At 39.0% G+C, this 288358-nt stretch overlaps 1 protein-coding gene across 1 annotated transcript; it reads left to right on the top strand.

Annotated features, from left to right (window-relative positions):
- The first annotated feature begins 64655 nt into the window (after positions 1–64655).
- LOC136857921 (protein suppressor of hairy wing) lies at positions 64656–278978 on the top strand. The gene is made up of 11 exons (XM_067136999.2): positions 64656–64747; positions 98411–98533; positions 108548–109180; positions 151132–151300; positions 160293–160411; positions 173002–173158; positions 200349–200458; positions 224438–224579; positions 243612–243791; positions 254826–254902; positions 278015–278978. Exons 2-11 carry the CDS (start codon positions 98444–98446, stop codon positions 278516–278518), a joined length of 2181 nt encoding a protein of 726 aa, XP_066993100.2. The 5' UTR covers positions 64656–64747; positions 98411–98443; the 3' UTR covers positions 278519–278978.
- The last annotated feature ends 9380 nt before the right edge of the window (positions 278979–288358 follow it).

The following is a 288358-nucleotide window of genomic DNA, read 5'->3' as shown; positions in this document are numbered from 1 at the left end:
TAGGCGTTAGGGGAAAGAAAACACCCGCCCACAACTTTTTTATTGGATAGGACCCCGCAACAGATTCAAGTTGGGGGAAGATACCCCTGATAGGTCAGAAATTAATTAAAGACATTCGGGATTGGTTACATTCATAACAAGGGGAAGAAAGGGGTAAATATTGCCAACTTAAACAATGACAGAAAGAAATTTAACAAAGAACAAACTCTTGAAATTAAATTTTCTCCAACAAAATAGTTCTTTGACTCCGCACTAGGTTGCACTATTGTAGATCTTCAGTAGTGTCCTCTAGAAGAGAAAGTTCACACTTCTTACTTCAAGCGAAACAAAAACACATCAAAAATGACACAGTTCAAAAACTCAAATTTTTCCACATGGTGACATCTTTTGAGAAAGTAAAGAATTAACAGCGTAGATAAAGTTCAGCCCTCCTCCAGCAGAGGAGTTCCAACAGGCGCACATTTTAAATTAACGGAGTGGAGGTGTACCGCCCGGTACAGACCTCCCCCCCCCAAAAGTTCCTCCAGGGATTTCACATGAAGTCAGTTTGAAAACAAAAGTCCAAGTTTTGATGTTGATATTAAAATAATTTGCAGAAGTATTTGAGAAATTCTTAATTCAGTTCCAAAATTTTTGTTGTAATTGGTAACGTAAGGTTTTTATGTTTGTAGAAGGCGAATTTCTGAAGATAATCTTTTAAAATATGATGAAAAATTTTGCAATGTCCACCAAATTTGTTGTTGAATTCCCAAGTGTAGTCATCTCTTATAGTGACTGTCCATGTAGTTGATGTAGGCTAAGTTGAATGGCCAGACCGGCCGTTGCAGCTTGCGTCCAAAGGAGGCCGCTCGGACCCCTCAAGTACCCTGAGATACCGCTCGCCCGCACTATGAGGGGAGCAGAGGTGTTGAAGTACGCCGCGCCCGCGGTGAACATATACAGGCTGCGGGCAAGTAGCAGGTTGTGCGCCGCACATCAGCCTTGGCCGGGAGGAGAGCTCCGGCTCGCCGTGCACATGTCGTCCTCGCTGGAGAGGAGGGGGCCCATCCCCCTCCCCAGTTGCTGCACGGCGCTGCGCGGCTGCGGGGGCACTGAAACATAAAAACTCGGCGGCAGAATTGTGTTGGACCATCATGTTTCTTTGAGGGCACAGGCTTGGTGAGGAGGTCGAGGGGTCAGCGGCGTGCAGATATCCATGGCATTTACTCAAATTAAGCCACAGTGTGTATTGAAGCAGGAGACGGGAGCGTGGTAATGGCCGAGGCAAAGACAGAATGGCAGTTTAACGGATCGGGGAAGGTTTTACAAGAGGATTACATATAAGACCAAAATATTATAGAAAGGGCAGAAAGCCTTAAAGTTGAACTCAAAAAAAAATATATATATATAACCTTCATATTCCTTTCAAATTATATGAAGCAAGTTGACACAAAATTTACACCGGTTTCACCTGGGACAGGTGAACCCTAAATATCCTCTCGGTGGCTGGATTGCTTACTAACAATGTAACCGGCGTGAGAAAATCGAGAATTATACAAGGCCCATGAAATCTGGGGGCAAGCTTGCCCGCGGGAACAAAATTCTTGACCATAACTTGGTCACCTACCTTCAAAGGGGTGGGTCTCCGTCCACGATCATACCTTTCCCTAACCTTTTCATGAGACACTTTAAGATTGGCTTTAGCCTTCTTCCAATGATCTTTAATGTTATCCGGATCTATTGTCTCGGGTAGAATGTCACTCAGAGACCAGAGGTTAGAGAGCGGCGAGTTGGGAACAAACTTGAACATCAAAGAAGCTGGAGTAAACTTGTGAGATTCATGAACCGCCGAATTCAAAGCAAAAGCTAACCAATGCAGGGACGTGTCCCACCTGGAATGATCATCATGATGATAGGCAATCAGTGCGGACCTGAGATTACGATTAACCCGTTCAGCCAGAGATGGTTGAGGATAATACGCGGAAGTAGTTACATGAGAGATGGATAAGTCAAAGCAGAATTTACGAAATAAATTAGATGTAAAAGCCTTAGCATTATCGGATACAATATATTGGCACGGACCAAAAGAAGCAAAAATAGAATTTAGGCAAGTAATGGTGGACTGAGCGGTAGCCAGCTTAGTCGGAAATAACCAGGAAAATCTGGTAAAACCATCTACACATACAAAGATGAATTTGTTGGCATTTCCCTTCGACTGGGGGAAGGGTCCTACATAATCAATATACAGGCGTTCCATGGGGCGCGATGCTTGATGCGAAGACAAGAGGCCTACCTTGGTGGACATGGTTGGTTTACTAATCAAACAGGATTTACAAGCCTTTACTAGTTCACGGATTTCACCGTCCATACCTTTCCAGATGAACATTTCACGAATCTTTTCACGAGTTTTAAAGATACCAAGATGCCCCCCTAATGGGGTCTCATGATAGTACTTGAAGATCATAGGCACAAGAACAGCTGGAACGACAACCTTCATCATCTTGTCATGCCTCGAAGGGCAACATAAAACACCATTCCTCAGAACATAAGGGACGACATGTTCCCCAGAAGAAAGGGTTTCCATTATCGGAGCCAGCGTCGGATCTTCACGTTGGTATTTCTCAATATCCCTAAAAAGCATGGGAGCATCTGTTAAAATGGCATTAACACCAGATAGTATGGACTCGGGAGGTGATGAACTGTCGACCGGTTCCTGGATCTCGACGTCGTTAGAAAACATACGGCTGAGTCCATCAGCAACAACATTTTCGGTACCTCTGATATGCCTGACGTCAAATTGGAAGGCAGAAATACGGATGGCCCAACGGGCTATACGACCAGTACGACGCGGCCTACCTAAGACCCAGCTTAAGGCTTGATTATCTGTCTCCAGGTCGAATTTGACATGTTCCAGATAGAGACAGAACTTTTCTAAGGCAAATAAGACTGCCAAACCTTCGAGCTCATAGATGGAATACTTGGCTTCTTGAGCCGACAAGGTCCTAGATGCATAGGCGATGGGTCGCCTCCCTAGTTCAGTCTCTTGAAGAAGGACTGCAGCTACCGCTGACGACGACGCGTCGGTTTGGACGATGAATTTCTTCGAGAAATCAGGCATAGCAAGTACAGGGGCATTACAAAGTGCTAATTTAAGGTCTTCAAAAGCGGCTTGTTGAGAAGGTCCCCACTCGAATTTGATGCCTTTCCTACGAAGAAGGTTTAAGGGCGCCGCTCTATTAGCAAAGTTAGGAATGAACTTTCTGAAGAAATTCACCATACCAATGAACCTGGCGATACCTTTAATGTCCTTGGGAGGTTTAAAATCACGGATGGCCTGTGTTCTAGAATGATCGACTGCTACACCATCGGGTGACACAATATGCCCTAGGAATGACATAGAGGGCTTAGCGAAGGCAACCTTGGACAACTTAACAGTTAACCCAGCCTTACGAAGGCGATCGAGAACTTCTCGCAGATGATCTAGATGCTCTTCAAAAGTCTCTGAAAATACGACGACATCATCCAAGTAGTGATACAAGTATTCAAATTTGATGTCGGAGAAGACCCTATCTAGTAGCCTAGTGAGTACAGCTGCTCCCGTGGGGAGCCCGAAAGGCACGCGGTTGTATTCGTATAAGTTCCAGTCCGTGGCAAACGCTGTAAGATGTTTAGACTCTTCGGCAAGGGGAATTTGATTATAGGCCTGATTCAAGTCCAAGATAGTAAAGAACTTGGCCTTACGAAACCATGAAAAACAAGAGTGAAGGTCAGGAAGGGGCACAGATTGTAACACCACCTTCCGATTGAGAGCCCTGTAATCAATGACAGGCCTGAAGCCTCCTTGGGGTTTCGGGACTAGAAAAATAGGCGATGAATACGCCGACTTAGAGGGCCTAATAATACCATCCTTCAACATCTGATCAATAATTTCTTTCAGAGCCTTCATTTTAGGTGGAGATAGCCTATAAGGTGGAAAACGGACAGGAATCGAATCCGTGACCTCAATTTTGTATTCAATAAGGTCAGTAACACCAAGAGTATCAGAGAACACCTCGGGAAACGACTGACACAATTTGCGAATACTATCAGCCTGCTCCTCAGGTAGATGTCTAAGGTCTAACAACATCTCATCCTGGGTAGGCGAAATAGAAGAACATGACACAGAGTTACACTTTAATAAAGGGATGTTACAATTAGAGGCAAATTTGAAAGTGCAAGACCTACTCTGAAGATCGAGCACAAGACCAGTGTGAGAAATAAAGTCCGCTCCCAATATAATGGGGCAAGACAAGAGCTTGGCCACAAACAATTTAACTTTCCATGTAAACTTAAAAACACGAATTTTGACCAGTAAGGAACCTAGAATTTCTAATGGAGATGTATTAGCCGAAACATATTTAACAGGAGAAGAGTCATAGGCAGGTAGTTTACAAACAGATTTCAATTTAGAATACCATTCAGCCGAAATAATCGAACAAACACTGCCTGAGTCTAAGAGAGCTGTAATAGGCTCGTTATTTAACTCAATCTTAAGAAAAGGAACCGGTGCGGGGGAATCCGCCGCAATCCTGAGACACTCTTTGGGACCTTCAAAAGATGAATTTGAAAATTGCACGTTCCCTGAATTTACAACCTGTTTACCCGGGGCTGAGTCTCGGGAAGATGGATTAGTCGACTCAGCCGAAGCCACTAGTCACTTTTTATTATTGGCATAGGTGGAATTTGCACCAGAAGTTGAGCAGGAGGGGGTGCTATTCGAGTTTGGGCAATTCTTGGCGATATGTGAGAAAGCCCCACATTTAAAACAGCCTTGTGCTGAACCAGCTCCATTATTTGCCCTACTAGACTTGATCAGTGGACACTTATTGCGCAGATGGTCAGGCGACCCGCAAGCATAACATTTACGGGGTGTTACTGGTCGGCGAGGTGGAGGCCGAGTATTACTAAACGAAGGAGGGGGTTCTTTAGCGACACGCAGAGAATCGGCGTATCTAACTCCTTCCGCTGAGACGGCCAAGGCTTCAAGTTCAGAGAAAGTTTGCGGGCACGCCGCGAAACACAAGTATGACCTGTAAGATGGTGAAATACCTTCCACAATAGCTTGTACAATTTGATCCTCAGGGAAGTGAAGAGCAAACACCCTAGTATAAAACTTAATGTCTTGTATGAAATCAGCCAAGTTTTCATCCAAGCGCTGTACCCGATAATAGTACTTCTGAATAAGGGAGGACCTAGCCCTAGCAGGGATGAAGTTAGCTAGCAAATGGGCATGGAAATCCTCAATAGATGATTGCTCGGCAATGGCTCTTACGATTTTATCAGAAAGAATACCAATAGCATACGGATAGATAATCTGCAAAATTTGACATGGAGAAAGGGAAAACACAAGGGCATGATCCTGAAATTCAACTAGAAATCTTAAAAAAGAAATTACATCACTGGTGGTATTAACGGAAAACTTAGAGATCCCTCTGAGCAACATTGCCAATGGATGAGGCAAGCTGCTAAACCCGGGTGACATAGTCGGTAAAGGTTTCAATGGCAAGGAAGTTAATTCAGAACGGATGTTACTCAACGATGCACGGCGTTCAGGCTCGTTGTCCAATGGGGCAGAGATAGTTTGAGCAGCAACGGTTATCCTATTAACTTCTCCCTTGGGAGGCGCTTCCTCACTACCTGCATTCACTATGGTGGGTTGATCAGATTTGGGAGGAACTTCCCCAGTCAACAATAAAGTGACCTTACTAGATAAATCGGAAATATTTTCCAGGAGCGTACTAGCTTCCTTCCTCTGAACGTCATTCAGTTTTAGAGACAACAGATCGTTAACCCTATTCGAAAAATGATATAGCCTGCCTTGCACACGCTTAATTTGATTAGGAGACGGATCATTTTCATCAAAAAAGCTAACTACAGAAGCTAGCCCAGTAATATTCTCGACGATCGTGGAAAGAGAGTCATCAATTTCTTTCTCCCCCAAATTGGGGATGGAAATGGGCAAATCTAGGGACTCTCTAAGCTTGTTAGTGTCTACTGCAACCGTGCCTCCAGATTGTACATTTCTGATAGTTAATTCATAGATCAACTCCTCTTTGCGCAAATAATTAAGATGGAGAACATCGCGAGGGCCTGGCATGATGACAGAACAATTTAGAAAAACTCAAAAGATTCCAGCAACTGGGAAAATAGTTAGAGTTCGGATCAAAACAATGTTTAGCCGTCAAAAGGGGCTAAATTGAGACCCATTCAACCACGCTCTGCTACCACTTGTTACCGTGTTTTGGTGGTAGGTAGAGGTGAAAGAAGGTGCGGGCGTGAATGAGTCTCAAACTACGGAATCAATGTTCATGTAAAATTTAACAAGGTTATATTTTCTTTTCAAAATTAAGAAATAAAACAAGTACGGCAGGTACAGAGTAGCAAGGCAACAAAAGGAGCAATTACAGTATTTACAGTATTTGGGCTTCGAGCCCTGAATTCACACTTCTAGGGCAATTAGCCCAATTTTACTCCAAAAATAAGTTTTACCAGAGGGGCAGAAAACACCATTCATGTTCAGGAGCACTTGCTCCAAATTACACAGAAAAGCCTCCTCGAGGCATACAACTCTCAATTTTCAAGAAAGAGCCACACGCTCTCAACCTTTAGGCCTCTCAAAGGCCACACCAACTCCACCTTCAAGTTGTCCTCTCAGGACATAGACACAGGGGTAACATACCCAACCTACTGAGGTCTATTAAATGAAAAAGGTTAATTACATGACCTCTAAAATAACAATTTGAGAGGAGGCGATCTGCACTCCTAATGTATTTGTTTCAAAACCTAATTTGGCTCTAGGCCACTAATGCAAGGGCTAATCCCATACTACTGAGGTGACTTTAGAAAAGGACAATTTACTTTACAATTAAGGAAGAATCGGTTGTGAGAAATACGTTCACCTCAAAACAAAATGAGTGGGAGCTCGAGAGGGTTAAGCACTCTCTATCCCAATATGTAGCTTTAAAAGATAACAGATGCTAAGAGTAGTTACATTTTAGGAAAAGGTTACATGATAGAAACGCTTCGGACCCGCCCCGAGAGTTAAACTGCTGAGCTAGCAAGGAAAGAAGTTATTAATCGGCCATTACCTTGTTGTTGACCGCTGCCGAAGAAAGAGGCGCTTCCCGCCCCCTGCTATGTACTTAACACACTGAAAGATGGAACAGAAGTGGCCCGGAGACCCAAAAATCAGCAGTTTATAACCTCTCGTGGAAGGTTCTAGGCGTTAGGGGAAAGAAAACACCCGCCCACAACTTTTTTATTGGATAGGACCCCGCAACAGATTCAAGTTGGGGGAAGATACCCCTGATAGGTCAGAAATTAATTAAAGACATTCGGGATTGGTTACATTCATAACAAGGGGAAGAAAGGGGTAAATATTGCCAACTTAAACAATGACAGAAAGAAATTTAACAAAGAACAAACTCTTGAAATTAAATTTTCTCCAACAAAATAGTTCTTTGACTCCGCACTAGGTTGCACTATTGTAGATCTTCAGTAGTGTCCTCTAGAAGAGAAAGTTCACACTTCTTACTTCAAGCGAAACAAAAACACATCAAAAATGACACAGTTCAAAAACTCAAATTTTTCCACATGGTGACATCTTTTGAGAAAGTAAAGAATTAACAGCGTAGATAAAGTTCAGCCCTCCTCCAGCAGAGGAGTTCCAACAGGCGCACATTTTAAATTAACGGAGTGGAGGTGTACCGCCCGGTACAATTATTATTATTATTATTATTATTATTATTATTATTATTATTATTATTATTATTATTATTATTATTATTATTATTATCTATTGGTTCAGCTTACCGCATGCAGGCAATTTGTTCTGACACCGTCTAGGCTGCCTGCGGGACAATTTCGACTTTCCATTTTACTCTAGCAGATGGTAGTGAAATGGATCTCTGTTGGGCCATCTACGGCTGAGTTTTTAATTGATTTTGTCGGGTGAACTCCAACTGCGCCACTAGAGATCTTTTACATGCCGATATCGTTCGACACAGAGAACCGAAAGGACTTTTTTTTCTACCCTTCAATATCAGACTACCTCTGTCAGGTTTTGATTCGCGATCTCGGGGTCCGGAGGCTGGCACTCTGCCACTGATCCACAGAAGAAGCTATTGTGGTCTGAAATGGAAGTCTTGTATTTCTAACTGGCCAAACAGCCTTGTTGGAGGTTGTTGGAAGCTGCAGAACAAGAGAAGTGTATTAAATTGAGCGGTGGATTTATCATTCATTAGACAATACTGTGACGTGTTCTTTGCCTCCTCCCTGTTCTCTTGGTCGGACTTTTTTTTTTCTTTACAATCTGCTTTACGTCGCACCGACACAGATAGGTCTTACGGCAACGGTACTTGGTCGGACTGACTGCCTATAATACAATAGTATTGGTTCCACCCGTACATGATACTGAGTTGAAGTTCAGTTCTTAAATTCGTGACAGCTGGGAGTAGAACCTGGGTTAACTGATCATGAAGTTAGGCCAGCGTAATTGTCTCCTTATAATGAACTAGCAACAAGAACATCGGTATACCCGTATACCCGTATACCCGTATATCCGTGTCTAGCGTTGGCAGAGGAGAAGAGAGATTTACAAAATGTGTTTCCCATAGGCTTGGCAGAGTTAGGCTTCGCCGTTATGACTGTTCTTTTTGTTAAGGTTCACAAGATCTCCTTATAAAATGAAACTTCACTCACACTAACAGAGTACATAAAATACTCTGTGCTAATAACCTTCTTCTTAACTTTCTATTAGACACCTCTCATTTTAAAGAAATCAGACCACCGGGCGAGTTGGCCGTCCGGTTAGGAGCGCGCAGCTCTGAGCTTGCATGCAGGAGATAGTGGGTTCGAACCCTACTGTCGGCAGCCCTGAAAAAAGTTTTCCATGGTTTCCCATTTTCACACCAGGCTGTAGCTTAATTAAGGCCACCCTTGCTTCCTTCCCACTCCTAAGCCTTTCCTATCCCATCGTCGCCATAAGAGCTACCTGTGTCGGTGCGACGTAAAGCAATTGTAAATAAAGGAAAGGAAGAAATTAGACCTTGAGCTTCGATAAAATAATATTGTTTTACAAGAAAACTCACCTAAAATGTGGGGTTTTTTCGATTGAGAGACCGAAAGGCAACGGCTTGTATGGTATTATCCCTTTGTAGATCAATGGTAGAATGTCGGCCTCCAAGGTCACGGGTTCAGATATGACAGAGTCGAATTTTGAAGAGCGGCAATAAGTCCATTCGGTACTGTATGCCATACGATGACGGCATGGAAAAATCTCTGGTTATACATTCATTTGGTGTTCACCCGACAAAATACCCGGTACTTAAAACTCAGCCATAGGTCGATCAAGAGAGATCCATGTCTCTACCATCCGATAATAATAATTTCGTGTGGCTATTGTTAGCCTGGTGCAGCCCTTTTAAGTCAGATCCTCCGTCGAAGGCGGGTAGCATCTTCCCTGAATGGAAAATTGCGTGTTAGTGTGGTGAAGGATAGTGGCGCGTGTGGTATATGAGCTGTAGGGATGTGGGGACAACACAAACACACAGTCCGCGATCCTATGGGTCCTAGGGACCATTAAAGATTAAAATCCCCTGCACGGCCGGGAACTGAACCCGAGATCCTACGAACTCAAGGTCACTACGCTAACCATTCAGTAAAGAGCCAGACATCAGGTAGTGTAAACTGGAACGTCGAAATTAACATGCAGCCAGCCTATATATAAACAAAGCAAAGCAATGGCCACAAAGACTCTTGGAGGGATGGAAGGTACAGACTTCCACTGTCCGTAACTTTAGCACTTGATGGGGTTGGGGTTTAGCTCCACGCTCGACCATCTTTGCACCGAGGAATTAACCTGTTACTCATTTTTAGTGCAGGGTGAGTGCACCTCAGGGCCATGTGTACCTCCGGAAGTGGAAATCTCATTTCTTAAAGTTTTCGATTTCATGACGGGGAATCGAACCCACGTCCTTCCGGATGAATCGAGTACGTCTTTGCCGCGTCGAACAGACAGTCCCTAGTCAGCCTATTTCGTTTCATATAAAAATGCTTGCACACGGCAGCTGAGGCCATATTATTATTATTATTATTATTATTATTATTATTATTATTATTATTATTATTATTATTACGGGGTTACCCGTGGACCAGCAGAGGTGAAAGAAGGTGGCGGGGTAAAATGGGTCTAACTACAGTATTATGTCCAGAAAGAATTTAAACTGAAATGGAAGGTTATATTTTCATAAAACAACAAGTTAACAAATTCTCACTTAGTGAGATAACAATCACATAGCAATTTAGAAACAAGACTTAGAAAAATCCAAGATTTCAAAACTTTAACACACTTGGGCTACAAGCACCTAGTTTTACAATTTTTGAGCTTCCAGCTCAAACTTTACAGAAGGGCATAAATTTACAAAAGGGCAGAAATCCCCCAAAATACCAGGAGCGCTTGCTTCCAACACACAATATCAAGCCTCCAGAGGCACTTTTACGACACTAGAAAAGAGCAGACGTGCTCTCAGTTTTTGAAAGCCTATGCAAGGCGATATCAGAAAATTACAATCACTTGCCATCAAGGCACAAATTACAAATTTGAAACAGGGGTATCTAGTACCCAACTTATTGGGCCGTTGCGGAAAGAAACAGGTTAAGTAAATGGCCCGAAACACAAATTGAATGGAGGCGAGTACTTGCACTCCTAAAAATGCATTCGAGAAACCTAAGGGGCACTAGGCCGATGAAACAGCGGCTATTCCCAAACTATGGCGATGACTCGTATAAGGAAGAAATTTAAAACATTACGGAGAGGAAGAAACCCAGTTACAAAACGTAGTCACCTCAAACCAATATGAAGGGGAGCTCGAGAGAGTACCTCACTCTCTATCCCCAATTTCCAGTTAAAGATATTATGAAGTTTTTACATAAGCCGGCAGAAATTATATTTTCAGAAAGGCAGGTTACATAGTCAAAGTTTCAGACCCCCCCCTCGGGTTAAACCGCAGAGTACCGAGCTCGATAGCTGCAGTCGCTTAAGTGCGGTCAGTATCCAGTATTCGGGAGATAGTAGGTTCGAACCCCACTGTCGGCAGCCCTGAAGATGGTCTTCCGTGGTTTCCCATTTTCACACCAGGCAAATGCTGGGGCTGTACCTTAATTAAGGCCACGGCCGCTTCCTTCCCGCTCCTAGCCCTTCCCTGTCCCATCGTCGCCATAAGACCTAACTGTGTCGGCGCGACTTAAAGCAACTAGCAAAAAAACCGCAGAGCTAGCAAGAAATAAAGATGTTAATAGGCCATTACCTTGCTGAAGAACTGCTGCCTGATGAAAGAGGCGCCTCCCGCCTCCTGTTTCAAACACACACTTAGTTAGATGTTGATCAAATGGCCAAGAGACGTGAAAATCCGCAGTTTATAAACCCTCAGGGAAAGTTCGAGACCTTTCATGAATAAACCAGCCACACCCTCTCACTTTTATTGGTTGACATCAAAAGTGACACTCAGAATCGAAGAAGAAGCCTGTGATAGGCTGAAAATTATTTACAGAAATTCATGATTGGCTAAATTCAAAACTGGCGGAAAGAAAAGATCAATATTGCTAACCCAAAAATGAATGAACATAATTTAGTAAAAAAATAACTTTTGAAAACAAAACCTATTCAAAAAGGGTTCTTCTACTTCGCACCAGGGTGCATGATCATAGTTTATTAGCAGTGACATCTGTTGAAAAAGGTCCAAACTTCTTGATGACTAGTAAACAAAACACGTAGAATTTCATACAGTACATGAAACTTCACAATAAGAAAATTACATCCAATTACTGTAGTGACATCATCTGAGTAAAGGTAGAAGTAGGGCTAGTTTCAAGTTCTCGATTTCTCCAGTAGAGGAGTTCTTTTAGGAGCAAGATTTAAATGTGCGGCGTAAAGGTGTACCTCCCGGTACAATTATTATTATTATTATTATTATTATTATTATTATTATTATTATTATTATTATTATTATTATTATTATTATTGTACCGGGGTTACACCTTCTCCGGAAAGGTTAAACTGCATGCCTTTCATAACGCCATCTAAGCAATCTACTTTGAACTGAGGTAGTACAAGATAGTTTGGTTTTCAACGGTTAGATGTCTCTACCATGGGACTAAGTGGCCCCTCTGGCGGGATCAACGATAATTAATTCTTAAGGGAAAATTAACCTTTACCACTGGCTAACCTTAGTTTTTGAAGATTTTTTGTTCATGTACCAAAGTTGTCAACACTTCTGCTGGTTCCTTCTCCAATATCAATCAACCTATCAGAATTTTGTAAATATTTTCTCTAGCCAGTTAAAATCGGGGGTGTGTACAAGAATTCAGACTATCAGTTAAGAGTTCTGGAATCTTCCCCTCAAAAGTACTATAAAAGCTGGGCGCTTTAGGGCCGTATTGTCTTCTTCTTGCTCCAGTTTATTGAGTGCGATCTGTTCTAACGGAGGCGGGGGCCGCGGACGGCGTTCAGAAGGCGCAAAAAGCAAGGTAATGGCAAAATTCTTATAAGCATGTGATAGCTCCTGCAGATAGCTTGAGGGGAAGGTTTCAACCTCTTTAATTTCTTGTAAATTTCTAAATCTGGTGGTTTAAATGTAGAATTTTTGGGCAGTCTGAGGATTCTGTTCTATTCCCTACTGGGAAATATGTAATGTAAGGGAACAAAGAGTGATTACCCTTGGTATGGGGTGACTAAAGTTTCTAAACATTTAACATTCTTAACTCCCTTTTGGTATTTAATGTTTCTCACTCAGTCACGCCGCTGTAGAATAGGCTTAGCCTCTGTATCATTGGGACATAAGCCCACTTAGGGTTTTAAGCTTTTCTAGATGGAGTGCAGGTTTCGACTCCTTTGCATTTTGTTTATGGTCGGTTACAACCAATCTTTTCTTTTTAAATTAAGGCCACTTAGTATGGGCTCTCTTGCCCCTGTAAATAGATTGTGGTGTGTAGAAAATAGTTTGGTGTGAAGTTCTCTTGAGGGACAGAAAGTTATAAGCTGTTGAGCAATAGACAAGCCCATCTCGGGGCTACCTTGTGTAAATTCTTTAATTAAGAGCAACCGATAGGTTGGAAGTGCGCATTTGGAAAGTGATGCCTCTGCTAGGCTGGACGATGATATAGTTGGAGCGCAGACTCCCCTGTTGTGAGAAGCATAGGAGCAAATAGTGCTCTTATAAATTTGGTACCTGCCAAGAGTAATTCAGCTCTTTTCTGTGTAAATTAGCATTGGTAATTCTCTCAAGTTTTGTACCTGATATTTTGGACTTTAAGTCATTGTTGTTGGAGCTGACGAGCTCAAACTGTTATTGTTCCTTCAGATTTTCAGTTTATCAATCGAATTTTTTAAAAAAGAAAGAAAGAATATTTCAAAATTTGTTGTGTTAAGTTATGCTCTAGTTAATTCCTTGTCCATACATTCACCTCAGCCGCTTCTTACACCTCTGTAAACCACGGAATTCCCGTATCAATCATTAATATTATTTGCTGTGAATGACGCCATACTAGAAAGTTGTCACCGTTGATGAATTTCTAAAGACATTTTTTATTTATTTTCAAATGTTGAATGACCGTTCTCTGCAGGCATTTGACGGTAAAATATGCATAAAAATATTCTGAAAATGCCAAAATTTGAGAAATTATTTGTTAAATCTTTATCGTAAAGAAATTTAGAATAGTCATTAGCTAAATTGACTTCATCACAGTTTCAATCAGCGGTAAGTCCTTCAACAATTTTTGAAGTTGAACACGGTGTTCTTTCAGGTCCGATACCACACAGTCGAGCTATTTTTCCATAATGATTTCTAATGCCATCTGAAAATAGAGTTTTTAAACAACCACGTAAACTAAATAGTGTTTGAAGTACTTATTCTGTCCTTTTTCATCTCTATTGCAAATTTATCAACTATTACTAGAAATGTATTTATTTTCACGTCAGATTTTTCATCAAATTCGACACCACTCTCCTCTGCTCAATTTTCTTCCTTTTCTTTGCCTTTGTGTACTTGATAAAACTCTAACTGAGAGCGTTTTATCCCCTATTATTCATAACATTAAAATAATTGCATAAATCCTTGAGTGAATCATACGAACGTAAGTACAACGTCGTTCAGGGTAGCAATAACACGCCGCAACGCCTCGTCGTTAAGGTGAACGCAAAACTGTTGTTCTGTCGCTTTTCTCACGTTCTGGTGGGGTCACGGGTATGAGGTGTGTCGAGAATGTGGACTTGGTCCAGTTTTAAGGCCAGATGCCCTTCCTTGACACCAACCCCACATGGAGGTATGCATTCACTATTGCGTGTTTCTGTGCTGGCTGGTAGTGTGGTGTGATGCCAGTGTAACTAAGGAAGGCGAACGCAAAATCCCAGTCGCCGAGCCAGAGGAATTAAACAAATACTGCTAAAATCTTTGACCCTGTCGAGAATCGACCCTAGAGCCTCTGACCCGTAGACTTAAATGTTGACCATTCAGTCAAGGAGTCGGACGAATGCGCTATAAAATATCAGTCGAAAATGTAGTTAATATGCATATTTAAAATCTCTAAAAATATTTGCATAATCCACTAGCCTGGACTCTGATCTCTGGTTTCTGGATCGAATCTTGATACATTACTTATGAAGTTTTATATGTCCAGCGTGCGAAATGGTGGGAAATAGGGCATTTTACCTAGCTCGTAAAATTATTTCCCTGGCTGATGAGAGTGATACGTAGCCTACACCAGTCAGGGAAAATGATTACATCCCTCTCTTATCCTAACCTACAGATTATATTTATTATTAAAAACATCGAGATCTTTAGGTTTTTTCAATCGTGAAATTACCAACGTTTCGCCCCAGTGTAGCAGTGGGCTCTCAGTTGGATTGCTACACCTTTCCAAGACGCTGGCGGCTAGTGCACCGTTGAGACACCACTGCAAGCATTTGCAACATTTGCAATCGATCAAATCCAGCAACCTTACTTTTTATATAAAGACCAAAGGCAGGCATTTATACAAATATAGGCACATGCTTCCCCCTTTAAAAAAAATGATATTTGTTCGGGGTGTCGACATACAGAGATCTTTTGCCCCTACTTGAACCATGTGATATGACCTGCGTGTAACTTGAATGGAGGAAGTGTAGAGTGTTGAATGTGAGGAAAGGAACGTTAAGGACGGCACAAACACCCAGTCCCCAGGCCAGGGATATTAATAATTTACAATTAAAAACCCCGGTAATCGAACCCGGGGCCGCCGGGTGACAGGCGGACGTGTTGCCCCCTACGCCGCGGGGCCGAACACATGCTTCCCCTAGTGCACCATTACTGCATTGTCCTGCATAAGAGGCTTGCAGCACAACGTTTCACAACTGACTTGATAAAAGAGAGCCATCACCCTGCAACATACAGTATACACTCTGTGGGTGTTATGCAGAGGAAAAATAAGACTAAAATGTTTTATAGAACGTTTTATAAAAGTGTTTTATTTCAGAGTTACGATTCACACTGTCCTGTCTCAAAAAAAAAAAAAAAAAAAAAAAAACATGGCGAAGGGTCGTGGCCTACCAAGCGACCACTGCTCAGCCTGAAGGCCTGCAGATTATGAGGTGTCGTATGGTGAGTAGAACGAATCCTCTTGGCTTGCTAGACCGGGACTCTCCTGTCTTGCTAGGCACTGAAAACATGGGCGAGTATAGCTTTGGGATGTGTCATGTTCTCCTACATAGCGATTCAAAATTACCAGAACTGAGAGAAAATTTACCTTCGCGTGGCCTGTTGAAGCGGTCTAGGAAGCCAAGAATAACGGCCGAGAGGATTCGTCGTGCTGACCACACAACACCTCGTAATCTGCAGGCCTTCGGGCTGAGCAGCGGTTGCTTGGTAGGCCAAGGCCCTTCATGGGCTGTAGTGCCATGGGGTTTGGGTTTGGTTTTTGGCCTGTTGAAGAGAATGTTTTACACGGCCAGAATAATTGCAACATCAATTGAACTCTTGTAAATTTCCCTGTTGAGTTTTACCTATTTATTATATTTAGTTCTTCAGAGTTTGTTCTGTTCACTAGTGACTGCAGTACAGTATAGTGGATGTTTCTTATCAATTTGTACACCCCACTACGCACAGTTGATTCCGACAAGAAAGGACTTTGTTTTACTGTACATACAAAGGGCACTAGGAAAGTTTTGCATTGTGAGTGAACGGTTTAGATTTTTTCAAAATAATTTCCACCACACTCAACGAACATCTCCATACGTCGAAACCAGTCACTGAACCAACTTTGCCACTTTTCCTCGGTTAAATTTTCACACTCTTGATCCCATGCTGCCAGAAGCTCCTTGTCGGATGCAAAACGCCGCCCTTTCAGCTTCGTCTTCACTTCTGGAAAGAGTGAGAAGTCACATGGGGCAAGATCAGGACTGTATAGAGGGTGATCAAGCACTGTCAACCCTGACTGGCAAGAAAATCCATTGTTACATTAGTACGATGTGCTGGAGTATTGTCATGATGCAAGAGCCAAGTGTTGAGCCGTGACCTTGGACGGAGCTGCTTGAGAGCCTGGATGACCTGAGGCAGACAGGTCTCACTGTACCACTTCGCAGTATCTCTCCTTTGTATTTCTAGCACAACCCGAGTCAAGATGCCCCGTTTAGTGAAGAATACTGCAATCATTCTTTTCTTCACTGACCTTTACTTTCGCACAGTCACAGAAGTACCCTCATCTTCAAACAGTCACACCTTGTTCTGGGATTTTGTTGGGACATCGTAATAATAAAGCCAAGTTTCTTCACCTGTAACAATGCTATTGACGTTACACGAAGTCCCATTTTCGAACTGTTTTAGCATTTTTCGGCACCATTTCACTCTATATGACCTTTGTTCCTCTGAAAGTGAATGGGGCACCCAAAGGGAACAAACCTTTCTAACATGGAGATTGTCGTGTAGAATTGAATGAATAGCTGGTGCCGGGATGTGGAGGGTCTCTTCTACCTGCCGATATGTCTACCGCCTCTCTTGCTGCAAGATTTTCCTCACAGCTTCAATGTTTTTCTCAGTCCCTGATTCAAACGGTCGCCCAGAACGACGATCGTCTTCAACCCCAAAATTTTCCCTCTGGAACTCTTTGTACCAGCGGAAAATTGTTGTCCGATGTGGACAGTCTTTTCCCAGCACAGGAGTCATTTCCTCCAGGCACTGATCAACAGTTAATTCACGAGCAAAATTGTAGCGGATAATTGCGCGATATTCACCTTTAGACCACACTGACATCTTAACTTGCTTTCAGTCCCACTGCTTGATAACAACTGGTGTGAAGGTCGTGCCTTGCTGTCTTCTAGACCAGTTTTCACCCCTCTTTTCATCCCTCACCATAACAGTGGTGTCCAGCCAACCGTTTTTGCGTATTGCAAAACTTTCCTAGTGCCCTATGTAGATCTGAACGGGGTTTGTGACATTCCCAGAGCAGTACGTCAACGAGCACGTCTCTGTCGGTCTCTGTAGTCTCATTCATGGACGTCACTTTGAAAATGATTTGGGACAAATTTAATATTCTGTACTGTACGTAATTTGTGTTGAATTTGTGATCCAGTTGTTTAGTTGAACTTTGTTTTGCTTGTGTTGACTAGATGGAATTCTTCTCTGGGTAAAATGCATTTACTACAAGGTTCAGTGACGAAGCGTAAGTACATGTCGAAAGCGCACACAATTTAGTAATACGAATTTCTACTTAAATTATAATATTATAATTAATATAATTTTGATTACTGTATGTATGATATTATAATAAATTTCATATAATGCCTTTACAATTCTAATGTCCGGCTCCATGGCTAAATGGTTACCGTGCTGGCCTTTGGTTACAGGGGTCCCTGGTTCGATTCCCGGCAGGATCGGGAATTTTAACCATCATTGGTTAATTTCGCTGGCACGGGGGCTGGGTTTATGTCGTCTTCATCATAATTTCACTCTCATCACGACGCGCAGGTGGCCTATGGGTGTCAAATCAAAAGACCTGCACCTGGCGAGCCGAACATTTCCTCAGACACTCCCGGCACTAAAAGCCATACGCCACTTCATTTCACTTCATATTTCTAATGTTATAATTATTAATACAATAAAATAAGTTCAATTTTTAATTTTAAGGCATAATCTTCAGAACTTACAAAATTACTTATACATGTAATCCTGTCGCTGCTATGAGTTTGTATTCGGGAGATAGTGGGTTCGAACACCACTGTCAGCAGCCCTGAAGATGGCATTCCGTGGTTTACCATTTTCACACGAGGCAACTGTGCCTTAATTAGGGCCACGGCCGTTTCCTTCCCAATCCTACCCCTTTCCTATCCCAACGTCGGCACCATCATCTGTGTCGGTGCGATGCAAAGGGAATTGTTAAAAAAACATCACTATAGTGGTACCGGTCCACGGCGACTTATTTTCCGAGCTCTCAAATAATAAACATGGCCCGCAGAACAGTTTGTTCAGTGTTTCACTTTTCATACCCAATTAACAACCGATGTTTTTCATACAGCTTTGTATTTAAATGGCGGTGAACTCTTTCTTATTACCGCATATCAAATCTGCTAATTTGGGCATACTGTAAGTCTACCCGAAAAAATATAAGTTGCTTTTCCTCAAAATGTAGAAGTCGGAAAGTTTTCCATTCTTTAAGTATCACATTGACACATTCCGTTGCGATCGCACATTATCACAATGCTACAAAAAATTACTAAATTAATTTTCTCACTGAAAACACTATGACTATCACTGCGCACTTCACATAGCAACCGGCAAGAACACTTTGAAGAGTGCACTGCAAAATTGTGACCAGAGAGTGAAGTATGGGTTTTTGAAGGGAGGGTAATTGTGTCCCCTGACACAGTACACAGCATGCTTAGAGGGTCGTAGCCTTTAAGAGAGAAAAAAAATGCGTATTCCCATCCCTCTCTCGTCTCTTTTACCGAGGCTTGTTCCTGAGACTCATAATTACCAAGATTCCCCCAAGCCCTCAGAGACACTTCCGTTGTCATGTGCATGCGGTCCATAAGCTCATGAACAACTGAATTAGAGATATCTGGCTAGTAGCGTGTAGCAACTCCTTTCGCCTTGATGACGACGGCGATGAGGTATGACATGGACATTTGGCTGACGACACACTCGAGCGCGGCCATCGGCATGAACCACCTGATACCTGGACTCATCTACCCTGGCCACCTTTTACCATGCTTTGGGCATCCAATGGGGGTATTCCTTTGCCCATATCAATCGTTGTGCCTTGTGATGGGTGTTGAGCTGAGGTATGCTCGTAGGACATACTTCTGCACCCCATAGCGAGGAAATGGTTCGGGATGGTACGGCTTCTCACACGTTGTTGTTGTTGTCCAGCATTGCATTGACGAGCGACCTGCTGCACTGTGACCCGTCTATCCTCTCTTACGATCCCAGGTAGCCGACGGTGACCCCTGCCATCAACGCGTCGTGTACCACGACAGTTGAAGCTGGCGGCGGTGGTTTTCTCCAAATCTACTTACTCACGGTACGCTCTTCACAGGGCGGCCCTTGAAAATCCTAATGCCTGTACGACTTCAGAGATGGAGTGGTCCATACGCCTTGCGGCGACAATCTAGACGCGATCAAATGCGGTGAGGTTTCGTGTGCTCCCCATTCTGTAGTCAACTGTTAGTCATGCGAGGTCTGACGTCCTCGCTGTTACATGCCTCGCCCTCCTATTAAGCTGCGTTTACACTAAGAGCAATTTCCTCGCGAAATTATTTCGCCCAGTGTAGACGATCCCTCACCCCTGAGTAATTGCGGAGTGAGGGCCCCCGCTGCGAGCCGGAGCTCAGTCGGTTTTTGTCCGCGCATCAAACGGTTTCGCTCATCGAATTTCGCTCAGTGTAAACGTGGCCCCCAGAAGATACGTGGAAGGAAATTAGTTCTCAACTAAACTTTCTTATTTCTACAGTGAAAGGGAAGATGAAAGTGCTACTGGGATCATATCGAAGCGAAAGATCGAAAGAAAATAAGAGCAGAGTCTCTGGATCAGGAAAGCAATTACTATTGGTTTATAATGCAAAATTGTGTCATTTCATTACTTTTTTGAACCTACCGGTACCTATTTTGAAGCATTATTGCGTCATTGTGAAGGACTTACCGACCGGCACGAAAAACGCTACAGTTCAATTTCTTACAAAAACTGAAATTTATTTCAACTTTATGACACTTTTATGACACTAATCTGCTACATGATGATGAAATATTATAGCGGATGGAGGGACAAAACAAGTTTTAATGTTGGTTGCAAATCCAGAACTGAAGCTTTCAGGCTTATCGAAGGCGGCTCGCCCCACTCGCGCTATTTTTCGCTCTGAATTGCGCTCTGCTTTGGGTAGTGCGAAATTTCATTCGAAGCGAGTAAGTTTCGCCCTAGCGACTTTCGCGAGGGAGTTTCCCTGGTGTAAACGCAGCTTAACATTCGCCAGACCGAACACAGCTCCATTTCCACAATACGGCAGCTAGCTCTAATTCAATTGCTCATGAATGTATACTAACTTGCCTGACTTATGTATACTTGTTTGCAGCCTAACATAAAAAAAACTATGGATATAATAATAAAATTATGCGAACAAGTATGTAACAGATATATTAATTTCAGAGCTTTGTATGGTCTATTGGTAAGTTTAGACTACGTACAGTAGGTACTTTGTCAAATTTGTGGTCCTTACATAATATACTTTGGGACAAATGTATTTTGTTTGTGTTCCATAACTCTGAAATAAAGCAATTTCAGAAAAAGGTGTAGGTATGTCATATTTTAGTCTATATTACACCCACAAAGTTTATACAGTGGCTTACGATCATCCTCTACACCAGGGCTATTCAATTAGTTTTCCCATCAAGCCACTTCGAAAAAATGAAAACGACAGGCGGGCCTACCAAGATATTGCCTTCGTATTGTACAAGAGTGTATCTAAATTATACCGACAAAAATATCGGGGATTCTCTTCATGTTATATAAAGAACGATGGTGCAATCGAATTGGCGGAGGGAATTTTTCTTCTCGAGAAAATGAGGTTACTTTGCCATTTCCGGGCGCGATTGACGAATTCGCCGTATTTGCTGTGCCAGATCGCAAATCGCTGCCAGCTGCTGTGTTTAGGGAAGGGAGGGGAAGTGGGGTGATAATGCTCCGCGTGAATGCACAACTTTCTTTGTTCGACTCGCGCAGAATTGCCCTTGTATCTTAGAGGCAATGTCAACAGTTCATTTATTAAGCAGCCACCGGGCGAGTTGGCCGTGCGCGTAGAGGCGCGCGGCTGTCAGCTTGCATCCGGGAGATAGGGGGTTCGAATCCCACTGTCGGCAGCCCTGAAAATGGTTTTCCGTGGTTTCCCATTTTCACACCAGGAAAATGCTGGGGCTGTACCTTAATTAAGGCCACGGACGCTTCCTTCCAACTCCTAGGCCATTCCTATCCCATCGTCGCCATAAGACCTATCTGTGTCGGTGCGACGTAAAGCCCCTAGCAAAAAAAAAAAATATTAAGCAGCTGTAATTGCACACACAGCATAAGAACACATAGTAATTAAGACACACGATGCACCCGACCACTTCTCTTCTCGCGTGTTGTTCTCAGTAACGTTATTTCTGATATTTAACATGCGCGATGATATTACTGCCGCCACACAATCGTGCATACATTTACTTACAATATTGTAAAATAAATGAAATACTGAAGGAAGGAAACAGTGGTTTGATCACAGTGCATGTTCAATATTTCCCCCCTTCTACTTTGATCTTAACGTGACAAGAAAGGACCGTGGGAGTTAAATCGGCTGATCGTGGAGGCCATTTAACTGGATTAGGGTTTCCGACGCCTTAAGTCAGTGCGGCTTCTCTCCCGTTGCCATTTGCTGAGCCATAGGTCTGGTGCATATCAGCCTTTTCTTCGTTGATGTACCGAAGCGGAGCCATTATCACCAACTTATACCGCAAAATTAGTAACCAATATCGACAGAACAAATTGTACGTTGCCTCCTGGGGCTGGGAAGCGAATGCAATGACGTCAGTAGGAATGGCGCGAATAAAAGCAATGCTTTCATATGAAATACTCGATCAAATGGACAAACACATTTTCTCACCTTTAACGAACAGTACTACGCTGCCGATCTAACAATCCAAAGTTCCATAGCTGGAATGACCAAGCCGCAGACAGGCGTGATCTGTGAACACTCTTCGTCTTTTTTTGGCGGGAGAGGGTGGTTCGAATAATGGAGAGTCCCAGGGCAAAAACTGTGCCCTTTTACTAATATGTTTCTTAGGAGTACCCGATGAGTCGGGAAATCGCAATTCACTACACTAGCGGCGGAAAAAAACTATCTGACCTGAAGGCAAATATTTCCTCCAAGACAGAGGAGGAACCCCCTCTTCAATGCTAATATGGAATAAAATGAATGTAGAATTCAATAAAAGCGAAGATGAAGAAGCTTTTCTTAAAAAACGGCTCTTTTCAGGGTTGAATTATGAGTTATTTAGTGAATTGTGGTGCTATAATTTGGAATAGACCTAAATTGTAATTCTAAGTTAGCCTCTGCCATAAGTGTGCACACTGCTCATTTAAAACAGCGTGTCAGAGTAGGGATCGAATACCTGGAATAATGAACCAGTATGTTACGAACCAGCAGTATCAGGAAATGTATGAACCAGAGGAATGACATGCTGAAGAAGAAAATTTTCTAACTCCCGAGCTATTTCCCGCCAATATTCAGTTAGGCTGTTATACTCGATAAGCAGCAGTAATCTCATCTATCGGAGTTGAGTGGCAGCATAAGAGACAAAGAACATCACAACAAACAATGGTCAATGTTATGTTATTGTTGATCAATGTTACACGCCTTGGATATTGTAGGCCTTCACATTTAGTTTTCTTCCGACTGAAATACCACTCTTATCATAGTCGGTATGGTAAAACTGAATAAAACATAAATGATCGGAAATTGTATTCTCTATAACTTTTGTTATGTAGTAGCCTACTTTTCGATAGGACCAATAATATAGGTATTTCAAAATTAAATTTTAGGCGCCTTCCCCTAAACTCCAATTTCATCCGGGGTGAATAAAATTGTTTATAGCTTAGACTGTAGTTTCTTATTCCCCGACTCTATATACCGATTTTCATGAAATTCTGTTAACCCATTTTCTCATGGCACCGAGCTCGATACCTGCAGTCGCTTAAGTGCGGCCAGTATCCAGTATTCAGGAGATAGTAGGTTCGAACCCCACTGTCGGCAGCCCTGAAAATGGTTTTCCGTGGTTTTCCATTTTCACACCAGGCAAATGCCGGGGCTGTACCTTAATTAAGGCCACGGCCGCTTCCTCCCCAGTCCTAGCCCTTTCCGGTCCCATCGTCGCCATAAGACCTATCTGTGTCGGTGCGACGTAAAGCCAATAGCAAAAAAAAATATCTCATGGCTCGGCGTTGATATGGACTTAGCAACAAAAATACAAATTCATGAAAATCTGTGTTATCATAGCCGCTACTGTAAAGATGTATAAGAAATAAATGATCGGAAATTTAATTCTATATAACTTTAGTTATGCAGTATTTATCGATAGGACTACTGAGAATATAAATATTTTATAATTAAATTTCAGGCCTCCCCCTAAACTACCATTTCATTCAGCGTGAATAAAATGATTTATAGCCTATATTGTAGTGGCTCATCCACCAACTTAACATGCCGATTCTCATTAACTTCTCTTCAGCTGTTTTCTCGTGATGCGTGTACATACATACATACAGACAGATAGACAGACAGACAGAAATTACGGAAAAGTATAAAAGTGCATTTCCTTGTTACTGTGGACTTGACCGATACAGAACTACCATTCTTTTCGAATTCTGAGCAATATACAGACGAAACTCTTATTTTATATACGGTAGGCCTATATAGATGTCCACTAGTGACATTTCATTTTACTTTTATTTAATTTGTATTGGCTCTTTTGTCAAATTTACCGTAGTTGATTTCTTTGCTTGCAAAAGTTAGAAACATTACTCTGCATTGTTGCCTTTTTTTGCTTTATTTGACATTTTTTCAGTTCAATACTAATAGTTACATAAGAAACCTGAGAGCATACCAGTAGTATCCTGTTCTGTTTTGTGTGTGTGTGTTTTGTGTTCTACGAATGTATAAAAAGAGTGATTGTTGGGGAGAAGGGAAAAGATCGTGGAAGCAGAAAAAGATATCTAAAAGAGAACTCGAAAATGAAATCAGGTAAATCACCAGTATCAGAAAGGGTCTTTGGGCGAGTAGAGAGAAAACTGCACCTAATTCGTAAATGTGTAATTCAGAGAAGTAAGTACAGATTTACAACGAATAAAGGAAACTATAATTATTTCAAAAGACTGGAAGCTCACGGATTATAAAGAACTGCCAAATGCATGGTAAGCGATAGGTGGTATCCAAACCAAAACCAAACCCCATGGCACTACAGCCCTTGAAGGGCCTTTACCTACCAAGCGACCGCTGCTCAGCCCGAAGACCTGCAGAGTACGAGGTGTCGTGTGGTCAGCACGACGATTCCTCTCGGCCGTTAATTCTTGGCTTTCTAGACCGGGGCCGCCATCTCACTGTCAGATAGCTCCTCAATTCTAATCACGCGGGCTGAGTGGACCTCGAACCAGCCCTCAGGTCCAGGTAAAAATCCCTGACCTGGCCGGGAATCGAACCCGAGGCCTCCGGGTAAGAGGCAGGCACGCTGCCCCTACACCACGGGGCTGGCGATAGGTGGTATCAGTGAAGTAAAATTAATGTTGTAAAAGTCAGGATGGAATGGAATCAGTGATCATGATGTAAAATTTAAAACAGAAATTCATCATTACTTTGATGACCCTTATAAATCATTCACAACATTAGCGAAATGGGGACGTAAGATGCTCTCTACAACTGACAGACCGTGATCGTACTTTCTCTTATATACGCTATGCTATTAGGTTTAATTTCATTAAACAAAAACAAGTTTGTAAACTTGTAAATGTAACTAGGAAGGGTGAGGGGGGGGGGGGCTAAAGCCCTCCTTAGCCCCTCGCTGGATGCGCCTCTGACTATAACAAACTTTCTCTAAAACACAGTTGAACAAGATTTTACAGAATCCATCTCTTTGTCTTAAACCTGTTTTGATGTCAAAACAAATTATTATTATTATTATTAGTCTATTATTATTATTATTATTATTATTATTATTATTATTATTATTATTATTATTATTATTATTATTATTATTATTATTATTACTTCGATTTTGGCCTACTTTGGACCACGGTAAACAATTGTCTTGCTGGTTAGTCCTTTTCCCTTCTCCCAGAACTTCATCATTTCGCTGTGCTTCCTCTTTCTCTCCTCTGACCACGTTCTTGGACTTTTCATTTTATTTTTCCTGGACCCCCTTGAATTTATCAATTTTAGCTCGAAACGTATCTCTATTAAAGATTTATTTTTGGATTGATGCCAACTTCTTCCATGTTTTTTCTTTTTTCTTTTACCCATTTAGTAGGTGCTTTTAATTTGATGATGTAGTTAAAGATTTTCTTTGTTGTTGGCTCTTTCTTTTTTGTGAGGTGCCCATAAAACTTCAGCCACCTTTTACGTATTGTGTCTGTGATCTTCTCTGTCTGTCTGCACTGTCTCTCACTAGGTGACACGCGAACACGATTTTGGTGGCACGCCACATGAACATAATATTTTATATATACGTCTTGTACTACAGACGAATAGTGTTTCACGTGTAAGAAATAAATATCGAAAATCACAATACTAGTTCCATTCGGATGTGCAATATGGCAACTGCTACACTGATAGGTCCGGAAGTCAAGTGACATAGTGTCGTTTTCTGGTGGTTTTGTATACGGACATCGCAAACATGTTTTCGGTGCCGAAAAGAACAGAAACTTGACAAAGGTGGTGACCGTATTTTTTTCAAGAACTCTGGCCAAGGGAATTCGGACTGATAAAAAGATGTGTTGCCTGTGTTCGAAAACAATTGTATCCCCCACATTTAATGTAAAGCGCAATTTCGAGACTGGTCATTCAAATGTTTGTTCCATTTCAAATGAAGAAAGAAGAGAGTTTGTTTCACAAAACATCCAACATTACACAAACAAACTAGTTCTTTTGTATTATATTTCCGGCCAAGGAATAATATCAGTGCGGATGTTTCTGTCTGTCTCACTGCATAGTACAGCATGCATGGGAAACAGATTTCTGACGGTGAGTTGTTGAAAGAAAGTTTCTTATTGACGTCCAACACATTATTTGAAAACTTCCCTAACAAACAACTAATAATTAACAAGATTAAAGGAATGCCACCCAGCTGAACTGCTGTCAAGGATAGAATAATAAAAATGAGTGAAGAAGTTTCGGAGCACTTGAAAGCTAATTTGAATAACTCCCACATGTATGCAGTATGTTTTGATGAAAGCATGAATGTGACTTTACAAACTTTTAGATTTCCTTATTGAAATGTGATGAGGGAGAAATTAGTTTAATTGTTGAGCGTACAAACTACAATATGGAAAGATAATGAAGCTAATGTAGGAAGTGAAGTCCATTCGCAATTTTAGTACTTTTGATTTTTATATCTAATAATTATTATTTTTAATTTGTTTTTAAGTGCACCGACACAGAGAGGTCTTGTGGCGACGATGGGATAGGAGAGGCTTAGGATTGGGGAAACTGCCGTGGCCATAATTGAGATACAGCCCCACGGAACATGCAATCAAATGTATTTACAAGATATATGTATAATAAAATAAATACATGAATGAATCAGTAAATGAATAAACAAATAAATAAATAAATAAATAAATAACATATTATGAAACATAATCGGGAATTTAGAAAGGAAGTCTCGAGGGGAGATGGGGGGTTGTAGACATCCCGTAATGGAAATAAAAAACAACAAGTGGCACAGTCAACAGATGATAATAATAAACCAGAGTTAAAATGACACACTAGTAGGAAAAGGTTCGCCATCCCTGCTATAGGCTAACTCCATCTTTCTGACCCTTCCCTTATTTGTTTCTTTGTCAAGCCCATTCGGCTGGATCCATTCACCAATATATTTAAATTTATCTGACCTCTTGACTTTCCCATACTTCGTTTCTAGATGCTTTTCTTTATTATGCTTGTATGATTATTATATTAAGTCCTCAGTTAGCTGCTTGTACCTCTACTTAACACCGTGTACTTCCTTGAGAAAGACATCCAGCCAGCTATCTGAGTAATGTAAGAATTTCTGTCTCCGCTATCAGTAACCCGATTCCTTCACAAAAGATGTGGTATGAGTAAGAGCTTTAGTTCTAACCTTGCTCTTCTTGTGTTACATTAACTTGCATTCCACGAATTATCCTCAGACACAATTCTGCTGCTTCGGATAACAGTCTTTCATAATCGTTTCTAGAACGTTATGTGAGAAATTAAGTACCAACTCATTACTTAGAAATGCTGAGGTGTGGCGTATAGGGCCTACTCGAATAGCTTGGTGGACTGACATAGTACACCTGCAAAAAGGCAAAACCATCTTCGAACAGGCCATAAAGGTCCTTGGAGGAGTGGAAGAGGTAGAACATTCCTCTAAGTTGGATGGAGTGATTTAAGTTCGGCCATTTTTCCCCCAAGAATTAACCTAGTATTCATAGTAAAACCAGCAGTGATTCAAATATCATCATCAAACATCTCCGCATTTTATTCGTCGATTTGGAGCATCGTTACATAAATATAAGGCGGTATAATCTTATGAGGCCGGTCCCAGGCGGTATAATCTTATGAGGCCGGCCCCGTGGTGTAGGGATAACGTGGCTGCCTCCCGCCCGGAGGCCCCGGGTTCGATTCCCGGCCAGGTCAGGGATTTTCTCTCGACGTGAGGGCTGGCTCGATGTCCACTCAGCCTACGTGATTAGAATTGAGGAGCTATCTGACGGTGGGATGGCGGCCCCGGTTTCGAAAGCCCAGAATAACGGCCGAGAGGATGCGTCGTGCTGACCACACGACCCCTCGTAATCTGCAGGCCTTCGGGCTGAGCAGTGGTCGCTGGGAAAACCAAGGCCCTTTCAAGGGCGTTAAGTGCTGTGGGGTTTGGTTTTGGTTTGGATAATCTTATGACTGCTTATAATCAACGTTTGTCTAATTTCGTGTATTTCCTTAAACTTGTGCAAAGTTAGTATATAACAGGTTATCCACAACGGCTGGCTTGTGGTCATTGACTATTCGAGCGTCACGTCACATAGATACCTGCTCTCTGATATTAGCCGGTCTGTTATAGTTGGGGACAAATCATAACGACCTCGCCTCACACCACTACTTTCCGGCGGCAGCTCGGTATCTATTAGTGACTAATAGGATTTACTACTTCTGCTGCAGCCATAGATGCCAAATCGGCTACTGCACTCTACACGAAGAAAGGGTAAATGCTACAGAGAGTGAGGAATAAAGTGGTTTGGCAGCCTCTTTAAAACAGACAAGGATCACTTAGAGCTCATTAACTCAGCAGGGTGCAGGGTGGGATTTACAGCTGGCTTCCAGCTCGCTTCTAAGAACTGAGGTCGTCATGTTTTGTCCTCAACTATATATAGGCTGGTGCACGCACGTGATTTGTGTACTCAGCGGCATGCCGTGGAACATTCTTTGGCAGGGGATATTGGAGGTGTCTGTGGTGGTGAAGTGACTGTGGTGGTAGTGTTCATTTCAGGGAGTGAAAATATTAGGGCAATATTGCTGCACTATGACAGAAAATCGCTGCATAATTGGGGAGGTTTAAAAAAAGGCTTTTGGTTCTCGAAAAACAGTACATCAGTGGGAAGACCAGTGCTGGCGATTACAAAATTAACCTCTTTTCATAAGCAAAAGGATAGAGAATATTTACATCATTTTAAGGTGAATCAATACGAGAAAACTAATTGGCTAGGTCGAAGTTGTCAGTTTAATAAATTATCTTGTTGGCCATGCTTATTATTTTGTAATGAACAAACTGTTTGAAACAAGGAGAGTTATGCTAATTTAAATAATCTCAGTAATGCTATTGTCAAACACGAGCGATCGCAGTCATTTACGTTCGTTTGTTCAGCTTACGTGCTTCGGAAGTGTTCGCATTGATACCCAACTGGATCAACAATGGTCAAGAAGAACAGAGAAACATTAAAGCGCCTGACAGACGCAACATGCTTCTTATCCATGTAAGAATTGCCGTTCAGAGGACACGACGAAAGTGAAGGTTCATTCAGCAAAGATGTTATGTAGAACTTTTATATTCGTTGAGCAGCTATGACACTACTCTTAGAGAACATCTAGAGTCGTCTTCAACTTTAAAGGCCACATCGAACACAGGATTCAAAACTACTTGATTGCTGCTATCAGTAGCGTGTAGATGGAAACCATAAGGAATGATATTTTTATGCCCCAGCACGTAGCTATTATTTTAGATAAAACTTACGATATTAGCAACAAATTGCAACTCCTCACCACCCTCAGATATGTTCATCACCACACAGCACAGGTTCAAGAAACGTTTATTTCCTTCGTTGACGTGAGTGCAGATAAATCCGCTAATGTCTTACTTAATCATGTAATGGACATAGTGACTTCCTATGACATCAGAGAATAATTGGTTGCCCAGAAATACGACGGGGCTGCAGTGATGGCTGGTGAACTAAAATGACTAAAAAGCAAAAGTTCAAGAAACGTACCCAAATGCTCTCTTTGTTCACTGTTTCAGTCACGTTCTAAATCTAGTCTTATCTCAGTCAGCTACGAGTATTAATGAGTTCCGTGTCCTTTTCCAAACTCTCAATGGACTAAGTAGTTTCTTCTCTAAGTCTATAAAACGTACTCATACTCTTACTGAATATTCCAACAAGAAAATTCCACGAAATGCACCAACAAGATGGAATTTCTCCTCCAGAGTTGTAAATGTTATCAAAAAGTACCATGAATTGCTGGTGGAATTCTTTCTGAGTATACTAGACAACTCGTCAGACTGGGAAAATGAAACTGTAGCCTTTTCACGTGCACATTTGTCTTTCCTTTCAGAATTTGAGACCAAATACCTTCTTTATATTTTACCAAACATCTATTCATATATTGACATTTCATATAACATTCTTTAGACAAAGCATTTGGACATACAGTATTGTGCAGAAAAGGTGAACGAAACACAGTGTATTATTCAGAATGAAAGAGAGAGATTTGAAGCAGTGTGGAATGATGTTTGTAAGGGACCGATGGACTATTACGAAAATTCATTCATCAACACAAAGCTAAACATCTCGTGAGGTGACTGTGACAAGGTGAAATTTGGAGAAAGGTTGTGATTTATATGTAGGCGTAGTATTATGTTTGCACTTCGTACAGTATAATTACCGTCGAACATATTAAAGAACTAACGTTTTCTTCTCTTTCTATCTAGAGGAAAGTCGAACTGAAGGAGTGTGGTAGGCCGACACAAGACTTCTCGTTGAAAAAACCGGAGACCAAGAAAAATGAAAATAGTGATTTCCAAAGACAAATTAATTCTCCTGACGTACACAACAAGAACCCGCGGATATGTGGAAATGATATCTCAGAAAACTTTTACAGCTTTCCTTGTCTGCTATTCTGCCGTTCTAGGAAAGGAGACAAATTGATCACCACAGGCGTGATATCAATAGTGCCATGGACTTTGAAATGCTTGGTAAAGTCAATGTCGTGTCTTGTTTAAGTGATCACTACAGTGAAACTATTCGTAAACATAATTCGATCGTGGACAAGAACAGGCAAATATTAATATTAATAATAATAAGAAGAAGAAGAAGAAGAAGAAGAACAATAATAATAATAATAATAATAATAATAATAATAATAATAATAATAATAATAACAACAATTGTACCGGGCGGTACACCTCTACGCGACGCAAGTTCAAATCTTGCGCCAATTGAAACTTCTCTACTGGAGAAACCCGGAACTTTAACCACTGAACTAACTCTACTAGTTATCAGAAGAGGTCACTGAGTGTTTTTGATTTGCTTTTGTTTTTCATTGATCAAGAAGTGTGAACATTCTCTAACAGTTGTCTCTACCCAAAAAGAAACTATGGTAATACACTCTGGCGCAATGGAATGAACTCTCTTGAAGACATTTTGTATTCTTAAGTTTTGTCTTTACTAAATTTTGTCCTTTTATTTTTGGGGTTGGCAATATTAATCTTTCTGTCCGCCAGTTTTGAATTCTTTAATTAATTTCTGACCAATAGTGTCTTTCTTCTTCGATGTTGATGTATAACTTTTAGCGACCCAATAAAATTGAGGGGGTGTGTCTACTCATTCCTGAAAGGTCTCGAATTTTCCACGAGGGTATAAAAACTGCTGATTTTCTTGTCTCGGTGCCACTTCAGTAACATGTAACTTAGTGTGTGGATATGTAGCAGGGGGCGGGAAGCGCCTCTTTCTTTAAGCAGCAGTTATTCTACAAGGTAATGGCCTTTTAATATCTTTATTTCTTGCTAGCTCAGCAGTCTAACTCTCGGGGAAGGTTCGAAACCTTTAATATGTAACTCATCTTTTTAAAATGTAAATTCCTTTTCAGTCTATGTAAAAACTACAAATCTCTTTAACTGTAAAGCGGGAATAGAGAGTGCTTTACCCTCTCGAACTCCCCTTCATTTGGAAATTGAGGTGACTACGTTTTCATAACCGTTTCTTCTCTTCCTTAATGCATTAAAGTTTTCATACGGGTCACCTCCCTAGCTTGGGATTAGCCCCTGTGTACCGGCCTAGAGCCACTTAGGTTTTAAAAGTGTATTTAGGAGTGCAAGTTCACGCCTCCAGTCCTTTCTGTACTCTGGGCCAGTAACTTAACCTGATGTTTTGTTTTCTTCTCGAGAAGGCCCTGCAGATTGGGTACGAGGCACCCCTGTACTATTATATGTGTGCCTTGAGGGCAGTTAGTGGAAAGTCAGTTTATGGCCTCTTAAAATAGGTTTGAAAATTTTGAGAGCGGGTCAGCTCTTTCTTGTGTGTGAAAGGTGCCTCTGGGAGGCTTGAGTTAAAATTTGGGAGCAAGTGCTCTATGCATCTAGGGGTTTTCTACCCTTTAGCAATTGTGGTTGTGAGCTTTGAGCTCAGAAATTATACTTGGGGCTCGAAGCCCAAATCTTGTAATTAACTGTAATTTATAATTTTTTAATTTGTTGATCTGCTACTTGGGACCTGTTATACTCTGTTATTTGTTGATTTCGAAAAGAAAATATAACCTTTGTTAAAGTTTTAAAATTAACTTTAATTTTGTAGTTGAGACCTATTCCAGCCCGCACCTTCTTTCACCTCTGCCTTCCACGGATAACTCCGTAACAATAATAATAATAATAATAATAATAATAATAATAATAATCATATTCATCATCATAATCAAAATGATTGCATATGCATTGCACCGTATAGTGTTCGAAGTGTGTATCTTGATAACATGGTTTGAAGAACTTGAGATATTTGTGGAATTATGAAACGTATCTCTGATATCCACGAGCTGCCACTGTAAATAATATAAATTTATTAAGGATTACCTGTGTGATTAACAGAAAAATTGTTAGTGTAAGTCATATAATATTGTATTTTAGGAAAATTTCTTCTTCTCTTATTAATTTAAAATGTTGTTCTCGATTTGCCACCAAGGTAGACACCTCACTTTCAAATAAAGTGATTTTGATTTGATTTGAGTGTACGAGTTGGATAAAATATATGGTATTAATTAGGCAAAGGAGGAAATAACCTATATGACAAGCTTAATCTTTATCCAGTGTAACCGTTACCTATAAAAGGTGTCGTTATTTTCTTGTCGTATTCGCACAGTTGGACTAGATTATTTAAAACATATGTGAACTTTTTGTATAATCTGTCTGAGGAAAAGTTTATATCAGGAGCTTAATTCTTTGTAAGGAGTGATATTACTAGTCCACTTTTACAATGTATTGAAACATCCTAATTGTATATCACTATGTACGCTTATGATATACACATATTTAGAGGGAAAATCAATTTTGCTATCCATAAGTTTTATTTGTAGCAACACCTTTCACAACTTTCCCTAGTAGTATTTTACATTTTCCTGCTTAATTTTTGTATCTACAAATATTAAAAAAAATGCATTTTTACAGGTTGTTCAGCGTTCTTGGGGGAACCTAAAGATGTACATTCATTCCTAGCCTCATTTTGTTTTTCCTTCCCTACAAATGGCACTTTTTCACAAGCATTATAAATCCAGTATCAATTCAGATCGAGCAACCAGTTTATCCAATAACCCCAATTATCACATAAAAGTACACGTTGTAAGTTTTTGTTTAATATAAATCAAATCATAAATCTTTCGGATAAACTAGCATTGAGCATGTAATATATATGATGGAAATTAAACAACCGTAATTGCAAAGTAGACTCAATACTCTAGTACTATTAGATCACAAATTGCAGAAAGCAGAAACCAGAAGCAGACACAACCTCAAGCAAAGAGTCTCAGCTGCTCTATCAAAGAGGGAACGAGACTGCTTCATGAAGCTGCTTCCTCTGCCTCAATCATATCACCAAAAAGTTGTACATTCCATAATAATATCCTACTCGCCCTCACCGACGTTTTATTTTGATTTTACGTTACAGTTTATTGATAGCAACCTTCGGTATAAACGGCTGATAGTGATAGCAAACCAAAGAGTATATACTGCAGAAAACATAGGACTATGAGAACAAATACAAGGAGAATTTAAAAGTACCCTAATGGCGAAAAAAGGGAACCGATAGGCATTGAGAACCGTAGACCCCACTACTTCTGTTCCGAAGAGTGGTGATGTGACACTCTTGGTGGATGTCGACATTACGTGTGAATCAATCGGGACCTGTAATATGGGGAAGTACCCGGTTTTGTACGGATTTCACCTTATTTAGGTACCTATCGGCGGCAATGTTCCATACAAGGCAGGCATTCTCCAGCAGTGGTCCCACCAGTGAAGCATACAGTTAGAGCTCGTTTTCTGATGATAGGCTGTTTTCAGCATTGAAAAGGAGGAATCGTTTAGAGACCCTGCTATGGGCCATGGCCAAAATTTTTTGTATATGTTGACGAAATGTCAGTCCTCGGCCCAGGGTGACACCTTGGTATTTAGAATTCGAGAACCATCTATTTACTTCTCCGAAGCAGTTCAGACCACCTTAGAGTCTACCCATACGTTTAGTAAATAAAGTGGCATGATACTTACTGACATTAGTTTTGATTCTCCACTTTTCGAGCTAGGACTTGAGAGTGGAAAGCCTTACATGGAGGTACTGTTCAACTCTAGGTGCCTGCCATGAGACTTAGCCTTTGCGGGTTTAGGCATGTCGGATATATGAATTTTGAACAAACTAGGCGCTATAACACTACCTTGGGGCACACCGGCGGTAATTACCCAGGCAACGGATATAGCCTTCTTAACTGTAACTTGAAATTCCTCTCCGAGAAGGCGGAACATGGCTGCCAAATCACACAGTAAATTACCTCAAGCGGGTAGCACGCTAATTAACACACTAGGTCAATAAGAGAAGCATGGCCTTAAACACAAAAGGCAAGGGTCATCCTGAACTAAGCAGCGACTAGAGCTAGGCCACACTCTGACCAGCTATGATACAATTCAAAATTCTATCTCTCAGCCAGAAACCATTCATTCAGGGCACAAATTCATTAACGTAGGACATCCAAGACCGGTACCGGTCGACGAGCCAACATTTTCACACTCCCGTTAATTGCCACTGTGACGATGAAAGAAATGAGTGGGTGGGGTGTGTCTCTTGAAACACACATTTCCACACACTTTCACGCTCTCAAATTGTCAGCTATGCCGATCTTGTGACCGCTAGCATCTCACCAAGATTGCCGCTTGCAGCTCCACAATCCTATTGCAAATAGGCCTAGCGGACTTAATGTGGCCTTGTCAGTTTTGTCGACTTCCTCGCTTCACCTCGGGAACTCGTGGGTTCCTCGCTACGACATATCAAGTAGAAGAATGGACACCTGATCAACTGGCTGCTACGAAAGTCCGTCTGGTGTGAGCATTTTACTCCACATTTAATTCACCTTCAAGATCTGTTACATCAAAACATGAATTGTTTACTTCAAGATTTATAAGCTCTTCTCTGATCTTAGACGTCTTAATCTTATCAGGCCTTAAGCTGGTTCTTCGAAGATGAATTTTAAATTTAAAGTGACAAAACCTCCTAATCTTCACAAGGACTGTTCGTATTAATACCTTAAACTTGACTAGTGGTGTTCAAATTTAAAGTTTTTTTCTCCTTACATCAAAGTATCGACGATAGTAACTTTATCAAGGACACATTAAGTAAAATTTTGGACTTATGTTTTCTCAAATAATACCAGTGTTAAAACTTTTCTCTTCACGGTGTCTTGCAAGAATTACTCTCAAGGGTACAGCAAGTAAAATCGTGGATTGGAGAGTTTTCTCGCATTTTCTACTTCCAATTTGGACGAATTTACATTCTTTTGCACGTAAACTCCGCCTCAGGAACACCTCTACGGAGGTTCGGACCTGCCTTCGGGCAGAATAACCCTTACTTACATTCTTTTGAATGTTATTTATTCCTCTGTCAAATCACAACAGTTAGCTTTTTCACCTTTTCCTATTATAATTATTAATTTTTATATTGTTTATTGAAATAGCATTTCTTTGAATATATGTTATTTGAAAGCTATTGGTCTCTTCCCTTCAAATCCACCATTTCGTATGCCTACAACTTTACGACATTTAACCCATCTTTCAAACTTCAAATATATCACCTATTATGCTCATAGCTTTGCGACAACTATCCCATCTTCTGAAATAATTATCCCTACTCTACAGTAAATTTATTTTGCACACTATCAAATGCAATAGGAATGAGTTGGGTTCGAATTCACCACATTGGGCTCATAAAGCCAGTGCTCCACCGTCTATGCCACTCGGTATTCGACAATATTACTGCTGTCTACCTCTGGAATGCCTTTGCTGGCAGGACCTAGTGTTTACAGTGCACTATGTCTTCTGGTATAGGCTGGAGCAATTTTGTTACTTTCATAGATCTGTCTCTGTCTTTCCCTTGGCTTTGACAATATGAAAGTGACTGAGGTATGAGCGATGCTAGTAATGCCAATCCTTATGCAGCCAGTCCCTGCTATGAATGGTATGAAAATGTTGCTCATAGGGTCGGTTGGTGTATGCATTTCAGTGGACTTGGCAGACTGATATGTAATAGCAACTCTGGCTCGGCGAGGAAAGCAACGGGAAACTACCTCACTCCTCCTTTCCCTAGTACGCCTCTTCAGTGATGCCTAGGCCATCTATGACAGCTGATGGCAGAGCTGTTGAGGATCCCACCAGCGGCATCGCTGACGGACTGAACATACATGCATACTACCTCTCGAGCATAGATCCTTCCGATGGATAGGCGATAGTATTACAGGAAATTGTGTTGTAGACAATTATTCTGCCTGTGTAATCTATGACAGTTTGTATGTGGTAAAAACTTAACATATTTCGCTATTTATGTATTATATGTACATTACGACGAAACACTCTTGTAATATAACCCGTGTGTATATAATACTCCAATTTCGTGCCTATTACCGTGTAATCACGATATGGTTTCGCTACATCCTTCCAAGTGTGTGAAAGCTCGTTGTACCATATGTTGCTAGTATTCTGTTTATTTTGTTTTAGAGTATTTATTTAACAGTGCCCGTGTATTATTCCCACAACTGTCCTACAGTGTACGGATGGAACGCATATAGAGGTGTCAGTCTCCGCAAGACTTTTTGGTAACAGATTCCGAGTAACAGCTATACAGCCACCTCGAGCAGGGCTTTGTTCATTCATTACATGTGGTGATAATTATTGTTTTAAGAAGTAAAACAGCGAATTTTTCACCCCAAAGTGTGCATCGCGGATCGTATCTTGCATAGGACCGGACTCGAACCAGCAATCAAACATGCGCTCAGTTACAAGCTAGCTGGTCGATACAACATTCTGCGAACTTAATCCCCTTTGTGATGGCCTAGTGCGAGTAGAAAACATCTCTACAAAGTCCATTTCATTTTATTAGAGGGACAGTTAACAAAAGGGATGACGCAAGAGCGACAAAATTTAAAAGATATTGTCCTATTTTGTACATGAAAAATGAAATCAGTACCTACAATAAGACACCAAGACAATGCATTCACTACAATAAAATTGAACTTCCATGTAAAACAAATCATAACCCAAAACTTGAAGTTCAGAATCATAGGCAGCCAGGTATGGGGCAGAGATATGTTGGATAGCAGGCAACATAAAGGGGATTTGTAATATTTATACCGGGATTCACTGATGATAGACACAACACTTCCCGAATCTACTAAGGCAGGACAGGTTCAGTGGTAACTTCGTCTGAAATGAATGGCACGTTATCACATACATTAGTAGAAATACGCTGGCATAGCTCCGGGAAAATACGTTAGGTAATTTGGAGCAATCCAGTTTCCCCACGGCACATGCGGACGATGGTGTAGCTGCAAAATTTTGGTTGACAGGGTGAAGGATTGAGAAATCCTCAGGAAGAAAAGGGACAAAACCTTCCGTAATATTGACGGGAGCAATAACAATATTATGAGTTATTAGAATTAAAGGTTAAGAGTTTACAATGTATGGACATTTTTGTTAGGCGTATGCGAGAACCACATGCATTATGCTTGGGAATTTCTTCAGTAATCTTAGGTGAGTTTACTAACGTAATATATCCAGGAGCTACAGGACGAGGAACGTTTATTGCTCTACAAGAATCGCCATATCGGACGCTCCCGGCAACGACACAGGCGACTTTCAATTGTATGAGGTTATGAGACCTTGCAGTAAAACACACGTAAGGCATGTAACACATGTGGAGAGATACCACACACAATCCTGTCTTCAATATCTCCCTCGGATATATAATATTAAACACCACAATAAATGATTTGATTTCTTGGATTTACGAAAACAATTTTTCATCCAATATTTGAATGCGGTAAAAGTAAAGCTATAATAAGTACGTTTGGCACGGCTGTGTAAGAATTTATCGAGGATAACCTGATAGATATTGTCAGTACAAAGACTTACGCATAGGGCTTGCGAGTTCTTACACCCAAGCACTACCCTCAAATACACCAACTGGACTTGACAAATATCATCAGATTTCATCAGTCAAACTGTCAATACTGATCTTCATTTAGGGCAGTCACCGAGGTGGCAGATTCCCTATCTGTTGCTTCCGTGGCATTTTCTTAAATGATTTCAAAGGAATTGGAAATTTATTGAACATCTCCCTTGGTTCATTATTCCAAACCCTAACTCCCCTAACTATTTACGAATATTTGCCCTAATTTGTCCTCTTAATATCAAACTTTATCTCCATATTGTGATCTTTCATACTTTTAAAGACACCACTCAAACTTATTCGTCTACTAATGTCATTCCACACCATCTCTTCCCTGACAGCTCGGAACATACCACTTCGAAGAGCAGCTCGTTTTCTTTCTCCCAAGTCTTCACAGCCCAAAATTTGCAACAATTTCGCAACGCTAATCTTTTGTTGGAAATCACCCAGAAAAATCGAGCTGCATTTCTATGGATTTCTTTAAGTTCTTGAATTAAGTAATCCTGGTGAGGGTCCCATACACTGGAATCATACTCTAGTTGGGGTCTTACCAGGACTTATAAGCCACCTCTTTTAAATCCTTACTACAACCCTTAAACAGCCTCATAACCATGTGCAGAGATCTCTACCCTTTATTTACTATCCCATTTATGTGATTTCTCTAATGAATATATTTCCTTATATTAACACCCAGGTACTTACAGTGATCCCCATAAGGAACTTTCACCCCATCAACGCAGTAATTAAAAGCCAGAGGACTTTTCCTATTTGTGAAACTCACAATCTGACTTTTAACACCGTTTATCATCATACTCTTGCCTGCTGTCAATCTCACGACATTATTGAGGTCATTTTGCAGTTGCTCACAATCTCGTAATTTATTACTCTACACAGAATAACTTCACCTGCAAAAAGCCTTATCTCTGATTCCACTTCTTTATTTATATTATTTATATATACTAGCAGAAGTACCAGTTCTTCGTACGGGTTATCAGAAACTGGCTTTAGTTACTCATACTATCGGTGTGACTGACTTCATTAGATATTTATATCATTGGTGTATTTACTTAAGTACGTAGAAATTATTTGTCATGTTTGGAATTATAGTGTATCTTCTTCTTTTCTTCACGGGGGCCTCTAAATATTAGTTCCTAATTAGCGTCGACCTCTAAGATCTTTTGCTATCATGTTTTTCCTTCATTCCCACCTAGATATACATGCTCCCTTCACAAAGCTGCAGGTTTAGTGTAAGTATACTTTCGCCAGATAGTACCACAAATATAAATATTATTGAATGTATTTGTTTGATCCGACATTTCATAACTATTACAAATGATAAAGGAAATACGCGATGCATAAAAGAAACTACTATAATTATCGAGAATTATAATTCTCAGGGCTTGTCACTCATGTCGCACATCATTATAATGAATCTGAGTATAATGTTGAGAAATTTTTTCAAGTCACGGGCGCACCATCTTGACAATTGTGTACAGTATATAGGTTTCATGGTTACAATGATCGCAAAAGTGGACCAAAATATCGGCACTAATAACATCAGTGATCCTACTACTCCAGGCAGCCCTGAAGTTGGTTTTCCGTGGTTTCCGATTTTCACACCAGGCAAATGCTGGGGCTGTACCTTAATTAAGGCCACGGCCGCTTCCTTCCCAGTCCTAGCCCTTTCCTCTCCCATCGTCGCCATAAGACCTATCCGTGTCGGTGCGACGTAAAGCCAATAGAAAGAAAGACTCCATGATTTGATAGAAAATAGTTTAAACTATAGGTAACAAACTCCGCAAAATGCTGAAACCTAAGCCAGTACGTAAAAACGGAGGCCCGTCGGCAACCGCTGGTAGCTGTACTACGGAGATCTCCGGGGCTATTATTTGTATACTTCACTCCCTTTTCATCCCAACGGCTGTAGTCGTGTTGAAACACCGGATCCCGTGAGATCTCCGAAGTTAAGCAACATTGGGCGTGGTCAGGAGTTGGATGGGTTGCCACGCGCTGTTGGTGGGGGGTAAGGGAATGGAGGAGCGGAAAGGAACTGGCCACCCTACCGCACATAAACTCCAGCTCAGGAATACCTCTGCGGAGCTTCGGACCTGCCTTCGGGCAGAATAACCCTTACTTTACCCCCTTTCCATCCCCGCCCAAAGGAGTGCTTTGAGCGTCTTATACAACAGTTTATTTCTTTCAGATAGTAAGTCATATGTGTATCAATTTTGGTTGGCAGCTATGCCCAAACGTACATGCATAAACTCGCTGCTGTAGAATCCTGGAGCTGACGTTGCCATGGTTACGGCCGTTCGTTTCTTTATCCGATTCCTAGAGCGGGGGTAGTGTGGTTCCAGTATCTCCATAACGGTTGGTTTTAGGGCCTTCAAACATGGTTTTCGGACCCGAAGGGTTTACCGAGTTTTGTTCTTTGCATCAAGGGGATTAAAATGAGCTTTGTCTCGTCCTTGTACGACAAATTCGATTTCGCCTGTATTAACCTATTACTTTAATATTTTATATCTCCCCTCGTCCCCCCCCCCTCAAATTGTTTTGAAAATAAAATACAGCCCATATTACTCACTGGCAATGTAGCTTTCTACAGGTGAAGTAATTTTTAAAGTCGGTTCAGTAGTGTTTGAGTCTATCCGTTACAATCATACTGTATATACAAATTTTTCCTCTTTATAATATTAGTGTAGAAGTATAAATTACATCCCTACACATAAGGTTGCCGTCAGGAAGGGCATCCTGACTTAAACAGGGTTTAATCCACAAGTGCGACATAGTTCGCACCCGCAACCTCATAGGTGTGGGTAAAGCGATAGAAGAAGAAGATACTCATTTTTTTTAAATCACCTGCTTTTTAATTCTTTTCACCTCCCTTAAGTGGATTTTCCAAAAAGAGTGTGTTCATTTTTAAAGGGGATTCCAAGTACAAATTTTAAAGTCTGTAACATCTTCTTTTTTGAGATATATGTATCCTCATATAAATAATTCAACTCCTTCTTCACTTTCTTTCAAACTCCCCCCCCCATAAGTGGATTTTCTGAAAACGAATATTTGTGTTCCTTTATTTTTAAAGAGGAATCCAAATATCAATTTTCATGACTGTAACATGTTCAGTTTTTGTGATTTATTGTAGACTAGCTGTAGTACCCGGCGTTGCCCGGATAGTTTCTGAAAATTTACCTTTAAGATTTGCATTACCAGTTAGTTATGTGTAATGTGAATTTTTATAGAATTCCTTTTTGACTTGCAGATTGATATGTTATGATCTATTATGTAGTTTTAAAATTATTTAGATGTGTTTGATTTCAAGTTTTAGATTATTTAGTTTTCGAGTAAAACTTCCTCCTTATGGAAGCTTGAATCGACTGGGAAGTATCTGATCCTGTCAAAAATTAATAAGTGATAACTATATGTATTTAGCCGTCGCACTATAGATACGATGTACAGGATTTCAACTGTCAATGAGACTGTCCTCCTCCCGCCCTCCACCACTAAGAGATATAAAATCTGGATTGTCACCATTCATCTCAGTGACCCAGAAAACTGTAGATTCGACACTGTTTTCGATTATTTTTATATCTCACTCACCCTCACCCACACCCCAAATGGGGCTGAACATGAATTTTAAAAAATTCGGAGTGTCACTAATTATTTCAGCTACCACGAAAACTATGGATTCGATAATATTCTAGATTATTTTATACCACACCCCTCGCCCCCTGCCCATAAGGGTGCTAGGGGTGTCTTACCCTCACGTGGTTTGTCTCCTGATACTAATTGATAAGTGTACCAAGTTTGGTGAAATTGCTCCAGTGGTTTAGGAGGAGATATGTCATTTACATACCCACGCACACACATACATCAATTTTTATATATAGTAAGAAGAAGAAAATATTTTTATATGTAGTTTATCGATTAATTTTATATCTCACCCCCTCCGCTCCCCACTTGGACTTGCAAAAAATCCGGAGTAATACTATTCATCTCAGAGACCCTGAAATCTATGGATTCGAAACTGTTTTAATTATTTCTATATCTCACCCTCCCCCCTTTGCTCCCCACCTAAAAGGGGGCTGGACTTTAAAATTGTTTTGAGTATTACTTTTCAACTCAGCGACCCCGAAAACTATGAATTCCACACTATTCTCGATTATTATTGTAACTACCACCCACCCCTTACCCTCTCCCTTAAGAGCGCTAGGGATGGCTTACCCCCCCCCCCCACAGTGCTCGTCTTCGATAGTAAGTAATACGTGTACCAAGTTTGGTTGAAATTGCTCCAGTGGTTTAGAAGGAGATGTGTCATTTACACACACACTTCCATTTCTATATATAGTAAGATCTGTATACTCGTACTTCACCCCCTTTCCATCCCGCCCAAAGGAGTCCTATGAGTGCCTTACACAACAGTATATTTTTTCCAGATATTAAGTCTTATTTGTATCAATTTTGGTTGGCAGCTATGCCCAAACGTACATACATAATCTCACTGCTCTAGAATCCTGGAGCTGACGTTGCCATGGTTACGGCAGTTCATTTCTTTATCCGATTCCTAGAGCAGGGGTAGTGTGGTGCCAATATCTCCGTAACGGTTGGTTTTAGGGCCTTAAAACAAGGTTTTCGGGCCCGTGGGGCTTACCGAGTTTTGTTCTTTGCGTCAAGAGGATTAAATTGAGCTTTGTCTCGTCCTTATACGACAAATTCGATATTTTCCGTATAATAGTATAAGAGAAAAACGGTTTTCCTATAAAACCCCCGTCTTTTCAAAGATTTTAAAATGATATGCATATCGAAACCTTCCCCGGGGTGAGAGTATACTCTAAATATGAAGTTTAGTTGAGATCTATCCAGCCGTTTCGACGTGTTGGTGGAACAAACAAACAGACAAACAGACACGAACAACTTTATTTATAAGAATAATTTCGCTGCTGTAGAATCCTGGAGCAGACGTTGCCAAGGTTACGGCAGTTCATTACTTTATCCGATTCCTAGAGCAGGAGTAGAGTGGTGCCAATATCTCCGGAAGGGTTGGTTTTAGGGCCTTAAAACATGGTTTTCTGGCCCGTAGGGCTTACCGAGTTTTGTTCTTTGCGTCAAGAGGATTAAATTGAGCTTTGTCTCGTCCTTAAACGACAAATTCGATATTTTGCCTATATTAGCCTATTATTTTGATATCAACCCCCGTGCCCCCCACTTCGAATTCTTTTGAAAATAAAATACAGCCCATGTTACTCACTCTCAATGTAGCTTTCTATAGGTGAAGAAATTTTTAAATTCGGATCAGTAGTTTTTGAGTCTATTCGTTACAAGCAAACAAATTTTTCCTCTTTATAATATTAGTATAGAAGAAAATATAAAGATCCGATAACACTGCCTTGAGGAATTCGCCTCTTAATAATTACAGGGTCAGATAAAGCTTCCCCTACTCTAACCCTGGGATATATTTTCTAGAAATTTAGGTAGCAACCCATTCAGTCACTCTTTTGTCTAGTCCAGTTGCACTCATCTTTGCCAATAGTCTCCCATGATTTACCCTATCAACTGCCTTGGACTGGTCAATCGCGATACAGACCATTTGACCTCCTGAATCCAGGATATCTGCTATATCTTGCTGGAATCCTACATGTTGAGATTCAGTGGAATAATCCTTCCTAAACCCGAAATGCCTTCTAGTGAACAAATTATTAATTTCGCAAACACATCTAACATAAACAGAAAGAATGCTTTCCCAAATCTTACATGCAACGCATGTCAAACTTACTGGACTGCAATTTTCAGCTTTAGGTCTATCACCCTTTCCTTTATACACAGGGGCTACTATAGCAACTCTCCATTCATTTGGTATAGCTCCTTCATACAAACAATAATCAAATAAGTACCGGTACTTCCATCCCGCCCCACGGTGTAGGGGGCAATGCGTCCGCCTGTCACCCACTTTTCTAGTTTTCAACTGTTGTATCTTATAGTTTAGCATCAGTCACCTCCTCCATCTCGGCATTATCCTTGTAATAAACAATCTTTACATACTGCTGACCGGATACTTCTACCTTTTGAATATCCTCGCATACATACTCCCCTTGTTCATTAATGGTACCTGGAAAGTCCTCTTGAAACCTGCATCTGCCTTAAAGTACCTGTACATACATTTCCATTTTTCACAAAAATGTGTATGACTGCCAATTATACTTGCCATTACATTACCCTTAGCTGACTTCTTTGATAGATTCAATTACCTAGTAAGTTCCTTCAATTTCTTCTTTCTTCCACAGCCATTCCTATCTTTATTTCTTTCCAATCTACACCTCTTTCTTAGTTTCTTTATTTCTCTATTATGATAAGATGGGTCTTTACCATTCCTTACTCGCTTTAGAGGTACAAACCTGTTTCCACATTCCTCAAAAATTGCTTTAAACCCATCCCAGAATCTGTTTACATTTCTATTTACCGTTTTCCGACAATCATAATTACTTTTAAAAACTCCCTCATTCCTGTTTTATCAGCTATATGGTACTGACTAATAGTCCTACTTTTATGACCTTACTTTCTATCACATTTATTTTAACTACCACCAAAACAGCTTCATGATCACTAATACCATCTATTACATCGGTTTCTCTATAGAGCTCATCTGGTTTTATCGCACCCCATCCAGTATATGCTTCCTCCTAGTTGATTTCATCACCTTCTGAATCAGCTGTCCTTCCCATATTAACTTAGTTGCCATTAGTTGGTCATGATTCCCGTCGTTTGATTACCTTCCCAATTGAAATTTGATTAATTCAGATCGCCCGAACGATCACATTCCTTTCCATGTCGTTTCTCACATAGCTGATTACCTTATCAAATAATTCTGAATCAGCGTCAGCGGTACCCTTTCCTGGTCTGTACACAAAGACATCAAGATGCCTATTTTCTTTAGAAATGAGCCTTACGCTTATAATTTAATGTTTGTCATCTTTAACTTTTTCGTAGCATACAAATTTTTCTTTCACCAGGATGAATACTCCCCATCCCACAATCCCTATCCTATCTCTACGATACGCTCTCCAGTTCCGTGAGAAAATTTCTGCATCCATTATGTAATTTCTCAGCCGTGATTCAACTCCTATTACAATATCTTGTAAATATATATCTATTAAATTACTCAACTCTGTTACTTTCTTTTTAATACTTCTACAGTTCAACACTAACATTTTCATGTCATCCCTACTCTACTTCCAGATCACTGTACCCTTATTACCGCTCCCTATACCACCCCATTTAACTGAATTTACCTCCCTACAATCATTCCAAACAAATTTCTCAACTTATACTGCGGTTTAACTGAAGGCCATCTGAGCGCAGATCCGTATGTCCCATCCACCCATTTGGATCTAGAACTCTCACTCACAGTTTAACATTCACCCACTCCATAGTCTCATTTAAATCCCCAATCACCCTCCAGTCAATATCACTCCTACATAGTATTCCACTGATAACAATCTCCGATTCCTTAAACCATAACGAGTAGAAGAGAAAGTATGAGCTCATAAGTTGTTCCCTGTTGGCTAGTATAGGGACTGTGATGAATCGTCCGCTAGGGGCAGCACCGTTGCTATCTGAGGGTTGTTATCTGTAGTTGTAATATGGTTATGTTCGGTAGTGTTGTTCTGTAACGGCAAAAACTTAATTGTCGTGCATTATTGCTAAGTGAATGTGAAGAGCGTGTAATTTGGTGATGGTATTCTTTTATTTAGTGTAAATATAGTGCTGAGTTTATAAAACTTACAAACGTACCGACGAGGAAAAAATGCCTACTTGCTTCGTTCCAGGATGTAAGTCTGGCTACAAAACTACGAAAGATAAACACTTCTTTAAACCACCTAAAAATGAAGCAGAATTTTCAAAATGGGAAAAGGCGAGTCCCAGACAGGACAAAAGGCTTTCTGATAAGTGTTATGTACACGATTCACATTTTTCTGGTGAATTTATTGTTAAAACAGATTCATTTGTAATACAAGGCGAACAGGCAGAAATTCTCAGAGACAGATCGAAACTGAAAACTGGCGCTGTCCCTCATATATTCCCCAATTTGCCACAATATCTCACGAAACAATTAAACAAACGAAAATCACCCGGTAAAAGGTAGCCTCCGAAGACGGAGGAAGGTTCAAGAAACAAATCACACAGGCCTCACCGCCAATTGAATGTCGATGCTTTTTATGAGAGTGCTAAAGGAAAGAAACAGATTCATACACAGCTAAAAAGAAGTTCACTTAGAAACACACTAAAGAGACAGGGACGTAATATAATGACTATCCGTAATACATTGAAAATAGCTAATGCTAAGATTTTGTTGCTAGAAAAACAACTAAGAGATTCCATATTACAGCCATATTATTCAAGTGAGCCGACATTAAGCAGAAAGCAAAAGGTGATTATTGACATCGTGCTAAAAAAAAGTCTAGGAGGATATAATAGTACGCAATGTATCCAAGGTCACAAAATGTCATACATGTGTCAGCCTGCTTCACGGAAAGCCTACAGAAGAAATACTTGCCGCAGTCCTCACATTTATTAGGGACTATAGCAATAAATACAGCACTGACACCACTTTCCTCAACCATCATTCAAGAGCAGTTTATAATGTGTTCGTGTAAGTTGAAGGTGTAGTGGAACAAAAACTCTCCGGTGAACATAGTCTATGGAGTGATATATTTTACGAGTGTTTGGACAGTTTGCACAGTATCACTATTAATTCGAACGAATTAGGATGCTGCGATGACCATGTTGCGGACTTTATCCCTAAACTTGTGTTACATTATAATATAATGTAATGAAATCGATTTTATTTTGTAACAAAACAGATGAGAAAGAGATGAGAAAGACCACAAAGTCTACCCGGAAGCTATCTAAGCCATCCGACAACTGACTTCTGGAATGGTAAGCAAATACGTAGTATTTTGCATTCAATAATTGAATGGATTAAAACCATAACGGTATAAGTAGCATTTTGGTCATTCAGAGAAAAATGCATGTAAACATCTTAACAGTCATATAAAGCATGTTATTTGTAGTTATACCACTCATCACTAAAGCGCAGAATATTACCGCTATCACTTGTATCTCTTTGCTAGTGAAAAGATACATCATCCCGGAGTTACATCCTGCACTTAACTCATGTTTTTAATGTCACTTATACCGCTTATGATTTTCATCCATTCAATTGTCTTTTATTCGTATGCTCATTTGTAAGCTCAAGCTCAAATACTACTGGAAGAGCGCACTAGTGGAGGAACCGATGAGCTAGGGGAGTGATCACACTTCTTCCTTCTACTCGCTATGCTTGAACTTAACCCTAAAGACTAAGTACCAGAGCATCCTAAAGTAATTCCACGAAAATTCTAAAAATCTGGCAAATATTTCAATAGAATCCATCGAAAAATTATCAACCCCTCTAAATATATTATTGACAGGAGTAGCCATAACATTTAACCACTACAAAATGTTGTCATTCTTCAGAATATCCTGATTTCCAACATGTCTTTCACGGCTATAAATTCTGGAAGACTTAGAATTCGGCACTGGCACTGGCTGACGCTGATTCGGAATTATTTGATATGATAATCAGGTATGTTGGAAACGATATGAAAAGGAACGTGATTGTAGCGGGTGACCTCAATTTACGAAATGTCATTTGGGAAGGTAATGCGAACGGCAGGAAGCATGACCAACAAATAACAAATAAGTTAATATCGGTTGGACAACTGATTCAGAAGGTGATGGATACAACTAGAGGGAAGAATATTCTAGACGTGTTCCTGGTAAAACCAGATGATCTCTATAGAGAAACCGAAGTAATAGATGGTATTAGTGATCACGAAGCTGTTTTGCCGTAGTTAAAAATAAATCTGATATAAAGGAAGGTCTTCAAAGCAAGACTATTAGGCATTACCATATGGCTTATAAAGCAGACATTAGGGAGTTTATAAAAAGTAAATATCATCGGTGAAAAACGGTAAATAAAAATGTAAACGTACGCTGGAATGGGTTTTAAGCAATTGTAGAGGAATGTGGAAACAGGTTTGTAAATTTAAATGTGGTAAGGAATGGTAAAGACCCAATAGATAATAACAGAGAAGTACATAGAGTAAGAAGGAGGTGCAGATTGAAAAGAAATAGAGTTAGAAATGGCTGTGCAAGTTTTTAAATTAAACTAATTTTTAAATTTTAAACATTTTATTCACAATCAATATCTTACATATACATACAGAGGTAGTAAAGATACAGTGTGAATCCCACATAAGGTAAACTTGTGTGTGGGCTTCCAAAATAAAATAGCTAGATTATGTACATCGTGGCATCTACTGAATATCATTTACACCATTATCATTTTGGTGATATTGTACTACAGTAATTTTATGAACTATTTTTCTGCATTTGGTGTAATAAACAGGAAGCTGTAAAGGAAGGACATGGGTTCAGGAGAAGATTAGTTCCTTAGTAGAGAGGAATAGTGTGCTAGTTGATTTAAATATTATAATGGAAATTTATAAGTTGATCTACTTTGTAATAATTGTTAATGAGCCATGTGAATAGCCTTTTCTTCAGGGTATTCTGATTGCCACTGATCACGTCCACAGGTATATCCGTGGCCCTAGACAACTTTTAGATTTCTTTAACCAAATAAAGTGTTCCGGCGTGGTATACTTATTCCAGTTCCGTCTTGCAGCCTAGTGCAAATTTTCGACTTGTGGTCTTTACAGGAGAGCTTAAAATGTTTATGCATGTATAGATCACTGACTGCACAAATAGCTGCCGTATGTTAAGTATCCTGCTTTGCTGGAACAGTTCATATGTTGGACACATCAGTGGCTTTTTGTACATGAATTTCAGTATGCAGTTCTGGCATGTATTTAACCTGAGCCAAGTGTGAATCAAGTATTCCACCCTGACTGTTAATTCCATATTGCAGTTGCGATTGAACTAAGGCAAAGTATACAGACTTCAAGGCTTTTGTTGAAATAAGGTTTCTAATTCTGTAAAATATATAAGTTTCTGAAGTTGAGTGATCAAATTTGATGCATGAAAATTCTATTTCAGATAACTATCTATAATTATTCCTAGGTATGAAACATTTATTGATTTCTGTAAAGTATAACAGTTGCAGCTTTCAGTATTTCTGCAACTTGGTGTGTGGAGAGTGTTAGGTTGTCTGAGGGTTGCATTGTTTTATTATGCGAGAAGCAGAGGAATTTTGTTTTATTTTCATTTAAAGTAAATAGGTGATTGTTTAGCCATTTCTGAACTATTACTAGGGTTTCTTGAGCTCTGTTGAAGGTGTTCTCCTAAGTTTCACCTGTCACTGTGACTACCGTGTCATCAGCATATGAGTTAATTTTTGCATTACAGTTCAGCTCACACAGATCATTGATATAAAAAAGAAAAATAATTGGTCCTAACACTGTTCCTTGGGGTACGCCTGTTTTTACTTGAGCACTTTTACTTAGGGTATCCTTGAATCTTACCATTTGTATTCTGTTAGAAATAAAGCTTTTAATTAGATTTTGAGAAATTCCAAGAATGCCTACTTTTTCAAGTTTTTCTAAGGAGTATAGTGTGGTCTACGCTATCAAATTACTTTGTTACATCGAAAAATATAGAAATAGTCCCTTTAGAGCTATCAATGGTTTTATACAAATGATCAGTTAAGGAGTATATTGCATCTTGAGCGCTAATTTTCGATCTAAAACCAAACTGATTTGGAGACAATGTTATACTTATTCAGGTAATTAAGTAATCTGGTTTTAATGCATTTCTCTAGTAATTTGGAAAGGTGAGAGAAATTGGGCGATAATTGTTTAACTCTCTCTTATTGTCTGATTTATGGATTGGGACTATGATAGCAATTTTGAATGGGTCTGGAAATTGTCCTTTCATTAGTGAAAGATTAAAAATATATTGCAGAGGCTGTAGAATATGTGAACTAATTGTCTAAAGTGCTTTACTTGAGATATTGTCATAGCTATTGGCTGAGTTCTCTTCTAGTGCAACTATGTGATTAATTATTTCTGTTTCTGTTATGGGAAGAAAAAATAATGATTGTGGTTGAGGTATTGCATGAATGCCATATGTACATGTGTCATTAGGTTCTTTGCTGATATTCATTATTTTGTCAGCAAGTTCTAAACCTACACCACTGAAATAATCTACAAAGTTTTCTGCATTGCCTTAAAAACAGCATTTGAGACACACGAACATTATTGGACTGGTAGGCCGTCAATTTCTAAATTATAATTCTTAGAATACTGCTCAAGATCATTGATTTGATCCTTCAAATTATTATTTTGTTCTTTGAGAGCACTATTTTCAGCCTTGCTGTTGTTCGCTAGTTAAATGGTCTATGCACTTTTTAAGTTCACTGTTTTGCTGTAGCAACCCATCAAATTTTTTGGACTGAAACTCCAGTGAGCTGCAAACATCTTTCAGGATTTGCTGCATGTTGTTCACAGCTTCACATGGGCTTGTATTGTCCGCTTTGACTTTATTCTGCTGAAAAGAGTATGAAGGCGATTTAGAAGAAGTAGGGTTAAGCTTGCATTGTTTACAATGCCACAAAATTTTCCCCGGTGTTGACAGTTTGAATGGAACATTTCACTACACTTCCCGTCACACTGAACATAATTCTCGTTCTCCTTCAGCGACACTTAGCAGGAACTGCACATAAGATTGCTGGTATTGGGAACTTACAAGGTAATTGCATCTAGCAAAGAACTCAGCTAAGGATAACATGATGGCAAGCATAATTGGCAGTCATATAAATTTTAGTGAAAAATGGAGGAGTATGTATAAGTATTTAAGGCAGAAACAGGTTCCAAGAAAGACATTCCAGGAATCATTAATGAACAAGGAGAGTGTGTATGCGAGGATCTTCAAAAGGCAGAGGTATTCAGTCAACAGTAGGTAAAGACTGTTGGTTACAAAGATAATGTCCAGGTTACAGCAAGTGTAAAAGAGGGATGGGAAGGAAATGGGAGAACTGTAGAAGACAGGTGGTCTAATGTTCTAAGGGGAAGGAGACTGCAGGCTAAGGGCTCTATTCAGGATCAAAATTCAGGACAGGTGTCTGTGAGAAATCGGTACGAGCCACTCCAGGTAGAACAACAGAGGGAAGATGAGGAACAGGGAACTGTTGCCGATATGTGTGAAAGTAGGAGGAAGGGAAAAGGTAGGAAAGGGAAATATAGAGTAGATAATAGGGTCCTCCCTTTTCTCCCTCCCATGACCCTGTTCCACCTGTCTTTTCCTATTCTCTACTCTATATTTCCCTTTCCTACCTTTTCCCTTCCTCCTACTTTCACACATATCGGCAACAGTTCCCTGTTCCTCATCTTCCCTCTGTTGTTCTACCTGGAGTGGCTCGTACCGATTTCTCACAGACACCTGTCCTGAATTTTGATCCTGAATAGAGCCCTTAGCCTGCAGTATCCCTCCTATACAGTATTCCACTGAGAAAAATCTCCGCTTTCTTAAACTTCAACCGTGCTGCATTTACTAGATCCCACACATCCCCAACTATGTTGGTACTTGATATTGATATTGATTTATTGATATTGATTTATTATTTTCTCTAGATCTACAGTAAGAGTACCTATTTGATCCTTTAGAGAGAAAATAACAATGTCCAGCCTAAGCCAATATTCACATTCTATGTAAAAAAACATTTCACACTCTATGTGCTGTACAGAAAAAGAAAAGAAAAGAATGTACGGAATGAACAGAAAATGAATAGAACAATATTTCTATTGTTTTCCAGAATATGCAATTTAAGCTGTAATATGAATGTCACAGACCTTCGAGTCCCTGCTGAGTAAACACGCGAACCTTTGCACATTCCATTCCTCCTACATTTCCTCTACTTGACTCCCTCTGAGTTGCTGATTCCATACTTCCGTTGCACACACATTCTGCTACAACGTACTCTGCACACGATGCAAATTTATCACTGCACTACTTATCTGTTCCTGCTCGTCTTATTCAACGATTCTTAATCTAATTTAAATAATCATATAAACCAACTTTGCTTTCCGATCTACCATTAATTAATGAATCACTTACCAATACCATTTAAACTGTGCTATCTCTTTTATCATCCATCCATCATCACCTTTCATACTTAACACTTCAATTCCAGACCTCCATCTAAACTTCACTACCTTTCTTATCATCCATCTATCGAACTCCACAAACCATACACATACAGACACCATCACTTGAATAAATACCATCTAAACATCGTTACCTCTCCTCATTTCCATCCATCATCTAAACTTCGCTACCTCTCTTATCATCCATCTATCGAACTCTACAATTCATCCATCTTATACCTAAAGACACTTGAATAAATACCATACCATTACAATACACTTAAAATCACCTTATCACCTCGTTACCTCTCTTATCCTTCGTCCATATATACAGACACCATCACTTTAATAAATACCATCTAAACTTCACTACCTCTCTTATCATCGATACCATTTAAACTTCGCTACCTCTCTTATTATCCATCCCTCTTAACACTGCCAATCCAATCGTCATATCATCACTTGAATAAATACCATACAATTAATCTATCCATCTTTTACCTAAAGACACCATCACTTCAATAACTATTATACTACATATCCTCCATCTATCGAATTCCACAAACCATCCATCTTATTACAGGCCACATTTACTTCAACAATTAGAATACACATACAGACACTATCACTTGAATAATACCATCTAAACTTCGTTACCTCTCTTCATTTCCATCCATCATCTAAACTTCGCTACCTCTCTTATCTTCCATCTATCGAACTCCACAATTCATCCATCTTATACCTAAAGACACTTGAATAACTACCATACAATTACAATATACTTAAAAACACCTTGTCACCTCGTTAGCTCTCTTATCTTTCATCCATATATACAGACACCATCATTTGAATAAATACCATCTAAACTTCGCTACCTCTCTTATCATCGATACCGTTTAAACTTCGTTACCTCTCTTATCATCCATCCCTCATCATCACCTTCCATTCTTAAAACTTCAAATCCAGTCGTCATATCATCACTTGAATAAATACCATACAATTAATCCATCCATCTTTTACCTAAAGACACCATCACTTCAATTACAATTATACTATACATACAGGCACCATTACTTGAGTAAATACACACATACAAACACCACCATAAACTACGCTTCCTCTCTTATCATCCATCCATAGGCAAACTATGTTACTTACTACTGTTCCTTGACTTTTTACTTCTCGTAATTATTCCTTCCATTTTTCCCTTTTTGTCCCATAGCTCCTTCAAACTCAAGCTTCTCCCTTTAATCACGGCACTTCTTACTTCTGCTTCCTCTCTCAAACCATTATTCTCGCTCCGATTCTGTCCACTTGTCTTCCCCTGTGATTCTTTTTCCATCATCTCTTCCTGCATCCTGCTTTCTTCCCTCGCGCAGACCTCCGACACTAGTTCGTCCATTAATTTCCTGGCTACTTCCATCCTCCTTGCATTTCCTTTTTCTTCAGCTCTTTTCATGATCTCTTCCCAGGAACCCCAGCTACTCAGTGTTCCTCCCTTTGCAGTATGTACATCAGCCCTGGTAGTTTCTTCTTGCCTCGAACTCTCAGCCCTGCTTTTTTCTTCTTGCCTCACATCATTCCTGGTCGTTTCTTCTTGCCTCAAGCTCTCAGCCCTGTTTTTTCTTCTTGCCGCAAACTCTTTTGCCTCGAGCTCTCAGCCCTGCTAGTTTCTTCTTGCCTCAAACTCTCATCCATTAATTTCAGTTTCGATATTGTCCACTTTCGGATCCAATTCCTGTCGCTCACCACAAGTATCTGACCACTAATATACGCTTTCAATCCCTGAATTTTTGCTTTCACAAAATGTTTCTTGAGAATTTTAAAATTCCTACTCTCTTCTCTTCCGAAATCTCTCTTAACTCTAATGTTATCACACTGTAGATTACCAGCGTTCCTTATCACTATATCTGCCATCAATGAAGATAGCAGCGACACTTTTATGGGCCTGTGCCCTCCCACCTTGCCAACTCTCTCCACATTGTCTATATCTACCTCACTGAAATTTATTTTCATTTTTTTTGTATGACATCTACCACCTTGTAAATAATGTCCACTTTAGATTCTGCCTTATCTTCCTCCACCCCATAAATAAATATGGATTTCTTCATACGCTCCTGTCTGCAGACTTCAATTTCTTTCTTCAGGTTTACCATCTCTTCTTCCATATTTTTTATTTTCTCTCTTAGTGACACCAGTTCTTTCTCGCTGCCTTCTATCATCGTCTTCGTATTTTTCATATAATCCTGGATCCACTGTCTCGTCTTTTCTTGCTCCTGTACTTGTTCTTGAAGCATCTTCTTTAATTGCTCAAACGGACATACCTCCTCTATTACTTCTTTTACTACTTTCCTCATAGCCTCTACGTCTACCCAATTCATCGTATCTATCTCCTTACCGACCGCTTGATCTTACCGCTTCCCCACTCCTACTCCACTCCACTCAGCAGGCGCACGCCACACAATACGTCCGTCCTCTTTACTGGCTTAAGCTAGACTGACGATGTTGGTACTTATATCAGCTTACCTTACGTTATTGGTACCAACGTGAAACACTACCACCTTCTCTTTCCTCTCCTCTTCCTCTTCTACTACTCTCAGCATCTGCCTCAACCTAATTCCTGGATAACTCTCTACCCTGGTTCCCTTTCCTCCACACACTTCCTCGCGTTTCTAATAGAATCCCCCATGACCAGAGCCTCAACCCTACCCACCTACTTTGATCCCCTCCCCTTCTGGTCAGCCCTATCTTTCCTGATAGATGCAGAAAGATGGTGAAAGAAAAATGTGTATGTTACGAAAAAGTTAAAGATGACAAACATGAAATTCTAAGCGTAAGGCCCATTTCTAAATATAATAGGCATCCTGATGTCACTGGAGTGTACAGACCAGGAAAGGATACTACTGACGCTAATTCAGAATTATATGATAAGATAATCAGCTATGTGAGAAACGACATGAAAAGGAATGTGACTGTAGCGGGAGATCTGAATTTACCGAATGTCAATTGGGAAGGAAATGCGAACGACAGGAAACATGACCAACAAATGGCAAATAAGCTAATAGGGGAATGACAGCTGATTCAGAAAGTGACGGAACCAACTAGAGGGAAAAATATCCTGGATGTGGTGCTAATAAAACCAGATGAGCTCCATTGAGAAACTGAAGTAATAGATGGTATTAGTGATCACGAAGCTATTTTCGTCGTAGTTAAAAATAAATGTGATAGAAAGGAAGGTTTTAAAAGTAGGACTATTAGGCTTATAAAACAGGCGTGAGGCAATTATTAAAAAGTAATTATGATCGGTGTAAAACGGTAAATAAGAATGTAAATAGACTCTGGAATGGGTTTAAAGAAATTGTTGAACAATGTGAACACAGATTTGTACCTTTAAAGATGGTAAGGAATGGTAAAGACCCACTTCTTTGATACAGAGAAATAGAATAAGGAGGGAAACACAGTTAGAAATGACTGTGGAAGTAAGGAGAAATTGAAGGAACTTATCAGGAATTTGAATTTAGCAAAGAAGGCAGCTAAGGATAACATGATGGCAAGCATAATTGGCAGTCATTCAAATTTTAGTGAAAAATGGAAGGGTATGTATAGGTACTTTAAGGCAGAAACAGGTTCCAAGAAGGATATTCCAGGAATAATTAACGAACAAGGAGAGTGTGTATGTGAGGATCTTCAAAAGGCAGAAGTATTCAGTCAGCAGTGTGTAAAGATTGTTGGTTACAAGTATAATATCCAGATGGAGGAAGAGACTAATACTAAAGAAGTATTAAAATTTACATATGAGGTTTCCAATTGCAAAACTCGTTTTGTCCATGATAACAGATTTTTCAGAAACCAGGAAAAACTGTCATTTGCTTATGTCTAGTGTTAGAAGGATGAATCTTTAACCAATTAACAGCAGTATATGGTTCCTGTCCGTCACCAGATGCCAACAAATCTCTGACTCATATATTCCGAGATTTTATATAAAATAGTTTGGACATAACGTGATTTGCAACAGTATAATGAAGATAACGAGTTTTGCAACAGTATAATAGATATAACAGTAACTGTTGAGACTGTTCAGTTATCAAGTGCTAGGAAATGAAAACCAACACATATCTTAATCAAAATATAATTATTTGAATACGTTTAAAGAATCAAATCAAATTACATACATTAAATACATTAAAACATAAAAATAATTTTCACTTGCTTCTCGCAAATTCACACTTCTCACAACACCAGTCCCTCATGTTCTTCAATGAAGTCCCCAGAATCAGATTCCATGTCATCATCTGCCTCATGTAAGGTTTCTTGTTGTTCAAACAATTTCTTAAAAAAGTATAGTTTGTCATTTTGCTTCGACTTTTCTTCGAAATGTCTAGACAATAATATGTCTAAATCGGCAAGTTTTTGTTTTTTATGGGTATAACTCTCCCCATGATATTTGGAACACTATTAATATACATTGTTCCGCGTTTCAAAATACCTATGGCTTCTCGAAAATCACTGTTGTAATTTATTTCACCTTGCACAACAAAGCTTCCTTGCTTTGTTTCCTTGATAATAACCCTTTTCAAATGCTGCAACTTAAAATGCCATTGAGCGGGTTCTTTAACTAATTTTGAAACAGCACTCTTCCAGACTTGCACTGGACATATTTGGTCTCCCAAACGAATGACAGTCGCATGAGATTCAAAAATCTTCAGATAATCTTTGTCAGTTAGCAGTGTTGTGTGCTTTTTATATCAGCCTCCATTCACCCAAAAATATAGGTATATAGGAAACACTAGTGTAATTTTCCTTACTGTCGCTGGGGCATCTTGACTCAGAAATTTGCCTAACATACCAATCATGATTTTATTCTTGTTATGGCCACCACAGCCATCTGCAACCAGTCTGATTGAATCGTATGCTGTAAGATCTGTTGTTTACCAGCCTCTGGTATAACGCAGAAACTATTTGATTTGCACCTTTTGGGTAGTAATTTTGGAGCCAAATGTAAGAAAAGGTTCCCTCTCTACCTTGAGTGTCTTTTGATGTTCCCTCACATATAGTGAAATTTTGCAGGTATTGCTGGCGTAAATAGTATGCTGCCTGATCAGCAGTCTTTGGAATGGCTAGATTTTTTGTCAGTCAAAACTGAAAACACATTCACCTTGTCAGCTGAACGTTGTTGATCATAAAACGGATCGGATTTTTTGGTATGTATGCTTAACTCTGTTTGCAAATCTTGCATCTTCACGGGGTCTTGGCAGTTCTGTATTCGTTCCTGGAGAGACAGGCACTGAGGACAAACGTCTGTGGCTGGTGAACCGAAGCCTAGATTGTAATCACTAACAAAGATTTGCCTAAAAATTCATATTTGACATGAAAGTCCGGTTCATGCTTATCATTGTATTGTACCCAGAGAGCTCTGATGCTCAGTTCACTTGGCAAATATTGCCGTTTCGTACTTTTGCTACTACAGTAATGCGTTTCGAGGACTTGTATAGACTCTATAAATGTTTTCACTGCTTGTCGCCTGTCAACAAACTTAGCAGTCCTCCTGTCACCACCTCTTCGGTCGGGAGATATGTCACCCTTTTCCAAAAAATTTCGGCACAATGCTTGCACCCTATCCCTTGGTATGCACAGCGTTTTTATAAACAGCTGTTTGCAAACTGGTATATTTTCAAATCGATCAATTTTCAAGCATGGCATGAAATATGTAGTCGTTACCTTATTTTTGCAATAATCACTATTCCCGCTTCTTCATCTGTTACGTTGTGGGGTGGAAACTGTAACATGTCTTTACTTAATATGAAATGTCTGTCCTGATTGGCATAACATTTTTGATGAATGCGCCTTACATCCTGGTAGCTGGCTTCACTGCATCGAAAATCTTCCACGGATTTTTGTTGACGTGGGGGTGGTGGAGGAAAGGATGGTGCAGAATTTCTGAAATAAAATTGCATTAATTGTTTATTTGTCAAACTAGAATTTAAAGTGGGAATATGATTGAATTAGAACTTGACTTGGAGGTATTGAGCTGACAAATACATCACACTTCTGTAAACCTTACTTCATCCTCTTCGCCACATTACGGTTCCATATCCTGCTTCTCTTCTTTCCTTTACCCGACTCTGATTTATTTACTTTCAGAGGATTCACATTTTGAAATAAAACACAGTATTTACTTACACAAATACACTACTGAGGGCTACAATGCAACTACTGCTTTGTTTACAAAATTTGGAGGAAAATGCAATGCAGGATGTTTATCATCTCTGGTTGCCCACATGTTGAAAATGAAATTCACCTAATATACTATTATTACAAGACGCATTTCTTTGTAATAATTAACAAATACCGATCTAAACAAACTAAAGTTGAAAACTAGAAAAGCGGCTGGGATTGATAAGATTTCTGGGAATATACTAAAGACAATGGTTGAAGGAGCTATAGCAAGTGAATGGAGAGTTGCTGTAGTAGCCCATGTGTATAAAGTAAAGGGTGATAAACACAAAGCTGAAAATTACAGGCCAGTCAGTTTGACATGCGTTGCATGTAAGCTTTGGGAAGGCATTCTTTCTGGATATATTAGATATGTTTGTGAAATTAATAACTGGTTCGATAGAAGGAAATTCGGTTTTAGAAAAGGTTATTCCACTGAAGCTCAACTTGTAGGATTCCAGGAAGATACAGCAGATATTTTGGATTCTGGAGATCAAATGGACTGTACCGCGATTGATCTATCTAAGGCATTTGACTACTGGCAAAAATGAGTGCAATTGGACTAGACAAAAGAGTGACTGAATGTGCTATATTTCTAGAAAATAGATATCAGAGAATTAGAGTAGGCAAAGCTTTATCTGACCCTGTCATAATTAAGATGGTAATTCCTCAAGGCAGTATTATTGGACCTTTATGTTTTCTTATATATATAAATGATATGAGCAAAGGAGTGGAATAAGAGGTAAGACTTATTGCGGATGATGTTATTTTGTGCAGAGTGATAAATAAGTTACAAGATTGTGAGCAACTGCAACATGACCTCGATAATGTTGTGAGGTGGACAGTAGGCAATGGTATGATGATAAACGGGGTTAAAAGTCAGGTTGTGAGTTTCACAAATAGGAAAAGTCCTCTCAGTTTTAATTACTGCGTTGATGGGGTGAAAGTTCCATTTGGATCATTGTAAGTACCTAGGTGTTAATATAAGGAAAGATATTCATTGGGGCAATCACATAAATGGGATTTAAATAAAGGATACAGATCTCTGCACATGGTTATGAGGGTGTTTAGGGATTGTGGTAAGGATGTAAGGGAGCGGGCACGTAAGTCTTTGGTAAGATCCCAACTAGAGTTCGGTTCAAGTGTATAGGACCCTCACCAGGATTATTCGATTCAAGAACTGGAAAAATCGAAAGAAACGCAGCTCGACTTGTTTTGGGTGACTTCCGACAAAAGAGTAGCGTTACAAAATGTTGCAAAGTTTGGGCTGGGAAGAATTGGGAGAAAGAAGACGAGCTGCTTGATTGAGTGGTATGGTCCGAGCTATCAGCAGAGAAATGGCATGGAGTGACGTTAGTAGACGAATAAGTTTGAGTTGTGTCTTTAAAAGTAGGAACGATCACAACATGAAGATGAAGTTGGAATTCAAAAGGACAAATTGGGGCAAATATTAATTTATAAGAAGGGGAGTTAGGGAGGAATAACTTACCAAGGGAGATGTTCAATAAATTTCGAATGTCATTGAAATCTTTTAAGAAAAGGCTAGGAAAACAACAGACAGGGAATCTGCCACCTGAGCGACTGCCCTAAATGCAAAACTTGATTGATTGATTGATTGATTGATTGATTGATTGATTGATTGATTGATTGATTGATTGATTGATTGATTGATTGATTGATTGATTGATTCAGAAACACAACAGCGTGCGGTGATCATTGCTAACCGTGCGATAAGCGAAACTAGAGGTGGCTGAAAAATAACGTAGCAGTTATTTTGTCACAGTTACATGCCCGTCACTGTTACAAATGAAACGAGAACAAAAAATAACAGGTTACCAAGTAACGACAACAGAATAACATACTAGTGAAAACAGTAACTGGGAAGTGGTAACTGTCACTCGTAGCAGCTTACAGGCAGAGAATGTGACTTTCAGAATTCAGATAATACGCATATCTTCCAAGTGAGAGTCCTTTCGTAGGAGATTGCTGTAAGTCAAATACACTATAGTGTATAAAATACTCTATAGTGCATTTGTTTAAGTTGCTGCTGTCATCTGGTAACTAAAGTGTAAACTCTTATGACATATTCAACTGCTCATGGGTAATCGTTGATTCAGACATCGCGCAGGACTACCTACATTATAATATTGTTATAAGTTTCACCCGTATAATATTTCTTGTAGAATAAATAAATTAGTATTCTAACTTTCCATATTGATATTATCGATAACATATTATAGATAACATAACGTTACTTCATTTTACTTAATCGATCCCCTTGTACGGTTTTTTGTCAAGGTTTGGCAGACAGATCATGTTTTCTTGCCTTTTGGGGTATTTCTGCACTGATTAATAATTTCCACAATATATGGGACTAAACTTTCAACACAGGTTTTCAACATGACATTTGCTATTTTATCTTCTGTTAAATTATTTTTATTCTTTAGAGAAGTGATCATTTTGAGCACTTCATATTCATCAGTTTGAGACATGGAAATGCTATTAGTTTGACTTTCAACTGTTGTGTTGCCATGAACTTGCTCATCTTCAGGAAGGCCTTTTCTTATATTTTCAGTCACGATAACATGTAGTTCATTTATATTATTTCATATGACCTCTGTGTTTGTAATGCTGACATCATTTACCAGCAGATGGCTGAATTCCATATTGATGTGCAGGATTCCTATTTAACACTTCATCGTCTACATACCATGTCTCTTTTTGGTTTTAGCAATTCTGTAATCTATGTTCATATTACATTTTTGAAACTCTCTTTTAAATTTGGTTATTTTATTACTGTTTCTTTTTCAATCTTCAATTACTTTTGCAGAGGGGCTTTTTACTTTAGTGTTCAAAAATATTGAGTCTTTGATGTGAATAAGTGTTAATAATTCTTGTGTGTCCGGCTCCGTGGCTAAACGGTTAGAGTGCTGGCCTTACTCCCAGAGGGTCCCAGGTTTGATTCTCGGCAGGGTCGGAGATTTTAACCTTAAATGGTTAATTCCCTTGTCTCGGGGACTGGGTGTTTGTGCTGTCCCTAACATCCCTGTAAATCACACACCACACATAACCCTATCTTCCACCACAATAACACGCAGTTACCTACACATGGCAGATGCCGCTCACCCTCATCGGAGGGTCTGCCTTAAAGGGCTTCACCCGGCTAGTAATAACCACACGAAATTATAATTATTCTTGGGTAATACAAGGTTTTAGGGGAATGTATTTGGGGTTATTTCTTTTTATTGAAATTATGCTGGTTTGAATTCCCTTGCTAATAAACTCGACAAATTTATTATAATACGTGTTTATGTCCATTTCCTCAAAGTTAAATTTATTTTGTATGATATGCTGATTTAATTTGTTGTAATTTACAAATTGTTTGCAGCTATCTTTGATTATTGGTACTTCTGGAACTGATTTTTACTAGAACTTTCACATACCAGTAGTTATTTGTTATATTGAATACATTACATTTTTTACTACTGTTTGTGACCCCTATGTGATCGATTAATATGAAGGTTGTTTTCGATACTCTAGTTGGGTATTCGTTATTATGTTATGTATCCATAAGTTGTTACTAAACTGTCATACAAAATTCTGTTTCAGGAGGTTGAGGACAAGTCTGTATTTTATTTCCAAGTATTATTGAAGTATGCCCTGAACTAGTAGGGCCTATTTAGGATATTTCTAGATCGATCATAAAACTTGGCGAGTTATTTATTTACTTCCTTATGGCCTTGCTTTTCCATGTGTTTGAAACATAAAGAGAAACACCCACAATTAACTGCTCTCTACAACATGATGAGAAATGTAGTTTTTTATTTCAAAAGCCTGGGTTAGTTTGTTGGTTAACCAATTTACGGAGATTGCAAGAATATCTTCTTCTTTAATTTGATCTAAGATAATTTGGATATCATCAAATGTATTTTTCATGCTTTATGCATTTATTATAAGCCTTTCTATTCACATGAGCTACGGTCTAAAACTCTACCTTTTATATAATAATTTAGGGGTTCACGTTTAAATTCCTCTACTTTCAGAAAATTGTTTTCAGAATCCTTGTTTCTTTATGTAAAAAAAATTGAAATTAAGAGAAGAAAGCATGAAACTGAAGTGGAAGGAAAAATTAACTCGTTGTTTCCAGATCAGCTGAAGTGAGTAAGTTCATGCAGAACTTCAGGGTTTTCCACTAATCTCAAAGGACCGCCCTGGAACATACGGATATAGACTTTGAAGTCCCTGACCCATGTGCCAAATATTTTCCCCTGTTGCCGTAGCTCGCGGCATTTTGGGGCGAGGGTCCCATTCCTAGACGTTAAGTGCTCGTTGAGATAGATGTTATTTACCGAACTATATCCGATTTCGTTTTAGTGTCCTTTTTGTCGTCTACTACTGAGGATTTCTTTTTTCTTCCATCGATTAACAAACTTCATGATGATCGGTTGTGTTCCAGGTTTCGTGGATGGAAATCTGTGTGCAGCGTCATTATCTTCGGGCTTTATATCGATTCCCAGCGCCTTGCCGACTTCAGTTACTTTCTGGAACACTTTTTTTTTTATCCTTTTCATCAGGAACTCCATACACTATAAAGTTGTTTTTGCGTTAAAGCTGCTTCAAGTTTTTCAGCTCGTCCACGGCTGCTGGTATCGCGTTTTCCGCACTTGTGTTATCTTTCCTCAACGTATCTACTTCATTCTTAACGTCATCATATTTTTTGGAAATAAAGTTTGCTAATTTCCCTAATTCTTTGTTTTGTTCAGTTAGTACTTTGAGGGACTCTTCAAGTTGTTTGGAAAAGTTCGCCATAACCTCATTTATGTTAGGTAGTACAATGCAGTCTTCACGTTTATGCGACCATTAGAATTGTCCGTCATTACGGTAATTTTGGAGAGTTTCTTTGTTCTTTTTTACACATGTTACGTGCAACCAACGTTCGCGTTTGCCATCACAGCCGACAGCCTGTTGATTAATTTGTTTTAATTTCTTGCCACACGAGGAGCACACGAACACCATGATATTTATTATTTGTTTTGTTCTAATTGTTTGAGTTCAGATTAGACTTGGGTGTAATGGTTTCCTGAGTTATTAATGTTACTGACCTCCAGTATATTTCAGAAGAATTGTGAATATTACTCTCATAAATTTGTTTTTGTTCGTCACTTTCACTTAATATATCACACACCCACTGCCGCCAGTTTGGCCTTTTTTTGGCCATTAATAAGCTTGAAAGATTTCCTGAAATTTGGCTGAAGGAGATCTCACATCCCGCCGTGTTCGTAAGAAGGAACGGTCATGCCAGATTGAGTAATTCTAGTCACTCTCCGTAATATTCACGACATGAAGTTACCGTTTTGGAATGTTACAATATACCACATTATGTTGTCGCTGTTTTAAAGCAACCAGGGCCGTGTTGTACGTTCTGGTCATTTTTCTTTCGCTCGTTGAGCGTTTTCGATTTTTGAGCCAAACATGCAACTATACCCATTTAAGTCGGCAGTGTTTCCGTACCGGTACTTCACTATTGGCCGTGAGAAGTAACCGATGTTACTATTTACTATTTGTTACTGTATAACTGTTTGAGTACTCTTTGAGCACTCTGTGTTTCCTTCGTTTACTCGTTGATAAGAAGGATCGTCCATTTTCTTTTCTCTTTCATTATTACCAACATTACAAGGATACATTAATAGCTCACTACGGGGTTCGGCGAAAAAAAAGAAGCAGTTCTGACTGTGTTATCGAGTAGAATCACACCATTCTTCAATTCCTTATTGTCGATGTTTATTGAAAGCAGCATTCCTAGCTTTTAACATTCTACGCTTATTCTATTCCAGCCATGGAAGCAGTATGGCATGATTTGTACACTTTGCGGCCGTATTTACTAAACTTGTAATTTCGTATTAGCTCATGCATATCGCACCACTAAATCAGATTTTCATTCTTATAACCTGAAGGCATGGCTCTTTGTACCACTTTATTTCATACGTAATTTATGTAGTTCATAACCACGGAACGTTTAATCTCCATAGGGTTGGTAGTATACAATATACTGCGCCTGAAAATTAGTCTTCTTGTGATGTAATGGTGACGCTGAGGTTGACGACTTACCAGGGGCGTGGGAGTGCAGATATTATTAATATAATATAAATTACGTGAGTTTCCGTCAAGTTTTGTACACTAGTTTTGTCTTCAAAGTTATCTTTGCTCGTAGTTGCCTTTCGGAGTGTAATCTACCATGTGTAAATACTCTTTTAAAGTGATCAAACATCCTTGTTGCCCCTTGCAGTTATGCTTAAAATAGTTCGCGAATGACAAGTCGGTGTTGTTTTTGAACATGACGAAAATTCATTTCGAAACGTTTTCTCGAAAAATAAATCGTATTGCACTTATATATTTTGAAATTCCCCCACATTGTAGATGGTGTTCATAATATTTACGTTTTGAATCATAGTGTTGAAATATTCATTTGATTGCGCTAGTGCACTAAAGTTATTTGGAAATAGAAATAGGCGTATATTTGTGGGCGTTTTGTTTGATCAACCCTTCATGTTATCTCTTTATGTACTTCGTGTATTCTTATGACTTTATAGTTAGATTGTAGAGGAAATGATCTATCCAAAAGATATTTTAAAGGTTTTTTTAACCTACCGGGTAAAGTCATTTTGTCGTCGCTGAATCAGTAAACAGTAGGTCTGTATGTTCGAAGATCAAGTTAAGGGTACGAATTGTAATGCGATTTTTTTGACAGCATGCTAAGAAGCTATGCGTGGTAATTGTGCCAACGTGCCGTTTCAATGGAACAAAATAGTCTGAACACTCCTGACTATAGAAGTGGGAATAGAATTGAATTATGTCATGTAACAATATCATGGACGAAATGATAACATTTTATTGTGTATAAGAGATTTGATCTCCAGTAGCATCAAGAATGTTTTCCACTGTCTTTTACCGTATAACAAGGAAAGATTGACTTCGTTTTTCTGCAGACACTGTATTGAGGTTATGGACAGTTTCAGCCTGTTGAGATAGGCTACTTTCGTAACTATTTCATTTTTAGGTCAATCGACTTGTGATATGTCAAGTCAAACTTAGCTGTATTAAGTAGGCTATACACGAATCATCAATTTTTGCCTCCTGTTGTTATTATGTCAGTATTAAAGACTCGGCAGATACATACATGCAGAAAAAGATAGGTTCACATCTTCTTCAAGTGTCATCATTTGAAGCATGCTTAATGCTGCTTACTGGCATAATATCATCCTCTCTTTCCATTTAGTTTTCATAAACTACTTGTGATTCCCCCTCAAATCCTTTCAGCGGGTCTTGGCTTTATAAGCTGACTTATATATCTTCCTCCTGACTCGTATGCTTTGTAGATAACATTATGGCTTACAGTGTAGTCATCACACATTTTCTGTAGTGTTTCCAACATTTAGTGCAGAACATTGCCCAGTTTATGGCAACACTTGGTATTCATATACTGGTATTTAGCAACATGGAACCTTCTCTGGCACCTGTTAGCTCTGTACACTAGGGCGTACCTCATATAAACTGCTAAATCATTCCAAGTGTAAGGATGTCTTGTTGGCTGTATTATTTAAATAGTTCACTGCCTGATGTCTCATTACAACTAGATCGCATACTTATTCTTTTACAATAAAACTGTTTTATTACTTGCTACTGAGTTGTATGTTGTTGTTTATTTTTCTGTACTGGTATACGTTAATTAATTGTCCAAAAATATGGTTTATTCAACTAGCCCTGCATATTGAAAATAATATTCTGTAAGCCTAAAGGCCAGTCTCCACTAATTAACATTTAACATGATGTTAAATGTTAACTGGTGACACTATCAATATGTTAACTGTTTCATTTAACATTGTATCCACAGTTATAAACATATTAAACTTGACTTCCTTTGTTTATACAGAGCTAGTTCATCATCTCACATTCAGGTTGTGTGTTACATTTTTAAACAAGGACAGTGGACTCAGATGAAGATTTGGCCTTTGTTATTGCGACTGTTGCTTCTTATAGCATTTTGAGGAGGAGGATGATGATGATGCTTGTTTAAATAGGCCTAACATGTAGGCCGCCGGACCCTTCTTGAAAAGGAAGGAAAAGGGAATGTGGGTATGACAATATCTGAATAGAAGGCACAGTGTGGATGAAATTCCGAATGAGCTTAAAGTAGAAGACGGGTTTGGATTTAATAACTTTCTGAGAATGTCTTAGTGTGATTTTAATGTAGTTTCCTATATGAACTTTGCCGAAGCTATGCCGATACCACACGAGCAATAAATTGATTTAATGATTTAACATGTTTTCTAATCCCACCGGAAAACATGTCAACGTGGTAAATGTAACAACTTCAACATATGAAGTTAACATGTTAAGTCAACTATGAACCAAACGTTCGTATACATGTCAATTTCAACATGTCATTTTTAACATGTTGTTGTTAAATGTTAATCAGTGGAGACCCAGCTGAAGTGTATTTATTATAATCATTATTATTATTATAGTGCACAAATTGTACATTAATTAAAGAGAACCAGACGTACAGAACTTGTCAAGAGACTTAGTTAGTCTTTTGCAATTAACAATGTGATAACGATCACATTGATTGTCGCAGAGTTCACACAAGCACATGTTACGTGGGTCGTGGAAAGACTTCAACTTGCAAACCCTGTGATGGAATTCATGTACAGCCATTGAGGTTGCAAAGTGTCGCAGCGCCTGGTTTGTATCTGTCCAAGTCTTGTTCACCATAGCCTTGGTGGAGTAAAACTCTAACCAGATTTCTTTCTTCTTTCTTCCCTTTCCTCCATTAGCCTCTTCCAGGTGTCAGTTGATGGCAGGGAGAACTTAAGTCTCAGTGTCTCGATTAGAAAAGGTTTAATCTGCCTATATAGTAAACCAAACAACTCTGCAGATTGCATCTTGAAGTGTATTTATCTTTTTAATTTCAGGTCTTGTATGGCCTCATAACCTGTTAGTAGGTTGTAGAAAGCAATTTGGGTAAAGAGAGTGAGAGAAGAAAAGGATCGGTGGGAGGATATCTCGATCCCTTCCTATAAATCTTCCTTTATGTAGTACAAAGTTGGTGAAAAGTAGCTTTCCCCAATACTTGTTCTTAGCTTTCATACTTGTATACTTACACAGATGTCATAACTGGAACAAACAAATAGTGGTGGGAAAAACATCAAAGCTAGGCTTTTTCAATCGTAAAATTACCAGCGTTTCGCCGCAGTGTAGCAGTGAAATAGTGGTGGGTTGACAATCATGTTCGTGTATCGGTTGTTTTCTAATTTCGGTTTGTTGTTTTGTGTTTAATGTGTTGGGTTCCATCCGTATGTAGTTTTACTACAATTTTCTTGAAGTGAATCGCAAATTAACCACAGAATGTTTTTATATGCTACAACATTGGTGCAAGCACAGCAAGAACACACACATTGGTGATAGCTGACTTTGAGATAAGAATTCCTGATGTTCAACCAGCATAATGCCAAGCGATTAGAAACTTGAACAAGTGATTGGATGAAATTATTAGTGTTATGAATATACAGCAAAGCAGACAAAAGAGCATTATGAAATAAATTTCATAAGACTACTGATATCTAAAGAAGATGTACAATATTATAGGGAAGGGTCCACCTTTCAATACTCTGTAGTAAGTTGAACTAAAAAGTAGTTACAACCTGTTTATTGGGACCGGTTTCAACACATTTCAAGTGTCATCATCAGCCAATTAGCGAAGATCTTAAAACAACTAATATATTGAACACAGGCAAAAAATTAACATTGTATCATATCGTAGCAATTCAGTTAATGTTCAAAACACAATAATCACAGTCAAGAGAGTAAACAGAACATCACTATCTTGCGCCGAAAACAAATATAGTTGAAGTTCATAAGCAGATCAAGTATGCACTTATGTAAAGTCGTTGCTAGGCAGGTCTTGTAGGCATTTGTTTCTCCGGCCGAAGAGTAAAAGGTGACGTGAATGAAGTCTTAGGAAAACAGTGTAGGATTTAATTTCGTCAAATTCAAAGTGGATATATAGATTTTAAAATAATTTAAAACGTTAAAAAAGAATAAAGCCAAATAAAAATATATTAAAAAATAGGAAGAAATAATGAAAGAAATACGAGGTTCAACTCGAAACAACTTGCCGTAGTAATTGATAAAGAAATGATAAATAGAGAAAGGGGGTGGGGAACGTTTATTAGAGGGTGGTGGTGGTGGTGGTGGTGGTGGTGGTGGTGGTGGTGGTGGTTAGGCCCTCTCCTAGACATCACCGAAAACTGTTTTATACACCTTGACCAGTTTTTCAATCCAAATCTTAATCTGAATGATATTTCTGAGAAACCCAATGCCCTTTTCGATTTTCTCATCTCCTTTTTAAATAACCTGAAGTCAACAAATAAGGAATCAATCTTTCACAATTTACACAATACCCTCTCATGCCACTTCCCCCTTCCGCAACACCCCCCTTGATCCTCCTTAGTTCTCCCCCCTCCCAAGGGGCTCTGAACTTAAGAGCGTGGGTTGGTGACCATAGGGCCCTTAGCTGAGTCCTGGTATTGCTTCCACTTACTTGTGCCAGGCACCTCTCTTTCATCTATCCTGTCCGACCTCCCTTGGTCAACTCTTGTTCCTTTCCGACCCCGACGCTTTTAGGTTTCCGAGGGCTAGGGAGTCTTTCATTTTCACGCCCTTCGTGGCCCTTGTCTTCCTTTGGCTGATATCTTCATTTTTCGAAGTATCGAATCCCTTCCATTTTTCTTTCCTTCCCACCCTCCATCCCCCAGGGGCTCTGAACTTCGGAGCATGGGTTGGCGACCACGGGGCCCTTAGGTGAGTCCTGGCATTGCTTCCACTTACTTGTGCCAGGCTCCTCACTTTCATCTATCCTGTCCGACCTCCCTTGGTCAACTCTTGTTCTTTTCCGACCCCGATGCTATTAGGTTTGCGAGGGCTAGGGAGTCTTTCATTTTCACGCCCTTCGTAGCCCTTGTCTTCCTTTAACCGATATCTTCATTTTTCGAAGTGTCGGTTCTCTTCCTCTTTTTTCCTCGAATTAGTGTTATATAAAGGATTGTTGCCCAATTGTATTTCCTCTAATTACAATAACCACCACCATCACCACCCTCTAATAAACGTTCCCCACCCCCTTTCTCTATTTATCATTTTTTTTATCAATTACTACGGCAAGTTGTTTCGAGTTGAACCTCGTATTTCTTTCATTATTTCTTCCTATTTTTTAATATATTTTTATTTGGCTTTATTCTTTTTTATTGTTTTAAATTATTTTAAAATCTATATATCCACTTTGAATTTGACGAAATTAAATCCTACACTGTTTTCCTAAGACTTCATTCACGTCACCTTTTACTCTTCGGCCGGAGAAACAAATGCCTACAAGACCTGCCTAGCAACGACTTTACATAAGTGCATACTTGATCTGCTTATGAACTTCAACTATATTTGTTTTCGGCGCAAGATAGTGATGTTCTGTTTACTCTCTTGACTGTGATTATTGTGTTTTGAACATTAACTGAATTGCTACGATATGATACAATGTTAATTTTTGCCTGTGTTCAATATATTAGTTGTTTTAAGATCTTCGCTAATTGGCTGATGATGACACTTGAAATGTGTTGAAACCGGTCCCAATAAACAGGTTGTAACTACTTTTTAGTTCAACTTACTACGGGGTATTGAAAGGTGGACCCTTCCCTATAATATTGTACATCTTCTTATTTCTCTATTCAGTACGGCACAATCATGAAGTTTTTAACTTTACTGATATCTCTTCTGATACCCACTTGCTGGCCAGATCTTGGTTACAGTACACAAGCCGGCTGTCGCCAGTTCACTCGTAGGCGCCGTCATATGCTGTTAAATATGTTCATTAGGGTACAAGGGTACAAAGAAGGAGTAGAGGTGCGAAAATACTAGGTTTTTGTATTATTACCTGCCATATAGAACACTGAAGAAGACACTATATAGGACTGGTAGAGCACATGGCGACCATGTTTACTTGGTGACGAAGGGGTGTTGACGTCATACCTGACGTCACAGGGAGCAAGACAGAGACAGGGAATTAATATCTGAAAACTATGTAATTACCCTGTTTAAGTTCTGTTGGTTGAAAATAAATTCACCATCAGAATGTTGGCTGGCAGTGTATGAGAGGTGGTGGTATACAATTTCTAATCACTAATTGCGTGCCAAAAGCCTGGATCGATTCAAAACCTCTCTGCAGTGTTTGTATCGAGTGAGGCCAAGTGATGCTGTTGATGGTGATGAGGATCCTACTAAGTTTTATGAGGACGTTGACGTCAGGAAGGGCATCCAGTCCAGAAAATTCGTTAGAAGATTCCTCTCACTTCATTCCCAACCCCATAGAGAAATGGGACAAGGATTCTTTCAACGATTTATATAGTCATTGGTTCAAACCCGGCAGAGGTAGTCGGATTTTTGAAGGGCGGAAAAAAGTCCATTCGACACTCCATGTCGTACGATGTCGGCATGTAAAAGATCTCTGGTGACACATTTGGTGTTTACCCGACAAAATTCATTAAATCTCAGCCATAGACGCCCAAGAGAGTTTCGGTTTACCCGGTCTGCCATCTAGTGGGGGCCTAGAGTAAAACGGAACGTCGAAATTGACGAGCAGACAGCCAGATGGCGTCAAATTGAAATGTCTGCATACGGTAGCTGAAGCCATACGATTATTATTTTTATAGTCATTGGCAGCCGATACTCGTATCAGAGTTTTCAATTCTCGCCTGCAGTTCTGTAGTCCTTTGTCCACACGATGAAGGTGGCGCTGATGGCTTATCAGACCAATTCTTGTATAAAACATGCGGCCACACATGTTGCATCCGATGGAAGGTGGGGGAGCGTGGCAGTGTTTGACGTAACTTCTTTCTCTGGCGAGTTTCCTCTTTGTGTCTTCAACGTTCCTGCTCAAACTGTGCAACTGCAGCTGAGATAGTAGCACACCAGCGAGGACGATCCAATGCGAGAGTATGCCAAGTATTTGGGTTTATATCTACTCTTCTCATGGTCTGCTTAAGTTGGTCTTTATATCGCTTCAGAGGAGCACCACAAGTCCTCTTGCCAGTACTGAGTTCACCATGCAGGATTTGCCGAGGGAGTCTGCTGTCACTCATGCGATGGATATGGCCTGCCCATCTAAGCCGATGACCCACGATGGTGGATTTATATATATATATATAACTGTTAGTTTCTTCAGTCCACCAAAAATAATTTTGAATTTTTCAAGTGTAATACTATTGCCATATGTTTTATTTTTCAGGTAGTTTATAAAATTAATTTAGTAACTTACTCAAAATTAGTTTCAGCAGGCTGAAGAACCTAACAGTTATAAATTGAGACGAAACTGAAGAGAGATGACTTCAGATATTACAAAAAATTTAGGTGTATTCTAGTGGAAAATATGTATAATTTGAGGTTATGCTCAAATCACAACCAAGTAAACCTGGTGGTAAATTATTTCACTGCACATTATGTGACCAATTATTAGACTTAGGCCTATATCAATTTTCCAAACAAACTTTAGCCTGTCTGAGATGTGAAGCTTCCATGGTTTGTTAAATTACTACCGTATTAAATTCTTTTTACACATTGAACATTGTTGTTTTATGTACTTCTTATACAGGTTGCTGACATTTCAAATACTTTGCAGTATTCTTTGTTGAGCAACTGATGTACCCCCTATTCGATCCGTGGTAATCAGTCTCCCCAGGCTAGTAAAATAGATTACAGAGGTGGTCTGCCTCTTTTTATATAGTCTCTTCTGTTCCCGGCTTCTGCAAGCCCTACGGGGCATCTTGAAATGTTTGGAACATACCTATCGCACACTAATCAGTTGGGAGTTCCTGATGCTCTTATGTAACTTGAGGGTGGTCTGACCTGCATCACTACTAATTCTTGGAAACTAGAAAGATACCTATTATGCACAAATTACCATTACGTGAAGCGACTACACAGGGTGTTTCAGGGTTAATAGTACTAACTTTTAGGGATGATGGAGATGGGCAAACTTATCATTTGAGATAAGGAATCCTGATCTGAAAATGACAAAAGTCGAAAATTATAAGCAAAAATCTGTTTGTAGATGTATTAATATTATTTATCTGTACTACTTTTACTGTCTGCTACATTCACAACAGTTGTTCAGATTGGTATCCTCCAGCTTGAATGCAAGCATGACATCATTGCTCAAAGTTCTGTCATAGCCATTGCAACAACCTTGGTATCATTCAAACAATGTCATGGACAGTGAGAATTCTTTCCAGGAGATATGGGCCTATTAGATAATTATGGACTAATTCCTGCCCACATGTTCACTGTAAATCTGTATTGATGGCTCATCACACCTGTAGGATGGGGATTTTTGACGGCCCATGTATGACTGTTGCAACTATTCAGCATTCTGTCTGGTGAAACAGGCTTCATTCAAGCAAAGTACATATGTAGGAAAGTTAGGATTGACCATACAGCGCCGCAGTAACCAATGGCTGAACATGACACAAGATATGAAGTCAGATCGGGTTACCACATGCATGTAAAGAAATCCATTTATTACATCGGACCAACAATGACTCATAGGTTCTCGTATGCCACTGCCACATTGTATCCCACAACAAATTTGGCTTAATTTGACTTAAATTTTAAAATTCGAACTGCATTGTTTAGAATTTGAACTGAGGCTGATGCCTTGATGTTTGATAGTCTTTCATGCACGGTGTACACAAAATTTATCGATAATTTTAGGGGACAGGGGGGTGAGTGGGGGGGCTTTTGTTTTGTTCACCTCGTTCCATTAGGGACCAATGACCTAGCTGTTAGGCCCCTTTAAACAACAAACATCATCATCATCAATTTTAGGGGACGTAGGAGCTGAGTGACTTAATCACACACTTCTTACAAAGGTTCAAATTCTCCTACAAGCAAGATTTCTGAATTGTCAAATAAGGCCTGTTTTGGATCCAACTTGAGAAAAATGTAGGTTCAGTTACATTAAATTATACCCTCCCAAGTTGGCAGGTTCAATCATGTCTCAGTCCATTGGTATTTGATGGGGCTCAAGTACATCAGTCCCATGTCTGTAGATTTACCGGCATCTAAAAGAACTCCCACATGATAAACTTCTGGCACTTCATCTTTGAAAACTGTAAAAATACTTAGTGGGACGTAAAATCAATATCATTATGATCTAAAATCTGCACTTTTTTGTAGTTTGTTCATAGCCTATTTCAGTGTCTTGATCAAGATCTTGTTGTGTTGCTCACTTAATTTATACTTTGACTCATTTTAATATTATTGACATTATATTATTATAATTGAGTAACATAAATACAGTACATTAAAATCTTGATAAGACACTCTCCTAGGGACTGCTTGAATACTGTGTATTAAATGGGACCGCGTATTAAGTGGAAGGGAGATACTAAGCATTATAATTGCTTAATTTGTATGTTTCTCATTGTAAATGAGACTATATACTGACGTGTCATTGTATTGAAATACAGTAGGCTAAGTTGGCCGCGCAGTTGGGTCGCATAGCTGTGAACTTGCATTCAAGAGAAGGTGGGTTCAAATTCCCCATTGGCAGCCGTGGTTTTCTATGGTTTCCCTTTTGGCACACCAGGCAAAAGTTGGATCTGTACTTTAATGAAGGTCACATGTGTTTCCTTCCCAATCCCAGCCCTTTCCGATCCTTCTGTCGCAGAACACCTATCATTAGTTGGTGCAGCGTTAAACTACTAGCAAAAAAAAAAAAAAAGGGCAGTAAAAAAACAGTAGTTCAATAAAATATGATACACCATATTGTAGATACAGTATGACATTGATTGAATCACCATTTTTTTAATATCGTTTGTAACATAGACGATAGAATTCCTAATGAATCAGCAAACTGTTTCTGTTTAAGATAGTGTTGCCATTGTACTTTTGCAAAATTTCTGATTCATCCAATAAGATAAACACTTTGTTTTTCACACCCATAATCGCAGACAAGCTTCAATGCGCTGAATACAATTGAAAGAGAATCTTAGAATTGTTCAGGTAAATCAGTACGGTAAGGGATGTGATGAAAAGGTTTGGTCTCTCTCTTCCTTGTCCATGATTTCTACATCAGTATGTAACAAATTGTTTACTAGAAATCCTAAATTGGCCTATCCTCACCTCTACAGTAACTTATTGTTCCAACAGTACACACTGCAGACTCCCCTTGATGATGAGATTAAGATAAGCTGATTGTAAGATCTGAATGACAGCATACTCCTACTACTAGCCTCTTTAGCTCCAAGCAAAGTTTGTAGTTTTCTTCAGATCTGTTGATGCACTTGCGAAAAGGGAGTCAATTTTCCATATCTTCTGAACTTTGCTAAAAATTAACCAAAGAATATTCCGTAAAAAAAGTCTTAAATGGGAGCGAAACATGATATAGGCCTAATGGGGTATTTTATCGGATAGAGTCATAAACGGGAGCAACTTCCACATATTAACATTAACTATCCGAAATATGGTAAGATGAGAGCTTGAAAGAATTGCTACCTAGAAAGTAGATGAATTTGTGTTGCCAAATAGGAAAGGAAAGAAAAACTGGAAGTCTATGAAGAGGTTCATTGCCTGGCAGAGGATGGAAGCAATAAACAAATGTATATTATAATATTTAACAAGCATCTAAAGAAAGCTGTGATTATCAGCTCATCTATTGAGTTTTTGAAGAGTGTTCAGCAGGCTGTACAGGTTGATAAGCATGCCAGTTCTCCCATGTATTCCTCACTTGAATGAGATATATAATGCAATTGATTATATATCAGATGTGAAGGGCCTCCTTTTCAGTGCTTGTGGGATATCCTTTCTGTGGATCAGAAAACTTCGACTGAGTTTGTGTGACCAGCAATATTAGAGCTTATTTTTTGCTATTCGTTTTACGTCGCACCGACACAGATAGGTCTGATGGCGACGATGGGATAGGAAAGGGCTAGGAGTGGGAAGGAAGCAGCCGTGGCCTTAATTAGGATGCAGCTTCAGCATTTGTCTGGTGTGAAAATGGGGAACCATGGAAAACCATCTTCAGGGCTGCCGACAGTGGGATTCGAACCCAATATCTCCCGGATGCAAGCTCACAACTGCGCGCCCCTAACCACATGGCCAAGTCACCCGGTAATGGTACTACTACCCTCAAACAATGCAGACCCATGGTTTCATTCACATAGTAGAGCATTTTAAGAGGAATCTGAAGGATTCTCTTCACATCTTGAACAGTCATTTATAAAACAACAGATATGTTTTCTATGTATCTTTTATTTAGAAAAGAATTGTTTCATCAGTTATATTTTGTTGTGTTAACCTAGACCTCTATTGTCACCTTATATGTAAAGAGGGCACCCTACTTTCTTGAATAAATAAATAAATAAATAAATAATGTAAAAATATATTAGTGTTACTACCAGACAATTGAGGCAAGCTGTTAAAGAATATTGTCAAACTTAGAGTCATAATATGTAAATAGTTCAAATTATTTTCATTATTGGGGTGAAATAAGATGATTGTATACAACTGTATTAAAAAATTTCATGGGTTTCACATTCCTTGAAGTACGACACGCATTAATTTTTTTTAAACTGAAAAGGTTGTGACTGGCTATTTTTCATCAGAGGTAGCATTTTTCAATGCTGTTAACTTTATAGACTAATGTTGGATATCGTTATCTGTTTTTTAAAACACCAAGTTTTACAATCTTCTTTAAAAGTTTCTCTCAAGCACCTATTTGTAAAATTTACACATTTTTCGATTCACATTGCAGCTTTGCTCTGTTCAAAAATATGTACAAAACTCTGTAAACTACTCAGTGTAGAAGGTGTTAAGAATGATATAACATCTGCAAGACCTTCTTGGCCCCAAAAAATGTTGGATGTGGGGAAGGTGTTTTATTTCAATAACACCTCATAAAAATACCATATTTACTCATATTAGATCCCCCTGGCTTTTTGAGACAAAGAAAATTATAAAAAGAATTAAATCTTCATATAAACCTCCCATCCCCTCTCCAACACACTTTTTCAAAGACGACCAAGGATTCCCTTTCTTAGCGCTGCAATAACAGTGTAAAATCGTATTTCAAATGTTAATGAGTCAATGACATCAATGCCGTATCATTTTCCATTTTTTAACAATTTGCTGTAGCCTATGTTGCACTGACAGATAGGTCTTACAGTATGATGACGATGGGATAGGAAAGACCTAGGAGCGGGAAGAAAGTGACCCTGGCCTTAATTAAGGTACAGCCCAGCATTTACCTGGTATGAAAATTGGAAACCACAGAAAACCACCCTCAGGGCTGCTGACAGTGGGGTTCAAACCCACTATCTCCTGAATGGAAGCAGACAGCTATGTGATCCTTCTGTTGTTCATGACCTGTGTTTTGTGCAATAACTTGCTGCTAAGTTTGTTTGTAAATTGAGGAGGCTGAATAACACAAAAAACAAGAAGTGTAGCTTCACTGATGATTTCAAATCAAAAACTCTCTCTTTCAGAAGAACAAAGTGTAAAGTCAGCAGCCAGAAAATTTAATGTGCAACTTTTGGCACTACGATAAAGAGAAACTGGAGGTGGCAAATGAAAGTGCACAAATTTGTCATGGTGCAAAAAACCAAACCCCATGGCACTACAGCTCTGGAAGGGCCTTGGCCGACCAAGTGACTGCTGCTCAGCCCAAAGAGCTGCAGATTACGAGATGTCGTGTGGTCAGCACGGCGAATCCTCTCGGCCATTATTCTTGGCTTTCTAGACTGGGGTCGCTATCTCACCGTCAGATAGCTCGTCAGTTCTAATCACGAAGGCTGAGTGGACCTCGAACTACCCCTCAGGTTCAGGTAAAAATCCCTGACCTGACCAGGAATCGAACCCGGGGCCTCTGGGTAAGAGGCAGGCACGCCACCTCTACACCACGGGGCCGGCTGTTCATGGTGCAAAAGAAAGGGAAATATCCTGAGATTGATACCAAAGTGCTGGAGTAGGCTATACCTATAATTAAGTAGAGAAATGGTTTTGCCTTGACTCATGATATGATTCAACTAAACATACTGGAAGTGGCAAAAGTGTTGAATCTACATCAGCAACAATAGATACACTTTTTTCCTCTAATTTTTTATATCAAAATTCTAAGGAGTATCTTTTATGCACAGAAAAATTTGTAACAGAAAAATTAGATGCATTAAAACATGCACCATCTCAAATGTGAAATAATCAATAGCATAAATAGTGATATAGCAAACCAGTAGCTACTACGAAGCATGTATCGATTTTGCTACAAACGATTATACGATTGATCAATAGATTGACAACTACGATCGTCTGTGTAACTTACTTGATGAAACATAGGTGGCATACAGCATACTGTAACTTAAACTTGACCAAGCCAGTTGGCCGTGCCCTTAGGATCGCGTAGCTGTGAGCTTGAATTTAGAACATGATGGGTTTGAATCCCACAGTCGTCCATTACAGAAACACTGTTCATCAAGATAACCACTAAAGCATGCATTCTAATTCTAACAGTACTGGATTGTTAATAGTCGATTGTGCGTATTAAAAAAGAATTGATCACAATTATTTATCATGCATTGTTGTTTAAAACCTTGTATTTGAGCAAGACTGCTCTGCCCTTCATTTCTCATTATTGGCAGTAATTACTACACACACTAAAAATACTGCACACTGTCATCCCCTTAACACAATGCTACGGATATCATTGCTATCTTTTGCGGAAAGTGTACGGTGTTGTGTGGTCAAGACAACTGCGGCTTTGGCCATGGTTCGCCATTTACTAGCTTTATTGCATACTGCAATCCATTTTATTTAAAGATTTTAATTACTACTAAGGCAATTTTTGTTGAAAATGAAATGCGTCCCTTAAGTGGAGGAATATTTGCTCCAAAATTTTGGGGTGTGTCCGTGTCCATTATACGTATAAATATATGTAAGCCTGAAAGTCGTGTGTTCACCACTTACCAGTATGTAGTTCTAAAAGTCATGCTTGTTGCACAAAATGGGAGGTTCTCACATTTCTTGGCTATAATTAAAATAGAAAAAGGTAGATTCTAATATGCAAGTAAAATATGGTATATTGCCACCCGAATTACTAAGATTTTGTGTCACCACAGAAGATCTTAATGTGGAATTTTACAAGAAAACCTGTATTTAAACCAAGCATCACCATCAATCTTACGAAGGGAGGAACTTTTTTTTGCTTTACCAGTGAAACCTTCGCTTGCATTTAAAAAGGCTGACCTTGGCATTATGCTCAAATTTTTGAGTGAAGAATATATATATGTATATTTTTTATTTATTTACAGAGTTTACGCCCACATTGGAGCACTTAAATCAGACTACAACAAATTTGTCTTCCTTTTCTTCTCCCAAAAAGTCTTGAGTCTGGTTGACCTGGCTGCCCTCTCCGCATCCGTTATAACATATTGTTTCCTCTGTACAGTGGTCAGAGGAAGCCTGATGCATTATTCTTCAAAATACTTTTCTCGCCTCTGTTTTCTATGGTTTGCATGGTAATATTCAACTCCTCCAAATCACTTTGAACTTCATATATATATATATATTTTTTTTTTTTTTTTTTTTTTTTTTTTTTTTTTAATTCTAAGTGGCCCAACAGTAACTGAGCAGGTTTATTTAGATCATGGGTCTTCAGCCTTTTGCTACTCAAAGGCCACATCTGAATTACAGAAAGGTTCAGGAGCTGCATGCGAGAATAAGAATGCTGTTTCAGCCCCTACATGCTAATTAATTGAATATGTTTTTCCTGAATACAAACAAATACAGGAAATAGTATCAGATATAATCTTACCTTATTTCTTATAGTAACTGTTACTTAGAAGGCAAAAATTAATTATCTGGGATTGGAGTTAGATAGTGTAGCCTAAATAAAAATGTACTCATGAAGATGAATAGTAAAATTACATTCTTTTTAAAAGTAACATGCCATGTTTACATAAATTATCTTTATTGAGACATATGACACTTCTGTTTTTCACCAGCTTGTCTATATTATATTTTGTCTCTGATGTAGCAATTCCTTGTGAGTTCTCCAACTGAGTATTGGTTATTCAGCTTCTAGTTTTGTCATTTAACAGTCCTCATTCTTGAAAATAATTGTTCACATGCATAGGTACTTCCAAGAAAGGACATAATCTCAAGAGCTTGAGAATGAGTGAGTGGAAAACGGACTGTATCCCTTATTAGGAATAGAATCAATGAATCCAACATTATTTTTTTCTTTTAGCATGTGGTTGCACTGTAGATCTGTTATTTCCATTTGCTTGTCACCAGGAACATCATCAACAGCAAAGTACAGGGAGTAGAAAACTACTAATTGATTCAACTGTTGTAAAATCTGAAAACCCTTGAACCAAATATAATTTTTAGTTCAGCAACTTCTGAAGCATATTTTACAGTGTTGCAAGCTGCACATTCTGACAAACAGGGAATGTGTGTTGTCTCTCCCCTCCAAAGATGGAGTTTTTGCATTTTGAGTTAATTTTCAAATGATTTTAGATGGTCAAACGAATTGTGAATTGACTTATCTACCCTGCGGGTGTAAATTCACGTAATTTATATGCTTCAATTTGTTGGTTAGATATCCAAAATTTCTCATCTATCCATGATCACTGAACTAAGGGATTGGACTACCAGTCCTTTTTGACATTAATACCGTACGTCCTATGATTGGAGTCATCCGAATATTTGTGTAACGCGACAGAATGTGTGACGGAAGTGATGTTACATTAATCGTTACTGTAGGCGTTGGTCACCAAAGATGCTGCGGCTACAAGTTCCTTTGACGTAGAGTTGCAGTTCTCCTTGATGTAACATTGTTTGTCAGAGTTTCATTTATTAAAAGACATATTCATGATCATTAGCTTTTCGCAAAGGGAAATGTTTCTCTTTTTCCCTAACATGGCTGGTGCATCATTTCTCCACTATTGTCAACTTGTTTTAGCTCGTGTCCGTACAAGTGAAACCAGAATGTCCCTACCTTGTTGCCTTAAGTCCTTATAAAATTATTTTTTACTCTAGATATTAAAAACTGAATGTATTTTCTTCCTTAACATTTATATTGTATGTAACGTTGAATATTATTTGAACTCAACAGATGACTTTTGTCATGCCTTCCTGACGTCATACTTATTTTGGTTGTGGATGTCACAAGTTGTACAGCATCAAAAAAGGGAGGAATTAATAACTAGAAGTGATTTAAGAAGTTCTGATCCAATCTTTTTCCTCTTTTTAGTTTTGGTAACACTCAGTGCCTGTTTCCACACTTGAATGAGAAAGAGGAAGAACTAGTTTTACAAGTGTGGAGCACAAATGAACTAATATGAGAGCTGTTACAAATTTGAAACATTGGATGTCATTCATTAAATTGTATTAATTTTTACATATATAATTTTAAAATAAAGTATATTTTCATGTAAATGACACATCTTTGTAAAATATGAATGCAATTTGTTTAAGAACAAATTTTAATTCGGTCACACCCCAAAAAATTGAATTACTTATTTCAGAAAGGCCCTAAGTCTACTTTTTAAACATTTTGCGTTATTCACACTTACTTGTTCCTGAGAGGTCAATGTTAAGAATTTCATACTGATAGTAGAAGAGCCCATTGTCCAGGACGTAGAGAACAGTACAAAATGGGATGGCAGAGTGTTTCTTGACTTGTACCATAAGAATAGAAACATTAATAATAAATGATTGATTTCAAAAGTCATATTGACCTAAACACTAAAAATGAGTATTTACCTCCAAACTTTAATAGAGGCAGACAGTGTACAGTGATGCAGGTTTAAGGAGGTAGAGAGAGCCAGTTGTGAAGAATTACTTTGTTATTGTGGTATGTGATATTTTTATCATCAGTATACACTATGTAAACCAGAATGAGAATCTCCAGGTTCTGGAACAGAAAAAGGATCAGCTCAGAAGAAAAAGAAGAGGAAGATGAAAGGTATTTCTCATTTTGAACAGTTCAAATAAAATGTAAGGAAAACAGCTAAAGTCAAGGGGCTGGAGCATACTAAGATCGAGGTACTTAAGCTAATACCTGCAATTGAAGGACCGTCCTGTGAATGCAGTTTGAAGACTTGATTTGGCTTGATAAGTGACCACAATGAATTATGGGTTCTTCGCCATTTTTTTTACCTAAATACTAAAAATGAGCATTTTTCCTCCAAACTTTAATAGAGGTTGACAGTGTACAATGACACAGGACTGAGGAGGGAGGAAAACCAAATGCACATTCTTTCAGATATGATTGTGCGGTGGGAACAAATCATATCCAAATTTACAGAGAAACCTTTATAAATATATTAACAGTTAGTGGAAAAAACAGTAATAATAAAGCAAAAGTAAAAAGTTCCAATGATGAATGGAACACAATCCGATGGTTGCCTAGTTGTACTTCCTCTTAAAAGAATCATCACCACCACCTGACCTTAAATTTGCTAAAGTTCAGGATTGGATATCTTCATTTCCAGCAAAAGAATCCCTTTATGCTGGTTAATCATATTGCTGCTTAAGTGCTGACCTGATTAGAAAGATTAAATGATCTTGTACGTACTTTTCAGAGAAGCATCAAATATGAATACCAGTTTATGTGAAAATATTTAACCAGGACTTTGACCTTCATTTTGGTACACTGCAAGTTGATGCATTTTATGAATGTAAGCAGTTAATGGTTAAAATTATAAAAATAAAAGAAATTGAATGAAGTATCTAGACAGGCAGCAGTTTATGTGATGGTGCACAAGAGAGAAGCCAAAGACAGATAGTAAAGAAATTCTGGCCCTGAGTTTTGATTATATGCTGACTCTCCTTTTACCAAGAATTCCAGTTCATTATCTATTTTACCTTCTGCAAGTGACGATTAATATTTTTGATATTGTCTATTTACAAGATAATACAACATTTCATCATCTTTGTCATGAAGAGAGAGCCCATAAAGGCTCCAGCAAAGAATCCAGATGACTTCATTCCAATCAATGCCGAAAGGATGATGGACATAAAGGAGTTAGCTGCTTTCAAAGTGCAAGAGGAACCAGTTCTGGAAGTTATTCTTCAATGGCCAACAGAAGATAGATTCCACGGTAGAGAAGATGAATGATTTTCCTTGATGCTGACAAGTTCTGGTGCCTCCAACTCAGTTAAAGAGGTACATCTGTTTTGTGATAACTGATCAGCATAAAACAAAAATGACTGCTTAGTAGAACTCTACCCAGCTTTAGTGGATACTGGAAAACTACAAAAATTGAGTTATTTTATCCAGTCATGAGACACTATTAAGAAATCTCTACGGAGAACTGGCAAGAGATTATTAGGGATTATGTAGAACTAATCATAAGATCTAGTGCCAAAAGAAAATTCTCTGTAAAGGTTCAACAGATGAAATATTAAACTTCAAGTCATGGTGTTTACAAAGTTTAATTCATTGAATAGAAAGTGTGACATCACCAAGACACTCGAAAGTAGCGTTCAGTGTCTCAGCATTTGATCATTTTATCTTCACAGACGAGACCTTAGGCACTGTAAGAGCCTGCAGTATGATCAGTAGTTTTAAACACCCATACACTCAGTTTGGGACTTTCTGGAATTTCTCATGCAACTGTCAACTTTCCTGCTGCTTGAGCTTATCCAGATGACTTCATTCCAATCAATGCCAAAAAGACGATAAGACATAAAGGAGATAGCTGCTTTCATAATGCAAGAGGAACCAGTTCTGGAAGTTATTCTTCAGTGGCCAACAGAGGATAGATTCCAGGGTACAGAAGATGAATGATTTTCCTTGATGCTGACAAGTTCTGTGTTAATATATAGGTAATATGTGTGCCATATGGACTGTGACACATTTTATTTCCATTTGAGAAGTTTTGATAATTACAACAAATAATTTGTGCATGGAAAATTAAGTTGCATGTTAATTAAACACCTTGTTTTTTTAGTATTCAAATGCATTAAAGTATGTATATTTTCATTTGTTTCAAAAAGGTGTTATGTCCAAGTCCATTATTTAGCTCTGACTAATCAATTTAGTATAAAAGGTGTCAGATTATAAATTCATGCCACGAACCTACTATGCTGGCGTAGCAGGGGGAAAGGTGATACTCCCAATGACGGATAGAGGGGTCCTAACCGGCTTGCCGGCGGACTTGAGGGAAATAAAATACCTCTCGCGGACCAAACACACAACCCCCTCTGGGTGGGGTATGCAGACGAAGAATACACCCACGGTATCCCCTGCCTGTCGTACGAGGTGACCAAGGGATGATTGTATTAGAACCATGAAACTACTTGTACTTAGTACCGCCACGTGGGGAACACCATGGGTCACTTTTACTTGCGCCTAGTCACTATGTTAGGTACTATATAGGTTTGTGATTAGTAGCACGCAGGAGCACCGTGCGGTCAGGTTTTTAAAAGTACCTGTGATTAGTACCACTACATTAGTGACACCATGGTTCTGGCTTGCCTATGATTAGTACCCACTATATAAGGAACACCACGGGATAGTACGAGTCCCTGTGGCTAGTACACTTATGTGAACCATAGGTTTGTGTTGCCTGTAAATGGTCCCGCAATGTGCGAAACACCAGAGGTCTGTATTACATGTGCGAATTTCATTACCTGTGAGTAGTACCATAATGTATGGATAGTACTGCACCATGACAAATACCATGGTTCTACTTTCCTACCGATAAAGTACCATTATGAGGGGCCGATGACCTGGATTCTGGACCCTTTTAGACTGCTAACATCATCTATTCGGTATTGTGCTATAGAAGCAGTACCTTGGTCTGTAATACTAGTGTTTTACATCAGTTTTTGTCACTGAGTCATTTTGGGTCGGCTCCAGTGATTGTTTTAAATTCATATCCATCCATTCATTCTTCATCCTCATGTTTTGAATTCTGGTCAGTGGAGGATTTTGGACTTTTATCTTGTCAATGCATTTTGTCTCATTTTGAACCATTAGGGGCCGATGACCTAGATGTTAGGCCCCTTTAAACAACAAGCATCATCATCATCTATAAATTCATACTGATGCCTCTCTGACACTAATTGCAAATATCTCCAAAACAATCCTGTGTTACACAGGTTTTTTTCCTCCTCAAAACTGTGTCAGATGGCCATAGTTTCTGAAATAAGTGATTTGATTATTAAAGAGAGATAAATTTAAACACAATTCCTGTCCGGCCCCACGGTGTAGGGGGCAACACGTCTGCCTATCACCCAGCGACCCCGGGTTCAATTCCCGGCCAGGTCAGGGTATTTTAATTGTAATGATTAATATCCCTGGCCTGGGGACTGGGTGTTTGTGACATCCTTAATTTTCCTTTTCTCACACACAACATTCCACACTACCACCATTCTAATTACACGCAGGTTTATACAATATGGTGCTAGAAGGTGCAAAAGATCCACATGGGTCGACGCCCCGAGCAAGTAGGATTTTAATAAAGTAAAAATAAATGAATAACATTTCCTTGTAGACAGCTTTGTTGTTGCGTAGGTCAACAAAAGGATAGGGAACTCTATTGGTGCATATGGACTGTAGTAAGTAAAGGTTTGGCACCAAGTAAGTAAGGGTTTTCAAGTATGGAAACAAAAAGAGGAGTGTGTACGAGCAAGATGCAGCAGTGGTAGTTATAGATAAACTTTTTGCAGCGTATGCGTTGCTGATTAAATTTTTACTGTACTCTGCAAGTAATATATATTTTGTTGTTTAATATTACCAGTACCAGCCATGAATTACATGAATTAATTAATTTTTAAAATATCTGTACAGTTCCTGCCATTATATGAAAACTATCCCTACAATTTTCAAAAAAGGAAGTATGTCCCTATGCATAGGAACATGTTGGCAGTACTACCTCTGTCAAAATACCAGATAAATTTGTCAGATTTAACACGTTGATGACGGCGTATTTTTTCTGAGTTTATTCATTAGGAACGAATTGAAAAATCAGAGATACGTGAACTCTAATGGATATATTACATACTATTACATATCTTAAGTATAGCCTATAGGCATTAGGGTGCACTGTGTCCACTATGTGCTGAGACTGCCCAGCGGGTCTCATCATCCACAAGTAACGCAAGGGGTTCGCGCGCACTCTGTGGCCCGCCGGCGACCTCCTGAAATTGGCGGTCTTTATGCAGAACAATGAGGTGGTATAAAGTTGCGCTGGAACTGCTGCCTGGAACAGCTATTGTGAATGCGCTCATTTTACATAATGAAATAATGGGGAAGAATTTGCAAATTGGAAAATTTAGAGAGGAGTTGGTCATTGGAATTTTGGGGAACAGTGTGAGAACAGCAGCTACTCTCTCTACTTCTCCCAAATGCCGTCATATTTGGAAGGAAACAGAAGAAAAAGATGGCCAAAATAGAAAAGTACGTAAACGTTGCGTCAGTTGTTACGCAGAATTAGTGAGCATCCATGACAGAACGTATGCTCAGAAATACTGCAAGAAAGTGTCCACGTACTGTGAGGACTGTCCCGAGAAGCCATCGTTGTGCCTGCTTTGTTTTCATAAGCAACACTGAAGTGGTACCTCACATTTCTCTATATTATTATTATTATTATTATTATTAATAACGATGTTGTTAAATATTCAACTCCAATACAGCCGATAGTTATGATTTTCTGAACAGTGTTAATGTCTATTCTTATATTTGTAGATATTTTCTTCATAGAAAATGTTTTAAGTAATGGAACAAGCATATTGAATAATTTGTTAATTATCCTAGCTCCTATGTACTCCCTGCATGTCCCACTGTATATGAAGTTAGTTTACCTTATGTAGAGACGAACCAGAAAGGACGAAAGCATAATCTGTGAATGGCGTGCGGTACAGCTCCAGTATATATATTGTCACGAGACCGCCGGCGGGTCTCACCATCCAGAAGTAAAGAGTTGGCGTGACACGCCGGCGGGTCTCATAGTCGCCAACGTGTTAATTTGTGACTAACTGAAGTTGACTTGAAAGCAGTAAGTAAATCACTACCTTTCATAGTACCTGTCATTGGAAATCGTATAGCTAACTCCTCTGTAACATTAAAATTATTGCCAATTACCTTCATGAAAATTGACACCTGAGGCACATTTTTGTTGTCAGTACTACCATTGACTGGAAGAGAATAAAATTTGAATTGGGTACATGATCTAAAAGCATAGGCTACTTTCAGTGTAGGCCTATCTACAGACCTTTCTTTTCTTCTGGCTACAGTTACATCAAATGAAGTTAACAAAAAGCTGTTTCTGAGCTGGATACAAAATTTCTGCAGCCCACACCAAGCACTACTTCAGATAACAGTTCAAATTTGATTGCAATTTTTTGAAACAATTTATGTAATGTTTAGACAGACAGATATGATTAGTGAAAAGTTTCAAAGAATAGACAGTCAAAAGGTACAGGATATAGAAAGAGAATGAGTGGCATATAGGGTTGCTGTAGTAGAAACGGCAAGAGAATGCCTAGGAACAACTACGTATAAAGATGAGAAAAGCAAACATCTTGGTAGAATGATGAAGTCAGGGCAGCTTGTGACTGTAAAAAAGAAGGCGTATCAACAATGGCTCTGAACAAGAACTGATGTAGCTACGGAATTTTACGCAGAAGACAGAAACAGAGTGAAACAAATCTTTGTAGAGTTCAAGAAGAAATTATGGGAAGATTTTGATAATAACCTGGAAAGGCTTGGTTAAGTGGCAAGAAGAAATGATAGAAAGATTTTGGTAATAACTTGGAAAGGCTTGGTCATGCAGCAGGTAAACCTTTCTTGACTGTAATAAATAATCTTAGAAGGAGGAGAAAGGGAAATTAATAGTGTAAACCAATTGAACTCTTTGTAGATCCTAGGGAATTACTGGCAGATGGAAGGAATATCTCGAGAATCCCCTCAGTGTAAAAGGAAATATTTCTGTTAAAGTCTCAAACAATGGAGGTAGTGAAATTATGCTTGAGGAACTGGAGAAATATACAGTATTGGGAAGGCTGTATAGAGTAATAAAATGGGCATGGAATGTGAATAAGGTACTTTCCAATTGTATGAAAGCAGTAATTCCACTTATCTATTAGCAAGGGAACAGAAACTATTGCAACAACTATCAAGGTATTTCATTAATCATTATACCGGGCAAGGTGTTCACAGGCATTTTGGAAAGCATTTGGTGGTGGAGAGTAAGTTGGATAAAAGCAAGCAAGGTTTCAGACCATGGAGGGGCTGTCAGAACCAGATTTTCAGTATGCGTCAAGTAATTGAAAATTCTGTGAGAGGAATAGACAGTGTGTTTAATGTTTCACAGATCTGGAGAAGCCATATGGTAGGGTACCAAGCATTCAAAGGTATTTATGTTGACAATTGAGCTGCAGTGAGATTTGATGGTAGAAAGAGTTCTTGGTTCAAAGTAGTAGGGGTTAGACTTTCACCTAATTGTTTCCATAATTGGTAGGTAAAATGGGTCCGCCTATTCCATACCACACTAATAAAACATGTAACTATATTTGGTCAAAAATCAGTTACATTATGATCAAGATGACTGTCAAAATAAAAATTAAAAAATTGCAAAGGAACAAATACTCAAAGAATGAAGGGAGGAAAGGAGTCCATAAGTGGGGAGTGGAGTTGAATGACTAGGCTCATATTCTCTGATATCACCATGCTGGAAGAAAACAAAATGATATGGCCTACAATGTCCCAAGCCCTTAACACTCAACAACATTATTATACTAACTGATTATTGTTAGTTATACTCTGTCTCTTTTACTGTCTCTCATTACCTCTATACGCCATTACAAAACCTAACCTGTCGATGATGAGTACTCAACATCCAGTAAATAAATATGTATTAATTACTGAAACACAACAATAATCATGCCCAGTTATTAAATACAGGGCATAATAAAAACCAAACCAAACCCCATGGCACTACAGCCTCTTAAGGGCCTTGGCCTACCAAGCGACCGCTGCTCAGCCTGAAGGCCTACAGATTATGAGGTGTCGTGTGGTCAGCACGATGAATCCTTTCGGCCGTTATTCTTGGCTTTCTAGACTGGGGCCGCTATCTCATTGTCAGATAGCTTCTTCAGTCTGTGGTCCCTGGGCCGCGGGTAAACATAAAACAGACAATTACAGACCAGTCAGCTTGACATTTGTTGTATATAAGCTCTGGGAAAGCATTCTTTCTCATTATATCAGACACATCTCCAAAATTACACTCTGGTTTGATAGAAGGCAGTTCGGGTTTGGGAAAGGTTATTCCAGTGAGCCTCACCATGCAGGAAAGATATAGCAGATATCTTAGATTCAGGAGGTCAAATGGCCTGTATTGTTATTGTCCTACCCAAGGTTTTTGGTAGGGAAGATCAAGAGAGACTACTGATGAAAACGAGGCTTATTGGACTAGACAGAAGAGTGATTGAATGAGTGCTAAATTTCTAGAATATTGAACTCGGAGAATTACGAGTAGGTGAAGCATTATCTGATCCTGTAGTAAAAAGCCCTATTATTGTATCTGTGATATACGCTGCCGGGAAATAAAACATGCAACATCGACAAGGTCATTTTATTCACAAGCGATGTGACATGTAGTTCATCATTGCAGGAGTATATAATTACAAATTCAGACCAAATGAAACATGTCACAATTAAGGGTGCCCAAACAGTCGCATCAGTACACAGTGTACCCCCCTCTGGCGACAATGCAGGCATGTATTCACGCATGCATACAATCATAAAGGTACCAAGTGGCATCCTGCGATAGATTGTCCCAAGCATCTTGCGCCTTTTGATGCATTTCGGCAATGGTTCTTACAGGCTCTAGAGAACGCTTAAATTCCCACTTTATCATGTCCCATACGTGTTCAATTGGCGAGAGATCCAATGATTTTGCTGGCCAGGGCAGTTGTTGTATACCACATAGAGCATGTTGCGTCGCAGCAGCTGTATGTGGACGTTCATTGTCCTGCTGAAAAAGCCCATCACCTTCCTCTCGAAGAAATGGCAGTTACACGGGTACAACAACCTGTACAATATAGCGTGCACTGGTTACGTTACCCTACAGAAACACCAACTGTGACTGCGAGTTGTAACTGAAGCCTGGGGTGGGACCTGGGTATCGTGGGTGAATGCACTCTGGAAGAGGCCGTTTACAAGGTCTATGCCGTACACGTGTACATTGGGGTGTCCCTTAAAAGGGCAAATTTTTTTTTTTTTTCATTTATTGAAAAACATACCCCGTTATTGTGTTTATTAGTCTATTAGTTATCCAAATACAGAATTTCAACTTTCTACATTAATTTTAACCTGTGCCGACGGGGCCTAAAAGTTTTAGAAAATAGCTGCTGAAAGGGTCTCTTAAATGTAGTTGTAGATGATAACTCAAAACAATTATTTTAGAGAAATACAAATGAAAACAGAAATTTATATAATGCTCTTCTTGTAAGTAACAAAAAAGATACAATTTTTTTTTAGTTATTCATTTGGATATTTCCTCTTCAAAGTCTCTTTTTTTACAGTCTGGGTAAATTTTTCTATGTTCTTGCACACAGTGTAATAAGAACTGCTTCTGTTCTTCATCTGTGGTAATCAAACCATGAAAGTCTGTCATTAGTTTAACAGCTCTTTCAGCTGTGTCATTAACTGCTTTTAAGGTAGAAACCTTCTTTTTAGCGTTCACAAACGCCACATTGTCTTTCCATGAAGATACAATTTCTTGAAGGAAACCACTGTCAAGTTTCAGTCATGAAAATAAATCTTTACTCTTGGCAGAAAGAAAATCACTCAAAGATTTCCCTGAAACAAGATAAAAAATACTTGTAGTGCCTATAAATAAAACAAATAAGTTCTAAATTAAATATCAGATTAAACACTACTAGTCTACTACGTACCATATAGAGAGCCAGACATCTCTTCTTTCGATGGAACATATCTCTCTCCGGAATCACCAAAGCTTTCTTTTTGTAAGTTTTCTACAATGTTTCCTTTGGTCTGCTCATCAACTTCATTATCAAAAATTGAAAGGATGGCTATTTCCTCTGACAAGTACCACAAGTGTTGACTGAACTTGTTTAAAGCCGCATTGGAAATCAACTTGTCAACTTTCTTGTAATCTTTTAAGGTCTTTAAAAACCAAAATCTTGATTCGGCGCTTTTATCGCCAAACTACATCCAAGCCAGGGCTTCACATAAACTGCAACAATGAATAAACAAACATCTTGTAAAGCTTGTTTGTCCTTAGCGCTCATTTTAAACTGGGACTTCAGTAAACACATTTTTAAGGAGTAAATAGCTCTTGCGATCCATCATGCTTGATGCATTGCATCAGGAGGTCTGATTTTTATTTTATTTTTAATGTCTCCACCCAGAAAAACAATAGCGAGCTCCGCGATAATCATCTCGTACAGTCAATTTTGCCAGTTCATTGTTAAAAAATGTCACCAATTCAATAATATTTGCCTTACAGAGATGTTGTTGGACAAAATCAGTGCACGGTTCAGTGGCATTAGGATTAATATTCTTCCAGTTGTCTCTAAACTTTTTAAACAGCGGAATATCAGGACTGCTAGTGATTTGTTGGATCATTGATTCAAACACACTTTTGAGTACCAGTTCGTAAATATGATGGCGGCAAGGAAAGAGTAACAACTCTCTTTCTAGTTTTTGCTCTAAAAGCACACAAGCTCCGTTCAAGCGTCCTGTATTAGATGCTGTTGTATCACAGCACATTATTTGTACCTTATCATCCAGGTTCCAGTCATGAAGGGCATTTGACACTGCTTTCGCTTGCTCTTTGCCAGAAGAGTTATCTAACTTCGGCACAGCAAGAAGTTGTTCTTCCTCGTCGTATGAAATAATAATTGGTAGGCATTCTTCTTTAGAACTTCTTATGTCCAGAGCAGGTAACAATTTTCCATCCCAAAGAACAGTAACTACTTCGGGCATGTTATTCTGAAAATCGGATTTAATGGATCTCGCTCTATCTTTTCTCATTTGTGTTCGAATGCATTGAATAGAAGATTTGTTGATCGGGTAATTGTCAGAACTAAGACCAAGTGCTTCTACTACAGACTGAATTATATAAACAGAATCTCTGATGCTTAGTTGACATCTGTCTAAAGTTGCAATTAATTTAGATGTGATAAAATCTTTTCTTGCTCTTCTTGTCGACGAAGCTAAAGAACTTACAGATTGAGATGTGGATGGCAGAGATTCTTTCAGCTTTCTTCAGAGCTTGTAGATTGTTCTTCTATGTCTTCATGTGTATCAAAGGTCTGTAAACTTGCAGATTCCAATAAGGTCACGGAAGGCATTTGCTTTACTCTCATCTTCTGCGAGTTTTCTCAGCCTGGCCCTTTCTTCAATTTCAGTCAACTTTTTGTCAACACCCGCTAGGCACCCTGGCTCTCTTTGCTTTTGCAAAAATATTTTATCTTCTTCGATTTTTATACTTTCAAGAGCATCAGCATGCATGATATTGAATAAATTATCTAATTCAAGTTGAAAGTTCACTTCGCGGCGCCTATGTAAATCCTGAATCTTCTTGCTATTTTTTTTTGCAGTTCTCGCCAAACCTGATAAAGATCCACTAACTTCTTAACACAATTAGGCACAGCTCTGGTAGGTATTCTAGCCTTTTCCCAGAATATATTGCACTCCCGAATGACAAGATTTGCGCTTTCACTAACAGTCAACTTAACCTCACATATGTTGAAAAATAGAACTGCAAGAACTTGACGATTAGACGGTAATTTTGCGCCTGTTATTTGGTGATTTACTTCACCAACCAAGAAAATGCTTTTTTTTTAATTGCTCCTTAGTTCCACTGACATCTTCGAAATATAAAACAATCCGTGCTAGCTAGTGGCAATAACAATGAGAGCGTGCCACTCTTGTGACGCAAATTGTATGGACATGTTTGCGTGCAAGTCGGCACGGGTTGCACTGTTCCAAATAAGGAAAAACATTGTTTTTGGGTGTTTTAGGTCCAAATGAATAAAACAATAACCTATGCATTGAAAAGTCAGGTTGTAATTAGTTTCGTCAAGAGAAAAAGTCCTCTCAGTTTTAATTAAAGTGTTGATGGAGTGGAAGTACCTCATGGGGATCATCGTAAGTTCCTAGGTGTTAATGTGAGGAAAGATCTTCATTGGGGTAATTACATAAATAGGAGTGTAAATAGAGGTTATCAATGACTATCAATCACTACTGATCTGCATTTAGGGCAGTCGCCCAGGTGGCAGATTCCCTATCTCTTGTTTTCCTAGCCTTTTCTTAAATGATTGCAAAGAAATTGGAAATTTATTGAACATCTCCCTTGGTAAGTTATTCCAATCCCTAACTCCCCTTCCTATAAACGAATATTTACCCCAATTTGTCCTCTTGAATTCCAACTTTATCTTCATATTGTGATCTTTCCTACTTTTAAAGACACCATCCAAACTTATTCGTCTACTGATGTCCTCCCATGCCATCTCTCCACTGACAGCTCAGCATACCACCTAGTCGAGCAGCTCGTCTCCTTTCCCCCAAGTCTTCCCACCCCAAACTTTGCAACATTTTTGTAACGCTACTCTTTTGTCGGAAATTGCCCAGAACAAATCGAGCTGCTTTTCTTTGCATTTTTTCCAGTTCCTGAATCAAGTAATCCTGGTAAGCATCCCATACACTGAAACCATACTCTAGTTGGGGTCTCACCAGAGACAAATATGCTCTCTCCTTTACATCCTTACTACAACCCCTAAATACTTTCATAACCATGTGCAGAGATCTGTACCATTTATTTACAATCATATTTATGTGATTACCCCAATGAAGATCTTTTCTTATATTAATACCTAGGTATTTACAATGATCCCCAAAGGGAACTTTCACCCCATCAATGCAGTAATTAAAACTGAGAAGATTTTTCCTATTTGTGAAACTCACAAACTGACTTTTATCCCCGTTTATCATCATACCATTGCCTACTGTCCATCTCACAACATTATCGAGATCATTTTGCAGTTGCTCACAATCTTGTAACTTATTTATTACTCTGTACAGAATAACATCATCTGCGAAAAGCCTTATCTCTGATTCCACTTCTTTACACATATCATTGATATATATAAGAAAACATAAAGGTCCAATAATACTGCCTTGAGGAATTCCCCTCTTAATTTTTACAGGGACAGATAAAGCTTCACCTACTCTAATTCTCTGAGTTCTATTTTCTAGAAACAGAGCCACCCATTCAGTCACTTTTTTTTCTATTCCAATTGCACTCATTTTTGCCAATAGTCTCCCATGATCTACCCTATCAAATACCTTAGATAAGTCAATCGCAATACAGTCCAATTGACCTCCTGAATCCAGGATATCTGCTATATCTTGCTGGAATCCTACAAGTTGGGCTTCAGTGGAATAACCTTTCCTAAACCCAAACTGCCTTCTATCAAACCAGTTATTAATTTTGCAAACATGTCTTATATTATCAGAAAGAATGCTTTCCCAAAGCTTACATACAATGCATGTCAAACTGACTGGCCTGTAATTTTCAGCTTTATGTTTATCATCCTTTCGTTTATATACAGGGGCTACTATAATAACTCTCCATTCATTTGGCAAAGTTCCTTCATGTAAACAATAATCAAACAAGTACTTCAGCTATGGTACTATATCCCAACCCATTGCCTTTAGTATATCCCCCGAAACCTTATCAATTCCAGCTGCTTTTCTAGTTTTCAACTTTTGTATCTTACTGTAAATGTCATTGCAGTCATAGGCAAATTTTATTACTTCTTTAGTATTAGTCACCTCCTCTATCTGGACATTATCCTTGTAACCAACAATCTTTACATACTGCTGATTGAATACTTCTGCCTTTTGAAGATCCTCGTGTACACACTCCCCTTGTTCATTAATTATTCCTGGAATGTCCTTCTTGGAACCTGTTTCTGCCTTAAAGTACCTATACATACTCTTCCATTTTTCACTAAAGTGTTCATATGATCATCATATGGTTTTGAGGGTTTTTATGGGTTGTAGTAAGGAGAGGATGTATAAGTCATTGCTAATATCCATATTGGAGTACGGTTCCAGTGTATGGGACCCTCATCAGGATTATGTTGTTTGAGAACTGGGAAAGATCCAAAGGAAAACAGCACGATTTGTTCGGGTGATTTCTGACAAAAGAGTAGTGTTACAAAAATGTTGCGATCTTTGGACTGGGAAGACGGGAGTACGGGATAAGCTGCTCGACTAAGCTGTATGCTGTGAGCTGTCTGCAGAGAGATGGCATGGAAAAACTTTAGTAGACGAATAATCTTGAATGGAAATATTTAAAATAGGAAATATAATATAAAATTGGAATTCAAGAGGACAAATTGGGGCAAATATTTGTTTGCAGCAGGAATAGGAATAATTTACCAAGGGAAGATGTTTGATAAATTTCCAACTTCTCTGAAATATTTTAAGAAAAGACTAGGTAAACAACTGATGGGGCATTTGCGACTTGTGTGACAGCCTGAAGATCAGTGGTGATTGATTGATTGATTGATTGACTGATTGATTGATTTTTTTTTAAGAGATACCTTGAGTTTTATGTTTAAGACTTCCTCCTGCTGATTTCAGCTCTCCACTTACAGAGCACTGACTCCACAGGAAGGCCCCACTTCTGCAACTTGGTCTTTCATCTTGTGATACTAGAGTGAAGGCTTTTGAGAGTCTTTTATGCTGTCCACATCTTGGAATGGCCAGGAGTAGCCTCTTCCTTTGGAATGAGCCGTATTGTAGATTCTAGCATTCTGCCTGTCGCTATTAGATCCTTGCTTGCTGTGTGTGGTGTTCTTGTGAGAGCTTCAGCAATCAGTCATCTGTAATCTGCATTTAGGGGTCAGATTCCCCATCAATTGTATACCTAGCTTTTTCTTAAACATTTTCAAAGAACTTGGAAATTTATCGAACATTACCCTTGGTAATATTTAAATACCTTACTCCTTGTCCTACAAATGAATATTTGCCCCAATTTGTCCTCTTGAATTCCAACTTTATCTTTATAGTATGATCTTAGGGGTTGTTAAGAAACGTCTTCTCGATTTAGCTGTGGATGTGCAGGCTGATAGACATATGAAAAGTGGGCTTGGACATTCATAGCCTTTCTCACACCTAGCAGCTATCTCACATCTGATCACAGGAGGAGCTATCCACGGTAATATATTGATTGTTGCTCTAAATTGGTGGGCCTATATTTAACTACAAAGTAAGTCGTATATAGAAAGGTAGGAACATGGGGTGGAACACTTGATAAGATAAATAATATGACGGACCAGTGTGAGAAGAGGAAGCAACAGAAAGAGGAAACAAGGATAAACAACAGAAAACACAAAAGGGCAAGGACAATGTCTTTAACTTCATACACTGACAGTTTCAAATAGCAGGGATCTGCCCTCATTGGTCACTGTTCTTTTACATCTATTTTTTTCTCAGCCTCTGATGACCTCATATCTGCTTTCCAGCTTCATCATGATGGGCATCAGCACTCATTGAGGGTCCATCATGACAAGTCTTCAGTGTTGATTTAGGGAGTGTAGAATAAAAAGAGGGAAGGGACAGATGAAAACGGATGGTAAAAGATAAGGAACTCAGGACAAACACAAAAGGAGAAAAGCAGCCCTTAGGGTCAATATAAGTAATGGAAAGGAACAAATAAAGTAATGTAAAGAAAGACAGGAACATGAGAAGGACAAACAACGAAAACATCAACACTGTTGAGATTGCCCATGCCCTTTTGTGTTTTCGTTGTGCATGAAGAAATGGGGATAGTCCTTTCTGTTGCTCCCACTTCTCGCTCTGATCTGTCAAAGTGTTTGTTCTTTTATACCTTCCTTTTCATGCTCCTCTCTTTCTATGTACAACTTGATGTGCCACTTGTTTGTTCTTTTCCATTACTTACACGAACTATAGAATAATTATTAGAGAGAGATAAGGTCTTGTACCATTGTTGTTTCGATGGGAGATTTTGAAAGGACCTTGTTTGCTGAATGCTGACAGTTGTTCATCTATTGTAACATATGAGCCAGAAATGTGATCATTGCAACAGCGAGATACAAATCGTTTCCAAACTTCTCCGAACACTCCCATTTTGATATAGATGTTGATTCCCATAGGGAACCTGAAATGTTTGTCCCGAATGAGTAAATTTATAATACCAATGTAGTTGGTCTGTTATTATAAATTTACTCATTCGAGACATCCGATGGCCAGGCAGGCATCAGTTTTTGATAATGAGACTAAGTCTCTTATAGTGCATTGACACTGCCGGTGGCTCCAAGTAGCCTACACAGTGGCCTCCACAGTATACACTAGCCATGCGTCGTGGGTGGGTGTGCTATTTACCAACTGATGAGCCCAACTTAGCACACTGGGGCGAAACGCTGGCATCCAAGAATGAGTTAGCTGGACAATTTATAACGTCCAATAACGGACCAACTACATTGGCACTCCCATTTTATCGTCATCTCTTAATTCTTGTTTTCTTTTCATTGAATTGCCAACAGTCCAATGAAGTAATGAACTTAACCCTGTGCTCATGATAGAGAGACATATTGTGTTTCACTAAATGATGGATCATATAATTCCACTGATGGTTTTTATTCATTCATTCATTCATTCAGTTAGCTTTCACAGTTACATATTATGAAATACTGTATACCAGCAGTATTGTAGGAATTGCCTAGTGATTTCTTAACATGAACAATAATCTATTTACATTGATGAATTTTTTGTAAATAAACAAATACCTCAACGTTAGAACAGTACATATTAATCAGTGATAAAAAGTAATATGTAACGTTAATAATCAATATTTATGAAAGACAAAACAAAAATCTCAGCCATATTGTTTTTTGTACAATAATAAATCTTTTATGGTAGAAGCAACAGTTGTAGCAGAAGATGTCTTTCTTTCAAAATCCTCTTGTTTGAAATAGGATGAATGTATGGTGCAGGTGACGGGAGTCCAAGTACCATCCTTTCGGCCACCAGCTCTCCACAGTTTTTTAATTTCATCGTGTTTAGAGAATGTACAAAATGAAATATTTCTTTGCTGACCAATTTTTGTGCAATTGAGTGTACTTTGGCTCTGAAGATCATTTGTGATCATTCATCCCTCAAAGATCTGTTGAGGGATCAGGAGTCAGTTCAGTGAAATAATCTGATGAACAATCTGAAGGTTCCTAAGCAGAGTCAGCATTACCATCACTCCATTCCTCACCTAATTCATTTCTGTTTACGACTCAGCAATCTTGCAATTTCTTTAATCCATTGATTATTGCATTCTGTCATATTACTACTTGAGCAAAAGAAACTTCAAAGAAGTACACAGATCATTAACATTTTTATTTTCGTACAAACTGCTTCATATTCAGTCAGGTCAACAATAACCACCAATTGAACACTATGGATTTTTGGAGAAACTGAAAAGGCCAGATTCTACAATGAAACAACTTGAGACAGCAATATACAATTTTAATTCTATTCACCACACTGGTGCATGTATTTGAATCTAGTTGAATAACCTTTGAAAAGTTTCCTCTATCTGTTCTTTTTAAAATCATTCTTGAGACTAATGTTATTGATTTTTAAGACCTCTATGTTTAAATTCTGCTTTATTATTTTCTTTTTTCTGTATTGCTTATTATTTTTTGTTTTAATGTTTTAGGGCTTTTAAATCTGCTAACAAAACGGAAAAGCCATGTTAAATAAGAGAGGTGGTGATACACCTGTTGCACCTGCTGGTGAACATTGTTGCAGCAAATGTCAAAGGACATTCAACACTGCTGCAGTAAGTGATTATTATATTTTTCTCCCTTAGATTATTTTTTAAAGTTCACTATATCTGTTGCATTTATTTGATTTCATTTGTATTATTCCATACATTCTATTGCTGTATACGAGACCTGTTAACAAAAAAAAAAAAAAAAAAAAAAGGATAAACCTGAACTTTGAAGATAACTATTTTGCAGCCTAGTTAGCTTTATCTCCATGGAAGTACTCCCCTCCTTGCTCCCAGTGCTGTTCCCACTTAGGTAAGCAGTAATCCCGGTTGGCAGTTTGGGCGATTGTTCACAGTTCTGCCTGCGATTTCTCTGGGATCACTTCAGTTAACTGGAATTGTCCTCCTAAGGTGAATTTCACTTGGAAATAGGAAAAAGTCTGCCAGGCCTTAGTCATGTAAGAAGAGTGAATGGGGAATCACAGTTATCTTTGTGTTTGTCAAAAATGTATGAATTGACAGCAGTTCATGAGCTGGTGTGTCATCATGGTGGAGGCCTCAGGAGTTGTTTCTCCACAAGTATGGTCTTTTTTATCCTGACATTTTCTCTCAAATATTTCAAGGCTTCATTATAACACCAGGGATTCACCATTTAACCCTCAGGTAGGAATTCATGTTACAAAACATCATTGATGTCAAAAAAAGACCGTGAACGTTATTTTCACATCCGACTCGACCTGCCGCACTTTCTATGGTCTAGGTAAATTTTTTCCACACTAATGTGATAATTGAATTTTTATTTCCTTGTTGTATCCATAAGCCCTTGTATCATCAACGGTTATGATTGTCTTTAAGAAGTTCACATCTTCATTAACGTGATCCTAAAATTCTTTGACAGATGGAAATTCGAAAGTCTCTCTGGTTCTCGGTCATAAGTCCTGAGTGGATTTAGAATGAAGCTTTCTGACACATTTCTTCTCTAGCCATGAGAATTTCACAATGTGATCATATCGAGATGTTTCATTCATCTGCTACTTCCTCCTGAAATGTCAAGACGACTATTAGACAACACAACTTTACGAACATGAGAAACATGAGTGTCATCATGTAACATCGAGGGCCGTCTGAACAAAGGTCAGAGTCTGTTCACTGTCGGCCATCCTTTAATACTGGAACCATTCGGAACACTGCATACGACTTATCTGCTGATTGCTATAAACTGTCTTTATCATTTTGTGTGTGTGTGTGTTTCCAACCCTTGTCCCATTTCTCTGTGAGGACAGGCATGAAGTGAGATGAATCTTCGTAGTGAATTTTATGACCGAATGCCTTTCCTGACATCAACCTCATCGGAGGAGTTAATGAGACAAAATGAATGATGTGATAATAGAAAGGGAAAGGGTGAGACCCATTGCCAGCATATAGCCTACTTCTAACGAATAGCACCAGGAGGTCTGCTCAAGACTTATCCATCGAATGAATCACCAGCAGCAGCATCATATACCCTCAGCCATATGAAAACCGTGGAGAGGTTTGGAATGAAATCCAGGGTTTTGGCACGCAATCTGGTGATTAGAAATTGTATTACTACCACCTCTTTTACCCTGCCAGCCAACATTCTGATGGTGAACATTTTTTGACCAGTGGGACTCAACCATCTAACCACAGTGTCAGCCCATATAGACTCAATGGTTTAACGATCATGGCCACCAGACAGATGTCTTTATCATTTGGTACATCTCCGTAAATGTTTTCCCGAGTTTGAAGCAGAAGCAAATGTTGATAAGCTGTTTGTAATACTCAGACTTATTGACATTCGCAATGCATAGTCTACCCCACAAACCAGCACCTAGGGAGCGATTTCAGAAATGAATGGCAAGTAACATAGGAAGGATACCACTATACTGTAGAGCGCAACTTACTGGAAACTGCTAAGATTTTTCTTACTCTATCCTCCCTTATCTTTCCTATACAGTGTTTTCAAAGTTCAGTTCATTTTTGAACAGGTCTCATACTGATTAAATTGACTACTCACACTATTAATATAAACATTTATCATATGTTTACCCACTCTAAAGCCCATATTATTATATTAAGTTCATAAGAATATCTCAAGTAATGGAGTGTTCTGTAATGGAATGGATGCACAACTAGTGAATATGTCCATCATGAGAGGTATAAGAAGAAAAGATGTGAGGAAGTGGTATTTCTATAGGAAACCACTGGTTGACTCTTTCAGTATCAATTTAGAACTGTAAGATTCTTCAGTCTGTTGAACTAATTCAGGATTGATAATATGTGAAAAAGAAAATATTTAATTATGGATAATACCTGGAAAGAAGTATCTTTTAATTAATTTGATCATTTAATTTTTCAGTTATATCATCATCCATTTTCCTTGTCTGGCTCCTGCTGAGTTGAGAAGTTTATGGCACTTTTCCAACTTCCTCTGTCCAACCACTGTTGTACTTCCTTAACTGTGTTCCAATCCAGGGTTCTTCTAATTACATTATTAATTGTTTTCAACTACCTTAGTCTGGGTCTCCCTTTTGCCCTCCCTCCCTTCTATCCGGGTATCTATCATCCACTTAGGTGCCCTTTACTCTTCTATCCTTTTAACGTATCCATACCATTTAAGTTTATCCCTCTCTATTCCATTGTAAAGCTTTTCCACTCCAATTTCCTTCCTGACATCTTATTTTCTTACTCTGTCCTTTCTTGTGTTTCTTATCATCTTAAAGATTCTTCTCTCTTTTTGTCAGTGACCAGGTCTTCACTACAAATGTCAGTATTGTGCAGTAGTACATCTTACACATAACCGCTTTCACATCATTGGTACTTCCTTCCTCTACACCAGGTTTCTCACTCTGATAGAAGTAGGCCTATATGTAACTTTAAAGCTTTCCAGTCTGTTAAAAACACTAATTAGAACATATTTAGCACTATAACATGTCTGTAAAAAATGACACACTAATAAAGAAAGAATGACATGTTTCGTTCTACAAGACCATTCTCAGATTCTGTCCTATCACTTTAAATCATCCATATATGTAGACTATTGTTTACGCTGTGTAAACTTGTCAATGACTGTAAATTGATAATGTTAGAAACAAGTGAGACAAATTGAAGTGTGCGACCGAATAAAGGTCTATGTTACACCCGGCGTGTTTCTACTTATGAGCTAGAAAAGAATGGAGAGCTCCAGTATGCCTAGCAGTAGGCAAGTGCGCACTTAGACCCTTATTCCGCATGAACTAATTCTCTAACAACAGGAAAACAGTAACAAAAGATCAGAATTGACACTGTTTTTCCATTAAAAATCTGATATAATATTAAAATTTTACATTAAGATAACCTACCATTATCTGAGATAAGTTGAAGATTACTGCTGATTTGAAATATTTAATTAAAAACAACACACTGAATTACAGTTATAATTGAAATAGAAGATGAATAATTAGAAAAATTTGTTCAAGTAAATCCATAATCGCATTTAATTATGCATCTGAAATAGTATTAGCAAGAATCCTGGAATATTAATTTGATATTTTAGGCTTCTGAACTTATCCTGACATTTAAAATTGAAAATCGCTTCAAAATTCACCATGAAAAGTCATTAAATTGTTGTACAGAATGAACAAAAATGCACAAATACTCATAGTATAGTAAACATTTTTATCACGATGAGTATGTTTCTGATGGAGTTTTTTTAGTCAGTGGACAACTCTAAGTAAAAACAATATTCTGCATCTTTATACTTTGTCACATACCAATACAGATAGGTCTTACGGCGACAATGGGGTAGGAAGGGGCTAGGAGTGGGAAAAAAGCAGCCGTGGCCTTAATTTGATGGAAAGAACTTTGGAATACATGTACGATATATCTACCAGTAGATGGTAGCTAATATTGAGCATTCCTCTTCACTGCTTGAAAGTAGTGTAAGGGTTGCAGCAAGCTGTATGATTTTCAAACTTGTATCGCTTAAGGTTCGTCTTAGGTAAATTTCAGCCAGATAACTTCAGTAATTTTCAGCTCATTCACCAGCATTTTCCTGGTGTGAAAATGGGAAACCGCGGAAAACCATCTTCAGGGCTGCCGACAGTGGGGTTCGAACCCACTATATCCCGAATACTGGATACTGGCCACACTTAAGCAACTGCAGCTATCAAGCTCGTTTCTTTTCCTTTTTGATGGAAAGAACTTCAGAGTACATGTAAGGTATAACTTCCAGTAGATGGTAGCTAATATTGAGCATTACTCTTCACTGCTTGAAAGTAGTCTAAGGGTTGCAACAAGCTGTATGATTTTCAAACTTTTATCCATTGAGGTTCGTATTAGGTAAATTTCAGCCAGATAACTTTAGTTTTTTCAGCTCACTGTCTTTCACGATCACACGTTCAGTCTATCCAAAGATTTTTAAGTCTTTGTTTTCCATTTCAACTGTTGAAAACTTTCTGGTTACAGTTACCTACTTCCACTAAGAAGGAATGTACACTTTCATAATTCTTCTTTCTTTTTCTCAATTACAGTAAATTCCCTATCACAAGGTAGGAAGCTATGCCCGAAATTTTGATGTGCTTCACTAAAATATCCACAAGACACTAAGTATTTGTATAGTGCTAGAATTCACCAGTTGTTGTTTTGCCCCGAGCAACGATTAAATCGTACAGTCATTTCCCTTTCCTCACCATTGTCTTGACAGTTTTCAAATTACTTGAGAATGCAGGAAGCAATTTCAACAGAACACCTCTTCGCTGTTATCTCATTCCACAGGTAGAATGTCACGTTCCCTTTCCCCAAATCATACACTGCAAAATTATAACATGTCAACTGACACCGGTAGAATATGGATGGGTTCATAAGAGTCGGACAGAATAGGACCTACTGCATGTCAACACAGGATTGACTATATTTGGATTTTTCTTTGATATTTCCTCATCTACTTCCAAGGCTTCTAAGTTGGATCTGCTCTGGTATGGTGTAGTGCACTTTTTAATTCTATTTTGCTTCTTTCCTCTTCATTGTCTGCAGCCAACATGCAATTATACAACATGTCACACTGCTTACATATATTGCTTCTCAGGGTGCCAGTTCGTACATTCATTTAATGGAAAATGCCATGATAAGATGTGTGACTTCCATGATTATTCGGATATTTTTCAATGAACAACTGATACATTTTCACTAACAATAGGTCTGGTGACAGATATTCTCTATCTGACTTATTTCTACCATAGTGGCAAGGTTGCCTGGGCAAGCTTTTAATATGTTTTCTTACCAGATTGCCAGCGTTGTTAGAAGTAGCATGTGGTCGATTTTTGTGTTTGCTATGCTTGTCTTTTGGAGTGGTGACACAGTGTTTCATGTTACCTTGCAATATCTTGAAGCACTTGTGGGAAATAGAAAACTTACTCAATAATGTTGTTTTCTTACACACTGGTTCATGGTGTGGGTTACTGTAGTCATATCCTAGTTCGTGAAACCTGGGCAAAGGTTGAGCGGCCTAGTAAGTGGTCCTGAAAGTCGGGATACCAGTTGCTACGGAATGGGAGTGGGCGTCTCGGACACATTCTGAGTCATGGCCCTCCTTATGCTCAGGTGGCTAGAACTATACAATCCACCTGTGGTCCCTAACCCATTAGAGGAGAGATCCTCACTTGGACTATATGTAAGTAGGGTAGCATCCTGCTTCACGAATTTACCGAGCTCAGAACGTAAACTCCATTGTCATAAAGCAACAGGAATAGATGAAATTAGACCTGAAATGGTGAAGTATAGTGGGAAGGCAACGATGAAATTGCTTCATAGAGTAGTAAGATTAGCATGGAGTGTTGGTAAGGTACCGATTTCAATGCGAGAGTTGGAATAGAACTGAAGGATACGAAAGGGTGATTTGGTAAATGTAGGGAAGATACGGAAGGTAATAGGAATGAGAAGCATTTCCTGGACCTCTGTGCTAGTATCTGTTTAGCAGTTACAAATACATTCTTCGAGCATAAGGGTATTCACCGCTACACATGGGGGGATAGGGGTACCAGATTCGTAATAGACTGTTTTTCAACCGATTTCAGATTCAGAAAATCTGTTAGGCATGTACGTTGTTTGGTGGTTTTTTTTTTTTTTTTAATATGATACAGACCACTATCTGATCTGTAATGAACTAAGTATCTCTAGGCCTAGGATAGGGAAAGTGAAATATGTCTGCAAACGAATAAGGGTAGAAAATCTACAGAATGAGGAAATTGGACAGAAGTACATGGATATGATTAGTGAGAAGTCTTGAACAGTAAAAGTAAGCAGGTTCAGAATATAGAAACAGAATGGGTGGCATACAGGGATGCTGTAGTAGAAACAGCAAGGGAATGCTTAGGAACAACTGTGTGTAAATATAGGAAAAGGCCTATTGAGGTATCACATTGATTAGTATACCAGGCAAAGTATTCGCTGGTATCTGGGAAGTGAGGGTGTGATCAGTGGTTGAGAGGAACTTGGATGAAAACCAGTGTGCTTTCAGACCACAGAGGGGTTGTCAGGATCAGATTTTTAGTATGCGCCAGGTAATTAAAAAATGCTACGAGAGGAATAGACAGTTGTGTTTATGTTTCATAGATCTAGAGAAAGCATGTGACAAAGTACTGAGGGAAAAGACGTTCGCCATACTGGGGGACTATCGGATTAAGGTTAGGTTGAGAATTGATGGTAGAATGAGTTCTTGGTTCAGGATACTTACAGGAGTTAGACAAGGCTGTAATCTTTTACCTTTGTTTGTAGTTTGTATGGATCATCTGCTGAAAGGTATAAAGTGACGGGGAGGGATTCAATTAAGTGGAAATGTAGTGAGCAGTCTGCTCTATGCTGACGACTTGGCCTTAATGGCAGATTGTGTCGAAAGCCTGCAGTCTAATATCTTGGAACTTGAAAATAGGTGCAATGAGTATGGTATGAAAATATTAGCCTTTCGAAGACTAAATTGATGTCAGTAGGTAAGAAATTCAACAGAATTGAATGTCATATTGATGATACAAAGCTGGAACAGGTACATAATTTTAAGTATTTAGGTTGTGTGTTCTCCTAGGATGGTATTACAGTAAGTGAGATTGAATCAAGATGCATTTCACAGTTGCGATCAACAGTATTCTGTAAGAAGAAAGTCAGCTCCCGAACAAAACTATCTTTACATCTGTCTGTTTTCAGACTTTACCTTATGGGAGTGAAAGCTGGGTGAACTCAGGATATTTTGTTCATACGTTAGAAGTAATTGACATGAAAGTAGCTAGAATGAATGGTACAAACAGGTGGGAACAATGGTAGGAAGCTACTCGCAAGGGACACCTTTGACCTCAGACGCTCGGAACCGCACGAAATCATGCTTAGAATAACAAGCAATCATAAACAAAACAGTGGTGTGCGTCATTTCCATGCAAAACGTTTCACTCTACCTCAAGTAACATTTTAATAGAGAGAAACAAAGTAACATGATATCAATTCCATAGGAAGGAAATTATATGTAATTTAATGGCGTCAGTGTGTCATTACATTTTCAATCAGCAGCGCCAAAAACTCTCTGCTTAAAGTACTTACAGTATAATAGCGCAAAACACACATATACAGCCATACCACACACTTGAAAGTGCTTACATTAGTCCTCAGAGTACAGATGCGGGATTTCGATGAAGTGGTTAAAACAAAGTGGGAGAGAACAGTGTGCACACCTTACTAAAGCCACGTTATCACATTCCAAATCACTTTCGCATTCACGCAGTCCAATATCAAAAGCCACACTAATTACATGGATGGATGGATGGATGGATGGATGGATGGACGGACGGACAGACGCTCATGTAGTAAGAAAAACTTGCATGTATTTGTGACGTTGCATTGGTTTTGCATCTTCTTCATCTATTTACTTCTTTTAATTTAACACAGCTGATCTGAGTGGCTCCGATGCTTGAGGCGCTGGCCTTCTGACCCCAACTTCGCAGGTTCAATCCTGGCTCAGTCCGGTGGTATTTGAAGGTGCTCGTATACGTCTTCCTCATGTCGATAGATTTATTGGCACGATGAAGAACTCCTGCGGGTCTAAATTCTGGCACCTTGGCATCCCAAAAACCGTAAAAAGTACCATTGTTAATGGGACATAAAGCCAATAATGTTATTGTTAATTTAACATGCGTTATAAGAAAAAAAGGCTGCTCATCATACATGCAGAGTTGATAGTAGTCCATGAATAGGGACAGTTTCTGCTCTAAAATAATATAAAACTGGATGACCTGAGCTGCTTCGCAGCATTCGTTATAAATGGGTCAGATAACTTGCCTTGATATTCCTGTCGTAGTCTTCTTCTTCTTTTTTTTTAATTTTTTAAAAATACTTTTATGAACATTTAATAAGTGCGTTATGGTATGCTGCAGTTCTGTCAGAATTCATCCGTTCCGGCATCATTACACCGTCTGTTTGGTAAAAATCTATCTATATATTCACTTTTTTAAATCCTGCAGTTCTTGATGTAAAGCTTGGTATTGTGTCATAGAAATCAGTGTATTTTTAATCACAGTTCTTCTATGCAGAAAGGTTGTCTTGTGAGTTCATAAGTTTTGCATCCGGGAGATAGTAGATTCGAATCCCACTATCGGCAGCCCTGAAGATGGTTTTCCGTGGTTTCTCATTTTCACACCAGGCAAATGCTGGGGCTGTACCTTAATTAAGGCCACGGCCGCTTCCTTCCAACTCCTAGGCCTTTCCTATCCCATCGTCGCCATAAGACCTATCTGTGTCGGTGCGACGTAAAGCCCCTAGCAAAAAAAAAGTTCATAAGTTAGTCTCAAATGAGCGGTTTCTGCCAGGCAGAGAACTGTTTTAAGATACATGACCTTCACTCTTTCCAGTGTAGCTAGGTTATCCTTTGATGGATGTTCCCAGATAATGTCTATGCCATGGTGGAGTCTGTTTGTACAGACTCTTTTCTCATCGCAGCATGTAAGTTATTAGTTACGCTCTACCATCTGTTGAATATATTTGGAAGCTGGGAAAGGTTAGAGAATCAAAAAGTATCTAGCAGGGAATAGTATTCTTCTGTGATCAGAGAAACTGTATACTCTCTGGCTTGACAAACATGGCTGCATATAATGGCATTACTAAGGTTGAAAATCTCATATATCAGAATATTAATGAAAGTTTTAGTCGCTTAGCAACCTGCTAAGTACAGCATTTATTGTGGGTTAATGTAAGCCTTCTCCTGCAATTATTGGAGTGATCATTTAATGATTTTATTTTATAGTTACTCAAAGTTGGCTGAACTTAGAGACCTATCAATGTCTCACATAGACCCTTATTCCACAAAGAAAATCTGATGTCGTCTGAGCATAAATGCTACATTGCACAGCTGTCTGCCAGAATATCAGTAAACAAACTTGTGGAAATTGTGTAGGAGAATCCATAAACATTTACTCCTCCAAGCCACACAGCCACTTGCTCCATCCTAAAATGTTAGGTCAGATATTTAAGTAAATTATTGATGTGAAGAGGAGTGTTACATGTTTCTTCCTTGCATTCCACAGTCTAAAGCAGATAGACACCACTGGCCTTTTCTTTGGTGTGCGGGGTTCTATTATTAGGTCCTTTGTGATGTGGTGGCACAAGCATAACTTGTCAAAGGTCGTTCAAGATCATTTTTGTGGTGAATTCTGCTCATCAGATTTGCTCATGTTTATAATAATAACCATTTCGTAGACATATTATTAAAGGTAAATTTTTTTGAGCTGTTCTGTCATTTGGCAAATCTTTTTTTTTTTTTTTAATTACTTGCTCTATGTCACACTGACACAGATAGGTCTTGTGGTGACAGTGGGATAGAAAAGGGCTAGAAGCAGGAAGGGAGACTGTGGCCTTAATTAACCCACTATCTCCCAAATTCAAGTTAACAGCTGCGTGACCCAAACCACACGGCCACTTGCTCCATCCTAAAATGTTAGGTCAGATAATTAAGTAAATTATTGATGTGAAGAGGAGTGTTACATGACAATATTTTGTATAATCTCACTGTTTTTTTCCTTAACTAATTCTGATTTCTTTCCATATTTACAGGGTTACAAACGTCATGCAAAGTTTTGCCATGAGACAGGTGGAAATAATGACCCTGGCGGAAAGGTTGAAATATTAAGTCGAGTGGATAACATACCCGTTGAAGATGGAATAAGAGTCTGTACTGGAAAAGATTCTGATGTTGCTCAACTACCTGCAGAAGACCCATTATTTGTACCTACTATCTCTGCATCTTCTAATGAAGACAGTGAGCTCGGTAATGTACCCATTGAAGATTGTAAGATGGGTCCGGTGCAAGTTCAAAACTGTGAAATTGGACGGGTTACTGTGGAAGATCCTTTGAGTGTGTCTGCTCTTAATAACGATTGTGAAATGGGTCAAGTTCCGGTTGAAGACCCCTTGAGTGTACCTGCTTGTGATAGAGATTGTGAAATTAGTCAACTACCAGGTGAAGATCCCTTAAATTTCCCTGCATCTCTGAACAGTAATTGTGAAATTGATCGAATACAAGTTGAAGCACCCTTGAATGTGTCTGCAGGTCCTGAAGATGATGCACTACGTGACAAAATGAAGGGGATGATGTTGAATAAAGTGAATGAACTCATTGATGAGACATCTGCCTTGGGTCCTGGAAAATGTCACTGTTGTGGAGAGGATCTGGATACAGCACATTTGGTATGTATGGCATATACTTTCTTGGTATTAAAATTCCATGTAGTTTTCTCTTTCAACTTTAGTTGCAGGTTCAACCTATTAATCTGTGCTATCATTCTCATCAAAAGTATCTTTTGACTTATATGTTTAAGACAGTAAGTTCATGGTTCATGGTGTGGGTTACTGTAGTCATGTCCTAGTTGGCGAACCATGGACAACGGCTGAGTGGCCTAGTAAATGGTCCTGAGAGTCGGGATAGTAGTTGCTATGGAATGGGAGTGGGCATCTCGAACATATTCCGAGTCGTAGCCCTCTTTGTACTCAGGCGACTAGGACTATACAATCCATCGTGGTCCCTAACCCGTTAGAAGAGAGATCCTCACTTGGACTATGTGTAAGTAGGGTAGCATCCTGCTTCATGAATTTACATTTTAAGCAAGCCTCGGATCTATAAGAGTAATGGAGTCCCACTCCCATGTGACAGGCGAGGGACTCCTTGGAAACAACTTTGCAAACCAGATGGAATTTGATGGGGAGCTATCAATATTAATGAGGCTTATGGGAGAAAGAAACTAGAACTGGCATAATCAGCAAAGAAGATGCATCTGGATGTACTAGAAGTAAGTGATATTCGGGTAAGGGGAGATAACCAGGAAGCAATAGGAGATTATAAAGTGTACTTAATGGGTGTTAAAAAGGGAAGGACAGAGTATGGGGTAGGACTGTTTATCAGGAATACTATTGCACACAACACTGTTTCTGTTAGGCACGTAAATGAGCTAATGATATAGGTAGATTTGTCAGTTGAAGGAATTAGGACGAGAATTGTCTCAGTGTATTCACCATGCGAGGGTGCAGATGAAGATGAAGTTGACAAGTTTTATGAAGCATTGAGTGACATCGTAGTCAGGGTCAACAGCAAGGATAGGATAATGCTAATGGGCGATTTCAATGCGAGAGTTGGAAATAGAACTGAAGGATACGAAAGGGTGAATGGTAAATGTGGGAAAGATATGGAGGTGGAGGGAATATTTTTTAAATCTTCTCAATGTAAAAGGAAATCTTCCTGCAGGTGTTGCAAACAACCAAGTTCATGGGGAGGAAGAAAATGATGTTGGTGAAATTATGCTTGAGGAAGTGGAAAGGATGGTAAATAAACTCCATTCTCATAAAGTAGCAGGAATAGATGAATTTAGACTTGAAATTGTGAAGTATAGTGGGAAGGCAGGGATGAAATGGCTTCATAGAGTAGTAAAATTAGCATGGAGTGTTGGTAAGTTACCTTCAGATTGAACAAAAGCAGTAATTGCACGTATGTATAAGCAAGGGAATAGGAAGGATTGCAACAACTATCGAGGTATCTCATTGATTAGTATACCAGGAAAAGTATTCACTCGCATCTTGGAAGGGAGGGTGCGTTCAGTGGTTGAGAGGAAGTTGGATGAAAACCACTGAGGTTTCAGACAAAAGAGGGGCTGTCAGGACCAGATTTTCAGTATGCGTCAGGTAATTGAAAAATGTTACGAGAGGAATAGACAGTTGTATTTATGTTTCGTAGATGTACAGAAAGCATATGACAGGGTATCAAGGGAAAAGAGCTCGCCATACTGGGGAACTACGGGATTAAGGGTAGATATTAAAATCAATCAAAGGCATTTATGTTGACAATTGGGCTTCAGTGAGAATTGATGATAGAATAAGTTCTTGGTTCAGGGTACTTACAGGGTTTAGACAAGGCTGTAATCTTTTATCTTTGTTCGTAGTTTACATGGATCATCTGCTGAAAGGTATTAAGTGGCAGGGAGGGATTCAGTTAGGTGGAAATGTAGTAAGCAGTCTGGCCTATGCTGCCGACTTGGTGTTAATGGCAGATTGTGCCGAAAGCCTGCAGTCTGACATCTTGGAACTTGAAAATACGTGCCTCTCGAAGACTAAATTGATGTCAGTAAGTAAGAAAGTCAACAGAATTGAATGTTAGGTTGGTGATACAAAGCTGGGACAGGTACATAATTGTAAGTATTTAGGTTGTGTGTTCTCCCAGGTTGGTAATATTGTAAGTGAGATTGAATCAAGGTGTAGTAAAGCTAATGCAGTGAGCTCGCAGTTGCGATTAACAGTGTTCTGTAAGAAGGAAGTCAGCTCCCTGATGAAACTATCTTTCCATCGGTCTGTTTTTAGACTAACTTTGCTTTACGGTAGTGAAACCTGGGTGGACTCAGGATATCTTATTCATAAGTTAGAAGTAACAGACATGAAAGTAGCTAGAATTATTCCTGGTACAAACAGGTGGGAACAATGGCAGGAGAGTACTCTGAACGAGGAGATAAAGGCTAAGTTAGGAATGAACCCAATAGATGAAGCTGTACACATAAACCGGCTTCGGTGATGGGGTCATGTGAGACGAATGGAGAAGGATAAGTTACCCAAGAGAATAATGGACTCTATTATGAAGGGTAAGAGGAGTAGAGGGAGACCAAGATAATGATGGTTAGACTCAGTTTCTAACGATTTAAAGATAAGAGGTCGTCCTCGGCAATCTTCGAGATTCGTATTGGCAACCTTTGAACACATACTATGAATCGCTTGAGCATCGTTGTGCGACATCTCGCGTACACTTTACGTACTAGTACTGTTGTTGTTTACACAGCAAAGCCAAACTATAGAATTCATGCTAAGAACAAGATTTGCATCGAAAAATTTTATATAACGTGTATGTGACACAGTTATTAGCTTAAGATAATAACGGTCTAGATACTTCATATCGGTCGATCATATTCTCGATTCAGTTCAGATTTCATTTTCATTCAGTTGGCAGTACTACCGGTACCGCGAGAGCTCCCTCCTTACTCCTCACCCCGGACAGAAATCTATCGAAAAAAATTGCGCAGATAGTATGTATGTATGTATGTATGTATGTATGTACGTACGTTCTGTGCTCTGTCTTCAACAGCCAAAATTTCACATAATAATTGGAGATCTGAAATGAACATGTCAAGTATCTTTTGAATAAAACTTAACACAGGATTGACAACAATGGATGATGTTAATGTTGCTTGCACCAACGAATGAGATACATTTTATTGAAGACAAATTAGCACGACTGAATACAATGATACACAGAGCTATGTCAATACCGATTAGACAAAACAATTTTAGCAATGAAATACAAATAATAAAAGAAATCATGGTAGAAATCAACGATCTTCCCAACACAGTAGATCGGCTAATAAAAAAACTCCTATCCGAAATTGATAAATATGTGGTTATTAATTTTGTGAATAAAAACACATACATAATAGCTAATGTATTCAGAAAGAAACGATATCAAACAGCATTCAGAACAAACAAACAAACAAACAAAAAGTATTTTGTCTGTGTGGTTTTTTGTGTGTGTGTTTTTCCTCTATTTAGCGCTATTTATATATTGGTGTTTAGTGCTTGTTTGTAGAAATTGGGAGTAGTAATATTTATTTGAATTTTATGACAAGTAATTCATTTGGTGTTTAGTAGATTATGTTTTCTAGGTTAAGTAGGCTAGCTAGGTATACAGGTATTTTGTGTGTGTGTGTGCTTTTTCTTGGTGTGTTTTTTTCTCTATTTAGCGTTATTTATATATTGGTGTTTAGTGCTTGTTGGCAGAAATTAGGAGTAGTAATATTTATTTGAATTTTATGACAAGTAATTCAGTTGGTGTTCAGTAGATTATTTTTTCTAGGTTAAGTAGGCTAGCTAAGTGTACCTTGTTTCGAATTTAGGTTTAGGAAATAATTTAGGTTATAATATTAACTTTTAAAACAATATTTTTAAATATCTGTAGGTTCGTTGGTATAATACTTACAAAGGTAGATTATCATTGAAACTTCGCCGCAAATTTTCTGATATTTCGTATAGATATCTGTTCAAACTACCACAAAGGTAATAATTTATTAAATTAAATGACACGATAAACCTGTAAACTTTGATTTAAAAAGAAGTTAAAGAGAATACATGGTAATTTCATTGGATAATTACGGTACGTAACAGTTTTTTGGATCGTTGACGATTGTTGCTACATGCACATTGTAATTGTGTAAATAAATACAAAATCAGCTGATTACTTTAATTCAATAATTTGTATTCTTAGTTCCCTGCATACTTTGTACTTTCCACCTTCGTTTATTTATCGAGTAAAAGTTAATAATCAAATTTCTGTATCCAAATAATATTGCACTTCAAGCCCTAGGCGTAGTTTTGACAGAAATTATTGTAGATAATCTCTTATTTTTCAACATTTAAGGACACTTTTGTTCTCCATCCCACGTAGTAGGGAAAATAATAGTAATCCATCAGTGGTAAAAATTCATATAACCACATTTCAGCTGAGAATTGTAGTGTAGATGCAGTATATTTAGATAGTACCGTATCTTGCCTACTATATTCGTGTGTATCTATTAGAGCATAGTACTAATAATAATCTGTCTAAGCATTTAGCTTTGTTGGTAATCTTTGAGTATAGTAGTTCTTGCAAATTTCACACTTGCAATTTTCATTTCTGTTTGTGCTTAGTAGTGATATACGGTACTGGCATTGTAATTAGGGTATGTCTGAACATAGTTTAAAATTATTGTAGTGTACTGTACAGTAGTATACGAGTAATATCCTATTCGAATTTAGCATGCTTATTTTATTATTGTAAAATATTTGTGTCGTACCGGAATAATAGAGGTATCTGTAGAAACTCTTACTAAAATTCTGTTTTTGTAATTAGGATAGGCTTAACTGCAATTTAAAATTGTGTAATTCTTGTGTATTCCTTTCAGTATTCAGAATTAACAGCAGTTTTTATCCTCTTAGGGGTTGTAGGATAAAAATAGAGTACGACTAAGTAGTACTGTAGTGTAGTTGTATATTAATTACCTTATTGTCGTGTGATCTTTGAGTACTATCCCAGACAATATATCCCTCCGTTCATTTAGTTTTGCAAATAAGTTATTTTATTTTTCCTTTTCTTTTCATTTTTTCCGTTAAGAATTGCTAAGGAGTGCAAGTGTAGGAACTGTGGATGTGGCGAGGCATTGAGGGGTATGAGGGAGGAGTTGGAGAGTTTCAGGGAGATAATTAGGATTCTCACAGAAGACAGGAAAGAAGATAGTGCTCCCTCAAATAATGTACAGGTTACAGTAGGTGTACAAGAGGCAGGGGAAGGAAAGGGGGGAGTTGTAGAAGACAGGTGGTCTAATGTTATAAGGGGAAGGAGATTGCAGGCTAAGGGCTCTATTCAGGATCAGAATTCAGGACAGGTGCCTGTGCGAAATCGGTACGAGTCACCCCAGGTAGAACAACAGAGGGAAGAGAGGAACAGGGAACTGTTGCTGAGATGTATGGAACTAGGAGGAAGGGAAAGGGTAGGAAAGGGAAATGTAGAGTAGATGATAGGAAAAGACAGGTGGAACAAGGTCATGGGAAGGAGAAAAGGGAGGAGGAAATAACTTCTGCAGCTATCAGGAAAGATAGGGCTGACCAGGAGGGGAGGGGGTCAAATGAGGTGGGTAGGGTTGAAGCTCTGGTCTTGGGGGATTCCATCGTTAGACATGTGGGGAAAGTGCATGGAGGAAAGGGAACCAGGGTAGAGTGTTATCCAGAAATTACGTTGAGGCAGATGTTGAGGAAAGTAGAAGAGAGGGAGGAGGGGAAGGAGAAGGTGGTAGTGTTTCACGTTGGTACCAACAACGTAAGGCAAGCTGATATAAGTACCAACATAGTTGGAGATTTGTGGATAAGTACCAACATAGTTGGAGATTTGTGGGATCTGGTAAGTGCAGCCCGGGTGAAATTTAAGGAAGCGGAGATTATTATCAGTGGAATACTTTGTAGGAGGGATACTGACTGGAGGGGGATTTGGGATTGAAATGAGACTATGGAGTGGGTTTGTGGGAAACTGGGAGTGAAATTTCTAGATCATAATGGGTGGGTAGGAGATAGGGATATGCGCTCAGGTGGCCTACACTTAAACTGCAGTGGTTTGTATAAGTTAGGAAATTTGTTTGAAAGGGTAATAGGGAGGTACATTCAGGGAAACAAGGTGGCCTAGGGAGTGATGATAAGGGAGCAGGGAACTGGAAATCAAGCAGGGATGACATAAAAATGTTAGTGTTGAACTGTAGAAGTATTATAAAGAAAGGAATAGAATTAATTTAATAGACATATATTTACCAGATATTGTAATAGGAGTTGAATCATGGCTGAGAAATGATATAATGGATGTAGAAATGTTCTCACGGAACTGGAGTGTGTATCGTAGAGATGGGATAGGAATGGTAGGAGGGGGGAGTATTCATTGTGGTGAAAGAAAAATTTGTAAGCTACGAAAAAGTTAAAGATGACACACATTAAATTCTAGGTGTAACACTCATTTCTAAAGATAACAGGCAACTTGAAATCTTTGGAGTGTACAGACCGGGAAAGGGTAGCGATGACATGGATTCTGAATTATTTGATGAGATAATCAGCTATGTGGGAAACGACAGGAAAAGGAATGTGATTTTAGCAGGAGATCTGAATTTACCAGATGTCAATTGGGAACATGCATCATTTTCAAAATTATTTTTTTTTTTTGTAAAGTACACCAATGAAATAGTACGTAAACGTATTACATTGTGGTATGTTGCCTTGTTTTCTACCATTAAAAAAATATTTAATAGTGCCTTTCCGCAAGGCGAGTGAAACGGCCTCTGACGTAAGCAGCGCGCTGTGACGTCACGATCCAGTACCGCATGGAGCTCTACCAGCCGTTGTGCACCAGCCGTTGCTAAAAGCCGATTGTTTATTATTCATGATCGTGAATAACTTCGAAATGACAGAAGAAAGGTTCAAAACAGCACAGTCAGACAATCTACCATGTGTAGATGTCATCATTCTTGAAAAATGTGACTTTTGTGCCCGCAGAAATTCGCGGATAACAAGCAAGTTTGTAAGTGGCGTCTTTTATATACGTGCAATGTACTGTAACCCATAGTATTAGGATAACAACGAACCTGGATAGATATCACATCACTTTCAACATTTTCTTCTAGACTGATTCCCCTATTAAAGAATAACATTACATTTTCGGGCTTTCAGCGTTAGTAAAGTAAGAAATCGGATTTCAGCACTAACATAAACATATAGGTAGCATTATAGTACTAGTCCGCTTCTGTGGTGTAGTGGTTAATGTGTGCCACTCCCGGAGGCCCGGTTTCGATTCCTGGCTCTGCCATGAAAGTTGAAATCAAATAGTACGAGGGCTGGAACGGGGTCTACTCAGCCTCGGGAGGTCAACTGAGTAGAAGGGTTTCGAATCACACCTCAGCCAACCTCGAAGTGGTTTTTCGTATTTTCCTACTTCTCCTCCAGGCATCTAAGGCCACGGCCGTTTCTTTCCCTCTTCCTTGTCTATCCCTTCCGATCCTCCCATCCTCCAACAAGACCCCTGTTGAGCATAACAGGTGAGGCCGCCTGGGCGAGGTAATGGCCCTCCTCACCAGTTTCATCACCATACTCAAAGTCTCTTGTTCCAGGACACTGCCCTTGAAGTGGTAGAGGTGAAATCCCTCGCTGAGTCCGAGAGAAAACGAACCCTGAAGGATAAACTGATAAAGAAAGAAAGAAAGAAGGAAAGAAAGAAAGATCATAGTACTATAGGGCTATAATCTAAAATTCCCAAAAAAAATATATATATATTTATGGTTGGGACAACTGGCCTACCCACTTCCAGGGCCCATGAAAGAGAATTAAATATCTTTGTGGAGGGAAAAAGTTAAACATGATAAAGATAAATATGACTTCATCTAGTTTTCACAAGTCGGGCTGAGTGGTTCAGACTGTTGAGGTGCTGGCCTTCTGACCCCAACTTGGCAGGTTCGATCCTGGTTCAGTCCGGTGGTAGTTGAAGGTGCTCAAATACGTCAGCCTCGTGTCGGTAGATTTACTGGCACGTAAAAGAACTCCTGCAGGACTAAATTCCTGCACATCGGTGTCTCCGAAAATCGTAGAAGTAGTTAGCAGGGCGTGAAGCCAATAACATTAATTACATTTGGCTTTTAACAAGCTGAGCATATCAGGAAAGAAAAGTGTCCTGGTGACATTTTAGTCGCTCAATACAGGAATGTCTTTGGGTGCTGTGACTTTTATGGCGACGATGGGACGGGAAAGGCCTAGGAATGGGAACGAAGCGGCCGTGGCCTTATTTACAGCCTCAGCATTTGCCTGGTGTGAAAGTGGGAAACCACGGAAAACCATCCTCAGGGCTGCCGGCATTGGGGTTCAAAACCCACTATCTCCCGGATGCGAGCTCACAGCTGCGCGCTCCTAACCGCACGGCCAACTCGCGCGGTATTTTTACCCTTCGGTTTATTGACTTGGCTTGTATAACCTAAAACTTAGGCTAAGTTGGATAATATTTTAAACACCTACATCACTATTTTCACCTGTGTGCAATTATGTTATTTATTTCATTAATATTATGATAATTATTATAATTGAGCATTGTTAACTTATAAGACCCCAACAGACAAGCATTGGTTTTGTGTAGAGTTATACATTTGTTAAATTCACGTTGTTTCCTTTCATGATGTACACGCCTATTCTTTGTTACATTATAGAGTATTTAGATATAGCCTAAATTTCTTTACCAATTAAGCTCTTCAATAAAGACATACATAACTGTCGCATGTCAAGATATATTGGTAGAATTAGAGCTGTCAAAATGGTTCATAACCCCTTTGATTTATTATCTTGACATGGATCACCCAAAACATAGGTTAGGTTTGGAGAATACTTTAATAATCACCTGTTTATTACTTTCATATTCCAAGATGTAATTGAAGCATTTAAATAAAGCATCATACATTAAAATTTAAAGTTTTACCACTAGAACAGCTGACATAGAAAAGTGATTTGAAAATTCAAACAAATTCATCTTACGTTAAAATCTTCAAAAAAAAATAATAAACTGTAGACATTTCCGATATATCACCAGCATTTCTCCGGCTCGCCAAAATCCATTTCTCCCTAGTTTTAGCGTCTTTGGAACATTTATAAACAATTTGTTTGGTATGGTATGCGATGTGCTATTGCACATCGGAACTCTACACCATTTATAAGTTTTCTGCCTCACTGTCTGCGCAGGATTCATTTTAAGTCTAAAGTATACCACTCAGATTATTATCCAATGTATAGAGCTCGAATTTAACCATACCAGACACTAACATAAAGTAGAAATACGCGAAGTGTATCCTGCTTCTCACAGCACACTATGTGTTATTTCGTCTGCTAATTCAGTCAACCTGTACGATGACGTCAGACCAATGAGATCGCGTACTTGCGTGACGTGACATTTTCGTAGATTTTTATCATGTTTGGAGTTATAATTTGTACATTCTGATCACATTTTTGAATTCTGCATGAAATTTTGAATCAGATTAGCATATTTTTAATTAAAACCCTGGATCATGCATGTTCCCTATTGGGAAGGAAATGCGAACGACAGGAGGCATGACCAACAAATGGCAAATAAGTTAATATGGGAAGAACAACTGATTCAGACAGTGATGGAACCAACTAGAGGGAAAAATATCCTGGATGTAGTGCTGGTAAAACCAGATGAGCTCTATAGAGAAACTGAAGTAATAGATGGTATAAGTGATCATGAAGCTGTTTTTGTCGTAGTAAAAAATCAATGTGTTAGAAAGGAAGGTTTTAAAAGTAGGACTGTTAGGCAGTACCACATGGCTGATAAAGCAGCCGTGAGGCAGTTTCTAAAAAGTAACTATGTTCGGTGGAAAACGGTAAATGAAAATATAAACAGACTCTGGGATTAGTTTAAAGCAATTGTTGAGGAATGTGAAAACAGGTTTGTATCTTTAAAGGTGGTAAGGAATGGTAAAGACCCACCTTATTATAATAGAGAAATAGAGAGACTAAGAAGGAGGTGCAGACTGGAAAGAAATAGAGTTAGAAATGGCTGTGGAAGTAAGGAGAAATTGAAGGAACTTACTAGAAAATTGAATCTAGCAAAGAAAGCAGCTAAAGATAACATGACGACAAGCATAATTGGCAGTCATACAAATTTTAGTGAAAAATTGAAGGGTATGTATAGGTATTTTAAGGCAGAAACAGGTTCCAAGAAGGACATTCCAGGAATAATTAATGAACAAGGGGAGTGTGTATGTGAGGATCTTCAAAAGGCAGAGGTATTCAGTCAGCAGTATGTAAAGATTGTTGTTACAAGGATAATGTCCAGATAGAGGAGGAGACTAATGCTAAAGAAGTATTAAAATTTACATATGATAACAATGACATTTACAATAAGATACAAAAATTGATAACTAGAAAAACAGCTGGAATTGATAAGATTTCTGGGGATATACTAAAGACAATGGGTTGGGATATAGTACCATACCTGAAGTAGTTATTTGATTATTGTTTGTTCGAAGGAGCTGTACCAAATGAATGGAGGGTTGCTATAGTAGCCCCTGTGTATAAACGAAAGGGTGACAGACATAAAGCTTATAATTACAGACCAGTAAGTTTGACATCCGTTGTATGTAACCTTTGGGTATGCATTCTTTCTACCGAGCTCGATAGCTGCAGTCGCTTAAGTGCGGGTGCGGTCAGTATCCAGTAATCAGGAGATATTGGGTTCGAGCCCCACTGTCGGCAGCCCTGAAGAGGATTTTCCGTGGTTTCCCATTTTCGCCCCAGGCAAATGCCGGGGCTGTACCTTAATTAAGACCACGGCTGCTTCCTTCCACTTCCTAGGCCTTTCCTATCCCATCGTCACCATAAGACATACCTGTGTCGGTGCGACGTAAAGCAAATAGCAAAAAAAAATGCATTCTTTCTAACTATATTAGACAAATTTGCAAAATTAATAACTGGTTCGATAGAAGGCAGTTCGGTTTTAGGAAAGGTTATTCCACTGAAGCTCAACTTGTAGGATTCTGGCAAGATATAGCAGATATTTTGGATTCAGGAGGTGAAGTGGACTGTATCGCGATTGACCTGTCTAAAGCATTTCGTAGGGTGGATCATGGGAGACTACTGGCAAAAATGAGTGCAATTGGACTGGGTAGCTATATTTCTAGAAAATAGATCTCAGAGAATTAGAGTAGGCAAAGCTTGATCTGACCCTGTAATAATTAAGAGGGAAACTCCTTAAGGCAGTATTATTGGACCTTTATGTTGTCTTATATATATATAAATGGTAAGAGTAAAGAAGTGGAATCAGAAGTAAGGCTTTCTGCGGATGATGTTATTCTGTACGGAGTAATAAGTTACAAGATTGTGAGCAACTGCAACATGACCTCGATAATGTTGTTTGATGACAGTACGCAGTGGAATGATGATAAACGGGGTTAAAAGTCAGGTTGTGAGTTTCACAAGTAGGAAAAGTCCTCTCAGTTGTAATTACTGCGTTGATGGGGTGAAAGTTCCTTTTGGGGATCATTGTAAGTATCCAGGTGTTAATATAAGGAAAGATCTTCATTGGGGTAATCACATAAATGGGATTGTAAATAAAGGGTACAGATCTCTGCACATGGTTATGAGGGTGTTTAGGGGTTGTAGTAAGGATGTAAAGGATAGGGCATGTAAATCTCTGGTAAGACCCCAACTAGAGTATGGTTCCAGTGTAAGAGACCCTCATCAGGATTACTTGATTCAAGAACTGGAAAAAATCCAAAGAAAAGCAGCTCGATTTGTTCTGGGTGATGTCCAACAAAAGAGTAGTGTTACAAAAATGTTGCAAAGTTTGGGCTGGGAAGAATTGTGAGAAAGAAGACGAGCTGCTCGACTAAGTGGTATGTTCACAGCAATTATAACAAGAGGTATTTCTAAGTGGTGTGTTCACAGCAATTATAATAAGAAGTATTTCTTATTCACCTATTCAATACAAATCACCTTTATTGGTGTTTACTTTTTCATACAATTAATTCTCCTAAGGGAAATTTTTCGCTGGTATAATGAGCATCTTCAGCCGTTATTTGTAATCTTAAAATGATGTTCGTGAACAGTTGTAAACATATTAAAAAGACAACAGTCAAAATTAAAATTACGGTAGTCTAAAAACCAAATTATATTACATCTGAAAAACAACATTAAAACACTTCAAAAACGTGATAACATGAACATTTAAAATTATCACCTTGTCCATTCAACCTTGTGTCTGAATCTATTATTGAATCTTTGTCTTAAAAACAGTAGTAAATGTTTTTCTATAAAAACAGCACCAAGGTGAACACCATTCCTACAGAAAAGCGAAAATTAAAGTGCAACTTATATGACGTAGTGTTTCCAGAATGTAAGTTAAAATAGATTCAGTAATAATTTTGGACACAAGGTCTTGAATGGTCATTGTGATCATTTTAAATGTTCATGTTATCACGTTTTTGAGGTGTTTTAATGTTTTTTAGATGTAATTTAGTTTTTAGACTACTGTAATTTTAATTTTGACTGTTTTTTTTTTTTTTTAATATGTTTACAGGTGTTCACGAACAACATTTTAAGATTAAAAATAATGGCTGAAGGTGCTCTTTATGAGAGCGAAACATGTCCCTTAGAAGAATTAATTGTATGAAAATGTAAACACCAATAAAGGTGATTTGTATTGAATAGGTGGATAAGAAATACTTCTTATTATAATTGCTGTGAATAACATCATTCAATACGGAACAACCATGAGGATAATGACCTGTAATAAGTGGTATGTTCTGAGCTGTCAGCGGAGAGATGGCATTGGAATTCAGGGGGACAAACTGGGGCAAATATTCATTTATAGGAAGGGGAGTTAGGGATTAGAATAAATTACCAAGGGAGATTTTCAATAAATTTCCAATTTCTTTGAAATCATCTAAGAAAAGGCTAGGAAAATTACAGATAGGGAATCTGCCACCTGGGCGACTGCTCTAAATACAGATGAGTATTGATTGATTGAAACAATAATTACATGATTACATGATGATATGAATAATAATAATAATAATAATAATTATTATTATTATTATTATTATGAATATTTGCCCCAGTTTGTCCCCCTGAATTCCAATGCCATCTCTCCGCTGACAGCTCAGAACATACCACTTATTACAGGTCATTATCCTCATGGTTGTTCCGTATTGAATGATGTTATTCACAGCAATTATAATAAGAAGTATTTCTTATCCACCTATTATTATTATTATTATTATTATTATTATTATTATTATTATTATTATTATTATTATTATTATTATTATTATTATTATTATTATTATTATTTCAGTGAACTCCAATTTGAAAAAACTAATTGCAACACCACATGAAGTCCAGACAAAACTAAATTTCCACACCAGATACAAAGATCGCAAAAATGCAGTTAGATACAATTGGCATTCAGCCTTCAGGAGGCATGTATACGATGATGATGATGATGATGATGATGATGATAATGATACCGAGCTCGATAGCTGTAGTCGCTTAAGTGCGGCCAGTATCCATTATTCGGGAGATAGGAGGTTCGAACCCCACTGTCGGCAGCCCTGAAAATGGTTTTCCGTGGTTTCTCATTTTCACACCAGGCAAATGCTGGGGCTGTACCTTAATTAAGGCCATATCCGCTTCCTTCCCACTCCTAGCCCTTCCCTGTCCCATTGTTGCCATAAGACCTATCTGTGTCGGAGCGATGTAAAGCAACTAGCAAATATAATAATGATACGAATACAGTTGCAAAAAAGTTGATGTCAGCAGTAAATGACATAACAGAAAATTGCTGTTATACTAGTCAGACCATTAAATGTTCATTAGGAACCCCTACATAGTTTACAAAACATTTTAATAGATATTAACAATAACAGTAACAAGGGGAGAACAAAACTAAACTATATAAAAGTACATTTCAGCGTATCATTGACCTAGGCATGGCATCGTAAGTTATGAGTGGTGTTAGCAGACTAACTAGCCAGCTGGACTCACGCCAACAGCAGAGTTTTACACCAACTTACATTCTATGCTAGAGTGGAAAGAAGTGAGGACTTCATCAGTAAGATAAATTCGAATTTTTTTTTTTAGATTTAAGGAGAATTTAATTATAAATGTTTATACCTTTCTAAATATTTTTTTGTTTTGATATAACTTGATGATATTTCAAGGATGAAACATGGCATTATATTTTAATTATGTTGTTTCTTTTTCATTCTTATTTATTCAAAAATTATTTTCAGCAGGCTGAAGAACCTGACGGTTATACATTAAATGATAGAATATCCACTAAGAAATGTAAAATTCCCCGCTATTCATTGAATAAAACATTATACATTTCCATACTGTAGCATGCTAATTAATCTGAACACAATTTAATCTGAACACTAAACACTGTTTAAAAGTAATGTTGATATAATCATGCTTTCCCTCTAAATACTGTTCCTGCTTTCAAGCTAGTTGCATTGTGGGTGTATGGCAGCATTATTCTTTACATTGTGGTATTGGATGTTCTTTATAATGCAGTAATTAGCTGAATGTCTCTGGGTACAGTCCTATACATTTTCAGTACTGTGTCATGTTTTTGTACTGCAATGGATTTAACACCCCATGGAAATGTTAAAAAATTGTGACTTTATCTGAATATACCTCTATGACACTAAGACTTATTGCTTTGCAATGTGATATTGGTGTGGCTATGTTAAATTAAACTCAAAAGTAGAAGCTATTGATGATTTATCAATATGTTGCAAAATTTGTGACAGATAACAAAATTTCTTCAGTTTTACTTTCACATACTGTATGTTAAGCAAGGATACTTTAGTGAAGAAGACTCTGTGAGAGCTATCACATTAATCGAGCATTAGTTATGCCGCTGTTGTGATTGGTGGATCATTTGGAAGTGTCCAGTGTACTCTGATACAGTTCTGCAAACTTGGTACCTATCAGAGATGACGTGGATCAGTCTATTGGAGGATTACAGATGCTAGGGATGCCAGGTTCCTGACCCTTCAGTCTTGCAAAATTGTCACTACCACGGTCCAGGCCAGAAATTGTCTCGAAGCAGTAAGAAACATTACTGTAAGTAAGAGAATTGTGAAAGAAGACTTCTGGAAGCCAATTTGAGGTCAAGAAGACCTACCATTGCTGTGCAGCTAAATTCCCAATACCGAACAGCATGATTATAATTTGCTCGTGAGTCCCAGAACTGAACTGTGGATCAGTAATTAGTGATGCTCTTCACAGGCGAGTCATAATTTTGTTTTCAACGACTTGGTAGTGGGAGAGAGAAAAGAGTATAGAGGAGATCTGGGGAGTGATATTCACTCTGCAGTATATCCAAGAAGATGCCATTTGAGCGTGGCTCTGTCATGGTTTGTGGTGGTTAGAGCTTTGAGGCATAAACAGAGCTTGTTATCATTGATGGAGGTGCTCTGAATACATATCAGTACATAGAGTAGTTGTTAACAGAGCATGTAATCTCTTTTACTCCACTTATCGGTGAAAATTTCAGACTAGTGCAAGATAATGCCGACCTCCATGTTGCCCTTTGTATGTCAGAATTTCCTTGGGATGTCAAGATATAAGTGCAGAACTGCCTAGCATATAGTCTTAGTCCCATTGAACACCTATGGGCAAAACATCCAGTGTCAAAGTTTTTCTTGTGAGTAGAATGCTGTGGCGCATAGTCTTTTATCATTGCCAGGGGGTGGAATCTTGCAATACTAGTGTCAGGAAAGTGATCAGACAGTAAGAGAACATTCAGTTGCAAGATTATAAATTAAGATATGTTAAACCTTTAACACTATACACTGAAATTGCAAAACTTTGCAATATTTTAAATGTATAAATTATTTGAAAATAACTCTCAACACTAAACTTCAACAATGAGAATAATGTGTACAGAGCACACACAGTCAGTGTATTGTATAATGAATGAAAACAAAGTTTCAGATAAATAACTTTTTTTTTTCTTTTTTTTTTTTTTCTTTCTTTCAAATTTGCCAATTACTGAATTTTGGGGGCATGGTAGCTGAGTGACATTTGCCATGCCATCTCATCAAGGCAGCCATGGACAATACACATGAGTTGTTTGAAGTGAAATATTGAATCCTTGTGGTTCAGATTCTATGTAAAAAAAAAAAAAAGACGGAGGTCCCATAGCCATGATCACTATATCAAGTCGCAAAAAATAAATAAATAAATAACTACAGGCTTTTTGATGTGACATATATTCTCCCATATTAAAAATGATCAATTTTAGATGCAATAATATAATGGTTTCTCTTGGTGGATATAAATTTTATTAATAGTTACCTTTTGTAATACACACATTAAAAAAAATGAAATGGTGTATGGCTTTTAGCGCCGGGAGTGTCCGAGGACAAGTTCGGCTTTTAGTGCCGGGAGTGTCCGAGGACAAGTTCGACTCGCCAGATGCAGGTCTTTTTTACTTGACTCCTGTAGGCGACCTGCGCGTCGTGATGAGGATGAAATGATGATGAAGATGACACATACACCCAGCTCCCATGCCAGCAAAATTAACCAATGATGGTTAAAATTCCCGACCCTGCCCGAAATCGAACCTGGGACCCCTGTGCCCAAAGGCCAGCACGCTAACCATTTAGCCATGGAGCCGGACACTTGATAAAATATTACCGTACTCAACTTTCTTGATTTTGCAGGATTTGAAAATATTCAGCAGCTGATAGCACCGGAATACCATGAGACTTTTCTTTGTTTTTGAAGAACTGTGATAAATTCTTCATGATGAAGCAGTAACCATTGATTACTACTGTTGTAGAGGAAAAACAAGTACAATTGAATAATGTTAAGAAACCTTGTTTGCCATAGTCGACTTAGCTGAATTGTAAAGTAGTGAAATGGATTGAATCATGTAAAAATTTAGCAACTTTTTCAGATTTTGAGTTGCAGAAATTGTAATCTTTAATCAGGAAAAGAGGAGCCTCCATGGCTCAGACGGCAGCGCGTCGGCCTCTCACCGCTGGATACCGCGGTTCAAATCTCAGTCACTCCATGTGAGATTTGTGCTGAACAAAGCGGAGGCGGGACAGGTTTTTCTCCGGGTACTCCAGTTTTTCCTGTCATCTTTCATTCCAGCAACACTCCATTCTCATTTCATAGCATTTATCAGTCATTAATGAATCACTTTGGGAGTGGTGAGCCCATTGTACTAACAGCCTATATCTGCTTCATTCATCACATCCCTGACCCGGTCAATGACTGGAAAACAGGTTGTAGGTTTTCATTTTCAATCAGGAAAAGAAATGAAAAGCAACATATATTTTTTTTTTTTGCTAATTGTTTTACGTCGCACCGACACAGATAGGTCTTACAGCGACGATGGGACAGGAAAGGGCTAGGAGTGGGAAGGAAGCGGCCGTGGCCTTAATTAAGGTACAGCCCCAGCATTTGCCTGGTGTGAAAATGGGAAACCATGGAAAACCATTTTCAGGGCTGCCGACAGTGGGGTTCGAACCTACTATCTCCCGAATACTGGATACTAGCCGCACTTAAGCGACTGCAGCTATGGAGCTCGGTAAGCAACATATTCATTGCCGATAGAAGTAAATATAAATTCTCAGAAATGACTTCAGTAGTGAATATTTTGAGCAGAGTTACCATTTAGAAGTCTTACATTCATGTCTCTTTTTTGACACATCTTGATACTCATGAGGGAACATTGGCAATGGTTAAGTGTCCGATCGCGATAAAACTTGGAAAACACATTGAGGTACATGTATTTCAGATGTCAGCATCAATTCTGGGTGCCGACATTCATTAGGGCGTTAACTAAGGGGCCTAAAATTTGCGACATTTCAAGTTCCGCGCGAACAGTGATGAATACCTGCTGGCCAGTGCTAAGCCGGCACACTGCCTGACTCCTGCCACACCTCTGTACCTCTCCCCTCCCCCCTCCAATTGGTTCACACCACACTTTTTCCTTCTCGCCGCGCCTGCCCGTCTGCTTAGCTGTTGAACGGGACTGGCGCTATACTTTGCTTCTTTTCGTGCTTTAATTATTGAAATCCTTTAAATAATGTTCCTTTTCACACATAATGATAATAAATAACCTAAACTAATATATCCATATTTTATTCAAATTTTATACTTTCATTCCTGTTAATTCCGGTGAGTTGTCACATTTGTGGGCACAACCCCGAGCGAAGAACCATCTGGCGTGGTCAAACGTGGGATGGGGACTTCTACAACCACTTTAAAGCTGTCGGCAGTGTCCTTTAGGGTGGACATACCGGTACATATGAAATTAAATTACATCACCCACCATTAAGTAAATCGCCCACCTTTAAACAACGTTAAATACGGTATTTTTTTTTTAAAGTACCCAGGTAGAGGACCTCAATGAATGTAATGAGTTTCGCTACCGTACCGTACCTCGGGATACCAATACCTGGTTACAGGTCCAGACCTTCTTTTTATGCCCCCCCCCCCACACACACACACACACACACTTTGTGTACGCTATCAGTTGTGTCATAGGCTAACGAAATCGCGGACGATAATAATAATCATAAACTCCGAGTTTGAAACTACTAGTATTTTCCGTATTGCGTACTCTGGTATAAAGATTATAGGTAGAATGTTTTTATTTGTGCTTGTACTGAACGATTTATTTATGTTTCGCAGTGACAGACACAACACATTTCAATTGCAGCAATGGTTACCGAATATAAATCAAACCACTTTGATACGAGTATGACATGGAATGTACGCTTATTAAAGTTTGACGTAATAAGGAAAGCCTTGAAAAATAAATAAAAAATGTGCATTTATATATGTAGTACATATACAGTTTATATATGTAGTAGATATACAGTAATCACAGGCAGACCTGTAGTCTTACTTTACCGGTACTTTTGCAATATTGCCGACGATCTGACGAAGGTCTATGTATTCAACAAGTACCGATATTAAGCTATCACATTACAGTCTTCTGGGTACAATGGCAGTTACATACCGTACGTAAACATTAAAATGGCTATTGTACGAACTGGTAAAACAACAGGAATAAAAGTAATAATATTTAAAGGATTTCAATAGTTATAGTACGAAAAGAAGCATAGTATAGCCGTTGCCTACGATATATACAAGGCCGGATATAGCTACTAATTTGTCGCTGAAAAAGCGAATGAAAATTCGAACGTGTTGTAATGAGCGGGCGAGACAGAACAGTAAAGAGAACTGTAGCGGCACTTGTCGGAAGTATCTCGAGGACATGTCTACTGTATCTATTGCGCTGTATTTCCCGGCCTTGTGTATCTCGTAGGCAACGGTATAGCGCCGGTCTCGTTCAACAGCTAAGTAGACGGGCAGGCGCGGGGAGAAGGAAAATGTGTGGTGGCCAGCAGGTATTCTTCGCTGTTCGCGTGGAACTTGAAATGTCGCAACTTTTAGGCCCCTTAGTTAACGCCCTAATTAATGTCGGCACCCAAAATTGATGCTGACATCTTCCAGGTTTCATCGCGATCGGAGACTTAACCACTGCCGATGTTTCCCTCGTCAGTCTACTAATATAGGAAGATTCGGAATTATGTTCATGAAATGAAATGTCGTATGGCTTTTAGCGCCGGGATATCCCAGAACGGGTTCGGCTCGCCAGGTGCAGGTCTCTCTATTTGACTCCCGTAGGCGACCTGCGCGTCGTGATGAGGTTGAAATGATGATGAAGGCAACACATACACCCAGCCCCCGTGCCGTAGGAATTAACCAATTAAGGTTAAAATCCCCGACCCGGCCGGGAATCGAACCCGGGACCCTCTGAACCGAAGGCCAGTACGCTGACCGTTCAGCCAACGAGTCGGACATTATGTTCATCATCCAAGGCTGCAGTACTACTTGTAATGTGTATATCATCATTCATCACTCTCAGATTAACTATACTCTAAATCATATTCTACATCACAACCTCCTTGAAACAAGAGCGAAACATGTCCAGCTCCATGGCTGAATTGTCAGTGTTGTGGCCACCGGGCGAATTGGCCGTGCGGTTAGGGCGTGCAGCTATGAGCTTGCATCCGGGAGATAGTGGGTTCGAACCCCACTGTCGGCAGCCCTGAAGATGGTTTTCCTTGGTTTCCCATTTCCCACCAGGCAAATGCTGGGGCTGTACATTAATTAAAGCCACGGCCGCTTCCTTCCCACTCCTACCCCTATCCATGTCGGTGCGACGTAAAGCAACTAGCAAAAAAAAAAAGATGTATAGTGGCCTTGGTCTAGAGAGCCCCAGGTTCGATTCTGGATTTATAAATGGGATGATTAAAGCCCTTCTAATAGTGTGTGTTTGAATTTTGATTTGATGGCATTTGGGCTGTTTGCAAGTCAGTTTGCATGTTCTGGTTTTGTTTGAAATGGTAGAAAAATGCTTTTGGGTGACCTATTGCCGAGTTTTATTCCATTTTGTCAGGTGAACCCCAACTATTTCACCAGATATCTTTTAACATACCGACATCGTACAGTTTGGAGTGCTGGATGGGGTTTTTTTTTTTTTTTTTTTCACCCTTCAGAATTCCGATTACCTCCGCCTGGTTTAAACTTGGTAGCTGAGGCCATGCGATTGTTGTTGATGGATCAGTAACATTAAGTATTTCCTAATTATTTTACTTACAGTATGTGTGAGTATTCACGTTTTTTACATGAATTGGTTATGCTGAAATACATGATACCGCCAATAATTCTTTGTTACATTAATTATTGATTTCAGATTTGTAATTTGTATACAATTCTAGACTGTGAAAGACACAAGATTAGAAATTATTCAAAAGCATTAGATAGGTTAACGCCCCTTCAGTTGCTACTGGTTTAAAGAGCCATCTGGATGACAGGATTTTGCCCGATAGGAATTCTTTATCTGGCCCCGAGCTGTAAGGGTAGCAAACCTGTCTCTTCTCCAGAGGCCCCGGGTTGGATTCCCGGCCGGGTCTGAGATATTTACCTGAACCTGAGGGCTGGTGCGAGGTTAACGCAGCATATGTGAGAACAGTTCAGAAGCTATCTGGTTGTGAGATTGCGACCCGAATTTGAAGAGTCTAGAACAACGGCCGAGAGGATTCGTTGCGCTGACCACCCGTCACCTCGTAATCTGTAGGCCTTCACGGTGAGCATTGGTCGCTTGATAGGCCAAGACCATCAGGACTGTAGCGCCAGGAGGTTTTGCTTAGGAATTCTTTAACATAATGGAAGCCGACGACATGGGATTGTCGCATTTAAATATCCTCAAATGCCATAGACCCTCGCCAAGGATCGGACATGTTATCCTGCCAACAGAAGAACGACTATCCAACTTCGCGACTGACGTCGGCTTTAAAAATGATATCTCAAGATTTAGAGGAAGAGGTTCGAATCCTAATGAGGGCGGGCTACAATTTTCATCTGAAAAATCCAGCAGTGACAAGATTAAAGCGAAGATCATTATTGTAGGAGAAAGTATTGTCGAGTGACCACACTTCGGACGGTGGTTGTTAGCGGCGAAATCGAAATATCTCAGCCCGTCCGTTTTATAGCCTGGACCACGTCAGCGTGTATACAAAGCTGTACAGGATTTAACGTCCCGTTGTCCGGCTCCTCGGCTGAGTGATCAGTGCTCCAGAGGGCCTCGGATTCGATTCCCGGCCGGGCCGAGAATTTTAGCTGTGTATGGTAAATTCCTCTGATTCGGGGGTAGTTCTTTGTTTTCGTCTTAATTCAGTTCTCATCATATACCCACACCACACTACTAACCATCACAGAAACACACAATAGTGAATACATCCCTCTTCATAGGATTGGGGTTAGGAAGGGCATCCGGCTGTAATACTGGGTCAGTTCTATATCAGTGGCCAACTCCAGTAAGTTGGGAATAAAGTCAGAAGAAGATCGTATTTAACGTGTTCTCAACACCAAACAAGTGTTGAGAATACTTCAGCATTAATTCGTTTTAGTTTATACCGTAGTGATGTGATTCTTGTTTTTGTTTTTGCGATATAGTAAGGAAAGGTTGTTGATAGTGAAGGGAATTCTGCAGAAAAGACATGGCAACACTGTTTTTCAATTACGCGCGCTTTTGACCATTGATGTGCTCTCCTGTCAACAATCATGTCATCCTTGTGTACTGTATTGTAAATAGAAGGTGAGTTATAATACGAAGTTTGTAACAATATTCATTGTAATGTAGTGCTTTCTATAAACGCATCATCATGCCTGGTGCGGTGGTGATGAGTACTCGGAATTCACGTGTAATTATCGTTCAAGATTTTTTCACATTTACTAACATTGTGATCAAAAACAGTCAGTGTTCTCTTGCACAGGTCGATGTAATATTGGTGCATGCTTCTATTCCAAGAATATACATGAATTTAAAAACATTGCCTAACTGTCGAGACCTGAGTATTGATCTCGGTTTGTAACGAAATGATTTGGGGATGGTTCTCTTATTTTCAAAAGCCGAGCATGTTTTATGGTCTGCTGGTCATGTTACTGAGATATATTATAATGCAGTTCGACAAAGCTTGTGTGGACATTTTTACGGCATATTTACGCACGTTTCTGTTATTGATTCATAGTATAGGCTTCAATTAAGGCATCTTTTACCATCAGTTCTGTGAATTGTGCAGCTTCCTAGGTCTAAACATGCTACCATCTAAGCCACGTTAGTTGCCAGTCAGCATTTTGATTTATCGAAATCTATTCGTTACCTGTTATCCATCTTCAGAAGTGAGTGATATCAGTAGTGATATCATCAGTAGTCGTACCGGTATTCCTAAATCAGTATTCATTTTCATAATAGCGAAGCACTGTAGTTTTGCGATATTCGACACATACTAGTTTTACTGAAGGAGAATATTTTGACTTGACTATTTGCACCTAAATCCTGGCTTACCTGTCACATAGCTCTGAGCTTGCACTCGGAGATGGTTAGTTCAAACCCCACCGTCGCGTCGGCAGTCCGAAGATGGTTGTCTGTTTGCCATCTTTACACCAAACCTTAACCAAGGCCACGGCCGCAACATTTCCCATCCCGCATCGCAGAAATAATTCGATGTGACGTTAAACCATTAGTAGGTAATAACCGAAGTCTGTGGCTTATTTTTTGACTGCTATATTTATGGACCTAAATCAAGCGAATCTAATTTAAACACAGTAGGTACCGTACTGAGCGGAGTGACCGCGCGTTTTAACGCGCTAATGGCTATGGCGCCAAGCTCTGCATTCGGGAGGCGTTTTGGGTCCGAACCCCACCGTCGGCTGTCATGAGAATGGTTTCACGTTTTCTATTCCAGGCACATGTCGGGACAGTTCCTATTCGTAGGCCACAACCGATTCCTTCCACCTCCTTACCATTTTATTCACCGTCATTCATTTTATTTTCATTAGTTCCGTAACTGAGTTTGGCGTCAGAAAGGGCATCCGGCCGTAAAACATGCCTTATACATTCATCTCACCTTATCCCCGGCCCCGTATCAAGAAACAGGACTAAGATAATAGGCATAGATCCAGTAGGTACTGTAACAATACTGCCGCGAACGGATGGCGAGCATGGGTGCCCGTATGACAGTTTCTAGAGGGGGGCCCAGATCTGGGGGTACGTAGTAATTTTAATATTTTGGAAGATAAGTGGCGATTTGTATTCTGCGGTAGAATAAGCCACGGTATCAGCTGCCTGTTGGTGGTGGACGGTACTATCGCTTTTACGTAATTCTGACTTTAAATCATTTTCTTGAAAGGAAAACACGTGACTACATTGGATTTTTGCCTTTCCCTGAGAGCTAGAGGGGTGCCCGGTTCCGTATCTCGAAAACCTTTAATAATATGATAAGTGCGCACAAATTCGAATTATATAGACTTAAATCAATCCTCTATCTATGCTATATTTTAATAGTGATTTTGTTCTGTTCACACATACATCGTGCACTGCTAGTCTTGTTATTGCACTGTGTAGTTTGTTGTTTGGTCCTGTCCAGTTTCGGTTAATCATGGCATAAACTGTGTAGAATTCTGACTCTTCACCCTCGTTATGGAGAGTAAAAGATTTGGTTGTTGTCGGAATTGTTACTCCTGAATACTGAAGGCCTTTGTAATTTTTATCGGCTCATTGTGTAGCAGTAGCAAGATAGTGTTTTTTCCAGTTGGTCTTCCTCCTTTCCTGAAGACTATTTGCACTGTCTTTGATTGGTTAATGGTAAACTCATTGTTACCAGCTCAGATTTCGAGTTTATTTATGGAGTCTTGTAGTCCTTTCCTGCAAGTCGAAGCAAGAACCATATGGTCATTGTATAAGTACATGACTGCTGGAGGTGTGCATATTTGGCTTAAATCTGCTGTCACCCCCTGTGTGTGGGGGACGCAGCTGAAGAATACACCCACGGTATCCCCTGCCTGTCGTAAGAGGCGACTAAAAGGGGCGACCAAGGGATGATCGAATTAGAACCATGAGACTACTTCTAATTAGTACCACCACGCGGGGAACACCGTGGGGTCGCTTTTACTTGCGCGTAGTACCACTCATGATGCTTAGCCTACAAGGAATACAAAGCCTGCTCACTCGCAGAGCTCTTCGGAAACAGTGTCCGCCTGGCAGTGCGCGTCTTGACCACTTCAGCGCTAGTATACCACCTCATATTAGCACTCACCAGCATTGCTAACAGGAGTTAAAACCAGCACAAATTTACCTCTAAACTATACTTCCTGTATATTGTATACGTTACTGAGCAGAATGAAGTAGAAAATAATAAATGTTCACCTTTTACCCCTAGGAGTTCAATTCAGCTGTGCATTTTCATTTCAGATAACACACATAACTTTCGAAATTTATGTCTGGCATTTAAAAGGAAATAAGGTCTGCACTAGATATTTTTACTACCGCGCCGTAGATTTTCAGTGAAAAGGAATGACTTTAACCATTTTCCTCGATATTTTCTTCTCATAAATTGCTTTTCTTCTCAGGAAGTATTCTCGGCGATACTCATCTGTCATGCCATTAGCGTAGTTAGTGACAGAGGGGGGCAGAAACTTCTGCAGTATTATTCTGCTTAGTTCTTCAGGATGATCACTTTTCCCACACTGTAGAATAAGATTTTTTTTTTTTTTTGCTAGTGGCTTTACGTCGCGCCGGCGCAGATAGGTCTTATGGCGACGATGGGATAGGAAAGGCCTAGGAGTTGTAAGGAAACGGCCGTGGCCTTAAGGTACAGCCCCAGCATTTGCCTGATGTGAAAATGGGAAACCACGGAAAACCATCATCAGGGCTGCCGACAGTGGGATTCGAACCCACTGTCTCCCGGATGCAAGCTCACAGCCACGCACCTCTGATCGCACGACCAACTCGCCCGGTAGAATAGGATTTTTAGCAACATGTGGCAACAGTATTTCGGTTATGTTTGTGCTATTTTTGGACTCCCAGCGTTACCGATATCATTTTGTCTTTTACTTGCCACAGTTTCATCAGCAGTGAAACAAAACTTGGCTTTGGATACCTGAGACCACCTCTGTCTTTGATTTTTATTAATGACGGTATTGGAGATGGACTCTGGATACTACTAATTTTATCAACACACTCTTGACATCGCATGTGGTTTTCGACAACTGTTATCAAATACCCTCCAATATATGCCATTGCAGCACTCGACATAGAAATGCATGGTGCTCCTTCAGCTTCCTTTTCGATGCTTTCCAGTTGTGTTTGAAAATTTCTCGCTAACTCAGGATTCGTTGCTGCCAGTTCATCTGCGTGTGCGATTTGTTCATTAACTAACGTTTGCAAAAGTTGGAAAAGATACATTTTATTTATTTTGTTCTGGAAAATAAGAATAAAACCATTCAGAAGCTTATAGGAGACCTTTTATTCCTTTTCTGGTAATTTTGTATGAAAAACTGAAAGGTAAAAAGGAACTACTTATATATTATGTCGCTTTACGTTCCACAATTATTCCTCTCTTCCTCCTTCATAGACGAACACATTAACTTACGCTCCGTGATAAGAATGGGCAGCTGCACTCTTCGAATATTCCAAGGTTCAAACCACAGTTTGGACACTGTTGTTTTTTTTTTTTTTTACGTCGCAGGAAAGGGCTAGGAGTGGGAAGGAAGCGGCCGTGGCCTTCATTTAAGGTACAGCCCCAGCATTTGCCTGGTGTGAAAATGGGAAACCACGGAAAACCCTTTTCAGGGCTGCCGATAGTGGGGTTCGAACCTACTATTTCCTGAATACTGGATACTGGCCACACTTAAGCAACTGCAGCTATCGAGCTCGGTACACTGGTAATTCTCAATGTGAGTTTCATGTAGAGTATACCACGGAAATAATGAAAGTATGAGAGAGCCTACAAGTCCTGGGGTACCTACTGCAATATTTGTGCCAAATACGATGACCATTACACCTACGAAGTCTGGCATCGTTTATACCTTCCCAAATATGATGCTAATGTTGACAGATCATGACTTTAACTACTAAATATTTTCATTCCTCCCCTGAGGAGGTAGGCGGGCTTCCTAGACGGTGACACCGTCTCTCGGGCCGGGAGATTTATATTGAAAATAATATTATTATCATCAGAACAGGAGCAAAAATAATAAGTAACCTAATTTTTGCCATCACATAGTCTGCGTATTTACTGTACCATACCATGTCTGCTTATTGCTTTCCATAATTCCATAGTTGGCTCTTGGCAAGGAAATTCATAGAAACTAGTTCCAGGAACTGTATTTCTAGAGCCTTGTTTACGAAACAGTAATAACAGTACACCATTGTAATATAATTGACGTATTTGAACAAAACGACGTCTCCAGTAAGCGTACAATATGTAGAAATACCGCCAACCGAGGTGTTCATATGAGGTCACAGGGATGAGGTTGAATTGTAGCGCCTCTAGCGGCAAATATAGAATCCACAGTGCGGACAGCAGGCCTTGTGTTCCTTGTAGGTTAAGCATGATGTAAGTATAATGGTGTGTCAGTGCGCATCTAGTCTACCGCAGTGACGTCACGCTGGTAGCAAAGCGAGCAAGGCAGTAACATTATTTCTCGCTCTATGAAGAGAGCGTATCATTCAAAATGTATTCGTTTACAACCGAGAGACCACTAGTATGTTATTATAGTCAGTTTATTATTATGCCATTAATATTCTAAGCATTTTACTCTTACATTTTTGTAATGAATGCCTTACACATAAGCGTTATACGATAGCTCTAGCAGTTTATGATGTTTGACATTTTCTTGGACGTTTATCTCAAAGTATATTATCTAAATTTCTTCCTGTTTAACTGTTTCAAGAGAATACAAGATTTGTGCGCGCTAAGTTTAAACTCACTTCTCGACATACAACTGAATAATAGCTACAACTGATTCTAATGTCATTAAAAGTATTTAAGCAATAAGGAGGATGAGGAATTTTCACCGTTGGCGGTAATTGCTTCATGGTTCTCTCAGTTTCTCAAATATGTAGGGTTCCCCGCAAAAGTAGTTACCATGAAGGTCATTAAATTCTATCTCCAGTATATTTGTAACTTTTAGTTACTTGTAACTGGGTCTCATTAAATTTCCCCTTGAGACACATTCAAGCCAGTGTGTTTGTTTGTTTGTTTGTTTGTTTGTTTGTTTGTGGCTGCCGAACATTTGTACCTTTCTTTCTTTCTTAATCTGTTTACACTCCAGGTTTGGTTTTCCCTCAGACTCAGCGAGGGATCCCACCTCTACCGCCTCAAGGGCAGTGTCTTGGAGGGTGAGACATTGGGTCGGGAGATACAACTGGGGAAGATGACCAGTACCTCGCCCAGGCGGCCTCACCTGCTATGCTGAACAGGGGCATCGGTGTGGGATGGGAAGATAGTGATAGACAAGGAAGAGGGAAGGAAGCAGCCGTGGTTTTAAGTTAGGTACCATCCCGGTATTTGCCTTGAGGAGAAGTAGGAAACCATGGAAAACCACTTCCAGGATGGATGAGGTGGGAATCGAACCCAACTTTATTCACTTGACCTCTTGAGGCTGAGCAGAGCCCGTTCTGGCCCTCATACCACTTTTCAAATTTCGTGGCAGAGCCAGGAATCGAACCCGGTCCTCATGGGGTGGCAGCTAATCACAGTAACCACTACACCACAGAGTCGGACACAGTTGTACCAAAATAGGAATATTTGTTGCGAAACTTGTGAGTGATATATCCAGCAATGTATTTCAAGCTTTCCTGATTGTTTCTTTTGATAGCATAACTTCGAAAGCTTCGAGCATATTTATGTGTCCTGGAGTCATCCACACTTTAACTCTCTAGCTATGACAATTTGGTAAGTTTTGTGTGGTCCTACTCTCTGTTGCAGTTTCTTCTTCTTCATCTGTTTACCCTCCAGGGTCGGTTTTTCCCTCAAACTCGGCGAGGGATCCGACCTCCACCGCCTTAAGGACAGTTCCTGGAGCTTCAGACTCAGGGTCGGGGAGGATGACCAGTGTCTCGCCCAGGCGGCCTTACGTGCAATGCTGAACAGGGGCCTCGGTGGGGGATGGGAAGATGGGAAGCGATAGACAAGGAAGAGGGAAGGAAGCAGCCGTGGTTTTAAATTGGGTACCATCCCGGCATTTGCCTGGAGAAGTGGGAAACCACGGGAAAACCACTTCCAGAATGGCTGAGGTGGGAATCGAACCCACCTCTACACATTTGACCTCCCGAGGCTGAGTGGACCTCGTTCCAGCCCTCGTACCACTTTCAAAATTTCGTGGCAGAGCCGGGAATCGAACCCGGATCTCCGGGGGAGGGGGTCGGCTAATCACACTAACCACTACACCACAGAGGCGGACTTTATTTTATTTTCATGCTTCATTAAAACTTTTATATGTCCTGGAGAAAAAAATATGTCCAAACATTGAAGTAATTATCTCAGAAATGTCATTTGCCTTTTTTAGTTGTTGTATTAATTCCCATTCATTCTTCAATAGCTGTTCATATTTTTCCTTAAGTCACTATTTTCTCTTTACAGTAGGATCTTTCTTCTCAAATCATCCAACTCCTTAGTTCCATTTTCTCCGTTATAGTCCATATTTTCTTCAGTTTCATCTTCCCAAGTTATTTATTCTTTCAGTTGAAAAAATGGAATGTTATATAACATTTAAACAAGCATTTATTGTGTTTCTTCACTCACCTGTTCAAATCAGCAGCCGGCAATCTTAGAAGTTCAGCTACATCCGTATGTCGATTTCTCTGTTTTTCCCTCTCAACCCTCCTGCCACTATTAGGAGTTAATGTATTTCCTCCTAGTGGTATAGTCTCATACACCCGGTTTTAATTCACGGCTGCTTTTATTCCGATAATTTGGAAGTTGTTGTCTTAAAGGGATTTCAAAGCACGTCATAGCGAAATAAAGCGAGCAAACTCGACTTAAAGTAATAACGTAATAACAAACTTTGTATTAACACAGCATGTATCGAATAAACACAATAATAATTTATCATATATTATAAATACGTGCCGTGTTTCACACTAAACTTATCATACTCGCCGACAAGCATTTTCCCACAGTCTGGCAAGATCCTCGTTTTACGGGAATGAAAAGTACTTTGTGTATGATCCTTTGGTGTTCCTGTAGTAGCTTACAGCCCGGTATTTTCAAAAGTGTGATCCGTGCAAATTAATGAGAAGAATAAAAGAGCTTCAGATTATGTACGGCACATATTTCATACATAACGCATGTTTATCACACTAAAATTACAACAGCGGCAAGCCATGTAAGCCGTTGAGCCAATTTCTTGCAGTGCTCCCCGCGTGACGTCACCTGCGCAGAAGCAACGCGTTTTCATCTCTTTTACTGACACACCATTATACTCGCATCACGGTACCACTATGTTTAGGTACAAAATAGGTTTGTGATTAGTAGCAACAGAGTGCGCTGTTGGCTTTTGCAGAACCTATGATTAGTACCACTATTTGAGCTACACCAGGGTTCTGGCTTGCCTATGATTTGTACCCACTATATGGAGGAACACCACGGGATAGTACGAGTCCCTGTGGTTAGTACACTTGTGATGAACACCATGGTCTGTGTTATATGTGCGAATTTCATTACCTGTGAGTAGTACCATAATGTGTGGAATACCGCGAGTCTATGCTACTTTTCAATTGTACCGCAACATGGCACATATCATGGTTCTACTTTCCTAACTATAAGTACCGTACCATTATGAGGGGCCGATGACTTGAATTTTGGACCCCTTTAGACTACAAGTATCATCGATTCAGTATTGTGCTATAGAAGCAGTCCCTTGGATAGTAATATTATTGTTTTATGTCAGTTTCTGTGAATGTGAGGCATTGCGGGTCAGATCCCTGATTGTTTTAAATTCATGTCCATCCATTAATTCTTCGTCCTCGCGTTTTGAATTCTGGTCGGTGGAGGATTTTTTACTTTTAATTTGTCATTACATTTCATACCATTAGGGGCCGATGACCTAGATATTAGGCATAATCATAAGCATCTTCTTCTTCTTCTTTTCCTACCGCTTTTCCCACACCTGTGGGGTCGCGGGTGCGAACTGGTTCGCACATGTGGATTTGGCCCTGTTTTACGGCCGGATGCCCTTCCTGACGCCAACCCTATATGGAGGGATGTAATCACTATTGCGTGTTTCTGTGGTGGTTTGTAGTGTGGTATGTTGTCTGAATTTGAAGAGGAGAGTGTTGGGACGGACACAAACACCCAGTCCCCGAGTCAGAAGAATTAATCAGAAGCGATTAAAATCCCCGACCCGGCCGGGAATCGAACCCGCGACCCTCTGAACCAAAGGCCAGTACGCTGACCATTCAGCCAACGAGTCGGACAGGCATAATCATAAGCATAATCATCATAAATCTGCTGTCATAATCTTGAAGAGCAGGGGGCTTAGTAGATCCCCCTGTGGTACCTATCTGGTCAGGATTACTTCTTTTGAGATTTGGACTGTGTTGTCTATTTTAATGAATTTTTAGGTCAGTATGTTGTGGATGTGATATACGATTTGTGGATGTCTATGCCTTCCATGTTTTTCAGTTTATTCAGGGGCAGCCGGCTGTTAATACAGTCAGAAACTTTGGAAAAATCCATGAATACCATATAGAATTGTTACCTTGGTTTTCTCAGTGCCTCGTCTATATTTCTGAGGAGGCTTTCTGCTACTTGAAGAGTGGAGCGTCTCTTCCTGAAACCATATTGTTGTTCTGAAATTTGTTTATTTAAGAGGTTTGTTAGCCTGTGTGTTAGGATATTTGTGAATAGTGTAAAAGGATTATTTTCCAGAACTATCCCTCTGTATGAGTTTGGATCATTTGTGGCATCTTTTCCTTTGTAGATCATCTTCAGTGTGATGAATCTCCAAGAACTTTGTATTTGTCCAATCTGTAGGCATTTATGGAAGAGCTCGATCCAGGCATCTATTAGATCTACGCTGATGTCCTGAATGAATTCGTTAAAGATTCCGTCTGGGCCTGCTGCTTTGTTCTTAATCTTGCAGTGATTTGTGTACTTCTTGTATGGTGATTGGTTGAGAGATTCCTCTTGGAGGCAGATCCATTCTGTCATAGGCTTGTTCTTCTCCTTTTGGATTTAATAGTATCTGGAATTGGTTTTGCAATGTTTCCATTTGGATATTCAGGGTGCTGGTAGTTTTCCTTAATTTCAATTCTATGAACAGATCCTTGTTGGCAGCCTCAGCTGTCTCCTGTCCTGTGAAGTTTTCTTTCTTTTGCTCAAGTAACAATTTATCTGTCCTTCTAGCTTCCACGTATATTGCTAGATCTTGAAGACTGTTTGTTATCCTGACTATATGTAGCACTTTGAGGCCCAGTTTCTTCAACGAATGTTAAGTGTTAACTCTGCTGTTAAGGAGGCTTAACACATAATTTAACAAAATGGTCGTCTCATCAAGAATTGTTAACACTAACAAATTGTTAATACTTGTGTTAAATTAACCTGGCAGCAGCCTTGTGTTAAACATCTTAACAACTGCTAAAATTTCAAAATGGAGGCATGTAGAAGACGTAAGTTTGAAGCTTTAATGCTGTATGAAGACTATTTATAAACTGAAGAAGGGAAAGGATGACCCATACTAAGAAATAACTACTTTCTAGAGATATATTTCTAATTACCAAAGCCATAATGAACAAGATACTAGATGATATTGAAAATAGGTTAGAGTTTCCAATAGCGAGGACAAATATCATGAGGCAGGATCCGCTTCAGACCAGATGGCGGTGATAGAACACTAAAATGTGAACACATTTTACTCAAACTTGTCAGATCTGCAACCTAGTAATTTCCGAAAAATTTATGAATCCCCCAGTTCTAATGCCACACCTATATACTTGAAGAATTGTAACCCTGACAAGTCGAGCAGTGACCAAGTGGTCATCATACTTGTCTCCGAACTGCGACGACATGAGTTTGAATCCCACTATAGACATAACATACTTTTTTTCATACAAATTAAATCATTGTTTCAGGGAATGTGAAGGTAAAATGCGATTAAAACGAATAATTAAACTGCAGTGGAACTTTATTTTCTACCGCAAATTAATATATATCAGAAAGAAATCCAGGAGTAACTGCGAGAACGTTTTGGCCTATATTCATTTCAGGTAGAAAATAAACTGTACTGCAGTTTGCGTAATATTTTTGTTCCAGTTTTTATCTTAACGTTCCCTCAAATATTAATTTAATTGCCATCTTCTTCTTTATCTGTTTACCCTCCAGGGTCGGTTTTCCCTCGGACTCAGTGAGGGATACCACCTCTACCGCCTCAAGGGCAGTGTCCTGGAGCTTCAGAATCTGTGTTAGGGACACAACTGGGGAGGATGACCAGTACCTCGCCCAGGCGGCCTCACCTGCTATGCTGAACAGAGGCCTTGCTGGGGGATAGGAAGATTGTAAGGGATAGATAAGGAAGAGGGAAGGAAGCGGCCATGGCCTTAAGTTAGGAGAAGTGGGAAACCACGGAAAACCACTTCCAGGATAACTGAGGTGGGAATCGAACCCACCTCTAATCAATTGACCTGCCGAGGCTGAGTGGACCCTGCTCCAGCCCTCGTACCTTTTTTCAAATTTCGTGGCAGAGCCGGAAATCGACCCCGGGCCTCCAGGGGTGGCAGCTAATCACACTAAACACTACACCACAGAGGCGGACGTATTGATTTATTTTGTGCAAAAATCATAGCTGCGACGAGACTCGAATTCACGTCTACAAGGTTTGCAGACACGTACGGTGACAACTTGGTCACCACTCCGTTCCGCTGTGATGTAACTCCCAAGTATATATGCCTTGCATTGGAATCGGGGATACATCAATTTTTCAGAAGTTATTAGGTTGCGGACCTGACATGTTTAAAGTAAAATTTGTTCGCCTTTTAGTGTTCTACCACCTCCACTTTGTCCGAAGCGGATTCTGTGTAATGATATCTGACCTCATATTTTTCCAAAAACGAAAGCGTGTTGACTTAAACCCTTATACACGAGTTACCGATGAGTGTCTCCCCGCAGGTACATTGAAGCACGGTGAAATCGGTTGAGCGCAGGGTCTGGCCTCTACTTGTTAGATATTATGCTTGAGACACTTTTCATGTAATTGTAGGCGACTATGTTCACGAGTGCAAGAAAAAGTGTGTAGAATGCTGCGAAGAATTCCTACTGCCACTGCAGCATTAACAAGGCATTACATTACTTTCCCCCGCAATAAAATAATGCCCGAAAACCATTCAAAACACATCAATCATCACATTTTCTCGGTGATAAGAATAGGCTATATCGAATGTTGTGATATAACGGTCCATTCTTTCATTTTGTAAGCACATTCGCATAATTTTAATTTAAAATTAAATGAAATAAAAACTTGCATTCATCATAACGCTTTTGTTGCCTCTTACTTGACATGTTTACGTCTTATCGGGCTCCACTAACCAAAACCTACATTAATATCAACCATGTGTCTGTGTGACAAAATACTCTTTCAACACACCACTAGGAGCGCTTTATGTAAAGAAACAAAAGACGCTCACTGCCAAACGCGTTCAGAAATCTCACTGAAATGTGTTAATTTGTCTTTTATACAAAGTGTTAAATTAATAACAATTGTTAGTTAACATTGTTACGTAAAATTTAACATATAGTTGTAGAAACCGGGCCTCAAGAGTGTAGTACTCTTGGTTGTAACATTGTGTGTTGAACCATGGTTTTGTCTTTGTTCAATTTCGATTGTTCCTGACCTGAAGAGAAGTTTTTTTTTCTTTTGTTGCTTCTTTGACATCATTTTTCACAATATCTTGTCTTATTTGTTGAATTTCCTGTGTTGATTCTTTTATTTCCTTTATGCTAATTTTTCTTGAAATGTTTGCTTTTTTCTGATCTGTTTTGTAATCCGAGGTCAACTGGATCTTGAAAGTTGTTATAACTGGTAGGTGTTTCATGAATTATGACAGAGTTGATGTGGTGAGGATCTCTTGGCTTAGTTCCTCTATGTTGTTTCCTCTTACAGAGACGTCTATTGTGCTGCTTCAATTCCATGCGAGATATCTTCTCTAGTCAGGCTTGTTAATGAGCATGAAGCCATACGGCTTTAAGTCCTGGTTTTCTGGGTCCTGTAGATCAGTCTCTCTTGCCAAAACCATTAAAATGAGCCACATTTGGTCGACTTCACTGCTTTACTTTGTCCTTCAGAATTTCACACACACACACACACATACACACCCCTTTCCCTCCACATGTTCTCTTACTCTCTCCCGGTTTGGCTTACAAAACGGTATTTTGAATTTGAACCAGCAGGAACATAAATGCAAAATTCCTTTTAATGGGATCAACCATTTTCCCATGCTGAGAAAACTGTAATAATTGAGGGGTGTTTTCACAAAACTTATCTACAAAATTTGTGATTGAGAGATACATGATTTCCACTGTTTTTTTCTAAAGTTGTTCTCTACCTGTGAAATTTAATGGAGAATTTGGTGAGATTTTACAAAACTTATCTACATCTTCAGTATTTTCACAAAAATTGTTATGTCCAGGGAAGAAAGGAAATATAAAGGGCAATCAAGTTAAAATTGAGTACCTACTACAACGTGACAGTGAAAGGGTTTTATTCAAAAGTAAATACCAAAAGTGTTAATACAGTAGAACTTGGATAATTCGAACTTCTATAATTCAAAATCATCTTTAATTCGAATATTTTGTTTGGTCTCTAGCATTTTGAATGTAAACAATGTGGGTTTTTTTTTTTTTTTTTTTTTTTTTTTGCTAGGGGCTTTACGTCGCACCAACACAGATAGGTCTTATGGCGACGATGGGATAGGTAAGGCCTAGGAGTTGGAAGGAAGCGGCCGTGGCCTTAATTAAGGTACAGGTACATTTGCCTGGTGTGAAAATGGGAAACCACGGAAAACCATTTTCAGGGCTGCCGATAGTGGGATTCGAACCTACTATCTCCCGGATGCAAGCTCACAGCCGCGCGCCTCTACGCGCACGGCCAACTCGCCCGGTAAACAATGTTTAAAACATCATGGGTAATTCAAATTTTATTTTTTGGTTAATTCAAATTTTTTACCTTAACGATACAGCAAAGTATTGTATTTCACAATTAATGTTATCTCATTAATAGGCTAGAATGTGTTGGAATGGGCTGAAGGCAGGAAAGTTCTGTATCCTTACCTCTCTGGGCCACCTACGAGGACAGTGTCCTTTCCTCCTACCCATCTCAGCTCTCCCGAACACTCCTTCACCCTTGTTTTGAACTGATTGTTGCATCACAGAGTCCAACGGTCAAGTATGCTTAGTGATTATGGCGTCGTTACGAGGGACTGCATTGTTTGAGCATTTCTGCTTGATCTTTTGTTGAGTATGGATTGTGTGACAATGTCCTTGTCAAAATCTAAGACGTACAAATCATTAACTTGAGCCGAAAACGTTGCAGTGATTAGGAAAGCGAAAAAGGGTCTAAAGAAGAAATCTGAGTGCACTCACAGTCTCTCTTGCCAAAATCATTAAAATGAGCCACATTTGGTTGACTTCACTGCTTTACTTTGTCCTTCAGAATTTCACCCCCCCCCCTCCCTTCCCTCCTCATGTTCTCTTTCTCTCTCTCCCGGCTTGGCTTACAAAACTGTATTTTAATTTAAACCAGCAGGAACATAAATGCAAAATTCCTTTTAATCGGATAAACCATTTTCACGTGCTGAGAAAACTGTAATACTGTAACATGCTATCTACTTATTTGAAAAATAAAGACAATATTTTGAGCAGTGGAACTGTCATTGGAAAGGGCCGGGAAAAGGACAAGAGAACTGGACAACCCAGATGTAAACAACTGTTTTGAAATGGTTCAGGCAGGCGCGAGACAAGAAAATTCCGATCAGTGACACTATTTTACGAGGAAAGGCGGTGATTGAGCACATGGAGCCTAAAAACATTTCAAATGTTGATGAGACATGTATTTTCTTTAAGTGCATGCCAGACAAAAGCCTAGAATTTAAAGATGAAAAATGCCTTGGAGGACATAATCACCAATCACCAGTATAGAGATGACATTGATTCTTTAGAGGACCAGGAATGACTGATCCCGAGTGTGGCTAAGACATCCAATTACGTCCATCAACTCAGCGTATTTTTTGAAAATCGGAACAATGTAAGTGATTCTGTTTTTCTGTCACTAAATCATATTCATATCATGGGTGAGAAAATTAAATGAAGAAAGTAAGCTTTGATCACTGACTTTTGTAACAAAGAGCAAATGTGATTACTAATGATGTGAAGACCAACACATACGGTATTTTCAGTACCTCCCTAATGTCTGCTGTCTAATGTATACTGTACTTTATCTATGAACTATACAGTAGATTGTAAAATATGTATGTATACGCCAATAGTGTCTAAGATGAAGTTTCGTTTGTAAAATCAAATACTGGAGTTATTTTTGTAACTTTTTTGTTTAATTCAAATTTGTTGATAAATCGATTTTTATAATGGTCCCTTGAGGTTTGAATTATCCTAGTTCCACTGTACATTTATCCCACTGGGAGACGAAACAGTCAATTCCAGTTTTGTAGAAAGAAGTAGGTCACTGATGGATCCACACCCGTACTCACTCTTACACTTCCTCATCCAAATGAAACCAACGTCCACGAATATCTTTCTTCAGGCCATGAAAAAAAAAAAAAACAGTGAAAATCACAAGGTAGAAGATCCGGAGGATGTTGAAGTGTTTCCGAACCAAATTGCTGAAGCGTAGCCTGCACCAGATTGGAAGTATGGGGCAAGCATTACCATGCAACAGGATGATTCCGTCCGATAGTATTCCAAGGCATTTTGACTTTATGGCGCGTTACAGTTTCTGCAAAGTGTGTTCATAGCACTGTGCATTGATTGTGGTTTCACTCTCGAGGAAGTCGACAAGCAGAGGGCCCCTGCAGTCAAAGGAGGAGGTCATCGTAACTTTATTGGAACTTGTGTGAACAGCTGTGGATTTCTATGGTGGGGAGAATTGTGATGTTTCCATTGCTGGCTTTGCTGTTTGCTCTCAGGCTTGAAATGATGGCACCATGTTTCATCCCTTGTAATAATACGGGACAGAAATGCATATTCTTTCTCGTGGTACCGTTGCAATGACTCGGACATGACTCCATTCTGTCAATCTTGTGTCCCTCTGTCAGTTGATGAACCCACTGCATGCAAATTTTGCAGAAAATGCAAGTGATCTTTGATAATGGCATGCACGGAGCCATACCTAATGCCGCCCTGAACACTAATGTTTTCTTCCATGATTCGTCAGTTTTCTCGGATAAGGTCACCCTATCACATAAGGAGTAATGGCTCAATAGGCTTGTCTTGGACACGCATTGTCTTGCAGTGATGTGCAACCTTCTCGGAATCTCCTATGTCAGTCGTGCACACTCGTCATGGACATGCAGTTTTCGCCATACACAGCAGACATGCAACGATTAGTTTCGCATACTCCAGTCCCCTCAGTCACAAGAAAACAAGGCACCTATTCCCTGCCATGGAGAAATGAAGTGAAGAAAGTAAGTTAGTCTACAGTCATATTTGTTCATCTCAAATCTCACTATCAGATCGTTTCAACTACCAGTTAATTTGTTAACTATTAACAGTGATAGTATGATCATGATTTGTGAATTACATATCCTAACATTGCAACAGACCCGTATGTTTTAAGCTTGCAGGCCAGGTTAGGGGCAAAGGATTGTATTTGAATCCTAATGGTGGTCATAATTTCAACTCTTCATCTGAGAAAGTATTACAGTCACCACAATTAGCTAATATACAGTGTGATTTAACAGCCACTTCCAGTATCATTTGCTACAGCCCAACTAACGTGCACATGGTTATAGAAGTGCTATTCCCTTGCAGGCATACTGTATGCTACTAATGTTCAGTGAGCAAATTTTGCATGCGATTCTGAACCCTAGAGAAATGTTATATCATCCATTCGCAAAACATAATGCCTTGAAACCGTGTAGCAATGTCCTTTTACTATGTAACTATGTTAATGTGTCGTACCTCGTGACCGGATATGAGGGGAATCAATGCATAAAACTAGGTAACAGTGCAGTAATTAATGTCTTAAACACGGAACCGGATGGCGTATGTACTCTGCTCTTGTTGTACTACCAGCATATTTCCAGCAGTGTAGCGTACCAGATGTGGTTAGGCATTCGCTTAGCAATCAACGGAATGTGCCAGCGGCGGTTCGAATCCTGCATTGTTCAAATAATTTTGCATCAGTATGATGTTTGAATACCTAATCATAGGCCCATGTTTGCCACATTCAAACAGTAGAATGACGCTGTTATTCATATTGTGCCCTGCGCATACTCCATTGTACTGTAATCTCTGCTGTCATTTGGCATGTTTTCCACAGAGGAATACGTTGGCATGTTCCTCATTTATGGGGAAGCAAGACAAAAATGCGTGTGAGGCACGGCGTCCATACCAGGAACAGTATCCCGACAGGCGACACCCGGCTGCTACGACATTCCGCAGTGTTGAAAGTCGTCTAAGGACAACAGGCGTGATTTCTAACCAGCCACCTGTCCGCGATAGGCCCGTTAAATCCGGCTGAAAGAGAAGACGCCGCTCTGGAGGCAGATCGTAATAATCCACACATCAGTACAAGGGCGATTGCATGACAGGTGAACACCAGCCAGCCATCCGTCTGGCGAATACTGCATGAACATAAATTTCACCCATACCATCTTGAGCTACACCAAGAGCTCCATGAGGGGGATTTCGAAGCGCAAATGGAGTTCTCTCTGTGGCTGTTAGGCAGGCTGGACAATGATGCAGTATTCGTATCGCATATCTTGTTCTCAGACGAATCACGCTTCCACGATAATGGGAACATCAATAGCCACAACATGCACTATTGGAGTCCGGACAATCCTCACTGGGTGCAACAGGCGGCCCATCAAGTACGATGGGGAGTGAATGTTTGGTGTGGAATCTTGGGGGGATCGCCAGATTGGACCTTACTTCTTTGAGGGCCATTGGACAGGCCCGTGCTACCTGCACTTTCTGCGTCAGGAACTCCCACTGCTGCTGGACGATGTGCCTTTGCATGATCGTTTGACGATGTGGTTGCAACAGGATGGAGCTCCACCACATTCGACTTTGCCCGTTCGTAACCATCTGAACTAGGAACTCCAAGGGAAATAGATATGACGAGGAGGCCCTGTTTCTTGGTCCGCCAGATCACCGGATTTAACGCTGTTAGACTTCTTCTTGTGAGGCATTTGAAGAACGTCGTTTTCAGTCAAGCCCCAGAAAATCCCGACCAGCTCTGGCAACTCATCACGGAGCCTGCCGAGCAGTTACACCTGGAATGCTTCAGCATGCAAGATGATCTATTGGATACCGGGCCCAAATGTGCATAAACCAAAACGGTCTTCACATCGAGCATTTGCTGCAATAAAACATTGTCAGGGCAGTTGTGTTCCTATTATTTCCGGTCTGGATGTGTCCGGCCTGCTAACTAATCGGCCCTTCTTAGGGCCACAAAGACATTCATTCACACACAATTTGCATGAAAGCGGGTATTGAATTTACATTGCATGTGGTACGTATTAAATAAATATTTTAAAAAATTGTAATCTTCGCCCTGGGACTTGAACCTCCCACCTGACATGCAAGCCCACTCCACCACGCCTTTACCAACTACAGTACGGTTCTGTACAGTACACTGGGCAGGTTATAGCTAGTATTAGGTGTACTGCAGTCACAATATCAATTTAGTGTTGCGCCGGCCTGTCATGTTCATTTGATTTAGAAGGCACACACATTCTTCCAGTGTTTAATACGAGTATAACGTTATTGTGTCGTATCATGGTGAGGTGGTGAATACCAAGATATCCTGTTGTGTTGTCTGAGCATACCGGCAGGGCAGATGTTTTCAGGATGGAATGAATATTGTGGGTTGCATAAAACTGCATTGGAAGGGGTGGCTGAATCACGCTGTATATTATCAAGAATGTCACCGTCATCATAATTATTTCTTCTTCATCACAGTATTTGTGAGAAATATTCCCATTAATATTTAATCCATGAACAAGATTATTCAACTTTAAAAGCAGCATACTCTACAGAAATAGCCTTCGGAAAATATGATCTGTTACCAAACAGGTGCTATTTACAGATGTATTTTTTTGTATCGAAAATTATAATGGAAATAAATCTTTGAACACATATTTCCAATTTAATGCATTCTTGTAGGTTAATGGCTTCTCTCTATTAAGAAGTAAATTTTTAAGGGGGGGAAAAAAAAAAGGTCCTGATGATTTTGAAGTCTTAACACACACTTGGCCAACAGAATCGAGATGAAGGCATTGTATATTTCTCATACTCGAGAATTACATTGTTTAGTCATGTGCCCTCATCCATTGTGTGAAAAGTAACGAACATTTTGCTAAGTTACTCCAACTAGGGGATGATGGTAGAGGAAGTACAAGTGGGCAACTATCCTCTATAAATGCTTATCAGGAGGAAAATGGAAGAGGTCCTACACTTCAAAGAATGAAGGTATCTGTTAAAGAAAGTCAAGGCCACGAAGGACATGAAAATGAAAGACTTTGCAAACCTAATATATTGGGGTCAGAAAAGAACAAGGGTTGGCCAACGGAGGTCGGATGGGAAAAATGAAGGCCAGAGCCTGACACAAGTAACTAGAAGCAATGACATATTTAGGTAGGGGTCCTGTGGTTGCCAATCGATGCTTCGAAGATCACAGCCCCTGGGTCCCCTGTTAGTCACCTTTTATGACAAGCAGGGGATAACTAGGGGAAACAAGCTATCCTAAACTTGGTGCAATCAGTCATCTGGTAAGGCAGTGGGCAAGAAATTTACTACCAAAAAGAAAGGTAGCACACCTAGATCAATGATCCACGAACAGTAAAAGTGCACAAAGAGTGCCCATTACAGTTAGCCATAGCACGGATTGTACTTGCTGTTAGATTGTGACTCCTTACTGAGAATCATCATCAGGAGTGTTAATATTGCTGTGCCAAGTGATTTGAAAGGGAGCTTTGTCAGGGAGGTGGGCTTCAGAAGCAGTTACGAGCGTGTCTGGAAAAACCGGGATTAATGAATAGAACTAGTTTGAAGACAGCAATGAGTGAAAATGTGGAGTCGGTCATTTTATGTTGCTACTTTTAGTGGAGCAGTAAAATAGAAGATCCTGCGACTATGATCACAATATCAGCAGTCCCATAAAACTGCAAGGATACTTACTTGATATTTGTTCCCTTGGTAAGGTTTCTATCCCTGTTAAGATTGTCATTTGAGGCATTTGACATTTATGCAACATTGGATTCGGGGACATTAAAGAACTCCTGTGGTGCAAAATTCTTATATCATGCATTGTCTTAAAATCCACAGAAATTGACAAATAATATTTTTTACTTTGTTCTTTCTGTTACTTTCACTATATATCTGCCTTTCTTGTTGTTGTATGCTGGTGTATAGAGTTTCTAAGTGCACTTTTATTTTCAGGGAGGAGACTTCCAATGTGTAGATTGCTCGAAAAGCTTTAAATTGAAGTCTAGTCTTGAAAGACATCGAAGGGTAATTCATATGGAAGGTGATACGTACTCCTGTCCAGAATGTGAAGCACGATGTCCAGACAAAGGCACACTAGCACGGCACATGTACACACATACAGGTAAGACATTGTTTATCAGTTATTAATAATCTGTAATATTTGAAGAAATTAAATTCCTTCATTTAGACAGATCAAAATAATCGTATAGCTTTTTATACCTCCTAAAGTTGTATGTTAAAAATTCAAGGTGCGTCTAATAATATGGCCAGGGACTGTAAACTATATTACATGGTTAGAATATATCATAGGTAACAACAGAGTCAGAAAAATTCAAGTACTGTGCCATTGCTAGCTTTTAATTTGAGTAATCCTGTCTGGAATGGAATTTTTTGGAAGCACTCAGGAAGTCTTACACCATCTTATACATCACACATCCACCTGTTATCTTTTTGTACCCTAAGACAGGTGTTCTTTTTTTCCTGCATTTGAACAGACTTTACCCACTGTAGTTGGTCTTTTCTTCTGCTCTGTGCTGCGTTGGACGAAAAGTGCTGTATTGTCACCCTTGTGGCAAAAAGGTGGTTGCGGTAAAGTACTCTCTTGTTTTGCAGCAGCACTGTCGGCAAGAGAAACTGACACCTCCTTTATGAAGTGTGTACACATCTGCATTCCATTTTAAATTATAATTTTCTGAATCACTCTCTTCCATTTCTGATCTGGAATTGATCAAAGTATCAAAGGTCCAATAATGGATCATTTATGTTGGTATTATCAAAGTATCTTCAGCGTCATCACTGGACAATTTGCTGGCTGCCATTTTACTCACTGACAGTTACCAATTACCACATGTGGTTCTGGCAGCACTAGTAATTTTCAATAGGTTGTGCAACCTAGTATATTTTTTGTTGTAAATACCATACTTGAAATCCTGTTTCTTCAAACAAGAAACCTTCCACTGGGCGAGTTGGCCATGCAGTTTGAGGCGTGCGGTTGTGAGCTTCGCAGGTTGCTTACTAATTTTGATATAAATCATAATAATTTCATGAGAATTTTCAATTATAAACTCTTAAATAACCCCCCGGTCATAACAGCAGCTTCCGCCTTATCTCCTCCTTATGCCACAACTTCACCACCAACTTCTAGCGCTCTCAAGGTTGTGCCTACTGCTCCCCTCCCAGCTTGCTCTCCACCCATGCAGGCATACCCCTACAACACACATAGCAGCGGACAAACGATTGCCAGACCTCCTTGAGCGGCTAAGGTGACTAGTCACCTGTCTACCAACGTAAGGGATAAGCGGTCTTAGACTCTCACTTTATTGGGTACTCTATTTTTCTAGAAACTGACGCACATCTTCTCTATTTTCAGACTTCAGTACACACTCATTGCATTTCATTCTCCATCTAAGTCTTTGTTGAACTCCCAGTAGAAACTCGAAGACACCTGTCTTGGGCTTTAACCTTTTGTTAAGGGAAATCTGGACATTTACCTTTACATACTTATGCAGTTTCAGGTGTGGTCCGCCTCCGTAGCGTAACGGTTAGTGTTATTAGCTGCCGTCCTCGGGGGCCCGGGTTCGATTCCCGGTACTGCCAGAAATTTAAGAATGGCAGGAGGCCTGGTATGTGGTTCAAATGGTACATGCAGCTCACCTCCAATGGGGGTGTGCCTAAAAAGAGCTGCACCACCTCAGGATGAGGACACGAGTTTACTTTACTTACTAATTCTGTGATGCGAACTACTCCATTAGTCAACCTACTATCAAGTGATTTTTCGTACCTGACTCATTTCTATGCAATAGAATGAGATTTAACTAGTGGCTATTCTATTTTCCCGTTGACTTCACTCAACTAAAATAAAAACAATTTTAATAGCATTGTAAAAAAAATTAGTGATTGACTGATAGCAATGTGAAATCTAATATGATTTTTTTATTTACTTTATTATCATCTCATATAATTTGATGTATTTTAACCTCCGCCAGTATGGATGTAGTGTTTTCCGTTCATTGTCTTAATTATTTGAAATTGTTATAAGCTTACACAGTAGCCTCTGTGGCTCGGGTGGCAGCGCGCCAGCCTCTCACCGCTGGATACTGTGTTTCAAATCCCGGTCACTCCATGTGAGATTTGTGCTGGACAAAGCGAAGGGGGGGGGGGGGGGGTTTCTCCGGTTACTCCGATTTTCCCTGTCATCTTTCATTCTGGCAACACTCTCCATTAACATTTCATTTCATCTGCGAGTCATTTATCATTGCCTCAGAGGAGTGCAACAGGCTTCGGCAACTGGCACATCTCCTATCTTCACTGCTGGATGGGGCTTCATTGATTCCATTCCTGACCCGGTCGAATGACTGGAAACAGGCTGTGGATTTTCATTTATTTATAAGCTTACACAATAGTTTTATGGTTATTGATCTTCACTAATGTGAACATTAGATTTTAGAGAACTACTGTACTTTGAGATCACTAGGTTCGGGGCCCTGACCAAACTTTAGGTTAAGTTTATTGTGGCTGAAGATGCTTACAACAGTTATGCAAAACATGTCCCAACTTATAACACCAGTTGTAATGATTGTATCCTAAATATAAGGATTGATAAGTATTGGAGAGCTGGTTTAACTTATTGTACCGGGCGAGTTGGCCGTGCGGTTAGAGTTGCACGGCTGTGAGCTTGCATCCGGGAGATAGTGGGTTCAAATCCTACTGTTGGCTGCCCTGAAGATGGTTTTCCGTGGTTTCCCATTTTCACACCAGGCAAATGCTGGGTCTGTACCTTAATTAAGGCCACGGCCGCTTCCTTCCAACTCGTAGGCCTTTCCTATCCCATCGTCACCATAAGACCCCTCTGTGTTGGTGCAACGTAAAACCACTAGCAAAAAAAAAATTAACTTATTGTTTTCAATTACAATTTTTATAATCTGATATCCAATACGGTTACAATGAAATTTATAACATGTAATCTAACAGCCAACCAGGCAAATGAAAAGAACAAGTATCTTAATCTCAAAGTTTAGGTCAATAGAATATCCAGGGACATTGCATTTTTAAAAGAGTGCTTAAAGTATGGATTGGTTCCTAAGTTCTTGCAACATTTACAAAGAAAGAACATTTTATCCCCTAATTTACATAATATCAAAAAGAAAATTAATACGATTTGGCTGAAAAATGAAAATAAAACATTTTACTGGAAGAAATCACTCCTGAATTTGCAGCTTTACAAAGTTCATCTAAAAACTTCATACAATGTGTCCCCCTTAGAATGGGACTCTTTTTCTAAATTTGCAAATTATAAGGTGTCAGCGTGATGAGTAAAAAACAATTTTAAAAAATAAATTGATATTTCTTAAAGAGTCAAAAATAAAATTAGTCAGAGATTTTAAACCAAATCAATGTTGTTCCAAACACTGTGAATTTGTCCAACACTAGCTTTTCAGACAATGAAATGGACCTTTTGAACAAAGGTTTTAAGTTTAACGGGTCGAACCCCAATAAAATTGATGATCTGGTTACCAACATTGCAGAAATCGAATCTAATATTTCAAAACTTTGTATTGAACACTGTAACGATGTTAAATATGATGTAAAAAAGAAGCTCCCTTTCTTAACTAATGAAATAAAATCCAAGCTTTCTTTAGATCTTAACAAGCAAATATCTGTTGTAAAGGACAAAATCAAAAACAATAGTATAATAGTTACAAAAGGCGACAAAGGCTCTACAACTGTATTATTAGAGATTAATATATTAAAAAACCTGAAGACTTCTGTTCCGCCAATACTTACAAACTAGTCGACAAAGATCCCACTTTAAAGATCCTACATAATTTAAAGAACTTGTTGATTAATTCGTCTTTCCTCTTTCAAGATCATGAACATTGAAAACTCACTATTATGAATCCTAGATTACCCATGGCCAAAGCCTTACCGAAAATACATAAAAATGCGGTACCAATGCGCCCTGTTATAAACAGTCGAAATAGTCCCACCTATAAGGTATAAAAATTTCCACGCCGCTTTTTAAATATTCATCATAAATTCAACAATGAAGCGTACATTAAGAATTCAGTTGATTTTTGCAATAAACTTTTGAAGTTTACGTTACATGGCAATTACGTTATGGTTTCTTATGATGTCACTAATATGTATACAAGCATATCAGTAAATGAAATCATTAGTATAATAGAAACTAACCTCTTGAAACAGAACACTATAGGAAAATGTGAAATAGATAAATTGATGAAATTGTTGAAATTTGTCATAAACAACATTTTTTTAAAATAACAAAATATATCATCAGAAGGGACTAGCGATGGGCGACCCGATATCTGGAATTCATGTGAACATTTTTATGGATAACCTGCAGACTAATAAGATAATCAATAAAATCAGTGGTTTACAGCTTTGGTTTAGATGCATCGATGATACATTTGCCATCGTCGACACACACCATAATAATAGTGATAACATATTAATGACCCTTAACGGTCTTAACACTGTCAACATCATGTTCACTAAGGAAGACAAACTCAACAAGTCTTTGAATTTCTTGGACCTAAACTTGACCAGAGTCAATGATAATTTCATTTTCAAATTTACAGAAAGCCCTCTGCTTCTCCTTTGATAATAAGGAACGAGTCTTTACATCCTCAGTCTCAAAAACAAGCAAATTTCTACAGTTTAGTTTATCGAGCATTAAATGTCCCACTAACCAAACCAAAACCAAACCCCTTGGCACTACAGCCCTTGAAGGGCCTTGGCCTACCAAGCAACCGCTGCTCAGCCCGAAGGCCTGCAGATTACGAGGTGTTGTGTGGTCAACACGACGAATCCTCTCAGCCATTATTCTTGGCTTCCTAGACAGGGGCCGCTATCTCACCATCAGATAGCTCCTCAATTCTAATCACGTAGGCTGAGTAGACCTCCAACCAGCCCTCAGGTCCTGATAAAAATCCCTGCGCTGGCCGGGAATCGAACCTGGGGCCTCCGGGTAAGAGGCAGGCATGCTACCCCTACACCACTGGGGCGACTTAAATGTCCCACTAACTACTTCTGATCGAAAAAAGAATTTGAATTCATAAAAGAACTAGCAAAACATAACGGCTTTAAACCTGATACGATCAATAAGATTATTGGTAAAGTATGATTGAAAAATGCCACAAATTTAAGTTCTGATAAGTCCAAAAGAATAAAAATTGCCACCTTCACCTTCACTAACCCAGCTATATACAGCATTACTAACCTGTTAAAGAACCACGATATCAGAATCGCCTACCATACTCGCAAACACTAATCGGAATATATTTTTTAAATCCAACTCTATAAATGTTTCTCAGGACAAGTTTTCGAATTCTGGTATTTACAGACTTAAGTGCACTCAGTGTGAATTTTCTTATATCAGGCAAACTGGCCGTAGTTTTAGAACTAGATACTTGAAACATTATAACGCTTTAAAGTATAAAAAATACTCGGCTATGAGCAACCATCTGAGTGATTCTGGCCATAAGTTTACTACAATCGATCAGGACCTTCACATTATTAAATATGTAAATAAAGGCAACTTAATGACCAAATTTGAAAACGCTAACATTTTTTTTGGATCAACACTCTAATAACAATAATAATTTGAATGATTTTTCTGAAAACAATAGCCCAATAATTGAACAGGTCCCCAGATTACTTACTAATATTGATATAAATCATAATAATTTCACAAGAATTTTCAATTATGAACTTGTAACTTCTTCGATGAATATAAATAAATAATAATAATAAAATCATGAATAAAAATATATAAATAAAATTACTCAAAAACTTAATAAAATTAATAAGCATAATTAACCGAAATGTCCGTAGTATGGGTGCCAGAGTTCACCAGAATGGATCCCTCGAATTTAGATAAGAGTATGATAAACTTTATATCCCAGGGCGTGTACATAATGCTGCGTACTGGTACATCTGCTGCAGGCCTTACCTAACCTCCTGAAAACGACTAATTAGGTAGGAACTGCACCTAGGTTCATCAATAACTCCACTGATTCTAAAATAGCTAACTATATTCTGAACAAATTCCGTGCATGAGCACCTCATCAACATACAACATTATACATATAATACACACATAAAATATTGCTGGATGACTCCATATTTACAACAACAACAATAATAATGAAAATCATGGGAAAACGAAAGCGAGAACTAAGTTACCATTTGTAAATAGTCCGATGAACAATGTACATGTATGAAGATAAATACCCTTCACTGTCTCTATATCAATTCGACTTACCGATTCTCATAATCGGCAGTTATCACATCACACAGATACTGTACCTTGTACTACTGTGTTAACATATTTTAACACTTGTAAAGATATATACACACGTCTGTCGATCCTCAACATAAATTTATGGAAAGTCTGAGATAGCTTTCACCAACATATAATGCTAGGCCGCCACAAGTGCTACAATACTTAATGCGCAAGCACTCTCCACAATCAGCCACTTTCCACGAACATAACTAGACTACGCTCCACGAACGTTTGAAGTCCAGTCCATTGCAGCCGTGTCACTCCAGTACCATGTATCAGCACTACTTCCTTCCCGTACAGTGCCTCAGTTGTAGTTGTAGTTATCTTCCTTCTCGTTCCTTTACAATCACCTCTACAATCACCCTTACAATGTTTCTTCCAATCTCTTGGTTGCCGCCGTATGATCAACCTTTATAGACATCAACATCCCCCTCCTCTCAGATGATACGTCTGGATTGGTGCTTGCCAGCCAATCATGAGTAAACCTCTTCTTTCTCCCAAGTTATAAACAAACACTCAGGAGTTTTACATGAATTATCAAATTTCCCTGGTACAACAACAAGCTCATCTCATCAGGCTGGGATATATACATGACTAATGGAATTTCCTGACACAAGTACATCACAACACACACTGGGGTAGCCAGATGACTCATTCAAATTACCAGAGTTATTAAAGCAATGTTTTCCCACTCGTGCAAAACAAATTACTCATACCTACATATGTGGATATCTTCCAGCTTACCAATATAAATGGCAAAATATATAAATGAAATACTAATAATAATAATAATAATAATAATAATAATAATAATAATAATAATAATAATAATAATAAATCGAATACTGACAATAATATCTCTAACTTCTACATATAATTCGGGGGTGTGATATATGTACTATCACAAACTCTTAAATAACCCCCCGATCATAACAGCGGCTTCCGCCTTATCTCCTCCTTATGCCATAACTTCGCCGCCAACTTCTAGCGCTCTCAAGGTTGTGCCTACCCCTCCCAGCTTGCTCTCCGGCCATGCAGGCACACCCCTGCAACACATGTAGCAGCGGACAAACGATTACCAGACCTCCTCGAGCAGCTAAGGTGACTAGCCGCCTGTCTACCAACATAAGAGGTAAGCGGTCTTAGACCCTCACTCTATTGAGTACTCTATTTTTCTAGAAACTGACGCACATCTTTTCTCTTCTCTATTTTCAGACTTCAGTACACGCTCATTGCACTTCATTCTCCATCTTTGTTGAACTCCCAGTAGAAACTCGAAGACACCTGTCTTGGGCTTTAACCTTTTGTTAAGGGAAATCTGGACATTTGCCACTACATACTCGTGCAGTTTCAGGCGTGATTCAATTCTGTGATGTGAACCAATCCATTAGTCAGCCTCCTATTAAGTGATTTTTCGTACCTGACTCTCATTTCTATGCAATAGAATGAGATTTAACTAGTGAATATTCTATTTTACCTTTGACTTCACTCAATGAAAATAAAAACAATTTTAACAGTATTGTAAAAAATCATTTTAGTAATTGACTGATAGCAATGTGAAATCTAATATGATTTTTTTTATTCACTTTATTATCAGCTCATATAATATGATGTATTTAACCTCCGTCAATATGGATGTAGTGTTTTTTAGGTCATTATCTTAATTATTTGAAATTGTTATAAGCTTACACACTAGTTTTATGGTTATTGATCTTCACTAATGTGAACATTAGATTTTCGAGAACTACTGTACTTTTGAGATCGCTAGGTTCGGGGCCCTGACCAAACTTTAGGTTACCGGGCGAGTTGGCCATGTGGTTAGGGGCGCGCAGCTGTGAGCTCGCATCCGGGAGAAAGTGGGTTTGAACCCCACTGTCGGCAGCCCTGAAGATGGTTTTCTGTGGTTTCCCATTTTCACACCAGGTAAATGCTAGGGCTATACCTTAATTAAGGCCACGGCCGCTTCCTTCCCATTCCTAGGCCTTTCCTATTCCATCGTCACCATAAGACCTATCTGTGTCGGTGTGACGTAAAACAAATAGCAAAAAAAGAAAAAAAACTTTAGGTTAAGTTTATTTTTGGCGAAAGATGCTTACGACAGTTAAGTGATACATGTCCCAGCTTATAACGCCAGTTGTAATAATTGTATCCTAAATATAAGGATTGATAAGTATTGGAGAGGTGGTTTAACTTGTTGTTTTCAATTACAATTTTTATAACATAGCACATAATCAAGCAGCTCATCTCCTCCCAAGTCTTCCCAGCCCAACCTTTGCAATTTCTAACACTGCTCTTTTGTTGGAAATCGCCCACAACAAATCAAACTGCTTTTCTTTTGATTTTTTTTTCCAGTTCTCGAATGAAATAATCTTGGTGAGGGTTCCATACACTGGAACCATACTCTAGTTGGGGTCTTACCAGAGACTTATAAGCCCTCTCCTTTACACCCTTACTACAACCCCTAAATACCCTCATAGCCATGTTCAGTGATCTGTACATTGTAGTTCCATACTGCACCTTCTAGTGGTTGCCGGCCCATAGGGTCACAGGGTCACATGCCGTTTCAATAAACATTCATGTACTTTTGACTTCTCAATACATTTCACCTGGCACGTGTTTCCTCTCAAACTTTTCGCTCCCCTCTTAACTATTTGTGATGGTGACTCCTAGCCCTTTCCTATCCCATCGTCACCATAGGACCTATCTGTGTCAGTGCGACGTAAAGAAATTGTATTAATTCTCAAGAATAGAAGGGTGAGAAAAGTTATTATCTTTCTGAAAGTGATTTATAGTGTAACTTCTTTTGCAGGTTTAAAACCATATTCCTGTGTGAGGTGTGAAAAACAGTTCAGCCGGAAGTATCATTTAGAACGTCATGTTATACAAACTGGTTGTGATGGGAATCCAAAACCAACTCATCCATGCCAGGTATGAACTTATAAGTAATTCTAGTTGTATCAGTTGGAAAGATATCATCCCTACCACCAGTGACACATTTAGTTGTGTGCTTATGAGTTACTGATTTAAATTCCTTTCTTGGCTAAATTATGATGTATTTAATGCTGCATAAGAGTGGAGTGTATCATTACTCACATTCAGATTTTCATCTGTCAAACAATACACACAGTATATTTTCATGTGAGACATAATTAACTGATTATACAAGTATGGCATTTTAGTTTCTGTTCGTGATTTTGTCACAGATATACCTCCGTGCTTTATCGACACTCTCCTCAACATACTACTTCTTAAACTACTGTCGACCCAAAACCCGTCCCCTCTCCCCACAATGCCTAACAGACAGTTAATTATAGCCTAAATCCTTGCCCATCACGAAACCCCCACCAAGAGAACATGAAATAGTCCTCACTTCCTAAATAAAAGCACTGGAAAAAACGGAAACCGTTGCGGGTGCACCGCAAACCAAACACTGCTTAATTACTATGCTGTTCTTCTAAATTTATATTCCTAAGTTAACATCCGCAGATACTTGCTCTTTTATGTACTTACTAAAAGAGCAAGTTGTGACCTTAACATACGATGCAGCGTTGCAAATATCCTAAAGCAACATCATGCTAGGCAAGCCCTGAATCACACAGGGCGAGCCAGATCGTATACTAAAAATGCAGTGCTAGTCATGTCACTGAATGATAAATTTTTCCCTGGTCACACTAGTAACCACTAAAACACACCACAATCAACTGCACACTTAAAACATATACAGACAGACCTACACTGCAGTCAAGCAACATTAGCATGGTCACCCAGTGGATGGGTGACCTACACTCACATCTTTTTAAACCACTAATACTACACACTGCTACCTTTACTGGACAACTAATTAACTGCTCAAACACACAACTGCTTACTAGCCTTGCAGACTGACAGAGGAGCTCCGATGGGAGCACCGGTATCGGTACGTCACATACCACCTGTCTAATGAGACAGGTGGACTATACAGAACCTAGGGGATGGTTTCTTGTTCTAATAATTTCTTGCTTTCTTTTATTAAGCTGTGTTCTTGTAAATGTCACTGAGAATACCTTGTCTTGTTTAACAGTGCACAAGTGTGTGTGGAATCTTGTCCATTACTTGAGTTTTTTCATATGGAAAGTAATACAGGAGGTCCCGTGGCATCAAGACCCACGTCAAACTACAAGTTTATTGTTTGTTTTATAAATCTAACTGCTTGCAGACAGCAGTTAAATGCTCTTTTCATTTCATTGAGATTGTTGTTTTGGGTTCTTGTTCGTACAGCAAACCACTGCATAATTCAAGACACGATAAAATATGATCTGCCATTGCTGACGCTTTAAGAGAAAAGGGTTTTCTTGTTCACGAAGAAGTTGATAGAATCGTGATAAGGGGCAGCACAAGGCATATCAACATGATAACGATCAACCCTGAGATGAGAAGCGGTACTAGCATAGACACAACCTTAAGAAGAGTCATACCTCGATGTGCACACCGAGAAATGCTCAACCATCCCTTGCTACAAGTCGAAGTATCAATTTGATAACATTAAGGTCATCAGTTTAGTGGAGAGGTACGATCCCAGGTTGCTTCGCCAAGTTGTGCAAGGACTTCATTTTAGACAATGCTTTTGTACTAAGAATTGCAATTACTGCTCTAAAAGGCTCAATTGCAACATAATTTACATAATTTCAATAGACCCTAAAATACAAAGTTTTTTAAAATGATTTTTCAAACACGCTTATTTTTAATTAATTAGTTAATAAGAATGTTATTTGCTTTATGTCCCACTAACTACTTTTACGGTTTTCGGAGACGCCGGGATGCTGGAATTTAGTCCTGCAGGAGTTCTTTTACATGCCAGTAAATCTACCAACACGAGGCTGACGTATTTGAACACCTTCAAATACCACCGGACTGAGCCAGGATCGAACCATCAATCAATCACTACTGATCTGCATTTAGGGCAGTTGCCCAGGTGGCAGATTCTCTATCTGTTGTTTTCCTAGCCTTTTCTTAAATGATTGCAAAGAAATTGGAAATTTATCAAACATCTCTCTTGGTAAGTTATTCCAATCCCTAACTCCCCTTCCTATAAATGAATATTTGCTCCAATTTGTCCTCTTGAATTCCAACTTTATCTTCATATTGTGATCTTTCCTACTTTTAAGGACACCACTCAAACTTATTCGTCTACTGATGTCCTCCCATGCCATCTCTCCACTGACAGTTTGGAACATACCACTTAGTCGAGCAGCTCGTCTTCTTTCTCCCAAGACTTCCCAGCCCAAACTTTGCAAAATTTTTGTAACGCTACTCTTTTGTCGGAAATCACCCATAACAAATCGAGCTGCTTTTCTTTGGATTTTTTTGCAGTTCTTGAATCAAGTAATCCTGGTAAGGGTCCCATATACTGGAACCATACTCTATTTGGGGTCTTACCAGAGACATATATGCCCTCTCCTTTACCTCCTTACTACAACCCCTAAATTCCCTCATAACCATGTGCAGAGATCTGTACCCTTTATTTATAATCATATTTATGTGATTACCCCAATGAAAATCTTTCCTTATATTAAGACCTAGGTATTTACAATGATCCCCAATGGGAACTTTCACCCCATCAACACAGTAATTAAAACTGAGAGGACTTTTCCTATTTGTGAAACTCACAACCTTATTTTTAACCCCGTTTATCATCGTACATTGATATGTAACAATGACAGACATGAAAGACAAACAACATTTGCCACTCACAAGCTTGGTAGATTGGATATCGATATTGCTGAAGATGGTGAAACCACATTGTCTGGTGAAGGAAAAGTTGTGGAGTTTGTGTGAGGTTTTACCATCTTTTAGAAGGAAGGGAGGAAAGCGAAACTCATATGCATGGTGCTGGGTTTGCTTTAAAGACACAGCTCGTAAATGCCCTCCAGTTCACTCCCACAACAGTTGGTGAACAGCTTATGTCACACTGTATACCACACTCTAGGGATATTTTCATCACTCTCAGCTCCTCATATGCCCCCTTCTTATATTTTGATGTCAAGAACAATTTCTATCACCAGCAGAGCACACTTATCATCTAAGTATCACCTAAGGACATATTGTTATTGCTTGGCTATTTCAGTATCAGATAATAATCAACTGTAGGAAAATGTGATGGGCAAACATGGTGTTGGAAAATACAGCATCATCCGCTCTAAGATGTTCGAGGGTACTCCAGGCGACTCCAAATTGTTCCAAAGTACTGTCGTGTAGTTGACAGCTTCATCTGTATTACATGTTGTGTCGATAGACTTGTACATTTGTAGAACACCAGGTAATTCTTGTAAAAGTTGCTTGTTAATGACGTTGACAGCTTCTTCATGGAACAAGAATTGCTCTTTGACATAGCCATGAGTGATCGACAGTGTTCTCCCTAGGACCTTTTTGATGGGCGCATCGTTCCGACGTTTTTCCAGGCCGCCCAGCTAACTTAACCTAGGTAATCGCTAGTTGCATAATATTCATACATAAACTGTACATACTGTAAAACTGTTTATTTACATGATAAATTTTAATTATTATCAGCATAATTGCTTCAGTTACATCGGAGGTTAAATGTTTAGCTTGACTGTCATGTAGTGTAGTACTCGAGCAGTGTCTGGATTAAGGTGGAATGGCATGCGAGCATTTGATTCCGCATGACGTCACAAACCCGTATGGCACTCCACAGCAACCGCGTGGTAAGCCCCAATGTTACATGATTATGAACAAGCAGTAGTCGAACCACACTTTCGGCAGCCCTGAAAATGGTTTTCCATGTTTTCCCATTTTTACACCAGGCAAATGCTGGGGCTATACCTTAATTAAGGCCACGGCCACTTCCTTCCCACTCTTAGCCCCGTCCTATTCCATCGTCGCCGTGTCGATGTGACGTAAAACAACTTGTGAATAAAATTTTTAAAAGTGAGCAGTAGAATGCTGGAAGTTCAAAATACTCATGTCTTGTTCGTGATATCACTTAAATAGTTATATTTTGCAGTTAATGTTTATCTATCTGATATTATTGTCAATACCCGAGGGGGGGGAATAAACTGAAATTTTAACATGTTAATTTTTTACGTAGTATTCTCCACCCAGCTACTCATTCCTGCTACCGAGCTGACGAAAATTTCTGGGGAGAACACTGATCGGTGAAATGCTGTGCCCATGTATGTTAAAAATTTCAGATCTCTGTGTGTCTTAGCTTTGGCTGGGCATCACACACACAAACACTTCTGGATACAATGGACTGAATGAAAATGGCTTCCTATGCCATGGACTTAAAATGGCACCTTGTATTACTATTGCTTGTTTATTTTTTATTTTTTTTGCTAGGGGCTTTACGTCGCACCGACACAGATAGGTATTATGGCGACGATGGGATAGGAAAGGCCTAGGAGTTGGAAGGAATCGGCCGTGGGCTTAGTTAAGGTACAGCCCCAGCATTTGCCTGGTGTGAAAATGGGAAACCACTGAAAACCATCTTCAGGGCTGCCGATAGTGGGATTCAAACCTACTATCTCCCGGATGCAAGCTCACAGCCGCACGCCTCTACGCGCACGTCCAACTCGCCCGGTCCCTTGTTTATTATTATCTATCTTATGTACTACAAGTTTCCTCTAAATAAAATATAACATTGAGTTAGTTGAAAGAAAATACGGCCCACATTTTATTGCTGGTATAGCAAAGTGCTCATATTCCCTAAAAAAATTTTTCAGTCACTACTGATCTGCATTTACGGCAGTGGCCCAGGTGGCAGATTCCCTATCTGTTATTTTCCTAGCCTTTTCTTAAATGATCACAAAGAAATTGGAAAATTATTGAACATCTCCCTTCGTAAGTTATTCCAATCCCTAACTCCCCTTCCTATAAACGAATAGTTGCCCCAATTTGTCCTCTTGAATTCCAACTTCATCTTCATATTGTGATCTTTCCTACATTTAAAGACACCACTCAAACTTATTCGTCTGCTGATGTCTTCCCATGCCATCTCTCCGCTGACAGCTCAGAACATACCACCTAATCGAGCAGCTCTTCTCCTTTCTTCCAAGTCTTCCCAGCCCAAACTTTGCAACATTTTTGTAACGCTACTCTTTTGTCGGAAATCACCCAGAACAAATCGAGTTGTTTTTCTTTGGTTTTTTTTTTTTTTTTCCAGTTCTTGAATCAAGTAATCCTGGTGAGGGTCCCTTACACTGGAACCATACTCTAGTTGGGATCTTACCAGAGACTTATATGCCTTCTCCTTTACATCCTTACTACAACCCCTAAATTCCCTCATAACCATGTGCAGAGATCTGTACCCTTTAGTAACATTCATGTTTATGTGATTACCCCAGTGAAGGTCTTTCCTTATATTAACACCTAGGTACTTACAATGATCCCCAAAAGTAACTTTTACCCCATCAATGCAGTAATTAAAACTGAGAGGGCTTTTCCTATTTGTGAAACTCACAACCTGACTTTTAACCCCATTTATGATCATACCATTGCCCACCGTCCATCTCACAACACTATCGAGATCACCCTGGAGCCGTTCACAATCTTATTTATTACTCTGTACAGAATAACATCATCTGCAAACAGCCTTATCTCTGATTCCACTTCTTTACACATATCATTGATATATATAAGAAAACATAAGGGTCCAATAATACTGCCTTGAGGAATTTCCCTACTAATTTAATTTTAAGTGAATGAAGTGAATATTGGGTGAATATGAAATAAATAAATAAATAAAACAATTAAAAGTAATATAAATAATGAATGAAAGCAGGTCTTTACCTGTATAAAAATTCATCTAAGAATAGGCCTATGTTAAACAAATCTGCATGGCATAGATTTGGCTGGGCATTGCACACACACACATGCGCGCGCACATAGAAAAACACTTCTGGATATCACAGACTGAATATGGCTCCTCGTGTCGGGGACCATAAATACCATGTACTTAAAATGGCTTTTTGACTTCTACATTACCTATATTACATACATTGCCTAGTGATGGTGAATATATGCATTTAATCGTGGTGACAGTAAGTTGGATTGTCGTATCCCCGCACACATTTCTTACCAGTTTTTCCTGCATAAATCACCAGTGAATGCAAAAAATGAAAAATCCAGCTTCGAGGTGCATTTGGACTTCCACCTATGTTAAAAATTTAATATCTCTGCATGGTGTAGATTTGGCTGCGCATTGTGTGCACACAAACAGTTCCTTCTATTATTGTGAAAAATATGTATACGTCCGTTCATATCGTATATATGCATAAGTGTATGGAATGAAATTTGTTATTATTGATGAAATTTAGTACTATGGTATCACTAAAAGATCTATGGTCGATCAATAAATATTTTAATTGCCTGAAGATCCCAACATAAAGATCTTTAGCCACCTCTGATCTTGCAGTATTTGAGATTTTTGAGGTGGAAAGGATCAAATACTAAGAAAGAAAGGTTATCCACAACCTGTACAAAAATCAAATGATAATGATAAGAATTGAGGGATATGAAGCAGAAGCAACTATTTACAAAAGAGTGTGGCAAGGTTGCAGTTTATCTCCCTTTCTTTTTGATGTATGCATATAACAGAAAGTAAAGAAATTTGTGAGAGGAATCACAGTTGAGGGATAGGAGGTCACAACTATTCAGATTTATTGATGATACCATTTATAGAAGATCTTGAGAAACTCCTGAATAGCATGGAAGTCTCTGAGAAGGGGTACAAGTTTAAAAAAAAAAAAATCTGAAACAAAAGTAATAGAGTCCAGTTGAAGGAAGTAAAGTGATGCAGGGAATATCAGGTTAGTAAATGTAGTCTTACAGGCAGTTTATTAATTTGCATCTTGTGTAGTTGAATAACAAAGGGAGACAGAAGTAAGAAGAACATAAAAAGAAACTAGCTTAAACAGCATCGGCTTTCCCTAAAGAAATTTACTTGCCTCAAACATAGATAAGCATATTAGATAAATGTTCCCAAACACTTTTGTGACATTGTATGGAAGTGGAACATGGATAATAACCAGCACTGAAAGAAAAAGAACAGAAGTTTTTTGAATTGTGCTATTACAGAATAACGCTAAAGGCAAGATATTTATTTATGATCACAAATGAGGATATACTGAATCGGGTTTGTGAGTGGAGAACGATTTTGCAAAATCTGACCCGAGAAACAGACTAATAGGATACATCTGGAGATTCCCAGGACTTGTTTAGTTGGTTTTCGAGGGAAGTGTAGAGGACAAGAATGGTAGGGAGAGACCAGGGCCTGAATATAACAGACGTTGAAGTAGATGTAGTGTGCAGTAGGTAGCCACGTATAACTGAAGAGATTAGTACAGAATAGGGAGGCATTAAAGGTAGCATCAAACCAGTCTATCTGATGATCCATACAGCAAAAAATTAATTTAGGCATATGAATGTACATCATTGCATTTAGAAGATATAATAAAGGACTGTATGATATCGAGTTTGAATTCATAGAACATATAAGGAATGTCCTGTATTCAGGGAATTTCACTACCTTCCTTGCTGTGAACTAGGATACAGGTGAAATCTGCTTGCTAGTAGGAAGAGTGGAAAAACTTCAAAATGTGGAAATTAACTAGAAATACATTAATATAAACAATGATGACTTCTGTAGAATAGAAAATTTGGAGTTACAGAATATGGGAATGGGTGCCAATAAGGATGCTGTACTAAAATCTGTTAAGTCATGTTACGACAGTTTGTGAAGATGACTAGTAGCTTGTATGTCTTGGTGGAATGATGTAATCAGGCATGTGTATTCTGCTATTCTTAAATATCTTGATTACAGTGAAGGAATTGTGCATGACATCTTAAGTTTCATAGGGCAGAACTGATTAAATGATCAATTGTGCATTCTCTTTGGTCCTGGTATATTGCTCTTGGCATATCAGGCAATAGAGCACTGCATGACATGTGGTCTTATGTGGTTAAATACATCACAGTTTTATGTTAAACTGCCAGTACTTGTGTACAGGTGGTCATTGGAAGTCATTAAGAGTGGCCTCATCTGCATCAGAGTCACCTTGGAGCAAGTTTCGAAGAACTTGCATGGATGATATGCAAGAGTGTAATTTGTTGTTTCAGGAGATTTTAACACTGGCCTGATTCAACCAGCCTACTGAGATCAGCTGAGGAGCCGTCATGATCACATATAGACATATTGCCAAGGCAGTGATGCGTGTTATTATGAGATGTCGAGTAATAGTGCATCTAATGGTATTTGTTATTGTCTTCCTACCTACCCCCCACCCTTGCATTGGCAGTGAGTGATTGAATATCTAGGTCAGTGTTTCTCTACTTTTTTGTTTTGGGTAACCCTAGAAATCTCTAACTAAACCTTGGGAACCCTGGTAGTCTGACATATATTTTAACCTAGTGCAAATCGAATATATATCTAATCGTTTTTTATTAACTTGATACAGTACTTGGTTTTTATACCAGAAGGGAGAGAGAAAATGTATTTTTTAATAAAGATGAAACTGCACAGGGTGAGAAAAAGGCAGGAAACGAGGACATCACAACAAGCAGTTACAGGGAGGGGCTGTCCACCTATGTCCCTCAGAAGCTCAGCAACAACATGAGAGGTCAACATAAATGTAATCATACACATACTAAGTGATAGTTCTGACAATGACGAGTACAACAGCTAGTTTTCAATAAAATTATAGAACAGCATTCATTCAGTACTCTTGGAAAGACATTTTAATTTTACAACTTTCAGACTGTTATTAACAGAACCAGTATTTTAATATTTATATTAGAACATTTCAGATAAAAGCAGTTTATATTAATATGGTCTCTGCAAAACATTTTTATTTTATTTTCGAGATTCACTCTTAGTTTAAAGGTGCATAAATCTGTTGACATTGATATTTCAGCACAATATTTGGGCTTGTCTCTTAGAACAGAAGAATTTTGTTCTTTGCCACAATTTTGATTGGAAACATGAAGTTCTTCAGTGGGTAAAATCCTACTTCGTTGTTCATTTTTAATGTTTGGCAAACATAGAAATGCTTTTTCACAAAAATAAGGTGTGGAGAATTGAAGTATGTTCAAAGTTTTCTGCGTGATAGCAGGAATATATTTTTTAGCCAATAGCAGCAAGTCGCATGTCAACTCACGTTAATATGTATGTAATGTATTAATGTATGTAATGTATGTATGTATGTATGTATGTATGTATGTATGTATTGTACTGGTTACGACCTGCACATGCCGTATTTTTTTATAATTAATTGTATTCAATCATCACGCAAGATATGCAGAGCGAACTTGGTTTGTTTACATTCGGAGGAACGAGCAGGCGAGCCGAGGAAAGCTGTGTGTGTGTGACGTAGCTGCAGGGGCAAGATAGACTACCCGCCTTACGCGCCACGTGTAGCCTGCCTGACCTGGTATGTTCTGGATATGAACGTCACACCTTCGCAAACATTCGATTGAAAAAAATTCAAAACTTCTCTAATAGTAATCGCAGCGACTTGAGCGTTACGTCATTTTGAAGAGGATAACATAAACGTCTCAAATTGTGTATCTCAAGTAAATCTGTCGAGGGATTCGCGAGATAATCAGCTTGAAAGGGATAACGTTATATGATGATGTAGGAGCCCCAAACTGAATATAAGGAGAGCTCACTTTACCCAGATCAGACAGTCATAGCTGAGTGTTCAGCCTGATTCTCCACGCTACAGTGTTCAGAGGCTATCTTCGAATATTTAAAGTTTTCATCTGGGACTTAAACTCTGATAGTCGTGTTGAACTTATCAATTGTGCGCGTGTGAACTCTAATGTATAACAAAGTCTTTATAATGGACATTGAGTCTATCAGTCAAGTTGAACTTGTAATTTTTGCGAGTGATGAAGAACAAATTATTCAAAGTCTTTATTTGAACTTATAAATTTTGTGTGTGTGGGAACTCTGATTATGACAAGTCATGTATTGGACTTAAGTGACAACAGTTCAGTTGAACTTGTGTTCTGTGCGCTTGTAGAAACTTCTCGATATAACTTGCTTTCGTTCTTGTAGAACTGAGTTTATTACCACGTTGCCTGTGTGAAACTTAATCTCCGAACCAATATTAATTTAAATGTGACACTAGTGCAATATTCTAGGAGCTGTGATATTTTTTATTTACATCTCAGTCAGCATAATTTCCTTAGTAGACACGAGTATTTATGAAAGTGTTCAAACTTTCCCATGAATGTTACTGCAAATGATTACCATGATAAAAGTATAATCGTGTGCTGCGACACAAGTGTTTCACTGTGAATTCAAACTGTGTTTTTTCTTATCCAATTCAAATAGAACTGTGTATTATTCTTCTGAACAGTGTGGAAATTATTTGTGTATGACTGACAGCAGTATCTTTGATAAACTCTCAAACAGTCACCTATTTTATTCAATGTCAAGTGCGCCTAACAACGAACTGTGCTTTTCATTTCAACCTTATTTCTTCATCAAAGTGTTTAATATTATTGCATGACTGATAGCAACCTTTTCCGAGGCACCATATCTGCTTTGTCCATATAGGCTATTGTTACGATGGGCTCGCCACACCCAAAGGCATTTTATACCTACTGCCAGGTTCAAAATTAGGCCGCCCCTAACATGGAGACAGACGCCTTTCGTAGCCGCTCCTCTGGAGTACAGGCGCTACGGGTTTGCCCCTTTCGCCATCTCCGCCGTACCGAAGTCCACCTTCTCCGCCGTAGATGCCATTGAGGTCTTCACTCGTAACCCTGAGCTGGGACCCATACCAGATATTACACACCGGGTCAGTGTGCTCTGGGACTCACATAGGCAGGGGCGCCACTCCCTGGGTAAGGCTGCCTCCGAAGAGGGTCCCTACCTGTTACCGGTCCCTAGCTGTTTCTATCATAGTGTAAGAAATATGTTATGGGACAAAGATGTGCCAATGGAAGCAAAGGATACTATGTACAAGATGTATTACGTACCCGTAACAACTTACGGAGCAGAAACTTGGACAATGACAAAGAAGGATGAGAGTCGAATACAGGCAGCCGAAATGAAATTCTTGAGGGGTATGATACAGAAGAGTAGAAGAGACAAAATAAGGAATGAGAAAATCCGGGAAGAAATTGGAGTGGAAAAAATGAATGATAGAATAGAGAAGAGCCGACTAAGATGGTTTGGGCACATAAAGCGAATGAGCGACGAAAGAATGCCAAAAAAGGTGATGGAAATGCAAATCCAAGGAAGGAGAGGCCGTGGACGACCACGATTGAGATGGAAGGATACCATCCAATGCAGCATTATAGAAAGAAACCTGGACTGGGACACAGTGTTGGAGGAGGAGTGGTGGAAAGACCGAAGAAAGTGGAGAGGAACCATATTTGCCCCTACCCGGCTACAGCTGGATAAAGGGAAATGATGATGATGATGATGATGATGATGACTGACAGCAGTGTCTTCGATAAACTCTAGAGCAGTCATACATTTCTTTCAATGTCAAGTGCTAATTTATTTAGTAGAAAATCACCACGAACTGTGTCAAGTGCGTGAACAATTTTCAGTTTCATTATTTCTATTCATGAACTGTGCTTTATTTTCTTCCAATTTCGATGCTACTCGCATCTACATCTTTAATGAACTTTTAAATTATATCTACAAGATTAAGAGTGAATTCGACGGCATATCCCAACCATATTAAATGAAACAGTGCTGTTAAACCAAAGTGTCGGGGGACTGTGTAATTCTGGACACTCGTATAAGTTGTGTGACGAGTGATTACCCCGCAATATCGTCGGAGATCATCCAGAACGTCAAAAGTTCGAGACTCAAACCCATATCAAACTGACTTGGGTGTTCCGGCCTTATCTCAACGAAATATTGGCAACTTCCAGAACGTGTTCCAGCCCCGTTCAGCCTGGTGAACTGGGAGCACGGATCATCAAAAGGCGATGTTGAAGACAGCGACTATCAACAATAAGGTGGTGTGCACTTTGAAATGCATTTCCTGATTAAAAAACTATTATTCAATCTAATTACCGGTAAAATTTTTCTTATAGATAGGACCCTGCCTCCTGTACCAAGCCCTAGCTAGTAACCACCCAGTATTGCCCTGAGGACTACTTCATGCTAACTTTAAAGTTAAATCATAAAGTCGGGCTCTTTTACTGGTACAGTATGTATGTATGTATGTATGTATGTATGTATGTTTGGAGCACTGTGTTCACGGTTAAGTAACATTATTCAGCTTTGGTCAACATCATTACTCTTAAGATAGTGGAACAAAGAGGTACCCGACTGGTGCGGTTTTACTTTCTTCCGTGACCTTACTCCCTTCTCAAATAACTGATCTGAAGTGTATAATATGTCCATACCTATGAATATTTGGAAATTCTGGAAGTGGCACTTATTTGTCCAACAAAACTTGTTTGCTGTGACTTACTCGTATAAATTGCATGTTTGTAAATATTTTCTGTAAGATAGAATTTGCTAGTTCGTTTTTCTAAGGTACTCAGTTGTTTAGGTGTGTGGCCGTCTCTTCAGTCGTAAAGACAACTTGAGAGAACACCTTCGAGCGCATGCTGGGCAAGTGAAACGGAAGAAGAAGTATACTTGTGAGCACTGCAACAAGGAATTTCAAGGCACCACACTGCTGCAAATACACCTGCGCACTCACACAGGTAGGAGTAGAACATGCAATTTGCTTAAAATATTTCAGCATAGCTGCCTTTTTGCCAAGTTTTGACTTTTGTCTGATGTTATCATTATGTATATTTTTGTACTTTTTTTTTCTGAAGTTTGTGAATGAACACAAAAAAGAAAAGTCAGATTTTACTTAAACTTTGTTAGATTTTTTAACTCTGTACAGTATACTGTATGTAGGATTGTTTTAAAGTAATGGCAAACCTGACAGCGGCTAGGGCCCCTCTTCTCTCAAGGTACCCCATTACTCTTTAAGATAGAAATACAAATAAAATTCCATTCTTTACTCGGGCTGAAATTTTTTTTTCTGTTTCTCCAACTCCTGCAAGTTGTAGGTCGCAAAATATCCTGCATGGCACTGGCACCTGTTCCTCTACTTTTGAGGAAATCACATGTGGAATACAAATAGATTGCCTCCTGAGACAAACGACGTCAGTATTCCTGAAGAAGCTGCTGGATACCACATTTGCTAAACCAGATATACAATATTTCCCAACCTCTTTGACCACAAAATTTTGAATACAAAATATTTTATGAAAATTGAATTACATAGAAATGCTTAAAATTTAGTTTGGTTCAAGAGTGATTGAGAAGACTGGAACTGATGTATCAATTGATGAAGGATACGTACAACAAGCAAGTGCTATCCTCTGGGGCTAAATTAAGGCCCGGTTGTATAAAACTTTTGATCTGAGTTTAAAGAGGAAAAATGGCTGCCAGTCAAGTTGAACTTCGATTTTCCGTTGTATAAACGCTAATCTAAGATCATCTCATCTTGATCTAAGTTTAGATTTGACTGGCGAATATTCGTCGGTTAATCTCCTTGAACTTAGATCATTATCATTCATATTAAAACATTGAACTAGACCTGAAGACTTGAGAAGTGTTTCCTTGTATCTGCGTAAGAATACCGTTCCTTAATAATATCGAGGTGCGTTATAAATATATTGAATGCTAGTAGTTAAATAATATTGCTAAAGATCGCTCGATTTTTCAGAAGTGAGGTTATGTGAATATCATATAAACAATAGCTTACTGCTATACCAACATGTTGTTACTTAGTTTTCTATTATGTTTCAAGTTTACAAAACAAAGCATATATATTTTCTTTAGCAGGGATGTCAGATTATTCCGACTTTTCGTCTGATGAAGAAGAGTTGATTTTACAACGAGCTCCTCGCGTCTTTCGGCACAGACGGAATCCGATTATTGAATTGTGTGAAATGTTCAAAATAAGATTTCGTTTATCGAAATATGTTGTGGAACGACTGGAACTAAAGTTAAGGGACACACTACAAAACCCTAGTCAAATAAATTATCCCCTGTCACCCATGTGTATGTTCCTAACAACTCTTAGGTTTTATGCTACAGTAAGTTTTCAAATGGTTGTTGGAGAGCTCTTTAACATTGACAAGTCAACGGCTTTCTCTTTCAACTTTGTTGTCACCATATAGGTTCTTTTATTTTCTATTATATGTTTGTACCTTGATAGTACAATATCCACCAGATCGCCCTTTTCTTTCTGTGTGAAGTTCCTTCCCTGTTTACTTCGCGAGATTACAATATTATCTTGTTCTCCTTCTTCGACAGTCACGGCAATTTCGTATTTCATTTGTTGACAGTCACGGCCAGGTCAATCCCACTATTTAAGTATTATCCAACGGGCCGAGCTATTTCGTATTTCATTTGTTTTGCGGTGTTGCCACGTCCAATTTTTTTAACTCCAATTCCATTTGAACTACACATGTGTAAACCGAGTTCAGTTTTATACATCGCGATGAAGTCGTAATCTCAGTTCATTTTCAGAACTAAGTTCTTAATTGATCTCCAGTCAGGTGTCTTTATACAACCGGGCCTAAGACAGGTAGACACAGGTGTGAAACTCAAATGCTTGTACACTTCAGAAAGATCAGATACAACTAGGAAAGGTCGACTGGAAACACAATCATAATCATAGATAATAAATTTCATATTATTTTGTATTGAAGAGCACTTGTTTCAGCTGACCTGAATTCAGGAATAAATATTCTCCAGCTGCTAGTATTTTTTAAGTGTTTGACCTGGTCTTTTGGGAGGTGCTTTCTTCAATGTGGAATAAAACTTTGAGAACTTACACTAGAACAAGTGTGATCGTGATGAGTGTTCTTCATTCAACTCTTTACTTGTTTTGCACGAATGTCAACAACACACTCTTATAAATTTTATCTATTATAAGTTATACCTTGCCTTAACTATATGATTTGACTGATGATTGTCTTTAGCAAGACGAAAACTAGTTTCAAATATATGTAACATTTTAAGATTACAATAAATGAGTATTGAATAGTTGGAAAATTTTAGCTCTTGTTTTATGTTGGGAGACATTAGAAAGAAAGTAAGAAGGATACTCAGGAAAATTCTTGGCCCGGGGCTAAAATCTGGGAAGTGGAGACTTGGACCTAACAAGGAACTGTACTAGAAGATAGTAAGAGTGATTAAAATGTTTTAAAATGCCAAGTAATTGCACAGTGAAATCCAAGAACCTTGTGCAGTATTGAACTCCTTTCTGTTTCTCCAACTCCTGCAAGTTGTAGGTCGCGAAATATCCTGCATGGCACTGGCAACTGTTTCTCTACTTTTGAGGAAATCGCATGTGAAATACAAATAGATTGCCTCCTGAGACAAACAACATCAGTATTCCTGAAGAAGCTACTGGATACCACATTTGCTAAACCAGAAATACAATATTTTCCAACCTCTTTGATCAAAAAACTAGATGTTTGCAACTTCTTCACTATGGCCCGTAGCTGCCTCTGTGGATCAGTGGTAGAGTGTCAGCCTCCGGATCCCAAGATAGCGAGTTCAAACCCAGCAGAGGTAGTCGGATTTCTGAGGACAGAAAAAAGTCCATTCGACACACTATGTCATAGTCGGCATGTAAAAGTTCTCTGGTGACACATTTGATGTTTACCCGACAAAATTAATTAAATCTCAGCCACAGACGCCCAAGAGAGATTCGGTTTACTCTGTCTGCCATCTAGTAGGCCTAGAGTAAAGCAGAACTTCAAAATTGATGAGCAGACACCTAGATAGCATCAAATTCAAATGTCTGCACGTCAGCTGAGGCCATACAATGATGATGATGATGATTATTATTATTATTATTATTATTATTATTATTATTATTATTATTATTATCATGTGTGAATGGTCCCTTTCAGAACACAGAAAACTTTATTTATGACTAGCGAATGTACCCGTGCTTCGCTACGGTATTCTATATGTTTTCCGTGGTTCCCCATTTTCACACCAGGCAAATGCTAGGGCTGTACCTTAATTAAGGCCACGGCCGCTTCCTTCCAACTCCTAGGCCTTTCCTATCCCATCGTCGCCATAAGACCTATCTGTGTCGGTGCGACGTAAAGCCCCTTCGAAAAAAAAAAGGTATTCTACATTGTATTCGAATATCAAAGTAAATAGTGTACATGCAGTAAATAAGATTGTTTTAAAATTGCATGTCTCTTAGCATTATCCGAGAAAGAGCATGGGGAGGTCCCCGTACGTTGTTTCCAATGTAAAGTGTTTGTTATGGATTTGTGATATAACGGCAGGCTCACTTGCCTACTGCCATTCACAATCGAGTTGGGAAGTTTACATTATAATTGCAGGCTCCATTGCCTACTTCGCAGACAGAATCGATTTGGGGAGTTTTCGTTAAAATGGCAGCCCCCCTTTCCTACTTCCAGACAGATTACAGTTGAGGAGTTTTTACTATAATATTATACTATCACTCGAAATTGACTTGTGCAGTTATCATTATAATGCCAGGCCCATTTTCCTACTTCCAGCCAGCTTACTGCCGGTCACACCAAGTTGGTGAGTTTCCATCAAAATAGCAGGCCACTATGCCTAATGCCAGTCACATTTTAGATGAGGACATTTCTTTATAATGGCGGGCACCCTTGCCTACTGCCAAACACAATCGGGTAGGGGAGTTTTGTTTAAAACTCCATGCTCACTTGCCTTCTGCAAGTCAAATCGAGAAGTGAACTATTCATTACAATTGTAGGCCTTCCTTACTAATGACAGTTTCACAGGAGTTGGAGAAGTAACCCTTCCATACTGCCAGTCAAAGTCGGTGTGGGGAGTACTGATTACAGTAGCAGACCCACCCTTTCTCGATCGCTACAAATCGACATCAGTGAATATATATAGATCGACATACGAAAGTATATGCGTGTTTACAATACTGAAGACCTTCATTTACAGATTACTGCTACTAAACGTACGTCATATCGACAAAGGATTATACCATAAGACATGCCGGATTTAGTGGCCTAAATGGCTGTTCCTATGATATGTCATCTATTCTTGGGTCAGATTGAGTTAGAAACGTGGAACAGGGTAACGTTTTTGTAAGATTATCTCACATTACATTACTTTTCGGATAATTATATGACAGCTACATAAGGAACAACCACGAATTTAAAAGCATGATGAGGTAAATGGCAATACGTTACTTCCCTGCTGGCATGCAGTCAGAGACGTTGCCATGGTAACCTGTAGGTTCATTGTCGGTCTGTCGGTCACTCAATGCAGAGCATGATACCAGCGGAAACTTGTAATTTCTCCGTCATGTGAAGAGTAAGGTAAATTATGAACATAACGAAAGTTGTTTATAATGAAGAGACGTTTCATGTACGGTAAACGAAGTTTACAGAAAATCAATAAAATAAGAGAAAATGGAGGAAAACCAGAAAACCATTCTGGTTTTCCTATAAACCCCCCCGTCTATTCAAGGATTTTAAAATGATATGCATATTGAAACCTTCCCCGGGATGAGTACACTCTAAATATGAAGTTTGGTTGAGATCTATCCAGCCGTTTCGACGTGATGGTGGAACAGACAAACAGACACGAAACGTAAAAACCACCGATTCGGTCTTGAGTTGACCTAAAACGGATAAATATCTGAAAAATTGGCAAAACAAAAGAAATTACAGACAGCGGACCCCCTACAATTTTATTTATATAGATTACATTACTTTTCGGATAATTATATGACAGCTACATAAGGAACAACCACAAATTTAAAAGCATGATGAGGTAAATGGCGATACGTTACTTCCCTGCTGGCATGCAGTCAGAGACGTTGCCATGGTAACCTGTAGGTTCGTTGTCGGTCTGTCGGTCACTCAATGCAGAGCATGATACCAGCGGAAACTTGTAATTTCTCCGTCATGTGAAGAGTAAGGTAAATTATGAACATAACGAAAGTTGTTTATAATGAAGAGACGTTTCATGTACGGTAAACAAAGTTTACAGAAAATCAATAGAATTGGTTTTCCTATAAACCCCCCGTCTATTCAAGGATTTTAAAATGATATGCATATTGAAACCTTCCCCGGGATGAGTATACTCTAAATATGAAGTTTGGTTGAGACCTATCCAGCCGTTTCGACGTGATGGTGGAAAAACCATTCTGGTTTTCCTATAAACCCCCCGTGTATTCAAAGATTTTAAAATGATATGCATATCGAAACCTTCCCCGGGATGAGTATACTCTAAATGTGAAGTTTGGTTGAGATCTATCCAGCCGTTTCGACGTGATGGTGGAACAAACAAACAGACACGAAACGTAAAAACCACCGATTCGTTCTTGAGTTGACCTAAAACGAATAAATATCTGAAAAATTGGCAAAACAAAAGAAATTACAGACAGCGGACCCCCTACAATTTTATTTATATAGATTTTATTTGCAGAGGATCCAGGATGCTTTCATCTGTTGACTATAGATCCTCTTTCTTTCTTCCGTTCACTTGGTACCTGTTCTTTTTGGTACTTTATTCTCTGGAGTAACTTCCCAATTGTCAGTTTTCTTTCTATATATATTTCAATTCAAAATTTCTTCAGGTTGAATTTGTGCGTTCTTTATGTCTGCTTTTTTTGTTGTATCCAAGGGAAATTCTTCAGTTTATCAATTCTTTCAAGAACTTGGTGGCTTAGTCTGGTTTCTGGAAGCCTCTTAACATGTCCATAAAATCTTAGCCTTTTTTTCCTGAGGTCTGCCGCAATATTAGATAATTTTTCTGTGGATTTCCGGGTTTGGAGGCGGTACCCTTCTTCCGTGTGTCTTGGTCCTAAAATTTTCCTCATGTTTTTTTCGCTCTTCTTTTAGGATATTTTCCAGTTTGCCCTTTTTATGAAGAATTAGAGTTTCCCCTGCATATAAAGCCGCAGGTTTGATTACAGTATTGTAATGCTTAATCTTAACGTGGAGAGACATACATTTTTTGTTGTAGATTTCTCTTATTCTCCCATATGCTCTTCTGAGTTTTTGGACACGGTTGTTTTGGGCTATTTTTTTCTTGTCCAGTTGGTTTGAAGATTTTACCCAGGTATTTGAAGTGGGGTACTCTGTTGATTTGTCCGTACTTTGTATTGAGACTATGGATATCTAGGTTTGAACAGAAAAATTAAGTTTTCTCGAAGGAGATATGAAGTCTGTTATATTCTTGGAGAATTTCAACTTGCTTTATCGCTGTGACTTCATCGCTGGACAAAAGGGCCAGGTCATCTGCGAAGGCTAAGCGTGGAATTCCAAGCTTGTTTTTTTGTGTCCCAATGTTTTCTGGGTTCCAGCGATTTTGTGCTTTCAGTTCTTTTTCCCAATTCCCTCATCACCTTATGGACAGGGTTGAAGGGGAGGGTTGACAGTCCATCTCCTTGCTGGACACCAGTTTTTATCAGGAATGCATCTGAGATTTCTCACATGAATTTCACTCTTGTCTTTATGTCAGTGAGGGTCTGTTTGGTCAAGTTTAGCGTTTTGGAGTCTAGTCCCTGTTCTTTCAGGATGCTGAACAGAGATTGACGATCAATTGAATCATAAGCCTTCTTGAAATCTACAAAGGTGCAGATGATTGGAAGGTTTCTGAGGGCCCTGAATTTTAGAGTGGTTTTAAGGTTGAAGATCTGTTCAGTGCACGATCTGTGAGGGCGGAACCCAGCTTGATATTCACCAATCTTATGCTCGAGTTACTCTTGTATTCTTTTCAACAGGCATGCAGAGAAAATTTTGTGGCTGACTTCAAGGAGGGAGATTCCCTTATAGTTGTTGACATCAGTTTTGTCTCCTTTTTTGTGAAATGGGTGAATCAAGGCACATTTCCAGTTTTCGGGGAGTTTTTCGTTTTTTTCTGTAAGTTCCTTGAGTGAATTTGGACCATGATTCTTAAGGAATTCTGCAACAATCCGTCTCTTCCTGAGGTTCTGTTGTTCTTTAGTCGTTTAATGTGGCTCTGAATTTCTTCCTGGTTTGGTGGAGTTGATTCTGGGTGAGTGAAACTGGATGCTTCTTCAAGAAATCTTTCAGTGGGTTCAGGGCAGTTAAGAAGTTCTCAGAAGTACTGTGCAATTTCTTGGCAGTTTTCTTTATTAGTAAGTGCCAATTTTCCGTCTTGTTTCGTGAAACATAAGTTCTGTGGAATGTATCCTCGGATTTTTTCTGTGGGTTCTGTAGAAATCCCGTGTGTTGTGGTTTCTAAAGTTTTCTTCAGTTGAGCCAGTTGTTCTTTCAGTTGCTTTCTTTTTTCTTGCCTGATGGTTGTGGATACTTGTTTTCTGGTCTCATAAAATTTTTGTTGAGTTTTCTGGAATTTTCTACTGTTGTATTTCTGAAATGCAGATTTTCTCATCTCTAGGCCTTGGTCGCATGTTGAGTTCCACCAGGGGTGTTTTGTATTCCTTTTTATGGGTACCATTTCTCGTGCCTTCTGTATGATTTTGGTGTGGAATTCTTCCCATATTTTTGCTGGTTGATTTTCCCATGCTTCTTTTAGATCGGTGATAGGAATCCTTTTTATGTCAAATTTCTGTTGTTGGATTTTCTTGGTGTGATATTTTCTTGGAGTAAATTTTACTTCAACTCTTCTCAGACAGTGATCAGAGTTGATGTTTGCTCCTCTTCTCGCTTGTACATCATGTACCTTGTCCTGTAGTGGATATGTGATATCTACATGATTGATCTGAAATTCGCCAATGGATTCAGTGGGGGACCTCCAGGTTTTTTGTTTCTTGGAATGCTTCCTGAGGGATGTGGACATGATTTTAAGGTTCTACTGTTGACATAGTTCAGTGAGTCTTGAACCGTTTTTGTTGGTAAATTTGTGCGCCGGGTAGAGTCCGACGGTTTTCCTGTGTTCTTTTTTTGGCCTATTTGTGCATTGAAATCACCTAAGAGGATTTTGACATCATCCTTTGGAATTATTATTATTATTATTATTATTATTATTATTATTATTATTATTATTATGGCCAGTATTGTGTTTCTCTGCGGAGGATTGTGCAACTGTTTGGAGTAGCTTTTCAGCTTCAACAGTGGACTTATTTATCCAGTTACTTCTCATTAAACAAAAGTGTGCACCGAGCTTGATAGCTGCAATTTTATAATAATACTAGCGAATGTACCCGTGCTTCGCTACGGTATTCTACATTGTATTCGAATATCGAAGTAAATAGTGTACATGCAGTAAATAAGATAGTTTTAAAATTGCATGTCTCTTAGCGTTATCCGAGAAAGAGCATGGGGAGGTCCCCGTACGTTTCCAATGTAAAGTGTTTGTTACGGATTTGTGATATAACGGCAGGCTCACTTGCCTACTGGCATTCACAATCAGGTTGGGAAGTTTACATTATAATTGCAGGCCCCATTGCCTACTATGCGGACAGAATCGATTTGGGGAGTTTTCGTTAAAATGGCAGCCCCCCTTTCCTACCTCCAGACAGATTACAGTTTTTATTATAATGGCAGGCAATTACCCTACTATCACTCGAAATTGAGTTGTGCAGTTATCATTATAATGACAGGCCCCTTTTCCTACTGCCAGCCAGCGTACTGCCAGTCACACCAAGTTGGTGAGTTTCCATCAAAATAGCAGGCCACTATGCCTAATGCCAGTCACATTTTAGATGAGTACATTTCTTTATAATGGCGGGCACCCTTGCCTACTGCCAAACACAATCGGGTAGGGGAGTTTTAAACAAAACTGCATGCTCACTTACCTTCTGCAAGTCAAATCGAGAAGGGAACTATTCATTACAATTGTAGGCCTTCCTTACTAATGACAGTTACACAGGAGTTGGAGAAGGAACCCTTTCCTACTGCCAGTCAAAGTCGGTGTGGGGAGTACTGATTACAATAGCAGACCGACCCTTTCTCGATCGCTAAATCGACATCAGTGAATATATATAGATCGACATATGAAAGTATATGCGTGTTTACAATATTGAAGACCTTCATTTACAGATTAACTGCTACTAAACGTACGTCATATCGACAAAGGATTATACCATAAGACACGCCGGATTTAGTGGCCTAAATGGCTGGTCCAATGATATGTCATCTATTCTTGGGTCAGATTTAGAAACGTGGAACAGGGTAAAGGTTTTGTAAGATCATCTCACATTACATTACTTTTCGGATAATAATGTGACAGCTACATACGTAGCATTTGGCTCACATATGGCTACTGAGTGGGCCAATTTTCGTGAAGAGTTTGATGATTCTGTATTTCATATAAGTAATTGAAAGTATGAATAATGCATGTGAAAATTCCAAATTGATTTAACATCGATTAATAGAGAAAAATCAAACGTAAAAGGGATACAGATACGGCATAAAGTCATAAGACCAAGGTTGTAGATCATTCCAAATTGAACGGAGATTGTGCAATCCGTTACGTGATAGGAATTTCCGAAGGTCTGCACCATCATTAAAATTGCCTGCATATTTCGATATTCTTCGGGGATAAAAAATGAAAAATTTAATGATATAGGATTTTTCATTCGTTACAGGCTAAAACGTATAATTTTGTCAAATTTCAATTATCTTCTTATTCTTCTGGCAGATTATGCCACAATGTGGATTTTGGGCGAGGCGGGTAAAAATTAGGACTTTCAGGAAATCAAAAATTATGGAGATTGTTATTATTACCCCTTAAACGGAAAGCTGTACGAAAATTTCGCCAAAATAGTCAGTGTAGAGGTACACAGTCGTTACGATTTGATTTATATAGATAAGGAATCTGCTCCATGTAAAACACCTTTTGGGCTATGTCCGCTGGACTTAACCTGCAAAAGTGACCATTCATGATATCTCCCTTATTAATCCTCCTGACGAAAAAATGCACATGAAAAAAAAGGTTTAGAGGTGGAATTCCATCAGGTTTGGTCGATTTCCAGTCAGGTTGGTCTTGTTCTGTATATATTGTGGAAGAGTAAAATCACCATTTCGGTTCCTTATAAACCGCCAGTCCATTCCGGAACATGAAATGTTATTTACGTTTAAAACCTACCTTTGGACAGGTGGATGCTAAATATAAATTTTGTTTCGAATGTCTTCAGTAGTTTTCAAGTTGTAAGGAATACGCTTTACACGCACCCGCTCGTGAGTTAAGTCCGATGGGACTTGTACAGAAAAACGGTCCTTTAATGATATCTCCCTTATTGATCCTCGTATCGAAATGATGCACATGAGAAAAAAAGGTTTAGACATTAATTTCTACCAAGGTAGGTAGACTTCCATAAACTTTTGTTGTGTATATTTTTTGGAAGTGCAAAATCACTGTTTCGGTTTCGTATAAACCCCCAGTTAGTTCAGGGATTTAGAAACAATATTTGCCCTGAAACCTATCAAGGACAGGTGTATTCTAAATACGAATCTTGGTGGAAATGCATCCAGTAGTTTCTAGCATTCACGTACATACGGCGTAATTAAGGAAGAAAATAATACAGTTAAGAATGTTGAAACTAATAGAAAATGGATTATAACTGAGGACAGCCGGATAACGACAAATAAATAAATGCCGTGAGTTATGGATATAATAAAGCGCTAACAGAGGAGAAATTTAGGTTCAGTGATTCTTAGGTAAACAAATATGAAGATGACTAATGGTGTTATTACTTAATCTATTCGAGGGCGGTTATAACCTCCAACGATATTCCGCCAATATCCCGCAGATGAGCCGATTGATGCCTCTCTTGCCATCTACCCAAGGAACAACCACGAATTTAAAAGCATGATGAGGAAAATGGCAATACGTTACTTCCCTACTGGCATGCAGTCAGAGACGTTGCCATGGTAACCTGTAGGTTCGTTGTCGGTCTGTCGGTCACTAAATGCAGAGCATGATACCAGCAGAAAATTGTAAATTTCTCCGTCATGTGAAGAGTAAGGTAAATTATGAACATAACGAAAGTTGTTTATAATGAAGAGACGTTTCACGTACGGTAAACGAAGTTTACAGAAAATCAATAGTATAAGAGAAAATAGAGGAAAACCACTGTGGTTTTCCTATAAACACCCCGTCTATTCAAAGATTTTAAAATTATATGCATATCGGAACCTTTCCTGGGATGAGTATACTCTAAATATGAAGTTTGGCTGAGATCTATCTAGCCGTTTCGACGTGATGGTGGGAAAACCACTCTGGTTTTCCTATAAACCCCCCGTCTATTCAAGGATTTTAAAATGATATGCATATCTAAACCTTCCCCGGGATTAGTATACTCTAAATACAATGTTTGGTTGAGATCCATCCAGCCGTTTCGACGTGATGGTGGAAAAACCATTCTGATTTTCCTATAAACCCCCCATATATTCAAATATTTTAAAATGATATGCATATGGAAAACTTCCCCGCGATGAGTATCCTCTAAATATGAAGTTTGGTTGAGATCTATCCAGCCGTTTCGACGTGATGGTGGAAAAACATTCTGGTTTTCCTATAAACCCCCTGTCTATTCAAGGATTTTAAAATGATATGCATATCAAAACCTTCTCCGGGATGAGTATACCCTAAATATGAAGTTTGGTTGAGATCTATCCAGCCGTTTCGACGTGATGGTGGAACAGACAAACAGACAGACAAACAGAAACAATTTTATTTATATAGATTTTTACACTCGTTCTTCACCCCCTTTCCATCCCCGCCCAAAGGAGTCCTATGAGTGCTTTACACAACAGTATATTTTTTTCCCAGATATTAAGTCTTATTTGTACCTATTTTGGTTGACAGCTATGCCCAAACGTACATGCATAATCTCACTGCTCTAGAATCCTGGAGCTGACGTTGCCATGGTTACGGCAGTTCATTTCTTTATCCGATTCCTAGAGCAGGGGTAGTGTGGTGCCAATATCTCCGTAACGGTTGGTTTTAGGGCCTTAAAACATGGTTTTCGGGCCCGTAGGGCTTACCGAGTTTTGTTCTTTGCGTCAAGAGGATTAAATTGAGCTTTGTCTCGTCCTTATACGACAAATTCGATATTTTGCCTATAATAGTATAAGAGAAAATGGAGGAAAACCGTTTTTCCTATAAAACCCCCGTCTTTTCAAAGATTTTAAAATGATATGCATATCGAAACCTTCCCCGGGGTCAGTATACTCTAAATATGAAGTTTGGTTGAGATCTATCCAGCCGTTTCGACGTGATGGTGGAACAGACAAACAGACAGACAAACAGACAAACAGAAACAATTTTATTTATATAGATAAGAAATTTATTTTAACTCAACCTATTCATTACAGTACAACATGTTAACATATTAGTTAAACATCGTTAAAAATCGTTGAGACATGTTTTGCCCCTTCTGTAGGGCATCATCAGTCATGTCAAATACCTCAAAATTCTACCAGACGTCTGGTTGGGAATTATAAAAATATGTTGTATGAGTGAATACATTAAAAAGCCTTTACAAGATCTTATCATTAACAAAATATCAAATTAATGAAAAAAATGTTACACTAGTGAACACGTTGGTGAATTTTCACTCAAAACAAGGCCGTCATATGTGCAGTAGTGACAATAATGGTAGTTAAAATCTTATTTGATGCTAAGTTCGAAGACAGTTTAAAATTTATATACAAATGTTGAGATTGAATGCAGAATACATATAATTACAATTTATGTACACGTATTTTACATTTACATATTTTTATAATTCTCAACCAGACATCTGGTAGAATTTTGAGGTATTTGATATGACTGATGATGCCCCACAGAAGGGGCGAGACATGTCTCAACGATTTTTAACGATGTTTAACTAATATCTTAACATCTTGTACTGTAATGAATAGGTTGAGTTAAAATAAATTTCTTATATTATTATAAATTAAGATTCTTTCAATACAGAGAAAATTATTTTCATTACTTGTCTTGATAGTTGCAGTCGCTTAAGTGCCGCCAGTATCTAGTATTCGGGAGATAGTAGGTTTGAACCCCACTGTCGGCAGCCTTGAAAATGGTTTTCCGTGGTTTCCCATTTTCACACCAGGCAAATGCTGGGGCTGTACCTTAATTAAGGCCACGGCCGCTTCCTTCCCACTCCTAACCTTTCCTTTCCCATCGTCGCCATAAGACCTATCTATGTCGGTGCGACGTAAAGCAACTAGCAAAAAAAAAAAAAAAAATGCTGAGGCAGTACATACAGCATCATCGCCCAAGTACAGCAGACAACAAAAGCAACTACCAAAATGGAGGGAGTAATTGATGCATTGTCACCTATTATCATAGTAAATAAGTCCTGTATTGATAGGCTTTGCTCTTTTTCTGGGATACTAAACTGTGTTGATATTATTTAAAAAAGTAAACATTCTGACTGCTATGCATTAGCTCTTGTGAAGAGGAATTACAGTGCTAGGTGGTTAAGAAGTGTAGGTATTGGTCCCACAAGCGGCTTACCCTCCCTCACATTGGTGTTGTCAGGACTTGCACAGTGTGACCCAGTGAAGCCATTCTGTTGTCCTGTGGCAAGTATTGGCCCCCAAAATATGCTAATCTTTTTGCTGCTTAAATAGCTGTCATGTTTCATAATCTGAATATTTCTTGCTGTGGATCAATTAAATGAGTGTTGGCCCCTGGATTTGGATTTCAAGATAAAATTTCAAATGCAGCAGGGGTAGACAGTTGACAGATACTTGAAGGGCGGAAAAAATGTCCATTCGGTACTCCACATTATACGTTGTTGTGTGTGTAAAGTCTCTGGTGACACATTTGATGTTTACCCGGCAAAATTAATTAAAACTCTGCCATAGATCACCCCAGATAGACCGGTTCACTCTGCCATCTGATAGAATAAAATAAAGTCAAAATTGGAGTGTAAACTTTCTAAATGGCATCAAACCTAAATAACTGCATACAGTAGCTGAGACCATACAGTTGTGGTTGTTGTTGTTATTATTACCGGCGATTTGGCCGTGCGGTTAGGGGCGTGCAGTTGTAAGCTTGCATCCGGAAGATAATGGCTTCAAACCCCATTTTCAGCAGCCCTGATGATGTTTTTCCCTGGTTTCCCATTTTCACACCAGGTAGATGCTGAGGCTATACCTTATTTAAGGCCGCGGACACTTCCTTCCCACTCCTAGGCCTTTCCTATCCCATCATCGCCATAAGACGTATCTGTATCGGTGCAACGTAAAACAAATTGTTTTTTAAAAATATCATCATCATCTCATTATACCTGAACCCTGAGAGAAACGGAACAGGGGTTGGACATACATACAATTATTATCTAAAATATGTCTACTGTAAGTGGAGTTGGAAAATCATCTACCTCATTAGCACCAATAGAGCCAAAGCAAGAATAAAACATTTTATGGACTTCATTATTTGTCATTTTGATGTAAACCGAGTTATTTATGCTTACAGTATTATTATATTACTCTTAATAATGCTAAAATAATCACTACACTCACTCGACCCGAAGAAAGAGTAATGGCTGAAGAGAGTGTGGAAGACAGTGTTTTAGTAACCTCTCCACACCAAACAAGGATCCCTTAGAACTCGATAACTCAGCAGAGTGTGATTGACAGCTGCCTTCCAACTCTCTTCCAGGTACTCAGGCCGTCATGTTTTGTCCCCAAGTATACTAGAGAAGATCATCAGGGAATGGACTGCCACATTGTTATCAGAAGTGGGACTGAAGCTTGGGTACAAGAAAGACAGCCTCATTGTACTCTGTCTAGCCTTTAATGACAATCTCACCCTACTGGTCAACAGCATGGAGGAGGCTACTCGCTATTTGCAGAGCCTCTACATTATTGCAGCAAAAACCGACTTGAGGATTAACCTACAGAAGATGGAGTTTATCCCTTATATAAAACAAGCTCCTTCTACAATCCCACTAGGAAACAACACCATAAGTAAAGTTCCTGCAGTCAAATACTTAGGAGGATGAATCTCAACAAGCAAGAGCAAAACTTGCCCATAGATACCAAGTGCGCCAAGTTAGAGAGGGCCTATAATATAATTATAATTTTGTGTGGCTATTTCTAGCCGAGTGCAGCCCTTGTAAGGCAGACTCTCCGATGAGGGTGGGCGTTATCTGCCATGTGTAGGGAACTGCATGTTATTGTGGTGGAGGATAGTGTTATGTGTGGTGTGTGAGTTACAGGGATGTTGGGGACAGCACAAACACCCGGCTCCCGAGCCATTGGAATTAACCAATGAAGGTTAAAATCCCTGGTCCGGCCGGGAATCAAACCCGGGACCCTCTGAACCAAAGGCCAGTGTGCTGGCCTTTCAGCCAATGAGTTGGACAGAGAGGGCCTATCATTTCTGTAAAAGCATTTACAACTCTGTAGTAAGACCCTCTGTACTCTATGCCTCTGAGTGCCTCTTGATGAATTAAGAGGGCCCACTCACAAAACTAGAAATTAAAAGAGAAGAAGATCTGGAGGAGGATACTAAGACCCACTGTTCCTCACAAGCAAAAAGATTACAGGGACAACCAGACCTAAGTGGATGGATGAAAGGAAGCAGGCACTCAGCAAAAAAATGAAAGCGCATTGGGCCAAGAAAAAGCAGAGTTAAGATGAGCCCCGTCGTCCCTAGTAGGCCAAAACAAACCAAAAGAAAAATTGTTTTTACATCCTAGTAATTACTTCTGGCGGTTTTCGGACACATTGAGGTGCCAGAATTTTGTCCAGCAGGAGTTCTTTTACGTGCCCGTAAATGTACCGATATGAGGCTGAAGTATGTGAGCACCTTCAAATACCACCGTATAGAGCCAGGATCAAACCTGCCAAGTTGGAGTCGGAAGGACCTCAACTGTCTAAGCCACTCAGCCCAGCTCACTGGTTTTTAAGTGTTCCTTAGTGTTTTGTATGGTGATATATTAATTAATATAATATGGCTTCAGTCTCTGCAGCGCCAAGAAGGCAGTGTGTGAACAACCCGAACAATTTCTGATATGAATGTGGTTCATAATATTACACTCTTTATTAAGAAAGTGTACCTTGCGTATTGCCAAATTCAGCTTGGAGACCGAGACAAAAAGTGGGCTCCGCATACTGTACTGTATGTAAAACATCTTTTGAAAGATGAGACATTAGTTTAATGCAAAACAAAAATCCATGTCATTGGAATTCCCATGATTTGGCATGAACCAAAAAATCATTATGATTGCTACTTTTGTCTGTGCAATGTATCGGGGTACAACGAAGTTAATAAACCAAAAATAAAATATCCCGAAGGCTTAGAATCGGCTATTAAGTCCAGATATTCCCGTTCCAATGCCACCAAAGCAGCTAGAGGATGTGGAGCAGTCGATTTCATCTGGGTCTACAGAATGTTTTGAAGTGGATGAGGATTTCTCTCCACTCGCTTCAGAAGACAAACCACAGCTTTTTACTGAGGCAGACCTGAGCGATTTCGTGTGGGACTTAGCCCTTACCAAGGAAAATAGTGAGATTGCAGAATCGAGATTGAAATAAAAGAAAATGCTGGCACCAGGAATAGTCTAGTTGGTACAGGAACCAAGAAGAAGAATTCTGTAAGTTTTTCAAAATGGAAAACAGGTACCTTAGTTTGTTGTGACTTATCAGGTTTAATTCTTCAGTTTGATGGTGAAAATTTTGATAGTAATGACTGGCATTCATTTGTCGATTAGTGTATTTATCGTTGAAGAGAAGCCTGAAAGCAGTGTTACTACATAATGGAAGCGAATTTCCTTCAATTTCCATTGAGTATTCTCCTTTTTTAAATGTAAAAAACGAACTTTTCAGTTGATTCTAGAAAAATGATCCACCAGGAACATCAATGGCTGTTGTGCGGAAACCTAAAGGAATCTGCTATCTTGCTGGACCAGCAAGCAGGTTACACAAAATTTTTTGCTTTTTGTGTCATTGGGATAGTAGAATTAGAGATAAACATTGGACAACGAGAGTTTATCTCGTGGAGAGGAAAATGTAATTCATGGTAGTCTGATTGATCCTAAAAAAATACTACTCCCCCTTTGCATATCAAACTTATGATCATTAAGCAAATTTGTAAAAGCACTGGAGAATAGTGGTATGTGGTTTGAGTATTTAAACCAAAGATTTCCACTCTTGTCAGAAGTTAACATAAAAGAGGGAGTGTCGATGGACTGCAAATTAGGCTCCTTATGAAGGACACTGCATTTTTGGAAACTAATGATGCTGAACGCCATGCATGGTGTGCCGCCAGAGAAGTAATTTTTACATTTTTGGGAAACATAAAAGACGAACTATAAGAAAATTGTGAAAAATATGATGAAACAGTTTCAAGCTCTCGGCTGCAACATGAGTTTAAAACTCCATTTTTTGAACAATCATCTGGACTATTTTACTGACAATTTGGGAGCCCTAAGTAATGAGCAGGGTGAAAGATTCAACCAATAAATAAAGGAAATGGAAAGAAGATACCAGGGACGATGGAACGTAATGATGTTGGCTTTAAGAGGAAAACTACACAACACTGTTGTAAATGTCAGTCAACACAACCCTCCTTCGAGGCCAAAAAAAAGGCGTTTATCTTCAAGTGGTTTTTTGTAAAGGTATATATGTGGTATGATTTATGTTGAACCAGGTTTTTCTTCTTTTTTACAGTGCACTTTATCAGGTAAAAAAATAACTTTTATGATATAAGTTGTATACCGTAAGAAGATTGGACTCCGACACTGAATTCAGTGTGTTAAAATTATTTACAATCACCTATAACATCGCGCAGATCTTTAAGGGTGTCAAAATCATGATATTAAAGGAAATTATATGGCTGTTGTGAAAAATCCTTAAGTGATATAAGAAAAACAGAAAGAATATTTGAAATCAGCTCAAGAGTTTTATTAATATCCGTTTATAGAATAATTTTTGCATATCTTTGAGGAGTGTCAAAATTTAGTGAAATGTGGTCAAAATCATTATATTAAAAAAAGAAATATGAGGCTCCTGTGAAAAATGTGATACGGAAAAACGGATAGCGGATTTGAACGTGGCACACCTAAGTTAGGTAAGATCACCTATTAAATATTTTACCAGAGGAAAAAAATATATATTATTTTGCGGGCTAGTGCAGTTGGTACTGATTAGCGATGGGTAAGAAAAACGGGAGTTACAACACAGTTTGAATTAACAGTGAATGTTCTCTCACAAAATAATGGCAATTGTGCTGCAGCCATCATATGTACACTACAGGCATATGCAAAAAGAACCAGTACAGTGTACCAAGAAGAAAGCCTTATGATTTCAGGGACCAAGATAAGGCCAGTACCTAGAAATTAAAAGGGAACTGTTAAAATATGCAACGAAGGACAACTATTCAGCTTCACAGGAAATTCTAAAGATAAAAGCGCTGGAGATTGCAGAAAAAAGCAATATAGGTATCTATCTCTCAGTTTAAAGCAAGCAGAGGATGACTCTGTAGATTCAAAGGAGGTCATCCATGTGCCAACAATTGCTGAAAAAAAGTGGTGGAATTCCATTCGTATTTTAGCGTCAAAATTAAATTTTCATAATTTTCCCTCCTCCTTTTTTCTTTTAGGCTGAAAATTGCTAAAAAGGTGGGAAAATTATGCAAATACATTATATCTTTAGATACATTTTGATTTCCATCAGGATGTACAGTTATGGCTTTAAAATAGTCAAAGGTTTATTTCTGATTTCTTTACATAATACACTATTTTGTTTCTTGTTATATGACTGTAATACGAAGGTATATCTTTTAACTTTATAATGGTCACCCTCCTATATAATTCTACAACATGGATGAAAACTCTGTCTGGCATATTACTCTGTTATGGTGATGAGTAGACTGTACAGTCAATGTCTCGAACCTGAGTGTTGGGCAGCAGTAAATAACCTGATCTCTAAGGTGACAAACGTCTTCGGGCGGATAAGTTTCCTTAGGTGGGGGTGATGGTCCCCTCATTGTAGGAAATGATGCTGGAACCCATCAAGTAGTGTCTGACCCCAGATTAGGGGAGGCTGAAAAAGGCATCTGTACTCCATGTTAAGAGTGACCTGATCACTTGCTGGCAATAGTCCTAAAATGCCTTTGGGAGTAAGAAAAGCTTAAAATAAAAAAGGTACTTTTAAAAATGGCTAGGGTGTTCCCCAGAAGTGACATGCTGTTCTTATGCTGAGGGAACTGTGAGAAGTGGGCAACCAGAAGGGAACATTATAAAGGTGGCAGTAATCGATTGGAAAGTCAGAAGAGGTTATTGATTTCATGGAGAAGGAGAATATAGCTGTGATGGGATTGTGTGAGGTTAAGTGGAGGACATAAGACAAAGAATGCAGTGTGGATGATAACCAACAATATCTTAGATGAGCATGTAGATTAAGTGAACTACATACGAGATTAGAATAGTAAATATATGGTTAAGGACAGAAAATAGAGTAAATGATTTCATCCAAGTGTATTCACCCCTGACTGAATGCAAAGAAGATATGGACAAAGTGCTGGAGACACTAGAGAGAGAAATAAATGATGTGGAAGTGACTGTCATGGGAGACTTTAATGCAATGGTGGAATGTGACAGAAAAAGAATGGAAGAAGTACTGTAATTGGACCTTTTGTATATGAAAAGGAATGAAGAGGCAGAGAAGTTGATGTATTTTTGTTTGAGAAATGGGTTAAGTGTGGGTGTTACATGGTTCAGCAAGAGGAGTAGTAGAAACATCACAAGATATGGATGGGGAAACAGAAGGACAAAGGCAGTAATTGATTACTTCTTGGCAGAAAGAGCAAATTGTAGACAGTTGGTAGATGTAACAGCCTTGCCAGAAGTAGCCTTTGATGGAGACCATAGAGTAATGGTAGCAAAAAGTAGGAAAAATAATGAAAATGAAAGAGAAGAAAATAAAAGTATGGAAATTAAAAGCAATTAAATACCACTATAAATTGAAACAACTCATACCCAGAACTGAGCTTGAGAGTGTGGATGTGAAATGGGACATGTTCAAAAAGGTATTTGTGAGTTGTGCAGAGTGTGCTTGTGGCAAATTTGCCAAAAGAATGAAAGATAAAGATACCCCATGGTAGAATGAGAGGGAAAAGGAAACTGTGAAAACTAAGAAGCATGGCAAGTATGGAATAGGGATACAGTGAAAGATAATGTCAAGAAATGAAAAGGCATCCAGGAGATAGCAGATTCGAATCCCACTATCGGCAGCCCTGAAGATGGTTTTCCTTGGTTTCCCATTTTCACACCAGGCAAATGCTGGGGGCTGTACCTTAATTAAGGCCACGGCCGCTTCCTTCCAACTCCTAGGCCATTCCTATCCCATCGTCGCCATAAGACCTATCTGTGTCGGTGCGACGTAAAGCCCCTAGCAAAAAAAAAAAAAAAAAAAAAAAAAATGTAAAGAAGGTACAAGAAAGTAGTGAGTGAAGAAAAGCTGGGAAGGATGTATGCAAGAGTTGGAAAGGAGAGTATGTAGTGGTAAAACAATGCTATATCGACATGTAAGAAGGAAGAGAGAAAAGAGTCTACACAGAGCAAGTAAAAGGAGGGAAAAGGAGAGATAATACTGCAACCAGGGAAGATAAGAAAAAGGAATAGAATATATTTACCACCTACAGGATTTCCCAATTACAGATGATGTAATGGAAAATAAAATACAAAATTAAATTACATAATATACAAACAAATATACATATATACAAACAGATATAAATCTTCACATGTTCTCTACAGATTAATTACATAATTTACAAAATCATCACGTTCCACCCTTGAGAAGAACTTTCCGTATTGCAGTGGAAGGGTGGTGAAAAATGTTGAGTGACCCTTCCAGCTGATTTTTGGTCCTAAGGGCTTGCATGAACCAAGAATTTTCATGTGCAACCGTCCTACATTTGGGCAGGTGGAACGTACATTTCTGCCTTGTTCGTCTGGTTGGAACATGAAGAGGGGATGAACCCCAGTATAGCCGGACAAGCATTTAATCGCTAACATTGCGTTTGCACATTTTCGGCGCATTGCCAGCGTATTCATTCCAAGAATGTTTATAGATTCTTCATACCTGTTTGAAGAGAGTGGCATGCCCAGGAATCCAAAACTAATCCACTTCATGAACCATATCTGTACTCTCTCGAGATGGTGTATGTGGCCTTTCTGATACAGTAGCCACACCTCACAACCATACTCGAGACAGGGTCTCACCAGGGAACAAAACAGTGTTTTGGCACGTGCAATATTACTGAAATCTTTACAATTCCTTTTGACAAACCCCAGGAGTCTGAAAGATTTCTTTATAATACTATTGATGTATTTCTCAAAGGGTAAGCCATTCCTGTTCCTAAGAATTACACCTAGATCATTAAACTCCCCCACACGATTTAAACTTTCTCCACTGATTTTATATCTGTAAAATACAGGTGTTCATTTTCGAGTAAATGACATGACACCACACTTGAATTTCTTCACTTTAAGGGACCGCTTATCATACCATTCGCATATTTGCTTCAGATCTTCTTGTAGATAATCGCCATCACTGCCTTCTTCTATGTCTTTGTATAGTTTCAAGTCATCAGCATACAAGAGACATTCACTGCTCTGAACGACTGTAGTAATATCATTTAGAAACAAAACAAATAGAAGAGGCCCTAACAGTGATCCCTGTGGGATGCCTGATGAAGGTTGTTAGGGGTTAGAGATAAAACCCTCAGACTTGACAAAACATATTCGTTTTGTCAAGTAACTCTTTAGCCACTCGAAAATACTCCCGGACACTCCATACGCGACAACTTTCTCAGCAAGGCTTTGTGTTGTAAAGAGTCGAAGGCTTTGGAGAAATCAGTATATATATCACATCAACCTGTTTACCTTTGTCCAATGCATATGAAATTGAAGATAAATAAACTGCCAGAATGGTTACAGTTGACCTGCCTTTAACGAATCCATGCTGTGATGGGTCTGTGTACTGACTAAAAGAGTCATACAGGCGATTTTAAATGACTTTCTCCGCCAACTTCAATAAAAGTGAGAGCAGCATTACTGATCTATAATTATCGAACAACACCTTATCATCTTTCTTAAAGATAGGGATTATGTAACACTTTTTCCACTCAGCTTGAAAGCACCCACACTTAAATGGTTTATTTATAACTAGCTGATGTACCCGTGCTTTGCTACGGAATTCTCAGAAAGACTGACTGTGGTTTTCCTAACTGAACTTTAATTAAGGCCAAGGCCACTTGATTCACACTGGTAGCCCTTTCCTATCCCATCGTCGCCATGAGACCTAACTGTGTCGGTGCGAAGTAAGGCAAATTAAAAAAAAAAATACTCAGTACGCAGCAGTAATCCTATCTATTGGAGTTGAGTGGCAACAGAAGACAAAGCACATCTCAACAATCAATGGTCAATGTAATTGTCGATCAATTTTATGAGCTTTCTATATTGTAGGCCTTCACATTTAGTTTTCTTTAGACTCTGTGATATTAGGACGTCTTATAAAATTATATATAGTGTAGACTGTAGTTCCTTATTCTCCAACTTTACACACCGATTTTCATTCAATCCTGTTTCCCATTTTCTCGTGACTCGGCGCTGATAAGGACTTAGTAACAAAAATCCAAATTCATGAATATCTCTGATCATAGCCGGTATGGTAACAATGTATAAGACATAAATGAATGGAAATAAAATACTATATAACTTTAGTTATGTGACTTATTCCCCGACTTTGCATACCGATTTTCATTAAATTCTCTTCAGCCGTTTTCTCGTGATGCGTGTACATACACACAGACAGACAGAAATTATGGAAAAGTAAAAAGTGCATTTCCTTGTTACTGTGGGCACGACTGATACAGAAATACCATCCTTTTTAAATTCTGAGCAATGTACAGTCAAAACTCTTATTTTATATATATAGATTTCAGATAGTGGAATTGCCAGTTGAGAAGCACATTCACGGAGGACGATGCCAGGTATCTCATCAGGCCCACGTGATTTGTTGATATCCACCAATGACAGGATCCATGTCACTTCTGCCACAGAAGTTTGAATAGACACTGGATCTATTGAAAAGTGGGGAGAAAAAGTTGTATTGCAGGGTTCAAAAGGAGAATGGTATTTACACGTAATAAACTTCATATTAGAGCCCGTATTGTCGAAGTATCAACTTGTGAAAATTTGGATTATATAATTCCACCTTTACAATACTGCAAGTGTCTTTATTAAAAAGACTACATTAAATAACATTCATGATACATGTTTTGTCCTCTTATGGGACATCTTCAGTGACAAATACAAAACATTGAAAATAAGGCGAGGACACGTTGAATTGAGTAGATAAAAAGTCTTAGTATCATGTGACGCGGCGTGGTGGCGTCTTGTCAATCAATATTAAAATGGTGCGGCGTGAACATGATGTGAAACATGAAGTCCAATAAAATCATAAGTTAAAAATGTTGTTCAAAACGTCGAATTGTCAATTATAAAACACAGTAAGTGGCTGTGCGAATAAAATTATGTGCCTATTGTACAAAAGCTAAAGCTTAGCACTTGAGCTGGAGTGGTCGATGTAGGACGGGCAAGGAGGCCCTTATCGTCAACACACTATCGGTTTCAACTTGTATCACCAGTATAATTCCACCTCCTAATCAAGAAAGCTGTTGTAATGTGGCATCACCTCAACACTGTTTTTGTACAATAGGCACATAATTTTATTCACACAGCCACTTACTGTGTTTTATAATTGACAATTAGACGTTTTGAACAACATTTTTAACTTATGATTTTATTGGACTTCATGTTTCACATCATGTTCACGCCGCACCATTTTAATATTGATTGACAAGACGCCACCACGCCGCGTCACATGATACTAAGACTTTTTATCTACTCAATTCAACGTGTCTCGCCTTATTTTTAATGTTTTGTATTTGTGACTGAAGATATCCCATAAGAGGACGAAACATGTATCATGAATGTTATTTAATGTAGTCTTTTTAATAAAGACACTTGCAGTATTGTAAAGGTGGAATTATATAATCCAAATTTTCACAAGTTGAGAATGGTATTTCGCAAAAGTTTGTACAAATGTGTTTAGAATTTTATTTTTTTCTTGGATTTCAGTTCAGTTGATTAGCATAGTGGGAGGCAGACGGGAATATTTTCTTTTATTATTAATGTAATTCCAAAAGCGCTTCGGGTGTGTGATGACATAATCTTCTACCGACCTAACGTGGTCCCTGTACTTAGCACGCTGCAGTTTTTTAACATTCACTTCGTAATGTGGAAAACATAACATAGTCGCACTCTTGGCCTGATCTTTTGTATTTCATTCTCGCCCTTTCTTTTTCCTTCAGTTTCTGGATTAGTTCTGAGTCGTACCAAGGAGGATATATTCTGATGTTAATTTTTCGAAATGTTCGCTGTCCTTCATGACCGCATATAGTAAGTCATAGAAAGTGCTCATAGCTTCATCCACAGAGTGGGACTCCTTAATCATATCCCAGGGGCACAGTGATAAAAAGTCCTGCATTGAAGAAAAATCAGCTTTCTTCCATGCAAATATGACTTTGTTTTGCACTTTTTAGCGAAATGTCGTTGGCATAGGCTGGAAGAATTTGATGGCTTGGTGAACAGAGTGAATTACATTGTCAGTTTTGATGCACTTTCCACTCTGAAGTAATTTGTTTCAGACTAAAATCAAAATTTAAAAAATTCAAATCACTGCACACAATAACAGTGTTCCGTGAGTTGAGAACATTCACTACTTGACGCAAAGAAAATGAGAGTGGGAAGAACAGCAGGATTGAATGAATTATGTGTGGAAGTGATAACAGCGGCAGGACCTGTTGGTCTGCAACGGCTGTGTTAGGCAGTTTAGATGTATTTTGAAAGAAAAAACTGTAATACAAATATAAATGGTCCGTTATTGGACATTATAAATTTTCCAGCTAACTCATTCCTGGTTGCCAGCATTGCGCCCCCCGTGTGCTAGGCTGGGCTCATCAGTTGGTACCTAGCACACCTACCAAGACGCTGGCTAGTGCATACCGTGGTGTGGTGTGCTAGGTATCAACTGATGAGCCCAGCCTAGCAGACGGGGGCGAAACGCTGGCAACCAGGAATGAGTTAGCTGGAAAATTTATAATGTCCATTAACGGACCATTTATATTGGTATTATAAATTTACTCATTCGGAACAAATATTTCTGATTCCCTATGGGAATCAACATCTATATCAGAAAACTCTGTACCAAATGATTGGCGTAAAGGCATAATAACACCTACATTTAATAAGGGGGAACAAGAAAAAAACGTGATGATTAATGAGGAATCATACTTGTATCTCAGTTAGCAAAAATTTTAGAAAGGCTACTAGAGAAGAAAGGTGAAAGGACAATTACAAGAAGAGCAATATGGCTTTCAGAATGGAAGATGGACACTAGACTCCATCTTCAGTATGAGGCAGTTAATAGAAAAGCATTGGGAATATAGAAGAGATATGGTGATGATATTCCTTGATTTAGGAAAGGCTTACAATAGTGTGACCAAAGCAAAGGTGAGGAAAGTAATACAACAGAAAGGATTTGGAAAACAAATGATAGAATATCTGCAAGCAATGTACACAAATTGTTGCAGCAGTGTCCAGACACGTGAGGGGAACAAAGTGGTTTTGAAATGAAACTGGATATTACAAGGAAGTATGCTGTCACCACTGTTATCCATAATAGTTATTGGTGAAATTGTGAAGGAGACAAATGTAAAGTATGAGAACAGTAAGTTGAAGGTAATGCTGTGTGCAGATGATATTTTGGTTTGGGGAGCAAACATGGGGAAGTACAAGGGCAACTAAATATGTTGAATGAGAAAATTGAAAATTATGGAAGGAAATCAGCATGGAAGACCATAGTGTTGGCTATGCCGGAAGTTTTCAGCAGCCCGTAAACTGTAATTCCGAGGACAATGGGATTCTTTTCATTTGGCTAGAGGAGAAAGGAATCATAAAAATAAAGGGACAAAACCTTGAAATTGCAGAGAGCTACTTGGGAAGTGAACTGACATAGAACTGGACATAGCAATAAAAGTTTTCAGCAGTGAAGTACATTCTACCTGAAGGTGATATATAAGATGTGCTACTGTCCAATACTGACATATGCAGCAGTGACCTAAACACTGACAGAAAGACAGGAGAATAAAATCCAGGCCCGTGAAATTAAATGTTTAAGAAATATTATAGAAAAGACAAAGGACAGAGTAAGAAATGAGGACATTAGGAAAATTGGACTATTAAAATTTTACAACAGAATGGAGAGGGATAAACTTACATGGTTTGGACATGTTAAGAGGATGGAAGAGGGAAGGATGCTGCCAAAGCAGATGATGAAGACCCAGGTAGGAGCAGGGAGGGCTAAACTGATTGAAAATGATCAAGAATACTATAATTAAATGAAACCTGGATTGGAACACAATTTAGGAGGAACAATGGTGGTTGGATAGAGGAAGATGGAAAGGTGCCATAAACATCCTAACCTTGCAGGAGCTGGACAAGGGAAATGGATTATGGTAGTGGTGATAAAATGAAAACACAGGTGAGTGGTAGGCAAATTAATAGCTCATCGTGTTTCAGATATGTAGTGCTCCTTCTATTAGCTGAAGATAGTGCCTGCACAAAGTTGTCATTGAAGTTGAAAGATATCAGGTCAAAGGGAAAATGTTGCCAGCACATACACTGCTTTAACTTGGAAGTATTTTGTTATAACAATTATGTTTTTAAATAGAATTAAATATTAGCCAAACCTGCACAATAATACACAACTATGAGTGCTTGTGAAAGCCATGATCAGCTTTTAGTGTTCTTAATCAATGTAGGTTTCAGTAATTGAACTGAAAGGTGGGCATTTGATCTTGATGTGAACTCTATGCTTGCAGGAGAGAAGCCATACCAGTGTGAGTTCTGTACCAAGAGTTTTCCTTCCAGTGGAGCAATGAAGAAACATCGACGCATGCATACTGGAGAACGGCCCTATGAATGCAAAGAGGTTAGATTCCAAACATTCTTAAAGACTATGTATTATATCATTTAGAAAAAGGAGACAGAGTGAGATTTCTTGGCACATAGTGAGGCAGCCTCTTCAGTTATACTGTAAGTGTATTATGAAATCAGTTCAACGTCTGTTGATTAATATAATGAAACCTAATGTCCATCTCCATAGAATCTGGTTTGCTCTATTAACTGCCGCCTTTGGTGGGCCGGTTTTGATCCTGCTACTGCCAAAGATTTAAGAACGGCAGGGTGGCTACTATGTGGTTAAACTGGTGCATGCAGCCCACCTCGATTGGGGGGTGTACCTGGAAAGAGCTGCACAACGTTGGGATGAGGATACGAGTTTACATACTTCCTAATGAATGTGAACATGCACATCATACTAGGCTCCATGAAAACTTCCTTTGTTCTTTAGCGAAGGTGTATTTTAAAGGTGGCATTGCTGATAGTCACAGGCCATACACAAAGAAGGAGTGATAAGCTCACGATAACAATAGGACATTGCTTCGGAAAGATAGTTACCCACAGGGTGAAAATGTGAAAATAATGCTTACGCTGTTTTGCTTCTGATCGCCAACTTTTAACTCCCTACCTCGGTTTCCCTAAAGGAGTTTTGGAAACTTTCAATTTTTTGAAGGATCTTGGGGGTATAAATTTCTGTAGTACATATTATGTCTAGGTTGTTTATGTGTCTCTGGAAACACATGAGCAAAATCACTGATGTTGCTATTGTACTTTCCGTTTAGAAACTCTGTGATAATATGCTGGATGGTCTGCTTAGAGGCACCATAATCAAAGTTAGATTTAAAAATTTGTTTCCATTTGTAGTGGAAATCTGCACAGTTACCATGGCCCGATGGTATCCTGTTAAGAACAGACCAAGTTTTCTGAGGAAGCTCACATCCAGGTGGCAGCGATGAACCATTGTGTGTGGCTGTGTTGACTCAGGCCTAGTATCGTGTCTTCCCTGCCATTCTTGAGTTGGTATTCTTCAGTTGTATTGCAGTTCTTATTGGTGGATTTTAAGACCATAGACGATTCAGATGGACATTAGCGATGTCACCCTGTGTTGGTAATTGGGGATTATTAATTACTTTCTTAAACTCCCGGAAGAGAGCGTTTTTACGTAGAAGATTTGGTGGGGAGATACGGTCGAGGATAAGTAGACGACAATATGTGGGTGTAGACCTTATTGTGCCAGTGATGAGAAACATCGTGGTGTTGAGAGAAGTTGGTGTGAGTGCTATTTAATCAAACAGGGGCACAGTACTAGACAGCCGAAAACACAAGTCCCAAAGCTGTGAATCAAAATTAAGTTGCTGTTGAACCCCGAGTTGTACGACATATTTTTGGATTTCATTGTTTCAGAGTTCTTTCTTTGGATTGGATGTTATGAAGGTGTTGTCTACAGGAGTGTTCTTTCTGTTAAATGTTATTATGCTTTACGTCCCACTAACTACTTTTTAAGGTCTTCGGAGATGCCGTGGTGCCGGAATTTAGTCCCGCAGGAGTTCTTTTACGTGCCAGTAAATCTACCAACACGGGGCTGTCGTATTTGAGCACCTTCAAATACCACCGGACTGAGCCAGGATCAAACCTGCCAAGTTGGGGTTAGAAGGCCAGCGCCTTAACCGTCTGAGCCACTCAGCCCGGCAGTGTTCTTTCTACGGTGACTCCTAGATATTTAGGGAATCTCTTATGTCTCAATAATTTCTTTCAAAAAGCAACATACTTCTGGTTTGGTGCTGGTGGGGTGTTTTTTTGTTGTTGTTGTTGTTGTTGTTGTTTTAGGTACTTTACGTCGCACCAACACAGATAGGTTTTTGGCAACGATGGGATAGGAATGGGAAGGAAGCGGCTGTGGCCTAATTAAGGTACAGCTCCTGTGTGCCTGGTGTGAAAATAGAAAGCCAAGGAAAACCATCTTCAGGGCTGTCAACAGTGGGGTTCGAACCCACTACCCATCTCCTGAATGCAAACTCACAGCTGTGCACCCCTAACTACACCGCCAACTCGCTCGGTGGCACTAGGTGTAAGTCTTTACAACTTAAAGTACTGTATCAACTCTTTAAGATCATCCTTTATTAGTAGAGATGCACATTGAAAGAAAGCAACAATAATGTGCACTATCGTCGTTGATTCTACTATTGCTTCATTGCATCCAGTGTAGATAGGTGCTACGAATGGACGTCTGTGGTATTCAGATCAAGACTGATGAAGGATAGACCAATTTATGGCATTTCTTTCAAATCCCTGCTAACTAGTACTGCAATTGTAGGGAGTCATAAGGCCAGTAATCCTCGTACACATCTTCAAGGGTAGACAAACCTGCCTTCAGCCCAGAGTTGTATTGGAAATACATCCCGCAAACCAGCCATCATTGCTACACTGTTCATATGTGGCACAATATATTTGTTACTTCTGCCATGCATGTTTCTATAAACACACCATCTTGAAAAGATTTAAAGGCTTTACGTATGTCCTATGCCGCAGCATAACTAGCAATTCGTTTTTCTGCCATATTTTTTTTCTGTGACATACCAGAAGCGGGAATTTCGTGATTTTCCTTCAATTTGGTAAGCTTCTTGGCCTATTCGAAGCTTGAAATAATGATTCGTTAAACGCATGCTCATGCATGTAGTCTACAATTCTACAGTATATGTATTAGCTATATAATAATAATGGCAGTAATACAGTAGGACTGCAATAATCTGGCCTACTGGGGAATCTGACAATGCCAGATTATCAGAGTTATTTTTTAAAAACCTAGTTCATACCTGCCAACCCTTCTGATTTACCTGGAAACTTTCCGTTTTTCAACCCGATTTATTTTTACTTCCTATTTTTGACTTGTATATACTCCAATACTGTCAATACTCGTCCCTAGGTAAAATTCCTATGTGGTTGTGTAATTTACGCCAGAACTTTATGCCAATTGCAGGGTAGACTGACGTCACTGAGGTATGCTCGTGATGTGAAATGCGCCGCTGTGCTGCGCACGTAGCGAACGATAAATGGGACACGGCGTTGGCGAATGGCCCACTTCGTACCGTGATTTGTCAGCCGACAGTCATTGTAGAACGTGTTGTCGTGTGCCACAGGACACGTGTATAGCTAAGAATGCCAGGCCGCCGTCAACGGAGGCATTTCCAGCAGACAGACGACTTTACGAGGGGTATGGTGATCGGGCTGAGAAGGGCAGGTTGGTCGCTTCGTCAAATCGCAGCCAATACCCATAAGGATGTGTCCACGGTGCAGCGCCTGTGGCGAAGATGGTTGGCGCAGGGACATGTGGCACGTGCGAGGGGTCCAGGCGCAGCCCGAGTGACGTCAGCACGCGAGGATCGGCGCATCCGCCGCCAAGCGGTGGCAGCCCCGCACGCCACGTCAACCGCCATTCTTCAGCATGCGCAAGACACCCTGGCTGTTGCAATATCGACCAGAACAATTTCCCGTCGATTGGTTGAAGGAGGCCTGCACTCCCGGCATCCGCTCAGAAGACTACCATTGACTCCACAGCATAGACGTGCACGCCTGGCATGGTGCCGGGCTAGAGCGACTTGGATGAGGGAATGGCGGAACGTCGTGTTCTCCGATGAGTCACGCTTCTGTTCTGTCAGTGATAGTCACCGCAGACGAGTGTGGCGTCGGCGTGGAGAAAGGTCAAATCCGGCAGTAACTGTGGAGCGCCCTACCGCTAGACAACGCGGCATCATGGTTTGGGGTTTGGGGCGCTATTGCGTATGATTCCACGTCACCTCCAGTGCGGATTCAAGGCACGTTAAATGCCCACCGCTACGTGCAGCATGTGCTGCGGCCGGTGGCACTCCCGTACCTTCAGGGGCTGCCCAATGCTCTGTTTCAGCAGGATAATGCCCGCCCACACACTGCTCGCATCTCCCAACAGGCTCTACGAGGTGTACAGATGCTTCCGTGGCCAGCGTACTCTCCGGATCTCTCACCAATCGAACACGTGTGGGATCTCATTGGACGCCGTTTGCAAACTCTGCCCCAGCCTCGTATGGACGACCAACTGTGGCAAATGGTTGACAGAGAATGGAGAACCATCCCTCAGGATACCATCCGCACTCTTATTGACTCTGTACCTCGACGTGTTTCTGCGTGCATCGCCGCTCGCGGTGGTCCTACATCCTACTGAGTCGATGCCGTGCGCATTGTGTAACCTGCATATCGGTTTGAAATAAACATCAATTATTCGTCCGTGCCGTCTCTGTTTTTTCCCCAACTTTCATCCCTTTCGAACCACTCCTTCTTGGTGTTGCATTTGCTCTGTCAGTCAGTGTATATTCATACGTATGTGTCATAAATGAGAATGATTGGATACATTTTCTTGTAAACTTTTTATGTTTTCTTAGTTTAACATTTTAAATTTAGTGGTCAGTTCGCATTGTAACTGTAGATATGTATGCCTTTTATGTTGACCCTTTTTCATCGAGACCATGGCGCAATATACGTGGTGAAATCCAAGAATTTAAAAAACTTCCTATTTTTTATTTCTAAAAGTTGGCAGGTATGTTGGTTTAAACAAGGCAATATAAATTAAAAACATACAAAAATGAATATGTATTTTTTTATTAAACACAGCAGAAGATATAACAGTATAAAAAATTAAAAGTATGTTGTACTGTACTGTAAAAATATGGAATTAAGAATCAAATACTATGTTGCACAGTTAAATTAGTTTTACATTAAACTTTGAGCCTTAATTCATTCTTCTTTTTTAGGTCGCTTGTGAAATAAAAACCACCATGACTTTGTGAAAACCAAGAACAAGTTCATTTGAAAGAAATAAAAATTGCTAAATACTGTACCAAGAATTTGGTACAGTTCATTTGAATCACTGTCTATAGGCCAGCATAGGTATCTGATGATGTTGAGGGTGTGGAGCATGTTGGACTGGTATCTACCACTGATGGGATAGCTTTAATTGTCTTCTGAGCTTTCTAAAAATTGTAGGAATGTTTAATTGTTCCTTGAATTGGGCTCCCTGTTGGCAAAAATAATTTTGTGTAATGTGGAGATTCGCAACTTAAATAACATTGTATTGTTGGCTCCTCTCTGCATATTTCACAAAGGTGTTTAAGGCTTGTGAAGCCTCAGCCCATGAGAAGTTTGGTTTAGAAAATATATTCACTGTACATACGAACTTTCCACTGTTCTATAATCTATTTGACAGTCGTACACATAGCTAAACTTCGATACAGTACAATGAATTCATTAAATAACTGTAAAAGAAAACCACATTGCACTGATGCAAATGTAAGTACTGTAACTGTAGGTCTACGTAAACAAAGGAACATAGTGATAGCACTAGGCCAAGACGGCGACTGGCTGATCCCTATTAAAAACTACTGGCAACTATTTTTTTTCTTGTGAACAGGAGACAACACGGAAAATCTAATGTATGCATTTGGAAATATACGGTATGTACTTATGCATAGTGCCTGAAGACAAATTCTGACTTCAGGAGATTCTCGTAGGAAAGTGACAGAACACAGGCCATTGGTAAACATTGTTTTATTATGGTATAGACAGCAAATACACAAGACTACGTACAAAGGACTGGTTACAGACCTTCGAAATAATCACCCAAGATTCCCACTGTGCGTTGCCAGCAGTGGGGCAGGCGCTGAATACTATTTGCTGCATGTGTGGGTGAGGCAAATCGGCAGTTGATACTCTACCCCATTTGAACGCCTCCACCCACCTCACCACTGTTCCATAGGGCATGGCATGCACACCTAATGCTTCCCGCAGCTCTGCATGGCATTGGCATGCATTTCTGCTGCAGAGAACTGCTATTTTAATATACGATCGTTGCTCCTGCTTGTTGACTTCCATTTTGTGACGCTCTCACTCACACACTGAACTTGGGGGCATGCTTAGACCCGCACTGTTGTTTACATACACCATCTAGTGGCATCATACGCAAGTACATACTGTACGTTTCCAAATGTATATTTTAGATTTTCCGTGTTGTCTCCTGTTCGCAAGAAAAAAATAGTTGCCATTACTTATGACTCGACGTACATATTTAAAATAGTATATGCTTGAATCCACCTTGTCAATGCACTTTTATCATTGAGAACTATTTATTCATCGAACATGTTTTGAGAACATGATACATTCCCTTCATTAGTGATCATTGAAGTCCAGTTTATTTACAAATATCAAAGAACAAAAACAATATAACACTGTCTTTCATTTAGCCCAAAATTTAAAGAACTATTATATCATAATTCACCATATCAATGAATAAACAAATGTTAGTGGAATAGTAGGATAATTATTATTGCATAAAATTTCCAATATTTTGATGATGTTTATAGACAAGTCAATACAGGAGCATATATAGCACCTATTAAGGTTAAGTTTATCAGCAGTGGCTTATCCCAGCAAGACCACACTCGCACAGTGAAGCAAACAGTAGTGACATCTCCGATATCTCCCGAATGCATCCGACTGTACTGCCAACCGCACCAAGCACTAAGTCCCTCAAAATACAGGGGAAAATCTATTTCTGATGCGTGCTGGACTATGGGGTCTGCTAGATTATCACGGTCCTACTGTAATATCTTTCAGTTCTGTATACTCAGCTTAACGTGGAAAAATAGTAATATGCCGTGAATAATCTTGGAACATAAGACACTTCATGTTTTCTGGCACCTCGTCTTCTTAGATGTTGAAGGTTTTGACAGTGTCATAGTAATGTAGTTCATTGTGGTACACCACTTGTTAATGTTGCATGTATTATCTGTGTATTTACACTTGATACAGGCAGCAAAGACAGGTATGCTCCTTGGTTGTGTTGTAGGGGAGGGCCGTGATAAGGCTGTGATAATTACAGGGATATTTAGATTGATGCTGACACGATCATAAGCTTTTGAATTTTTTATGTTTCACAGAGCACTTTGTTTCGCATCTTCAGAAGAAAATCTGTTCACGAGCAAGACTTCTCTAATAATGAAGGTTTGAATTGGTAGCCAGTGTCCCTGTTGAAATCATTAGCATATTTCCATAGCTTCCCATATAATTCTAGACCTGTAATGTACAGTACTCGTATTCGCCACTAGATACCTCACTGTGCACTAGCCTTCCAAGCTCCAGTTAAGATGTTTCCTGTTCCATCATATGTGCATGCAAAGTAAACAGCAAGGTCATCTGACAAATCCAGGACTAATGTGGTAGAAGAAATAATAAATAAATAAATAAATAAAATAAAATGAAGTAATAAAAGAAAGTGCAATGAAAGACTGACAGGATAAAAGAGAACTGAAGATGGAAAGAAAAGTGTGTAGCAGAAAAAGTGAGGACAATTAGTGTGAGGGGAGACGTACTACAACAACGGGAGTGAAAAGAATTAAGAATAATACAGAAACAAGGCGTATACAGGCTGAAAGTGTTACCCATAGCACATAGCCTAAAGTTAACCATCTAGTGACAAGGAGAGTACCAATTTGGAAAACACCAAAACAGAATAACAATAGTGAAAGGAATGGCTGGCAACCACGTATTACTTAATTGGTAGCCAGTGTCCCTGTTGAAATTATTAGCATTTTTACATATTTCCACAGCTTCCCGCATAATTCTAGACCTGTAGTATTTAGTGCAGGAAAGAGCTCGAACATCTTGGAACACGACATCATGACCCTTTGATAGGGCGTGCTCAGCTATTGCTTTGACTTGGCCTGGCTGGTTGAGACGGATATTTTGTTGGTGTTTCATGATACGAGTACCAATGGACTGGCATGTTTGCTGCAAGTACAGGGAATTTTGTACGCACCAGGGTGTAATAGTGGGGACAATATGTCCTTACTTTTACCTAAACTGAGAGCAATTTTCGTGACAGTGCTAAATGGTTTTTATATTGTGCTTGCAAAGGACCTTGGCAATTCAATCTGTGGTGTAGTGGATGAAAGGAAGATAGGCAGTTCCCTTCATGTCTTTGTTCTGTGAGTTTTGCTTAGTTGTCGCTGGGACGCAGGGCTATCTGTACATTATTGTTATAATTACCCTTGAATGTGACTTTGAGTGTGTCAAGTAATACAGTACGTGGTTGCCAGCCATTAAGGATTTACATAGGTACAGTAGTTCTCTTCCCTATCCTTTCAATGTTGTTATTTCATTTTTATATTTTTTTCTAAATTTGCACTCTCCTCATCACTAGATGGTTCACTCTAAGTTATGTGCTATGTTTCATACTATCATATACCTGTTAATATATTAATTACTAGCAAGATACCCGTGCTTCGCTGCGGTATTATACTGAACTTTATAATTGAATGCTTATTGTTTTAGATATATAATCCGTCAAAATTTGCGCTCTGATTCGTTTTCTAATAGATTACGGCAAGTTTCCTCGCATTTTTCAACCTTTCTTTCCAGCAATCGATTTCGTACATCCCGGGCTAGGTCCAGGCATTCCACCCGGTCAGTTGGGTCCCTAAATCTTTGCCATCTTTTCCTATAAGCATTTTTAATATGGATCAAATCCTTCAGGAGATCTGGTGTGGTGTCGTCTTGGGTGCCTTGGCGGTACTGAACCCACGGTCGGACTCATTCTTAACATTACCCGTCCAGGACCCATTTCCAGCGCGGTCCGCACATTTTACGACGTTCCAGAACATTATTATTATTATTATTATTATTATTATTATTATTATTATTATTATTATTATTATTATTATTATTATTATAGATGTTCTGGACCACACAGCCAAGATGCAAGACCGTTACCTGGCGGTAAATTACATCTGCTGCCATTGTCATTGTTGACAATGTCACCAGCACCATTGTCGCGCGTAGGCAAGTGTGCGGGATTTCTGGCGATATGAATGACATACTTCCATGCATTATTGACCTTATTATAGAGGTGAACAGTTTGACGGTCAATTATTATTATTATTATTATTATTATTATTATTATTATTATTATTAAAGCGTCTTTATTGTGGCGAAGTTAGGGCTCCCGGCCCTTTCTTACACTTAACCACTTCATGTATATACAATGTATATTTTACATAAAATTTAAACATATGAAATCTTTATAACCTAAAGTATAACTAAAGCAACTAAAGTATCACTCACTAAACTAAGGTGAGTAAAGTATAACTAAATTATATACAGGAACACATTGCAATAAACAACCATATTCACTCTCATCCATGCATCCCATTCACACTCAAGAAAGACTGGAAGTGCTTAAAAAATGACGCTGGCAAAGGATTTTAAATTTTGTCTTAGATTTAGCTTCCCTGATGTCATTGGGGAGTTCATTCCACCAGCTCATGGCGGTGATAGTGAACGATCTGTTGTAGGTTGCGGTTCGATGCACAGGAATTTCTAGCGTACAGCCTGACCGGGTATTGAACAGGTGCAGGGAACTAAGGTAGCGAAATCTGGTGGATAGGTAAGGAGGAGTGTTTTCAGAAAGCACTTGATAAACCTAAGTAGTATCTCATTCCTATCATTTATTTCAAATGTGTTTCAATTTTTATTTATATGCCAGGAGAATCTACTGTAATCTAAGAACGTTCTCCGAAGGGAAAGATGGCTGTTGAAAACGAACCCAGAAAAGATTAAAAACGATCGGTTTATGATCAGAATAAGTACATCGAATATATACAGCCTGTTTCCAGTCATTCGACATGGTCAGGAATGGAATGAATGAAGCCCCATCTAGCGGCGACAATAGGAATTGTGCCGGCTGCTGAAGCACTCCTCTGGGGCAATGATCGATGAATGACAAATGAAATGAAATATTGGACAGTGTTGCTGGAATGAATGATGACAGGGAAAACCGGAGTATCCGGAGAAAAACCTGTCCCGCCTCCGTTTTGTCCAGCACGAATGTCACATGGAGTGACCGGGATTTGAACCACGGAACCCAGCTGTGAGAGGCCGGCGCGCTGCCGCCTGAGCAACGGAGACTCCTTATAAATACATTATGAACAGTAAAATCAATTGGTCTCGCCTCTTTTACACCCCAGCGACGTTAAGTTTATTTAGGCCCCCCCCCCCGAAAAAATTTAAAAGAAGGCGTGTTTCTTTGTGTTTAAAAGAGATTCCAAACACCAATGTTCACGTCGATTACCTTCAGTTTTGAGATATAAGTGTCCCCATAAAAATAATTCACATTTTTTCACTTCCTTTCACACTCCCCCCCCCCCCCCCCAAGTGAATTTTCCGGCAAAAAAAATACTTGTTTCTTTAATAGTAAAGGATTTTCTAAATACCAATTATCATGACTCTAACTTCTTCAGTTTTTTATTTATGTGTCCTCGTGAAAGGAATTCAACTCCTTTTCATTCCCACCCGCAAGATGGTGCCCCCCCCCCCCCAGAAACGCGTTTTTCTTTGTTTTTAAAGGAAATCCAAATACCAATTTTCACGTCTGTAACAACTTTATTTTTATTAGATGTCTGTATTCTTATACAATTAAGTCAATTAATTTATCAATTCTTTCGGCCCCCCCCCCCATTGGATTTTCCGAAAATACGTGTTTCCTTACTTTTAAAGCAGATTCCAAATATCAAATTTCACGTCTGTAACATCTTCATTTTTGAGATATCAGTAGCCTAATTAAAAGAATTCAACACAATTTTCAGTCACTTTTACCACCACCCCCCCCCCCTCGACCCAAGTGGTATTTCCGAAAACTAAAAATACACGTTTCTTTATTTTTAATGGAGATAGAAAATACCATTTTTCACTTCTGTAACATGTTAAGTTTTCTGAGGTATACTGTAGAAATTCTCATTTTAAAATTTCACCCCTTTTTAGTTCCCCTTAAGTGGAGTTTCCAAAAACAAATCACCTATGTTTCTTTATATTTACAGGAGATTCCAAATACCCACTTTTTACGTCTGTAGCATTTTACGTTTCTCAGATATTCTGTAGATATAGTCTTTCAAAAATTCACCCCAATTTGTCACTCCTGTTTAACCGCCATTAATTGGATTTTCCAAAAACAAAAAATACGTGTTTCTTTATTTTTAAAGTAGATCCCGTATACAAATTTTCAGTTCTGTAATATTTTCAGTTTCTGAGATGTGTGTATCCTCATTAAAAGCATTCAACCCTTTTAAACCCCTCCCATTGGGATTTACAGAGAACAAAAAAATACGTGTTCCTTTATTTTCAAGGGAGATTCTAAATACCAATTTTTACATCTGTAAACTTCTTAAGTTTTAAGATGTAGACACACTCATTTTAAAAATTCACCCCCCTTTTCACCCCCCATTATTTGGATTTTCCAAAAACAAAAAAATACCTGCTTCTTTATCTTTAAGGTAGATCCCAAATACCAATTTTCAGGTCTGTAATATCTTCAGGTTCAGAAATATAAGTAGCCTCATTAAAGGCATTCAACCCCTTTTTCACCCTTTTCCTCCCCTTCCCACTGGGATTTTCCGAAAACAAAAAATATGTGTTTCTTTATTTTTAAAGGAGATTCTAAATACCAATTTTTACATCTATACACTTTAAAAGTTTTTGAGATATAGATGCACTCATTTTAAAATCCACCCCCCTTTTCACCCTCCCATTAATTGGATATTCCAAAAACAAAAAATACGTGTTTCTTTATTTTTAAAAGAGATCAAATGTACCAATTTTCAGGTCTGTAATATCTTCAGTTTCTGAGATATAAGTATCCTCCTTAAAGGCATTCAACCCATTTTTCACCCCTTTTCACCCCTCTAATTGGGATTTTCTGAAAACAAAAATACGTGTTTCTTTATTTTTAATGAAGATTCTAAGTACCAATTTTTACATCTGTAAAACTTTAAAAGTTTTGAGATATAGATGCACTCCTTTTAAAAATTAACCCCCGTTTTCACCCTCCCATTAATTGGATTTTCCAAAAACAAAAAAATATGTGTTTCTTTATTTTTAAAAGAGATCAAATGTACCAATTTTCAGGTCTGTAATATCTTCAGTTTCTGAGATATAAGTACCGGTATCCTGATTGAAGGCATTCAACCCCTTTTTCACCGTTTTTCACCCCTACTATTGGGATTTTCTGAAAACAAAAAATACGCATTTCCTTATTTTTAAAGAAGATTCTAAATACCAATTTTTACATCTGTAAACTTTTAAAGTTTTGAGATATACATACACATATTTTAAAATTTCAACCCCCCTTTTCACCCCCTTAGCGAATGAATATCCAAAAATCCTCTCTTAGCGAGCACCTACATCTTAATATGAATCTATGCCCAAAATTTCATTTTTTTATGTCCAGTAGTTTTGGCTCGGCGATGATGAATCAGTCAGTCAGTCAGGACAAGTTATTTTATATTCTTCTTCTTCTTCTTCTTCTTGCGTTACGGCCTCTGTAGGACCACGGACAGCTCCTTCATGGATTGCATTTTCTTCTTGTCCTCCCAGAACCTCTTCATCCTTTCTCTTCTTCTCTCCCGCTCTTCTTCCGAGATATTCAGTATCCTCTTCTCTTGTCTACTCCACTGGTGACTCTCAATCCTTTTCCTGTACCCATCCCTATCATTGATCTCTGGCATATTAGTCGGTATGTACTTGCTTCTCCAATTTTCCTTTTCTTCCATCTTGATCCCCAATTCCGACCAATCTTTCCGGAGTTCAACTACCCACTTGGTTCCTGTCTTTCCTCGTGTCCTCGCTGTTGTTTCCCATACTCTTTTCGTCATTCTATCCATATTCATCCTGATTACATGTCCCGCAAACCTTGCTCTTTTCAGTCTGATTTCTTCTGAGATTGTTCTCATGTTCCGGTATAGTTCTTCCCTGGGTCTCCTCATCCATCTCTCACCTCCTCTCTTAGGGCCTAGTATTTTCCTCAATATTTTTCTCTCCTCTTTCTCTAGTTGTTCCGCACCATTTCTTCCTAGTGCTATTGTCTCAGCAGCATATAATACAGCATTTCTCACCGTTGCCTTGTAATGTCTAATCTTTGCGTCTGTAGATATATTCTTTTTATTGTATATATCTCTGGTCATACAGAAGGCTGATCGCATCTTCTTTACCCTCTCTGTTATTCCCTCATTGCTCCTATTCCTTCCTGTTATAAATTCTCCCAGGTACTTGAATTTGTCCACCTTTTGCACGGTGCCTTCCGGTGTTGTCCAATCCTCAGTGGTATTCAATGTCTTTGTCTTGTTGTAGGCGATCCTCAGTCCTACCCTTCCGGCTATATTGCTTAAGTTGTTGAGTTGTGTCTTTGCATCTTCTTCTGTCTCACTTACTATAGCTATGTCGTCCGCAAAGGCTAGACAATCTACTTGGGCCCTATTGTCCTTTTTGTCCCCAACATGCGTCTTTGGTATTCCCATTGTCTCATTCATCGTTCTCCACTGCCTGATGACTTCATCCAGAGCTATGTTGAACAACATTGGTGATAATCCATCTCCTTGTTTGACACCAGTGTTGATATCAAATTCTTCAGAGAGTACTCCTCTGAATCTCACCCTTGCCTTTGTGTCTGATAGTATTTCCATTATGAGTTCATGTGTAGTGCCATCTAATCCTCTGTTCTTCAGGGTTCTTCCAAGGGTTTGTCTGTCGATGGAGTCATATGCCTTAGTGAAATCTACAAAGGTTACCACCGTTTTTTTGTTCTTTAAGGCCCGATGTTCTATCAGTTGTTTCAGTATAAATATCTGTTCTATGCATCCTCTTCCCTTCCTAAATCCTGCTTGGTAGTCTCCAATTGTACTTTCTAACTGTTCTTCCAGTCTATTGAGCAGGACTTTCGACAACACCTTATAGCCAATCTCTAGTAGCGAAATTCCTCTATAGTTGTTTGCATCCCTCTTGTCTCCCTTCTTATGTATTGGTATTATGATTGCATTCTTCCATCCTTCTGGTAACTTCTTTGTTCTCCAAATCTGGCCGATGATGTTGGTCATGTTGTCTACTGCCTTGTCACCTCCCCACTTAATCATCTCAGCTGATATTCCATCTTCTCCGGTTGCTTTGTTATTCTTTAGATTGCTTATGGCCTGTGCGACCTCATCTCTAGTTGGAGGATATGACTCTCTCTCTTCTGTGTTTGTCCCCAGCTCCAGCTCTTCTTCAGGTGGTTCACAGTTTAACAGGTCATGAAAGTATTCTGCAAGTATCCTACAGTTCTCCTTTGCACTAACTCCCATGTCTTCAACCTCGTAGTACGTCCTTCATCCCCCCTCCTCACGCCTGTCTCACTCATTTTTCTCGTTTTTTTTTTTTTTTCTACACACTTTTCTTTCCATTTTCAGCTCTTATTCTATTCTTCTATCCTGCCATTCATTGCACTTTATTTTATTTTATTTTTTCATTTTATTTTATTTTTTATTTCTTCTACATTAGTCCTGGATTCATCTGATGACCTTGCTATTTACTTCACATGCTTATACTATGGATCAAGAAACATCTTAATTGGAGCTCGGAAGGCTTCTGCACAATGAGCCATCTAGTGACGAACAAGAGTACCACTTACTATAGACCAATGGTAAAGCATTCTTAAATTTGAACCTTCATTATTAGAGAAGTCTTGCTCAGAAATAGAAAATATTTTCTTCTGAAGACACAGGGCAGACTTCTCCACTAAACATAAATAATTTCATCTTGTTTTCTGTCATGGCAAAAGCCCAAAACCTTACTATCATACCTACCATCACAGGGATGTACTCACTCAAGATGTAGTTGCAAGCCCTGTTTTGGGTGTGCTTGCTCTGCTGCTTTCTGGATATTTAAAGGTTTTGAAAAGTAACCTCATTTAACCAAGTATGGCATGGAAGTAAACACCTCAAAGACATGGTAATCATGTAGTCTCCAAGGACATTTTAGTTAAAGATCTATGATTCAGATTCATGACCGATGACGACTTGGCTGTGAACATGGGCATTTTCATTATTTTCAATATGGACAAGTGTTGTTTATATGCTTACTTGTTATACTATCTCAGTTTACATTTGTTAATTCTTCTGTTGACAGTGCAAGTTAGAAGTACTCGATGTAGCTGTATCTTGTGTTTTAGTGAATACATGAGAAAATAAGTGAGCTGGACTGAGTAGCTCAGATATTATAGTGCTGGCCTTCTGAGCTCAAGTTAATGGGCTTGATCCTGGCTCAGACCAGTGGTATTCTAAGTAGTTTAATTATGCCAGCCTTGTATTGGTAGATTTACTGGCACATGAAAGACTCCCATGGGGCAAATTTCTAGTACCTCAGTGTCTCAGAAAACCTTAAAAGTATAAAGTATTTAGTGGGGGCAATAACATTATTTTTGTTGTTATTACTATTATTAAGTGAAGTCATTCATTTACCGCGGTCAGAAGATCACAGAGAATGGAATTTGTACCCCAGAGGTTAAATGCTAATGCTATATTGGTCAAGCAGAAAGCAGCTTTAGTAAATTACTGCTAAATTACAGCTTGCATACAAAAGAGAACATTACTGTGAACTAGTAAATTAAATCTTTTGCCCGTACTGGATATTTCACTGTTGTATTGTATGCCTCTGAACTAGACATATATACTGTAACTTAAATTTTTAAAAAGAAATGATCATTTTGAGCCCAGTGAGATGTAATTCTATCATAAAATGATCATGTAACATGGAGAGATAAAATATCGAATTCCCAGGTTCTTCAAAGATTAAAACAAAATACTGTATATCTATTGTACAAACAGTCCAGAATGGCTGCCTTGCACGGTGGAATCACATGATTCTCCACTCAGGATTAAAGAAGCTGGAAGCGGAAAGCAATCACAAGGAAGACTTGCAAATTCCCTGTCAAAACTATGTTAGATGCCAATGCAGAAAGTTATGTCATTGAAAGAAGCCACAAGTAATTGGTTAGCTTAGAAATATTTCATAACAGCTGACCTGTCTTATGACTGCAAGACACTGAAATAAACAGAGTAGTTTTCTGAATTCTAAATTTTCTTTATTTTAACATGTTATACACAGAGTTCTGTTACATAGAAGGGAAGTATACTTTGGGACTTTGCAATAGGTGCATATACGTAGGTGGATCAAAAGGTCAGTTGCACTAACGCGCCGCAACAGCGCGCTGTGTGTCGCAAACGTGGACACAGCTGAGAAAGGGACAGACACTGCCCACATGTCTGTTAGGCAGGTCACTGTGGTGTCTCGTCTAGTATTGTGTGAATAGCGGCCAAATGCAATGGCGCGTCAACTGGACGTTCACTCCAAATATGAGGTGCGTGCGACAATCCGATTCCTATGGGCCAAAAGGAAGAATTGCATGGACATTCATCGTGAAATTAGTGCTGTGTGTGGGGAGCGGGCCATTTCCCGGCAAGGTATCATATAGTGGTGTCAGCAATTCGAAGCCGGGCGCACGGATATCACAGACAACAATCGCGAAGGCAGGCCCCCAACGTCCAGAAACCCGTGCAAAGATCAACAGTGTGAATGCGATCCTTAGACAGAACCAGTGCATTAAACTGAGAGAAATCGCAACGCAGCTGGACATGTCATATGGCAGTGTGTTCGCCATTGTTCACGAGGACCTTGGATATTGTAAGCTGTGTCAAAGATGGGTCCCACGTCTTCTCATCGATGAGCACAAGGGACAACGTTTCCAATCCTCCCTGGCATTTTTGCAACGCTATGCCGCAGACGGCAACGGGTTTCTGCAGCGAATCGTCACAGGCGACGAAATTTGGGTCCACCACTTCACCCCCGAAATGAAGCGAACATCAATGGAATGGGTGCACCCCTCATCACCACAACGAAAGAAGGCCAAGGTTCAACCTTCAGCCGGTAAGGTTATGGCGACAGTGTTCTTCGACATGGAGGGTTTGCTGCACGTGGAATTCATGCCGAAAGGAATGGCGATCAATGCGGTGTTGTATTATCAAACGTTGCACTGGTTGTGTAAAGCGTTTAAAGAGAAGCGCCAGGGGAAATTGAGCGCCGGTGTGATTTTGTTGCACGATAAGGCAACACCTCACAAGGCCCGCCAAACGAGAGAACTGCTGCAGCGTTTCAAGTGGGAGGTCTGGCAACATCCACCCTACAGTCCCGACCTAGCGCCATGTGACTTTCATCTGTTCGGTAAGCTCAAAACGGAGCTTGGTGGTCGACGTTTCCAGACCGATGAGGAGGTGAAGGCCGCTGTCTCCGAGTGATTGCAGAACGCTGGAGGAAATTTCAATGCATCCGGCATCGTCAATTTGGTTGTGTGTTCGCAGAAATGTTTGGAGTCTCTTGGAAACTATGTGGAAAAGTGACGTTACAGTGTATGTCGTTATAGTCGGGTTGCTGTTGTATAGGTGGTGTAATAAATGGCCATAACTGAGAAGTGCAACTTATTTTCTGATCTGCCCTCGTATATGTGACCCTGAATGTCCACTCATAGAAAGTATTTATTTATAGAGGGTATTGCTTATATTTGGACCTAATATTGTATCTTAGGGTGGCAGTAAAGACAGGCTTCATTGTACCAAAAAATGTATAATAAGTATCATAGTTGATGTCACTATAATTGATTCATCAGAGAAGTACTCACTATAAATGGAGTGATGTTTCCTCAATGTGACTGGTTCAGTTAATTGCTGTAGTTTTCTTTGTGTTACATTTGTGTTGGTTAGCATTACTGCAACTCTTTTCTTAGAATGAAAACACTTCCAAAGAAATCACATTGAATTGATCTGTTTCTGAGCAGACATATACAGTGTTTATTGTTAAAGAAAGTTCTCCAAAGCTGTGGAAAGGGCTTCTAAGGCTGTAGGTAGAAGTGAGGGAGTGCAAAAAACCAAATGTGGACAGGAGTCTGATTCTAACTTCAGATAAGCGTCAACCATCTTTCAAGAAGACAAAACTGGCCGTGTTTGGTAATGACGTTTTATGCCTAACTTCCTTGGAGTACTATGAAGTACAGAAAGAAATACCAGCTAGTGATGTGTTGCATTAATGGAGCTGGAACTCAAATGGATTGTGATTGATATAGTAGATGTTGGTTTGAAAATCAGTGATTAAAGGAGGCTAAAATTGTGGATGTGGCAACCAGTAACTATGATGGTAGTTCAACAGAAGGGCTGATGTTTTATCCAATATGGTAGATGAAAATTTTGCTGCTGGATGTTCTGCTTTATGTTCTGAACTTTAATCAATTACTATAGCGTTTTTCTGCATGAAGTTGTGTACTCAAATAGATTATAACGTTAGTATCATCAGCATAATAGCATGCCGTGTGTATTACGCATTCCCAGGCTGTTTTGGCAGTTGCTAATAGTACTTTGATTTGAGTTTACATGCTGGCTCCCTTGCTTCGCAGACTGCCCCTTGTGCCTGCTCTTCAGATGTCAACAAACACCAACATGCTTACTCGCCAGCAGTAATGACTGTTGAAGTAATACCGTGATTCCTTTGGAGAATCAAGTAGACAATGAAAATGGATTGAGCAAGCAAAATTGCTGTATTGATGTGTTGGTAACTACATTTACATTAATGACTGTCAACTCAAATTGTGTGTTGATTTTTCTTAGCATTTGTAAGATATGTGGAAGATTCAAGTGAATAATGGCTATCGCAAGTAAAGATACTTTTAGTTATGGTTGTTTCCATTCTTGGAAATTAGTGCATAACATAATGTAGAAATCTTGTGAATTAAATGAAGGAAAATAGTATTATATTGCAGTCTGACTTGTGTATGAAATCTAAGAGAAATTATTAAGGATTGTAAACAGCTAGCCCAATGAATTAAATAGTGTGACTTTCACTGAATATAAAGGATAACAAGGTAAGTATTTTAAAATTGAAAGCATGAAATTATTGAACTACAGCACCTTAATATAGAGTAAAGATTCTCTTAAAGGAAGAGGGCTAATTCTAATGCTCTTCTATCCTGTTCGGTATTTACAGTTGACAGTATTTTTTTTATCTAAGATCCAAATTTGGTGGTTCAGTGATAGAAATACAACCATAGAGATGTACTGGTGGTAAAAAAGCTTGTTAGATCTATTTAAAGATTAGCCAGATACCACAAGCAGTGGAACACATTTTACTTAAAAGTCTACATCATTTGATATTTTGATTAAATGTAATTTGATGTTATAAGAGAATTTGGGAACAATTTTTATCAACTAAAAAAAAAAATTGTTCCATAAAACCCACCAGAGCCGGACTGAGTGGCTCAGACGGTTGAGGCGTGGCCTTCCAACCCTAACTTAGCAGAATCAATGCTGGCTCAGTCAGGTGGTATTTAAGGTGCTCAAATATGTCAGCCTCGTGTCAGTAGATTTACTGGCATGTAAAAGAACACCTGTGGGACAAAATTCTGGCACCTCGGCATCTCCAAAAACCGTCAAAAAGTAGTTAGTGGGACGTAAAAACAATAGCATTAAACCCACCGGAAGGCTGACAGGTTTTTTCATTGGTTGGTTTATTGTCAATCGAAATATTTGCTATAACATGATTTGTATCATCATTTTCAAACGTTTCAGTATCTTATAGCTGGGACTGTTAGTGCCTATTCTTTGGAAACAGTTGTTTTGGAATCCTATCAACTACTTTTGAAATGGTTTCCCCTTTTTAGTATCTTGAACTGCTGAAATTGAACCTTTCTCAGATTTAGGACAATTTCTTCCCAAGACTGGTATGAAATTACGAGGATAAGTACTAGTGTAGACCTCAGTAAAACTAGACTATGAGGCAAAATTCACGTAACTTAGAATGACGTTCTACAACATGTAGAACAACTCACCATCCAAACACCAAGAGAACACCTAAATGTTAAATGTTATGTCATCAGTTATTTCTGTGTGTGTGTGGGAGGGGGGATATTTACTCTTGAGATATGGATTGGCACACTTTATGGCCATAGTCTTTATCCTTGACACACAGAGTTCAAACGGGAAAAGCACGGGTCTTCTGAACTCAGTTCATTTTGGTAATATTTTAAGCTGCTCAAACCTGCCATCCTTATGTCATTAAATTTACAGACACACAAATAAATAAAATTCTGGCACCTCAGAATCTCAACAACTAAAAAGTAGTTACAGGACATAATGGCATTGTTATGTATAGTTACTACTGCAGCTTGCCAGTTGTATATGATTAAAAGGATCTTATTGTTTAATGTGAATCTATCTAGGTTAAATTTACCCATTGCATTCCTAATGAAATTATATTAATTAATATATTATTATATATATATATATATATATATACAGTATTTGCTAATATCCTATGTTTATTATAAGTAAGAGAGTGAGGATATAGATTATGATGATTCTTTTTTGTGTGTTCTACTGCTCTCATGGACAGAACTTGTGGATACCCCTTCATGGTAGGTTTGTAGTTTTAATTTGGACGTGTGCATTCATGCTTTTTTTGCCAAAGGAATTTCTTGTTTGTATAATTTTGCTTGTCTCACATGTTTTCTGATTACTTATCTTCATGCAACTTATAATGTGCACTATACTCTTGGTTGGTTATTAACAGGAGAAGGCAACTAGTCACTTAAATTCAGGTGTAAAATTATTTTGGTTCTGCAACTCGTGTGTACTTGTTCATAAACCTCTGTGCAAAAGTTTCCTTTGGATTGCTGCTGCTACCAAAATCAAATAAAGTAGTCTCTCTCTCTCTTTTTTTTTTTTTTTTTTTTTTTCATTTTTGTCCTCTTATTCTTCAACGTACATGGCTTCAGAAATCCCAAGAGTTGCTTAAGATATTTCACTCTCCATTAAAAAGCAAATAAATTGCCTATTGCCCCGTACAGAAATGAAATTAATTAAGCACCGGAGTGCCAGAAAATCAGGTTGGAGGAACAGATTTCTTTAATCATGAATTGGTTCCAAGCTAGTCCAGTTATAAAACAAGCCTGTCAGAGAATGAAATCCCCATAGTAAATTAATGCAGAACATAGTCTTTTAAATAACATGGTTTCAGTGGGTAGTTTCTTTTTTAGAAAAGATCATGATGTAATATTTGAAGCTTTTATCCTGGATATTTTTCTTTGAAACTGAGCAGTTACAGTACATAAGCATAGTCGATCATTGCTTGACTTCTGCAGTGTTAATCAAGTTTGCAGCGCAGTTGGTTGGCTATTAAGAGTGCTTACATCTGAGAATGCCAGTTGATTTACCAGCATGTTGAAGACACCCTTTCCACTGTAAAAATAGGCATGCAATTTCCTATACTTCGTTGACACTGCTTACTGTAATCAAATAATCTGCCCTACTAGTCTAATAATACCCACAGAAAATCATTGTTGTTGTTGTTGTTGTTGTTGTTGTTATTATTATTATTTGCCATTTTTATTCCCTCCACAGTTTCTCTTTGTTTTAAGCATACCCTTTCCACTCTGTCCTTGTGTTTGCTGCTTGAGTTATCCACCTGTCATTTATATACTTTCTTCTTTATTTTAGACCTTTTTTACACCAGCTATCCTAATGTTGTGGAAGTACTTTCCAAGTTCCGAACTCCTTTTTCACATGCTATTGATGTTAACAATACTATAACAATGCTGATGAGTTTCATGAAGGAAAACCTTTTATTCATTAATATTGTTTTCCACCTTGCTTCAGCATTTCAGCTGGAATTTTATCTGTTCTAGGTGCATTATTGTTCTTCAGGTTTTTTCCCTCTCATTTAATTCACTTTCCTTTTTGCTGTGCAACTGGAAAGACTTTGTGATTTTCTGGGACTCAAAAGTATTTTCCGAAGTATTTGCAGAAACTTCCACAAATCATTCTTTTCACTTATAATTTTCCTGGCTTCATCCTTGATCAGGCTGCTTTTACAATTAAAGTGCTTTTAAGTATCATTTACTTCTCTAAAAAAAATCCTTGCTTCATTTTGTTCAACATTTGCTTTCATCCACACTATTCTTAGTCCTTCTTTTTTCTTTATAGTATTTCATGTAATTTTTCTGTAAGGTCTTACTGTAAGCCTCATTCTTTTCTTTTGTAGCTGCCTTACATTCAGCATCAAACCATGGAGATCTTCCTCTTCTATTTTCTCTTCCCAGTACTTCATTAGTTACAGTTTCAGTTGTTGTTTTGATCACAGCTCATATTTCTTCGATATTGTTCCATCCATAAACCTCTTCAAAAGGTCTCTGTCAGCCTTTCCTGATATCAGTCTTTAACTTCCAGTAAGTCAAAAGCAGTTTTATTATCTCTCTCATTACTGATCCCAGTTGCTTTGTAGGCATTCAAATTTCTTGCCTTGAATCAAGTCCATTCATCTGGTAATGGTCTGAGGCTTCTTGCATTAAGGGGATCTGATTTGTGCATGCCATCTATCAGTATAAAATCAGTTTGGTTCACAGAGTTGCCATGTGGTAATCTCCATGTCCCTTTGTGAATTTCTTCGTGGGGAAGTAAGGTGGATGCCACAACCTTGTTTTGAGATGTTGCAAACAGGATAAATATCATTGTTTTTACTAATGATATGTTTACTGTAAGGTTCAATTGTTGGTCTAAATATTTGTTAGGTTCCCAGTTAAGCATTCGGATCACCGTTATTTTAATGCCATGCCCAGGACAGTAATATCATATGCTCTTTCCAAAGTTTTGTAGAGCATTTCTTTTTTTCTATCACTTAATTCTGAGTGTTGACAATCTTGAGGTTACAGATGTTAATCCAGTTACCAGTTGTTTAAGTTGGCAATGTACAACAAATCCTGTACCAAATTCATGTTTTTCTATACTGCAGATGTAGAAGACATTGGTTTCTTGTTTTCCCAAGACTCCCAGCCCAGCATATTTCTTGGAGAGCTATTGCGCTTGGTTCAAGTTTCTAATCTTATCTAGCAGCATCTTTCATGCTCTTGGGTGAAATAGGCACCGTATGTTCCTTGTTCCTATATTTACGTTTGACATTGCCTGATTTTCCTTTTCCTTTTTCTCCTTGTCATTTGCCCATTATTATTTTCCTTATCCTCGCCATGTCCATCTCCATTTGCTCTTCCCCTTTTTCCGGGCATGAGGCTGACTTCTAGGTGACTGGATTGCTGCCTGATGGCTGGCTTCATTAGTATACTTCACCTCTTCTTTCAATTATTTCTGTATATCCTTCTTATAGATTTTGTATACCCCATTCCTTGCATCTAATTCTCTGCTGTAAAACAGCGTCAATCAATCCCTCAGTAGGTGCCTGATGGCCATGATCATTAAGGCATCAAGTTTTTATGGTCTGACACCGTGGTTTGCCAGTTTGGAACCCGTTGGTAGAAAAAATTCCACCATCAGAATGTTGCCCGGTAGGGTAGGAGAGGTGGTGGTATACAATTTACAATCATTAGATTGCGTGCCTGAAGCCTGGTTTCAATTCCAAACCTCTCCGTGGTGTTCGAGTGAAAGCATATGATGCTGTTGATAGATATTCATCCATTGGGTGGGGGTGTTACCTTGAGCAGACCCAGTGATGTTATTTTTAATTTTTTGTTAGTAGCTTTATGTCGCACCAACACAGATAGGTCTTATGGCAATGATGGGATAGGAAAGGCCTAGGAGTTTAAAGGAAGAGGGCGTGGCATTATTAAGGTACAGCCCCAGCATTTGCCTGGTGTGAAAATGGGAAACCACGGAAAACCATCTTCAGAGCTGCCGACAGTGGGATTCAAACCCACTATCTCCCGGATGCAAGCTCACAGCCACGCGCCTCTAACCGCACGGCCGACTCGCCTGGTATTGGTGTTATTCAACAGGAGTAGGCTAACTCATCACCACCACCACCACCACCACCACCACCACCACCACCACCACCACCACCACCACCACCACGCCTAGATGTGCAGGTCGCCCATGGGTGTCAAATAGAAGCACCTTTGACTGAGAATATGCATGTTCTCTCTACCCTCCTGAATTCAACCAGTTCTTCAATACAGGGAAATGTTGGCATTTGTTATATGTTTTAAATATATCACATTACTCCAAAATCAGTTAAATTTGTGCACAAGGTTCAGGTGTGATTGGACTTGTCTCCTTTTTAACATTACTTAATGTGTTGTGTTCAGTGTCTGGCGAAGTTTGCTGCAAAAGAAACTCTGAATCGTCATGTCCGAACACACACTGGGGTGAAGCCTCATGTCTGCCAATACTGTGGCAAAGGCTTTATTCAAGCTTCACAACTACGAGCTCACATCTTCCACCATACAGGTAAGTGTCAGTTATTGTTACCAGATAAATGAATTTTGAAGGAATCTTCCAGTTTGTAATGATTCCATTAAAATAATGAGTTCAGTATCCATGATTACCAAGAGTTATTATGAATGTTTTATAATTACTGTTAATAATGTCTTGGTTTCATGCACTCCTCTGTATCTTTCTATGCTAATACTAATGGTGGTGATTTTAAAGGGAAGTACAGTACATTGATCTTTTATTGACTTTTGTAGCTTGTAATTTGTCTGTCATAAATAAGCCTTGACTTTCATTTCACATACCCCTCACTTTTCACTCCAGAACTATGTTAGCATGTCCTGATAGTCTCAAGTTGTATCCAACAACTTCTCTCCTTACTTCCTCTTCTCACTAATGTGATTCATTATTTCTTTATTTGTAATCTGGAGTACCAATCTGATCTTTAGTACTTTTGAGTATTACAAAAAATAGCTCTTTCTTTACGGACCAGTTACATCATTTTTTTCATACCCAAACCCTCTTAGCAAGAAGTTACAAGGGTTATGCTGAAAGTTTTTAGCAGAGTGTGAAAACAGAAATTATTTACAAAACAAGAATTACAACTTTTCAAAATACTCTCCATTGGCATGTGTACAATTTTCCACTGTTTGAAACCACGTAGAAAATGTCTCAGTCCAGGCTTCTTTCAGGATGTTACTTAGTGCATTCTCGTATGCTGCAATGGCCTCTTCATGTGACGAAAACCGCTGCCCATAAATTTTTTCCTTGGTCTTAGGGAACAGAAAGAAGTCACATGGGGCCAGGTCCAGTGAATAGTGGGGATGAGGTAACACTCGCACTTTTTCCTTTTCCCATAGTCCATTGTTCTGGCAGCCCTGTGCACAGATGCATTGTTGTGAAGCAGCAGAAGGTGCCCACTCATGGACTTTGGGTGCTGTGACCTCCATGTGACAAGGACTTTAGGAAGACAATCATTCGCGTACCTTTCAGCATTGAGCATTGACTGTATGACTTGTGTCCAAGCTCACAGAGATGAGATGCCCCATTTTTGTAATAATAATAAATAAAAAAAAATATTTGCCACCATCTCCTTTTGAGAGCTCTGATTTCGTTAAATTTTTGTGGGTGGTTTCTCCCATGGAAAGTACCACACAGAAGACTTTATTTCAGGGTCATAATGGTAGTCCCGCGTATCATCACCTGTGACGATATTGTAGGTGTCTTGGGACTGCCCTCCATTGAATTTTCTAGCATGAAATGACACCAGTCCACTCTTGACTCCTTTTATCTTTCTGTCAGGGAATGTGGCACCCAACGGGCACATCTCTTGGTAAGGCCCAAATAATTGTGAATGATGGTCTGCACTGCTCTTGACCCAATATTTAGGGTCCCTTCAATGTCACAAAATGTAAAATGTGGATCTTCTTTGATCATTTTCTTCACAGCATCAATGTTTTCCTGAGTCACAGCTCTTGCTGGGCGACCAGAGGCGAGGTTCATCTTCATTTGACTGCCGACTCTATGAAAACTCACAAAACCAATTTCTAACTGTGGCCCTAGAAGGGGAAGCCTCACCAGAAACATGCAGCAAAGAAGAATGGCATTCTTCGGCACTTAAGTGTTTTTATAATCATAAAATATCATTGCGCGAAAATCGCGGCATGACAGATCCATCTTGCACTGTGTCTGACTCAGCACTGCCTATCTTCCCGCACGGTGGAGAAACCACTGCTGGGAGGGGTTGCGTGCGCATATTCCAAGTTTGAGAAACATCACTCTTTCAAATGAAAAGAATCCCATTGTCCTCGGAATTACAGTTTACAGGCTGCTGAAAACTTCCGGCATAGCCTTATTATCAACACTTCGTTAGCCATTCCTGGTTTTTCCTGATTTTAAAACCTGTGTAATTACTTTATATATCCAACTTGGAGTCACATGATACGACAAGAGCTCTAAGCTTATTTTGGGCCTTATATTTTAGAATAATTAGCTCGTAGAAAGAATACCTCCACACTAGCTCCTTATCTGTCATCAGAGATCACTAAAAGGGGCAGTACCAAATTTCTCTTTACATATGTACTAGCTGTTGTACCGCTCGCAGACAGAACATTTTTGTCGACTCCTCATGTTGTTCTTCCTCTCCCTGTTGGTGCCTTATTGTGATGTACTCACTTCCTGGCTCTCTCTGGTCCTTTCTAGTTTCACTTTTTTTTTTTTCTCTCTCTCTCTCTCTCTCTCTCTTGATTTGTTCTTCTGAGTATAAAATCCCAGTATCAGGTTAATATTCTAAAAATACAGACAGATGTACAAAGCCTTTAAAGCATTGAGAAGGATCATCTCCATAGCAACTCTCCATACAGGTAATTATTGGATCTTGAACTTAAATTTTTACATGGCTGCCACTGGTATTTCTGTTATTTTTCAGTATATGGGTATATTATATAGAACAAAAGGCTGTAAATATGATTCTAAACAAATTTTGTCATGAACAGTTTTCCTGTAAAACCTCCTGATTTAAAAAAAAAAATCATATTCGTGGGTTACTGTAGTCACGTCCTAGTTCGTGAACCATAGGCAACGGCTGAGTGGCCTAGTAAGTGGTCCTGAGAGTCGGGACACCAGTTGCTATGGAATGGGAGTGGGCATCTCGGACATATTCTGAGTCGTGGCCCTCCTTGTGCTCAGGCGGCTAGGACTATACAATTCACCAGTGGTCCATAACCCATTAGAGGAGAGATCCTCACTTGGACTATGTGCAAGTAGGGCAGCATCCTGCTTCATGAATTTACCGAGCTCAGAATACTTTAAGCAAGCTTCGGACCTATGGGAGTAATGGAGTCCCACTCCCATTTGACAGGCGAGGGACTCCTTGGAAACAACTTGGCGAACGAAATGGAATTCGATGGGGAGCTATCAATATTAATGGGGCTTATGGAAGAAAGAAAGTAGAACTGGCTGAGTCAGCAAAGAGGATGCATCTGGATGTGCTAGGAGTAAGTGATATTCGGGTAAGGGGAGATAACGAGGAAGAGATAGGAGATTATAAAGTGTACTTGACGGGCGTTAGAAAGGGAAGGGCAGAGTCTGGGGTAGGGCTCTTTATCAGGAATACCATTGCACGCAACATAGTTTCGGTTAGGCACGTAAATGAGCGAATGATGTGGGTAGATTTGTCAGTTGGAGGAATTAGGACTAGAATTGTGTCCGTGTATTCACCATGTGAGGGTGCAGATGAGGATGAAGTTGACAAGTTTTATGAAGCATTGAGTGACATTGTGGTCAGGGTCAACAGCAAGGATAGAATAGTGCTAATGGACGATTTCAATGCGAGAGTTGGGAATAGAACTGAAGGATACGAAAAGGTGATTGGTAAATGTGGGGAAGATATGGAAGCTAATGGGAATGGGAAGCGTTTGCTGGACTTCTGTGCTAGTATGGGTTTAGCTGTTACGAATACATTCTTCAAGCATAAGGCTATTCACCGCTATAAATGGGAGGCTAGAGGTACCAGATCCATAATAGACTATATCTTAACAGACTTTGAATTCAGGAAATCTTCTAGGAATGTACAAGTTTTTCGGGGATTTTTTGATGATACAGACCACTATCTGATCTGTAGTGAACTAAGTATCTCTAGGCCTAGGGTAGAGAAAGTGAAATCTGTCTGCAAACAAATAAGGGTAGAAAATCTCCAGGACGAGGAAATTAGACAGAAGTACATGGATATGATTAGTGAGAAGTTTCGAACAGTAGACAGTAAGCAGGTTCAGGATATAGAAAGTGAATGGGTGGCATACAGGGATGCTGTAGTAGAAACAGCAAGGGAATGCTTAGGAACAACTGTGTGTAAAGATGGGGAAAGGCGAACATCTTGGTGGAATGATGAAGTGAGAGCAGCTTGTAAACGTAAAAAGAAGGCTTATCAGAAATGGCTCCAAACAAGGGCCGAGGCAGACAGGGATTTGTACGTAGATGAAAGAAACAGAGCGAAACAAATAGTTGTTGAATCCAAAAAGAAGTCATGGGAAGATTTTGGTAATAACCTGGAAAGGCTAGGTCAAGCAGCAGGGAAACCTTTCTGGACAGTAATAAAGAATCTTAGGAAGGGAGGGAAAAAGGAAATGAATAGTGTTTTGAGTAATTCAGGTGAACTCATAATAGATCCCAGGGAATCACTGGAGAGGTGGAGGGAATATTTTGAACATCTTCTCAATGTAAAAGGAAATCATCATGGTGGTGTTGCAAACAGCCAAGCTCATGGGGAGGAGGAAAATGATGTTGGTGAAATTATGCTTGAGGAAGTGGAAAGGATGGTAAATAAACTCCATTGTCATAAGGCAGCAGGAATAGATGAAATTAGACCTGAAATGGTGAAGTATAGTGGGAAGGCAGGGATGAAATGGCTTCTTAGAGTAGTAAAATTAGCGTGGAGTGTTGGTAAGGTACCTTCAGATTGGACAAAAGCAGTAATTGCACCTATCTATAAGCAAGGGAACAGGAAGGATTGCAATAACTATCGAGGTATCTCATTGATTAGTATACCAGGCAAAGTATTCACTGGCATCTTGGAAGGGAGGGTGCGATCAGTCGTTGAGAGGAAGTTGGATGAAAACCAGTGTGGTTTCAGACCACAGAGAGGCTGTCAGGATCAGATTTTCAGTATGCGCCAGGTAATTGAAAAATGCTACGAGAGGAATAGGCAGTTGTGTTTATGTTTCGTAGATCTAGAGAAAGCATATGACAGGGTACCGAGGGAAAAGATGTTCGCTATACTGGGGGACTATGGAATTAAAGGTAGATTATTAAAATCAATCAAAGGCATTTATGTTGACAATTGGGCTTCAGTGAGAATTGATGGTAGAATGAGTTCTTGGTTCAGGGTACTTACAGGAGTTAGACAAGGCTGTAATCTTTCACCTTTGCTGTTTGTAGTTTACATGGATCATATGCTGAAAGGTATAAAATGGCAGGGAGGGATTCAGTTAGGTGGAAATGTAGTAAATAGTTTGGCCTATGCTGACGACTTGGTCTTAATGGCAGACTGTGCCGAAAGCCTGCAGTCTAACATCTTGGAACTTGAAAATAGGTGCAATGAGTATGGTATGAAAATTAGCCTCTCGAAGACTAAATTGATGTCAGTAGGTAAGAAATTCAACAGAATTGAATGTCAGATTGGTGATACAAAGCTAGAACAGGTCGATAATTTCAAGTATTTAGGTTGTGTTTTTCCCAGGATGGTAATATAGTAAGCAAGATTGAATCGAGGTGTAGTAAAGCTAATGCAGTGAGCTCGCAGTTGCGATCAGCAGTATTCTGTAAGAAGGAAGTCAGCTCCCAGACGAAACTATCTTTACATCGGTCTGTTTTCAGACCAACTTTGCTTTACGGGAGCGAAAGCTGGGTGGACTCAGGATATCTTATTCATAAGTTAGAAGTAACAGACATGAAAGTAGCAAGAATGATTGCTGGTGCAAACAGGTGGGAACAATGGCAGGAGGGCACTCGGAATGAGGAGATAAAGGCTAATTTAGGAATGAACTCGATGGATGAAGCTGTACGCATAAACCGGCTTCGGTGGTGGGGTCATGTGAGGCGAATGGAGGAGGATAGGTTACCTAGGAGAATAATGGACTCTGTTATGGAGGGTAAGAGAAGTAGAGGGAGACCAAGACGACGATGGTTAGACTCTGTTTCTAACGATTTAAAGATAAGAGGTATAGAAGTAAATGAGGCCACAACACTAGTTGCAAATCGAGGATTGTGGCGACGTTTAGTAAATTCTCAGAGGCTTGCAGACTGAACGCTGAAAGGCGTAACAGTCTATAATGATAATGTATGTATGTATGTATGTATGTATGTATGTATGTATGTATGTATGTATGTATGTATGTATGAAAACTGTTTATATCAAAATAGTTTGTAAGTAATATTCTAAACAAACGTCTTTGGCAAAGCACCCCCCTCACACACACACACTTGTGCTGAATTATTTGCAGTAGCATATAGCTACTAAGATCCTACTCATCCTTAACCTAATCTTAAATACCAAGTTTCATGAAAATCCCCATTTTCCCATGACTCTGTAACAGGTAGGCTAAAATTAAACTGAATCCCACATAGGTTATTATTTGTCCTGTCTTGTATAAATACCAAGTATCAGGTTAATATTTAAAAAGTACAGAGAGAAGAATGATTTTATATGTATAGAGAAATATTATCAGTGAGCCCGCCTGGTGGCCATGATCGTTAAGGCGCTGAAGTCTAAAAGGTCTGACACCGTGGTTAGCTGGTTCAAGTCCCATTGGTTGAAAAAATTTTCACCATCATAATGTTGGCCGCCAGGGTAGAAGAGGTGGTGGTATACAATTTCTAATCGCTAGATTGTGTGCCAAAAGCCTGGATTAAATTCCAGACCCCTCTGCATTGCTCGTATGGAGTGAGAGCGTATAATGCTGTTGATGGTGATTCATCCCTCGGATGGGAATGTTAAGCCTTGAGCAGACCCCTTTGTGCTATTCGACAGGAGTAGGCTATGTGCCAGCACCGGGTTTCACCCTCTCCCTACTATCATATATCACATCATTCATTTCATCTCATTAACTCCTCTCATGAGGTTGACGTCAGGAAGGGCATCTGGTCATAAAAACCCGTCAGGACATGTTCATCTCGCCTCATATCCAACCCCGTAGAGAAACGGGACAAGGATTGGACAAACAGAGAAATATTGTCAGTGGAGTCCTTATTTCCCAAAATAACTACTAGATGGTGAGACATAAATTTTGTGACGGTCAGTGGTAAAAAAGTGAACAGATAGGAAATCTGCCACCTGGTGAATGCCCTAAATGCAGATCAGTAGTGTTAGTGTGTGTGATCCCACATGACATCATTGCTTCCCAACATCCACTACTCATACTGGATGCCACAGTCAACTTAGACTATGTCTCTGAGTGACTGGCTACCAGAATTGAATGCATTGATTGGCAGAATTAAGCAGAACTTCAAGGTACCCTCAAAGCAGCATTGGGATCATTAGTATTCAGCCCTATAACATCACCAGTGAAAGTTAGCTGAAACTCACTGTCTTGACTCTATCAAGGTAGTTGCCACAACCACATGAATCAGCAGTTTATTGACAGACAAATCTGGTGATGGAATGATGAAGTGCAGCAAGCAACCAGAGTAAAGAAAGCTGATTAGACCTGTCAGCACAATTGTTGTGACTTGATTCTTCGTATGTATGACTGGTTCCTTGTTTCCTAAAAGGAAGGAAAATCAATGGTATAATGTAGTGATGGGCAATGCTCTCGCTCGAGACTGATGTCTCAAATCTCAATACTCTAGAGAAATGAATTTCATTTTATGGGTCTGTATTGAACTTTGATTAAACCAGATTAAAATAATAAGTGAGTTAAATCCACTTTTTCAATACAAATTAAATAGCATTTATTTGTATATTTCAAGAAAGCTTATGATTGCATCCATAGAGAATCTCTGTATAAAATTTTAAGACACCTTGGACTACACCCCAAATTAATAAACATGATAAAATTGACTCTCACCAACACCAAATCAGAAGTGAAGTTTAGGGGTGAAACATCAGAGATATTTGAATTAAAACTGGACTACGGCAGGGAGATGAGCTCTCACCACTATTATTTAACCCCTCAGCGTCGGAGCCATTTAAAGAGCTTCCTACCCCGCGGCCGGATGAGATTTCAACTACGCGCGACTGAACTACATTGATTTACTTCAAGCGTTATTACAAGTATAAGAGTAGCTCGATATTCACGAAATTTGGAATTCCTTATGACAGAACTATGTACATGCAGATAATTACATAATTGTTTCACATTTCCTTAGTAATTTAGTTTCATGTGATAGAGTTCGAAGTACTCTTCGAGATAGAGACCCAAGTCACACTCCTGGCAGCAGTACACCGACGTCTTCCTTTCGCTGTGTTTTGAACATACGATACGTCTCTCAGGTTTGGATTTCTCACTCTTGGGTGCTAATTTCCTGATAAAATGTCTTTTCTGCAACCTTGGAACTGTGTTATCTGATGCGCGCCGGCCTTGAATATTTCATTCCCCGCCCAAGCGAGCGTATTTTGTAAACAAACCTTCCATCAGCTGAACCCGATAAGATAACTGCTCAATGTTTGTCCCTGTGATTAGTCTGAATATTATTAGAGAATTCAGGAATCAGAAATCACTGTTGAAAACTTCCCTTTGATCTGTATAATTATCTATAGCCTCCCACACGAAATTTCCAAGTACTGGTTCCTCCTCATCGTTACTCTCATAATTTACCACTGCATCTGCTACAGCCACATCATCTATTTCATTATCACTGCTGGTAATACTGTCACTACTACTTCCGACTAAACTTTCATCTGAATTATCCAATATTTCAAGCATGTTACTGCCAGTCAAATCACGGCTGAGCGCGGCGCGTCACACGAACTGATGAAGCTGCAGCGAGACCGAAAAGAGCAGGATGAAACTGAATTAGGGGAATAACATTTATGACGAAAAAACCAACTCGATACATATTTCAGACAAAAGGTCGAGACATCGTCTTTCAAACAAGATATATACCATGAACAACTGGTTCTCGTATCGTATGACAGAAAGCAGCACTAACTCATGCCTACACAGTGCGCTCGTGGAGAGTAACGAAAATATTACAAGCTTAGAAATAAAGACAAATATAATAAATAAACCACACTCATCATCATCATAATCATCATCATCATCATTTCCCTTTATCCAGCTGTAGCCGGGTAGGGGTAAATATGGTTCCTCTCCACTTTCTTCGGTCTTTCCACCACTCCTCCTCCAACACTGTGTCCCAGTCCAGGTTTCTTTCTATAATGCTGCGTTGGATGGTATCCTTCCATCTCAATCGTGGTCGTCCACGGCCTCTCCTTCCTTGGATTTGCATTTCCATCACCTTTTCTGGCATTCTTTCGTCGCTCATTCGCTTTATGTGCCCAAACCATCTTAGTCGGCTCTTCTCTATTCTATCATTCATTTTTTCCAATCCAATTTCTTCCCGGATTTTCTCATTCCTTATTTTGTCTCTTCTACACTTCTGTATCATACCCCTCAAGAATTTCATTTCGGCCGCCTGTATTCAACTCTCATCCTTCTTTGTCATTGTCCAAGTTTCTGCTCCGTAAGTTGTTATGGGTACGTAATACATCTTGTATATAGTATTCTTTGCTTCCATTGGCACATCTTTGTCCCATAACATATTTCTTACACTATGATAGAAACAACTTCCAGCTTGAATCCTTTTACTAATCTCAGCATCCAGTCGAGCATTCTCCATTAATTCACTCCCCAGGTATTTAAACGTTTCCACTACTTCCAGGTGCTTGTCTGCAAGTCTAATCTGACCTTTCCCTTCTTTCTCCCCTCTAGTCATAACAAGAGTTTTACTCTTTTCTACACTTATTTTCAATCCACATTCTTCAATCTTCCCATTCACCACATTCAAGTGTTCTTGAACCTTCCTGTCGTCTTCTCCCCAAATCACAATATCATCTGCAAATAACATCATGTTCATTTCTCTTCCTCCATATGCTGCTTTTGTTGTTCTCATGATGTCATCCATTACTATTGTAAACAGGATCGGTGACAGAACACTTCCCTGTCTCAGCCCACTAGTTATTTTGAACCAACTTGTCCTGCCAACTTGTGTTTGCACGCAACTACAACATTCCTTATAAAATGCCATGATCATTTTTATTAATCCCTGTCCAATTCCTTTTTGCACCAGACTGTCCCAAACTTTCGTCCTAGGGACACTGTCATATGCCTTTTCAATATCAATGAATGTCATCACCATATTATTCCCGTACTCCCAATGCTTTTCCATTAGTTGTCTCATAATGAAAATGGGTTCTATTGTTGACCTTCCACTTCTGAAACCAAACTGATTTTCCTGTATCTGCTTCTCAACCCTCAACCTTATTCTACTTTCCAGTATCCTTTCCATTATCTTAGCAACATGGGATATTAGAGTAATTCCCCTGTAGTTCTTCAAAACTTTCTTACCACCTTTCTTGAAAATTGGGATGATTATTCTTTTTTGCCAATCCTCAGGGACCTCCTTATTCTCCCAGACATTCCTGAGAACCCGATATGTCCACTGCAGGCCTACAGCTCCAGCTGCCTTTATCATCTCCACTGAAATTTCATCTATTCCAGCAGTTTTTCCATTCTTCATCTTTCTTACTGCCATTTCAATTTCATTCATTGTAATTTCTTTATCCATTTCTTCGTCAACTAATTGCCTTTCCTGGTCGTCCATTGAATGACTGTCTTATGTTCAGCAGCTTCTGAAAATATTCTCTCCATCTATTTCTTATTTCTTCTGGCTTTGTTAAAATTATGCCACCTTCATCCTTCACAAATCTGGTGTTTACTTGATCTTTCTTTTTGTTTCTTAAGATACCATACAGTAATTTCTTGCTGCCCTGCGTATCATCTCTCAATTTCTGTGTGAATAAGGCCCAGCTTGTCCTCTTTTCTTCCTCCACTACTTTCTTGGCCAAATTCTTTGCCTCCACATATTTTCTTCTACTTTCTTCAGTCTTAGATGTTTTCCATGCTTTCCATGCCATTTTCTTTTCCTTCACTTTAATCTTTACCCTATCATTCCACCAGTGTGTTTCTTTGTCTTTCACATTTCCTGATGTTCTACCACACACTTTTTCTGCTCATCCAACCAGTGCTTCCTTAAATCTTTTCCATTCCTCTTCAACATTCCCCACCTCTGTCCTGGGTACCAAGGGTATTATTTCCCTTTGAAATTCTTCTTGTATGCTTTTCTCCTTCAACTTCCATACTTTAATTCTTTTCTCTCTTCTTAATTGGGGTTTTTCAATCTTTCCAACTTTCAATTTTCCTATCACAACTCTATGATCTCCACCAAAGGCTTCTTCAGGCATGGCTGTTACATCTACAAGGTTCTTCCGGTGTTCTTTCTCTGTGATTATATAATCAATCATGGTCTTTGTTCGTCTGTCTCCCCAGCCATACCTTGTAATCTTCTGACTGTTCTTCTTCCTAAACCAGGTGTTTCCAACAATCATTTGATTCCTCATGCAAAAATCCACCAACAACTCGCCTTCTGGATTTACATTTCCATATCCAAAGGGTCCTACAACATCTTCCTTTCCTTGTCTTTTCATTCCAACTGGTGCATTTAGATCTCCCATCAATAGTACTTCCTTATCTTCTATCTGTCTCTCCACTTCCTCTAAGAAGTCCTCTAGATGTTCATCTATGCAACCAGTTTGTGGGTCGTACAACTGAAATAGATCTTTCACGCCATTTTCAAACTGGAGTCTCATCATCATCAACATCCTATCGCTGACGTACTTTGTATATTCCAGATATTCTTGGATATCTCTTCTAAGTATGATGGCCACTCCATTTTTTGCTTCAGGTCCTCCGCTGTAATACAGCCTGTATCCTACTCTCGGAGGGATCTCCCCTGTACCCCTCTTCTTGGTCTCGCACAGTCCAAGTATGGCTATATCTTTTTCTATCATGAAGTCAACCAGTTCTTCTGTCTTTCCTGTCAGTGTCAGTACATTAACTGTTGCAATTTTGATGTAGTTTGGTGCTGGTTGCCCATTTTTCACAGTTCCCCCAGCACCTGAAGAGCTGCGTGTCGCATTTAGCAGGGGACGCCCTAACCTTTTCCGAGGCACCATATCTGCTTTGTCCATATAGGCTATTGTTACAATGGGCTCGCCACACCCAAAGGCATTTTATACCTACTGCCAGGTTCAAAATTAGACTGCCCCTAACATGGAGACAGGCGCCTTTCGTAGCCGCTCCTCTGGAGTACTGACGCTCCGGGTATGCCCCCTCCGCCATCTCCGCCGTACCGAAGTCCACCTTCTCCGCCGTAGATGCCGTTGAGGTCTTCACCTCAAATAAACTGCACTATTAATGTAAAATTAGAGCAAAGAACATCACGCGAAAAGACAAACTTCTCAGAATATCATTTCTTCATTTTATTCTGTGGGAAAGAATAAAGCCAACAGACTTATTTGAAAAGCAGAGATTAGTGCTCAGACTTACTTGACAAATACTTATCCTTGCAAAAACAACTTTATTTTAACGATTTTCATTTCTTATTTATCAACACAGATAAACCCGAAAATGTCTTCTTGGGAACAAAACAATTTTCATATCCATAACTCGAAAACTCTTCGCGCTATAGCCGAAAATGCGCAACCATGTATGGGTCTATACCACGTATAGAGGTCAGCGGCTACGGAAGAAAAGAGGGTCTATACCACGTATAGAGGTCGGCGCTGAGGGGTTAATTGTGCTCTAGAAATGGTAATGAGGGAATGGTTAGGAAATGTCCCCCCAAAATAAAGATTGGCCGAAAAATCAAAACAAATTGCCTGGGTTATGCTGACGATTTAGCATTACTAGCAGTGGACATAAAAGAAGCAAAAACCCAGATATCAAAACGTAAAAACATTGCAAATAAAATTGGCCTCAGTATCATTTGAAAAAACAGAAATTATTCCCCAGAAACCAACACAACTAAAAGAAGTTACCATAAATGGTAATAAAATCAAAATAGTAACTCAATTTAAATATCTTGGAGAAGTAATAACACACAACCTAAATGAAAAAATCTCAATCCTAACAAGAACAAATAGATTAGCTAAAGCACAAAAATTAATATGGGATATCTACAAAAAGAAATGTCTATCAATAAATACAAAAATAAAACACTACAACACAGTTATAAAACCAGAACCTACATATGCAGCAGAAACACTTTTTTATCGGAATAAACAATCAAAGACTGACAGACTTCAAAAAATTGAAAGGAGGATTGGAAGAACCTGCATCAACAAAAAATACCAGAAAGATGGACAGTGGCGGTTAATACCTAACAAAATCGTGTACAAAGAGCTAGAACCCATTACAGATACTATGCGTAAGAGGAGACTAGGATGGACAGTGGCGGTTAATACCTAACAAAGTCATGTACAAAGAGCTAGAACCCATTACAGATACTATGCGTAAGAGGAGACTGGGATTCTTTGGACATATCATGAGGATGCAGGAATCGAGACTTCTGAAACGACTAGTACAACACAATCTCATCTCAAAAAATACCATAACAGAATGTAAATGGATCAGAGAAGTAAGAGATGATCTGAAGGAAATAGGCCTTACAACAGAAGACACCACAAATAAAATTGAATACAAAACTCAAGAATACAAACCTCCGCTTTACCCTTACACAAAACAAGCCAACAATACGCATATTTTCAACTGAGGAAAGGGCACGAAGATCGGAGCGTCTGAAGAAGTACTGGGAGGACTGCAAAGCCCGAACAATCCCTTCAAAGAGACCTGAACGACGGACTGACTAAAGTGATCCTATGTGGTCATAAAATAAGAAGAAGAAGAAATAAACATTTAATGGGACTAGTTTCAACCTATTTATAGGTCATCTTCAGCCATATCGCGTGTAGAAAAACGTATTTAAAACACAGTGGTTTTAAAGATGGTCTAAAAACATAGAAGTTTGACACTCTGAAAAAATTGTTTTTAGAATTTCCTTAAAACACTTTTGTTCACTTAGCTGTGGGAATATATGAGAAGAAGAAGTCCTGTAGTATTCTTCGTAGAACGTAGATACAAGTCAAAATTCACAGTCTTGATGAGGTATGAAATTGCCTAGGGACCTGAAAAATTAGCATCTATTTGTTTCAAAATTAACATCTATTTTTCCAAAATTAGCATCTATTTACAAAGTTAAAATAATCGCATGGTATTATTAATTTTAGCGATTCCAAGTTTATGAAGTGCAATAATTGCTGTTGGTTCACACACAATACAAATTCATTGTTCAAACGAAAGTGTCAGTACTTCGGCATTGCTTGTTTTTTCAAATTGCACCGTCTGTCTGTAACCACTGTGTCGCAATGAGACAACACGCACTCGCTATCTACATTGTTCATTGAGGTCTGCAACAACTCAAGACAGTATTTAGCAAATATGCTGAACTCTGTCTGAACTGCAGTTAATGCAAGCATGACATCACATTTTTCACTTTCTTTCATCTGGGTTTGAATTGCATGTTTCAGAGAACAGACCAGATATCATTTCGTGAGAGATCTGTTACTCCAAACAATTTCTCAAGCTCATCTAATTTATCAGTGTTATTCAAAATTATATTGTTTGGATATAAAGCTTGAGAAATTAACACAAAATGCTTATGGTTGGGGTCTTTAGCTTTCAATGTGGCTAGCTTGCACTGTGAAGAATGAGCAGCTTTGACAAACGTGTCTCTACATTCAGCCCACTGTAGAGGAGTGAGCTTAATCAAAGCGTCATTAGTTGCCGCAGAAAAATTCCCCTCACAAATGAAGGTAAATGTACGTTAAGGTTATGCAATTTGGGGAAAAGGAGATGACAGGTAGGATACAGAGATCCTTCAAGTTCAGTAAGCAGATCAACCAATCCAGCTGCATGATCTGTGGCAAAAACCATGTGGGACTGAAGTCTATTCACTTCTCGGTCAATCAGATCAGTCAGGTACGTAATACCGCAATTGTTGATGTCTTTCATATCAGACATCTTGAAAAATGTAACATCATCAGTGAAGTAAGCACTCAAATAGAAGACAGCCTGAAACCATACTTTGATGTTAAGAATTATAAATAATTATATTTTCGCTTTCTTGTGTTCAAAACTGCAGACTTTACCATCGCAACCACATGATTTAAATCTGTAATCACTGCGACCCAACTATTGCCAACCAAGCTGATCTTATGTGCCCAGCACTGTACATGCATTAAATGATCCCCTATGACCTCACTTAATGTTTCGTAACACCGGGTCATGTACGGGGCACTGTCACTAACAAACACTTTAACTGCATCATATGGTACACTATAATTGCGCAGAGCTTCTAAAACAGCACGAGAGCAGTTTGTAGCATTTCCTGCATCAAGATAATTCACAGAAATATTGTATTTTTAATCCATTACCATTGACTGATTTGCCAACTGAATCACTTTTTTTATCTTTTAAATGTGTCATAATATCCTTATTTTATTTTTAGCTTGTCTTCTACTCACTCATTAGCTGATGTCCCTAATGGGACTGTGACCTGTCCCAAATTAACGAATACATGTTATTTTGAAAAATAACTTCTGGTATTGTAAAGATGGAACTTTTAATTAAGATTCATAATGATTATACAATTGACAATATGGGCTTAAAATGAAATTTCTTCTCCAAATGGGCCTTGATCAAATAATTCTATATATTCAGATAACAGAACTGACATGTTTCTATTGAGTCCAGGAACATAGTTTGTACAATATCCACAAGGTGGTGGTGGTGGTGGTGGTGATTATTGTTTTAAGAGGAAGTACAACTAGGCAACCATTCTCTCTATAACACTAATCAGAGAGAAAAAATGGAAGTGATCTGACACTTCAAAGGTATCAGCAAAAAAGGAAGACAAGGCCACGAAAGGCGTGTTTCGTCTGTGTAGAAACCACCCAGCAGTGTATTCCACTTCCAGAGGAAGGCCTCTTAGTATTATAATACCATCGGGGTCGGAAATGAACAAGAGTTGACCAAGGGAGGTCAGTTAGAATAGATGAAAGTGAGGATCCTGGCACAAGTAAGTGGAAGCAATGCCAGGACTCAGCTAAAGGTCCCATGGTCGCCACCCCACGCTCTAAGGTTCAGAGCCCCTGGGGCCCTTTTAGTCACCTCTTAAGACAGGGGATACCCTTGGTGTTATCTATGAGGAGTTGATAGTGTAGAGCTCTTCTTTACAGCTTCCACAAACAGATCATAATCATCTGTGGAGTTACCTATATCAGATACAGCACATCTGCCGCAATAACCTGACATATTATTGGTCTGTGCTGTGAATATAGTATGGGGGTGCTGATACTCTTCATACACTGCTGAGCGATTCCTTCCCTGACAAAAATTTGTTCCGAATTGTACTCCCACTTCCATCGTCTGCTATTAAAAGAAAAAGCAATTTGGCATCATTGATCAAAAGTAGCTGATTAGCCCCTGCCCACTCCATCACTGCCTCTCCATCTTCATTGTCGTGTTCATATCCCCATACAGAGTTATGGCTGTTGAAATCTCCAATCACGATATCAACAATGTGGTTGTCATAATTTCTTTGGCCTCTGGAAGTGGAATACACTGCTGGATGGGTTCTACACAGATGAAACACTACATCGATTCAGCTCAACTATAAGAATCTCTACATCATCATCCCCCACGAAATGTCAATGGACAGGACAGCGATACCAGGCTTAACAAAAATGGCACTGCCATAATGTTGATTGGGTATCTCTACCACTAAGTTCATACCGGGAACTCTTGGACAACGCCAATTACTGTCTTGGTGTGTTTCTTGAACACAAAGGATGTCACAGCCATATATTTTACAAAGATTCTGCAAAAGTGTTTTTGCTGAAGACATTCCCTCGATATTTGTGAACATAATTGTCAATTGGGGGTCCTGAAAAGGACCGTTCTAAATTCATATTCTTCAACGCGTCTGTTGTAGAAGGATCAGCCGCCACATAATTTCTAATTACAAGATCTTGCTTACATCTAATCATTCTCTGACGTTGGAAACTATGATCATGCAAGTAGAAGCTAAATTATAATAAAGAGCTGGTATATCTCATAACCAGATAACAATGAAAGTGATATGTACTCCATCAATATCTAGATTTCACTGCTTCAGTATTTATATTAAGCCACTCTTAATGTTTAATTTACAATAATGAGATTGTTTTTGTGAGGATCTGTGAAATGTAGTATTCAAGAAACAGAAATTTCATGTTGTTACTTTCAACATCAGTGAGTAATTGCAAAACAGTGGGCTCGTATCTTATTTTTGTAATAGTGTTTAATCCTTTGGTGTCTCATCACATTATTGTCTATCTAATCTACATATTCTCATCACAAAGTACTTTGGTATATGGAGGATATTTGGTTGATTTCCTGAACATACAGATTTTAATCTGCATCATATAGATGAAGCTAAAAAAGGGGTAGGAATATGCACAAAGGATAAATGTATGACAGGCTTGTATACACAGTGGGAGCAATAGAAAGTAGAAACTTGAAAAAACAAACATCTTTGCCTACTGCCATTTTAAATAGAGAATATTTAAGATAAACTTAAATATTATAAATAAGTGGTCCGCCTGTTCAATACAATTTATAATTTATTATATTAGTACATGTTTTGTCCCCTAAAGGACATCATCAGCTATAATAAATGAATATTAATATATCAGAATATCAAAATAGCCAACATTAAAATTGGCAAGACACATTAAAAAACATTGATGTACGACATTTAAAATACAATCTTACCGGGCGAGTTGGCCGTGCGCGTAGAGGCGCACGGCTGTGAGCTTGCATCCGGGAGATAGTAGGTTCGAATCCCACTATCGGCAGCCCTGAAAATGGTTTTCCGTGGTTTCCCATTTTCACACCAGGAAAATGCTGGGGCTGTACCTTAATTAAGGCCACGGCCACTTCCTTCCAACTCCTAGTCATTTCCTATCCCATCGTCGCCATAAGACCTATCTGTGTCGGTGCGACGTAAAGCCCCTAGCAAAAAAAAAAAAATACAATCTTAGCTGATTTTGTTAAAATTATAAGTCATATGATCGATAAAAACAGTTGAATTGTCCATTAAACTCTTGATAATGTTCTTGGAACTAACAGTTGTGTTTTATAAATTCTTAAATGATCACTGTTGCGAATAGCACTCTTGAATTAAAGTATTTCTTGATGAAAGGTTGTTAGGTCTTTGATATGCATTTCTAAAATGGTATATACAATGAATGCTTCAGATTTTTTTTTTTTTGGTAGTTGCTTAACGTCGCACCGACACAGACCAGTCTTATGGCGACGATGGGACAGGGAAGGGCTAGGAGTGGGAAGGAAGCGACCGTGGCCTTAATTAAGGTATAGCCCCAGCATTTGCCTGGTGTGAAAATGGGAAACCACGGAAAACCATTTTCAGGGCTGCCGACAGTGGGGTTCGAACCTACTATCTCCCGAATACTGGATACTGGCCGCACTTAAGCGACTGCAGCTATCGAGCTCGGTGCTTCAGAATTTAAAGTCAACTCAGGGCCATAGTGGTAAAGCTCTTTGTAGTAATGAATATTATTGTCTGAAATAAAAAATAAAAACTGAGTGTAAGTAATGGGAGATGGAAGATGAAATAAATTAATGTTATATAATTGTGTTACTTACTCATTATTGGCCCCAATGTGCTGAGAAGGAGGTAAGTGTGTATCTCATTCAAAACAAGTACTGGTAGTTTCTACGTTGAGCGAGGAGTGTGGAGGGGAAGTGGGAGGGAGTGTCCTAGGGTGAACGACCTGAGTGTCATCGAGCGTGTGACGTGTTAGAGTCTGACGTTTTTTCCTAACTCTCACTTTTATTAGTTCTTCATATAAGATGTTATACTTCTCAGAAAGCTCATTGAGATTACTTGTTGGATTGTTCCTTTGGTCCAGATAAATATAAATTTCTTCATATGTGTCTTGCCAATTTTAATGATGGCTATTTTGATATTCTGATATATTAATATTAATTTATTGTAGCTGATGATGTCCCTTAGCGGACAAAATATGTACTAATATTATAAATTATAAATTGTATTGAATAGGCAGACCACTTGTTTATAATATTTAAGTTTATCTTAAATATTCTCTATTTGATATATAGTCAATACGGGATTATTGTTATTAGAAATGAAGCTGTTAAAGTTTGTTACATGTACTACCATCTTCGTAAATGAGCTCTCTCTGTTCTGTCAGATTTGATTTGATTTTAATTTTTGTACTTCTTTGTGCTAACAAGCTCACAAGCTCATTTCTGCTTCCTAGTTCCCTTTCCTATTAAGTATATGTTACACTAGAGATGGTTATTCAGTGATAGGAAATGAAGTGATTTGTGCATCATGTTATGATTCTAGGTGAAAATGGCTTCACTTGTCAGCATTGTAGCAAGGCTTTCAACCGGCGTTCTCGTCTACTCATGCATGTTAAATATGTGCATGAAGGAGCCAAACCATACGAATGCCCGCAGTGTAACAAAACTTTTGTTAGAAAAGAAGATCTTGCTCGTCACTCAATTTTACATTCTGGAGTTAAAGGTATGTGTTGTGCTCTCGCAGTAATGCTAGTGCTCTACTGCATTATCATTTTGTTCATTTGTTAAGGACTACTGCATCCTTTCTCTTCTACTTTTTTATATTATTTACCTAAGCCAGTTTATGGGATTGTAAATAAAGGGTACAGATCTCTGCACATGTTTATGAGGGTTTTTGGGGGTTGTAGTAAGGATGTAAAGCAGAGGGCATATAAGTCTCTGGTAAGACCCTAATTAGAGTATGGTTCCAGTGTTTGGGACCCTCATCAGGATTACTTGATTCAAGAACTGTAAAAAAAAATCCAAAGAAAAGCAGCTTGATTTGTTCTGGGTGATTTCCGACAAAAGAGTAGCGTTACAAAAATGTTGCAACGTTTGGGCTAGGAAGACTTGGGAGAAAGAAGACGAGCTGCTCGACTAAGGGCCAATTCGACCATCTACTGGTAAACTGCCTGGCAGCTATGCGGGAGGTAAACTACCTGGGGGTGTAAATCAGCTGGTACTTTGGGTTGCGTGCTATCACCTCTGCGCAAGCGCTAGGTAGCTACGCGGAGCTAGACACCTATATTCGGGATTGGCTAGACTGATCTTCAGCAAACTTCTCGCTTTCGAGTGGGGTGTTATGTAGAGCCCTGCGCGGATATACAAAAATTATATCCGCATCCGCACTTCCTTCTTCTGCACTCGCATCCACGAATGGTTATCCGCATCCGCAAAATGATTATCCGCGGATAATTTAATTATTTAACTACAGTATATTACACCCAAGGAACTGAAATGGATAGATCTATTAATATAATACAATACGGCTGACACCTGGCACCAGAACCCCTACAGTCACAGGTTTATGAGGGATTTTCTCTTGCGACAACTACCGACGAATTGATCTTTGTTCCTTCCATTAATTGCGGGCGGGAGCCAGTTATGCTTAGGTCATATTTATGGCTTTATGGTTTCAAGGCTCTTTAAATATCTCTATTCACCCACACCAGTATCAAGGGTCACCTAACCACAAACAAAAACAAGAGTATACCTGAGGGAAAAACAATAAAGGTCATTGTTTAGAAATTATCAGCAAAATTTTCCGCAATTTCATACAGTTTGTATCCACCAAGACACTAACGTTGCGGATATCCACATCCGTGCAGGACTCTAGCTATGTATCGTTAGATGTATGAAGCTCATTTCATCTTATTTTTCTGTGCTTGCACCTGCTAATTATCACCAACAAGCCTAATAAGGGGAGTCTTAAGAGTTATGGACGATGACTTATGTCAAGCTTTCATGAGGTTAATCTATGAGCTTCAAAATCAATACCTAATTGATTATCTCCACGATCCTCTATTTGCAGCTAGCTCTGTGATCTCGTTTAGTTCCACATGCTTCCATTTACTGATAATGTATTTAATTCAGATGTTTAACTTTATGAAGATAAAGTTGGAAAATACTGTAAATAGGGGTAAATATCCATTCATAGGAAGAGAAATTTGGGAATGGAATAGTTTCCATTTTCTGTGAAATGATTTACGAGAAGACTATTTAAACAACTGATAGTGAATCTGCTACCTGGGCGACAGTCCTATATGCTTTACTACTATAGTGATGATTGGAATTAATCATAACATCACTTTATATAAGTAGCACACATATAAAGCATTATCTAGTGAACACAATATTGTGATTAAACATTTGAATGTAATATATTATTAACAGAAGAACGTATGAAAAGAGGCATACAAGTTGAATGCAACACTAATAATGAAAAGAAAAAATATTCGGTATAATGAAGACTCAAACCCACATACCTCATATTACGAAGTGAGTGCGTTAACCATTACGCTACGAGAACGCTTGGGGAAATACAGATACATATACAGTACTAAATTTTACCTGGTGTCTGAAAACTGAAAAATTAAAATTAGAAAATTAAAGCCCATTTGAGACTATTTCCAAATAGGTTTTCATTTTTATATCCTTGTAGTTTCTTTGCGAAACCTTGACCTGTAAAATGTGTCTCCGACACTGTTGATGTGAGAGGACGGTGTCACCGTTGCAATTCAAGGGAAGCATTAATGTTCAAAATTCTGCAACACAATATCGATCACTGTTAGAGTATCATGTCTTTATCAGTATACTAAGATAATTTAAGCTGAATGTCACCAGAAATACAGCTAATAAAGTTCAGCTCTCAAAACTTGCCCAGCAGGTAAAATTCTTATCAGGCCCTCAAAGTGGCCGATAAATTACGCGCCGGGTAACTACGATTTATGCTGCCGATAGTGCTACCTGGGAGTGGTCGAACAGAAATATCCTTTTACACGGAGGGCAAGTTACGCGCTACTTTACCCATAGGTGGTAGAACCAGCTCCAAGTGGTATGTTCCGAGCTGTCAGTGGAGAGATGGCGTGGAATGACATTAATAGACGAATAGGTGTGAGTGCTTTCTTTAAAAGTAGGAAAGATCACAATATGGAGATAAAAGTTGGAATTCAAGAGGACATACTGGGGCAAATATTCGTTTATAGGAAGGAGAGAGTTAGGGATTGGAATAACTTACCAAGGGAGATGTTCATGTTTGTGGGTTACTGTAGTCACATCCTAGTTCGTGAAATGGGCAACGGCTAAGTGGCCTAGTAAGTGGTCCTGAGAGTTGGGATACCAGTTGCTATGAAATGGGAGTGGGCATCTCGGACATATTCTGAGTCATGGCCCTCCTTGTGCTCAGGCGGCTAGGACTATACAATTCACCGGTGGTCCATAACCCGTTAGAGGAGATATCCTCACTTGGACTACGTGCAAGTAGGGTAGCATCCTACTTCATGAATTTACCGAGCTCAGAATACTTTAAGCAAGCCTCGGACCTATGGGAGTAACAGAGTCCCACTCCCATTTGACAGGCGAGGGACTTCTTGGAAACAACTTGGCGAACGAAATGGAATTTGATGGGGAGCTATCAATATTAATGGGGCTTATGGAAGAAAGTAGAACTGGCTGAGTCAGCAAAGAGGATGCATCTGGATGTGCTAAGAGTAAGTGATATTCGGGTAAGGGGAGATAACGAGGAAGAGATAGGAGATTATAAAGTGTACTTGACGGGTGTTAGAAAGGGAAGGGCAGAGTCTGGTGTTAGGGCTCTTTATCAGGAATACCATTGCACGCAACATAGTTTCTGTTAGGCACGTAAATGAGCGAATGATGTGGGTAGATTTGTCAGTTGGAGGAATTAGGACTAGAATTGTGTCCGTGTATTCACCATGTGAGGGTGCAGTTGAGGATGAAGTTGACAAGTTTTATGAAGTATTTAGTGTCATCGTGGTCAGGGTCAACAGCAAGGATAGAATAGTGCTAATGGACGATTTCAATGCGAGAGTTGGGAATAGAACTGAAGGATATGAAAGGGTGATTGGTAAATGTGGGGAAGATTTGGAAGCTAATGGGAATGGGAAGCGTTTGCTGGACTTCTGTGCTAGTATGGGTTTAGCTGTAACGAATACATTCTTCAAGTATAAGGCTATTCACCGCTACACATGGGAGGCTAGAAGTACCAGATCCATAATAGACTATATCTTAACAGACTTCGAATTCAGGAAATCTGTTAGGAATGTACGAGTTTTCTGCGGATTTTTTGATGATACAGACCACTATCTGATCTATAGTGAACTAAGTATCTCTAGGCCTAGGGTAGAGAAAGTGAAATCTGTCTGCAGACGAATAAGGGTAGAAAATCTCCAGGATGAGGAAATTAGACAGAAGTACATGGATATGATTAGTGAGAAGTTTCAAACAGTAGACAGTAAGCAGGTTCAGGATATAGAAAGTGAATGGGTGGGATGCAGGCACGCTGTAGTAGAAATGGCAAGGGAATGCCTAGGAACAACTGTGTGTAAAGATGGGAAAAGGCGAACATCATGGTGGAATGATGAAGTGAGAGCAGCTTGTAAACGTAAAAAGAAGGCTTATCAGAAATGGCTCCAAACGAGGGTAGAGTCAGACAGGTTTTTGTACGTAGATGAAAGAAACAGAGCGAAACAAATAGTTGTTGAATCCAAAAGGAAGTCGTGGGAAGATTTTGGTAACAACCTGGAAAGGCTAGGTCAAGCAGCAGGGAAACCTTTCTGGACAGTAATAAAGAATCTTAGGAAGGGAGGGAAAAAGGAAATGAACAGTGTTTTGAGTAATTCAGGTGAACTCATAATAGATCCCAGAGAATCACTGGAGAGGTGGAGGGAATATTTTGAACATCTTCTCAATGTTAAAGGAAATCATCCTGGTGGTGTTGCGAACAGCCAAGCTCATGGGGAGGAGGAAAATGATGTTGGTTAAATTATGCTTGAGGAAGTGGAAAGGATGGTAAATATACTCCATTGTCATAAGGCAGCAAGAATAGATGAAATTAGACCTGAAATGGTGAAGTATAGTGGGAAGGCGGGGATGAAATGGCTTCATAGAGTACAGTGGAACCTCGATTATCCGTTCCCAGAAAATACGTTTTCCCGGAATATGCGTTCAAATTACGTGGTCACGTGAGCATCGTATTTAAATCACGTTGTAAAAGTCCCGCATTATCCGTTCCTCGAAGAAACGATTTACCGGATCAACCGTCCAGAAATTCCAGTCCCATCAATGCTAAATCCTCGATCAATCGTTTTTTAATAAACTGTATCCTGAAAGGACGGCTATGGCATATTTATGGATCTTGGCGTTAACACCCCGTCAATGCGATAATTAAAGCAAGTACTGTACCGGTACTGGAAAAGCGATCGGCGGTGAACTTGCATAAGGGACCATCTTAGCATCGCATTCGGGTGGTATTGTTTAGAGAATCTCGGAAAATCATAAAGCAGAGAGTGGCCACAACATTTGCAAGGAGACACGGCGCATTTCGACAGCTCTGCTTGAAGACGGAACGAGTTTCGTCGAATGTTCGCACTTATAAAATGTCCATATTATGTCCAGGGTTAGATGTTGATATTTTTACACTAGTTGATGTACCCGTGCTTCGCTACGGGATTCTCAGAAAGACTGACTTTGTCGTTTTCCCAACTGAAATCAACATATGTCATTACAAAAACGTAAGTATGAATGTAGCGATTAAAAGCTGATGATGATGATGATGCTTGTTGTTTTAAGGGGCCTAACATCGAGGTCATCGGCCCCTGAGCGATTAAAAGCAATGCTATCATATAAAATACTCGATCAAATGGAAAGCCGTACGTTTTATCACTTTTAACGAACAGTGCTGTGGTTAGATTGCGGTGCCAATCTAATAGTCCAAAGTTCCAGAGCTGGGATGACCAGGCCGCAGATTGCCATGAACACTCATGTGCCATTGTTCCGCTAAATATGCACACTGTTCATTCCAGTCAGTGCCTCAGAGTAGGGATTGAATAGCCCGAATGCTATGATGATCCAGTGTGTTACGTACCAATAGTATCAGAAAATTCATAAACCAGGGGAATGGCATGCTAAAGAAGAAAGTTATCTAACTCCCCAGCTACTTCCCATCAATATTCAGGCAGGCTGTTACACTCTGTACGACTGGGCGAGTTGACCGTGTCGTTAGCGGTGCGCAGCTGTGAGCTTGCATCCAAGAGATAGTGGATTTGAACCCCATTGTAGGCAGCGCTGAAGATTGTATTCCGTGGTTTCCCACTTTCACACCAGTCAAATGCTGGGCCTGTACCTTAATTAAGGCCTGAGGCACTCCTAGCCCTTTCCTATCCCATCGTCACCATAAAACCTATCTATGTCGGTGCGACGTAAATCAAATAAAAAATACTCTGTACGGAGCAGTAATCCTATCTACCAGAGATGAGGGGCAACAGAAGACACAAAGCACATCACGACAAACAATGGTCAATGTAATGTTATTGTTGATCAATGTTATGAGCTTTCTATATTGTAGGCCTACACATTTAGTTTTCTTTCAACTCTGTGATTTGTAAAATATTTTATACCGTAAACTGTAGTTTCTTATTCTCCGATTTTACATACCGATTTTCATTAAATACTGTTTACCCATTTTCTCGTTACTCGGCGCTGATATGGACTTGGTAACAAAAATCCAAATTCATGAATATCTTTGTGATCATAGCCAGTACGGTAACAATGTATAAGACATGAATAATAGGAAACTTAATACTATATAACCTTAGTTATGTAGCATTCATCGATTACACCTCTAATAAGAAATATTTGAGAATTACATTTTAGGCCTTCCCCTAAAATACCATTTCATTCACCGTGAATAAAATAATTTACAGCCTAGACTATAGCGACTTATTTCCTGACTTTGCATACCGATTTTCATCAAGATAGGACTACTAATAACAATATTTGAAAATTAAATTTTAGGCCTTCCCCTACACTAACATTTTTCTCAGCGTGAATACAATTATTGACAGCCTAGATTGTAGCAATTTATTCCCCAACTTTGCATACCCATTTTCTTTAAAATATGACCACTAATGACAAATAGTTGAGAATTCAATTTTAGGCCTTCTCCTAAACTACCATTTCACTCAGCGGGAGTAAAATGATTTATAGCCTAGATTGTAGAGGCTCATCCCCCGACTTCACATACCGATTTTCATTAAACCACTAATAACAAATAGTTGAGAATTCAATTTTAGGCCTTCCCCTAAACTACCATTTCACTCAGCGTGAGTAAAATGATTTATAGCCTAGATTGTAGAGGCTCATCCCCCGACTTCACATACCGATTTTCATTAAATTCTCTTCAACCATTTTCTCGTGATGCGTGTACATACATACATACAGACAGACAGACAGAAATTACGGAAAAGTAAAAAGTGCATTTTCTTGTTACCATGGACATGACCTATACATAAATACCATTACTGTATTTTCAAATTCAAAGCAATGTACAGACAAAACTCTTATTTTATATATATAGATTTTTTTTCGATCGTACTGCCGAAGAGGTTTTCGGCACTTTGCTCAGGGCACTGCAGAGTAACTGGGCTTTCAGGCAGGAATCGAAACTGCTCCTTCTTAACACAAATTCAGTATTTTTTATATTATTGTACAAGATTATGTTAGCGAGACCAAAACAGATGTTGCACCGTACATTAAAAAATAAAAAAAGCCATAGGAGGTCTTGGGATTGCCTATTACTGTTTAGGTCCTAATGTAAGACTGGGAATTTTACGTTTTCCTGTTAAAATACCAAAAACCGCAGCCGTTTTATTTGCGCACGTTACGTTTTAAATGGTTGGTATCATTTCAAACTTGTACTGACATGTGCAGCAAGCGCGCTTTCCAGATGACTTCAAGGTCACGAATAACCGTAATTTCTGAAGTTTTGATATTTCTTTTATCTTTCCAATTCGATTGGATTTGTGGCGCGCAGAATTGAATATAATGCATTCGAGAACTTTTAAGAATCAATACTTACTATCTGGACACTTTTTAGCGATAGATTTGTGTACGGGTTTGAGGAGTAAGGAGGGAGCGCTTCCGGTTCCGTTAGTACTGCCAACTGAATGGAAATGAAATCTAGAATGAATCGATAATATGATCGATATGAATTTTCTAAATCTTTGTTATTATTTTAAGGCAACAACTGTGTCACACACACATTATATAACATTATATAATATTTCTCGATGCAAATCTTATTTCTAGAGTGAATTCTATAGTTTGGCTTTGCTGTGTAAATAACAACAGTACTAGTACGTAAAGTGCATGTCAGATGTCGCACAGCGATGCATAAGCGTTTCATAGTTTGTTTTTCAAAGATTGCCAGTACGAATCTCGAAGATTGCCGAGGTCGACCGCTTCAGCACTAGGGTGTAAATCTATCACTAAAAAGTGCGCGGATAGTACATTCGAAACCATGTTTTCGAGTTCAACATAACCTTTAAAAGTCGATGTAGGCCTAATTTGCGCGGTATGAGATTTCCAGAAACTGACTACGGTATGAGATTTCCAGAAACTGACTACGAACAGTATACCGTAGACCAAATTACAATGAAAGATTAAGAAATGAACGGATTTCGCCATCATTTTGGGTGCTTTTGTATCTAATGTGCTTTATTTTATTAGATGAGAGAATTAAAAACTACTTGTGGTCGATTATCGTTTGGCTTGGCGTTATTAGATTTTTCGAAGAGTTTGGCTATCCTAATCAAAGTTGCTGAACTGAAAGAAGTTTTCACGGGAAACTGTCGAAGATTCCCCCGTAAAATTGAATATAAAATATCAAGATATTGAACTCGCGTACCGGTAATTAATGCGGTTTCGCGGTCTAACGTGCCCGCCTCTCATCCAGAGGACCCGAGTTCGATTGCAACCAGGTCAGGCAATTTTACCTGGATGTAAGTCTGGTTCCAGGTCCACTCAGCCTACGTGATTACTTTTAATTGTGGAGCTATCTAATGGTGAGATGGCGACCCCGATCTACATAGCCAGGAATATCGGCCGAGAGGATTCGTCGCACTGACCATGCGCACCTCGTAATCTGCAGGCCTTCGGACTGAGCAGCGGTTGCTTGGCAGGCAAAGTCCCACTGGGGCTGTAGTTTGGTTTGGTTTAGGAGTTTTTGTGAGATTATAATTATACATATTTCATTTTTGTGATGTTTAGCCAAATTTTTTATTGTTTTCATTCATTCCCGGATTTTCCGCTTTCCCGTGTTGTATGTTTTGTTTTCATGGTCCCTTGAAAAACGGAGAATCGAGGTTTTACTGTAGTAAAATTAGCCTGGAGTGTTGGTAAGGTACACTCAGATTGGACAAAAGCAGTAATTGCACCTATCTATAAGCAAGGGAACAGCAAGGATTGCAACAACTATCGAGGTATCTCATTGATTAGTATACCAGGCAAAGTATTCACTGACATCTTGGAAGGGAGGGTGTGATCAGTCGTTGAGAGGAAGTTGGATGAAAACCAGTGTGGTTTCAGACCACAGAGAGGCTGTCAGGATCAGATTTTCAGTATGCGCCAGGTAATTGAAAAATGCTACGAGAGGAATAGGCAGTTGTGTTTACTGTATATTTCGTAGATCTAGAGAAAGCATATGACAGGGTACCGAGGGAAAAGATGTTCGCCATACTGGGGGACTATGAAATTAAAGGTAGATTATTAAAATCAATCAAAGGCATTTATGTTGACAATTGGGCTTCAGTGAGAATCGGTGGTAGAATGAGTTCTTGGTTCAGGGTACTTACAGGGGTTAGACAAAGCTGTAATCTTTCACCTTTGCTGTTCGTAGTTTACATGGATCATCTGCTGAAGGGTATAAAATGGCAGGGGGGGATTCAGTTAGGTGGAAATGTAGTAAGCAGTCTGGCCTATGCTGACGACTTTGTCTTAATGGCAGATTGTGCCGAAATCCTGCAGTGTAATATCTTGGAACTTGAAAATAGGTGCAATGAGTATGGTATAAAAATTATCCTCTTGAAGACTAAATTGATGTCAGTAGGTAAGAAATTCAACAGAATTGAATGTCAGATCAGTGATACAAAGCTAGAACAGGTCGATAATTTCAAGTATTTAGGTTGTGTGTTCTCCCAGGATGGTAATATGGTAAGTGAGATTGAATCAAGGTGTAGTAAAGCTAATGCAGTGAGCTTGCAGTTACGATCAACATTATTTTGTAAGAAGGAAGTCGGCTCCCAGACGAAACTGTCTTTACATCGGTCTGTTTTCAGACCAACTTTGCTTTACGGGAGCGAAAGCTGGGTGGACTCAGGATATCTTATTCATAAATTAGAAGTAACAGACATGAAAGTAGCGAGAATGATTGCTGGTACAAACAGGTTGGAACAATGGCAGGAGGGTACTCGGAATGAGGAGATCAAGGCTAATTTAGGAATGAACTTGATGGATGAAGCTGTACGCATAAACCAACTTTGGTGTTGGGCTCATGTAAGGCGAATGGAGGAGGATAGGTTACCTAGGAGAATAATGGACTCTGCTATGGAGGGTAAGAGAAGTAGAGGTAGACCAAGATGACGATGGTTAGACTCTGTTTCTAATGATTTAAATATAAGAGGACAGAGGCTGGCAGACTGAACGCTGAAAGGCATAACAGTCTCTAATGATAATGTATGTAATGTATGTATGTTTGAAATCATTCAGGAAAAGGCTAGAAAAACAACAGATAAGGAATCTGCCACCTGGGCGACTTCCCTAAATGCAGATCAGTAGTGATTGATTGATTGATTGATTGATTGATTGATTGATTGATTGATTGATTGATTGATTGATTGATTGATTGATTGATTGATTGATTGATTGATTATACATGTAGTAATGCTTGTAATTTTGTATAATATTCTCTCAAGGATGACAAACTATTTATATTCATTTTTCTCTTATCAGTTACTGTACTGACTTACCTTGTCAATGATTTAATTGATAATTATTCTTCCGTCTAGTATTCCCAGTTTCTGAGCTTAATACTTCCTCTATGAACACCAGTAGACTTTTGTTATTGCCGTTAAAAAATTTACTGAATGGTACTAGTTTATACTATCTCATGCAGACCACTCCTCTCATCCAGTTCATTTATTGTTCAATAAGTTGAAAAAATTTGTTTGTTTTAAGAGTTTTACTGTTTCCCCTGCCATGCAGCCTAATCTAAACTTGCCAGTTATGTGAAGGCAAGCTAGTTTTCAATCATATCTCCAGAAAAAGAGGAAAATTCATGTCAGTTATATTATAAATTGTGATTTTGAATTAATCTTAATCTTTTCTTCGTAGCTAATGTATCTAAGAAATTCTTGCACCCTTAATTTTAGTCTCTCAGTAAAAGGATGAAGGTATGGTATTATATGTTCTTTGCATTTAATGTGTTATCAGACATTAATTACTATCAAAATATCTTTCACTTTCCATGTAGATACAAACCCTGCGGATACCCACAACTAACATTATATCTATAGGTTCAGTTGTTTCTGAGAAAAGTGTACCAGCAAGGAACTTATATAAAACCATGCAATCATTCTTTCTTTGAATGGGTGTACATTGTATATAGTTATGCACTAGTTATACCAAATTTTCTTTGTTTCAGCTCATAAGTGTCCCATTTGCCAAAAATGTTTTGCTATGAAGTCTTCATTAAAGATCCATCTCCTAACCCATACAAAGGTGAGTGCATTAAAATGCATTTTTTTAAACACAAACTTGTTCCTTCACAAAAATTATATTTTACAGTTTTTATATATTTAATATTTGGCTTTAATGTCGGGAGTGTCCGGGGACATGTTTGACTTGCCTATTTAAAATCTTGTACGGATATATGATATTGATGTAAAAATAAACAAATTAACTGCTTTGGTATTAGAACTGTATGACAAATCTGCTCCCAAGAAAGAAATTCAGGTAACTCACCCATCTTCTCCTTGATTGACTTAGCAGGATTAAATCAGAAATGGTAAAGCATAACTCATGGTACGGCAGGCTTAAATGAACACGTAATACTAATGACTTTGAAAATTACTGTGTTCTCCGAAACAGGGTTAAACAGTAAATATAATCACTTGTGTCAAGTATCAAAGTTTGAATTCTTCAGACATATGGAAACAGTTACAAAAGATGTGTGTAGGTCGAAAGTGATTAAAACAGGAACCAAATGTATCCCTTGATGATTTAAAATTACACTTCACATCTGCAAAATCCACTGTAACAACAAATAATAATAACAACAATTTTTCTTCTATGTCAATTCAACATAAATTTGTATGTAAAGAGTTTGGTATGAATGATGTAAAACAAGTCAACAAGTCGTGTGTTCTCTTATGTCAAATGCTGTTGGACATGTTGACATACCTCTGTCTTTCTACAAATATAACAATGTCACCCCTCTGCCGATCTTAACATACATTTTTAACTACTGTTACTGTTAACTACTTGTCAATTTATTCTTATAAATACGCTTTACTTGACCCTTACCAGTCGGGCTTTAAGAAAAAACATAACACCACGACAGCCCTGCCGAGAGTGACAGAAGACATTAGATATGCAATGGACAACAGACAAGTGACAGTACTTATTCTTTTAGATTTCAGTAGCACATTTGATAGATACTGTCGTACCAAGGATACTTCTTTCCAAATTACAGTCCTTAAATTAACCAACATTTCTCAAGCTTTGACGTTTTCTCTGCTTTAAGGCTTGTGATCTATTGTTGCTTGGGTTGACGTCATTCTGTACAAGCTTTCAATTTTTGTCACTGTTCCAGTCATGGCAGATCATGTAAAAAGGATAGCATATTTGTCACTTCACTTAAATAAAGGAGAGGGAGAGGTAAACTTCAAATTGCAGATTTTATGCTTCGTTGTTTCTAAATGTAACATATGACATTGGTGGAAAGACAAAGAAAAGTTTATGAATGCTGGCACATACAGAGAAGAATTCAGAGGATCAAAGACAGGAAAATTTAAGGAAATTGATTGGATTGTTACTGGATTCGTGCAGGAGAAACAAAACTGTGGTTATCCAGTAAATCACAAAGATATTAGAATGAAGATGTTGGAGGAGGCACATGATTTAGTAATTCCGGTAACTGAATTTAAGGCAATCCTGGGGTGGTGTAAACAATTGATATGGTGTTCGGGTCTGTATTCACATCGTTGCATACTATTACACAATGTCTAACTTTGGTCACCTATCAGTGTTGCATAGAAAAACTGAAGAAAGCCCACAATATTTTAAATTAAAACATAATTGGTTAGGCTTTGTCCTCTACACGGCCACAGGTGCTTTTGGGTGCGACATCTGTCCTCAACGAAAGAAACAAATTTATTTACAATGCACTGTGTTTAGTTGTTACATCCATCTTAATTCTATTTTACAACATTATTTAAAATTTTATCAACATACAATTGTGTAACAGAGCACACAATTGAGTATCGGGTGATGATATGGGACGTATGGTATGAAGCTAAGCGTTTCTGCAGTTATATGACCTCCAAACATGAGATAGCAGCAAGTGCCTCCGTGAGTCATCAAAACTGCGAGCCACTAGTAACTTCATCATTTCATAACTTTTGATTGGATGGAGATATCTTCACGGTTCTTTCGATGTTGTGTTCATCTTGCTGAAATCTCTTCACACTGCATTTTATCAGTGATTGTTGAATGGTTACCAGTAAAGAAACTACAAAAATAAAACTTGTTGCAAATTTTCAGTGTTCACAGCTACTTATTCACAAATTATACTTGTACTTGCCATAATGTTACATATATTAGTTAGCCTCTTGATCTGCACGTGAAATAAGACCAGAATCTTAAACAGGTAGATACGTTCACGTGCTGCAGAGCTTTGAAGTGTATTCAGCGCTCCTGAGTGAGTGTTCAAAGCATGAGGCCTTCACGGGGGAGAGATGGCACCATCACACTAAATTTGTCACTATGGCATTTGGCTGAGACCTTTAGTTACCTACTGATTGGAATATCAAATACAGTAGAACCTCGATTATACGTTCCCGGAAACTACGTTTTCCCATGTTATTCATTCAAATTACATGGTCCCGCTAGCATCCTAATTAAATCACGTTGTAAAATTCCCACATTATCCGTTCCTCAAAGAAACAAATTTCCCGGATCAACCATCCAGAAATTTTAGTCCCATCAACACTAAATCCTCGATCACACATTTTTCAAGAAACTGCATCTCACAAAAGGATGGCTACGGCATACTTACGGTTCTTGGTGTTAACATCTCGTCATTGCGGTATTTTGAGGAAGTACTGTAGGTACTGGAAAAGCGATCGGCAGTGAACTTGCATAAGGGACCATCTTAGCATCGCATTCAGGTGGTATTGTTTAGAGAATCCGTAGAAATCATAAATCAGAGTGTGTCCACAACAATACGAAGGAGACAGAGCGCATTTCGACAGCACTACTTGAAGGCGGAACTAATTTCGCCAAATGTTCATACTTGCAAAATGTCTACATTATATCCAGGATTAGATGTTTATTTTTTTTACTTTTTTCGAGTGTTTTAGCGCTGAACAGGTTTTCGACATTTCCCTCAGGGCACTGTATAGTCACTGGGCTTTCAGCCAGGAATCGAAACTGCTCCTTCTTAAGTAACACAAATTTACAGTAGTATTTTAATATTGTCGTACACGATTATGTTATCGAGACCAGACCAGATGTTGCACCTTACATACATAAAGCCATGGGAGGTTTTGGGATTGCCTATTGCAGTTTTTGTCGCCTTTTTGTGTTAAAATATTGTAAAAACCGCAGTCGTTTTATTTGTGCACGTTATATTTAAAGCTTTGTATCATTTCACACTTGTACCAACTTCTACAGCGACCGTGCTTTCCAGCTGAGCTCAAGGTCACAAATAATCGTAATTTCAGAAGTGTTAACAATATTTTTTCTCTGTCCAATTTGATTGTGATTAGTGACGGGCAGAATTGAATTTAATGCATTCGAGAACTTGAAGATCGATACTTAAATTCGAAACAATTCAAAACCATATTCTCGAGTTCAACATAACCTTGAAAAGCCGATGTAGGCAAATTGCTTATTAGAAAAGTTCTTGTACTTTAACCTGGTTCCGTGCATGGTAGCATTATTTTCAAGCTGCCAGGTTGGGGCTCAATTTGAAACTAGAGAAATCACTCAAGGTATTCTATTGGGTGATAATGGTTATCGCTTGAAAAAGTATCTGTTAACTCCAGTATTAAATCCTCAAACAAGAGGAGAAAACAGAAACAGAGTTCACATCAGAACTAGGAACTGTGGAGAAACGATGGTAGTGGAAGACACGTACGAACTCCCTGTCAAATCATTGAAATCGTCTCTTCTGTTTTTAACTCTTTCTTGAAAAAGCTTACCTAATTAAAATATTCGTGATACAGAAGATCTGCATCTAAATGCACTTGCCATATTAAATGCTTCTGAGCAAACAAACAGGGTTTAACTCTTTGAAGATGCATAGTTAAGCTAACTAAGAATTTATAACAGATTGTTAGACTTAACCACAGTTAATTAAATGCTAATTTGCTTAAGCTCATTGTAAAATTATTTTAACATGCTGTTAAATGTAAACTGAGGTGAAATAAATTGGGCCCCTATCTCAGGTAGTATCATAATGACTGGAAATCTAGTAATCCTGTTGACTGGGCCTTACCTAGTATCCCAGCAAATGATAGAAAATGCTAGGAGAATACAATCAGGCTAACATAAAATGACTTCAACTAACTGACTCTATTCTCCATATTACCAAAAACATTAGAGTAGAATTTACAGTGTTACTGGTGTGAATTAGATTAGTGTTAATACTGTTTTTCCTCTTAGAATTCTCCATTGACTTCCCACCTTTAAAATGGGCAGTTGCTCACTCCAGTATATCACTGCTTCCTTTGCTAGTTTTGAACCTCACACCCTGAAGCTTTGGAGCTGTCCTTGGTTTGGTGTCCTTGTGAAGACATGACCCAAACTCATACCGTGTTATGTTGCCGTGCATTTCACCATCCTCCCCTGTGTAGTTTTGGGTACCACCTTTCCATGCCTGGTCATCATCATCATCATCATCATCATTTCCCTTTATCCAGCTGTAGCCGGGTAGGGGCAAATATGGTTCCTCTCCACTTTCTTCGGTCTTTTCACCACTCCTCCTCCAACACTGTGTCCCAGTCCAGGTTTCTTTCTATAATGCTGCGTTGGATGGTATCCTTCCATCTCAATCATGGTCGTCCACGGCCTCTCCTTCCTTGGATTTGCATTTCCATCACCTTTTCTGGCATTCTTTCGTCGCTCATTCGCTTTATGTGCCCAAACCATCTTAGTTGGCTCTTCTCTATTCTATCATTCATTTTTTCCACTCCAATTTCTTCCCGGATTTTCTCATTCCTTATTTTGTCTCGTCTACTCTTCTGTATCATACTCCTCAAGAATTTCATTTCGGCTGCCTGTATTCGACTCTCATCCTTCTTTGTCATTGTCCAAGTTTCTGCTCCGTAAGTTGTTATGGGTACGTAATACATCTTGTACATAGTATCCTTTGCTTCCATTGGCACATCTTTGTCCCATAACATATTTCTTACACTATGATAGAAACAACTTCCAGCTTGAATCCTTTTACTAATCTCAGCATCCAGTCGAGCATTCTCCATTAATTCACTCCCCAGGTATTTAAACGTTTCCACTACTTCCAGGTGCTTGTCTGCAAGTCTAATCTGACCTTTCCCTTTTTTCTCCCCTCTAGTCATAACAAGAGTTTTACTCTTTTCTACACTTATTTTCAATCCACATTCTTCAATCTTCCCATTCACCACATTCAAGTGTTCTTGAACCTTCCTGTCGTCTTCTCCCCAAATCACAATATCATCTGCAAATAACATCATGTTCATTTCTCTTCCTCCATATGCTGCTTTTGCTGTTCTCATGATGTCATCCATTACTATTGTAAACAGGATCGGTGATAGAACACTTCCCTGTCTCAGCCCACTAGTTATTTTGAACCAACTTGTCCTGCCAACTTGTGTTTGCACGTAACTGCAACATTCCTTATACTATGCCATGATCATTTTTATTAATCCCTGTCCAATTCCTTTTTGCACCAGACTGTCCCAAACTTTCGTCCTAGGGACACTGTCATATGCCTTTTCAATATCAATGAATGTCATCACCATATTATTCCCGTACTCCCAATGCTTTTCCATTAGTTGTCTCATAATGAAAATGGGTTCTATTGTTGACCTTCCACTTCTGAAACCAAACTGATTTTTCTGTATCTGCTTCTCAACCCTCAACCTTATTCTACTTTCCAGTATCCTTTCCATTATCTTAGCAACATGGGATATTAGAGTAATTCCCCTGTAGTTCTTCAAAACTTTCTTATCACCTTTCTTGAAAATTGGGATGATTATTCCTTTTTGCCAATCGTCAGGGACCTCCTTATTCTCCCAGACATTCCTGAGAACCCGATATGTCCACTGCAGGCCTACAGCTCCAGCTGCCTTTATCATCTCCACTGAAATTTCATCTATTCCAGCAGTTTTTCCATTCTTCATCTTTCTTACTGCCATTTCAATTTCATTCATTGTAATTTCTTTATCCATTTCTTCGTCAACTAATTGCCTTTCTTGGTCGTCCATTGAATGACTGTCATCCGTTCTTATGTTCAGCAGCTTCTGAAAATACTCTCTCCATCTATTTCTTATTTCTTCTGGCTTTGTTAAAATTATGCCACCTTCATCCTTCACAAATCTGGTGTTTACTTGATCTCTCTTTTTGTTTCTTAAGATACCATACAGTAATTTCTTGCTGCCCTGCGTATCATCTCTCAATTTCTGTGTGAATAAGGCCCAGCTTTTCCTCTTTTCTTCCTCCACTACTTTCTTGGCCAAATTCTTTGCCTCCACATATTTTCTTCTACTTTCTTCAGTCTTAGATGTTTTCCATGCTTTCCATGCCATTTTCTTTTCCTTCACTTTAATCTTTACTCTATCATTCCACCAGTGTGTTTCTTTGTCTTTCACATTTCCTGTTCTACCACACACCTTTTCTGCACATCCAACCAGTGCTTCCTTAAATCTTTTCCATTCCTCTTCAACATTCCCCACCTCTGTCATGGGTACCAAGGGTATTATTTCCCTTTGAAATTCTTCTTGTATGCTTTTCTCCTTCACCTTCCATACTTTAATTCTTTTCTCTCTTCTTAATTGGGGTTTTTCAATCTTTCCAACTTTCAATTTTCCTATCACAACTCTATGATCTCCACCAAAGGCTTCTTCAGGCATGGCTGTTACATCTACAAGGTTCTTCCGGTGTTCTTTCTCTGTGATTATATAATCAATCATGGTCTTTGTTCGTCTGTCTCCCCAGCCATACCTTGTAATCTTCTGACTGTTCTTCCTAAACCAGGTGTTTCCAACAATCATTTGATTCCTCATGCAAAAATCCACCAACAACTCGCCTTCTGGATTTACATTTCCATATCCAAAGGGTCCTACAACATCTTCCTTTCCTTGTCTTTCCATTCCAACTGGTGCATTTAGATCTCCCATCAATAGTACTTCCTTATCTTCTATCTGTCTCTCCACTTCCTCTAAGAAGTCCTCTAGATGTTCATCTATGCAACCAGTTTGTGGGTCGTACAACTGAAATAGATCTTTCACGCCATTTTCAAACTGGAGTCTCATCATCATCATCCTATCGCTGACGTACTTTGTATATTCCAGATATTCTTGGATTTCTCTTCTAAGTATGATGGCCACTCCATTTTTTGCTTCAGGTCCTCCGCTGTAATACAGCCTGTATCCTTCTCTCAGAGGGATCTCCCCTGTACCCCTCTTCTTGGTCTCGCACAGTCCAAGTATGGCTATATCTTTTTCTATCATGAAGTCAACCAGTTCTTCTGTCTTTCCCGTCAGTGTCAGTACATTAACTGTTGCAATTTTGATGTAGTTTGGTGCTGGTTGCCCATTTTTCACAGTTCCCCCAGCACCTGAAGAGCTGCGCGTCGCTTTTAGCAGGGGACGCCCTAACCTTTTCCGAGGCACCATATCTGCTTTGTCCATATAGGCTATTGTTACGATGGGCTCGCCACACCCAAAGGCATTTTATACCTACTGCCAGGTTCAAAATTAAACCGCCCCTAACACGGAGACAGACGCCTTTCGTAGCCGCTCCTCTGGAGTACAGACGCTGCGGGTATGCCCCTTCCGCCATCTCCGCCGTACCGAAGTCCACCTTCTCCGCCGTAGATGCCGTTGAGGTCTTCACTCGTAACCCTGAGCTGGGACCCATACCAGATGTTACACACCGGGTCAGTGTGCTCTGGGACTCGCATAGGCAGGGGCGCCACTTCCTGGGTAGAGCTGCCTCCGAAGAGGGTCCCTACCTGCTGGTATGAATGTTAATTGCTGGCACATTTTATATTACTTGTCAAGCTATTACTACAGCCCAATAAATGCATAGTCCCAATGAACTGATCATAGTTAATTTATGCTAAGTTCAGTACTGTGACCAAATTATGACAAACTCCTTAGTGTTATCACTATTATACTTCTCTTATACTGTACCATGAATAAAACACTGCCAACTTGACTATCTTACAACAGATTGTAGTTACTGGCACAATAAAGTATAACAACACTTCTTCACAATCTTCACAAATATGAGTGGCACCAGAACACACCAACAACAGTCATGGCAAAAGGAATAGTATAGAATTGTCACCTTAATCTAATGACTCATCTGAAAAACACTTCATAGGTTTATATATCCTAGAACACTTTCAGTTATTCACATTTTTAACTTAACTTCAAACTTCACTTATCTCCATTCCATGTGAAACCACTTTTTTCTAACAAGTTTCTTTGACAAACCCTGGCTCATAACGTAACTGCATCAATTTCTGTTCCATAGTCTCCACCTTTTCCTTATAGGCCGAGTATACTTTCCAGGATCACCTCCCCACTTTGGTACACAAGTAAACTAAGTTGCACTGTCCCAAAAAATGGCTGTCTTGAGTGTAACATATAAATACAGGAAATGCCTTACTTAATTATTACAGCACCAGGCGAGTTGGCTGTGCGCGTAGAGGCGAGTGGCTGTGAGCTTGCATCCGGGAGATAGTAGGCTCGAATCCCACTATCGGCAGCCCTGAAGATGGTTTTCAGTGGTTTCCCATTTTCACACCAGGCAAATGCTGGGGCTGTACCTTAATTAAGGCCACGGCCGCTTCCAACTCCTAGGCCTTTCCTATCCCATCGTCGCCATAAGACCTATCTGTGTCAGTGCGACATAAAGCCCCTAACAAGAACAAAAATTATTACAGCCCATGCATTTACATCATAAAGCCAGAAATGAATTATGGCTCAATATTTTCTCATGTAGTGAAATATTTCACATGATGAAATATAAGATTATTTATTCTCCAAGAAAGGTAGCCCTATTTTATCTAAAAGTATGTTAGGGCTACAGAGTAATTTACTTACTTCCCAGATATTGTAATAGGAGTTGAATCATGGCTGAGAAATGATATAATGGATGCAGAAATTTTCTCTTGGAACTGGAGTGTGTATGGTAGAGATAGGATAAGAATGGTAGGAAAGGGAGTTTTCATTCTGGTGAAAGAAGAATTTGTAAGGTACGAAAAAGTTAAAGATTACAAACATGAAATGCTAGGTGTAAGACTCATTTCTAAAAATAATAGGCAACTTGATGTCGGAGTGTACAGAACGGGAAAGGGTAGCACTGACACTGATCCAGAATTATTTGATCAGATAATCAGCTATGTGGGAAACAATATGGAAAGGAATGTGATTGTAGTGGAAGTTCTCAATTTACCAAATGTCAATTGGGAAGATAATACGAACAACAGGAAGCATGATGAACAAATGGCAAATAAGTTAATATGGGAAGGACAGCTGATTCAAAAAGAGATGGAACCAACTAGAGAGAAGAAAATAATAGACACGGTGCTGGTAAAACCAGATGAGCTCTATAGAGAAACCAAAGTAATAGATTATTAGTGATCACGAAGCTGTTTTTGTTGTAGTTAAAAATAAATGTGATAGAAAGGAAGTTCTTAAAAGTAGGACTGTTAGGCAGTACCATATTACTGATAAAGCAGGCATGGGGGAGTTTTAAAAAAGTAACTATGATTGGTGGAAAACGGTACATAAAAATGTAAACAGACTCTGGGTTGGGATTAAACCAATTGTTGAGGAATGTGAAAAGATGTTTGTACCTTTAAAGTTAGTAAGAAATAGTAAAGACCCACTTCATGATAACAGAGAAAAATAAGGAGACTAAGAAGGAGGTGCAGATTGGAAAGAAATAGAGTTAGAAATGGCTGTGGAAGTAAAGAGAAATTGAATCAAGCAAAAGAAGTCAGCTAAGGATAAAATGATGGCAAGCTTAATTGGCAGTCATACAAATTTTAGTGAGAAATTGAAGGGTATGTGTTGGTACTTTAAGGCAGAAACAGGTTCCAAGGAGGACATTTCCAGGAATCATTAATGAACAAGGGGAGTGTATATGTGAGGGTCTTCAAAAGGCAGAAGTATTCAATTAGCAGTATGTAAAGATTGTTACAAGGATAATGTCCAGATAGAGGTGGTGACTAATACTAAAGAAGTATTAACATTTACCTATTGATAACAGTGGCATTTACTATAAGATACAAAAGTTGAAAACTAGAAAAGCAGCTGGAATTGATATGATATGGGTTGGAATAGAGTACCATATCTGAAGTACTTATTTGATGATTATTGTTTGGTTGAAGGAGCTATACCAAATGAATGGAGAGTTGCTATAGTAGCCCCTATGTATAAAGGAAAGGGTGATAAACACAAAGCTGAAAATTACAGGCCAGTCAGTTTGACATGCATTGCATGTAAGCTTTGGGAAGGCATTCTTTCTGACTATATTAGACATGTTTGCAAATAAATAAGTTGCAAGATTGTGAGCAACTGCAAAACGACCTCGATAATGTTGTGAGATCAACAGCAGGCCATGGCATGATGATAAACAGGGTTAAAAGTCAGGTTGTGAGTTTCAGAAATAGGAAAAGTCCTCTCAGTTTTAATTACTGCATTGATGGTGTGAAAGTTCCTTATGAGGGTCACTGTAAGTACCTGCGTAAGACCCCAAATAGAGTATGTTTCCAGTGTATGGCACCCTCACCAGGATTACTTGATTTAAGAACTGGAAAAAATCCTAAGAAAAGCAGCTTGATTTGTTCTAGGATAATTTCCAGCAAAAGAGTAGCGTTTAAAAAAAAGGTTGCTTCAGGTTCCCAATGGGAATTAACATTTTTATCATAAGTGGTATGTTCCGAGCTGTTGGTGGAGAGATGGCGTGGAATGGCATTAGTAGACAAATATCTTTGAGTGATGTCTTTAAAAGCAGGAAAGATCACAATATGAAAATAAAGTTGGAATTCAAGAGGACAAGTTGGGGCAAATATTGGTTTATAGGAAGGGGAGTTAGGGATTGGAATAACTTACCAAGGGAGATGTTCAGTAAATTTTGAATTTCTTTGAAATCGTTTAAGTAAAGGCTAGGAAAACAACAGATAGGCTGTGTGTCACTTGGGCGATTGCCCTAAATGAAGATCAGTATTTATTTATTTATTTATTTATTTATTTATTTATTTATTTATTTATTTATTTATTTATTTATTTATTTATTTATTTGTTTATTTGTTTATTTATTTATTTATTTATTTATTTATTTATTTATTTATTTATTTATTTATTTATTTATTTATTTATTTATTTATTTATAACAATACAATATTAAATGTTATTAATGCATTACATAGTAGAACAAAATACTGCAAAGAATATCACAATGAGTTTAAAACATTTAGAAAGGGATAAAAGCTGACGTGCTGCCTGCACCTATTCACAAATATATCAGAAACTGGCAGGGTAAAGTTTACATTGCAGTTATTCAGACGCCTAACAATTTGTTCCTTTTGATAGCATGTAGTGGACAGTAGAAAATTAAATGAGCTACTGTTTGTTCTGATTGGCACTTATAAAGGTATCCCTCTAATGATTGTATTGAAAATAACTTCTAAATTGACCATGTCCGGTAACTGTGTAAGTATAAAAGTGGGTTTGAAGAATTTTGAAGTTAAACGTTGATGAATTGTTGGAAAGAACATCTCCCGCGTGACATGTCCGTTCATGCTGTTTGTCCATACAGAGTTCCATCTCTCCTCCATTTCACTTCTAAATATCTTCTTCACATGAGATAAGGGACACATGGAGAAGCTGAAATCTGTTTTCCCATCAAGCTGAGGATCCTGCTAACATGTCTGCCCTCTCATTTCCCACAGTTCCAGCATGAACTTTCAACCATCTGAAACAGATTTTTGTTTTTGCTAGTTGCTTTACGTCGCACCGACTCAGATAGGTCTTATGACGACGATGGAAGAGGAAAGGGCTAGGAGTGGGAAGGAAGCGGCCGTGGCCGTAATTAAGGTACAGCCCCAGCATTTGCCTGGTGTGAAAATGGGAAACCACGGAAAACCATCTTCAGGGCTGCCGACAGTGGGGCTCGAACCCACTATCTCCCGAATACTGGATACTGGCCGCACTTAAGCGACTGCAGTTATCGAGCTCGGTTCTGAAACAGATATGCAAGTTGCTGGATAAGATTAAATTCCTAATGTTTGAGGCCAATGGGTGTAGATTATATTTGTCTCTTGAAGTGATGATGGAAGATTGAGAATCACTGGATATTTGAGCACTATAATTATTTTGTAAGCATCATCTTACTGCCTGGTTTATAGCAAAGAGCTCTGCTTGAAAATTGGTTGTAGAAGGTGCTAACCCTGTATCCCTTATTCAAAAAATTCTGAATTATTCATATACACTATGAATGAGCATCCTGCATAGACCGTTTTTAGGTCTAAGGCAGTTATCCAAGATCTGTCAGTATATATGAAGCAGTGGTGTATATTGTTGCAGAGTTTTTTTACCTGCAAGTGCTTATCGTACAAGCCAGGATGGCCTGACACCAAAAAGTGTGATTTCTTTTCAACATCATAGTGAGGCATTTGAAGAGAATTGTCGTAACATCTCTTTAAATTAGTAACTTTTGCCTTAAACATAATTGTCAGATATAATGGTTCATTTCCAGCAATTATCAGCGCTGCGTCGGCGGAGATGGTGCGATAGCGACGAATGATTCTCAGTATGAAGCCTGACAAAGTTTCATTTGGGCCCACTGTTTGTGAAGGATATCTTGAAAAGCTGTTGCACAGTATGTGATAATGGGTTCAACAGCACCCCGATATATTGTTTTCAATATGGATCAGTTCAGGCCCTACGTAGGTTTGGCGGCACGAGTTACGCTTGTTAGAAGAGTGGTAGATGTCGTTGCAAGGTGATTAAAATGGGCCTGAAATGTTAATATTTGATTCAGTATTACACCCATAAATTGCCATACTCAGGTAAGAAAGCTAGCAGGAGTGATTTTTCTATCCGTCACTGACGAAGGCTGCAGCCAAAAATTTTGTACCCATGTTTTCCCTTTATGTGTACTCTGTTTATGCGATCATACATGTTAAGCTGCTACTCTCAATCTGTTTCCTAGGCTTGTATAAATTGACATTCGTTTAATCGTGATTTGAAGACAGACATTTTTTTGTTTCTCTAAGAATTTCATAAAACTTTTTTCTTTCTACAAAAGATTTCTAGTTTTTACACACCACTCCTTATAAATTTGATGCATGTGATTAATGGACCTAAAATTTAAATCCTCACACACTCGTAATCTGGATGACCTACTATAGTGGTTGGGGATTTCGGGTATTAATTCCAACCTCCCATGCGAACCACGTGACCTTGCTGCAGTGGGGAGGTTTGTGCGTCCCAGTGAAGCAGATAGCCGAGCAGCAGGTGCAACCATATCGGATGGGTATCTGTCGAGAGACGAGACGACTAACAAATGTTTGATCGAAAGCGGGGTAGCAGCCTTTCGGAAGTTGCAAGGGCGGCATTCTAGATGATTGACTGAAATGGCCGTGTAATAACACTTTACATGGCTTAGCTGTGTTGATACTGTTGTAAGCGGCTGAAAGCAGTGGGAAACTACAGCCATAACTAACTCCCAAGGACATGTAGCCCTCTTTGTATGAATGATATACTGATGATGCCAGTCATCAGGAAGATGGAAACTGACATTCTGTGAGTCAAAGCGTGGAATGTTAGAAGTTTGAATTGTTGGAATTGTTATGATAGGTTAGAGAATCTGAAAAGTTAGATGTATTTAGTCGTAAGTGAATTGCATTGGCAGGAAGAGCAGGATTTTTGGTCATGCAACTACAGAATTATTATCAAGACAGAATCAAACAGGAAAAATGCAGAAGTTGTTTTAATAATGAATAAGAAAATAGAATGGCGGGTAAGTTACTATGACCAACGTAGTGAAAGGATTATTGTTGGCAAAGATAGACACCAAGCCAATGCCCACCACAATAGTGCAGGTGTATATGCCTACTAATTCAGCTATCGATGAAGAAATCAAAAGAATGTATGAAGAGATAGAAGATTTAATACAATATGCAAAAGGTGATGAAAATCTAATTATGATGGGAGACTGGATTGCAGTGGTAGGCCAAGGAAGAGAAGGTAATACATTGGGACAAATCAGTTTGGGACAGAGGAATGAAAGAGGAAGTCGGCTGCTTGAATTCTGCACGGATCATAATTTAGTCCTTGCTAATACTTGGTTCAGCCACCACAGATGATGGTTGTATATGTGGATGAGACCTGGAGACACTGGAAAGAATCAAATAGACTTCATTATGATTAGGCAGATTCAGAAACCAGGTGTTGGATTGCAAGACTTTCCCAGGAGCAGATGTGTACTCTGATCACATCTTGGTGGTCATGAAATTCTGAAGAACAGAAGGTATGTGAGGAGATGGGATCTAGACAAGTTGAAAGAAAAGAGTGTAAGGGATTGTTTCCAGGAACATGTTGCACAAGGACAAAATGATAACCCTGTAGGAAACACAACAGATGAAAAATGAGGTCAGTAAGGCTGCTGAAGAAAGTTTAGGAAGAAAGAACTTATCAACTAAAAATCAGTGGATGACTCAGGAGATACTAGACCTGATTGATGAACGACAAAAGTACAAGAATGAAAAAAAAATTGAGGAGGGCAGAATAGAATACAGGCAATTGAAGAATGAAGTGGAAAGAAAATACAGGACATCTAAGGAAGAATGGCTGAAGGAGAAGAGCAAGGATGTTGAAGGTTGTAATGGTCCTGGGAAAGTTAAATGCTGCATATAGGAAAGTCAAGGAAACCTTGGGAGAAAGGAAAACTTGGTGTATGAATATTCAGAGTTCAGATGGTAAACCACTTACTGGGGATAGATGACAAGGTAGAAATATGGCAAGAACATATCCAACAGTTATCAGGGTTAAGAAGTGGATGATATGGTTCTGGAACAAGAACAGGCTATTGATGTTGATGATATGGGAGACCCACTTTTGAGGTCAGAATTCAACAGAGCTTTGAGAGACCTAAATAGGAACAAGGCGCCTGGAATTCATGACATTCCCTCAGAATTACTGACTGTCTTAGGAGAAACTAGCATGGCAAGGTTATTCCATTTAGTACGTAAGACATAATTATGATACAGGAGAAAAGCCATTTGATTTTCAGCAGAATGTTGTTATGCCTATTCCCAAGAAAGCAGGTGCTGACAAGTGTGAAAACTACTGCACCATTAGTTTAATATCTCACATGTGCAAAAAATTTTAACATGTATTATTTACAGAAGAATGGTTAGAAAAGTTGAAACTGAGTTGAGAGAAGATCAGTTTATCTTCAGAAAAAATGTAGGAACACGTGAAGCAATCCTGACTTTACGTCTGATCTTAGAGAACTGAATTAAGGAGGACATGCCCACATACATGGTATTCATAGATCTAGAAAATGTGTTCGATAATGTTGATTGTACCAAGCTATGTGAGATTCTGAGGCGATTGGGATCAGATAACAAGAAAGAACTATCATCAATCTGTGCAAAAATCAGTCTGCAGTGATAAGAATCGAGGGCTCTGAAAAAGAAGCAGCAATCGAGGAGTAAGGCAAGGCTGCAGTTTGTCCCGTCCCCTCCTTGTCACTGTTTGTATAGTACAGGTAGTAAAGGAATTCAAAGAGGAATTTGGAAAGGGAATCACAATCCAAGGACAGGAAATGATTTGCTGCTGATATTATTTTATCTAAGACTGCTGAAGATCTGGAGATACTGCTTAATGGGATGGACAGAGTCTTGGGAAAGGAGTACAAGATGAAAATAAACAAGTCCCAAACAAAGTAATGGAGTGCAGTCGAACGAACTCAGATGATGCAGGAAATATTAAATTAGGAAATGAAGTCTTAAAGGAATTACCCTGTAGATGAATATTATTACTTTGGTAATAAAATAACTAATGATGGTAGAAATGAGGACATAAATTGCAGACTAGCACAAGCAAGGAAGGCCTTTCTTAAGAAAAGAAATTTGCCCTCTTCGAACATAGATATAGGAATTAGAAACATGCTTTTGAAGACTTTCATCTGGAGCGTGGCATTGTGTGGAAGTGAAATGGATGATAACTAGCTGAGAAAGAAAGTGAATAAAAGCTTTTGAAATATGGTGTTACAGAACAATGCTGAAGGTGAGATGGGTAGATCAAATCACGAATGAAGAAATACTGAGTCGAATTGGTGAGAGGAGATTGGTTTGGCTAAATTTGACGAGAAGAAGAGATAGAATGATAGGACACATCTTAAGATGCCTAGGGCTTGTTCATTTGGTTTTTGAGGGAAGTGTAGGTGGTAAGAACAGTAGGGTTGGACCAGGGTACGAATATAACTAGTGGATTAGAGCAGATGTAGGATGTAGTAGTTACACAGAAATGAAAAGATTAGCAAGGGATAAGGTGGCATGGAAGCTACATCAAACCAGTTTGTAGACTGAAGACTCAAAACAACAATAATTTCAACTATTTGTTAACAGAGTCTGATTCTAATGCTGCGTTTACACTAGCGAAACTCGCTCGGGTGAAACTTATTCGTTTCAAGTGAAATTTCGCACTACCCAAAACAGAGCACAATTCAGAGTGAAAAATAGCGCTAGTGGGGCGAGCCGCCTTCGACAAGCCTGAACGCTTCTCTTCTTCTTTTGCAGCCAACTTGGAAACTTGCTTTGTCCCTCCAGCCTCTGCAGCTGTGTTTTCCATCATATCAATGTCATTTTTGATCAAGAAAGGGAAGAAGAAAAATCGGCGCCCTCGACGATGGTAGAGCAAACAATTATTCCTTGAAAGAAGCCAATATGGAAACAGCCTTATGAGAGAAATGGGACAGGAACTCATTGGTGATACAATTAAGAACTTTGTCCACATGAGTTCCCAAAATTTTGAACTACTCGTTCTACTGATCAGTCAAAAAGTTGAAAAACAAGACACAACATTCAGAGAAGCAGTAATAGTGAGAGAAAGGTTGGCTGTCACACTGTTTCTTAGCAACTGGTGATTCGTACACAAGTTTGCAGTATTTATTTCAAATATCAAAGTGCACAATATCAAAAATCGTCCCAGAAGTTTGGGATGCGTTGATTGAAACACTTCAGGATTATTTGAAGGTAAGGATAATAACACAACCCAGCATTTTCAAACTTTTTTTCTTGCAGCAAGAGGTGATCGAGATGAGAGTGAAGGAAATGCAGTTTCAGACTCATTCTACACCCCAAATCTTTCATATCATCCAACATCGTTTTCACTATTGTTTTGTATTGTTCATCCTTTACACTTCCTAGTAACTTCATTATGACGTCTCTTACTGAATTCCATGCATCAAGTTCCACGGCATTCATCATCTGTTCAAAGTTTCTGTCTTTCAGAAGCTTTCTAATTTGTGGTCCATTAAAAATGCCTCCCTTGACATTTGCATCAGATAAATCTGGAAATTTGCTTGCAATGTACTTGAAACAGGGGCTACTTTTGTCCAAGGCCTTAACGAACTGCTTCATGATTCCCAGTTTGATGTGTAGCGGTGGCAAAATAATTTTTTGTGGGTCAACTAATGAAGCATTCGTAACATTTGTAACATTTTTCACACCAAGTGTCAAAACTTGTCTCTTGGGCCAGGAAGGTGTAGACCAGTGAATTTAGTGAAGCCTGCTTGTTGTCCTAATACAATACCACACAAGTCACTACACACATCCCACCGGTGCTCATGATACTTGATTTTATCTAAAACAGTTTGCATTGTGATATATTGTAATTTTCTTTTAGTGAAATCGAATGTGCCACAGGAATCGAAGCTAGAATGTTTCCGTTATGAAGTAGTACAGCCTTTAAGCTCCACTTGTAGGAATCCACAAACAGCCGATTCGCTGTTATCACAAAGCAGCACTGTGCCGCAATGACACATTTTCAGACAATAAATGGCAAATAACACAAAAACTAGATGTGATACAATAGAACCAATGACATTTCTGAAATCAGGAGACCTTATTTAGTTAAAATCACGTATCAGATGCTTTGCCGCAAAAATCATGCTGGGTAGTGTAATTAATCACATTTAAAACAGTAAATCAACTCGGTATTATATATGTATTTTTAAAAAGTCAAATGAACAAATAGGAATGCTAATAATTAAAAATCACACAATATTAATTCAATTTAGAAATACATTTCGTATCCAAACTGCACCCATTTAAAAAAATAGCATTTGATATATTTGTTAATTGTTGTGGATCAATACAAAAAATTGGTGAAAATGTAAAATAAAGATAAAATAATGGGGAAAAAAATCACAAACCAAGTAAAATTAGTCACAAGCGCAATAACCCATCTAAATATGAGGCGTCTAGTATCAAAACCGGCCAAGTCACAAAATTTACGAAAATGAGTTAAGGTTATCAATTTGAAGTAGAAGTATAGCACTATCAGGTGAAACAAGAATATGCTTTAAAATCGTCCGTGTCTTCATGTTATAGACCACTGAATTCTCGGTCGTGTAACAGAATCGGCCAAGTCATGCAGCCAGTGAATTCAAAACCGGCCAAGTCAAGGAACGAGCAACAATCTTTATGATGCAGCATTATTGTCTGGAATCTTGTGTTGTTACATTAAGCAACAATGTGATAATACCAGTAGGCAAAATCGTTCCTTGTAATGTATATTCTTTGAAGTCATTATATTTTGTTTCTTGTTCGTTTGCAACACTGACTTACGTATTCGCGGGCTTCTTACCGTCATTGGCGCCAAAGCAATCATATTTCCGGTGTGCTCGTATTTTGTCATTATTGTGTGCTGTAACATGGATATTGTTCCGAGTGGAGAACTGAAAGATTTACTTTCATACCTTGTGAAATTGTACAAAATTGCAACAAAAACAGCCAAGTCAAAATTTAAATTAACAAAAAAGATGAGTTAATTATGAGTTAGATTTCTCAAAACAGCGGAACCTAAATATTAAACCATTAAGGATATAACTGTGAAAAAAATCTTTTCTGACCATCATTGCTTTGTCTCTAGAGGTTTTTTGTCCATATTGAAAAATATGCCTTGAGTGACTTGGCCGGTTTTGATACTAGACGCCTCATATGACGAATCCAAATGTTCAGGGCTTGTGCCTTCTGAATTTGGTGTTGTCTGCCCACTAGTGGAAGTTCTTCACAATGATCCAAGAATGCTTCAAAATAGCTACTTGTAGGTTCAAAAAAGTAATGAAATGACACAATTTTGCATTATAAACCAATAGTAATAGCTTACCTGATCCAGTAACTCTGCTCTTATTTTCTTTCGATCTTTCACTTCGATATGATCCCAGTAGCGCTTTCATCTTCGCTTTCACTGTAGAGATAGGAAAGTTTAGTTGAGAACTAATTTCCTTCCACACATCTTCTCTTTTATTGTGATTAAAATAGTTTTTGTTTTTCGGATTCCACATAAAATCTCTATTTTTGTAGAGCTCGATGAGCTGCAAGCACTGTTCTTGATTCATCGCTCGCGCAACTACGGGGACAACGTTTAGAAACCCCATGGCACTACAGCCCTTGAAGGGCCTTGGCCTACCAAGCGACCGCTGCTCAGCCCGAAGGCCTGCAGATCACGAGGTGTTGTGTGGTCAGCACGACGAATCCTCTCGGCCGTTATTCTTGGCTTTCTAGACCAGGGCCGCTATCTCACCGTCAGATAGCTCCTCAATTCTAATCATGTAGGCTGAGTGGACCTCGAACCAGCCCTCAGGTCCAGGTAAAAATCCCTGACCTGGCCGGAAATCGAACCCAGGGCCTCCGCGTAAGAGGCAGGCACGCTACCCCTACACCACAGGGCCGGCACGGACCACGTTTACACAGAGAAATTCAATGAGCGAAACCCTTTGATGCGCAGACAAAAACCGACTGACCTCTGGCTCGCAGTGAGGGCCCTCGCTCCGCAATTACTCAGGGGTGAGGGAGTGTCTACACTAGGCTCAATTCCCTCACAAATTATTTTGCGAGGAAATTGCGTTTAGTGTAAACGCAGCTTTAGAAATATCCTAGGCTCTATATTGTCCTCCATTTTTTGCTTTTTTGTAGTACATATCTAGAATACGTTTTATCATTGTCACTCTGACATATTATTGAAGTCATGTATGCAATTATGAAGACGGCTTTATTCAGTTCTATTGTAAACAAGAAGTCTCTGTACACTCTTACCTTCTCGCCATCGTTTGCTAATAAGTAAGAGTCATAGCCGTATTTCTTTTCAACATTTTCTCTGTCTGTATCCTTCCTCCTTCTAACAACTGGCCGGCAGGTAATAAGTCCATTCGTTTATATTTTCCTTCTGTCCCATGTGTTTAGTGACCAAAATTTGTGGTGAATTTTCACACAAAACTTTTCTTCAATGTGATGACACATATAACTTCTTTTAAGTGGCTTACTTGGTAGCAGTTTTCTTTCGTCGCGTCCCGTTATGATGTAGTTACCACCATCCCTTTTCAGTCCCTTGACATACAATGTTTATTTTCTTCTTGTTTTTTTTTTATTTCTGTTGGACCTCTTCCCCTGTTTCAGTTGTTCCTGCTTTCTACTGAATAAATTTTGGTGTCTCTATTTGTGTTAAACATATTGCATTGAAACACTCCATCATTTCCATTGTCCCACCCTCATCAGAGGATCTGCCTTACAAGGGCTGCACTCGGCTAGAAATAGTCACACGAAATTATTATTATTATTATTATTATTATTATTATTATTATTATTATTATTATTATTATTATTATTATTATTATTTCCATTGTTCTGTGTGAAGGAGATATCATCATCCATATCACAGTTAGAAGAAACAGAGTAATTATATATTTAGCTCTGCATTCTTTAATCTGTTTAAGTTGAGACTAGCGAAGTGCTGGGGGGACCTTGTTCTGTGATATTTGCATGTAAATTTAATGTAAAGGAAGAGAGGATCCTGTCTGAAAGCATTATTACTGACCTAATTTTATGGATCGGTATTCCCCCATCATCTTCCTTAGTTCTCTGAGGTGCAAGAGCCAACTCCTAAAAGTTTCCTCTCTTCCCTCCATCATATGCATGAGTTTACTAACAATGCTACTTACTACTGTAAATGAGCTGACAAATTGGTGCAAACACTACAACCATGTATGTGCTTGGTGAAGGAGCCAGTTGTTGCACAGTAAGCAGCTATGTGATCCTGTGCTCCTTGTCAGGTCACATAGCTGCTTTTGGAGGTTCAACTTCTTGTGGTTGCACATAACCAGAAATGTTCTAGCCCATGCACAGCGTAAACCACTCTCAGATAACAAAGCCCTTTGTAAGGAATGATTCCAAGCAGTGTAATGATCCTTACACTGTGCATAACTCATTCTCGTGGCTGGTAACGTGTTAGCAGGGTAGATGAATAAAGCAGAACCTGGTAGCGTTCTATTTTTTAAATTGATTAGCTAATTGCTAAAACTACACATTTACACTTACAGGATTACCAAGCTCACTACTTTACACAGCACACACGCCTACAGTTAGAGCTCTCTCTCTCTCTCTCTCTCTCTCTCTCTCTCTCTCTCTCTCTCTCTCTCTCTCTCTCTCTCTCTCTCTCTCTCTCTCTCTCTCTCTCTCTCTACATTGACACACACACACACACACACACACACACACACACACACACACAGAGTCTTCGATCACTTACACTACACTCGCTCAGTCATAGTCCACAGTTCGCAGCCCGCACACAGCAGTCCCATAGCTCAGGATGAGGTTCACTGTCCACACTCCGATGGAACTCCGTTCGCAGCCTAGACACTTCGCACCTAGTGTTCCCTTTAAGCTGCACCAGAACTCCCAATGTTCTTCTACAGCAGTTGGCACCATGAGTGATGCACACACCCAACATCAGGCGACACCTCCAGCAGGTAAACACTCCGCAGGGTGGCACACATAGACCGACTGCCCCAACGCGAACTCAAAACTCTCTCTCAGCTCTCAGCTGAGCTCCAACTGAGCTCCTCGCCAATTCACTCATTGGAAAGTCACTCCTGTCTTATATACGTGGAAATGGCCCTTCGAGATACGTCAGCAACTTGAATTCCGTAGAAGTCCCCTGATACAAAAATCTCTCGGGCCACGGCCTAGATGTTTCCACATCCCTCGGGACCACAGCGGCCAATGACGGTACATGTACTGGTGGCTGACCAGTTGGCGCCAGCCTTCTCCAGTCAGGTCAGCTGAGCAATGGAAAGCACCACCCTGACACGTCGATGTCACACATGGGGTGGGGCCACAAGTGATCGCAGCCCCCTTCATCCATGCTCCATGAAACAGCAAACATACAACAATATAATATCTGAACCATGCTGGAGCTATAAACCAAGTGTTGGGTATAAATGGCATTCCTATTCACAAAAGTTTAGGAGCCATCCTCTGCATTTCTTGTGCCCAGCCATGGTGATCGAATATGCCAGCTACCCTTTACTACAACAGCATGCCGTACCTCGATTATGACATGTTCGTGGACCTTGTCTTCAAGGTCTCCATAAGTATCTTTGAAATCTATATCTTTATCTTATCTGCTTGAAATGGGCATACAAACATGGATAAGCCATTGTTGAAGGGCTACACACAACTGCAATGTCTTAACCCATGTATCCAAAGATGTTTTACTTAAAATTGCAATGTCATCCTGATCTGTATCACATTTTAATAATTTCATTCTGACTGTCCGTTATCTGTCCGCTTAGTTTCTTCCAGTCCAGTTACATCTGATCTAAATCACCCCTGCATGAAAGGTTTCTTTGATATTATACAGTTGCCCCTTCTTCATTTTGTGCCATTATAGAGGAAGGTCATTTTCATCACAGTATACATCCTTCAGCATATCCTTGCTATTTCTGCAGTTGCTTTCCAGCAAGAGCAAAAATGTTAATTGTTTTAATTTTTTACTTCAAGAGATTAGTGGTGGTTTTTAATATGACCTTCTAGTGCCTCCTCAATCTTAAAGACAAATTTAATAGATGTTAATGCAGTTTTGAAGTTTTTGTTTTGTTTATGTTTTTAATGCAAGTTTGTTAATGTATCGTAGAATATGAGGAATTTTGGTTTATGATGTCAGATTTGCTGGTGAAGAGGATGGCCATTTCTCGAAACATGTACAAATAATAACTATGTAAACTAACAACTACCTAAGGCATTTTTCCACAAAGAATTATTGACGCTCCCTATAATCAATGATAATAACAATGGTCCTTTTTTTCTTTATTTTGTAGGAGCCACCTCGTTCATGTGATGAATGTGGACGAGCCTTCATACGCCAGGATTGTCTTCTCCGTCACATGCGAACTAAACACAGAGATATGCTGGAAGAGATTTTAGCTGAAGCAGAGAAAAAGAAACTTCAGCAGCAATTGTTGGCAGCAGCAAGTGGTGTTGCGAACAGTTCAGCTGCTCATGCTACCATTGATCCTGGCACTTTGAGTGAAAGTGCTTTAGCAGATTCTGTTAAAGAATTACTTACATTGCTGGTTGATGAAGCAACACTGAAAGTATTTGGCTGGCCCGATGCATCTGTGGACCAATTGTTGGAAGCAGTGATTAGGCGTTGTGGCCACCAGCCTGTTGCGCTTGAAGAGCTATCGTACACAGACAGGCTTCGAGAAAATGCCAAGCTCCTCTTCACAGTTGTCATTGATGATTCTGCTGTCAAAACGCTTCTTAACAACCAGACAGTTGATGAAGTTATTCTTCATGTTTTACGGTTGGCTAAATCATAATATTTTGTAGGCATTCTTCAAATCATTTCTATGACATGACAGGTATGAAAAAATTCTCTATGTTGCATTTTTAGAATGCAGCATTGATGTTGGAGTACCAGTTGTTTACATCTAATAAAATTAGAAATTTACATCTAGATAAAAATGTTCAGATCAGAGCCACAGGCATATACTCTGGCATTCAGAAAGACCAGCTGGGAACTTTTGAAAAAGATAAATATATATACTACAAATAGAAGAATTTGAAGTATGTAATGTAGCCATGTATGAAATGAAGAAAGGACTTACCTCTCCTGAATTAATGTTGTTAAAGAGAACATTATAGAGCCGTTTTGTTGTTGTATACACAGCTCGTACTGCTATCACCATCTAGAAAAGAACTGTATATTTTATATCTGTGAACCAAGTAATTTTTATAATTTAATGTAAATATACTAAATGAGTATTAAAATGTTTCCATAAAATATTTCTAGTTGTTTTTAGTATCATGCCTTTAAGCATGATAATGTATTACTGCTATATTAATGTTGAGGCTGAGGCAGTAATAGTTTTGAGACTTCTTATTTTGTCTGTAGCACTCCTACCAGATTGCACCACAGAATTTTTAATGACTAGTTCTCAGGGTTGATAGAAAGTTCAGGTTAACTGTTTCTTGTAATAACAACTTGTAAATTACTAAGAGCAATCAAAATTAACCTGGTATAAAGAGTGATCACTGGGAAGTTGTTTCCTGGTGAATCTTTACTGCACGAGTAAGTAAAGTAAGTTAACTCGTATCCTTTTCCCGAGGTAGTACAGCTCTTTTCAGACATACCTTCCAATAGAGGTGAGCTGCATGTACCATTTTAACCACTTGCCAGCCCTCCTGTCATTCTTAAACCTCTGGCAGTATCAGAAATCAGCTCGGGCCACTGAAGATGGCAGCTAATATTGCCAACCGTAACAGTATGGAGGCATACTCACTCTAATTAAAACATCTCAATTTTTTAAACTTAAACCTTGGCAAAAACAAAAGAAGTAACATTTCTTGCACATAGAGACAAGATGCGTATGGAAAGGATTTTTACAAGTTTCCTGTATGATATAAAAAATGGATTGTAAATGTATCTGAGGAAGTTGCAAATATGTACCCCCATTTTTTTTAAAAGTAAATCCTGTTTTAAAATTCTCAGCTACCGAAACCATGTCTTGTAGGTAAAAGCTGAAGAAATATTTCTTAATTCATGCTACGTATTGTACACTCATAATTTACTTTACACTCTGCATGTAAAATAAACACAGGACTGTTAACAACACAGTTTGCCTGTACTGCCCAAATGAAACTGCCTCCCCTTTACCTACTATATGTACTGTTAATCACACAGGTTCTTGGTCATTTATATATTAAAAATGTTTCCTAACAACAGGTTTGTCCAGTCCACCCATCCGTTCTACTGGACTGATTCACTTCATTTTTGTTTTACTCTCTCTGGAATCACCTACTGGTAAATCATCAAGCACTGATAGATCTCAATTAAGCTCAATTAACTTTCAGTAATCATAAAATCAATTCATCAAATGATCACTCCAATAATTGCTTCCTAAGGCTTAACCTAGACCGCAATACATTCTGTACTTAGCGGGTTACACACAGTTAAGGAGCAATATCTTTACATAAAGATATTGAAGCTAAAGGGTTAAAAATCACGACAGTTGTAAGAGAACCTGCAATTTCAATCAAAGTTGGTTTGCATATGACTTAATACTACCTGGAGAGATAGTCAGTTATCAGGTCAGGATAATCCTGCTACCATATATGACGGTAGACAGTACTACCTGCAACTGTCTGGCCAAGGTCAAGGGGCCATGACTAAACTTTTTTTTTTTTTTTTGCTAGGGGCTTTACGTCGCACCGACACAGATAGGTCTTATGGCGACGATGGGATAGGAAAGGCCTAGGAGTTGGAAGGAAGCGGCCGTGGCCTTAATTAAGGTACAGCCCCAGCATTTGCCTGGTGTGAAAATGGGAAACCACGGAAAACCATTTTCAGGGCTGCCGATAGTGGGATTCGAACCTACTATCTCCCGGATGCAAGCTCACAGCCGCGCGCCTCTACGCGCACGGCCAACTCGCCCGGTATGACTAAACTTAACACCCAAAGCTGGCGACCAATGGCTCCAGGCGGAGGAGACCTCCCTTTGGAGGTCAGGCAAAGCCTTTGTGTAGAAAATGACACACAAATTCACCAGAAACAAGAACGTGGGCTTGGATGGCAAAAGAGGACCGCAGTCCCAATGGTAGATAAAATACAACAACTCTCTCCTGTCAGCAGTGTCTGTACTTCAATGAAGCATTTGCAAAAGGCATCTGTACTCCTGAGTAGCTGCTTAGTTACACCTGCCAGTAGGTATAAAATGCCTCTGGGACCCCACCATAATATAGCCTATATATGGTATGGTACTTCTGAACTTGCCTCAGAAATGGATAGGGCATACCCTGCTGCAAGTGACACAGTTCCTTGGGCACTGGGGAAATTGTGAAAAATGAGCAACCAGTAGCCAACATCATGAAGGGGGATAATCAGTCTTATGACACTGATAGGAAAGACAGAAGAGTGGTGGGTTTTATGGAGAAAGAGGCTATAGAAATAATGGGGCTGAGCAAAGTTATATGAAATGGGACAGGAAAGAAAAGAATGAGAAAATGATATACACTATAATGGAGTGGTGGCAGAGAGGCGAAAAATGGAGTGGGCCTGATAATTTTGAAACAGCTGGAAGAGTATGTGGATAAGGTAGAGTATATCAGAGACAGGATAATAAAAATCAGACTAAGAATGAAGTACACGTGTATGCACCACAGACAGGGAACAAAGAGGAGGATATTGAGGAATTCCTGGAGAAATTACAAAAGGAGATAACTGATGTGGATTTGCTTATAATCAGAGACTTTAATACGCAGGTGGGAAATAAAAGACAAGGAAAGGAAGAAGTAATTGGACCCTATGGATATGAGAAAAGGAATGAAGGGGAGAATCTAGTTGAGTTTTGTGATAGGAATGGAATGATTGTGGGCAACACATGATTTTGAAAGAAAAACAGGAAAATTACAAGATATGGCTGGGGTGACAGAAGAACAAATTCAGTAATTGATTGCTTTCTGGTAGAAAGGACAAATCGCAGACAGTTGATGGATGTAACAGTTTTACCAGGAGAAGCATTCAACGGAGATCATAGAGTTCTGATAGCAAAAAATGAGAGTGGGGAAAATGAAAAAATTAAAGGAGATGAAAGATAGTAAAATAAAAGTGTGGAAATTAAAATAAAAGAGTGCACTGGAAGAATTTCTGGAAAGACTGAAAGAAATTCCAGTTACTGAATTGAAGCTGTACGCATAAACCAGCTTCGGTGGTGGGGTCATGTGAGGCGAATGGAGGAGGATAGGCTACCTAGGAGAATAATGGACTCTGTTGTGGAGGGTAAGAGAAGTAGAGGGAGACCAAGACGACGATGGTTAGACCCAGTTTCTAACGATTTTAAGATAGGAGGTATAGAACTAAATGGGGCCACAGCACTAGTTGCAAATAGAGGATTGTGGCAACATTTAGTAAATTCACAGAGGCTTGCAGACTGAAGCTGAAAGGCAAAATGGTCTATAATGATGATGTATGTATGAAGTAGGAAATGTAGAAGATGAATGGTCCAACTTCAAAAGGGTATTTGTAAGTGGGGCAGAGAGTGCCTGTGGTAGAACATCAACAAGAGTGAAAAAAAGGAGACACCAAGGTGGAATGAGAGAAGCAGTGAAAGAAAAGAAGGAAGTATGGCAAGAATGGAATAGAGATAATAAAGAAAGCAAAAAGAAGTATCTTGATAATAAAAGGAAATGTAAGAAATTGTTGAAATTGGTAAAAGAAGAAAAATTGGGAAGAATTTACACAAAAGGTGGAAACAGAGTGAGCTGGCAGTAAAAGAATGCTGTAAAGAATTATACAAAATAATAGGAAAGAAAGAGTTTGTACAAAGCTGATGAAGGAGGAAGGTAGAGAGTTGATGATAACACATCCAGAAGAAATAAAAGAGAAGTTGAAAGGAGTGTTTTGATAAACTGCCGAATGTGAGAAATTGTGCAGAGGAAACTAGGAATATGGTGTGATGACTCAACAGTAGAAGATGATATAACCATGTTAGGTGGAATTAGCAGTCCATAAAATGAAAATGGAGAAGGCACCAGGGATGGATGAAATCAGTGTGGAAATGATAACTGCTGGGCCTGTCAAACTACAGTGGGTGTACAGATTGTTAAAGTTCATATGGAAACAGAAACGTATGCCATGAGACTGGGGAAAGGGAACAACAATACCAGTCTTTAAGAAGGGGGCACAAAAAAAGTGTGGTAACTGTAGAGGAATCACACTCTTATCACAAATGGCAAAAATATAGGAAAGAATATCAGAGAGGTGAATGAGAAGAAAGGTAGAAGAAAAGTTACAAGAGGAGCAGTATGGCTTTAGAAGTGGAATATCTACAGTAGACCCAATCTTCAGCATGAGGTAATTAATGAAAAAGAATTGGGAATATGGAAAGGATCTGGTCATGACATTCATAGATCTGACGAAGGCATACGACAGTGATCCCAGGGAAAATGTGTGGGAAACGATAGTCAAAAAGAGACTGGGTACACAGACTGTAGAAATGGTGCAAGACTGCACAAAAAATGTGTCAGCAGTGTACTGGCTCTGTTTAGAAATGAAGTGAAATAAGACAGTGTGCTATTGCCTCTCTCATTTCTAATAGTTATGGATGAAATTATAAACGAGACAAAGGAAGCATATGAGAATAAGAAGATAAAGTTATTACTACTTTCAGACGGTATTGTGGTCTGGGGAGCAAACAGCAAAGAAGTACAAGAATAACTTGATGCACTGAACAAGAATATTGATAAGTATGCTATAATAATAATAATAATAATAATAATAATAATAATCATATGGCCTCAGCCACCGTGTGCAGACATTTCAATTTGATGCCATCTGGCTGTCTGCTCGTCAATTTCAGGCCTACTAGATGGCAGACCGAGTAAACCGAAACTCCCTTGGGCGTTTACGGCTGAGATTTCATTAATTTTGTCGGGTAAACACCAAACGTGTCACCAGAGATATTTTACATGCCGACGTCGTACGACATGGAGTGTCAAATGGACTTTTTTTCCGCCCTTCAAAAATCAGACTACCTCTGCTGGGTTTGAACCTACTACCTTGGGATCCGGAGGCCACATAGGCAGCTAGTATGCTATGAAAATCAGTGCAGAGAAAAGCAAGACCATTATGATAAGAGGAGAAAGGCATTATGAAAATTGGTGGTCAAAGCCTTGAAAATGTTGACAAATACCTTGCAAGTGAATTAATGCAGAATACAAGGCTTGACATAGAGATTAGCAAGAGGGTGCAACTAAAGATGAGCTTAACCGATATTTCAGAATATCGATGACAGACGTATCTGCGACACAAAAATATCCGTGATTCAGTCACGGGAAGCATGAGCATTGATTATCGTCACGGGTCACAGTTAGATATGAGCTTAAATGATATTTCAGAATATCTGTGACTGGTGTATTTGTGATACAAAAAATGTCTGACTTTTATCTGTGATTAAGTCACAGGAAGCACGAGCATATGATTGTCACGGGCAGCCAGTATGGAAATACTTCTAGTTGATATGATGACAAAGTCGGGTAGTATTTTTTGGAAGATTTGGGACAGTAGAAGTGGAAAAAATATTATTTACATTTATAATTTGAAGTTTTAATAATGCATAGGGAAAAGGTTGTTAACATGATCCGCAATAAATTAACAAGCGGAATGTGATTACCCGTGTTGTGTCTCCAGGATACCAATTATTTACAGTACTTAATGTAGGTTTAAAAAGAAAATGACTAAAAATAATATGTTTATGAACTTAATACAAAGATTCCTCCCATATACAGGACTATTCAGCCAAATTGTCCACCTCAACTCATGAACAGTTAAATATCGACATATTGTTTTCACTTTCAGTAATGGTACCAAGGGGCTAATAATCGGACTTAAAGTAAGTACTGTCTCGTAACGTTAATATTTTCTGGGATCATGGTACTAACTTTGCTTTTTTTTTTTTAACAGTACCACACTATTTTGTACACATAGCCTTAAATCTACAAATATTACAAATTCAGCACCATGATTATTTTGAAAATCGGACAAGTACTTCTGGAAAAAATATGTATTCAACCATGCCTCATTTGCTAGCTGAGGACTAATCTGTTCAATTTGCGCTACATATGAAACATAAGCTAGCTATTGACATATAGAGTTGCTAGACAGGTATTCTTTCTACTGTGCTCATAAATACACTATGATAAAATGTACAATTTAACACCTTTAATATCGCCGTAGGTAACTGGTTAATGAGAAACAGATGTAGACCTTGAGCTACAGCGGATAACATAGCCCTGTGAGCGTGATCCCACAACTTAAAAAACGATATTTTGTCACAGATACTTCCGTGACAGCATATCTGATACATCGGTGACAGAAAAATATGGGTGACAAAGTAACAGGCTGTGATTTATCGACCATCTCTAGGTGCAACAGGGCAATGCATTCTACCAGAGTGTACTTGATTGGAATAAGGAAGTGTGAAGAGATAATGTACAAAATGTATTAAGCACCCATATTGACCTATGCAGCTGAGACCTGGGTGATGACAGGTAGGGAGGAGAGTAAAATTAAAGTCAGTGAAATAAAATACCTAAGAAATCTGATAGGAAAGACAAGTAAACACAGGTTGAGGAATAGAGATGTGACAAAGGAGGTCGGAATGGAAAACCTAAATGAGAATTGATAGGAGTAAACTAAGATTGTTTGGACATGTAAAGAGGATGGAGGAGGAAAGAATACCAAAACAGATCGTGCGTTAGCGACTACGGGGCCCTTAGCTGAATCCTGGCATTGCTTCCACTTATTACTTGTACCAGGCTCCTGACTTTTGTCTACCCCATCCAACCTCCCTTGGTCAACTCTTTTGCGACCCCGATAGTATTAGGTTTGCAAGACCTAGGGATGTGGTGGTGATTATCGTTTTAAGAGGAAGTACAACTAGGCAACCATTTTCTATATATAACTCTAATCAGAGAGAAAAAATTGAAGGGATCCAACACTTCGAGAATGAAGGTATCGACCAAAGGAAGACAAGGGCGTGAAAATGAAAGACTCCCTAGGCTTCGAGTGCTCTAATATCGTCGGGCTCGGAAAAGAACAAGAGTTTTAGTTAGCAAAGTTGTTCCCGTTCCCCCTTTTGAGTACGCAAAGTACGATTTCAAGGTTCTTGGGTGAGGAAGATGCAAAATATCCAGTGTTCTGACAAGGTAGTTTCCCTTACAAATATAATAGATGAAATGCCCTTAAAGCCGAGACTAATGTGTGACAGAACGTTCATTAGACTGAATGAGATTGAAATTGACGCTCTTTGAATCAAAGATAGATTGGCCAATAAACTACTCTGCATTTTGTTCAAGAGACTCTCTACGCATTACAGAAAACAGGTATCTTTTTATTTCATTTCATCCATTATGGGCACAAAACTTGTAAAATTAACATAGGATGTGTTAAATGCTGTTGGAGCGTATGGTTTCAGAGTGATCAGAATTATGTCTTGACATGGAAAACATAACAAGCGATGACATCAAGCATTTCTTCAGTCACCTATGACGCAAAGTGGGATACGATACCGTGGGCGTAAGGTCATGCTTCAATGCAATCGAAACAACAATCCATACTGGGGTTATTGCCACATCAAACATGGCAGTGTTGAGCTAAGTGATGGAGAGAAGACCCTCACTGTATGAACCAGTTTACTATTATCAAGGGAGTCTCAGGCAGATAAAAAAGGATAGAAGGCACAAAAATTGCAATGATCTGCAAATGACACAGCTTCCTGTGTTAGAAGTCAGTGTAATACATGTTCTTTGTATTGTCTATTTTCTTGTACTTGATTGCGATCTGTTTGGTGACATGAAGTTGGTCTGTGTCTTTATGCCAATTTTTTCTCCCTTTGAGCAGTGTTATAAAATGTAACATAAAAACTTTCCAGTCTGTCAAACACACAATAATTATAATGTAAATTATAACACTATAAACATACCAGTAAAAAAATATACATGCTATTATACAAAGAATGATATGTTTTGTTCTACAAAAACATCCTCAGATTCTATCAAATCGCTTAAATATGCGTATATATGTACAGTATTGTTTACGTTGCGTAAACTTGTCAATGATAGAGAGTTCAGAAATAATATGGACAAGTATTGACAAATAATGGTTTACAAGTATTAACATAATGAAAAAACTTCCGTACTTATCTAGCCTCCTCAGTACTGGTGTCCACGCGGCTAGACAGTTTTTGAGAACATAACAACCTTACTGCTACTTGAATTTGCCTTCCAGCAATATATACATATTCCCTTCACATCCCCTGTTAGTGGGGAAAAAAAAAAAAACCTTTCAACTTAACTTTGATTTCAACAGTTGCCACCCCTGTCAATTTCAAAATGGCTACAGCAGAGAGGATGTTGAAGGCGGGTAAGTACATAAACATGCACATTAGAGGATATGTCATTAAACTTTGAATTACTTATGTAGTTAAATATCATTCTGAAGACCTGTAGCTACACTTTCATGTATTTTGAAGTCTGAATTTAGTTGAAATTATGTGAAATATATACTCTGAAAATACCTGTTCAGTCGGCTGGAAATCAGGTTTTAACTTGGTCCCATGATCATTACGGGCTCAAAGTCTTTTGTTACGGTACACATGTGGCATTCTGCTGGTTTCATATGCAATCCATATTTTAAAATATCAATTGTTGCTTCATTTTAGACAACAGTACATTCCTATAATAAGTTAAACTATAGACTTTTTGTTGTAATGTGCACATGAGACATATCCTTAATTACAAACATTTTTTTTTTTCTTTAGGCGTTTGCTATGAGAAAACACGGAAGAGGGTATTTTAGAAGCACTAGACACCAGTGATCTTGAAGGTGCATCATCTGATGACATTGAAAATGAATTCAAACCTATTTCAAAAGACATTGATATGAAAGATTCAGATTCAAGCCCCCGTTCAGAACCTGACGTTATTCCTTGTGAGATAAATTACTTACTGTAAATGAGGCCACAACACTAGCTGCAAATCGAGGATTGTGGAGACGTTTAGTAAATTCTCAGAGGCTTGCAGACTGAACGCTGAAAGGCATAATAGTCTAAAATGATAATGTATGTATGTATATGTACTGGTCAGTAGATTAAACATATGAGTAATTGTGATGAAGGGCTCTTAAGACTAATTAGGCATCCTACTTTCTTTACTTCAGAATCAGAATAAACCAATCTCAAAATCCCAGAGAACTAAAATGGAAAGCACGAGATTTCAATCCCACTCCCAACTGCGCAGAGGATCTTGACTGGGAAGTAAACGGTCGGGACTATTAGACTCCTTTTGATTATTTTCATGAGTATTTTGATTATGCTTTCTGGAATCTTGTAGCAGATCCTTCAGGACAACATTTCCAGGCCCTTGAGAGCAACAGCAGGAGAGTACAAAGTGCTGGTAGGAGCTTATATCATTACTGGTGCCTTGAAACTACCATGACTTAGACTGTATTATCGTCCAAATTTCAGGATCACTGCTGTAGTAAAAGTACCCAGGGGTGGATTCTTCAGACTAAGAATTTTTTGCATTTTGTGGACAATCTTGTTGTTACAGATGAAGTGAGAAAAGAAATCAGACTGAAAAATTCAGCCAGTTATTGAAGTAGT

Source organism: Anabrus simplex, chromosome 1, assembly GCF_040414725.1.
Source record: "Anabrus simplex isolate iqAnaSimp1 chromosome 1, ASM4041472v1, whole genome shotgun sequence".
NCBI lineage: Eukaryota > Metazoa > Arthropoda > Insecta > Orthoptera > Tettigoniidae > Anabrus > Anabrus simplex.
This window is presented reverse-complemented; position numbering and strand designations above follow the sequence as displayed.

Bases quoted from the DNA above. Each gene is read 5' to 3' on its own strand.
- LOC136857921 (XM_067136999.2), top strand. From the start codon at position 98,444: ATGTTAAATAAGAGAGGTGGTGATACACCTGTTGCACCTGCTGGTGAA. The intron at 151,301-160,292 runs GTAAGACATTGT...CTTCTTTTGCAG, and splicing joins GCACATGTACACACATACAG to GTTTAAAACCATATTCCTGT. The intron at 243,792-254,825 runs GTATGTGTTGTG...TCTTTGTTTCAG, and splicing joins TTTACATTCTGGAGTTAAAG to CTCATAAGTGTCCCATTTGC.